Here is a 214,327-nt window from a genome sequence, read left to right as displayed (position 1 = left end):
ACCTTAGGACTTGCTAACCTAATAGCAACCTGTCATAAACTTATAAACCATTAAAGTTAAACCTGTAAACTATTAAAGTTAAACCTATAAACCATTAAGGTTAAACCTATAAACTATTAAAGTTAAATTAGTTCAATTCAGTTCAGTCTCTCAGTTGTGTCTGACTCTGTGACCCCATGGACTGCAGCACACCAGGCCTCCCTGTCCATCACCAACTCCCAGAGTATACTCAAACTCATGTCCATTGAGTCAGTGATGCCATCCAACCATCTCATCCTCTGTTGTCCCCTTCTCCTCTGGCCTTCAATCTTTCCCAGCATCAGGCAGGGTCTTTTCAAATGAGTCAGCTCTTCACATCAGATGGCCAAAGTATTGGAGTTTCAGCTTCAACATCAGTCCTTCCAATGAACACTCAGGACTTATATCCTTTAGGATGGACTGGTTGGATCTCCTTGCTATACAAGGGACTCTCAGGAGTCTTCTCCAACACTACACTTCAAAAGCATCAGTTCCTCAGCGCTCAGCTTTTTTTATTGTCCGCCTCTCACATCCATACATGACTACTGGAAAAACCATAGCCTTGACTAGACTTTGTTAGCAAAGTAATGTCTCTGCTTTTTAATATGCTGTCTAGGTTGGTCATAACTTTCCTTCCAAGAAGTAAGCGTCTTTTAATTTCATAGCTGCAGTCACCATCTGCACTGATTTTGGAGCCCCCCCAAAATAAAGTCTCACTGTTTCCACTGTTTCCCCATCTATTTGCTATGAAGTGATGGGATCAGATGCCATGATCTTAGCTTTCTGAATGTTGAGCTTTAAGCCAACTTTTTCACCCTCCTCTTTCACTTTCATCAAGAGGCTCTTTAGTTCTTCTTCACTTTCTGCCGTAAGGGTTTTGTCATCTGCATATCTGAGGTTATTGATATTTCTTCTGGCAATCTTGATTCCAGCTTGTGCTTCTTCCAGCCCAGAGTTTCTCATGATGTACTCTGCATATGAGTTAAATGAGTTAAACTAAAGTTAAATGCTTTAATGTAATTGTAACCACAAATACAATCATAGAAATAAAATCCCAGGGTCGTATTTAGTTATGAGTGCATCCAGATAATTTTTAAAAGATTTATGTAAATTTTTTAATTGTCACTGAAAGAAAAACAGTACATTTAACAGCTCTCAAAGAATACTTGAATCCTTTAATTTACAAAATTATATTAGGGATACACAAAGGCCTACAAGTCCCAACAGAAATACTGTTATCAAGGATATGTTTGTTAGAATTGAATACAGCTGCAAGTAACAGACAACTCAAATAACAAACTCAACCAAATAGAGGATTAATTTTTCCCATTTAATAAGTCAGCAGTCCAAGGCTGCTCTCAGGAACCCCGAGTTTGCACTTTCTCTTCCCAAATCTCTAGCATGCAGCTTTTATTCTTACAATTACCTTATAGTCACAAAATGTCTGCTCTACCTCCAATCTTATACCTACACTCCAGGCAGGGAGAAGGGAAAAGGCAGCCAAAAGTAGGTATGAACTCTAAATGGGGAGGCAAAGCATTCCCAGAAAACCTCAGTTTATATAGTATTTGCCTGAGTATGTGCACGACTGCTCCTAGCTATAAGGGAGTCTGGAAATTGTGTCTATTAATTGGGCATACTGCCAATCCAAACACAATTGAGATTCTGTTAGGAAGGAAGGGAGGGAGGGAGGGAGGAAGGGTATTAGATAGGCAACTGACCTTGATGAATAGGACAATAGAAACAGGATTCTGACTGTAGCCATGTAACAATGTTGAAATGCTAGAAAAAGAGACTAAGTTATATATTTTTCCTACTCTTGCTACAGATGGCAATTTGTTTTATTAAATTGCCAAATTTCTACATTTTCAATCAGATTCCAAACCTTAAATTCATGTATGATTTGATATCTGTTATTCTCCCATGATTATCCTGTTTTATGTTAAGCTGTTGGTCATAATTAAATGAGGCAAATGTTTAGAATATCAAATTCTTGATTTTAGGCTCAAGTTTTCACCCCTCCATACCTAACTAAAAATCAACATCAAAGTTGTTTCTTCTCTCTCTCTTTTAAATGTTTATTTTTTTGGCTGAAATGAGTCTTAGCCGCCACATGCAGGATCTTTAATTGTGGCATGTGAACTCTTAGTTGTGGTATATGGGCTCCCGTTCACTGACTAGGGATTGAACCCAGGCCCCCTGCACTGGGAGAGCAGTCTTAGCCACTGGACTACCAGGGAAGTCCCTGATTTTCTTTCTCTTCCTCCATCATCCTTCTCCTCCAATTTTAGGAGAGCTGGAATAAACACACAGATACATCCAGACCAGAATAGTAAAGCAGAAGGAAGTGCCTAAACTGGATCAACCATGGTGCAGCTGTAAGTTAGACTTGTAGAGGACTTGCAACCTGTGTTCATAGAATTAAAATTGGTTTTCACCTCTAACTACCTTGTGTATCAGGAACTAATACTCAAACCCTCATCCACTCCAACCTAATCTTTATAAACATAAGCACTTATCAGTTATTTCTCAACTGCAGTGCCATCAACATACCGCAGTGCCATCAGCATCCTGAGTCTAATAATATTTTGTTGGAGGGAGGGGCTGTCCTATACATAATTAGATGTTTAGCAATATCCTAACCTCCAGATGCCAGTAGCACCCCCTCCAACATATTGCCAAATGTCCCCTGGGGACAAAACTGCCACAGGTTGAGACCCTCTCAGCTAGAGAAAGTCAATAAACAACTTGAAGACTCCTGGCCTATCTAAACTTCTGGTTCATTTATCCTGGCTGGTAGGGTCTTCTCTGCCTGGAAGCAGGGAAAAATACATTTTATTTCTTTCATGTATTCATACTTTATTTCTAGATATCTTGGCCAAAGCTTCCAGAAAAGAGTGCCTTGCTCATCAGAAGAATGGCAATTAGGAGAACGATGATGTTAAGGCCAGAAAGACTCACACCCATTGTAATGACTCTTTTGGCTTTTTTTCTGAGCACTTCTCTGTCAGTGACAGCTGGGAAAGGGAAACAAAGGATTAGAGGATCAGAAAGCACACAGATGGAAAAGGAGAGCTCTACCTCTGGGCAAGGCTTCACTGATTCATTCCTAGCCTCAACCACACCTCTAACCACAAGCTGGGGTCCCGCCTTTCCTGGAGTCCTTAGTCATGTTCCCCTGACCCTCTGCAAGCTGTAATTCTGCAACTAAAGGCATGTCCACATTCTTTCCTACCACCTTCCCCCGAGGAACAGCAGGGCTGACAAGCAGACCCCGGTCGGAGGACTTGTAAGACCAGAGCTGGATAGGAGGCAGGGCCATCTCAAATGTTTGAACCATTTGGCCACTGACCTAAGAGTCTAGCTAACCTGCTTATAGTGTGTAGTTTACCAAACCAGAATAAAAGTTGGCCCTTTCTGGACTTCCCTGGTATTACAGTGGATAAGAATCTGCCTGCTAATGCAGGGGACCTGAGTTCGATCCCTGGTCAGGGAAGATTCCCCATACTGTGGAGCAACCAAGCCCATGTACAAGTAATGCCACAACTGCTGAGCCTGCGTGCTGCAACTACTGAAGCCCGTGCACCCACAGTCTCTGCTCCGCAACAAGAGAAGCCGCTGCAATGAGAAGCCCGTGCACCACAGCAAAGAATAGCCCCCACTCTCTACAACTAGAGAACGCCCATGCACAGCAACGAAGGTGTAGCACAACCCAAAATTAAACTAATTAATTATTTTATAGCTGACCCTTTCTGATTCTGAAGTAACATAATAAACAGATCTTAAAACATTTCTCCCTCCTAAGTCTTCTCTTCTTCAATGTAAGTGGTCCTATTTCCCTAACAACTCCTATGTGACTTGATTTCCAACCCCCTTGCTGATATCTCCCCACAGCATTTAGCCTGGCAAGTATTCAGCATAGTGTTTCTTATCTTGACACACAGGCCCTCTACCCATCTGATGTCTTATCTCTCCTTCCTCACATATAGCACAAGCCGCTCTAACCATAAAGCACTGTGTGCAATCCGGAGTATATCATGATGTTACAGATCTCCCATATCCTGTTTGGTGATTCTTCCTTGCCTGTCTCTTGCTTATCTCTCAGAATTGGGCTAAAGTGTTACCATTCGGGGATACCTTTCCTTACAAGCTCTCCATTCTCAAACTGATTTTCTGTGCTTCTCCCTCTTTAGTTCCAGCATGCTGCTGCTGTCGTGTCCAACTCTGTGCGATCCCATAGACGGCAGCCCACCAGGCTCCGTCCTTGGGATTCTCCAGGCAAGAACACTGGAGTGGGTTGCCATTTCCTTCTCCAAAGCATGAAAGTGAAAAGTCAAAGTGAAGTCGTTCAGTCGTGTCTGACTCTTCTCGACCCTATGGACTGCAGCCCACCAGGCTCCTCCGTTCATGGGATTTTCCAGGCAAGAGTACTGGAGTCGGGTGCCATTGCCTTTTCTGCACCTTAGGCTAGCAAGATCAAATATAAAATAAAAAACAGCCTTCCCAAGTATTTAGTATTACTTTCTGAGTTCCCTGGGGGCAGAGAGTATTATGAGTCAGCTCCATTAAAATTGTATCAACCATATCCACTCTGGTCTGAACAGTGGCCTGGAAAACTAACAGGATAGAGCTTCACTTTTATTTAAAAAATTGGAATATACTTGATATACAATATTTTGTTAGTTTCAGGTGTGGTATATAGTGATTTGACATTTACACATGTTATAAAATGGTCACCATGATATCTAGTTACCGTCTGTCCCTATACAAAATTATTATAATGTTATTGACCATATCACTTATGCTTCATATTACATCCCCATAGCTTATTTATTTTCCAACTGGAGCTTTGTATCTTTTAATCCTCCTCATCTATTCATCACCCACCTCCCTTCTGGAAGGCAATTATTTTCTATACCTATGAGTCTGTTTTTATTTTATCTGTTTGCTTTATATTTTATTTTTGGTAGCATCCTATTTCCTCGACCAGGAATTGAATCCAAGCCCCTTGCAGTGGAAGCACAGAGTCCCAATCACTGGACCACCAGATAAGTCCCTCTTTTAGTTTTTAGATTTCACATATAAGTGATGTCATATGGTATTTGTCCTTGTCTGATTTATTTCACTTTAGCATAATACCCTCTAGACCCATCTATGTTGTTGCAAATTGCAAAATTTCATTTTTATGATTAATATTTATAAATATATATCATACATAATATATATACCACATCTTCTTTATACATTTGTCTATCAATGGACACTTATGTTGCTCCCATATCTTGGCTATTTTAAATAATATTGCTATGAATGTTGGTATGCAGATATCTTTTCAAATTAGTGTTTTTGTTTCCTTAGGGTAGGAGGGAGCTTTACTTATACGGAATTAACCTGGGCATGAGAATTGCATTGTGACTTCTGTCCTTCTTTCCAGGAAAAAACTGCACGCATTTTTTTAAATATATAAGAATTGGGCCCCTAGTACCTTAGCTGGGAAAGGCCAAAGTGGGGATTTTTTTGGGGGGGGTGGCGGGTGGATTTTCACTGGAGAGTTTTGTTGTTGTTGATGTTTTAATATTTATTTATTTATATTTATTTGGCTGCATTGGATCTTAGCTGCCACATGTGGGATCTAGTTTCCTGACCATGGATCAAACCTGGGCCACCTGCATTGGGAGCACAGTTTTAGCCACTGGACCACCAGGGAAGTCTCTCTCACTGGAGAATGTTTTCATCAGTGTGTGTTATAAACTGGATTTATTACCTCAGACCCAAGAGGGTTTCCACATGGGGCCTGGCCAGGGAGTTCCAGAGCTCTAATTAGCTACTAATTGGCCATTTAAGTATCAATAATAACAGCTTGGTTTGTCCAGTGTTCAGATCCTAAAATATTTCATCTGATGAAGAAACTGTTTTCCTTCCTAGTATCTTACAGGAAGTCCAGGCTTATGTTGAAACTTAGTGTTTATTTACTTTTATTTCTGGAGACCTTGAAATCTTACTATCCTATCACCCCTCAGAAATGGACTTCAGTATCTCTCCTCTAATAGAACACAACCAAGCAGCTTAGCTACAGTTGGTCTATGACTAAAAGGACAGCCTTATCGCAAAGGCTTATCTGTCAAGTCCCTTAGAAAAAAGAAATCAGACTCCCAAAGTCCAGCACTAGCAGAGCCCAGGCAAGTCACCTTCAAGCCCTAATAAAGTGGGAAAGGCACCAGAATATACCCAAGGCTTTGGGTATATCCTCATCCTTTTTCTGCTGGTGAAGGAAATCCAGGCTCCAGTGCAGGTATCTGTCATAGCTGTGGCAGAGCTGAAGGAGAAATGCCCATCCCATTCTGGGCTCTGGGCTCAGGGCCAGTCTCCTCCCTCATCATATACAACCTTGATCCAGAAGCAGGAACTGGCACCTGGGCCTTCTGAGGCCCGAGGAGTTTGATCTTTGAATCTGAATGAACTGAACACAGCTAGTGCCAAACCTGCTTTTGGTGACCTCCTTTCTGTTCTTTGTTTTTTTTCTCCACTTAACAACACACCCTGGAAACTTTTCTACAACAGTTATGGATCTACTTTATCCTGTGGCTGTATCGCCTTTATTGTGTGGATGCCAGTTCCCTTCTTACGAACACTTGGGTAAATTTTCTTTTCTCTAAACAATATAATAAACCACCTTGTCACTTTTATTATTATTATTTCCTTTGACTAAATTCCTTAAAATTCCTGGATCAAAGGGAAAATCAGAAGAGATGCACGTTGAAATTTTAATATATATTACCAAATTATAGAAGGATTGTACTATTTTGGACTCCCATCAACAACAGTGTGTGAGTAGGTCCCTTTTTTCACACTGTCTCCAACACTGGGGCTGGCTTGATCTTTTTCTTTCTTTCGCTTTTTTTTTTTTTACCGGTGGCCCTGGGTCTTTGTTGCTGCACAAGGGTTTTCTTTAGCTGTGGTGAGCGGAGGCTACTCTTTGTTGTGATGCACAAGCTTCTCCTTGCTATGGCTTCTCTAGTTTGGAGCACAGGCTCCAGGCACATGGCCGTTGGTAGTTGTAGCACACAGGGTGTTGCCCCGAGGCAGGTAGAATCTTCCCAGACCAGGGATCAAGTCTGTGTCCCGTGCATTGGCAGGTGGATTCTTATCCACTGTGCCACCAGGAAAGTCCCAATCTTTTTAATTTTTTCAATCTGACAGGGAAAGTAATCTGCATTTCCTTCATTGCTAGTGTATTTAAATAACCTTTTTATAGCCATTGTTCTTCCTCTATTGGGAACCACCCTGTTAAGAATTTTGTCTATTTTTATCAAAATATTCTTAATTTATTTTCTATCAGTTCTTTACAAAGTAGTACTTGAATCCTTCAACCATTAAATGGTGCAGACTCTTTTCTTACTGTCATTTGTCTTTTTGTTTATGCTGTCTTTTGCTGCAATTTTCACTTTTATCTGTGAAAACTGTCAATATTTCCCTTTACACTTTCTAACTTTAAAGTTAAGGAAAGCCTTTCCCACCCCCAAGATAGTGCAAATATTCTCCTATTTCTTCTTTTAGTATTTTTAAGATGTTTCTATTTTATATTCAAGCCTTTTTTTGTTATTTATTTCTTTTTGGCTGTGCTGTGCAGCTTGAGGGATCTTAGTTCCCTGACCAGGGATCAAACCCTGGCCCCTGCATTGAAAGCTTGAAGGTACCAAGTCCTAACCACTGGACCACCAGGGAATTCCCATATTCAAACTTTTAAACCTCCTGAAATTTATTTTTTTGTCTAGTACAAGGCAAGAGTCTAAACTTCATCTTTTTTTCCAAATGGTTAGTCAGTTATCTCAGACATTTTAGTGTGGTAATTAAGGCTCTTTATGAACTGGTCTTATCCTACCTCTCCAGTTTCATCTCCCACTTTTCTCCCTGGAACTCTGTGCTCTCTTTTTATCAAATTACATGTAGTTCATGGAATTAACATCCTGTTTCACCCCACCACAACTTAACACGTGTTAGTTTCTCTGCCCAGACTGTCCTTCTCCAGCTCCCTTTAGCTCCCTGACCAAGAACTATTTCTTTAAAAATTCTTTATTTATTTATATATCCATTTGGCTGCTCTGGATCTTTTAGTTGTGGCACACAGGATCGTCAATCTTCACTGCAATATGCCTGATCTTTAGTTGCAGCATGTGGGATCTAGTTCCCTGACTAGGGATAGAACCCAGGCCCCCTGCACTGGGAGTGCAGAGGCTTAGCTACTGAATCACCAGGGAAGTCTCCCCAACCAACAACTATTCAGTCTTCCAGAAAATTTCTGGCACATGGTAGATATCATTAAATGCTTGTCAATTAATAAATCAATCACTTCTACCCACTTTTAGCACAGAGTGGCCTCTGTGGTAGACATGTGCAATGGAAGGATGTAAAAATTGGGAAGTGAAGTTGACAGGGGAAATCCGAACTGCCATATGACTTAGACCATCTGCTTCCTGCCGTGGTTCTGCTCTTGCCTTGTCAGGCCTGCCCACAGTACTTACTCCTCTTCCCCACCCTTTTCCAGTCCCAGACCAATAGTTTCAGTTGGCTGCAGCCTCATTCCCGCCACTGAACTGCAACATTGATCTTTGTGCCTGTATATCTCTGCCCTGATATAAGTACAGCTGGAGCGCTGCATAAATATGTGTGCACATAGGTGTGTGAATGTGAGAGAGAGAGAGAGGGAGAGTGCAACCCTTCTGCAGAGTCCTTTTCCATTCAGGAGTCTTGCTGTCTTTCTAAGATCTAGGGAGGAGTTTCAGCATCTTCACCGGTTGGGGAGGGGACTGTTGGAAACCACACCTGCCTAGCCTGCAAACAGTCTATTGTGAATACAAACAATAATCACAACCATTCACCAAATCCCTACTATATACCATCAGACATTTTACTTCCATTGTTTCATTTAATCCCAAAACATATCAGCAAGGTAGATATTAAAATCTCTATTTCAGGACTTCTCTGGTAATCCAATGGCTAAGACTCAATGCAGGGGGCGTGGGTTGGATTCATGGTCAGTAAAGTTCCGCATGATGTGCAGTGTGGCAAAAAAACCCCCAAAAACCCTGTATTTCATAAATAAGGAAATATGCCCAAGATCACACAAGGGGTACAGGAAGGATTTAAACACAACTGCATTTAAACAACACTTGTAAAAATGAATAAATAAATAAATAAACAACACTTGTTCTGGTTAATTCACAACCTGTATAGTTGGGCAGCCTCAAGGTTGGAGGTTCAGGGCTATGAGATTCCCCGTTCCCCAGCCTGACATTCCAGACACTCCACAGCTACTATCCAGCTTCTTCTTCTTCTTCTTCTTTTTTTTTTTCTAATATTTTAACTTTTTACTTTATATTGGAGTATAGCTGATTAACAATGTTGTGATAATTTCATGTGAACCACAAAAGGAGTCAGTCATACCTTTGCAAACTCCCCTCCCATCTAGGCTGCCACATAACGTAGATCAGAGTTCCTTGTGCTATACGGTAGGTCCGTGTTGGTTATCCATTTTAAATATAGCAGTGTTTACACATCAGTCCTAAACTCCCTCGCTATCTCTTCCTCCCATTCTTCCCCCTACTATCCAACTCCTTGAGTAGTACATTTCTGTGCACACTCTCATTCACTGATCGAACAACCTTTCTGATCTTGGTGAAACAGGCACTCTCTGAAATTAGCCGCATTTTTTTTGGCCTCTCCACAAGGCTTAAGGGATTTTAGTATACTGATCAGGCAAACCCAGGGCAATGAAAGCACGAAGTCCTAACCACGAGAATTCCCTGAAAGTGAAAGTCACTCAGTGGTGTCCAATTCTTTGCAACCCCGTACTATACAGTCCATGGAATTCTCCAGGCCAGAATACTGGAGTGGGTAGCCTTTCCCTTCTCCAAGGGATCTTCCCAAACCAGGGATAGAACCAAGGTCTCCCGCATTGCAGGTGGATTCTTTACCAACTGAGCTATCAGGGAAGCCAACATTTTTAATCCTATCTTCATTATTTTGTTATTTTAAGCAAGTCACTAAGCCTCTCTAACACTCAATTTACCCCACTTTAAAATAAGAATAATAATACGAACATATTGGACTACCAAGAGGATTAAACGAGATACAGGGGATCAGGAGGCATCAATCACTTTAAAAAGTATTTGTCAGGGAAATTCCCTGTCAGTCCAGTGGCTGGACTCTGCTTTCACTTTTGAGGCCCTGGATTCAATTCCTGGTCAGGGAATTAAGATCCCTCAAGCCATGTGGTGCAGCCAAAAGAAAAAGTATTTATCACTGTGCCCTCCGATCTGAGGCAGATGACCGATGCTCTCTTGCCTACAAAAATGTTGCTATTGCAATTATTTTCTCTTTCTCCTGAACTGTCAGTGTTTCTCACTCTGATGGATCGCACATAATCTGCCATACTAGTGTGTCTGCCAATTCAGGGGGAAAAAATATCCCACCTTTGACTTCATTACACATCCAACTACCATCCCATTTTGCCATAGCAAAATTCCTAAGTTACTTATATCCACTTTGTCCACTTCCTCACCTCCAGTTCTTTTCTTAAATTGCTGTAAATGAGCTTTGTCTATACCACTTCACTGAAACATCTATTGTTGAGATCGCCAATGGCTGCCATTATGCCAAACCAGTAGTCAAGCCTCATTCCTCATCTTAAATGACATGTTGGCAGCATTTGTCCTGGTTGATCATTCTTTCCCTGAAAAACTTTCTTTACATGACTTCTGGGATTTTTCGTTCTCCTGATTTTTCTTTCATATTTTGGTTGCTTTTCCTGGGTCTTTTTCCTGACTTCTAAATATTGCAGGGCCATCCAGAAGAGTGTCTTTGTTCTTCATTTCTCTTATGTCTCATTCATTCCCTAGGTGAGCTCCTCCAGGTTCAAGATCTTAAACATCATTTATACAGTCCAAACTTCATCCTTGGGCTCTGCACTCTTATACCCAAAGCCTCCTTGGTTCCCGTCTTTTATGCTATATAGACATTTTAAACTCAGTTGTCCAGAAAGAACTCTTTTCTCCCTACCACTCACATACTGCTTTTCCAGGTTTCCCCATTTAGGAAAAGACATCAACATTTGCCCAGTTGCTCAGGTCAAAACCCCAGGGTAACCCTTTATACCTCTCTCCCTTCTTATCTATCAATAATAATGTTGTCCAGCAGTTAAGACTTCAAGCTCCCAATGCAGGGGACCTGGGTTTGATCCCTGGTCAGGGAACTAGATCCTTCATGCTGAAACTAAAAGATGCATGCCACAACAAAGATCAAAGATCTTGCATGCCACAGCTAAAATCCAGCACAGCAAATAAATCTAAAATAAAAGTAATGATAACTCAACTGGTCAGCTCTCTCTTCAAAATGTATGCCAAATCTGACCACTTCTCACCACCTTATTACCTCCACCCTTTTCTAAGTCATGATCATCTTAAGAATGGTTTACTTTTAGAGCGTCCTAACTGTTCCTCACACAGCAGTCAAGGATGCAGGCCTGATGCCTAGGCAAGACTTACTTGGTCACTGCAGCCCAGGGGATTTTTATTAGGGAATCCTAGCTCAGGGGATCTTACCAGCATTTACTCAGAAAGGACTAATATGTAAATTAGAAAATCAATATATTAATTCACCATGGAAAGATTTCTTTTCAAGGATGCATATATGTTCCTGCCTGCCCTCCAGAACACTCTCTTCTTAACATTAAGAAATATAGAGGACTTTCCTGGTGGTACAGTGGATGGGAATCTGCCTGCCAATGCAGGGAACACGAGTTCAATCCCTGGCCCAGGAAGATTCCACATGCCCCAGAGCAACTGAGGCAGTGCACCACAACCACTGAAGTCCAAGCATCTAGACCCTGTGCTCAGCAACAAGAAAAGCCACTGCAATGAGAAGTCGCAGCACTGCAATGAAGAGTAGCCCCCACATGCCACAACTAGAGAAAGCCCTAGTGCAGCAAAAAATAAATAAATAAATAATTGTTTAAAATATAGAAAGCTTAACACTACTAAGAATTTTGCTTTGATGTATGTGGAATTAGGGAAAAGGCCACAAAATGGTTCCAAGGACTAATTCCCTCCGAGTTAAGGAAAACAATCTAGTCTCTCAAGTCCACCAAGCCCCCAACAGAAGTGCCTTGGCCAGTGACTCCTTCCCTTCCATAGTAATTTAACATCTTGATTCCATTGTCGTTGTTGTCGTTGAGTCGCTAAGTCATGTCTGACTCTTTGTGATCCCATGGCCTGTAGCCCGCCAGGCTCCTCTGTCCATGGGAATTCCCAGGCAAGAATACTGGAGTGGGTTGCCCTTTCCTTTTCCACAACCCAGGATTGGAACCTGACCCAGGGATGGAACCCGTGTTTCCTGCTTGGCAGGCAGATTCTTCCCCAATGAACCACCTGGGAAGTCCAGTTATTGTCATTCAGTTCAGTTCAGTCACTCAGTCCTGTCCAACTCTTTGCGACCCCATGAATCGCAGCAAGCCAGGCCTCCCTGTCCATCACCAACTCCCGGAGTTTACTCATGTGCATCGAGTCGGTGATGCCATCCAACCATCTCATCCTCTGTCATGCCCTTCTCCTCCTGCCCCCAATCCCTCCCAGCATCAGGGTCTTTTCCAATGAGTCAACTCTTCACATGAGGTGGCCAAAGTATTGGAGTTTCAGCTTTAGCATCATTCCTTCCAAGGAAATCCCAGGGCTGATCTCCTTTAGAATGGATTGGTTGGATCTCCTTGCAGTCCAAGGGACTCTCAAGAGTCTTCTCCAACACCACAGTTCAAAAGCATCAATTCTTCGGCATTCAGCTTTCTTCACAGTCCAACTCTCACATCCATACATGACCACTAGAAAAACCAGAGCCTTGACTAGATGGACCTTTGTCAGCAAAGTAACGTCTCTGCTTTTTAATATGCTATCTAGGTTGGTCATTACTTTTCTTCCATGGAGTAAGCGTCTTTTAATTTCATGGCTGCAATCATCATGTGCAGTGATTTTGGAGCCCCCCAAAATAAAGTCTCTCACTGTTTCCACTGTTTCCCCATCTATTTGCCATGAAGCAATGGGACAAGTTATTGTCATTAGAATGGTGTTAATTAAGTTGGTCCTTAGGTACGCTATGACAGATTATAGTTTGTTAGAGTTTTAGCAGAAGTTTGCAATCCTGGTGCTTTTTCCCTTTGACTTTGGAGACAGACAAGGATTGTTCACTTTATTCTAGTAATGAAGTACCTCCCTAACTCAGACTCTTATAACACAGGCTTGGGCCTTGTGCTGTTTCTGATTTCTAACCAAAACTGCATCTATTTTTTATGTTTTACCCAATTGATCTTCCCAATGTATTCCTCTAATTGGTTTGTTGTTTGTTTTTTCCCACTTAGAAACCTTTACTATCTCTGCAAAGTCCAAACTTCTTGGCTAAGCAGACAATGTTCTATATGAACCTACTCTCCAGCTGAAATGGCCCTCTGGCTAAACATACTTTGGTTCTTCTTGTCAACCTGACTTTGCTAACTAATGTTCGAGAATGTTCCCTCCCTCCATTTCAGCCTATTAAACTGATACAAACATCATGGGAAAATACCGTCTCTAAAGTAATAGCTTTCAATCTTTTTCTAACTTATGTCCTATGACTCACTTTCCAAACACCCTTGATCCCACTATTACAGAATTTTTTTAAAAATTTATTTTCCCCAGGAACTTCACCGGAGGTCCAGTGGTTAAGACTCCAAACTTTCAATGCAGGGGGTGTGGGTTCCACAGCCAAACAAACAAAATCTATTTTTCTCACATTCACAAGCATCATGGAGAATAAACAGAATTTCTATGAATTAAATCACAAACAAATAAATAGAATAATTATTTTAGTAGTTTAGCACTAATTCAAACCATAAACACACACTCAGAAAAACCCATAAACATGAAAGCAGGAAATAATTTCTCATATGCTATAATAGTGACTGTCATTAAGTAATTGGACTGTTGTTTTTGTATTTTCAAAAGTTGCAATAAGGGGCTTCACTGGTAGCTCAGTGATAAAGAAGCCACCTGCTAATGCAAGGGACACAGGTTTGATCCCCGATCCGGGAAGATCCCATATGCTGCAGAGTAACTTAGGCTGTGCGCCACAGCTGTTGAGCCTGTGCTCTAGAGCCTGGGAACCACAACTACTGAAGCCTTCACACCCTGGAGCCAGTGCTCCACAACAAGAGAAGCCACCAAAATGAGAAACTGGCGCACCAGCTAGAGAGTAGTCCACTCCCCGCAACTGGAGAAAAGCCTGGGAAGCAACAAAGACCCAGCACAGCCAAAAATAAATAAATAAATAAATAAAATTACTTTTTTAAAAAGTTGCAATAAACATTGTAAATAAACTATACTCCAATACAAATTATTTTTTAAAAGTTACAATGAAAATATGTATTGGTTTTATAAAGAAAGCACACTATTTTTTTTAAAGAAAAGAAATACCTAAGTATGATATCTTTTGTGTTTTTTTTTTTCTTTCAAGTATTATATCTTAGTTGAGACCACTTGAAAGTCAGACACTGAGACTAGGACTTAGGTACAGATCATTTATTTGGGAGACGACCCTAAGAATTAGAAGGAAGGGAATGAGGACATAAGACAGAAAAGGGGAAAGGATTAATACATCAACTACTTAATACTATAGACAACCGGAATCAATCCATGTAGGATTCTTCTGAAAAACTCTGGAAACCACATATCAAAATTATCCCAGTGACGGCTGGGGAGGCTGGAGTATTACCCCCAGGCCCCTTCTTTCCATTTTCTGAGGGTTTCCTCTGGAAACCATAACTCCCTCACACTTTCAGATTGCAGCTGCACACAGCTGAGCTGCCTTCCACAGCATGGAGAAAGCCCTGGGGCAGCAAAGCAGAGAGACAATGGTACACGGTTGACGCAGTAAGTTACTGACCTCAGTCATGTTAGATCAGGCAGGTTGAGGCATTACACAAATCTCCTACAACAAGAAAGACAGAATAATCGTTGGAAAGTTCTGTGCCCAAGAACTCACTTCTATTTCCAGCTGATGGTAACCATACTAGTGCCTAGAGGTGTGTGCCTTCTGTCAGTGGTACTCTCAAGAACCACTGACCTACGAAGGCCCGACTCTAGTCGCTGCTAATCCCTACTAGTTTGTTACTCCTTTGAGCGCGTGTTGGACCATGCTGCTGCTGTTGCTATGTGCAAACAATTTTCAGAAGTTTATTCACTGATCCCTTAGTATGAACCAAACATCATGCTTAGCAGCAGGGTCACAGAGATCAACAACCCACTGCAAGAGGCAAAAGAGTGTCCTGGAAAAAGCTTCCTTGCCTTTGTGACTTTGGAGTTACAGATGAAGGTTGCAAGAGTTCCACTTACTGTCAAAATCATTTAGCCTCTTCTCAGCTGCAAAAGGGGGATAATGGTCCCTACTTTCAGGGTTGTTGTGAAGATTAAGCAAAGTAATTTCTATGAAATATTCAGTACAGTGCCTGATACATATAAAAAGAGCCCAATAAATATTAGCTATTGTTTTGCTATTTAAAATGGTAGCTAGAAATTCCCTGGTGGTCCAGTGGTTAAGACTTCATGCTTTCACTGCCAGGGCTCAATTTCAGTCCTTGCTCAAAAAACTAAAATCCTATATGCCTCATAGTTTGGCCAAGAAAATTTAAAAAAAAATTAATTAAACAATAAAAAGATAGCTAAAGCAAGCTTCCTGAATCGATCTCTGGCCTCAAAGAGATGGATGGTCCCCGTGCTGTGGGTAGCATAGGATAGAGCACAGTCTAAGTTCACAGTGAAATATGGTACAGTGGAGTCATGCACTGGTGCAATGTCATGCTGGGGAAATGAAGGGATTAGAGCTTGAACCTAGATTGATGAGGAAGGAGTCTGCCTGGTATAGTTCTGAGGGTCTGATGCCAGCCTTGGTCCCTCAGCAGGGTCTTAAATTGGGTCACAGGATCCAAGGAGCTGAGGAAGAGAATGATGCCTCCAAATATAAACCCAAGGACACTCCCAGTAGCTACTGTGGCAGGGAGTCTCACTCTTAGGGAAAATTAGTCAAGTCTTATCAAGCTGTATCATCCATTTGCTGGAAGTTTCTGCATCAAGGGCTGGTTTCTGAGCTGTCCAGTGTTTAGAAATGATTCTGCCCTTTAGGGACATTCATAGATTGGAAAGAATTCAGATGTTCCTTAAATATACCCTGCCCTGTACTATTATGTCACTAGAGGGTCAGCTCAAGAAGGCAAGGTCTTATTTATGGTATCCCCAGCGACCTAGCAGAATATCTAGCACTTGGTAGGGGCTCAAGGCTCAATAAGTGTTAGTTGAATGAATGACTGCTGAATGAAAAAGCACTCAGCCATGAGCACGTGAAGGTGAACCTAGATTTAAGGTCTCCCTCTCCTTCCAAGAATTCTGACAGATAAGCGGTTCGCATCCAAGAGTTTGAGAGGCCCTGCTGAGGGCCTCGCTTCATGATCTTGTCTCAGGTTCCTTTCATCTAGATAAGGTATTTAGGCCCCTGCTTCTCCTGGCTACAAGTTTCCGGAGTGGCTTTTTATTGCTTTGATTTGCATAAGGCTCCTCAGTGAACTTGAACTTTGTTCTTGAATTCTCAGATAATCCAATCCAAAGTAAGCAGGAACTGCCAGTAAATTAGCCACTGGTATAGATAGACTCAGAAACTTGGAAAGAGTTCATTTCCTCATCCCTCTGACCTGACCACATTCCTCTCAGATTCTATTATAGACACTTGCCAAATGCTGAAATGCTCGGTGAAGCAGGGCTGAGAACTTGTCCCTCCCACCTAGTAGTCCAGAGTGGGGCACGCCATCCCCATTCCTAGGAGACCCCTCTTACTTTCCAACTCTTCATCTGTTTGAGCCTTGTCTCCCCTGCATTCCATGATGCTGCCTCTGTGCACCCATCTCGTGGTCTGCTTTCCACCTCTTTTACTTTAGCCCCTCTGAACTGTGAACCTTAAAGCCAGAGGACAAGTCTGATCCATTTTTGTGTCCTTCTTTGCACCTAGAAAAAGACTAGGTGCTATAGTCTGAATGTTTGCCTTTCTGCCTCTCCATTCTCGTTAATATGTTGAAATTCTAGTACCCAAGGTGATGTGGTAATTCCCATGGGGTATCTGGGAAGTGTGTAAGTCATGTGAGTGGAATGCCTTATAAAATAGGCTCTGGAGAGATCCCTTGCTGGTCTGCCATGTGAGGCATACAAGAAGTCTATGATCCACAAGAGGGCCCTTACCTGATCATGCTGGTCCCTGACCTTGGACTTCCATCCTCCATTGCTGGGAGCCAGCACAGGAGATCCCACCCGTGACAAGGTCATGCGGAGGAGACCTGAGAGGCAAGGCGGATCAGGACTCAAGGGGCTCCCCTGGACCTGCTCGAGCATCGACCCCGAAACCAAAGTCTGTCTGTCTACTGTTTACTATATTATGCCTTTCACCAACTCTTCTGACATTAACAGGGGGCTATCCCCGACCACCTTTCTCTGAAGAAAATCAACTTAGGGCTCTAGTTAATAAGTCTCCTGGGCTTGAAAGGAGTATTTCAATTCTAACCCCTCTGTTAGCATTTTAGCTTGCTTGGCAGGTTTATCCACACTCTTGCAACTAACACACATGATTGTTTACAACTTCCCAAACATGAAAGGCACAAAAAGCCTAAAGCATTCTAAAAGTCCTAATGGGCATAGAGCCCTTTGAGGGGTGAGAAATTATTAGATAATACTGATGGAGGGCTTCATTGTTGAGCCAATGTTTGCTGCCAAGTTTCCTTATCCCTTACCCATTGTGTGCCTGGGAGTGCATTAGTTAATATAGTTAGAATGTAGAAAAATAAGTAGTAGCCTTGATAATAGCAACATAAAACCTTTGAGTTAATAACTTCTTTCTTTGTTGTAACCCACTGCACCTTTGCTCCATAAAATGTAACTTTATTTAGTACTTTCTGAGGGTGACACTGATTGGAAAAATAAAGAAAAAACACTTTAAAGGAAAAACAAGTTTTCTGATTGACCAGCCTTTATCAGGAAAAGGTCATAAAATGTCAATAGGCCTCCGGGCCAGAAGATAATGTACATAATATAAGACACTTGCAAGTGGAAAGGTATGCAGAGAACATCCTGGTTTCAATAAGGGTTAAGCTGACTCTGCATGACTTTGTATCTTTCACTTCTGGAAATGTGTAACTCAGAGTATAAGAGCCCCTTTTGAAAATAAAGCTGCGGATCCCACTTCACCAGAGCTCTGGTCTCTGTGTCTTTCTTTCTCTTTCTCTCTCTCTCTCTTCTTTTTTCAGGCAGATTCCCTGGAATACAGAGGCTCTCTGAGTCTTTTTTGCCCGGGCTTCTAAGACCCAATCGAGAAGGTGCTCTGCATCTTCACCCCACAGAGAGGGCACCTGTGGCCTCTGTGGACAGGGCAAGTCCCGTGTCAGGGACTTTATTGGCTTTCTGTGTTAACCAAGGAACATCAGCCTCTTTCTCTCTCCCTTATTCTTTCTCTTTATTTTTATTTTGACCCTGGACCACCAGGTCCCAATCCATTATAAGACCCGTGTCATCTCTCTCTCTCCAACGCCGTCCTTCCTGAGGGTACCCTAGGATCCTGCTGGGGCTGGACCCCGGCACTCTATAATGGTTGGCAATAAATTTCTCCTGTTTGTAAATCACCCAGTCTGCCGTATCTGAAGCAGTCTGAAAACAGACTAAGATAGTAGTGCTTAGTAAATTCTCAGTAAATGTTAGCTAAAAGCATGATTCCTCCCATTATTCTCTCTCTTTTCATAGCTTTTCCACTTTCTTCCACTGGACCCTTCCCTTAGCACAAGTTCACGTTCAAATTCCCCATATTGTGAAAAACTCTCCCTCTATCTGCTTTTCTCTCAAGCCACTAATCCATCACTTTCCTTCCCTTCTTTATTTTCTTGAGAAGTCTGCCCTCTGATTTTCCACATCTTAATCTTCTCTTCACCCCTAAATCCAAGCCATCTGGCTCAGGATTAACCAACCATTCCACTGAGCCAGCTCTCCACAAAGTCACCAGTGATTTTCATGCCAATTGAATTCAAAAGTTTCTGCTGTGAAAATTAGAGAACATAAATGTAAAGAGTATGGCAGATAGTAGATGCTTAGTAAAATGGTAATTGTTTTTACCTGTCTTAGTTTCCCTAACATTACTCACTTCTGTTATCTCTTTTAAATCATTTTCCCCTCCTTCTCACCACTCATTGTAAAAGGTATATAGTTTTATCCTAGCCTGTTGCCCTGGAAAACCAAAGCTCAGGGCAAAATTTACATGCTAAGGCTTATTGTGATGTTCAATAAACAATATTCAGGGCAAAAATAAGGGAAAATCAGGAAGGAAGGGAAAGAAAAGTAAAGGTGGTGTGCTGCAGAGCTAGCCACAGATTTATAAGATACAGCTAATTGCTTAGTTATATAGGACTGAGAGATCATGTAAAATGCCTGTATCATGTCTAGGAATCATTTCTCAGGGAGAGGAAAAGAAAACTGCTGACTCTTCCCTTCTATCTTGCATGGGTCAACTTCCTTATACCATGTGTGTGTGCTAAGTCCCTTCAGTTACGTCCGACTCTGTGTGACCCTGTGGACTGTAGCTGGCCAAGCTCTTCTGTCCATGGGATTCTCTAGGCAAGAATACTGGAGTGGGTTGTCATGCCCTCTTCCAGGGGATCTTCCTGACCCAGGATCAAACCCACGTCTCTTGCGTCTCCTGCATTGGCCGGCAGGTTCTTTACCACTAACACCACCTGGGAAGCCCTGAATGAAACATTAACTGCCTTGTACTTCCAGATTATATCATGGATCCGCAAGGCAGTCTTGAGAGATTGATCTCAATCCATAGCAAGTGATTCAGCTTATTTTGGAAGTGGTGTTGAGTGAGATTTTCTGTGGATCTGGTTAAGTCAGATATGAGTGTCATAGCTGCTGCAGCTCCTGCTATAGGAGGTGCAATAAAGAAAGTACAGAAGTCTGGCCCACATACTTGGGGAAGCTGAAGCAGACTACTGCATCAGGAGATAGGCTCACTGTAATGACTAGCTCTCCACTGAGTGGAGAACAGGAAGCAGGTGGCTCCAAGTGAATCTGGAGAGGTATTCGACTGGATTCAATACAAGAGCTATGTTTCAAAAACTTGATAAACACAGAAGAAAGACAAAATAACCTCTTCATCCAGAAGTCAAAAGCAATGCTGCGGTTATTTTGGTATTGCAAAAGACTGGTATTTTCCAGTCTTTTTCCTTACACATATAGGTTTTTCTTTTTTTTTTAATTTGAAAGGATTTTCTTACTTTCTGATTGGAGTGTAACATATGGAAAGTGAACAGATTAAGTGTATAACTTGATAAATTTTCACAAATTCAATGTTTCTTTTTAAATTAAATCAAGAAATAGATAATTACTATCACCCCACAAGTTTCCCTTCTTGCCCATTTCCAGTCACTACGTCTCTAAGGGTAATCACTATCCTGACTTCTAACAAAATAGATTAGTTTGCACTGGTTTTATACTTTATAAAAATGAAATTATACAATATATATACACTTTCATGTCTGCTTTATTTCACTCAACAGTTAGTTTGGCAAATTTATTCTTGTTGAGTGTAGGAGTAGTTAATTCCTTTTCACTGTTGTATAATATTCTATTTCCAGCATTTCTATTTAGGACATTTTGGCTCTTTTTCTTTCATGCCATTGCATTCTTTTTTTTTTTTTTTTACTTGCAATATTTTTACTAAATTCATATTATATGAAAAAAGATTGCTAACACCATTTATATAATATGCATTTTGAGAGTAAACTCAGATAAAGAATTTTCTTTTTTTAATTAATGTATTTTTAATTGAAGGATAATTGCTTTATAGAATTTTGTTTTCTGTCAAACCTCAACATGAATCAGCCATAGGTATACATGTATCCTCTCCCTCTTGAACCTCCCTCGTGCCTCTCTCACCATCCCACCCCTCTAGGTTGATACAGAGCCCCTGTTTGAGTTTCCTGAGACATCCAGCAAATTCCCATTGGCTATCTATTTTACATATGGTAATGTAAGTTTCCATGTTACTCTCTCTATACATCTCACCCTCTCCTCCCCTCTTCCCATGTCCATAAGTCTGTTCTCTATTTGTGTTTTCCCATTGCTGCCCTGCAAATAAATCCTTCAGTACCATCTTTCTAGATTCCATATATGTGCATTCATATACGATATCTTTCTCTTTCTGACTTACTTCACTATGTAAAATAGGCTCTAGGTTCATCCACCTCTTCTGAGTCAGTTTGGGTTTATGGGAAGCTAAAGATTGTTTCTGATGGTCTTAGGGAAGGATTGTTCCTCACTCATTTGAGAGCTCTCAGAAGTTAGTTCTCTGAAGAATGTGGTAGTTGATATGAAGGCTAGAAGTGTCATAATCATTTGCCACCATGAGGAGGTCAACTTCAGGATGAAGATGTGAGACTGAAAAGCAGAAAGAAGAAATGGAGAGAAAATGGGATCCTGATGACACTGTTGAGCTGCTGGATCAAACCAGGCTTGAAGCCTATCTATGTAAGCTCATAATTTTCCTTTATTGTTGAAGCCAATTTAAATTAGGTTTTCTGTTAAGGGCAACATAGAGTCTTAACTTATCTATGGGTCAGTACAGGGAGCTTTGGGAACACAGAAGAGGGGCACATAACTCAGTCTGAGTCAATCAGGGTGAGAGAACTAATTCTTAGGTAGATTGTAAGGAGTCTGGGGCCCTCAATGAGGAAGGGGTCTGGGGCCCTCAAAGAGGAGAAAGGGGTCCAGGGTTCTTGAGGTAGAGAAAAGGACAAACATTTTTTCTACATTCTTTTGTCTTAATCACAGAAAATGTTTTTTCTTTATGCCCAGAGCTAATGGCTCAAAAGTATGTTTTTCCTCAAGCTCTGTACTAATGATTATATAATAAAAATATATCTTGCTCAAGGACATGTTTCTTCTTCTTAACAAGAACCTTCTGACTAATCTTGTTATTTTCAGAGGTATGTTGTGGGAGTGGGTCTGATAAGACCTTTCTATTGTCCTAATCTTGTTAATTTAACATGTATGTTGTTGGAGTGGGTCTGGTAAAAGTATATAAGGCCTTGATAAGACTAGCAAGTGGGGCATTCTCCATCCCCCTTCTGATATCTATTTCAGAAACTTTTTCTGTCCTTTTTCACTGTAATAAAACAAAAGCTCTGAGTAATCAAACCTTGTCCCCGATCCCGAAGCTGAATCTTCTTCTTCAGAGATCACAAATCTGACACAGTTTGCTGTAAGCTGTCAAGGGGAGGCTTCCTCAGTAAAGATGTTTTGGAAGTAGCGGATATTTAAAAGAAAGTGTGTTGTAGGTAGGAAGAGCATATGCAAAGATCCAAAGTGAGAGAAGACATGGTGTGTTTGGGAAACCATTCACCAACCTCACCATCCTCATATGTACTCAAGCTGGAAACCCAGGAGTCATTCCAGTGTTTTTGTTTTTATTAAACTATAGTTAATTTACAACGGTGCACCAATCTATGCTGTACAGCAAAGTGACTCAGTTATACTCATATGTACATTCTTTTTTTATATTCTTTTCCATTGTAGTTTATCATACAATATTGAATATAGTTCCCTGTGTTATAACAGAAACTTGTTTTTTAATGCATTCTAAATGTAACAGTTTGCATCTACCAACCCCAAACTCCCAGTCCATCTCTCTCCCTGCCCCCTTTCTCCTTGGCAACTACAAGTCTGTTCTGTTTTTTTTTTAATCTCCTACATCTAGTGGATCACATTACATCTAGTGCTGCCAATTATACTCCTAAATATTTCTAAAATGTGTCTCTACTCCATGATGAGAATGTGAGCTGCTGTCCTAAGACAGACTTTGGAAGAATACCCTCCATAGACAGAATTGTAGTCTATCTCAGAAGGTGAGGATGGTCCTGAAATATGGGAGTGGTTAGTTTTTATGGCTGGGTAATTTCATAGGCTAACAAGTAGGAGGGTTATTCCAACTATTTCAGGGGAGGGGGTGGAAATTTCCAGGAATTGGGCCATCACCCACTTCTGGCCTTTTACGGTCAGCCTTGAAACTGTCATGGTACCTGGGGGTGTGGATTTAATATATGTTAATACATTATAATGAATGTATAATGAGGCTCAAGGTTTACAGGAAGTTGAATCTTCCACAATCTTGGGCTTAATAGTTTCTAACCAGTTTTTGTTGCATCCTCAATGGCTATATCATTCTCCTAAAGGTTATGCCTTGACTCTTCCCTCTTATCTCAGTTCCTCTTACATTTTATACAATACCTGAATCATCTCAAAAAGATCTGAAAAAACATATTCACAGTTTAGTATAAAATCCTAATTTGACATTTCCTCTTTCCATCACCTTTTTTTGAATTACCTATGATTTACTTCTTCTCCTTGTAGCCTCTGATACTATTTTTACTTTCTTGTGTCTGTTAGAGTTCTTTAGTTGTAAGCAGCAAACACTGGCTTTATTTAACCAAAGAAAAATAATTTTTTGGAAGGCCATAGGAAAATTGCAGGATCAAAGGGAAGGCAGGGCATGGGACTGGCAGAAACCAGGTGACTTCAGGGAGGCTTCCCAGATGGCACTAGTGGTAAAGAACCTGCCTACCAATGCAGGAGACTTAAGAGATGCTGGTTCGATCCTTGGGTGGGGAAGATCCCCTGTAGGAGGGCATGGCAACCTATTCTAGTATTCTTGCCTGGGAAATTCCACAGGCAGCAAAGCCTGTTGGGCTACAGTCCATAATGTCTCAAAGAGTCAGACATGACTGAAGCAACTTAGCACACACACACAGGTGACTTTCAGTTCAGTTCAGTCACTCAGTTGTGTTTGACTCTGCAACCCCATGAACTGCAGCACACCAGGCCTCCCTGTCCATCACCAACTCCCAGAGTTTACCCAAACTCATGTCCATTGAGTCAGTGATGCCATCCAACCATCTCATCCTCTGTCGTCCCCTTCTCCTCCTGCCCTCAACCTTTCCCAGCATCAGGGTCTTTTCAAATGAGTCAGCTCTTTGCATCAGGTGGCCAAAGTATTGGAGTTTCAACTTCAACATCAGTCCTTCCAATGAACACTCAGGACTGATCTCCTTAGGATGGACTGGTTGGATCTCCTTGCAGTCCAAGGGACTCTTAAGAGTCTTCTCCAACACCATAGTTCAAAAGCATCAAGTCTTCGGTGCTCAGCTTTCTTTATAGTCCAACTCTCACATCCATACATGACCACTGGAAAAACCATAGCCTTGACTAGATGGACCTTTGTTGGCAAAGTAATGTCTCTGCTTTTGAATATGCTGTCTAGGTTGGTCAAAACTTTCCTTCCAAGGAGTAGGCGTCTTTTAATTTCATGGCTGCAGTCACTATCTGCAGTGATTTTGGAGCCCCAAAAGTGAAATGTTGGAGCCTTAGTTCATCAGGACGCCACTTCTACTGGAGAGACAGTGGGGAGTAATCTGGGGTATAAACAAATGATGGGGAAGAACTTCCCCTGTGGTCAGGTGGTTAAGAATCCACCTTCCAATGCTGGGAGCCAAAATTGGATCCCTGGTTTGTTAACTAAGCTCCCATATGCCTCACAGAGTGGCCTAGAAAGAAATAAGCTTAAAAAATGGTTAGAGTCGCGCTGGCAGAGTACAGAGGGGCAGGAAGGAGGTGAGGGAGAGAAAGAGCTACACCAGGACAAACCTGCTTCCTGCCCATTCTGCCAAGGAAAACATAAATTCAAGACACCTCTGAGTCCGAATGGCAAAGCTATTTCAAATCTCAGAACTGCAATTTAATAGCTATCTTACTCTGAACAAGGTAAAGCCTGCTAAGTCTGCACAATCTGTAAAGTGGGACGTGAATACCTTCCTCACGGGAGACTGACTGCAAGTGCGCTGGATGCTGATTACAATGAAAAAGAAAAAATCAGAGTTGAATGTTTAAGATTTGTGCATTGTTCTGTATGTATTAATGAATAAAAAAAATATTGACAGTCTAAAAGTTTAATTATGTTTTATTTGGTGGAGTGAGGGAACAGCCCACTGCAGAAGCCGTCACGAGGCCGCCGGATTCTCCCTCTGGCTGGAGAAAGAGCTGGGACCGCCCAGAGCAGCCTTACAGGCGGCGCGCGGTGCAGTGTGGGCCAGGCAGAGGCGCGGCCTAGTCCCGCCCTCGGGGCCGCCTACGTGATCCGAGGCGCGTGCATCTTTCACGCGGGAGTTCGCCAAACCAGCGGTGTGCAGTGTCCAAGCTCCACAGTAGGCCACGCTGTGTGGACCCACATTCCGCAGGATGCTCGTGGGCAATCCACTCATCACCATGGTGCAGCCTCCTAGCTCAGGCTTCCACTCCTCAGCTTCTTTCTGGAGGTAGGGGCGGGGTCCACCACGCGCGTGATGCTGAACGCCCGGCCCCCGCCACTCCTCTGGGAGGAGCTTCCTCATCACCGCCAGGCTTAAGTGCCTGCATCAAGCTTGGGCGGGTGTCTCCTGCTGCCCACCAATCCCGGAAGCTGAGGCTCACTTGGTGGCTAGCAGGGCACAGGACTGAGCTGGGAAGCCACACTACCCTGTTAACGCTCTGTACCGAGGTGAGTCTCTCCTCTGCTGCCCTGTTTCTTTGGCGCAGTGGAGATGGCCTCGAACCTTTACTCCACATGTGTCCGCCCCCATGTTTAGAGCGAATAGCAAATGCTCTGGAGGCGGCCAGACTTGGTTTCGGATTTGCGCTTCCTCTTATTCTTTAAATGATCTTGGATAAGTCCTCAGTTTCTCTGGCCCTCAGTTTTCTCAGCGGTAAAATCAGTTCCTACATCAGAATTGTAGCAAGAGTTAAGTGAGATAAAGCTCTTAAAAGCTACATGCACCGATTGTCAGTAAGTTTTGGTTGCCATCTTCCTTTTTTTGTTTGCCCACCGACACGGTTTTTCCCGGAAATCTGGCTTTCCTATAGAATCTGCGATTCCATAGGAATTATGAAATTAATAAAACCTGACGTGGCAAGAGGGGCGTGGGTTCGCTAGCTTTGGGACCTGCCTTGGGTTTGGGAAAGCCAGGGCATGTTTCTGTTTTGCCCGAGTGCTCTTTTCAGACTGAAATCTGAACCTTCACCGGATGGGGTTATTGTTAATTAACTCTTTCCTTCAGCCTGTCCATACTCAGGGCCGCACGACCTCCCTTAGAAGAGTCTTGAGGGTTCTGATCAGTCTTGTTACTGCCCCCCATATCTCAGATTTCTTATCTGTAATACAAGAGCAATGCCTAATGTAATCACTGGGATTTTTTTTTTTTTTTAATCGGAGATGGTAAAGTGCTTTGTTATTTTCCAGAGATCGTTGTTGCCAGGTTGTCTAAGAAGTAAAGGAAGAAAGTGATGGGGGCAGTGACTTTCTCAGATGCACCTCCAGCTGTCAAGATCTCCCCTGTTTGCCTGTGTGTGGGGTAGGGGAAATGGGCAGCAGGCACTGTAGCAGCTACCAGGTTAGATAAATGGCAGGCCCTGACCTTGAGGAGTGCTTAAATTTCTGAGGGAAAATGAGCACACAAATGCAGTGTTGTGCACAGCTGTCAGTACATGGGAGGAGCCAGAAATTTAAAGCTAGCTGAAGGGTGAGCTGCAGTTAGCCAGGCAAGGGTTGGACTTGTGCAGAAGGGAAGTGTGCAGAGGCCTGGAATCAAGTATGGTGGCTGCTTCTGCAGAGTCTGGAATATGTTGTCTTAAGTGAAGAGGTGGAGAGATGGGGGAGGTGGGAGCCAGGTTATAAAGGGTATTACTAAGGAGTCTGGACTTTACCCCTGTGGTAGGAGAGAACTACTGGAAGAGAGCCTGGGAGTCACATGGTCAGATTTGGGGACTGCTTTGTCAGGGAGAGGGGCCTCACTGGATCGGAGCAATCCCTGGTTCTGGGAAGGGTGGTCACAGCTGGAGCAGTGGCCCTGGAGGTGTGCTGGGTAAAGTGGCCTGGAGGATGGGCTGGGTAAAGATTTAAGGAGTATATATTTTAAAATTCTTTTCACATACATCAAGAAGTCCAGAGAGCGGTATTGCAGTCTTAGGTGTTACATTACAGTTTAGAGCAAACAGTATCTTTTTAAAAATATTTACAAGTATTACAGGATTTTTAACCCAGCCAGATAGACCAAATCTTGGCCACTGTTTCATATTTAAGGTGGCTTTCTGTGCTGGCGTCTTCAAAGTTCAGAAGCTATATTCCCCTTCCCACTACCTGTCAAAACCCTAATCTTATAATACTCAGAAATGCCTCAAACAAACTGAAATACTTTAGATGGCTTTTGTAAGACCCCCCCATGGATTATACTGTGATTGGATTTGTAAGACCCCCCATGGATTATACTGTGTTGTCTGGTTTGCTTTCACACTTGTCATCCAGGGCCTTGAGTCCTGGGGAGACAGAGTATATAGAACAAAGAACATGGTCAGGCGCTGTGCAGAGGGCTTTAGGCATAATATCTCTTCAGAATGGAGGAACTGAGATTCAACCCCAGGTCTGTGCAACTCCAGAACTTAAACTATTTCCTCGTGCTCTGTTGCTGGATTTGATAAATTTAGTTCTGGACATGTTAAGTCTCATACCTGTAGGATATACTGGTGGAACTGTCCAGAGGGAGGTGAATATATAGAACTGGGGTGGGAAGAATTAGTGATTAAAATCATCACTGAAGCTTGACTAGGGAGCGAGAAGGGATTGAGGACAGAACCCTGAGGGACACCAATATTTTTTGTGGGGGAAGATGGCAGAGAGGGAAGGCCTATGCAGCCAGGGAACACTCATGTGAAGACTGCTTCTTCTTCCTGTGTTTTCAAGTTTCTTGCATCCTGGCAGCAACTACAGAGCCCTTCTCTGAGAAGGGAAGATTAAGCCCCAGAGAGGAGGAACCTAGGCACTGACTTGGGATTAATAAAACCTGAGTCCTGATACTACCCTCACCCGCCCCCCTATACACTCAGCTTCTCTCTCTTTTCCACCTTGAACCTCTCCCAAGATAACATGGGGGTGTCTGAATGCTGCTAGAGGTCCAGCTAGGCAGATGCTGACAAGCTCAGAGCCTTTTAACACAGGGCTAGGTTGAAAGGCTGATGCATAGGTAGAAGATAAGGAAGTCAGGAGCCGGCAGAGGATGACTTCCTGTCCTCTGATAGAGAAAAACATCTATCTTCTGCCTTCCATCTGTCCTTTGGAGCGTTTGTTCTTTGAAGATCTGTGTTTACTGTTTCTGCCTCTGATCCCTGCCCCCCAAGCCTTAGCCTTTTTGGTTTTCAGTTTCACCAGCAAAAGAAAGGGGAGAGGCAAGCTTCAGGTTTCTTCTTCCTTTTCCCCCAGGCCAGGTTTTTGTTCACACTCTCAGCCCAGGTGTGATTTCAGAGCCAACCCTTGTATTCTGAGAAATCTGGCAGAGGCCAACAGGTCACAGGTTGAAGATCAAGCCCAGGAAACCAGCCATTGTCCCTGGTAGCAGCTGGCAAGCTAGTTCCTTCTGTGAGGTACAGACATGTTTGCCTGATTCTGGGCAGTTTGTGTCCCTGAGAAGTTTGGTAACAAAAAGGATTGCTCTCAGTGGTCCATGGTTTGCTGCCCAAATTGAACTGTTTTCATTTTAGCAGAAAGGATGGTCTCCAAAATGTTGTGTGTGTATGTGTGTGTGTATGCGCGCGTGTGCGTGCTTAGTCAGGTCCGACTCTTTGCTACCCCGTGGACTGTAGCCCACCAGGCTCCTCTGTCCATGGAATTTTCCAGGCAAGAATACTGGAATGGTTTGCCATTTCCTACTCCAGGGGATTTTCCTGACCCAGGGATCAAACCCGTGGTTCTTGTGTTTCCTGCATTGGTAGGTGGCAGTTCTTTCCCACTGAGCCACCTGGGAAGCCCACTAGACTATAATATTCTTCCTGGTAGTCCAGTGGTTAAGACTCTGCACTTTCCCTGCAGAGGGTGCAAGTGGGTGTGGGTTCGATCCCTTGTCAGAGAACAAAGATCCCGTGTGCCATGAGGCAAAAATAAATAAATAAAGTAATAACCTTAAAAAAAATTCTTCCTGAGTCAGAAATGTTAAGGACAGTGTTGGTGTGTCAGTTATACTTGCAACTTATCCAGTTACCTACTCTACCATAATATTCTTATGTCCTTTCTGAACTTGGAAACAAAGGTTGTGATAATAAAAGTACTGACCAGCAATGAACTCAATCCTGAGAGTGATAGTTACAGTACTGATGAGAGCAGGGGAAAAGGATGTTTCTATATTATTGATTCTTGGGGTGAGCCCTCTTTCTCCTTTCCCTTGGATAAATCCTATTCATCAAAGCTCGATTCAAATGTCACCTCCAAGAAGCCATCCCAGCCAGGTCACTTTTTTCTTGTAGCCCTTGTGCAGGTTTTGGTCCCGTCTTGTGGGTTGTGATATCCTCTGTCCTCTCCTGACCAGACCATGAACTCCCAGAGAGCAAGAACTATTTGAATATGTGTGTCTCTTGTGTCTAGCATAAGACCATGCATCATCTGCTGACTGAATGAGTGTTCTCAGGCCACTGGAGACTTCTGATTTTCATAGCTTTCCAAATAGGGTTGTTGCAGTTACCACGTGCTTTGTTCAGTTGGAAATTTTCAGATATCTGTGATTTACTGCTTTCCACTGCACTGAAGTCATGTGTCTGGTTCCTCTTCCTGGAAAGCTTCTTTTACTCTTTTTAAAAAAAAAAAAAGTATTTATTTTTGGCTGCACTGGGTCTTTGTTGCTTTGCACAGGCTTTCTTTAGTTTGGGCTAGTGGAATCTACTCTTTGTTGCAGTGCTTGGGCTTCCCATTGAGGTGGCTTCCCTTGTTGCAGGGCACAGGTTCTAGGCAGCAGAGCTTCAGTTGTTGAAGTATCTGGGCTCTGGATCTGAGGCTCAGTAGTTACTCCGGGGCATGTGAAATTTTCCCAGACCAGGGATTGAACCAGTGTCTCCTGCACTGGCAGGTGGATTCTCATCCATTGCACCACCAGGGAAGTCCTTCTCTTTACTCTTGGGACAATCCAACTCATTCTTAAAAACTAGTGTTGGGAATTCCCTAGTGCTCCAGTGGCAAAGACTCTGCACTCCCAATGCAGAGGGCCTGGGTTCAATCCCTGGTCAGGGAAATTGATCCCACATGCTGCAAATAAGAGTTATGCTGCGGCTAAAAGATCCTGCATGCCACAGCTAAAGATCTCGCATGCTGCAATGAAGATTGAAGATCCTGTGTGCTGCAACTAAGACCCAGTGCAGCCGAATAAATAAATATTAAAAAAAAAAGACAATGTCATTATTCTCTTGTCCTTGCCCTACAGAAGTCACTTGCTCTTCTGTGACACAGTGTACATGTGTCTTCTGTGAGGCATAGCATATGTAGTTTATTGGTCTGTGTTCTCTTGCCTTTTCCTGCCTTTTCTATCAGTTCCTTTTTGAATTGTTGACTCTCTCTGTCACTTAGCTGTTGATTTGGGGCAAATATCTTTATCTCTCTGAGCCTGTTTTTTTTTTTTTTTTTTAATCTAAAAAATAAGATACTTCCCTTGTAAGAGACCACTCAGGCCTGGTAGCCTGGCTGATCAGACCTCTGAGAGGGACTCAGTCTCTGTAGTGCTAACAGTCTCCTGGAACATTCATCCTTCGATTCTGAGCCTGTCACCTGGTCTCCCTTTGTCTCATAAAGGCCTTTGCTTATCTTACACTGGCTTGAGACCTCATGTAGTCAAGGTTGAGTACTTCTGGGGAGCCACCTCGCCTTTGTTTTTAGGTTTAAGAGCTCTTTAACCAGACCCTTAGCCTGGTGAAAGGAAGGGCAGCCAGACTGGTGGTCCTGTTAGTGTTTGTCTGGGAGTTACTGGCTTTGGTTGGTTCTGGCCGCCCTGTCTCAGCTGCCTTTGCTCCCAGGCATATACACATGACCCAGTGTCTGTTCTCCTGTCATCTCTGTGCCCCCTTCCTCCCATGTTTTACAGGATCCTTGACCAGTCGCCCCAACAGCAGCACTGACCCTCACACCATTTTCTTCCATCTGTGTTTCAGGGGCAATGGCGGCTTCCTGTATCCTCTTACACACTGGGCAGAAGATGCCCCTGATTGGACTGGGTACCTGGAAGAGCGACCCTGGCCAGGTGAGGGATGGGGGCAGAAGGGGGTTCTTGCCTGTCTTCTAGGGAAAAGGCACTGTTTGGGAGAGGGTCCTTGTGTTTTCTCTATCACCCCCATCCCTATACTTCACATCTAGTAGGGATAAGCCTGGAGGGCGGTGGGAAGAAACAAGGGAAGAAGGAACCCATAGTGAGCTCTTGGTTTCCCCAACTGATCCAGAGCAGTGGTAAGGGGCCCAGCAGGGCCTCAAGCATAGGAAGGAGCCTGTTCCCTGATGATATGTGCTGAGTGCTGTGGAGATGTGGCACTCCTTTGTGCCTGACCCTGGGCTGACCCCAAGGTGCCGTTTATCACCCTGTGCTGTGATCGTGTCTTCCGTTCCACATTTGGTTCCTTACACACAGCAGGTTGTTGTTGTTCAGCTGCTGAGTCCTGTCCGACGCTTTGCAACCTCTTGGACTGCAGCACACCAGGCTTTCCTGTACTTCACCATCTCCTTGAGCTTGCTCAGACTCATGTCCATTGAATCGGTGATGCCATCCAACCATCTCATCCTCTGTCGTCACCTTCTCCTCCTGCCATTCCAGTATCAGGGTCTTTTCCAGTGAGTCGGCTCTTTGCATCAGGTGGCCAAATTATTTGAACTTCAGCCTCAGCATCAGTCCCTCCAATGAATATTCAGGATTGATTTCCTTTAGAATTGACTGATTTGGTCTCCTTGCAGCCCAAGAGACTCTCAGGAGTCTTCTCCAACACCACAGTTCAAAAGCATCAATTCTTCAGTGTTGAGCCTTCTTTATGGTCCAACTCACATCCAAACATGACTACTGGAAAAACCATAGCTTTGACTAGACGGACCTTTGTTGGCAAAGTAATGTCTCTGCTTTTTAGTACACTGTCTAGGTTGTTATAGCTGTTCTTCCAAGGAGCAAGCGTCTTTTAGTTTCATGGCTGCAGTCACCATCTGCAGTGATTTTAGAGCCCAAGAAAATAAAGTCTGTCACTATTTCCATTGTTTTCCCATCTATTTGCCATGAAGTAATGAGACTGAATGCCATGATCTTAGTTTTTTGAATGTTGAGTTTTAAGCCAACTTTTTCACTCTCCTCTTTCACCTTCATCAAGAGGCTGTTTAGTTCCTCTTCACTTTCTCCCTTAAGGGTGGTGTCATCTGCATTATTGATATTTCTCCTGGCAATCTTGATTCTGGCTTGTGCTTCATCCAGCCGGGCATTTTGCATGAGGTTCTCTGTATATAAGTTAAATAAGCATGGTGACAATATACATCCTGATACATGTGACAATATGCAGCCTGATACAGGGTGACAATATATAGCCAGATACACACAGCAGGTATCAGGGTTAAAGAACAACTTGGTCAACTGTTTATACCAAAGGTCAGCAGACTGTTTCTTAAAGGACAAGGTGGTTAATAATTTAGATTTTGTCAGACAACTTGCAAAATGCAGGTGGTTATGTACTTATATAACTATTTAAAAATATAAAACTTGTTCTTAGCTCAAGGGCTGAAAAAAAAAAACAAACAAAAGCCAGCTGCTAGCTGGAGTTTAGTAACCCCTGCTGTAGACCTTCCAGCCCAGGAGAGCCTGGGAATGAAAACTTGCTTTCCTAGATGGACACAGGTAGAGACTCAGCTCCCACCCGGGGTGGAGCAGCTCCCACCTGGGTGTTCCTTGTTCTTGGAATCTGAGTCAGAGTTGAGAGAAGTTTGGGAGGAACTCTGGCAGGGACAGTGGCCTCTTCTGTCTGGGATTTAGGCTGGGATGGGTGGCGTGGTTGAATGAACTCTGTCTGCCTTTTCTCCCTTTGCTTTCCTTCCTACAGCTGCCTAGAGTCTGGTGCTGTAGGCGGGCACTGACACCGCCTGGGACAAGTCCAGGAGCTAGGCGAAGGCTGGGGGTGGAGGCCAGAGCCAGGGCCAAGATGGGTTAGGGATGGAGGGGTGGGAAATGGGATGGAGCAGGGTCGGTGAGAAGGGCACATGTCTGGATAGTAACAACTGCACCTAAGTGGGGATCTTGAGTTGCAGGGGGCCTAACACCCTTGGGTCTGCTCCTAATGCCATGTTTCTAGTCTGGTTTTTAACAAATTGACCCATCAACCTCCTTGGTGCCTGCTTTATTCTCTTCTGGTGGGGGCCTCTGGGCCCAGCTTCAATCTCACTTTTCCACCTTCCTTAGTTTTCTGTTCTCCCCCCCTCACCTCTTCTGCTTGTCTGAGCCATGGTCTACATGGCTTCCCCTTTAAATATATACATATATTTAAAATGGAATTTAGATTTATATATATATGTGATTTTTTTATTTACATTTTTTTGGCTGCACTGGGTCTTTGCTGCACACAGACTGTCTCTAGTTGCAGTGCAGTGAGCGGGGACTGCTCTCTACTTATGGTGCATGGGCTTCTCTTATTGTGCAGCATGGGCTCTAGTCTCCCCAGCTCAGTAGCTGCAGTGCACAGGCTTAGTTGCTCCATGGCATGTAGAATCTTCCTGGACCAGGGGTGGAACCCATGTCCCCTGCTTTGGCAGGTGGATTCTTAACCACTGGACCACCGGGGAAGTCCCCACATGGCTTCTAAGGATCTGTTTCCATGTGGTCTTGCTTTAGGAACTACTTACCTGTGTATCACGCTTCCCTAACCAGCTCTTCAGGGTTGGGACCTATCTCCATGACTGTACTTCTACTTTCTGTCCTATCAATGTATCCATCCATCTTCTGAGCATGTAGCAGGGAACATAGTTTTTGCTGGGCCCTGCTGAGATTGCTTGGATAGGAAGGAACCTTGGAAGTTAGTGGTGAGGAGGAAAAAGGGTTTGGGGTCTTCACAGAGACTTCTGATCCCCAAGACTGGAGCCGTCTTCTATCTTCTCACTTCCACCGTGTGGATGACTACAGTGGTAAATTCCTGCCCCCTCACCCCATCAGTGACCCTCAGGAGGGCAGTTTCTGGTCCAGGCCAACAGAGTTAAAACTTTTGCTTTTCTCACCTGGCAGGTTAAAGCAGCTATTAAGTATGCCCTGAGTGTAGGCTACCGTCACATTGACTGTGCTGCCATCTATGGCAATGAGACTGAAATCGGGGAAGCCCTGAAGGAGAATGTGGGACCTGGCAAGGTGAGGACTGGGGCTACAGAGAGGTGGGGTGAGAAGACTCAGAGGCTGGGGCTAAGGGCTGACTAGAGGGATCTGGCATCAGCTTCCTTCTAGTTCTTCTCCCAAAGGTGAGGGTGGGAAAGACTGGGTGCCCTTGGCTCTTCTGACTGTGGACTCTGTCCCCTGTACAGTTGGTGCCTCGGGAGGAGCTCTTTGTGACTTCCAAGCTGTGGAACACAAAGCACCACCCCGAGGATGTGGAGCCTGCCCTCCGGAAGACACTTGCTGACCTGCAGCTGGAGTATCTGGACCTGTACCTGATGCACTGGCCTTACGCCTTTGAGTGAGCCTTGCCAGGGTCTTCATCTAGGAATCAGGGGTTGGGGGAGTCATGTTAGTAACTTTTTGTAAGTTATAGGAGCAGAGCAAGAGAAGAGCACTCAGTCTTTTCTGCTACAGTCTAGTTACAGAAAAAAGGAGTGCCACTTCACACGGCATGTATCCTAGGGTGTATACGGATGAGTCCTCCTGCTGCCTTTATACACTGGGGAAATGTTCTAGCTTTTGCTGCGCTTAGCCTTGGGGTTGCAGTAGAGTAAGCTCCCACAGAGGGTGTGGGAGGAGACGACCATAGCTCCATGCTGTGTACTTGAAGAAGGCTGTAGGAGCCTACAGTGCAGTTTCCCAAGGTGGGGCAGAGGGAGTTAAGGATGACTTCCCAGAGGGGAGGGGATATAATCTGTGTCTAGGAAGAAGGGAGAGGGGATGGGCATTCCATATGGAGTTAACACTTGGATCATGACCTGGAAAGGTGAAAAACCATGCTTGTTTCTCATTCTTGGCCCTCTACCCTTTCTGGGCTTCGACTGTGGGATGTAGAATGGCTGGACGGGTAGGTAGACAGGAGCCTACATGCCCATACCTGGGGGGCTGTGTCTCACTCAGGCGGGGAGACAGCCCCTTCCCTAAGAATGCTGATGGGACTATACGCTATGACTCCACCCACTACAAGGAGACCTGGAGGGCTCTGGAGGCACTCGTGGCTAAGGGGCTGGTGCGGGCTCTGGGCCTGTCCAACTTCAACAGTCGGCAGATTGACGATGTGCTCAGCGTGGCCTCTGTACGCCCAGCTGTCCTGCAGGTGAGCACAGCAAAGCAGATCAGTTGGTTTGGGGATGGTATGCATGTATGTGTGTGTGTGTGCGTGCGTGTGTGTAAATGAACATGAGTGAGCAGATGATGAGTTTACTTCAGGAAATAGCTAGAAAGTTGTCAGAAGCGTTGGTGCAGAAATCCTCCGAAGTGTGGGAAGAGAATGAAATAGACAATGGAAAACTGTCTAGAGAGTGAGAAAAGCAGCGTGAGGGGAACTGGGGGTCAGCAATTCAGGGTTGGTCAGAATGTGTGTGTCCGGGTGGGGCCACCACAAGCCAGCTGCGGCCACCCCTGGTGATAGGTTGTTTCTTGGTTTAGGTGGAATGCCACCCATACCTGGCTCAGAATGAGCTGATTGCCCACTGCCAAGCACGAAACCTGGAGGTGACTGCTTATAGCCCTCTGGGCTCCTCTGATCGTGCGTGGCGTGATCCTGAGGAGCCTGTCCTGCTTAAGGAGCCAGTGGTCCTGGCACTGGCAGAAAAGCATGGTCGATCTCCAGCTCAGATCTTGCTCAGGTATGAGCAGTCTTAGGGAAAGACAGTCAGGTTAGGGAGAGGGCTCCTGGGCTGGGAGGCACGGGTTGAGGGGTTCCAAATGCCTGAATGAGGCTGAGAATCTTGCCGTGTCATCTTGGGAGAGGCCATTCTGAGGCTCGTTCCCTCTTCCAGTGGGGCTTGGGGCTCTAGGAGCTCAGAGAAGGCTGCATGGAGGACAAAATGCTCATGAGTAGTGACTGTTTCGTTTACTTCCGTCTCCCACCTAGGTGGCAGGTCCAGCGGAAAGTGAGCTGCATCCCCAAGAGTGTCACGCCTTCCCGTATCCTTGAGAACATCCAGGTACTTGATGTGTCTGTCCTGTCTTCTTTAGCCCATTGGGACACAGTCTGACCCTGACTCTGGCTAAGAAGGCAGTGATCTGGAACCCCAACTTCCACTCACAAAAGTGGCTTACCTGACCCCCGCCTTCCATTCCCAGGTGTTTGACTTCACCTTTAGCCCAGAGGAGATGAAGCAGCTGGATGCCCTGAATAAAAATTTGCGATTCATTGTGCCCATGCTTACGGTGAGTGTGTATCACCCCCCAGAATCAGGGAATCTGAGATTCGGGGCAGGATTCTGGCCTAAGTCTGGCCTCCATATTGCTGAGTAGAGGCTTGGCAGGATGGTATTGTTGGTAGGATTGCTGTCCTGGACACAGTGGGCTGTTTTTTATTTATTGAGCTCCCAGAAGGAATCTGGTTCAGGGATAAGGCATTTAGCCTGTGAGTTCCAGTCCTGACTCTCAATACCTTGTAACCTAGAGCAAGTGATTTAACTTCTCTAAGCTTTAGCTTCCTTTGTGTAAAATGATCCCAGTTCCTGACACGTAACAATTTCTCAGTGTAAATGGGGCGTTCTCAACCTTGTTAGAAAGAGAAATAAATAGTTCCTTATCCCAGCTGAAACTGTAAACTCTTGGGGATAGAGTCAGCCATGTACCAGGCTGTGGGTTTGGTGCTGGAATGCTGTTGGTACTGTGGCATTCTCTGAGTCTAGGTCCCTGTCACTGACATCTGTCATAGTGCTGTACACAGGTGAGGCTGTTCAGGAAGATTCTTGGGAAAAGATGTCCTGGAACTAGGAGGACGGGCAGGATGCGGGAATGTCAACTCCTGCTAATGGAGTCATCTGTCTGTCTTTCCAGGTGGATGGGAAGAGGGTCCCAAGAGATGCAGGGCACCCTCTGTACCCCTTCAATGACCCATATTGAGACCACAGCTTCCTGGCTTCCTTTTCATCTCTCTGCTGTAAGGTCCTGCTGTCTACAGAAAGGAGTTAATAAAGCCCTTGGAGTATCCATCCATGCTACTCGCTTGTCTTATTGTCTGGTCAGACTTGGTATGGAAATTGTTTCTCTTTGGGATGCTGGGTGTTACCTGCCCTGAGCCCAAACCCCCTTATTTTCTTGGTTCTGGAGAAACAAGCATGTAGCTGAAGTCCATTTCCACTTTCATCAGATCAGATCAGATCAGTCGCTCAGTCATGTCCAACTCTTTGTGACCCCATGAACCACAGCATGCCAGGCCTCCCTGTCCATCACCAACTCCCGGAGTCCACCTAAACCTATGTCCATTGTGTCGGTGATACCATCCAACCATCTCATCCTCCGTTGTCCCCTTCTCCTCCTGCCCTCAACCTTTCCCAGCATCAGGGCCTTTTCAAATGAGTCAGCTCTTCCTATCAGTGGCCACAGTACTGGAGTTTCAGCTTCAACATCAGGCCCTCCAATGAACACCCAAGACTGATCTCCTTTAGAATGGACTGGTTGGATCTCCTTGCAGTCCAAGGGACTCTCAAGAGTCTTCTCCAACACCACAGTTCAAAAGCATCAATTCTTCGGCGCTCAGCTTTCTTTATAGTCCAACTCTCACATCCATACATGACCATTGGAAAAACCATAGCCTTGATTAGACGGACCTTTGTTGGCAAAGTAATGTCTCTGCTTTTTAATATGCTGTCTAGGTTGGTCGTAAGTGGAGTATCGCCATCTAGTGGCATCTATTAGCACTGCATGCCGCCCCAGAGTAGTCTTTGTGAGAATAACAAAAATTAGTCATTTATGGACTGAGATCAGAGTCCTGTGGTTTCTTGGCCCTGCTGGGCATGGGTCTTGAGTTCCCACACCCTGGCCCTCCTCCTAGTTAGTGCCTAGATTTAGGAATTCAGTTCCGTTCAGTCACTCGGTCGTGTCCGACTCTTGGTGACCCCGTGAATTGCAGCACGCCAGGCCTCCCTGTCCATCACCAACCCCCGGAGTTCATTCAAACTCACGTCCATCGAGTTGGTGATGCCATCCAGCCATCTCATCCTCTGTCGTCCCCTTCTCCTCCTGCCCCCAATCCCTCCCAGCATCGGAATCTTTTCCAATGAGTCAACTCTTCGCATGAGATGGCCAAAGTACTGGAGTTTCAGTTTTAGCATCACACCTTCCAAAGAACACCCAGGACTGATCTCCTTTAGAATGGACTGGTTGGATCTCCTTGCAGTTCAAGGGACTCTCAAAAGTAAATTCTGAAGTTTGGGAGTCCCAGCTTGGAGAATCAGGACAAAGGCTTTTTCTCTCAGACACTATAGTCAATGTGTGTAGGCTACCTGAAGGAGGCAGAGTCAGCACCAAAACTTGTCACTGTACCTAAGGTCCTATCTTACATAATTTATGGTCCCACCAGAGACTTCTGAGATTTTAGGAGGGTTTTTGGAAAAACCCTCTAAACTCCAATCATACAAAACTCATTTTAGTTTTCTAGTTGAACCATTGCTCTTCATTCAGAAGATATTAATGGAGTCCTTATATGGGTTAGACACAAATGCTAGGCCCTGGGGATATAGCTATAACTAAGACACAGGTCCCTGCAGTTTACTTGAGACGGACTAAGTAATTGCATAATTAGTTTAATTACAGTTGGGAGAACTGCTGTGTAAAAGCAGAGCAAGAAGCCTACTGATTTAATTGGCTAAGATCTGAAGGATGAGTAGGGAATAATTTGTTAAAAGAGGTGAGAGTGGTAATGGTGTTCCATGCAAATTGGATAGCTTGGGGGAAAACTTTGTAACTGGAAGAAGCTATTGGAAAAACCTAAAGAAGCCTTCTGTGACAAACTGAAAACGAGGTGGGGATGGTGGGGTGTGTGGAATAGCATGAAATAACGCTGGAATAAGATAGGGACCTGATGCTGGAAAGCCTAGGAGACTGGGTTAAGAGTTTAGGTTTTTTAATCCTGAATGCAGCAGGAAGCTATGGAAGAGTTTTAAGCAGGAATAACATGGCATAATTTGTATCTTAGAAATTCAGCACGGCTGCTCTTGCCTTCTGAGATGGCCCATGCTCTGTGGAATGTGTTTCTCTCTAAATATATCCCCTTCTTGTCTATCATAAAAAAAAAAAAGAAGAAGAAATAACAGCACTAGAGCAGTGGGGAAAATGGATTAGTAGAGTAAAAAGTTGTTGGAGGCATGTTGCAAGTTAGTCTTTTTTTATTTTGTTAATAGTATGGTCAAAGCTATGGTTTTTCCAGTAGTCATGTATGGATATGAGAGTTGGACCATAAAGAAGGCTGAGCACTGAAGAATTGATGCTTTCAAACTGGTGCTAAAGAAGACTTGAGAGTCCCTTGGACAGCAAGGAGACCAAACCAGTCAAGCCTAAAGGAAATCAACCCTGGATATTCATTGGAAGGACTGGTGCTGAAACTGAAGCTCCAAAATTGTGACCACCTAATGCAAAGAGCTGCCTCATTGGAAAAGACCCTGATGCTGGGAAAGATTGAGGGCAAGAGGAGAAGGGGGCAACGGAGAATGCAATGGTTGAATGGCATCACTGACTCAATGAACATGAGTTTGGGCAAACTTCAGGGTATAGCGAAGGACAGGGAAGCCTGACATACTGCAGTCTGTGGGGTCGCAGAGTTGGACATGGCTTGGCAACTGAACAATAGTTGATTTACAATGTTGTGCCCATCTCTGCAGTACTGCAGTGACTCTGTTAAATACATATGTACGTTCTTAGGGCTTCCCAGGTGACACTAGTGGTAAAGAACATGCCTGCCAATGCAGGAGACAAAAGAGACTTGGGTTCAGTCCCTGGGTTGGGAAAATTCCCCTGGAGGAGGGCATGGCAACCCACTTCAGTATTCTTGCCTGGAAAATTCCACAGACAGAGGAGCTTGGCAGGCTATAGTCTATAGCGTCACAAAGAGTCAGACACGACTGAAGTGACTTAGCATGCACATGTACATTCTTACTTTTTATGTTCTTTTCTGTCATGGTTTATAACAGAATATTGAATATAGTTTCCCATGCTATACATTGGGGCTTCCCTGGTGGCTCAGACAGTAAAGAATCTGCCTGCAATGCGGGAGACCTGGGTTTGATCCCTAGTTCAGGAAGAGCCCCTGAAGAAGGCAATGGCTACCCACTCTAGTATTCTTGCCTGGAGAATTCCATGGACAGAAGAGTCTGGTGAGTGACAGTATGGATACATTAAGACAGTCAATGGATACATCCATTCTAAATGTAGTAGTTTACATCTAGCAACCTGAGAAGTTAGTCTTTCATCTTCGGTTCTTTTCTTCCTGGAACCTATTAGCCCACTGTTGGATGAACATCTATTATTAAACATTCCATTTAGCTGTCACTTCTCTGGAACATCTTTCCTGATCTCACTCTCCCCAGGTGGCTTGCTGTATGCTTCTGTAGCCTCCTTATACCCTTTCATGACCAAGTTTCCACAGTTAGGAGGTAATGTGAGTTTGAAGTGTATTAGTTTGCTGGGGCTGCCGTGACAGTACCACAGAATGGGTGATTTAAACAACATAAATTTGTTTTCTTACAGTTTTGGAAATTTAGAAGTCTGAGATCAAAGCATTCCCTCTGGTGTAAGAGAAGGGTGGTTCTAGGCCTCTCTCCTTGGCTTGTAGATGGACATCTCCCTGTGACTTCATATCATCTGTCTTCTGTACACATTTGTGTCCAAATTTCTTTTTTTGTTTGTTTGAGTTTTTTTGTTTTATTTTTTGGCCATGCTGCATGACTTGTGAAATCTTTGTTCCCCGACCAGGGATTGAACCTAGGCCCCAGCAGTGAACAGGTAGGGTCCTAACCACTGGACTCCCAGGAAATTCCCTGTGCCCAAATTTCTTATAAGGCTGTCATATTGAATTAGGGCCCATCATAATGATCTCATTATAACTGAAGACCCTGTCTCCATGTACAGTCACATTCTGAGGTATTAAGGGTTAGTACTTAAGCATAGGGGCTTCCCTGGTGGCTCAGAGGTAAAGAATCCACCTGCAATGTAGGAGGTGGCCTGCAGTACAGGAGACAGGGGTTCGATCCCTAGGTAGGGAAGATCCCCAGGAGAAGGAAATGGCAACCCACTCTAGTATCCTTGCCAGGATAATCCTATGATTATCCGGATGGGCTGCAGTCTATGGGGTCATAAGAGTTGACCCTACTTAGCAACTAAACCACCACCACCATAAGAATTTAAAGGAGGTGGACACAATTCAGCTCATATCAGGAAGTGAAAGTTGTTATAACATCAAATTATTCACGAGTAAACTGACTATATTTAGAAATCATTCTTGACTCAGACATCTCACCCTGCTAAATGTTAGCATTTAAGGAAAGATACAAACATTTGAATGCAGAGTTCCAAAGAATAGCAAGAAGAGATAAGAAAGCCTTCTTCAGCGATCAATGCAAAGAAATAGAAGAAAACAACAGAATGGGAAAGACTAGAGATCTCTTCAAGAAAATCAGAGATACCAAAGGAACACTGCATGCAAAGATGGGCTCAATAAAGGACAGAAATGGTATGGACCTAACAGAAGCAGAAGATATTAAGAAGAGATGGCAAGAATACACAGAAGAACTGTACAAAAAAAACTTCATGACCCAGATAATCACGATGGTGTGATCACTGACCTAGAGCCAGACATCCTGGAATGTGAAGTCAAGTGGGCCTTAGAAAGCATCACTACGAACAAAGCTAGTGGAGGTGAAGGAATTCCAGTTAAGCTATTCCAAATCCTGAAAGATGATGCTGTGAAAGTGCTGCACTCAATATGCCAGCAAATTTGGAAAACTCAGCAGTGGCCACAGGACTGAAAAAGTCAGTTTTCATTCCAATCTCAAAGGAAGGCAATGCCAAAGAATGCTCAAACTACTGCACAATTGCACTCATCTCACACGCTAGTAAAGTAATGCTCAAAATTCTCCAAGCCAGGCTTCAATATGTGAACCGTGAACTTCCTGATGTTCAAGCTGGTTTTAGAAAAGGCAGAGGAACCAGAGATCAAATTGCCAACATCCGCTGGATCATGGAAAAAGCAAGAGAGTTCCAGAAAAACATCTATTTCTACTTTATTGACTATGCCAAAGCCTTTGACTGTGTGGATCACAATAAACTGTAGAAAATTCTGAAAGAGATGGGAAAACCAGACCACCTGATCTGCCTCTTGAGAAACTTGTATGCAGGTCAGGAAGCAACACTTAGAACTGGACATGGAACAACAGACTGGTTCCAAATAGGAAAAGGAGTACGTCAAGGCTATATATTGTCACCCTGCTTATTTAACTTCCATGCAGAGTACATCATGAGAAACGCTGGACTGGAAGAAACACAAGCTGGAATCAAGATTGCCAGGAGAAATATCAATAACCTCAGATATGCAGATGACACCACCCTTATGGCAGAAAGTGAAGAGGAACTAAAAAGCCTCTTGATGAAAGTGAAAGTGGAGAGTGAAAAAGTTGGCTTAAAGCTCAACATTCAGAAAACGAAGATCATGGCATCCGGTCCCATCACTTCATGGGAAATAGATGGGAAAACAGTGTCAGACTTTATTTTTCTGGGCTCCAAAATCACTGCAGATGGTGACTGCAGCCATGAAATTAAAAGACGCTTACTCCTTGGAAGGAAAGTTATGACCAACCTAGATAGCATATTAAAAAGCAGAGACATTACTTTGCCAACAAAGGTCCGTCTAGTCAAGGCCATGGGTTTTCCTGTGGTCATGTATGGATGTGAGAGTTGGACTGTGAAGAAGGCTGAGCACCGAAGAATTGATGCTTTTGAACTGTGGTGTTGGAGAAGACTCTTGAGAGTCCCTTGGACTGCAAGGAGATCCAACCAGTCCATTCTGAAGGAGATCAGCCCTGGGATTTCTTTGGAAGGAATGATGCTAAAGCTGAAACTCCAGTACTTTGGCCACCTTATGCGAAGAGTTGACTCATTGGAAAAGACTCTGATGCTGGGAGGGATTGGGGGCAAGAGAAGAAGGGGACGACAGAGGATGAGATGGCTGGATGGCATCACTGACTCGATGGACGTGAGTCTGAGTGAACTCCGGGAGTTGGTGATGGACAGGGAGGCCTGGCGTGCTACGATTCATGGGGTTGCAAAGAGTCGGACACAACTGAGCAACTGAACTGAACTGAACTGAATATACAAATGTCAGAGTGCAGATGATCTTCAAAGAGGAAAATCAACAGAACTTGTCATGAACATTCTAGAAGTAAACATCTCAAACAAAGAGATTTTCAATGTTTTACTGCTTTGGACAAATGTGAGGACTCTATAGATCACATTTTCCTGGACAAATATTGTGATCTCTTTCAAATGTATGTTATTAGTCCCATTTTTCCAAGTATTCTCTTTCGGCCTGACTTTGACTGAAAGGTTCACATTCCTTCTACAGAACATCACAAGGTCTCATTTTTCCTACTTGAGTGTGAGATAGCCCCTCCTCCTTGCAGACCACAGAGCAGTTTCTGAGAGAGGTTTAAGATTGTACTTCTGTATGAGGAATTTTGATATAAGGAAATGGAATGTACTGGTGCTAGCCTCTGACTGGTGAGCACTCCCTTCCTTCTAGAATGTAGTCTTATAAAGGCAAGCCTCATTTTAAAATGAGTCTCTGGTCTTTTACTCAAAACAGTCATATAAAGAATCCTTTTTGCAAAACTACTTAAGGACCTTATAGTTTGTTGTTGTTGACAGTTTGTTGTTGTTGTTTTGGGCTGTACTGAATGGTACATAGAACCTTAGTTCCCTGACAAGAGGTCAAACCCACATCCCCTACATCGGAAGTTCAGAGTCTTTACCACTGGACTACCAGGGAAGTCCCAAGGACATCATGGTTTTCTTAAAGTCCGTCCTTAATACCTTGATAAGCCAAGTATCTTCTTTTGAAGTCTAGTGTCTTAATCTTTGATTTTCTTTTCCAGTAACTGTCAGATCCTCACTTTTCTATTGCTTTGGGTATGATGTGTTAAGTTCCCAATATCACTTCATTGCTTCATAAAGACTTGTTATCTTTTGCAAGATGTGCAGTTTCATTTTTCAGTGGATATGCACTGTACTGCTCAGTGATTTAGACAAAGATGTCAATCAGATCAGATCAGATCAGTCGCTCAGTCGTGTCCGACTCTTTGCAACCCCATGAATCGCAGCACGCCAGGCCTCCCTGTCCATCACCAACTCCCGGAGTTCACTCAGACTCACGTCCATCAAGTCAGTGATGCCATCCAGCCATCTCATCCTCTGTCGTCCCCTTCTTCTCTTGCCCCCAATCCCTCCCAGCATCAGAGTCTTTTCCAATGAGTCAACTCTTCGCATAAGGTGGCCAAAGTACTGGAGTTTCAGCTTTAGCATCATTCCTTCCAAAGAAATCCCAGGGCTGATCTCCTTCAGAATGGACTGGTTGGATCTCCTTGCAGTCCAAGGGACTCTCAAGAGTCTTCTCCAACACCACAGTTCAAAAGCATCAATTCTTCGGTGCTCAGCCTTCTTCACAGTCCAACTCTCACATCCATACATGACCACAGGAAAAACCATGGCCTTGACTAGACGGACCTTTGTTGGCAAAGTAATGTCTCTGCTTTTTAATATGCTATCTAGGTTGGTCATAACTTTCCTTCCAAGGAGTAAGCGTCTTTTAATTTCATGGCTGCAGTCACCATCTGCAGTGATTTTGGAGCCCAGAAAAATAAAGTCTGACACTGTTTTCCCATCTATTTCCCATGAAGTGATGGGACCGGATGCCATGATCTTCGTTTTCTGAATGTTGAGCTTTAAGCCAACTTTTTCACTCTCCACTTTCACTTTCATCAAGAGGCTTTTTAGTTCCTCTTCACTTTCTGCCATAAGGGTGGTGTCATCTGCATATCTGAGGTTATTGATATTTCTCCTGGCAATCTTGATTCCAGCTTGTGTTTCTTCCAGTCCAGCGTTTCTCATGATGTACTCTGCATGGAAGTTAAATAAGCAGGGTGACAATATAGAGCCTTGACGTACTCCTTTTCCTATTTGGAACCAGTCTGTTGTTCCATGTCCAGTTCTAAGTGTTGCTTCCTGACCTGCATACAAATTTCTCAAGAGGCAGATCAGGTGGTCTGGTTTTCCCATCTCTTTCAGAATTTTCCACAGTTTATTGTGATTCACACAGTCAAAGGCTTTGGCATAGTCAATAAAGCAGAAATAGATGTTTTTCTGGAACTCTCTTGCTTTTTCCATGATCCAGCGGATGTTGGCAATTTGATCTCTGGTTCCTCTGCCTTTTCTAAAACCAGCTTGAACATCAGGAAGTTCACGGTTCACATATTGCTGAAGCCTGGCTTGGAGAATTTTGAGCATTACTTTACTAGCGTGTGAGATGAGTGCATGAGGCTATAAATATGCCTGTACAGATGTGTCTTTGTTTTATTTCCCTGGCCCTTGGGCATTTGGCTAATCAAGGTTTAAATAGGTTGTTTTATACAACATGACAAGTAAGCCTGAGCTAGTGTAATGAGTACAGGAGAGCATTTTTTTTTCAGGATAATTAATGCACTTTTGTTATTATTGTTGTTGTTTAGTTGCTAAGTTGTGTCTGACTCTTTTGCAGCCCCTTGGACTGTAGCCTGCCAGGCTCCTCTGTCCATGGGATTTCCCAGACAAGAATACTGGAGTGAGTTGCCATTTCCTTCTCCAGGGGATCTTCCCTACCCAGGGATTGAATCCATTTCTCAGTTACATTTAAATCGCATTCTGCTTCATTTCCCTACACCCAGGATCTATCTGAATTAATTAAACAGTTCTCAATAGAGTGGAGAACAAAGACTGTTTAATTTTAGAGATGTTTCTTTTGTTTTTCTTCTATTTTTTCCTTTCTTGTGTGGGATCTTCCTGGACCAGGGATTGAACCCATGTCTCCTGCATTGGCAGGTGGATTCTTTACCACTGAGCCACCTGGGAAGCCCTAGGGATGTTTCTTTCTAATTGACTGTACAGTTTAATAATTTGTGTTGACAACAGTGTAAACATCACCATGAGCTATGAACATGAGGTCAAGAGCCATTCAATTCTGCCAAAACAGAGGTAGATGATACTTGTGTGTGTGGAGATCCAGGGTGTCACTTTTTGCATTAAAGCTTTGCTCTAATATTCCATAGATCGGAGAAGGCGATGGTACCCCACTCCAGTACTCTTGCCTGGAAAATCCCTGCTCCGGGAAGATCTCACATGCCTTGATGCAACTAAGCTCAAGCTCCACAAATACTGAGCCCCTGCTCTAGAGCCTGTGAGGTACAACTACTAAGCCTGAATACTGCAATCAGTAAAGCCTGAGCGCCTAGAGCCTGTGCTCCGCAATGAAGAGTAGCCCCCACTAGCCTGTGCAAAGAAACAAAGACTCAGCACTGCCAAAAAAAATATTATCCTAGAAAAGCTTTTTCTCCTCTTTGTATGGAAATGTTTCTTGAAAATATGTTGTGCGAGTGTTAGTCACTCAGTCGTGTCCAGCTCTTTGCGATCCCATGGACTGTAGCTCACCACACTCCTCTGTCCATGGAATGTGTTTACCTCACCTATAAAGCCATCTGGGCATTTGAGGGAAATGGTAATTCAACTACCATTTTCAAACGTGTATTATTTATTGATCTGCTTAAAGTCTCTGTTTCTTCTTGTGCCAGTTTTGGCACTTTTTTCCTAGGATCACTCCATTAGGTTTTCAAATTTATTAGCATATAGTTATTATTAATACAATTATCTTTCCATTGTACTTACTTCTTCTGCATTTCTTTTGTATTTGCCATCTGTATTTTTCTATTTTTATAATTTTTTTCAAAGAACTAGTTTCTAGTTATGTTAATCTTTTCTTTCTCTCCGTTGATTCCTGCCCTGTCTTTCTTATGCCCTTTCCTTCTTTTTTAAAATAATTGATTTTTGGTTGCACTAGGTCTTCATTGCTGCACCAGGGCTTTCACTGGTTGGAGCGAATGGGGGCTGCCCTTCATTGCAGTGCTTCTCATTGTGGTGGCTTCTCTTGTTGTGGTGCACAGACTTAGTTGCTCAGAGGCATGTGGAATCTTCCCAGACCAGGGATTGAACTTGTGTCCCCTGCAGTGGCAGGCAGATTCTTATCCATTGTACAACCAGGGAAGTCTCCTTCATGTTTTAACCCAAGGGCTATTTATATTATTTGTACAATATATAGATGTTAATTTGCAAATACAGGGACTTTCCGGTGGTCCAGTGCCTAAGACGCCATGCTCCCAAAGCCAGGGGGCCTGGGCTGGAACCTTGGTCAGGGAACTAGATCCCTCATGCTACAACTGAAGACCCTGAATGCTGCAACTAAAGAAAAAATGATACTGCATGCTACAACTAAGATCCAGCACAGCCAAAAAATAAATATTAAAAACAGCAAATGCACATTATATTCAAACATCATAGATCACTTACAAAAATGGACCATGTGTTAGGCCACAAAGAAAGCCTCAAACATTCTAAAGAATCATTACCATGTAGACTATCTTCTCTATCCACAAAATTTTATTGCATTGCAAATTAACCAGAATGTCATCATGTGAGCATTTCTAGTTCCAAGAGACATTGACAATTTTGGTGTTTGTTCTGGTGGCTATGCACTAAAATGAATGCATAAATAAATTAATAAAATCAGGTGGAGAAAGAAATGGCAACCCACTCCAGTATTCTTGCCTGGAAAAGTCCATGGACAGAGGAGCCTGGTGGGCTGTGGTCCATGGGGTTACATGATTGAGCATGTGTGCATGAGGGTGGAGGGTGACGGGTTGGTAGCAATAAACTGGTAGAACAACAACAACAAAAAAAATCAGGGTTCTATTTACTACTATAGGAGAGAAAAATAGATAGTGGAAGACAACTAGGAGTCTATCACAAGGTCTCAGTATTTTGTATGTGGTCATTCATTTAATCCCTTTCTTTTCTATATACTTCTTCTACCCTCAACTTTCACTTAGTTCAACCTCCTTATTGTTTTACCCTCTCCAAAAAACAAACTTCCAGTTTTCCATTGCCTTGGGGAAGACAATTTGTTAGCCTAACCTGCTTTTTAAAGCCCTGGGAGACACAGGTTTGATCCCTGGGTCAGGAAGATCCCCTAAAGGAGGAAATGGCAACTCACTCCAGCATCCTTGCCTGGAAAATTCTATGGACAGAAGAGCCTGGTCTGCTACAGTCCATGGGATCACAGAATTGGATACGAGTAACTGAGCACGGCAGAGAAGGCAATGGCACCCCACTCCAGTACTCTTGCCTGGAAAATCCCATGGACGGAGGAGCCTGGTAGGCTGCAGTCCATGAGGTCGCTAAGAGTTGGACACGACTGAGCAACTTCACTTTGACTTTTCACTTTCATGCATTGGAGAAGGAAATGGCAACCCACTCCAGTATTCTTGCTTGGAGAATCCCAGGGACGGGGCAGCCTGCTGGGCTGCCGTCTATGGGGTCACACAGAGTTGGACACGACTGAAGTGACTTAGCAGCAGCAGCAGCAGCAACTGAGCACGGATGCATGCACTTCTTCCCATACTCTTAAACGAACCTGCTGCAACCAATTCATGAGCCTTTTGTGACTTCTCTGTTGTCAACCTAATTGCTTCTTGGCTTTCCTATTGGGATTCTCTCTCTCTTTAATGATTTTATTTATTTATTTATGGCTGTGCTGGGTCTTCATTGCTGTGCAGGGGCTTTCCCTAATTGTGCGAGCAGGGACTACTTTTTAGTTGAGGTGCACAGACCTCAAATTGTGGTGGTTCCTGTTGTGGCCCAGCATGAGCTCAAGGACATTCAGGTTTCAGTAGTTGCGGCTTGAGGGCTCTAGAACACAGGCTCAATAGCAGTGACTACTTGGCTGCAGCAAGTGGGATCTTCCTGAACCAGGGATTGAACCCATGTCTCTCGGATTGGCAGGTGGATTCTTTATCACTGAGCCACAAGGGAAGACCAAATTCTCCTTTCTTAGGTGCTAGGTCAGTTACTACTTGTCCATCTCTTTTCCAACTCTAAAAATTTTGTTGCTATTGCTTCCTTTCCCATTCTCTGTGATCTTGCCAGTCTATCTTTAAAAACAAATTTAAAGTTTCTTTATTGCTATGCAGACAGGTTTCAAAGGGAATGGGTATAAATGTGTTTAACACACCATCTTTAACTGAAGTCCTCCCTAAATCATGTTAAATATAATTTTAAAATTACTTACTATGAAATCTTGTGGCTTGTTTTGTTTTAGGCTGCTGCTTTTGGGATCATATTTCCCCGACCTTGGTCCTTAGCAGTGAAGCATAGAGTCAAGCACTGGATTGCCAGGAAATTCCCCAGATCTTGGTTTCTATTTTAAGTAGATATATTTTAAGTGAAACTCTTTCCAGTTCTAATTATGATTATATTATGATTATTTTATTCATTCATTCGATAAGTTCATTTTGGACACCTCCTATGCATCAACCACTGGTAAATCCATTGGGCATTTAACTGTAAATAAGACAGAAAAGGCCACATGAAGCCTATATACTTAGAGGTGGTAAGAATAAAAGAAAAATGAATAACTTCAGATTTTGATAAGTACAATGGAAGAAATAAACACTAGGAAGCTAACTTTGATTGAGTGCCTAGGGAAGGTTTCTTTGGGGAAGTAATACTTGAGATGAGGCCTAAAGGAAGAATCAGTTCAGTTCAGTTCAGTCGCTCAGTCATGTCCGACTCTTTGCGACCCCATGAATCGCAGCACACCAGGCCTCCTGTCCATCACCAACTCCTGGAGTTTACCCAGATTCATGTCCATTGAGTTGGTGATGCCATACAGCCATCTCATCCTCTGTTGTCTGCTTCTCCTCCTGCCCCCAATCCCTCCCAGCATCAGGGTCTTTTCCAATGGGTCAACTCTTCACATGAGTTAGCCAAAGTATTGAAGTTGCAGCTTCAGCATCAGTCCTTCCAATGAACACCCAGGACTGATCTCCTTTAGGATGGACTGGTTGGATCTCCTTGCAGTCCAAGGGACTCTCAAGAGTCTTCTCCAACACTACACTTCAAAAGCATCATTCTTCAGCACTCACCTTTCTTTATAGTCCAACTCTCACATCCATACATGATCACTGGAAAAACCATAGCCTTGACTAGACGGATCTTTGTGGACAAAGTAATGTCTCTGCTTTTTAATATGCTATCTAGGTTGGTCATAACTTTCCTTCCAAGGAGTAAGCGTCTTTTAATTTCATGGCTGCAGTCACCATCTGTAGTGATTTTGGAGCCCAGAAAAATAAATTCAGCCACTGTTTCCACTGTTTTCTCATCTATTTCCCATGAAGTGATGGGACCAGTGCCATGATCTTCATTTTCTGAATACTGAGCTTTAAGCCAACTTTTTCACTCTCCTCTTTCACTTTCATCAAGAGGCTTTTTAGTTCCTCTTCACTTTCTGCCATAAGGGTGGTGTCATCTGCATGTCTGAGGTTATTGATATTTCTCCTGGCAATCTTGATTCCAGCTTGTGCTTCCTCCAGCCCGCGTTTCTCATGATGTACTCTGCATAGAAGTTAAATAAGCAGGGTGACAATATACAGCCTTGACGTACTCCTTTTCCTATTTGGAACCAGTCTGTTGTTCCATGTCTAGTTCTAACTGTTGCTTCCTGACCTGCATATAGGTTTCTCAAGAGGCAGGTCAGGTGGTCTGGTATTCCCATCTCTTTCAGAATTTTCCACAGTTTATTGTGATCTACACAGTCAAAGTCTTTGGCATAGTCACAATGGTGTGATCACTCACCTAGAGCCAGACATCCTGGAATGTGAAGTCAAGTGGGCCTTAGAAAGCATCACTACGAACAAAACTAGTGGAGGTGATGGAATTCCAGTTGACCTATTTCAAATCCTGAAAGATGATGCTGTGAAAGTGTTACACTCAATATGCCAGCAAATTTGGAAAACTCAGCAGTGGCCACAGGACTGGATAAGGTCAGTTTTCATTCCCATCCCAAAGAAAGGCAATGCCAAAGAATGCTCAAACTACCGCACAATTGCACTCATCTCACATGCTAGTAAAGTAATGCTCAAAATTCTCCAAGCCAGGCTTCAGCAATACGTGAACCGTGAACTTCCAGATGTTCAAGCTGGTTTTAGAAAAGGCAGAGGAACCAGAGATCAAATTGCCAACATCCGCTGGATCATTGAAAAAGAAGAGAGTTCCAGAAAAACATCTATTTCTGCTTTATTGACTATGCCAAAGCCTTTGACTGTGTAGATCACAATAAACTGTGGGAAAAGGAAGAATAGGAGCTAGTTATTCAAAGTATTGGTAGAAGAGCTTTTTAGGTAGTAAGACAGCAAGTGCAAAGGCCCCCGGATAAGAGAAAGGGCTTGTGCATTCAAAGGAACAGGGAGAAACTGTGGTAGGAAAACCAGGTGAAGGAAGAGTAGTATAAGATGAATTTTGGAAAGGTGAATTGGAGCCAGATCATGCAGGACTTGTAGGTAATGATAAGGAGCTCAAAATCTCTTCTAACAGCAATGGAAAGCTATTCCAGGAGAGTGACATAATCTGATTTACACTTTAAAATATTTTTCTGGAGAGGGTTAAGCAGAGATCAGAAGGTATGCAGTAGTACAGGCAAGAGATGAGTGGTGGTAGTAAAAACTGAAAGTGGATGGATTTAAAATCCATTTTAAAATCCATTCTTTATAAGACTGAATTCCTCAAAGGCAGAGAGCATGTATTTTGTCCTTAGGACTTAGAACAAAGCCTTGAAAAATTATAGCTGTTTAGTGAATATGAGTTTAATGAGGGACTTCCGTAGTGATCCAGTGGTTGAGAATCCATCTGCCAATGGAGGGGACATGGATTCGATCCCTAGTCCAGGAAGATCCCACATGGCATGGAGCAATTAAGCCTGGGTGCTGAAAACTACTGAAGTCCACACACCCTAGACCCCGTGCTCAGCAGCAAAAGAAGCCACCTCATTGAGAAGCCCAAACACTTCAACGAGAAATTAGCCCCCGCTGGCACAACTAGGAAAAGCCCCTGCACAGCAATGAAGACCCTGCGTAGCTAAAAATAAAATAAAAATCTAAAAAAAAATTAGTATAAGGAATGAGTGGATCACACAAGTTTCTGGACTGGATTTGTCAGGCCCTACTCCTGGCTGCAAGGACTCTGGGGAGATCTCCCCTCTCTGGAGCTCAATCCTCCAGTCACTGTGTTATCAGACTGTTGTAGCCATTTAGTAAATGGTTAGCATGACCCAGGCATAGTGCTGATTGTTGAAGCATCATCTCGAATTCTCACAATATTCTTAAAGAGTGGATACTGATATTGTCCTCATTTTACATTTAATCTTATATGGTTACTTGACTTGGTTCAAGTCACCCAGCTAAAAACGGGGGAACCCACATCTGTTTGCTACAGGAATTGGCATTTACAGGTCCAGCTCTTTTTCCCTAAAAATTCCCAACCCCCTGAGTCTTGACAAACTGTAATAAGAATACTCCCCAGGAATCTTTCACAGTATGTGTGAACCTGGACGAAAATAAAATTACTGTTCAGATCACGGTAGGCAAGGAATGCCATGGTGGTAGGCAATGTATGGTGCTCCAGGTGTGAGGAAGTGCAGTCATTTCAGCCTGCCAGTTACCTTCCACGCAGCCAGTTGCAGGAAACGAGGCACACTACTTCCCATAAACGACTTGTTTGCAACTTTCTGCGCTAGTCAAACCTTCTCTGAACTTTGATTTCCATTTCTACCAAATGGGGCTGAGAACACCGTTGTCACTAGTAAGCTTTGGTGTAAAGTTAAGTAAGACAGTTAATAGCTTTAGATGTTTAAGCACAGTGCCCCCGCATGTAGTGGAGAAACGATAAGATAAATCGAAGTTCGATAAATCGTTATCAGCTAGTCAGATTTGGAGTCTGGGGGCGGGTCTAAGAGGATGGCGTCAGCGGATTGGGCCAGTGGAAGGGGGGCGGGTCCGGAGGGAGGAGCCACCCGCGTCCCGCCGCAGCAAGGAGCCGTGGAATCAAGCGCGGTAGTTTCAAGCGGTGACCAATCCTAGGACAGCACTGTTTTGCGTCAGTTGTTGCGGAGGTTCAGAGCCACGCGTCTCTCACCGATAACAGTTCTAGCCGTTGCAGGTATACCCGTGCTCGGTTCCTGCGTGTCCATCCGTTACGACTCAGAGGACAGATAGAAAGTCTCAGTTACCCTTCTAAGTATCGGGCCTAGAAAGAGACTCCAGGTTACTCGCTCCAAACGTAGAGCAGCACTAGCTACTTTTCTGGAAGCCGCTGACCAACGACCAGTCAGAAGCTGTAGTGCCAAAATTCTTACGCGACTTGCTAGAGTAGCAAAAAGTTGCTTTCTTCGAGGAAGGCAGACTAGGGAGGAAAGGTACCCGGTAGAACCAGGCGGTGCGGGCGGGGGATATCCTTGGGTTGGTTTGGGGCTGGGTCCTGGCCCTTTAAACTCGAGGGGGAGGATCCGGAAGTGGATAGGCGGGGCGAAGGGCCCTGCTATATAAGAGGACCCAGCCGCGCGGGGTCTCCAATCTGCCATTTTCTGTCCCTGAATAAGTCTCTGGCGTCCCGAATTCCGTCTGTTTTTTCTCACAGGCTGTGTCCAGTCCGCTGGCCCAACACCTCAGGGGAACGATGGCCGCAGAGTCCACAGCCACTGCCGCCATCACCGCGGAGCTGGTTTCTGCCGACAAGTAAGCCGGACCGTGGAGAGCTTGAGGCACTGGCCAGTCCGCAGGGAGGGGGTGGTGGACGGAGGCTCCCTGGGAGGGGCAGACCGGAGGGCTGGAGGACGTGCCTTCCAATGAACAACGGTCGCTATTCTGGAAGGCCCGGACACTGGAGAAGTTCACCTCTTGTAGAGAGTCTCCCTCAATATCAGTAACGCCGGTCGGCTGGCGCCCCCTGCCCCGCTTTTCGCGGCCGCCATCTTGCCGGGGGCAGCGGCGGCTGTCTCCATTGCCTGCCCCTCTCTTTCCTCCCCTGGCCCGGGGCTATCGGTGGGGAGGCGGGGCCCAGGCGCGCCGGTGTGCCTTCATGCCCCTGCTATGCCCACACAACTGGTGTGCGCCTCCGGTAGTATTCTCAAACACCTCGGGAAAATAACCAACAGAGATTTGGCGCCAAAAAAAAAAAACCTGCACGAGGAAGGAGGCCGGACTGGCGGCTCGGGGTGGGCGGGACCTCTAGGGGGCGGGGTGTGCGCTAGTGCGTTCGCTTCCCTCCGCGGGCTCTGGAGCAGGGGGCGGGGCCCCGAGGAGGCGGGAAAACTCCATTGTCTGGGGCTGTGAGGCTCGCGGTCCGCCTCAGACTTCCGCGGTGGGACACCGGGAAGCTTGTTCCCCGCGGTCTCCTTGCTCACCTGGTACCCACCTACCTTCAGCTAGGCCCATTTCTTTTTGTGGTGGAGAGCATCGTGGTTCTTTTAGATTTTGGCATTGTTGGCAGGGGACTCGATTGCTTGTAGAGGACTTGATCGGGTCGTGAAGCATTTTTGGCGCTGCGTTGAGGTCTCACTTCTAGCAGCGTTTGGTTGCTAGGAGAATGGGCAGTATTGTGCGTGAAGTGCAGTAGAATGGAAGACATGATTGCTGTAAAAACGGCACAGTGCCACTCAGGTATTTTTTGAACAGTGAAGGGAAACGGGACGTTTATTCGAAGAAACATAATTTAAATTATTAAGTGGCAGAGCCCTAGTATTTCACGTTTTTATTCCCTCATTTCTCATCCTTCCTTCATCCCCAAAGCTTACTTGAGAGGAAATTGCATGAAAATTTAATTAGCTAGTTGGAGAGAGCAATAAAGGCAGCATTCCTCAGTTAAATTCTTGAAACAATTTAGGGGTAAGGCGTTCAAGGGGGAGGGTGAAGAAAATTAACGTGAGTTTAGACTCTGTTAAGAATGCACATTATAAAAAAAAAAAATGCACATTATAATTCCAGTATAACCATTGAAAGAATAAAAAACACGTATAACTTTCAAACCAGTAGAGAGGAAAAAATGGAATGAGAAATAAACCTTAATTCAGAGTTGACTTTGATACCACTTTCATTGCTTAAGTGGTGAATGAGGGGCCACAGTTGTCATCTCTAAAAAGCTTCAATTTGGCTTCTGTTCCCTCATGCCATTTAAACAACATTGGTAAAAATTTATCAATGTCTAAATGTTAAATCAGTCCTTGTCCTCACTAGCTTTCTAAATAGTTCTAATTTTTAATGTTTTTATGTTACAATATATAACAGTTTGTAATGTAGTGGTAAGGAGGAATGAGAAAACTTAGGAAGTCTTATGTGGTGCACTGAATTTTAGTTTAGCTGTCTTATAATTTCTGAGCTACATAATTGTACCTTTAGATGAGAGATGCCAAAGTAAAAATGAGTGGTTTAGCTCAATCCTTAAAGTTCTGGTTCTGTTTCCATAAGTGTAAGGTTCATCTGTGTTGGTGTGAGGCTTATTTTGGTGCTTAGTATTCAGCTGTTTAAAGTGAGATCAATAACTTCTTGTATTGGGTTGGCCAGAAAGTTTGTTTGGGTTTTTTTCCATAAGCTCAGTAAGTAGGCTTTACCATGAGATGAATTAATGTCACAGTAATTAGAATATACTTTTGTGAAAGATTTAGCCAGTGTACCCATGTACCTAATTTTTGGTGGACTGGAGGTGTTAGGCCAGTATATTAGCTCAAATGTGTAAATGAGAAAAGAGTCATCTTGGACCTGCAAAAAAAAAATACTGTTCTTACAAGATTGTTTTATTTACTCATTAATTTTTTGTGGCATGGCATGTGGGATCTTAGTTTCCTGACCAGGACCTTGAACCTGAGCCCCTTGTATTGAAAGCTCTCAGTCTTAACCACTGGACCACCAGGGAAGCCTCCTTAGAAGATTGTTTTAAATGAAATCTGATATTTGATAATCTCAGGGTGGTTTTGAGGTGAAGGACAAGAACAGATCAGAGAAATAAATGAAATATAGAAATTATTTCTGAACAAGATGAATATGACTTGTACTCTTAGGACAAGTTTACTCATCATCACATCCATTAACTTTGATAATCTGTGTGTGTGCAAAAGAATTCTTCACGTACCACTTTAAAAGCTGGGGTTCAGAGAATTCCCTGGTGGTCCATTGGTGGACTCAGTGCTTACACTGCAGAGGGCAAGCTGTGCGGCCCGTCCGGGGGAAAAAAAAAAATTGTTTAAAAAAGAGCCCTGAGGTTCACCCTTAAGATTCCATACACAAAAAAATGTCCTGTGTTCATGCACTGGAATGCTTGATACTGTGAAGATGTTCATACTACCCAAAGAGATCTATAGATTCAACAGAACACCAGTGGCACTTTTTGTAGAAGTAGGAAAATGCATCGTAAAACTCATAAGAAACCTCAAGGGATCCCAAATAGCCAAAACATTTTTTGTTGTTGTTTTTAGCTTTGCCTCGGCCTGGGCCCTTAGCAGTGCGAATGTGGATCCATTGGGCCACCAAGGAAAGTGAAAGTGAAGTAGCTCAGTCATGTCCGACTCTTTGCGACCCCATGGACTGTAGCCTACCAGGCTCTTCCGTCCATGGGATTCTCCAGGCAAGAATACTGGAGTGGGTTGCCATTTCCTTCTCCAGGGTATCGTCCCAGCTCAGGGATCGAACCTGGGTCTCCTGCATTGCAGGCAGACGCTTTAGCCTCCGAGCCACCAGGGATTCCCTCCTAAAACAGTTCTGAAAAAGAATGAAGTGTAGATTTCACTTCCTGATTTCAAAACATTGCAAAGCTATAATTATCAAAACAGGGTGGTACTGGTATGATGGAGCAATGGAATGTAATAGTCCAGAAATAAATCCTTGCATATGGTCAAATGATTTTTGTTAAGGGTGCCAAGATCACTCAGGACACGACATTCTTTTCAACAAATGGTGTTGGGAAAATGGGATGTACACATGCAGAAGAATGAAGTTAGACCCTTATATACAAAAATGAGCTGAAAATGGATAAAAGTCCTAGATATAAGGCCTGAAACTGTAAATCTAGGAGAAAGCATAAGTTGAAGGTTCCATGGGACTTCCCTGGTCGTCCAGTGGCTAAGACTCTGTGCTTCCAGTGCAAGGGGTGTGGATTCGATCCTTGTTCAGGGAACTAGATCTCTACATGCCTCAACTAAGAGTTCACAAAAAAATAAAAATAAATATTAAAAGCCCCATGGAAATTCCCTGGTGGTCCAGTGGTTAGGATTCAGTGGTTTCACTGCAGTGGCCTGGGTCCAGTCCCTGCTTGGGGAACTAGGATCCCTCAAGCCCTACTCCCAACAAGGGTAGTTCTTCTGACATTACAGATGAGTTTTGTCTGTTTTTGAATGTTATATCTACAGTATGTTATTATATGACCTCTTACACTCAACTTTATGTGAATCATCCACATTACATATTATTTAGTGATTCTTTTTGCTGTGTAGGGGCTCTGCTTTTGAGTATTACACTTTATCTGTTATGTTGTAGGTGGGTGCTGAACATGTATTTATTTGTAAGGGTATCTTAAAACTTTTTATGGAGGGACTTCCCTGGTGGTCCAGTGGTTAATACTGCAGGGGACACAGATTTGATCCCTCGTCAGGGAACTAAGATCTTGTATGCCAAGTGGTGCAGCCAAAAAAAAAAAAAAACTAGATGATGTCTATGATGACTAGGAGTCAAGAAAACTGGATTCTATTTCTGGCTACCATGGTGGATCTCAGTTTTCCCATTTGTAAAATAGTGGCAGTAAATGGGGAAGATTCTTTCAGGAAATTTCCTTTTAGGAAAATTTTGTGAAGCAGTTTTTTTTCTCCTACTTATATAGGCATAGTGAAAGCCTTAGTCCCTCAGTCATGTCGGATTCTTTGTGACCCCATGGACTGCAGCCTGCTAGGCTCCTGTCTGTGGAATTCTCCAGGCAAGAATACTGGAGTGGGTAACCATTCCCTTCTCCAGGGGATCTTCCTGACTCAGAGATCGAACCTAGGTCTCCTGCACTGCAGGCAAATTCTTTACCATCGGAGCCACCAAGGATTCCCTGTATTTATCGAGCATTTGTTTTATATAATGAGACAGAAAAGATCTCTGCTCTTAAATGGAGACTCCTGGGATAGAGACCATAAATATGTAGATTAGAGAATATCAGTGATAAAGTGCTATGCAAATAATAACTTTACCTTCCCCTAGTTTAAAGAGATGTGAGGTTAACTGGGTGGTTATTTTAGATTGGGCAATCTGGAATGGCCACAAGGAGATGAATGACCAGGAGCCAGCTATCTGAAGTTTCCATTCATGAATAGGAGAGAGTGTGGATACAGATATGGGTAGGTTGATGGTTTTGGTGGTTGAGGGAGACTTCCTATCTAGTGGTGTCTATTTGCTCAATGAGGTGTGAAGCAAGACCTGCTTAGAAGTAAGGGAGAATGGAATACGGTGTAGGAGATTTGAGGAGAGAAATAGTTACTTTGGAGACTTGGAAGACATATTTTAGGGAATGTAGTAGGATTGCCAGTTTTGTCCTTGTTTCAGATTTGGGGCCAAGAATTGAAAGAGTGCAGTCAGTGCTGTTGTTTTCTTACATGTGCATTCAGCTGCTTTTCTGGAGCAGACACAGAATAGACAGCTAGAGGGTTGAAACCACCTCTTGTGGAACTTAAAAGTTCTCTAGAAGAAAGCCCTTCTTCACAGTGAGAGTTTACATTAAGGAAAAAAATCTTGACGATCAGACAGTTGGAAATTTTTTCCCACCACGTCTAGCAGCTGCCTGTTTGGTCTTTTGGTGCTTGTATTCCTTCGATAGAGCACCATCTCCTCTGCATTCAAATGTCCCAAGGTGGATGCTTGTAAAAACATTTTCTCTGTGATATATCTGTTCAGTTGCTTTCTTTGCTTCTTCCCTTGCATAGCCAGGCTTCTTTAGGTAAGAGTCTGCATTTCTAGTCTCCCATTTTTTCCCCTTCTATTTGCTTATGCATTTAACAGATATATTCAATATATATTTTAATATGTTGGGTTTCAGAGATACAAAGATGAATAAGATACTAGTTTCTAGTCATCAGATCACAGTCTAACTGGACAACTGTGTTCTGAGAATATACACATTTGTCCATCCTGTCTCAATTGAGCTGCTTTCCTTCATGTCATTTAAACAGCATTGCTAAAGATAATCATTGTCCAAATGCTGAAGTAGTCCTTATCATTCTTAGCTTCCTAATTAGTTCTTTTTGGTACCTTTTTGCTGCCTCTGATACCAGATTCAGTTCAATTCAGTTCAGTCCCTCAGATGTGTCCGACTCTTTGCGACCCCATGAACCGTAGCACACCAGGCCTCCCTGTCCATCACCAACTCCCGGAGTTCACTCAGACTGATGTCCATCGAGTCGGTGATGCCATCCAGCCATCTCATCCTCTGTTGTCCCCTTCTCCTCCTGCCCCCAATCCCTCCCAGCATCAGAGTCTTTTCCAATGAGTCAACTCTTCCCTTGAGGTGGCCAAAGTACTGGAGTTTCAGCTTTAGCATCATTCCTTCCAAAGAAATCCCAGGGCTGATCTCCTTCAGAATGGACTGGTTGGATCTCCTTGCAGTCCAAGGGACTCTCAAGAGTCTTCTCCAACACCACAGTTCAAAAGCATCAATTTTCTCAGTTTTCTTCACAATCCAACTCTCACATCTATACATGACCACTGGAAAAACCATAGCCTTGACTAGACGGACCTTTGTTGGCAAAGTAATGTCTCTGCTTTTGAATATGCTATCTAGGTTGGACATAACTTTCCTTCCAAGGAGTAAGTGTCTTTTAATTTCATGGCTGCAGTCACCATCTGCAGTGATTTTGGAGCCCCAAAAAATAAAAGTCTGAGACTGTTTCCACTGTTTCCCCATCTATTTCCCATGAAGTGGTGGGACTGGATGCCATGATCTTTGTTTTCTGAATGTTGAGCTTTAAGCCAACTTTTTCACTGTCCACTTTCACTTTCATCAAGAGGCTTTTTAGTTCCTCTTCACTTTCTGCCATAAGGGTGGTGTCATCTGCATATTCTGAGGTTATTGATATTTCTCCTGGCAATCTTGATTCCAGCTTGTGTTTCTTCCAGTCCAGCGTTTCTCATGATGTACTCTGCATAGAAGTTAAATAAGCAGGGTGACAATATACAGCCTTGACGTACTCCCTTTCCTATTTGTAACCAGTCTGTTGTTCCATGTCTAGTTCTAACTGTTGCTTCCTGATACCAGATACTCCCTCTTTAATTTTATTTTCCTTTGATGCTGCCTCTGATTCTTCCTATCTTTTAGTTCTTTCATTGTTAATGAGTGCTAGCATCTTTTGATTCTTTATGTGCCAAGCATTGAACTAAGCACTTCGTGAACTAAGCACTTCGTGAACATTCTCATTTAATTTTCAAAACAAATCTTGTGAGATGGGTAGTGTTAATAGTTGAGAAAAGTTAGGTACTTCACATGATAAGTGGCAAAGTCACTTGTCCTTAATCCTACCCTTAGTGATTCAGAATTGGTCACTTACTTTAATAAATATTGATTAGATGCCAGGCTTTGTGCTTGGTTTTAGAATACAGTTTAGGATAAGATAGTCATGGTTTCTCAGATCTTAATCCGGATGGAGAATACAGAAAGTCAGTAGGCAGAATATAGCATGAGTTATGATTGGTGTTACGCATAGATTAGAAAATCATTTGTGTAATTGGGTAAGTTACTCTGGAAAATAGGGTATTGACACATACCACAAGGCATTTTGTGTTTTTTGTGAGAGGATTAAATGATAATGTAATAGGTACGGCTCTATGACAGATGTTTGCTCTGAATTGGCCTATTGAATGTTACTCATTTAGGTGTTTTTTTTTTTTTTTTTTTCATTTAGGTGTTTTATAAGCACCTCAAAACCAACTCTGAGGGACTTCCCTGGTGGTCCAGTGGGTAAGACTCCACTCTCCCAATGCAGGAGGCCTGGGTTCTATCTCTGGTCAGGGAACTAGATTCCACATGCTGCAATTAAGAGTTTGCCTGCTGCAACTAAAGATCCCTCATGCTGTAACTAAGACTCAGTGCAGCCAAATAAATACATACATATTTTTTTAAAAAACCAAACCAACCAACTCTTAATAGGTACCCACAGTTCTCACTAATGAATCCTATTCTTGTACCTTATTTTGCTCGGATAGTGCTCAGTTTCCCAATCCCAGAAATAAAAATTCCAGATTCACCTTCCCATGTTTCCCAGTTTCTAAACAGTCACCAATATTTAGCAATTTGGTGTTTTGTAGAAGGGCTTAGAAATGTAAAGCTTAGAGGGCCAGATAGGAAAAAGTGATGTGGTGGTGGGGATTCAGGTGAATTCTCCCTTACAGTGTTAGGTCACTGTTCAACTTCAGTTGACTGGGGAGAATGTATGCCACAGTGGCAGATATTTTTGATATTTAAAATGGTATTTCTTTGAATAGGGCATACATTCCTGGTTCAAAATCCAGAAGAGGGAGTATACAGTGAAATGTTAATTAACCCTTACTAGCGTTTTCTCCTTACAGTCCACCAGTGTTCATAATTTATTATGTATCCCTCAGTGATATCTTTTGGGCTTCCCTGGTGGCCCAGTGATAAAGAATCCGCCTGCCGATATAGGAGATGCAGGTTCAATCCCTGGGTGGGGAAGATCCCCTGGAAATGGAAATGGCAACCCACGCCAGTGTTCTTGCCTGGGAAATACATGGACGGAGAAGCCTGGCAGGCTACAGTTCATGGGGTTGCAAAGAGTTGGACACGACTTAGCGACTAAACAACAATAACAGCAATGATATCTAATCATGTAAGAGCAGATTGTATGTAGTTATTCTACATTATTGTACAAATGGTAGCACACTTGATACATTTCTGACCACTTTATTAGCAATGTATCTTGGAGATGATTCCTCCTCAGGATGTAATTTCCTCATGAGGGCATAGTTTTCCTTTTTTTTTTAAAATGGCTGCATTTTATTCTATTCTGTGGCTGTCTCATAACAGGTTTCCTATTGGTGGATACTTAAATTCTATCCAGAATTTAATTATTACAAATAATGCTTTAGTGAATAACCTTGTAAACCATGGACTCATCTATAGGATAAATTCTACAGGTGGAACTGCTGGATCAAAGAGTGTTCACTTGTTATTTTTGATAGATACTGCCAAATAGACCTGCATAGAAGTTTTGTAAATTTAAACTTCTATTAGCAATATATATATTTAAACTTCTGTTAGCAGTTTGTTAGCGTGCAGTACTTGCTGAGGTTGTGAGTTGAAGCCTGACCTGGAGCATGACCCTTGTGGATACCCTCACGTCTCTCCTTTTGATTCCCTGGTGGCTCAGACAGTAAAGTGTCTGCCTGCAATGCTGGATACCCGGGTTTGATCCCTGGGTCAGGAAGGGTTTGCCCCCTGGAGAAGGCAACCCACTCTAGTACTCTTGCCTGGAAAATCCCATGGATGGAGGAGCCTGGTAGGCTATGGTCCATGGGGTTGCAAAAAGTGGGAAACGTCTGAGCGACTTCACTTTTAGCAATATATGGAAACAGTTGTTTTTCTTACGTTCTTGTCTTTGAATATTTGATGGGTAAAAAAATGTTTTCTCACTGTAGTTTTGTGTTTCTCTGAAGAGTGTGAGCACGTATTCAGATGTTTGAGCTCTTTGTGTTTCATTTTCTGTGGATATGTTTATATCCTTTCATCTTTTCCTGCTGGACTTTTTTTCCTTTTGATTATAATACTCTATATATTTGGTAAGATAACCTTTTGTGAAATGAATTAGATGGAGTAGAATTTATCAATCTTCTATAATTTCTGAATTTAAAAAGGCCTTCTCCAGATGAATTACATAGTAATTCTCCCATGGTTTTCTTTAGTAATTTTTGGTTTTACAGTTTACATAACAATTTTTTAAGAGAAGCAGAAATCCAGATTTTTTGTGTGCTATCTTCATAGTTTTAAATGTAGTGGCTACCATAATTAACATTGAAAAAATAATTGTGGATAAACATGTCTGTGGCTCAGATAAGACATGAACATTAGTGTGTAATTTTTTTTCCTAACCTGGTGTTTGTTACATTGTGGTTCCCAAACCAGCAGTAGCATCACCTAGAAGGTTGTTAGAAATGCAAATTCCTGGACCTCATAGTAGATCCACTGAACCAGAACTCTAGGGTTGGGACTCAACAATCTGTTTAATTCATGTAGACTGAAGTTTGAAGAATCTCTGCTTTAATTATGCCTTTTCTTCTGACTGTACTAATATGGCCTTGATTGGTTCATGCCCTTTTTGTCTAGGCTACTAAGTAAGAATAGAAGTAAGTTTATCATTGCTGACCTGCCTCTTGAGAAACCTGTATGCAGGTCAGGAAGCAACAGTTAGAACTGGACATGGAACAACAGACTGGTTCCAAATAGGAAAAGGAGTACATCAAGGCTGTATATTGTCACCCTGCTTATTTAACTTATATTTAGAGTACATCAGGAGAACCACTGGGCTGGAGGAAGCGCAAGCTGGAATCAAGATTGCCGGGAGAAATGTCAGTAACCTCAGATAGGCAGAAGACACCACCCTTATGGCAGAAAGTGAAGAAGAACTAAAGAGCCTCTTGATTAAAGTGAAAGAGGAGAGTGAAAAAGTTGGCTTAAAGCTCAACATTCAGAAAACTAAAATCATGGCATCCGGTCCCATCACTTCATAGGAAATAGATGGGGAAACAGTGGCTAACTTTATTTTTCTGGGATCCAGAATCACTGCAGATGGTGATTGTAGCCATGAAATTAAAAGACAGGAAGGAAAGTTATGACCAACCTAGATAGCATATTAAAAAGCAGAGACATCACTTTGCCAACAAAGGTCCGTCTAGTCAAGGCTATGGTTTTTCCAGTGATCATGTATGGATGTGAGAGTTGGACTATGAAGAAAGCTGAGCGCCAAAGAATTGAAGCTTTTGAAGTGTGGTGTTAGAGAAGACTCTTGAGAGTCCCTTGGACTGCAAGGAGATCCAACCAGTCCATCCTAAAGAAGATCAGTCCTGGGTGTTCATTGGAAGGACTGATGTTGAAGGTGAAATTCCAATATTTTGGCCACCTGATGTGAAGTGCTGACTCATTTGAAAAGACCCTGATGCTGGGAGGGATTGAGGGCAGGAGGAGAAGGGGACGACAGGATGAGATGGTTGGATGGCATCACTGACTCAATGGATGTGGGTTTGGGTAAACTCTGGGAGTTGGTGATGGACAGGGAGGCCTGGTGTGCTGCGGTTCATGGGGTGGCAGAGAGTCGGACATGACTGAGCAACTGAACTGATACCCATTTTTTTCTAATTTTATCCACTTCAAACTTTTGTACCACAGGATATATAAGAAGTAAATTTGATGATATGCATTCAGTGCCTCAGCTTGATAAAAATTTAAAGACTTAGGTTGGCATCAAAACTAAATGATCTGTTTCTACTCTTGTTCCTAGGAAGTGGGGACATGGAAAGTAGGGTGAAGGACAGTTACAAAGGTAAAGTTCAGGAAATTCCCTGGCGGTTTAGTGGTTAGGACTCCACACTTTCACTGCCATGGTCCCTGCTCTAGGAACTAAAGTCCTGCAAGCTATGCTGTGCAGCCCGGTCCCTGCCTCCTCCCTGCCAAAGATGTAAGCATAAAAACTGAGAGTAAACATTTGGAAATAAAGAAATTTGACATTACTCTGACATTTCTGTTTTATATTAAAAAACCCATCTCCTGCATATTGAAATTGAAAGTCCGGTCCTTCAGTCACAGGTAATTTGAGAAACTCTGTGCTAGAATTAGAATAATCCATTAGTGAAGGAAGCTATTTGAAGGTAACTAGCTATGACAGGGGCTTCCCCTGGTGGCTCATGGTAAAGAATTCCCCTGTCAATGCAGATTCAATTCCTGGATCTTGAAGATCCCCTGGAGAAGGAAATGGCAACCCACTCCAGTATTCTTGCCTGGGAAATTCCATGGACAGAGGCACCTGGCAGGCTACAGTCCATGAGGTCACAAAAGAGTCTGACACGACAACTGAACAACAGCAAGCTATGACAGGAAGTATTTGTAGATAAGGATCCTGGGCCATTCCAGGGTTCTGGTCAGATCATTTGCTGCTTACTGTGCAGCTGAACACATTAACTTTTAAATTGTGCTTTTTTCCTGTCAGTATGAAGTCTGCTTATTTTCAACCCCATTTCCCTGCCCACCTCCCCTCTCCAGGACTTTTCATCAAACTCGTTAACCAATATAATGTTTAGGAGTTTCTAAGAAAGATACTGGATCCTGCTGAAAGTAATTGACAACTTTTCATCTCTAAAGCATTTTCTAAGACTCAGATTCCAATATAGTTAGCCCCTGCTTGTCATTTAATCTCTTCTGCTTTCTCCAAATTGTCCTCTCTGCTTTTTTTTCGGTGGGGGGGACGCAGGTTGGCGTTGGCGCCTGTGGCTTATGGGATTTTAGTTCTCTCACTTGGGCCATTGGCAGTGATGGGGCGAATCCTAACCGCTGGACAGCCAGGGAATTTACCTGTGTCCTCTGCTTTAACTTTTGCTGGAGGTTGATTCTGATGCTTAGCATACAGTGAAAGTGAAAGTGAAGTTGCTCAGTCGTGTCCGACTCTTTGCAACCCCATGGACTGTAGCCTATCAGGATCCTCCGTCCATGGGATTTTCCAGGCAAGAGTGCTGGAGTGGATTGCCATTTCCTTCTCCAGGGGATCTTCCCAACCCAGGAATCGAACCCGGGTCTCCCGCATTGCAGGCAGATGCTTTACTGTCTTAGCCACTAGGGAAGTCACATCTAGCATACAGTAGATACTAATAAAATGTCTATTGAATTTGATTTTTGAGTTAATATATTTATTGAGTAAGCTATTTTTTAGTTGTTCATTTGTTTTGTCCATATTGTGTATATAAATTTGGTATGCTAAATAAGAAAGTCCAAGTATGAAAAATTAATTGACTCAGTTCTGTTTGTGTGTATATTTTAACCTTTGGAGGAGTTAAAAACACAACTTCCTGTGTTCTCCCATGCTCCTAGCTTTCTTGCTGCATGTACTTCAGTTCTCATGTATGGCTTCTGAGGTGTTTAGTAGTCAAGTTTTCTGTGTTCCCACTGTTCTTTTTCTCCATTTCATCACAGCTAACAGCATTCTCTGCTCTCATTTGAGATGTAACGGTCCTTGGTTTAAACTGGTGTGCTTTGGAGGCACAGTTAAAGATGATATATATCCTTAACTGAATATTTCCTTTGGGATATAGGTGAAAACTGATGATAGACTAGGTAACAAAGGCAAGGATTTAAGTTCATACCAAGTGAATGGTGTCAGTGTATAGCATTCCTAAGTAATAACTTAAGTCAACTCTTTTCTTGAAACCTACCTAAGGTTTAACTGTATGGTAAAAAAAGGGTAAATTCTTCGTTCCCTTTATTTATCAATTTTCAATCATTTTCCAAAGATGACTAATGAGGTTTTTTTTTTTGTTTATATTATTGAGAACTCACGGATTTAAACATATTTGGAGTTTTCCAGTCAATTGCAGCTATAATCTTTTTTAAAATGTTTAAAGTTTTATATTGCAGTATAGTTGATTAACAGTGTGTTAGTTTCAGGTGTACAGCAAAGTGATTCAGTTATACATATACATGTATCTATTCTTTTTCGAGTTTTTTTCCCACTTAGGTTATTATAAAATACTGAGCATATTTCCCTGTACTACACAGTAGGTCCTTTTTGGTTATTCAGTTATTATCTGCGTGTGTGTTTTATATTTATTTATTTGGCTGCTTTGGGTCTTAGTTGCACCACGTGGGCTCTTAGATCATCATTGCGGTGTGAGGGATCTTTCAGTTGTGGCTTGTGAACTCTTAGTTGGGACATTCGGGATCTAGTTCCCTGACCAGGGATCGAACCCAGGCCCCTTTTTGGGAGCTTGGAGTCTTACCCACTGGGCCACTGGGGAAGTCCCTATTATCTTTGTTGATGTTCACATTGTCCCTTCTTTTGGCCAGTGAGATTTTATTGAGGTTGGCTCGTAAGTGTGCTTTTGTAATATTATTGTAAATACGAGACATCAAATTTATAGAGAAGTTGAAAAAGTACAAAGAACTCTTCTTGCTTTACCCTGGATTCCCCACCTTTCCTTTTATTTTTATTATTTTTTTTTCCCCCACCTTTCCTTTTAGCATGACCATTAGTAGATATGATCCTAAATAATGCTAGATAGAGTTTTGTTGCCTTCTGTCATGATATTGCCCCAGATTCACCTATGTACTTCTCCAACACTGTTTTAGATCAGTTATTTCTCAGAGGATTCTTGGTTCCTTTTAGTGGGAAATGGATTTTCAGGAGCACAGTCTAGGTTCTAGGGGCTGCTGAGTTGGTCATTTCTAGACTTTTTCAGTAAACACAACTATGAAATATTTTAAAGATATTTATTAGTACTTTTCCCCCCGAAAATGAATGTTCTGGGAAACTTTGCTTTTTCCTTTTTTTAAAAAACAAACTTATTTTTAGTGAGCAGTAAACTCAAATCTAGGATGTAACTGTCTTGTTCATTATATCAATAGTATCAGGTAGCAAATAAGCATTCAACAGTTACTTGAATGAATAAGTGTTAAATTTGATAATGTAAATAAATGTTATGTAAGATCTGAATATATTGGACATTTAATAAATAGCTTTTTTTATGACTTTATGTTTTTAAATTTCTAGTCTTAAAATAGCCTTTCATTTTTACTTTTTCCCCCCTTAATTTTTCTTTACAGAATTGAAGAAGATGCCCCTGCTCCTTCTACTTCTGCAGATAAAGTGGAGAGGTATGATTATTTACAGTGGCGTGATTTGATTTATATCTAGAACATAGACATAAGAGCTGTGTAACTTGAGGGCAGTTTGTTTTATCATCTTTAATAGGTAACGAGTGAGAGTGAATAAGTGTTAAAGTATTTGTAAATTAAAAGTATGGAGTCCTAATAAATTTATTTTCAGTCCTTCACTAAATGATTTTATAATCTGTGACAAAATGTGAAGTATGAATGCACTTCTGCCTACTAAAGTAAGATGATTGTCTTTAGCAAAAGCACTTGTGTGGCCATTTGAATTAAGAATCAGATTTTTCTTTGTGGACATGGGGACAGGGGAGGAGAGGGTGAGATGTATGGAAAGAGTAACATGGAAACTTACATTACCATGTGTAAAATAGATAGCCAACAGGAATTTGCTGTATGGCTAAGGAAACTCAAACAGGCTCTGTATCAACCTAGAGGGGTGGGATGGGAAGGGAGATGGGAGGGAGGTTCAAAAGGGAGGGGATATATGTATACCTGATTCATGATGAGGTTTGACAGAAAAACAGCAAGATTCTGTAAAGCAATTATCCTTCAATGAAAAATAAATAAATTAAAAATAATTAAAATTTTCATGGAATTCTGGATTTGAAAGGATGACCAACAGACAAACTGATTACGCAGACTTTGTAGTGAGCTTTTGTAGTGATAGATCGTGGGTTAGCTCAGCCTTGCCAGAGCAGTTGAGAGGTCTAAGGAAATAAAATACTACAGTTTAAATGTAGCAGGTATTCAAAAAATGTTGATTTTAAAAGTATATGACACCTGAAAAGAAATCTTTTTTCTTGCAGTCTGGATGTGGATAGTGAAGCTAAGAAACTCTTGGGATTAGGACAGAAACATCTGGTAATGGGTGATATTCCTGCAGCTGTCAATGCCTTCCAGGAAGCAGCTAGTCTTTTGTAAGTACTGTATTACATTCCTAATAAACTTGAGTCATAAAAAGTTGTTTAATGGGAAAAAGAATGAAAAGCAAGAGTTTAAAAAGATTTATTTTTCATGTATGAGTTTATTCCTATAACTATAAAACTCACGTATAACTGAGCAGTTTTAGCCTTTGATTTTCCTGAGTTAATGAAATTTGTTTTCTGTTGATCACTAACTAATTTGTCCCAGTTCTGGGACTTGTTCCAATTTTAACAGTGGAAGTGTTTTTTTTTTGTTTGTTTGTTTGTTTTTAACTTTTTATTTGAAGTGGAGTTGATTTACAATGTTATATATCTGCTGTATATCAGAGTGACTCAGTTATATGCATATATACTTTTTTTTTTATTCTTTTCCCTTAAGTATATATCCCAGGGTACTGAATACACCTGTATAGTAGGGCTGTGTTTACTCTAATGCTTGAAGTTCTATATCCAGGGGAAGTCCGTAATCCCAAGCAAGGCATGGTTAGTCACCCTCTCGCTAATGCTGTTATTAGCACAGCATTTTTCATAGATTCTTAGCACCTTTGTTATCTGTACAATTTCTTGAATATTGATAGTTGACCACCAGGTGGCCATGTATATCTGTATCTTGGGGGAATGGGTTAGTCTTAGTGCTTCAGGAGTGATTTAGTTTAGCCAAAGACTTTAATGTACTTTATACACTGAGAGAAAGTGTCTTTTAAGTGGTAGCCTTTCAGCCTGTGACTTGTTTTCTCAAAAATACCATTACCAATAGCAGTTGAAGTCAGTCATGCATGCTCATTAGTTGATAACATTATATTTAGTGGAATTGAAGAAATCTTGCTTATGAAAGAGATGCTTATAATAAAGCTGGGTTTCAGGTTTGAGGCTCACTGATTAAGTCTTTGGCTTCTTCATTCCTTTTATTCAGTCAGTCAGGGTTATATTAGTGTATTTTTTCCCTAACCCTTACTCCCTCTAGAACAGAATCTTATTCCTGGATGCCTGTTGATTGTTGTTGATTTATTGGCCTCTGGCCTCTCTGTCGTCATCTGGGCCTGAAGAGCTGAGGTTCTGGTATTCAGTGTTGTGCTAAGGGTAGGACCCAGGTTTCATCTGATGCTAAGTAATTAGGTGTTTTTATATAAAAATCTTACATTGTAAAATGTTAAAATCTAAGTTTTTAATATTGAGCACATAGAAACACACTTCTTAGCTTTTTCCTTCCAGATTCCTGAAAAGTTTAGTTTTCTCACTGTCCTGTCATTAAGGGTATTTGAGTAGAATTTGAGATGCATTCTTCTAATATAACAGACTTCCCTTAAACATGACCTTCATCATTATAGCTTTTATGCTTAGTTGCTCTGGTTACTCTTACTAGACTCTTAGACTATTAGTTGACTTTACTTAGCATGATTTCTGCAGATCCTTTACCCCATAAAAGCTAGTCTCTTTACTCCACATAAAGTACTTCCTCCTTCCCATTTATCATACTTGTGATTTTTCCTCTGCTTCTTCCATGTTTATAGGTATTAATAGCTAAACTTGGTATATATATTGCTATCTATTTCTAAGCATTATTTTGAATGATTTTGTATACATTAACTTAATTAGTTCTTGCAGTAGACCTAAGCGGTTCTTAACATTTCCATTTTATAAATGCGAAAACTAAGGCATTGTGAGATTAAGTTAACTACTAAAGTTTAAAGTTAGAGGCAGGATTTGAATCTAGGCAAGAACATTAACTCTTTATCATGATGCCTGTGCATGGACTTGATTCATGCTTTAGTCCCAGCCAAAGGCCATCTAACTCCTAACAATATTCTGGCTTATATTGACCCCTATTTTTTATCAGGAGAAATACCTATTAATAGCTTGCATCTTAGATTATATATTTTAATTGTAGGAAATAGATGTCTTTTTAGAATATATATTCTAATTATATAATGTATATTATATATCTAAATGCATAATTATGATACATACTATATAGATGAAGAACTGGCAACATTAACTTATTCATTGTTTCTTAAAGTCCCTTGAACCTTGAGCTCAAGAGGAGGGGAGAGTATTGGTTTCCTAGAAGGATGTGTTACAGAAGAAACGTCATTTTATGGCTAAAGAACTAGAAAAAATAAAAGTTTAATTCAGATCCTAGCTGTTTATTCTCTTTTTAGAGGTAAGAAGTATGGAGAGACAGCTAATGAATGTGGAGAAGCCTTCTTTTTTTATGGGAAATCACTTTTGGAGTTGGCAAGGTATGTCTTTCAAGCTAAGTTTAAAGTAAGATGTTTGTATCATAATGATTTATTTAAAAACTTTTAAGTTTATTTGTTAAGATTATTTATTAGCCTTAAGATTTCACAGGAACTGAGTGAGACTGGTTTTACTCAGGGGGTTTAGAAAGGAGGATGAAAAATTGATGGGTTGTTTTTGCTTCTCTTTTTCTTTTTTTGCTTGTGCTGCACAGTGTGTGGGATCTTAGTTCCCTGACCAGAGATTGAACCTTCACCCTTAGCAGTGGAAAGTGTGGAGTTTTAACCACTGAACCTCCAGGGAATTCCCTTGATGGGAATTTTGAAAGGCACTTAAAAGAGTAAAGTTATACTTAAGTTTTGACTTTTGCAGTTATTAGAAGCAGAGATCTTTCCATTAGTGAATAGTCAATAACTTACCAAGTCTAGTTTAGAGAGGGAACCTTTAAAAACACTCTCAGCTAGCCCAGAACAATATCCATAACAAGGATGGACGGAAGGACAATTTGGAAACACTTGGCATGTGAAAATATCTTAAGATAAAAAACAGAAGAATCATCTCTGGATAAGGAGTTGGAAAGTTGTTATGATATTCCACCAGAATTTATTAAGCAGAATAAAATACGTTGAGGGTACACAGAGTAGCAAATAATCTGTAATCTATTTAATCTCTCACTTTTGCTAAGCTTTCTAATTTTGTAGAGCAGTCTAAGGATTTGTCATGAAAATCTTGCCAGAATGTTTTTGGCCATCTAGAGACATATAGGTAGATGAGAAGTTTGGGAAACATGGCCCTTTTGATAAGGGTTATCAGTGCTTTTTAAGATGGCTGGATAAAGGGTATGTTCATTTTCTTCAGTGCTCTTAAAACCATAGTTTATATTCATTTTGACCATTGCTTTTCTTTCATGAGTGCTTATAGTTTATATTCCCTGTACTTACTTACTCTTCTGTTGCTTTTATAATACAGGGCTAAGTTTCTTTCTTAAAAAGACTGTTAGGTTCTAGCCATCATACCTTTAGTACTTTCTCCTTTTGTTCTGCTAGAATGGAGAATGGTGTGTTGGGAAATGCCCTGGAAGGTGTGCATGTGGAAGAGGAGGAAGGAGAAAAAACAGAAGAAGAATCTCTGGTAGAAAATAATGATAACATAGATGGTATGTGGAGTTGCATGTGACATTCAAGAGATGCGACGTATATTTCTTATATACAAGCGATGGAAATAGGGCTCTCCTTATTTTGAATAGTCTCTCTTGGGGCTACACTTGCATCTGGTGGAGACTGCGGGGGAGGTCTCAGTGAAACTGATGATAGACTTTTTTAAGGGGATAACTTAATTTCCTAAATAAATCTGGTTATTTAAATTGATATTCTAAGTATTAAAATAACCTAAAATATTTTTCTGATGTAAATTTTTAAAAGTCTTTGCAGCTCAGTTATTTTAATGGCTGGGCTTTTGGGGCCCTTTTACATTTTTTGGTTCTAAGAAAATTAAATGTTAATTTCTAATCTGGGTTTTGCTGCTAGAGTTTTACATATCAGATCTATTTTATATATATATATATATATATATATATATATATATATAGTGTTGAGAGGAGAATGTAAAGCTTGGCATCTCTTAGCTAACTGATAATTAGAATGCTCAAGTAAAATAATACCTAATTTAAGGAGCTTGGGTTTCTTTTGCAGTAAATTGCTCTGCTAGTTGGGATTTTTCCTTTGCTTTTCTCAAAGGGGCAGGTAATTTGTAGGCCATCTGCTAAAACATAAGCCAGGCTGTTTGAGGGTTTAAAGGGAATGTATTTTTAGTTTCCATTTATGCCTTTATCATTAAATTCGAAGACATGTTTATGCTTCATGTTCTTTAACCATGTAGAGGAAGCAAGGGAAGAGTTGAGAGAACAGGTTTATGACGCCATGGGAGAAAAAGAAGCCCAAAAAACAGAAGACAAGTCTCTGGTAAAGCCTGAAATGGATAAAGAACAGGAAACTGAAATGGAGAAGGGTGGAAGAGAAGATATGGATATCGGTGAGCCTGCAGAGGAACTACAGGAGAAAGTTAAATCAGCTCCAGATCAGTTAACTGAAACCACTGAAGAAGGAAAAGGAGCAGCGGCACCAGAAGGATTGAGTGAAGCTGAAGTCACTTCTAAGAAGCCAGATCAGGAAATACCGGGTGCTGAGGAAGGAAAATCAGTTTCTGAAACTGACGTCCAAGAAGAGTGCAGAGAAAAAGGGGGTCAGGGAGAAGTAATTGTGAGCATAGAGGAGAAACCAAAAGAAGCTTCAAAAGAACAACCTGTTGTGACTCTAGAAAAGCAGGGCACTCCAGTGGAGATAGAAGCAGTCAAGCCAGTGGATATGGGTGGGGATGAGCCAAAGGAGCAGGTAGCTGCCTCTGAAAGTGAACCAGGAAAGGCTATTCTTGAGCAGTTGGTAGGACAAGAATTGCCTTCTGCCGAAGAGTCACCGAAGGTGACAACACAGGCTGCAGATGCCTCAGCTGCAGAAGCCGGATCAGAAGTCTCTGAGAAGCCTGGAGGGCAGGACACTGTTCTCCCTCAGGATGGTGCAGTCAATGGACTGTCAGCTGCAGGGGATCACGCCTCCACTAAACCACAGACTAATGCAGAAGGACTGATAGGAACAAAAGATGGCTCAGCACTAGAGAAGGTCAGGGCAGAGTTGGTTCCTAGCCAGGAGACTAAGCTGTCTGTAGAAGAGTCTGAGGCAGCCGGAGATGGGGTGGAGACTGAGGTGGCCCAGGGGGCTACTGAGCAATCCCCTGAAGACAAAGTTAAGATAGCTGCTAATGAAGAAGCACAAGACGAAGAAGAACAGATGAAAGAGGGTGAAGGTAACCGGGACATACAAGAGCTACAGTGGGTGGAGTACATTCTGGATTTGACTCACTAATCATGGGTAAAAGTCAGCCTTCCATTCAGAATTTTCCGTCTGCCTTTGGATTAGGAAAGGGCTAAATGAAAATGGGAGTGGTTTAAGAAGGTGGTGATAAGTTGAGCAAGTTAAAAGCAAGTCTTCTTTAGTTGGCTTATAGACTAACGCTTTTACTAATTGCAAAATAGGCCTTTCTGAGATTTGGCTAGCTATCAGTAACTTGTTGCACCTCACTAGCCAACAAAGGTGGGTGGTGGGGTGGAGTAGGTAGGGAAATAGTGCGCTAGGCTGGCAGAGAATGCTGAATGGATGTTCACTTGCATGCCTCTGGATTTTTAAATTTACTGTTCACATGGGTCCTTTTTTTCTGCTTTAGGAAGCAGGATTAAAGCAGTAGAATCCACTGAATTGATGCACTTAAGCAGGCATGCCATTTAAGTGAAGGCAGTTTACCCTTGAATGTTTTATCACCAGAGTGAAAGAATTCTGGTAATCTTTACTTTCAGTCTTCAGGAAGTGTTTAGAGGCTCATTCACATTAGTTAAATTAGCCCCCTCCAAAAGATAATTGAAAAATGTGAAGTACTCTTGCAGCTTTCCCTCCTCATTTCATGCTTGCTTTGGCTGCTAAACTGACTTTTTTGTTACTTAGAATGTTATGAAGTGTGAATGCTTTGTATTGTATCATTGGTCTAATTATGATTCCATTTCATCAAGATGTATAAGCCTCTAATTAGCAACTACATAATTGGCACGTCTGACTTGAGTTGTACTATCATTTGAGGATTCTGCTGTCTGTAAGATTGATCTAACGGTATTAATAACCACAGGTATAGTCCAATTAATCGTTAATACTTACATATATATACACACACACACATATTATGTAATTGACTGCTTTGAGTTTTCTTACGTTTGAGATGTTCAAAGACCCATTATCAATACCTGTAGCTAATTCTGGTTAACTTCCTTCTACCTGTGTGCAAGTCCTTGTACTCCAGCCAGCACAAGCATGGTAACCAGAAGTGAATTGGCTAAATGGTAGCACCACTGGGCTGCTCATTGGGCTTGAGGAGAGTGTATGGAAAAAGCACAGAACTGAACTCAGTTTTTAAAAAACCTCTCATGTCTTAATCTTTAGAGTTTCTCACATACATTAAACTTTACTTTTGATTCCAAAATACAGTACTGTGTAGTAGGTAGTATCACTCCAGTTACAGTGATGAGGAAATGGAGGGTTAGAGGTCACGTGACTTGTTTGGGATCAAACAGTAAATCATAGGACCAGAATATGACCCTAGATCTGATGTGAATGTGTTCTTCCCAGAATACCTCACACTGAGGAAGTCAACTTTAATCCCTTCCTTTAACCCACTTCTTGTCAGAAATGTATGTGGTAGCACTAGCCTGCAGAAATCTTGGAAGAGGTTTTCTCTTAAAACCCTGTGAAGAGGTATTTAAGAGTCATTCTGCTGCTTTGCACAGCTCTCTTGCCACCTTGTTTTGAAGATGCTCTAAGATGAGAGAAGTGGTATCTCTAAAACGTTGTTTCCCTTTCTCTGAAGGATGACTTATGACAAACAAGATTCCATTTTCAAAGAAACTTAGAAAATAAACAGATCTCTTAACTGAGGCCTTCGGTGCATTTCTGTTAATACCTGGGCACAGATTACCAGGTTGAAAAATAGTGGCTTTCTCATTAACTTAGCTCTTCACCACCATTCCATGAAGGTAATGCAGATTCCTCAAGAGAAACAAGTGTTTTTCTCAGACCATTATAAGAATTTTAATTTAAAAATTTGATGTAAAACTCCAAATATCTAGACATTTTATGCCAAAATAGATGCCACTTTCTAGCATGCTGGTATGAGTTGAACAGGTACCAGATAAATAAGAATATAGAACAGCAACATTTTGCCAAATTTTCCTGCACATTGGGAAGATAAGGTGTTTGGTTTTTTAAATATTGTGAGAAATACACCCGATCTGCTTCACCTGTCATGTGTTCTAGTGGAGGATGGGCTTCATCCTCAAAGTCAATAAGACCACCCATCTAGCCTAACATTAGGGAGCTAAGTATACAAACCACTTTGAAATTTGGGCACTGAAAGCTACTGGTATGTGGTGGTGAGTACTTGTATTTCAGAAGCACCAAATTACATGGTCAACAGGAGAAAAGGGAGGTACCTGATAAAACAGTGTTTGCTGTAGAGGTTAATTACAATTAACTTGTAACTTTAACTGGTTCTTAGGACTTTAGTTTGTCCTAATTTATATGACTTTTCTTTGCCTATTTCCATCCTAAAGAAATATTGGTAGACAGATAAAAGTTCTTTAACCTGACTTCATGGCCCTAATGCCTAATTTTCAGTTAGGAGACAGTATTTGGGCTCTTCTGATGGTGTTAAATGCTTAATGAAAGATGGCAGAAATAGGCACATTATACCCATTTTATGAATTGTTTGAACCCAAGTGTGTAGAGCTGTTTATCAGCAGCCTGTCCTCGCAGGCAGTTAACTTGTATTTGTCAGTATGATGAAATGTGGTGTTGGTATGGCTGCAGACTTTAACATGATACTGGAAAGTCAAATAACATACTGCTCACTCAAATTCTGTGCATGCTGGAGCTGGCTGGAGTGCGGCATGCTCATTGGTGAGGAATGGTGAGGGCTGTGCTTCTTTCCACGGCTGTATTGTGGGAAAGCATCTTCTTGAGCATCCTTGCTTCAAATGGACTGAAGTAATTTAACTTTTGGTATTTTCTTGGCCTTATTAGTATTAACTGACAGTTGGCTTAAAGAACCCAGGAATACTGGCTGAGGCCTCCAACTGACTCTGAGTAGATGGGAGTTTCTAGCCAGTGAATCAAAGTCAGTAGTTAATTTCTTTTGATCTGAACTGTGCAGGTTGACTTTTAGAAGAGAAACACAGCCTGTTGGTCATTGAAGGTCTGAATTATTTAAGATTATGCTAAGTCTGGATTAGACTCGAGTTAGACTGTTAACCACTGACTTTATTATTTATATCCAGTTCAAATGTTACCCGATTTGGCTTGAATCTGGCCTGTCCTACCCCAGAATATAGGTCATTTGACATGTTTATTGGAATCTCTGACTTGTCCTGTCATCTTTGTCTGTTATGTTTAGTATTCTCAATACTGAAGAATTTTTGCTTGCAGAAACCGAGGGCTCAGAAGAGGAGGATAAAGAAAATGACAAGGCTGAAGAAACACTAAATGATTCAGCTCCTGAAAACAAGGTGAATTCTTATTTGCCGAGTATTATCTCCTTTCTTATTGTAGGACTGTGGTTTACTAGTGTAGGCATAATTATTATAGATAGTCATTTCTTGGTTAGGGTTTGGGGACCCTTTATTCATGCTGAGAATAGGCAGATCCATTTGATCCTAGCAGTCCTGTCAATTAGGACAGGACCCAACATATCATTGCTAACTGTCACTGATGCTGAAGCTCCAGTACTTTGGCCACCTGATACGAAGAGCCTACTCATCGGAAAAGACCCAAATGCTGGGAAAGGTTGAGGACGGGAGGAGAAGGGGGCAACAGAGGATGAGATGGTTGAATAGCATCACGAACTCGATGGACACGAGTTTGAGCAAACTCTGGGAGATGGTGTAGGCTAGAGAAACCTGGCTTGAAGTCCATGGGGTCGTATAGAGTTGGACATGACTTAGTGACTGAGCAACAACTGACATAAGGTGATACAGGGTAGACTTTGTAGGGGTCCATTGTGTAGGTTTAGAGAGAAAATTCTGAATTTTGAATCCTATACCAGTTCTGCTCCTTCACCTCAGCCATACTAAATTACACATTCTGATTTGTAATCAAAGATGCCTGTCTTGTACTTCTGCCTAACACCAATGATTTGGATATACTTTAGTCCCTTCAAGAAAATGAAGAGGAGGAGATTGGGAACCTAGAACTTGCCTGGGATATGCTGGATTTAGCAAAGATCATTTTTAAAAGGTAAAACTCTTGGTGCTTTTAGCCTTAGGCTGGGAGTTCGGGGGTTGAAAACAAAGCAGTTAGGCTTGGTCAGATGTTATTAAGGTTTCTAACTATCTTTCCTTTTAGGCAAGACACGAAGGAGGCTCAGCTTTATGCTGCACAGGCACATCTTAAACTTGGAGAAGTTAGTGTTGAATCTGGTAATACATTTTCTGTTTTACTCTCTAACACACTGTTTCCCCGCCCCGTGCCTGAACCTTCTAATTCCTTAAAATCCAGCTCAATTGATCATAAATTGTGGGCAGTTAGTTTTGAATGGACAGTAGGTGTTTTGGGTTCGTTATGGTTCCTAGAACAATGAATAGTCTTTTAAATGATACTGTAAATGAAAGTCTCTTGGTAGGTTTTTTTTTTTTTCTTTTGGCTGAACTGTGCAGCATGCGGGATCTTAGTTCCCTGATAGGGGTGAACCCATGGCCCCTTTGCATTGGGAGTGCAGAGTCCTAATCACTGGCTCGCCAGGGAACTCCCTCCCAGTAGCTTTTTTAAGTTGTTCAAGGGTCCTGGAGATACTACAAAGAAAAGTGAAATATATATAACATGGGAAAACATTTCTGCAGAATTTCTGGAATTTTAGAAGTTCTGTATATTAAATGTGCATTTGCTTGCTATTTTTCTCTTCAATAGAGAATTACCTCCAAGCTGTGGAGGAGTTCCAGGCTTGCCTAAACCTGCAGGAACAGTATTTGGAAGCCCATGATCGGCTCCTTGCAGAGACTCACTACCAGCTGGGCTTGGCCTATGGGTACAACTCTCAGTATGATGAAGCAGTAGCACAGTTCAGCAAATCTATTGAAGTCATTGAGAAGAGAATGGGTGAGTATGCATCGTCTGTTTCCACAAGAATTATGATGGATCCAGTATCGACAGGTTTTTTTTAAAGGTTCCTTTTGTGTTATCTATTACTTACTGATCACTTCAGCCTTTTCTTTCTAGCTGTACTAAATGAGCAGATGAAGGAGGCTGAAGGATCACCTACTGAATATGAGAAAGAAATTGAGGAGCTGAAGGAGCTGCTCCCTGAAATTAGAGAGAAGATAGAAGATGCAAAGGAGTCCCAGCGTAGTGGGAATGTAGCTGAACTGGCTCTGAAAGCAACTCTGGTTCGTTTGGTTTCCTTGTAGAGTTTTGATAGTCACACATTTGATATTTTTGAAGGCCTTTTATCATGGTACTAGTGTTCCATTTGCTAGGAATCTTCCTCACGACTTGGTTTCCAGGGATTTGGATGTCAGAGGGAATGTGAGAAGTCTTATACGATTTCCTCTCATAGTAAATACAATGCTCAAGACAGTATGCTCTGGAGCCAGACTGTGGGTTTGAATTCTTTCTCAGCTATTTACTGTGTGACCATGTGTGAGTAGAGAGGGTGGGTGATGTTGCTACCATGTGGAGGCCACTAGTGTTTGAAGTCTTACTAATCAGTTGCTTGTAGGTAGGTGACCTGGTGGGTTCTATCCTGGGACCCACTTGGGTTTGTCATTTCTCACAGGTGGAGAGCTCTACTTCAGGTTTCACTTCTAGTGGAGGAAGCTCTTCAGTTTCCATGGTGGGTATTCAGGTGATTTTTGTCAATATTAGGCTTCAGTGTATATTTCATATACAGCAGTACATTGGTAACAAAGGTTTCTTTTTTGCCAGATTGCAAGTAGAAAGCCAACAGATGGTGCTTCCTCATCAAATTGTGTTACTGATATTTCCCACCTTGTCAGAAAGAAGGTAAATCTATATATGGTCATTTCTTTTCTATATTCTCCCTACTCTGCATTTCCCTCCCTCCAAATGATACATGAGAATTACCTTTCACATAAACATCCCTAATGCTTGGTGCAATAAGATGGCTGTTTTAGGACTTCCCTGGTGGTTCAGTGGCTGAGACTCCAAGCTTACGTTGTTGGGGGCCCGAGTTTGATCCCTGGTCAGGGAACTGGATCCCATATGCCACAACTAAAGATCAAAGATCCTGAGAGCCACAGCTAGGACCTAGTGCAGCCAAAAGAAATACATATGTCTTCTAGCAATACTCTCCTGGTCTATTTTAGCCCAAGGGCTATTAGGAAAGCTGATGAGGAGGTCTGGTCAGATCATCCCATCTTAGGAAGCTGGCAGGTTTACAGTAGTCATTCAGCAGCAGACCTCCTTAAACTTAAGCCTCCACTCTTATTTTGCTTCCTGACTCAACTTCAGATTTATGGGTTGGTCACTGTTGTCTATTCCTCATCCCTATCCTCTCTCTCCATCCTTGGAGAGGCTGAACTGGTATGTTTAGGCATACCAGTCTATTCTCCAGAGGACAGGCTGTGGCTCGGGAGACCCTTAGAGCTGTGAATCCTGGTGTTCATGATCTTTGCACCATAGGGAAGAGGCATGTGTTACAAAATTGTTTTATAATTGTCCTTTTAAAAACAGTAAGCACATTTGTGAAGCTTTCACAATTAATTATATCTTTATAGAGGAAACCAGAGGAAGAGAGCCCCCGGAAAGATGATGCAAAGAAAGCCAAACAAGAGCCAGAGGTGAACGGAGGCAGTGGGGACACTATTTCCACTGGAACCGAAGTTGCTGAAAACATGGAGGAGGAGGTGGGCAGTTAAGCAGGGTTTGGACTCTTGCCTCATTTCCCTTGTTCTCAGGGCCTGGGGAAGCCAATGCATGTTCCCCAACTTGATCCTCTTTGGATTATTTGATTACTTTCATAAAAACAATGAGGTTGTACAGGAAACAGTTTGGTTATGAAATGTAAGATGTCTCATTGTCAAATATATACCACAGGTCCCCCTCTAATGAATGTGGGAGAAGACACTTGATTGCCAAGACCATTCGGTCACTTTTGCTTGCTCCTCTTTCTATCAGCCTTATTACAGAGAAGTTAGGAAATGGGTGTATACTTGTGATCCCTTTTAGTGTAGAGAGCAAAGCAGAATTTAAGGGACCTCTGTTGTTCCTCTGACTGAGGCCGACTCAGTTGTGTAAGAAAGAATGGCTTAAAGTAGGCTCACTTATGCCCAGGCTCCCTGTTTATCTTCCAGGCTGAGAATAAAGCTGAAAGCCGGGCAGCAGTGGAGGGGACAGTGGAGGCCGGAGCTACAGTTGAAAGCACTGCATGTTAAGAGAGGGAGCAGAGCCTGCCTCCCAGTGGAAAGTGTTTTTGTATATAATGTATTTTTTCACTTTTTGGGGATTCTTTTTGTATAACTTCAATAAAAATTGTAAGCAAAGGTTGAGGCTTTGATGATTTTTTTTTCCCCTTAAATATTGGCTTAATATGTGCCCCTTGGAGCACTCTGGGTTTTATACAGTAGCCAAAGGTTTTTGTGTTTTTTTCCTCCTCTGTATTGATCTCTGTTGGAAGTTCTAATCCAGATTCCTGTCTAATGTGGAGGTGATGAAATCAAGCGTGACCGCAGGCCCTTATCTTCCAGTGGTGCTCTTTTCCATTATAAATACTCTGAACCTGGGCTGTCTTGCAAATTGAGTGGTGCTCTCCCTGGACAAGGGGCTACAAAACAAGACTTAGTTAAGATCTTGTTCTTTGGTGCTGATACTGTTTGATGGACTTTGTGAGCTAATAACAGCTATGCCAGGCCTTGGGGCACCTTGGTATCCACCTGGTGTCCAATTAGGGCCATAATCCTGTCCTGGAAAAAACTGACGAAAATTTGGGGCAAGGGAGCGGGCAGGGGGAGTGATCCTTGAGGAAGACTGTTGTGCTAACTGTATAAAATTGAGCTTGCAAGTGGCTGAGGGACTGACTGGACACTTTGGATGTGGTTGGAAGAATCTGTGGGGAGAACTGGCTGGTTGAGTTACATTGTTATATTTGAACCTTTATGTACAGAAAATATCAACAGTTGAAATTGTTACCTGTCCACAGTTTTGACTTATTAAATAAAGATGTTAAAATGCCTCTGGACTTGTGTTTAAAGAGTGCGGATCCTGAGCTGCCTGGAGCATTTCAGTGGGATGTGTGGTTGAAAGGTGGAAACTGGATCAGCAATTCTGGCTGCCCAGTCCGAGGGTGCTGGTGTTTAGGCCACTGGTGCTAAAGCCGTCCCATTGGGCCCTTGCTGATGTCCAGGGTGCAGAGCCAGTGTAAGATCTGTGACTTGGCTGCCTCTGAGCTGACCTTTAAGAAACTGCTTTATACCAGGCAGGATCTGAACTCCAAACAGTGCCTGCCCTCTACTACCTAAGGGGATTTGATAATTCCACCACTCACAGGGCTACTTTGCTGCACTGGACAGATAGCAGGTTAGAACAGGCAAAGGCAGCCTTAATTATCAAGACTTTGATTTTGCTGACACTGGTCTGAAGCCAGGCCCAATATAATATCAGCTGGATTTCACCTCTGATGAGCCCCCTGCCAACTTGGAGGGAACATGACCCAGGTTGTTTGTAAGTAGATAGGCTACAGGAGCTCCCTGTTTTATGGTGACGTTGAGAATCTGGAAGGCTTCCTGGAGGATGTGAAGAAGCTGGGATAAATAAGTGGGCTGTAAGACTGGCTTTAGCAAAAAAAAAAAAAAACATAACACATGGGGAGGAGCTCATAGAGTTCCTTTTTTTTTTTTTTTAATTTTATTTTATTTTTAAACTTTACAATATTGTATTAGTTTTGCCAAATACCGAAATGAATCCGCCACAGGTATACCCGCGTTCCCCATCCTGAACCCTCCACCCTCCTCCCTCCCCTCCCCTCCCTCTGGGTCATCCCAGTGCACCAGCCCCAAGCATCCAGTACCGTGCATTGAACCTTTAGCTGAATGAAAGACTCTCTCCAAGTCACCTTTCAAAGAATTTATATGCTAGACAATACTATAAACCTGATGTGTTTAATCCTCACATCAATCTTTTTTTTTAAACAAAAGGATAATAGGTAAAGAAAGACCAAGTGCTTGTGGAAGTTAGAGCTGGGATTGGAGCTCATGTTAATGTGCTCACATCTGTATTTGTTTCCAGACTCTTGTCAGAACATGGAGATAGTAAAGCTGCAGATCCCAGAAGAGGCCTCAGTCTGGGCCCCAGCCTTGTGCACGTTAAGCTACTCATACCCCCGTTCTTCTGGACTCTGAGCCAGTGGGGGTTGGTCAAAGCTGTGGGGGAGGGCCCAACCCTCTTCTCTGCACCCAAGTCTGCTAGTTCAGGCATCTTCTGGAGGAGGGGGGTCAACAAAGGCAGTTGTTGGGGTGAGGGGGCTGGCTTCCGGTGAAGATGAGTTGGGTACCTGTGGAACAAGGAGAGGGTAGATCTGTAGCAATCTTTGTGTAGAGGTTAATAGCACAGCGTCTAGTGTCACACCACTTTACAGTTAACTGCTCACTGTGAACCAAGTTAACCTCATGGTGCTCTCATTTCCTTAATCTGTTGACACAGCTGTACGGACCTAACAGGATATGTGAGTCACATGAGTTCATTCACAGAAAACACAGTAATGGCTTGGTAAGTGCATAGTGGTCAACAAAGGCTGGTTATTAACCGCATCAACCACACCTGTGTTGTCCCTGCTCTAGTTGGGCCCTCACCAGGGGTGGGTACTGGTACTCGTGGGCATTTGCTGGATTGATCTCTGCCAGGGTCTGGACACCTGCATCTCTTGCATTCACCAGTCGCAGAAAGAGCTCGGCCTGATTAACCTGGGGAAAGGTGAAATGGCCTTGCATCTGTAACGTGAAGGAGCAGACCCAGCCCCCATCCTCCACACTCACCTGGGGAATCCCGTTAAGCTGCCCAGGGCTAAGGCTGGGGTCCGGAGGGAGGGCCCGAAATGGGAGACGCCAGCGACCACTTAGCAACCTCTGATTCTGGTCAAATAGCACTAGTGAGGCCCAGGCCTTTGGCTGTGGTGCCTTAGCCCATTCTAGCCCCTGCCAGGCCCAGAGCTCACAGACCAAGGCTACTGATGGTGAGGGTGGTAGTCTAGAGCAAAACCAAAAATGTGTCAGGAGCCAGAAGTGGGTTATGCTCCCTTCCTAGGACTTGGCCCTCAGAGCCAGAGTCCTTGTATACAGATGAGGAAATACAGCAGAGTGAGGGACAAGCCTCAGCTGTGGCAAACAGCACCAAGGAAATAATCCCCATGTACTGACCTGGGTACAGGCTGCTTGCTGGCAAGGATGGCACAGTTGCCCATGGGCCCAGGAGCTGGAGGTGGGGGCAGGCAAAGGGCTGGGGGTAGCGCTGTGGTCCCTCCTGACTCCCGTCCATCTCGGGCCAAACCAGTCATCAGTTGCACCCAAACCCAAGAAGCTTCAAGGCCCCGCAGGAAGTCATAGAAAATGACAAGGCCAGCCCTAGGAAACACAGGTCTCAAACACGCACACGCCCCAGTCCCATCCGCCCACCACCCAGGCAGTTCCCCCATTCTAGCTGGCCTGAGTGGGTCTCCTAAACTAGTAGCAGTGACTAAGTCACAGAGGATGTTGAAGGAGGGAGCAGGCCTCACCCAGGGTTGTAGGGTGCAGGGCCCAGGACGTCAGTTGTGGGCAGGAGGTAGTGTGGATCCCTGGCCGGGTTCCTGGTCATGGCTCCAGGAAGCTGCGACTGCGCAGGAAGAGTTAATTCTTCCAGAAACCCTCCCAGGCAGACACTATGCTCCCCGAGCTCCCCCAGCTGCACAGAGCAGAACTGCCCCAATCCGAACCCCCGGTCCTCACAGCCTTCTCAGCGCCACCCAAGAATAGGACTCTGGTGGAGGGCGGCAGCTGGGGAGCCACTGGAGGCGGGAGGCTTGGGGGATCTTCCCTCCTCAGGCGTGGGCTCGGATTGGCCCCAAGTCTCGGCTCCCCTTGCCCTAGGTACACGGAAGAGAAGGGGCCCTTGAGCAGGACGCAGGAAGTGAGATACCTCATCCCCAAGAGCCAAACCCATGCAGACACCTGGAGATGCGCGTGGACACGGGACTGATGGGGCGCAGACACGGGTCGCATTCCCCGTGCATGGCCCCTCTAACCCCTTTCTCTGAGCCTGGCCTGCTGGGGAGGGCTAGGCAGGGTGGAACTGGCTGCTCACTGACCCCAGGGTGTCTGGCCTGCGCCCCTCTGCATCTGCAAAGCCAGGATTTCTGCCTCCAGGCGCCGGTTTTCAGCCTCCACTGCTAGAAGCTCCTTGAATGCAGCACCTGCCCGTCCTCCTGAGATTGAACAAATGTGACCCGTCACCTCTGATCTCTGGTGACCAGCTGCTCTAAGCAGCTCTCCAGCCTTGGTACTCTCTGAACACGGCTGATTGTCGGCTAACATTCTAGCCACCACCACAGAGACAAATGTTCTACCTCGGAGTTTCACTCAAGTGGTTCTCAAGCCAAAGGCGTCCTCCCTCACCGCCCTTCCCTCTTTCCAGAGAGGTCTCCTGGCTGGCCCGCTTCTGTTCACCCCTGCGGGTCCGCGACCGCCGAAGCTCCAGAGCTGATGCCTCCGCTTGCAGCTGCCACATCCAGCCCAGAACGCCGGGGTCCTGGCCCCCGCCTCGAATGTAGGCCTCACGCAGGGCCCTAGGGAGTAGGGGACAGGAAGGCAGCAGCGTTTTACCAGAATCGATCAGCGCTTCGTCCCGAGAACGTCCCCGGGCCCGGACCTCACCCGATCTCTGCAGGCAGAGTCCCTGGGGTGGCCTGTAGCACCGGACCACAGAGTTCTGCTTCTCTCACGGTGTTCAGCCGGGTGCTGGGGTCGGGGCCGGCGGCGCCGGGACCGCTTCAGAGATGGAGACGCGGGTCTCCGGTAGCCCCGCCCCTTCCCGACGGCTACCGCGCGGCCTCCAGGCAGAGCCCCCCTCCCCGCTCAAGCCCCGCCCCGCGCAGGGGCGGCTCTCCCGGGTTCCCACGCATCCTTCTTACACCGGGTTGGCCTGGAGCTGCTGAACGTGCGCCCCTAACTTCTCCAGAGCTCCCCGCGTTCGCCCTGCCTCTGCCCGGAGTTCTCGAAGCTCTCGCTCCAGACTGAATATGCGTGATTTCCCGTTCCCGGTCGAGGCCAAACCTTGGAGGCGCCGGCTCAGTTCTGAGGGGGTAAGAGATCAAGTCACGACCGTGGGGCGACCTCAAGCCAAGGGGGGAAGGTGGGCCCTAGTCCCCCTCTGTCCCCTCACCCTCGCTGCGCTGCTCTAGGGCCCGGCTCTGTGCCGCGGTCTCTGCCACGCGCCTGGCGTGAGTCCAGTGCAGTGCCAGCAGCCGCTCGCCCAGGCTGCCAGCAGCCTTGGAGTGGGCGCTCTGAGTCGTCGCCTCTGAACGCCTCCAGGGCCCCTGTGGCGCCCTGGGGATTTCTGTTATCCAGGGTCTCATTTCCTGCAGACAGAGCCGCAGCCGCTGCACCTGAAGGTAACAGTTACCCGCAGCCTCTGTTGGGAGTAATCTGACCTACTCGTGATCTGTAAGCTTGGGGGGCAACGCGTTTTGTGCCCATGGGGAAAGCCAGGTGTACCTCCTCTGTTAGCCTCTTCAGAGCTGATTTGCTGGCCTCCTGCTCCCGGAGGCCCTGGTGTTCTTGTGGCACAACCTGCGGATGGGGTGTGGGGTGAGGAATGCTGAGAGTCACTTCAATACCCACTCATGACCATGGAGGCCTTTACCCCGGGTACCCGTGGTTCAGTGGCTACTGGGGGCTGTGCTCCAATCATCACCTCCCGGGTCTGACGGCCAATGCAGAAGCGCTGAGTGTGAGTGGCCAGCAGGGCCCAGGAGCGGAAAACCATGTCACAGGATCCACAGGGCAGGAGCCCTGGCTCCCTGGAGTGGGAGGCCATGGGAGGGGACCCCTTTCCTGATACCAGCCAAGACCTGGAGAAAACAGGACAGAGGGGCAGAGGGAAAGGGAGAGGAGGATGAAATAGCCAAAGGTAGAGAGGAAACACCACGTTTACCAGGTCAAGTTTGTTTGGGGAGAAGCTTTAGCTCCCTGGGCAACCACCTCAGGTCTGGGCAGGTCTGGAGAATGAGTGGGAAGGCTTAGTCACCTTAGGGAGGAGTCCCTGGCTTGAAAAACACTGTTAAAGCATTGTTCCACCTTGTATGAGTATAGGCAAGTCTCTTACCACCACATCTTGGTTTTTCTGCCTATATTAATAAAGGGGAGCAAACAGCTGCCTCCTAGAATTTCAGCTGAGTCCATATCACCACATACTTCATCTTGGCCATTTAATAGCCTCTGGCAGAAAAGGTCATCTTCTTCATTCTTGTTTTGCCCAAGTGGATGTATCCCAAGTTAAATGTCATTGTCCATCCAGGGAATACTTGAGAGAAGGCATTGTGCCTGGAAACCATGACTTGCTGGTTGAGTAACAAGCATTTCCTTCCACCATGCCTCTCTGGAGGTAACATTTTTTGCATAACCAAGTCACACCAAGGCTCCCCAACTCCCAATTCCCACCACACCCCAACCAAGATAATCAGCACAGCCCAGAAAAGAAGGTTCTGGAAGAACACAATCCATCAGAAAAGGAAATCAAATACAGAAAGGTACCCCTTCACTCGAGACTGGGGCCCACACAGGCCCCATTCCTGCTGACCGATCTCCCTGCCAGCTCCCTGAGTAGATGAATCCAACAGAAACAGGAGCTCTGACTGCTCCATGTTTCTAAACAAGCAGGTGGTGGTTACCCCACCCCCAGGTACTTAAGGCCAAGGTAGGAGGAGCAGCAGGTTACACAGTACTTCAAAGTATATAATCAAAGTCCAGCTCAATTTCAAGTGAGAAAAGGGCTACACTTTAGAAATTTGTTCTGAGAGCACTAGTTAAGTGGCAAAGCCCAAGACCAAATATACAGGATATGTCTAACTCAACCTACTTCTCATTTCCAATTTATAGTTCATTTAATAGTATTTCATTGAGCCTAAGATGCACATTTTTCATATTTTAATACTGAAATAAAGATTCACAATTAATGTAGTGTCATAACTCAATTTTTTTCTTTTCCTTCCTTCCTCTATTAATCTCTCTCTCTTTTGACCACCCACATGGCACATGGGATCCCTAGTTTCCCAATAAGGGATTGAACCCTTGCCGCCTACACTGGAACTGTGGCGTCTTATCCACTAGATCACCAGGGAAGTCCCAAGTTTTCTTATTAGTACTCTGCCTTCCTATCCTTTAGAATCTACCAAGTATCATGGTGGTTTCCCTTCCTCTAGTCTCTACTCCTTCTGGAATCTACACTGTAAGACAGTTATCCTTTCAAGTGGTTGGGCCTGTTACTCTTGCTTGTCTCCCATTACAGCATAATCTTGGGCTGCTATATCCACTGGGGACCACGTGATATACAGCTGGTCAAAGAATGCCACCATCAGTGATCTGTTCACTTCTAATTGTTCATCAGATCTTGCCCTAAGATTCCATTTTTAATGTAACTGTTTCTTCTCTTCCCTATTGAGTTGCGTGCTCCTTGCATTCCCAGGGCCTTGCACAATGCCTGGGACACCCTATATTCTTATTTAGCACGAATATTCAGGCACAGAGTTCCTTAAAATAGGCACACTGGCAAATACATGGGCAGTGAAAAACAGCTTCAGAAAGGAAACTTGGGTTTCTGGTTTTATTACTGGTAGTTTATTGCACAGGTTTTCTGCATCAAAAATGTATCTGCTAAAAGGAGAAACAGGTGTGTCTGAATTCGGATTTTTTTTCCTCAGACCTCTAAATCCACTCATCTAATTTTAAAGAAAATATACTTCTTACACAAGACAATCCAAACTGATGCAAAATATTTATTCCAAGTTAGTTATTTTATGCAGTAGTTTTCCCCCTCAACAGACTTGTGATAACCACATCTTTTAAATCTGTAAATAATGTTATCAAAATAATCTTAATCTTTGAAATCTCACAAAAATTTATATTTTACAATCCACCCTGAATATCAAGGCTGCAAGAATAACACAACATTTCCTATATCCAAATATTTTACAGCTGTACCCAGAAAGAAAAAAAAAAGGGAAAAAACCACATATGCTTGGTTAAGGGCTAACGTTACCCGAGCAGCCAGAAATAAAATAAAATATCCAAATTATTAGCATTAATTTAATACAATTATAACTTCAACAGTCACTTTGTCATTGACAATGATTGCTTGAGCACAAGGGTGAGTGCCCCAAGGGCTGGTAGTAGAAGCTGCTGCTGCAGACCAGTGTCTCCTCCTCTCTGCACTGCCAGCTCCCACCTGTGCATTGCCCCATATATACTGTGTGTATGTGTGTTTTAAAAATCTTTCCCACCACACAAAATTCTCTCTATTAAGCAGATAACAGGGAAGAACAACAACAAAAGCTAAACAAGCCAATCGCTCGCTCTCTCTTTGGGATATGATTATTTCCCTTGTGCATGAAGTATTCAACAATAAAATAAGAAAAGGAAAAGGCAAAGAACAATTTCTTCTGTATAACCCCTAAACACACAAGCTGAGTTTACTGGGTCAGATTTAACTGTGAGCATTTATACGCCTACTTCCAGGCATCGTCATCAGATGTCTCACTGCTACTTGTCTCCGTGTCTGAGTCCTCAAACTCTGCTCTGCAAGTGCTCCTCCAAGGGGAGAAGAGGCTGGAACTTCGACTCTGCAAGAAGCCATTCTTTCCGAAGCCGTTTCTTCTCAGCTGTGGTTGGCATGGGAAAAAAAGGAAAAGACCATCAGCAGTCACTACACTGGCCCAGGACCAAAAGTCACTACCCTTTCCCAGGACCTGGCAAAGGCCAGAAAGCCGAAGTGTTAGTTGCTCAGTTGACTCTGCAACCCCATGGACTGTAGCCCACCTGGCTCCTCTGTCCATGGAATTTCCCAGGCAAGAATACTGGAGTGGGTTGCCATTCCCTTCTCCAGGGGATCTTCCTGACCCAGGAATCAAAACCAGGTCTTCTGTATTCCAGGCGGATTCTTTATTCCTGAGCCATCAGGGAAGTTGGGAAAGGCCAGGCTTCAGCTCAATTTTAGCCAGAATGTTCTTTCTTCTAAGAAACTGAAGACTTCTTACAGCAGTGCTTTTTGAACTGCAATGTGCAAATGAATCACCTAAAGATTTCTTTAAAATGCAGACTGATTCAGTATGTCTGAGGTAGGGTTCAAGATTTCTTATTTCCACAAGTTCTCAGGTGATGACAATGATAGGGGAACAGAATTCTGAGTACTGAAGTCTTTATGTCAGCCTATACTTTTCCTTATAGGATTTAACATCACTGTTACTTATGCTTTAAATACATACCACCAGAACTTAGGTTCCATGAGGTTTGTAGGGACCTGGCAGTGTTTTATTCAGAGAAAGAATCTAGGCATTTGTTGAAGAAATTTAGAGAGACTATTTGGTTTCTTGGCTCTGGGTGGGGTACCAGAGGGAATCCACAAGGCTGCAAGCAGAGCAGGGTTAGCCTGCTTCCCCAGGGACCAAGGGCTCAGCCCATAACCTTGGAACATAGCCTTGTGGTTCTGAGGAGGAGTTAGAGCTTCCAGGATGAAATAACATATTGCTTTCTGTAATCTGCGAACTACTGACCGGGTTCTGTGTCCACCACTGGAGGTCCTTATGGCCTGGGATGCTCCTCTGTATTTCTACAATGGCAACTTACTGTTTTCTTTCTCAAGGTCCTTCTCACACCCTAAACTGGGACTTTTTCTCTTAGTCATTAACTGCTCTCCAGCAAAGTTTACCACATACCTGCTCTGTCTTCATGTGGAACTCTCTGAGCTCATCCTCTGTGAGGGGAAGACAATTCTCGTCATTTTCAGGATACTCCTGCCATCCCATTGCTTTCAGTAACCTAGTAGAAAAAGAAAATACAGCTTTAAGTGGGAGGGAAGCCCTTAACTTTCCATAGAAACTTTCCTGCCCAGGGACAATGGTATCCATTTAGAGAAGAAACATGGGTTTTTCTCTTTATACTCAGTAGGATAAGCTTTAATTATGACTACTTAGGTGCCTGGAATTAGATGGTGAATCTCCACAGTTGCTCTTTCCAATCTCAATAGATGCAGAAGAAGCCTTTGACAAAATTCAGCACCTATTTATGATTAAAACTCTTCAAAAAATGGACATAGAAGGAACCTACCTCAACACAGTAAAGGCCATATATGATAAGCCTACAGCAAACATTCTCAGTGGTGAAAAACTGAAAGCATTCCCCCTAAAATCAGGAACAAGACAAGGGTATCCACTTTCACCACTATTATTCAACATAGTTTTGGAAATCCTAGCTACAGCAATCAGAGAAGAAAAAGAAATAAAAGAAATTCAGATAGGAAAAGAAGTAATGCTTTTACTGTTTGCAGATGCCATGATACTGTACAAGACAGTGTCACAAAATCACTCGAGCTAATCAGTGAATTGAGCTAAGCTACAGGATACAAAATCGATACACAGGTGCTCTTTCCAGAGCATAAGAGTTATAGAGAACTCTTATGTAGAAGCAGCAGAATAAAGAAAAGAGTCAAACTGTCCCATAGGCAAAACCAAAGAAATCTCACTGTCTCCCGTGAGCAAAATCAGCACATAGCCACATGTACCAAGGTTCCTATTTTTCTTGACTGCACAACACAGCATGTGGGATCTTACTTCCCTGATCAGGAATGGAAGCCATGCCCCTGCAGTGGAAGCATGGAGAATTAACCACTGGACTGCCAGGGAAGACGCTCTGAGTTCTCTTAATTTCATGGCATTGTAAACCCCATAACCTTGTGATTGTTTACCCCTTTTTAAGTTCCTCTGGATAGGAGCTCCTTTTCAGGAAGATACCTGGCAGGTCCCATATGCCATCCAGTTGGCCAGACACCTTGGTTGGCTCTGTGTTCAAGGCCCTCATTTAAAGAACAGGCCTCATACCTTCAGTTCAGTTCAGTTCAGTTGCTCAGTCGTGTCCGACTCTTTGCGACCCCATGAATCGCAGCACGCCAGGCCTCCCTGTCCATCACCAACTCCCGGAGTTCACCCAGACTCACGTCCATCGAGTCAGTGATGCCATCCAGCCATCTCATCCTCTGCCGTCCCCTTCTCCTCCTGCCCCCAATCCCTCCCAGCATCAGGGTCTTTTCCAATGAGTCAACTCTTCGCCTGAGGTGGCCAAAGTACTGGAGTTTCAGCTTTAGCATCATTCCTTCCAAAGAAATCCCAGGGCTGATCTCCTTCAGAATGGACTGGTTGGATTTCCTTGCAGTCCAAGGGATTCTCAAGAGTCTTCTCCAACACCAGAGTTCAAAAGCATCAATTCTTTGGCGCTCAGCCTTCTTCACAGCCCAACTCTCACATCCATACATGACCACAAGGAAAACCATAGCCTTGACTAGATGAACCTTTGCTGGCAAAGTAATGTCTCTGCTTTTCAATATGCTATCTAGCTTGATCATAACTTTCCTTCCAAGGAGTAAGCGTCTTTTAATTTCATGGCTGCAATCACCATCTGCAGTGATTTTGGAGCCCCCCAAAAATAGTCTGACACTGTTTCCACTGTTTCCCCATCTATTTCCCATGAAGTCATGGGACCGGATGCCATGATCTTCGTTTTCTGAGTGTTGAGCTTTAAGCCAACTTTTTCACTCTCCACTTTCACTTTCATCAAGAGGCTTTTGAGTTCCTCTTCATTTTCTGCCATAAGGGTGGTGTCATCTGCATATCTGAGGTTATTGATATTTCTCCCGGCAATCTTGATTCCAGCTTGTGTTTCTTCCAGTCCAGCGTTTCTCATGATGTACTCTGCATATAAGTTAAATAAGCAGGGTGACAATATACAGCCTTGACGTACTCCTTTTCTTATTTGGAACCAGTCTGTTGTTCCATGTCCAGTTCTAACTGTTGCTTCCTGACCTGCATACAGATTTCTCAAGAGGCGATCAGGTGCTCTGATATTCCCATCTCTTTCAGAATTTTCCACAGTTTATTGTGATTCACACAGTCAAAGGCTTTGGCATAGTCAATAAAGCAGAAATAGATGTTTTTCTGGAACTCTCTTGCTTTTTCCATGATCCAGCGGATGTTGGCAATTTGATCTCTGGTTCCTCTGCCTTTTCTAAAACCAGCTTGAACATCAGGAAGTTCACGGTTCATGTATTGCTGAAGCCTGGCTTGGAGAATTTTGAGCATTACTTTACTAGCATGTGAGATGAGTGCAATTGTGTGGTAGTTTGAGCATTCTTTGGCATTGCCTTTCTTTGGGATTGGAATGAAAACTGACCTTGGGGCCTCATAAATCCCAAGAGAAGCCAAAGGGGCCACCATAACAGCTCTAGGAAACAGGTCTCACCCACTCCACCTTTCTAACCTAAGCCATAAATTGAGGCTGAAACTGAACTACAAGAAAGCCCTGGAAAGAAGCATGTGGAAAGCTGGGTGAATCTGTAAAGGAATACACCCAGTGGGCAACAGGCCAGCCTGTGGCACACATAGAACAAGCTGTGCTGCTGCGGGCACTTCTCTCTATACTGGAGGTGGAGGTATCTTAAGTATGTTCAGACTCCTTGTAGGTCATATGTAGCCTTGTATCTCTGATCCTCACCTACCTGTGCTCCGCTTCCAGAGAGTGCGAGAGGCCCTCCCCGTCCTCCTCCACAGGGAGCGCGAGGCCGTTCTGGTGGCAGCCTTCCTCCCCGCTTTCCTTTGGTTCAGGTGTGCTGTTGTCCTCTGACTGGGGGACAGGAAGGGAAGGAAGGGCACATTTAGTTTAATAATCTATTGGGGCAAGGTAAGCAATCTAAGAGATTAAGGAGATGCTTTCTACCTTGGCCCACAGGTTTTCCCCACTTAAAAATGAGAACTTGCTCATCTTGCTAAGATTTCCAAAGGATACCAATTGGCTACCATCTTACCTTCAGGTTAGGTCAGCTGTGGCAGAAGTTACTAGCTGCCTATGCAGTACTGATTTTCTATTCTTCCTTACCAATTTGGACTAAAGAACCAATATGCTAAGCTTTTAAAAAGTTCCCTTTCCTAAACTTCTTCGCAGCTAGGAGTGGCTATTGGACAGCTGCCCACTTAAAATGTGAGTGGAAACTGCAGGGGTGGCTTTTAAAAGAAAGCATTTTAAAAAGGGCATCCCTCTTCCGGTTTTTGGCTCTGTCCTTTCCCTAACTAGAAAGTGGATGGGAACACAAGTACCCTAGTCCAAAGTGACCAAAAGTTACAAGTTTACTGATACTACAGATGCTATTACCTCTTGGACTAGGAACCTGTTGCAAGATACAAAAACAAAAACCCTCTTCTTTTATGGTTCTGTTTGTCAGATTTTCTTCCATTACAGTTAAATATAATCTTTAAAAAAAAAAAAAGCTTCTATAGTTTACCAACTTCTTACAGCAATGACCAATTCAAGACTCAAGCAGTGCTGCCCTGATTAAGAGCACCAAGTCCCAAGGCCACTATCTTTGAAATGAGCCCTAATCTGAAATACGTTGAACAACGAACTGAGCTCACTTTTATTACAAGCTGTTACTCCATAAACAAATCTCTGTACGTTTTTTAAAAAAAATGTACCGTATCTTTCTCTCTTAAAAACAGAAAGTACATGTATAATGCAGAAAAACACTTATGTTGCCCCAGAAGAACCCACAGTCTTACATCTTCCAACTTCTCACACTCTCTGCTCTCTGAGAAGTCTCCATTCCGGTCATCCTTCAGAGTCTTCAGGAACTCGCTCTTCCTGTCAGTAGTTCGGCGGGTCAACTTGGTGAGACGAGAGGAGCTGATCTCAATCGGAGGAGTGGTGCTGGCGGGACTCTGGGCAAACACCACAAAATAGGTTGCTCCTGGCAGTAAACGTAAGTACTGGGATTCTCTAGGCCACTTCTTCATGGTACTGCTTTCCTGAATCTGGCAGTCTGTTTATTACGGTCTTTTACCAAAAATAAACTATCGTTTTCATTTAAACAGAGTTCAGTTCTGCAGTTTTTACAGTTAAAACCAGATGGTTTAAATAGCACCTCTCTGATCTTTCTCCAGAGGCAAGCATAATGCCAGTCTACCACAGGCCAAAGACCCCACCCAGCTACCATCTATCTTTGGATGCTAATGGGAATCACCAGTAAAGAAATGACTCTGAGCTAAGAATAGCTACAAAGGAAATAAAGTTAGAGCTATACATACCACACCACTTGTCTCAGTTTAAGTAAATGGGGAATGCCAACTTCAGAAAAAAAGGCTGTTTTCCTTTATCCTCACTCACCTCTTTGGGAGAACTTAAAACTACACCACCAGCCAGTACTACTGGTTTGGTAACAGAGATTGGACTGGTAAAAGCAGACTCTCGGCTAGAGGAAAGGGGTCCTGATTTGTGTTCCATTCTGTTAGCTTTCCACGCACTGGCCTACACAGGAAGAAAGAACAATCAGTCAGAACAGCACACAGACAGAAGCTCAGCTTGTAAGATCACAAAGCAAAGAGTGAAAAGTTACGTGGGAATATTACGTGGAATGTTGTGTAGGAATATGAAAGCTCACCTGTCTCAACACATTTGGGAGGTACACAACCTTGAAGGGAAAAGGTAGACAGGAATCAGAAAAGCCATGGGATATTAATAGGTATAGAGAGCTCTCGTCCAATAAGCCTGGGAGATGCTAGGCTGAATGTAGTCCCACAACAGGTTTCTTTTACTGTGCTATTTCACAAAGCACTTTCATATATGTGAACTGAGAAGCAGATATAATCTACAGTATTTTCTAAACTCATTTGACACCCCAATTTTTTTTTTTTAATGGTGTGTTGTATGTTAACCTTTGATGTAACCCTGACAAACCTCAACCCTCACAAAGTACATCAGAAAAAATGTTGTTTTCTAGGAACTCTGATGGCAGGAGGCTAGTTACAGGACAGAGTGGGAAATATAAATGGCTGGATGATCCTGGTTTAGTCCAGAAGCTCTTCCCTTGCTCCGTCTTGTGGGGTCTGGGCCCATTCTGTCCCTCTGGCCCTGGCCCCAACTCAAATGGCAACATAGTGTAGCTAGAATACTCATTTTCCCAAGTCAAACAGCCCATCTGAGGCACATCACTGAAGTGAGGCTGAAGAAAGTAAAAAAACCTGTTTTTCCAAAATGAAACAATTAGAAACAAAAGACCTCTAGGACAAAAGAAGGGTCTGAGTGAAAAGAGCTTCATTTTTCTTATTAAAGAAGATACTGTAGGCTTTAGGAAACGTAACAGAGTTATCTACCATATACCAGATACTTCTTGTAGTTTATTTAATCCTTAACCCAATCAGATATAATTATGATGTTGAATTTTTACCAAGAATTATACTGACATTTATGTCAGTTGCTCAGTCATGTCCGACTCTTTGAGACCCCGTGGACTGTATCCCACCAGACTTCTCTGTCCATGGGATTCTCCAGGCAAGAATACGGGAGTGGGTTGCCATTCCCTTATCCAGGTATCTTCCTGACCCAGGGATTGAACCTGGGTCTCCTACAATGAGGACGGATTCCCTGGAACCACCAGGGAAGCCTGTACTGACATTAAGGAAGTTACATAATTTGTCCAAGGTTACTCAACTGGTATGTAATACTGTTTTCCACAGTGCCTCCAAAAACAACATGCAAGCCAATAAAAGAAAGAAGCAATGACCCAACTAGAATGGAGATTAATTCTTTTTCTTTCACTGAAGAAAATCTAAAGATGGCCGCTTATTCTGGCCAAATATCAAAGACACAGTTTCCCAGAGGTGTACAGGGTCACCAGATACCTTGTCTCTGTTAATACTGTACATTATCCACCCTTTAATCAATCAGTAAAATAAAGGAAGGGGAAAAAAACCATTAAAATGAACCACATATCAACCATTTTCTTTTTAAAGTATCCTCTCCTTCCCTCCAAACCAGTCTCAACTCTCCACCTCAAATGATCACGCCTTTTCCTACTAGATGGAAGTCAGAAGTCACTATACCCAAACTCTCCCCAACCCCCTTCTTTGCATCTTAAGTTCCCTTAATGGCTCCACCCTCCCTTTCTATCATTCTACATGTTTGTTCTCATTCCTTTGTGAATTTATCAATTATTTCTCCTTTGTATCTTTAACTTCCTTTCTATTAAGTTGAAGCTAGGGGGAAAAAAAGATCTATTTTCCTTTTTACTACCATCCTTTCATTGCCAAACTTTTTTGCACAGGTCAGTACCTGCTTTCACTTGCTCATTATTACTATTTAATTCCCTGTAACACACACTTCTATCCCCATTTTAATAAAACAACTCTTTCAATGAGTAAGCAAAAATTTTGTCTTCATATTACATTCAAAAGCCAGCTTTAAAAAGTCTGTTTTTGTAGAAAATAAGAGATTGCACTTTACCCATCTTTTCTGAACTCTTTTCCCTTTTTTGGGCTTCCCTGGTGGCTCAGATGGTAAAGAGTTTCCCCGCAGTACAGGAGACCCGGGTTTGATCCCTGGGTCGGGAAGATCCCCTGGAGAAGGAACTGGCTACCCACTCCAGTATTTCCTTTCTCAATTTCCTGATCCTTCATTCTCTTCTCACCTCATAATTCCTTTCAGTCTTTTCAGTGGGTGTAGGCATACTCAGTACTCACCAACTGGAATCTGTTCCCAGGTGAACTTACTTAGAAAAACTAGTTATTTGTTAACTGTCTAATCATTTAAGTTGTTAAAATCATGTAGCTGATAATATGACCCCTAAACTCTCACCTGAGTTTTTATAAAGACCTCCATCACTTGGCTTTAGTCTTCAAGTCCCACCACTTCCTAACTACCTGCCATCCATACTTAACCACTTATCTTTTTCCAAACACGGCATGTTTTGCCCCTCTCCCTTTTTTGGGTAACACAGTTCCTCTGCCTTCAATGCCTCACCTACTTGCTCCCTAACAAACTCCTACTGTTCTAAAACTACAGTTTGTTGACTACTTCAGTCAGTCCAGTTCAGTTCAGTTGCTCAGTCCTGTCCGACTCTTTGCGACCCCATGAATCGCAGCACGCCAGGCCTCCCTGTCCATCACCAACTCCCGGAGTTCACTCAGACTCATGTCCATCGAATCTGTGATGCCATCCAGCCATCTCATCCTCTGTCGTCCCCTTCTCCTCCTGCCCCCAATCCCTCCCAGCATCAGGGTCTTTTCCAATGAGTCAACTCTTCGCCTGAGGTGGCCAAAGTACTGGAGTTTCAGCTTTAGCATCATTCCTTCCAAAGAAATCCCAGGGCTGATCTCCTTCAGAATGGACTGGTTGGATCTCCTTGCAGTCCAAGGGACCCTCAGGAGTCTTCTCCAACACCAGAGTTCAAAAGCATCAATTCTTCGGTGCTCAGTTTTCTTCACAGTCCAACTCTCACATCCATACATGACCACTGGAAAAACCAAAGCCTTGACTAGACGGATCTTTGTTGCCAAAGTAATGTCTCTGCTTTTCAATATGCTATCTAGGTTGGTCATAACTTTCCTTCCAAGGAGTAAGCGTCTTTTAATTTTCATGGCTGCAGTCGCCATCTGCAGTGATTTTGGAGCCCCCAAAAATAAAGTCTGACACTGTTTCCACTGTTTCTCCATCTATTTCCCATGAAGTGATGGGACTGGATGCCATGATCTTCGTTTTCTGAATGTTGAGCTTTAAGCCAACTTTTTCACTGTCCACTTTCACTTTCAACAAGAGGCTTTTGAGTTCCTCTTCACTTTCTGCCATAAGGGTGGTGTCATCTGCATATCTGAGGTTATTGATATTTCTCCCGGCAATCTTGATTCCAGCTTGTGCTTCTTCCAGCCCAGTGTTTCTCATGATGTACTCTGCATAAAAGTTAAATAAGCAGGATGACAGTATACAACCTTGACGTACTCCTTTTCCTATTTGGAACCAGTCTGTTGTTCCATGTCCAATTCTAACTGTTGCCTCCTGACCTGCACACAAATTTTTGAGGCAGATCAGGTGGTCTGGTATTCCCATCTCTTTCAGAATTTTCCACAGTTTTTTGTGATCCACACAGTCACAGCTGCCAATACTATATTCCAAGTACTTAGAATGGCATGAAGTCTGACTCCAAAACCAGAATTCTCATCTTCCTCTTTTTTATCCTTTATCAAGAAGGAAAGTATTCTGGGGCAGTGTAAACAGCCCTAGCTGAAGTCAGACAAATCTAGTTGAAGAATCCTGACTCCATAATTTTTTTTAGGATTTGAAATAGCTCAACTGGAATTCCATCACCTCCACTAGCTTTGTTCGTTGTGATGCTTCCTAAGGCCCACTTGACTTAGCATTCCAGGATGTCTGGCTCTAGGTGAGTGATCACACCATTGTGGTTATCTGGGTCATGAAGATCTTTTTTGTATAGTTCTTCTGTGTATTCTTGCCACCTCTTCTTAATATCTTCTGCTTCTGTTAGGTCCATACCATTTATGGCCTTTATCATGCCCATCTTTGCATGAAATGTTCCCTTGGTATCTCTAAAGAGATCCCTACTCTTTCCTATTCTATTGTTTTCCTCTATTTCTTTGCATTGATCGCCGAGGAAGGCTTTCTTATCTTTCCTTGCTGTTCTCTGGAACTCTGTATTCAACCTCACATTACATAATTTTGTACATCCTAGGATTAAAGTAATATTTTATGCAAAAGGCCTAGTGAATGTCCTGGAACATAGGAAGATGTCAACAAATGGTAGTTCTTCCTTTCTTTGTCACTTCAAAACCCAATTCAAATATGACCTCATCTGTAAAGACTCATGAGGACCCTCTCCAAGAAGGCAGTACAATTATTTTTCATATCTGTCTCTTCACTATATCTCAAAATAAACCCTTTGAGATTGTTTTTGTGCCTCTAGTGACATATAGCTTTTAAATACACAGATCCTTAATGTTTAATAACTGTTAAACAGAGAGAAAATGAATGAATGGACACATCCACATCTGCCTATTAGTCATCTCCTCTCCCGGTAGTAGCCTACATTCAAGAGTCCCAGAACCACTCACATCAACTTCTCCCTGAAAACTCTGCATTCTTTCTTCTCTAACTTCAGTGAAATGGTTCCACAGTTATCCCAGTTTCCGGGGGAAGAATGCTCAGTGTCCTGTTTTCTTCCTCTTATTTGCTCCCCACTGTGTGCCATCACCACCCCTCTTCTCTGTTACTTGCATCACATCCCTGTTCTGGCTTTACTGCCTTTTGCAAAGGCAGTTAACAGCAGACTTTACACTGGTTTTCCTATCTTCATCTTTTCTGAACTCAATTCTCCACAACAGGGCTAAACTGATCTTAAGCTCTGTGTCATGACTTTTCTCCTTGTCACGTCTTCACCCACAGAAGATGTGAGACCCCTGAGGCTATGACCTTGTCTCACTTATTTTCTTATTCTTCTTCTACAGTTTAACATAATGTTTCCAGATATTCCCAATGAAGAAACACTTATGAAAACTTTTTAAACTCTCAGAAACCCTTAAAAGACAGGCAGTACTACCTTCATTTTATATGATGAAGTTGAGGTTCAGAACATTAGAAACTTGTTCAAGCTTGTATTATAAAGAAGGACTTAAGTGTTATCTGCCTACTCGAAAATCCTGCTGTTAAATTTCCATGCTGGGTTCTTTCTTTATAGGAGTTGCTCTCTTGACTGAATTCACATTCTTTCCCTTCTGTATCAAAAGAAGTTAATATTCTGCTGCTGCTGCTGCTAAGTCGCTTCAGTCGTGTCTGACTCTGTGCGGCCCCATAGACGGCAGCTCACCAGGCTCCCCCGTCCCTGGGATTCTCCAGGCAAGAACACTGGAGTGGGTTGCCATTTCCTTCTCCAATGCATGAAAGTGAAAAGTGAAAGTGAAGTCGCTCAGTTGTGTCTGACTCTTAGCGATCCCATGGACTACAGCCTACCAGGCTCTTCTGTCCATGGGATTTTCCAGGCAAGAGTACTGGAGTGGGGTGCCATTGCCTTCTCTGATTAATATTCTAAACCCCTTTTAAAAATAACAACACTTGTCAATCAGTGTATTCTTCTTGGGTCATGTTCCTTTAATGACCTTTCAAGTAAATTTAAAGTTGTCCCCACAGGCTTCTTCCTACAGATTTTCTTCATCCTTTCACTTAACTTTTCTAGCACCTATATTGTTTCCTTTTTACTGTCAAGTTTCAAACATGCCACTACCTTCATTTCCACCCACATAACTATAGAATCCTCTGAAATCTTGTTTTTCAGCCCTACACTACTGTCCTAAAACCTTAACTCAAAGTCACCAAAAACCTTCTAACTGCTCAGGTCCAAACCCCCTCTTTTCCGTTATTGCCCTTGTCAGCAGCAACTGACAAATGCTGACAACCCTGGCTGCTATCTTAAACTCACCCTCGCAGATTTGTGAAAGCATACCATTTTTTCTATGTCTGAGTACAATTTCTTAATCCTATTAACTACGTTGTTATTTTCCTAATATTTATCAAATAATAAGCATTTTCCCAAGTCTTATTTTCCTATTCTTTACTCTTCTTCTATCCTCTTTCCCTTGGTGATCTTCTCTACCCTGACAAGTTTCATTATCACTAGGATAATGACCATCAGTTCTGATATTTTTCCAGTACTACCAGGCAGTTAGAATGGTTCATTCATTATCCCTCAAATGTGCCCACTTAAAACATTTTACTTAACCACCTCTTCTAATCTGTAGTACTTTCCAGACTTTTTCCTGACTACCTAAATCTTGACTATCCTCTAAAAATCCATTCAAATTACATTTTTTCAGTAAAATTTCCCTTGATGGTTGTAGTCTAAGCTGATCGTGCTCCTCTGAATAATGTAAAGAGTGTTTTAATTTAGTTGTTCCAAATCTGTTTAAGATTTGTTTCTAGGATTTGTTATTTTATTTCATATACAATCATATGACCTTATACTCTTGTATCTTGTCATCCCAATTAAACTTTCAGCTCATGGGGGCTCAGGACCAATGATGTACTTCTCTGTGTTGGTCTTAAAACCTGTGTTTTGAGTCTCAGTCGTGTCCGACTTTGTGACGCCCCATGGACTGTATCCCACCAGGCTCCTCTGTCCATGTAATTTCCCAGGCAAGAATACTGGAGGGGATTGCCATTTCCTCCTCCAGGAGATCTTCCGGACCCAGGGATTGAACCCACGTCTCCTGCACTGGCAAGACAGATTCTTTGCCACTCAGCCACCAAGCCTAAACAAGTGTTGGTGCCTAGAGAAAAGTGAATTAATGCTCACTAGTATTTTCAATAACACAGTAAACTCTGTTTCCTTGCAGTGGCTACAATTTATTCAAGCAATTATTGTGTGCTTTTGTGAGAATGCTAGGGATACAAACATGAAAAAGACCTGAAACCCTTAAGGAGATTACACCCAGTGAAGAAACAGATACAATAAATGTCAAGATTAGAGACAGAATGCTATTCAATCAGCTACAAGGCTTAATTAGATCTTTAGAGGAATGTATGGCAACCCACTCCAGTACTCTTGCCTGGAAAATCCCATGGACGGAGGAGCCTGGTAGGCTGCAGTCCACGGGGTCGCTAAGAGTCGGGCACAACTGAGCGATTTCACTTTCACTTTTCACTTTCATGCACTGGAGAAGGAAATGGTAACCCACTCCAGTATTCTTGCCTGGAGAATCCCAGGGACAGAGGAGCCTAGTGGGCTGCCATCTATGGGGTCACACAGAGTCGGACACAACTGAAGCGACTTAGCAGCAGCAGACGTATGTGATAGAAAAGGATTCACAGAGAGGATGACATAAACAGGAAGGAAAATCTCCTAGGTAAGAGAAAGAAAGGGCAGTAACATATAAAAGATAGCTTGGGCTTAGACTATATAGAATTATACATGCCAATGCTAAGGAGTCTAGACATTGTATTATAACATCAGTGGTTGCTTAGCTATGACCCATGGGCCACAACTGGCTTGAGGCCTATTTTTATATGACCCATAAGCTAATTTTTTTTTTTTTTCATTTTTAAAGGGTTGGGGAAAAAAAGAAAAAGAGAATGTTACCAAAAGGTCATATGTCATTGTGTGACCAACAAAGCCTAAAGTATGAATTATCTGGCCCTTTACAGATAAATTTTGGCCTGCCAGGCTTCTCTGTCCATGGAATTCCCCAGCCAAAAATACTAGAGTGGGTTGCTATTCTCTTCTCCAGGGTATCTTCCCGACCAAGGCATCAAACCTGGGTCTCCTGCATAGCAGGCAGATTCTTTTACATCTGCCACCAGGGGATCCCTAAGTTATCCAACCGCTGCTATACTGATGGTATGGGATCACTAAAGGGACTTAATGGGAAAGGATGGGATATATTCAAACTGCTTTAGGATAACCATTCTGACAGTTCAGTGGAAGATAAATACAGAGAGATGAGGCAATAGAAGGGTACACTGAAATAATAAATGTGAGATGACAAAGACATAGGATATCATGGAGGAAAAAACTGACAGAGACTTTGTAACTGCTTGGCACAGGGGAATGAGTGAGGAGGAGGAGGAATGAAGCAGCAGCCATGGTATTCAGCTCACTGATAGATAAATGTTGATATTATTAATGAAAACAGCACATCAAGAGAAGCAGGTTTATAAGATGAAGCTAGAGTATGAGAGGCCTACTAAACATGTAGTTGACAGCAGTAGAGAGTTTGGAGACAAGAGTAAAATACTATACATATAAGTTAGTGGTACCAAATGAATATCTGGTGAGGGACTCAACAGGAAAAAACAAATTTACTAAGTTCTTATTTATTCATCCCACCTTTGCTGTATAAGGTTCTGAAACTGATTCCAAATCATACCTTGGATGGAGGTGGTACAGGCTTAGGAACCAGGTTCTTATAGACACTTGGAACCATGGTTGACGATTTGTTTCCATTTGCATGGTGAGATCCTGGTGAGGTGAATGCAGCAGAGAAGGCAGCAGCAGGATCTTCTTTGGAAACTTTTTTGATGACTAGCATTTTGGAGGGTTGCTTGGCACTAGGTGGGTTTTCTGTGAAACACAACAGTGGAGAGCAAAAGAATGTCAAACCTTTTGGTTAACACACAGCATAGTTCAAATGAAGGCCTCACTTTCAACGAAGAGCTAAGAGTTGTGACTAAGTGACAAACATTTCCTGGTGTGCACTTCATAGATATTCTCAAGGGTGACACTACTCAGGAACCATAAGAACAAAGGCAGTATGTCAAACACTTGATTCTAAATTCATACTCAACCAAAAAGCCCGAAGATACCAGCAATCTTTCAGGCGTATAACATGCCTCATGTGCAGTGTGATCACTCAGGCATATACCAAACAAGAATATATCCAAGGGTAGCAACTCCTGTCAGCATGAGAATAGAGAGAGTAGAGAAAACTGGAAAAAGGAGTCTGCTATGGGACCTTCTGATGAGGCGAACTGGAGCAAAGCTACTCATTAACAAAAGGGAAGTGGTATAGCAACTGCCCTTAATCCCGCAACTCAGAATCCAAACCCAGTATTTAGATACACTAAAGCTGTCCTAGTAAGATGCCTGGCTACTGAATAACACAGGAACTAGGAGAGTACAATTTGTAAATGCCAAACATCCCAATGCTACAGAATCAGGTTTGGTTTGAAATACACTGATTTGTCTAATAACTTTTTATAAAGCTAGTTATTCCCAACATATACATATAAATGTGTGTATTTATAGGTTTTCCCCTACCTACACAACAATCATCATTTATAATTGCCAAAAACAAGGATACCACCACCACAGTCAGCAAACAGAACCTGGCTGAACAAAATGTTCTATAGGATGTGGTATTATTTAGCCTATCAAAGAATACTTTAGAATCTATTTGCTTAAAATCTGCTTTCAAATTCAGGGTTCTACAAGCTCTCAATTGTCTTTATTCTGACTCCACTACCTTTACATCCCAATGGTATTTTTGGGGCGGGGGTGGGGTGGGGGCAGAGTAACAGTTAATAGGTGTTAGTTACCATGTGCAAATGGATGAGATGAGAAACCAGAGATAAAGAAACAAACAAAAAAAGAGATAAATTTTTCTCCTCTCCCTGCTAATAAGATAAATTTAAAGTTTTGCCTTTAAAATGGCAAATCTACCTACCCCACACTCCAGAAGGGGTCCCAATAGGTCTGCATGGCTGATTCTGTTTGCCAGCTTCTGGATTCAAAGAAGGCTAGGAAAAAAGGGTATATTAATGATTGATATAGAAAGCTAATCATTTCAGCACTTTTTGCAAAGTAGCCTTCATCATGGAACCTATCAAATAACTATCAGCAGCACTTATTTAACTCTATATTCAGAATTAACAAACATATTTTGAAATGCCAATCAATAGGTCTTACATTAATCTCAGGCTCTTGTGGCTTTCATTTCCTTTAATATAAGAGGAGTAAAAAATTAAAAAAACAAAACAAAAACACTGTGCAAATTCTCATCTTCCTATAGGATATATATATGCCAACTAAGAAGAAAGCGGAATGAACAAGAAAGTATATCACTTTTTTCATATTTAAAGAGCACAATCTGGTCAGTGAAGTTGTAATATCCACAGCATTTTTAATAAGACTGCTTTAGGGCAGAGGCACCTCATGTGCTAGGCTGTGCTGGGAATTTACAAAGGCCATTAAGAAGAATCCTTATCCCCACAAGGGACACGGTTTTCCTAAAAAGATAAACTTGCAGCCGAAAGCACAATAAAAGGTTATAGGTGCTATGATAAACGTTCACATTAGGGAAGGAGTACTAAGGAAGGAATAGTCAATTCTACTAGAAAGAGAAGTTCTATCAGAACAAGTTTCATTAGAGGAGTCCTTAATGATGAACTCCTAGGCTGGAAAATGGGTGATTCCAAAACAGAATGCTCAATGAACACCAAGACAGGAAAAACATGAAAAAGAATCAAATACTCAGAGATCTGCACACAGTTCAACATCAGTGCTAGGGAATGAGAGGACCTTTCTTTGGGGAAAGAGATGTCTGGCAAAATAGGAAAGTGCCAGATTGTGGAGCAGTTTTAAGGGAGGTTGAATCTTATTCTTTAGGAATGGGGCTATAGGATCCCCTCGCCCATTTTTATTTTGGCAACTACTTGCTGGTTTTGTTTTCTCCTTAGGAGATACCTAATGTCTGGCTGTGCTTCTGTTTCTGTGGTGCAATACAATGATCTAATTTTATCATCCTTTCTTTATAAGCTAGTATATATTCTTCCACTATTCAGTGGTAGAATTCATATGGAAAAGATAGAATACATGCTTGTTTCTAGGGTGGGGTATCATTGTGAACTCACAGCTTTGATCATATTTAATTTTATTTAAGGGCTTCCCTGGTGGCTCAGTGGTAAAGAATCTGTCTGCCAATGCAGGAGATGTGGGTTTGATTGCTGGGTCTGGAAGATCCCCTGGAGAAGGAAATGGCAATCCACTCCAGTATCCTTGCCTGGGAAATCCCACGGACAGGGAAGTCTGGCAGGCTGCATACAGTACATGGGGCTGCAAAAAGAGCTGGATATGACTTAGTGACTAAACAACAATGGAAATCAAACACTTGAAATTATTACCCTTAATTGATGCATGAAACATCCCAAGTTTGGCCAGTGGGAACCTCTTCAATTTGGCTTCTGAATCCTTTTGATACAAGCCTAGCCATCTTTATTTCTTTACTATGTAGTATAACAAAACATTCTAAGCTTATCTTATAAATATCCTGTCCAGAAATGGCATTTCAAGACCACGATCTGGGCACTAGGGACATTATTATGGTCCTGGTCATTGTGTTCAGTACTTTTTAGTGGACAGAGCCTGGAAATGCACAAACATGTGCATATACACACATTTCGAAAGATGAAATACCTCATGGCTTAGTGATATTTCCAATTCAAATTGAGGGCCTTGGGCTTTTTACTAAACATCTTCTATTTCTATCTGTATTTCCTTTCTTATACCTCTGATTTTCAAGGATACAAAATATCAACAATATGATTAATAAAAATGATCTTACACAATGTTTGTGACCTTTATAAATGAAGATAAGTGTGACACAGTATAAAATGCTTGGCTCACATTTTCTTTGCTTGAGTATCCAGTTAATTCACTGGCTTGGGTTATAAAGCTTTGTTGTCAAAGTATATCTGATTTTTTCTTTGTTCTAAGTCACTTGTTCTTTGTGTCTTGATATACAAAGGATGACTGGTCTGGCTGTCCTTTCAATTTGTAGTTTCAAGTCTTACTGTATTTCATAAAATTATTCTTGAATTACACTTTTTAGCACTTACATTTTTCATTGTTATTCTTTTGAAGGGTGAGTTTTTGGATTTTTTTTGGTCAAATTACCGCATCTCTTTTTCAATTCTAAATCTCAATCTGTTTCAGTTTCATTTAAAGTTTCCTTTAATTCTTGGAAAACACTACTGTTTATTGTCTTGTGCTCTTTGTTTAGTCTTCATTTTTCTGAACTTTTATTGTTTCTTTCCCAAGTTCTAGCACTGCGAATTTTTCTGGTTATGTTTTTCTTGTACCATTTATTCAAATTGTAAAATAGCAGGTTATGGTTCCTATCTGTATTGTGCACATCTTGCAGGTGTACTTTGCATGGGCTATAGAAATGATATTCTGTTCCTTACTATCTTGATCCTTTCATGTTGTTCCATTTTTATGTGATCAATTTTTGTGAATGTGGATCAAGATAGCTTTGTAATATCACTCTTATAGCTCTCTCTTCTGTTGTTTCCATGGAGTGCTCAAAAGGACTATGGCATACTTTGATATCCTAGCTCACCACCCCCCTCCCCATGCATTTTATATAAACCTCTTCTTCCCTTTGTCTCTATTGTCTGTCTCTGCAGCTCAGTCTGGATTCTATTTCCAACAGTTTTGTTCTCAGTGAGGGGCTTTTGTTTTGGAAGGGAGCACTGGCTAGTTATGATTAAAAGGGATAGAACTCTGTGCTGGTTATCACTTTATTGCCTCTTGGTTCCAGTCATCCTTTCTGCTTGTTCTATGTAAATTTATCTGGGCACTTTAAAAAAAACTCCCTTTGTTAATTTGCTGGCATGGTAATGTTGTCAGTAGATAGCAAGGACAGACTTTTGCTTCTTGCTCCTGTGTGCTTACTCAGCAGACTCCTGCAGCATCCTGCTCCTGCTCTAAGCTGGGTTCTAAAGTACAAGTGAGTGCTGACTTGAGTGGTTTTATAGCACTGACATCTCCCATGAACAGCTTTATGAGGTACTCTAAAGGGCATATTTCCAGTATGTTCCCCAAAGAAGCACCTTACCAACTGCTCTGCCATTCAGTGAACCACAGCTAAGCCCTTCCAACAAGATCTTGATCTCAATCTTGGGAGCGGTGATGGGGCAAGAGAGCACTCTTGGGCACTCTGTCTTAGCCCTAGGGTCAGTGGCAGCTCCTTGTATCTGCTAATTCGCTACCTTAGAATTCTATATATTTAAAAAATATATTTATTTGGCTGCATCAGGTCTTAGTTCTGGCATGCAGGATCTTCACTGCGTCATGCCAGAATCTTTTGTTACCTGCCATGCATGGACGTTAGTTGCAGAGTGTGGGCTGTCTAGTTGTGGCACACAGGCTTAGTTGCTCCACAGCATGCGGGATCTTAGTTCCTCAATCAGGGATCGAATTTGCATCTCCTGCACTGCAAAGCAGACTCCTGACCACTGGACCACTAGGGAAATCCCAGAACTCTGTATTCTTTATATTATTTAGAGTTCTCTTTACTTCTTGCTAGCCAATCACTCATTACCATATCTTGTTAAGTTCTTTATGTTAACTTTCCTTGGTCAAATTACTCAAAGATTTCTCTCTCCTAATCAATCCACTTAGACCCTTCAAACCTTATCCCAGAATACCTCTGTATTTACTAGTTTTGGGGATATGGAAAACCGCCCCTAATTTCTAGCTGCTCTCAAATGTTCTCTAAGCTTTCCAGAACAATTCCTGGCTCTTATGAAAATCTGGGGATGCTCGATGCCCTATTGTTTCCTTCAGTTTCTCCTGCATAAATGCTAATACCTAATTATCATTCAAGTTTTATAGCTTTCAGTAATTTGCCCCTATGCTGCAATACCTCACTTTATTTAACTGTAGGTGATGTCCATGTAGTTTCTGGCTCTTCAATCCTGTAATTTCAGACTTAGAAGTAATACAAAGAATTCCTATACATCATGCATTTAGAGTTTCATGTCTCCTGCTTGGCTGGCAGACTTTTTACTACTGACACACCTGGGAAGGCTTTCTAGAGTGTCATATAGATGGAATCATGCAGTATGTACTCTATTGTGTAAAGTTTCACTGAGATTCGTCATGTTTCATCCAGTCATTCTTTTTTTATTACTGAATAAGTAGTCCATTAAGAATCCATCTGCCAGTGCAGAAGACACAAGAGACTAGATTGGGAAGATCCCTTTGAGTAGGAAATGGCAACCCACTGCAGTATTCTTGCCTAAAAATTCCATGGACACAGGACCCTGGCAGGCTACAGTCCATGGGGTTGCAAAGAGCACGGCATAGTATTAAGTAGTCCATTACATGACTACACCACAATTTTTCTATTCCTGTTTCTACATTTAAATTGTTTGCTGGGAATTCTCTGGGAGTCCAGTGGTTAGGGCTCCATGCTTTCACTGCTGAGGGCCTGGGTTCAATCCCCGGTTGGCGAATTAAGATTCTACAGGCCACATGGCATGGCCACCAAAAAAAAAAAGAAGTTTCCAGTTTTGTGTTATTATGAAAAAAATTACAGTAAATGTACATAGACTTCCATGCCTCTTTAGTAAATACACAGAAGTGCAAGTACTGGGTCACCAGATTTATGTTTAATTTTATAAGAAACTGCCAGATTTTCCTCTTCCCAAAATGGTAGTACTACTACACACACCTACATGAGAGCTCCAAGTACTCAAAAATGTCACCAAAGTTAGTGTTTTCAGACTTTAAATATTAGCCAGTCTGTTCAGCAATATCTCATAGTGGCCTTAATTTAAATTTCCACACTTCCTTTATGACTAATGACACTGACCATTTTTTCATGTGCCTATTGGCCATTCTTATATCTTCCTTGTGAAACATTTGTTCAAATCTTATTTATAATTTTAAAATACTGATTTGTAGGAGTTACTCACATTATGGCTACAGGCCCCTTTTCAAATCTATGATCTGCAAATATTTTCCTGAGTCTGTGAGACAAGCAGAAGTCCTAAGTTCTGATGAAGCCCAATTTATCAATGCTTTCCTTTATGATTACTGCTTCCTAGGTCAAAGAAATCTTTTTTAAAAATTCCCTATGTGAGAAAGATATTCTCCTAAGTTGTCTTCACTTCAGGCTTTACCATAGGTCTATAAACCATCTCAAATTCATTTTTTATATGCTAGGTGATAGGAGCAGAGAAGATATATACCCATACCTGTGTGTGTATGTGTTAGTTGCTCAGTTATGTCCAACTCTTTGCGACCCCATGGACTATAGCTCGCCAGGCTCCTCTGTTCCTGGAATTCTCCTGGCAAGAATACTGGAATGGATTGCCATTCCCTTTCTCCAGGGGATCTTTCCTACCCAGGGATCAAACTCGGGTCTCCTGCATACAGGCAGATTCTTTACCATCTGAGTCACCAGGGAAGCCCGATCTATACCTAAGAGAAAGTATAGGTATAGATGGGGAAGCCATCAGAGAAGCTACCCTAGTCACTCAACTGGTAAAGAATCTGCCTACAATGCAGGAGACCCCAGTTTGATTCCTGCATCAGAAAGGTCCCCTGGAGAAGGGATAGGCTACCCACTCCAGTATTCTTGGATTTCCCTGGTGGCTCAGATGGTCATGAATCCACCTACAATGTGGGAAACCTGGGTTTGATCCCTGGGTAAGGAAGATCCCCTGGAGAAGGGCATGGCAACCCAATCCAGTATTCTTGCCTGGAGAATCCCCTGGTCAGAGGAGCCTGGCAGGCTACAGTCCATGGGATCTCAAAAGAGTCGGATACGACTAAGCACACACATACTTGCAGCATCTATACCTATATATAGATAGATAAACAGTTCCAGCACAATTTGTTAAAAACATTTCTTTCTCCACTGATTGGCTTGCTTTGGTACTTCTGTTGAAAATCAAAGGAACATATTAATGAAGGTTTATTTCTGGGTTCTCTATTCTGCCGTACTACCAATCTATATGCATAATAATGTCATATCATTTTGATTAGTGTTGCGTTATACAAAGTCTTCATGTTAGGAAGTATAAATCCTCCAACTGTTCTTCTTTTTCAAGATTGCTTTAGATATTCTAGGTCTTTTTATTTCAATATAAGAAAGCATGCTTGCTGGGGTTGTACAGTCCATAGAACTGATGTCCTAACCATGTTGAATCTTCTAATTCACAGCCTTCCATTCAAAATGTATCTCTTATTTAGATCTTTAATTTCCCTTGGCAATATTCTGTGGTTCAATATTAAAGTCTCTCACATCTTCTGTTAAATTTATTCCTAAGCAGTTTTCAAAGGCTTTTTAGAATTTTGTAAAAAACCCTCTGTATACATATAAGCTGTTGAGTTCTTATCTGTGGATTCAATCAACTGCAGATCATATACTGCAACTATAGTATATACTACTGAAAAAATCTCCATACAAATGGATATGCAAGCTGGAACTCTTGAACAGCATGTTGTTCAAGGTTCAACTGTATATAAAAATACGACTTAAAAAAAAAATTAACGCTGTAGCCTAAAACCTTGTTAATTCGTTAGTCTTTACAATTTATGTAAGCAACCAGGTCACCTGTGAATAGAAACTTATTTCTTTCTGTTAATTTATAATGCATTTTCTCTTTCTTGCCTTACTGCACTTGTTAGGATCTCCAGTACAATGCTAAATGTAAGTACTGAGAATATACATGTTAATACTGCTCCTGGAATTAAAGGGAGCTCTGCTCTTACTGGAGAATTTGGTAAGACTCAAAGCCATGGCTACACTGTTGTACCTTCTCAGAATCCCTTCTCTCCACAAATTTCTTACTCTCAGATTCCACACACATTAAAGCCCAAATCCTACAAGACTACCCTCACACCTGGCTCCTTCTTCAAGGAACAGTGTACCATGCATCATCAATTCATTCTCTTATACTTGGAAGGTAATATCAAACTGCCAGGAACAAAGCTCTCAACCACATTTACTAACAGCTACCATTTAAAAATATATGTGCCAGACTTTTCTGGCAGTCCAGCGGTTAAGAGACATTTCTACTACAGGGGGCGCAGATTAGATCCCCGTTTTGGGAACTAGGATCCTGCATGCTCTACAGCATGGCCATTTAAAAAAAAGAAAAGAAATTTTATTCTTTCTTGATATATCCCATTCTTTTTCAACTAATCACTTCTTAATCCCCCTTACTGCTATTCCACACACCTCCTCTCTGAATATATTACTTTCCTTGGATGATTTTGTCCATTCAGAAATCTCAGCTACCACCTCTGTTTCCAAAGGCATACCTCTAATTTACCTCACCCATCTCTTTGGTACTAAGACTTCTTTATCTTCTACCCTTTAATTCTGCTCCTCCTGCATTTTCTTTTGAAATGATTACTTCAGTTCAGTTGCTCAGTCGTGTCTGACTCTCTGCGACCCCATGAATCGCAGCACGCCAGACCTCCCTGTCCATCACCATCTCCCGGAGTTCACTCAAACTCATGTCCATCGAGTCGGTGATGCCACCCAGCCATCTCATCCTCTGTCGTCCCCTTCTCCTCCTGTCCCCAATCTCTCCCAGCATCAGAGTCTTTTCAAATGGGTCAACTCTTCGCATGAGGTGGCCAAAGTACTGGACTATCAACTTCAGCATCAGTCCTTCCAATGAACACCCAGGACTGATCTCCTTTAGGATGGACTGGTTGGATCTCCTTGCAGTCCAAGGGACTCTCAAGAGTCTTCTTCAACACCACAGTTCAAAAGCATCAACTCTTCGGCGCTCAGCTTTCGTCACAGTCCAACTCTCACATCCATACATGACCACAAGGAAAAAACATAGCTTTGACCAGACGGACTTTTGTTGGCAAAGGAATGTCTCTGCTTTTGAATATGCTATCTAGGTTGGTCATAACTTTCCTTCCAAGGAGTAAGCGTCTTTTAATTTCATGGCTGCAGTCACCATCTGCAGTGATTTTGGAGCCCAGAAAAATAAAGTCTGACACTGTTTCCACTGTTTCCCCATCTATTTCCCATGAAGTGATGGGACCAGATGCCATGATCTTCCTTTTCTGAATGTTGAGCTTTAAGCCAACTTTTTCACTCTCCTCTTTCACTTTCATCAAGAGGCTTTTGAGTTCCTCTTCACTTTCTGCCATAAGGGTGGTGTGATCTGCATATCTGAGGTTATTGATATTTCTCCCGGCAATCTTGATTCCAGCTTGTGCTTCATCCAACCCAGAGTTTCTCATGATGTACTCTGTGTATAAGTCAAATAAGCAGGGTGACAATATACAGCCTTGACATACTCCTTTTCCTATTTGGAACCAGTCGGTTGTTCCATGTCCAATTCTAACTGTTGCCTCCTGACCTGCATACAAATTTTTGAGGCAGGTCAGGTGGTCTGGTATTCCCATCTCTTTCAGAATCTTCCACAGTTTATTGTGATCCACAGAGTCAAAGGCTTTGGCATAGTCAATAAAGCAGAAATAGATGTTCTTCTGGAACGCTCTTGCTTTTTCGATGATCCAGCAGATGTTGGCAATTTGATCTCTGGTTCCTCTGCCTTTTCTAAAACCAGGTTGAACATCTGGAAGTTCACGGTTCATGCATTGCTGAAGACTGGCTTGGAGAATTTTGAGTATTACTTTAGTAGTGTGTCGGAGAAGGCAATGGCACACCACTCCAGTACTCTTGCCTGGAAAATCCCATGGATGGAGAGGCCTGGTGGGCTGCAGTCCATGGGGTCGCTAGGAGTCGGACACGACTGAGCGACTTCAGTTTCACTTTTCACTTTCATGCATTGGAGAAGGAAATGGCAACCCACTCCAGTGTTCTTGCCTGGAGAATCCCAGGGACGGTGGAGCCTGGTGGGCTGCCGTCTATGGGGTCGAACAGAGTCAGACACGACTGAAGTGACTTAGCAGTAGTAGCAGTTACTAGCATGTGAGATGAGTGCAACTGTGTGGTAGTTTGAGCATTCTTTGGCTTTGCCTTTCTTTGGGATTGGAATGAAAACTGACCTTTTCCAGTCCTGTGGCCACTGCTGAGTTTTCCAAATTTGCTGGCATATTGAGTGCAGCACTTTAACAGCATCATCTTTCAGGATTTGAAATAGCTCAACTGGAATTCCATCACCTCCACTAGCTTTGTTCGTAGTGATGCTTTCTAAGGCCCACTTGACTTCACATTCCAGGATGCCTGGCTCTAGGTCAGTGATCACACCATCATGATTATCTGGGTCATGAAGATCTTTTTTGTACAGTTCTTCTGTGTATTCTTGCCACCTCTTCTTAATATCTTCTGCTTCTGTTAGGTCCCTACCATTTCTGTCCTTTATCGAGCCCATCTTTGCATGAAATGTTCCCTTGGTATCTCTAATTTTAAGAGATCTCTAGTCTTTCCCATTCTGTTGTTTTCCTCTATTTGCACTGTTCGCTGAGGAAGGCTTTCTTATCTCTCCTTGCTATTCTTTGGAACTCTGAATTCAGATGCTTATGTCTTTCCTTTTGTCCTCTGCTTTTCGCTTCTCTTCTTTTCACAGCTATTTGTAAGGCCTCCTCAGACAGCCATTTTGCTTTTGCATTTCTTTTCCATGGGGATGGTCTTGATTACTTATTATTCACTAATTCCCTTTGAATAGAAATCTTATTTTTTTATTTTAATTTTTGTAGAAATCTTATTTTTCACCCTTTCTTCTCTAGGTACAATGCCATGGTTTCCATTCTTTAGATTTATCCTCCAAAACAATATTTTTAACAAACTTAATGTCTGTTAACAGGAAAATGGATAAACAAACCTAGTATATTCATACAACAGAGTATTTCCTATACAGCAGTAAAAAAGATACACAGCAGAGTTTCTCAACCATGGCACTACTGACATTTGGGATTGGTTAATTCTTTGTTATAGGGCTGTCCTGTGCATTGTAGGAAACTCAGCAACATCTCTGATCTCTACATACTAGATGTAAATAGGACTATCTCCAGTTGTGACAATCAAAATTTCTCTAGATATTGTCAAATGTGCTCTGAAGGAGGTAAATTTGTTCCTGGGTTGAGAAACACTGATCTAGATCCCTATGTATCAATATAGACAAATCTCAAACAATTTTAAGGAAATAAAAGAGAACTACGTTGGACACGACTGAAGTGACTTAGCAGCAGCAGACGATGTGATAGTATTCATATAAAATCAGAATCAGGCAAAATTGTATTACAGATTGTTTATGGATACATTCATATATGGAGCTGGTGCAAAAGTAACTGTGATTTTGCACTGCTGAATTTTGCTCTTTGATAATGGAATATATTATTAAATAAATGTGGTAATGTTATATACATCATTTTAATGTGCATATCTTGCTTTATGGCTTTTTGCTAATGAGTTATTACTTGCTGTTTATATTTATTTTAGACCACGGAAATGTGAAATGATATAGACAAAAAGCAAATGTGAGTGATTTTCTTATTCAATTTCAAAATGGGTCGTAAAGCAGTGGAGACAACTTGCAACATTAACAATGCATTTGGCCCAGAACTGCTAACAAACATATAGTGCAATGGTTGTTGAGGAAGTTTTGTAAAGGAGATGAAAGCCTTGAAGATGAGGAGTATAGTGGCCAGCTGTAGTGGAAGCTGACAACGACCAATTGAGAGCAGTCATCGAAGCTGCTGCTCTTATACAAGAAGTTGCTAAAGAACTCAACGTTGACCATTCTACAGTCATTTGGCATCTGAAGCAAACTGGAAAGGTGAAAAAGCTCAAGTGTGTGCCTCATGAACTGCCTGTAAATTAGACAAACTGTTTTGAAGTGTCATCTTCTTTTATTCTACACAGGGACGATAAATAATTTCTTGATCAGATTGTGATGTCCAACAAAAAGTGGACTTTACATTATAACCAGCTCAGTGGTTGGCCTGAGCAGCAGCTCCAAAGCACTTCCCAAAGCCAAAGTTACACCAAAAAGGAAAAAAAGGTCACGGTCACTGTTTGGTGGTCTGCTGCTGGTCGGATCCGTAACAGCTTTCTGAATCCCAGCGAAACCACTGCATCTGAAAAGTATGCCCCGCAAATCACTGAGATGCACTGAAAACTGCAACACCTGCGGCAAGCACTGGTCAACAGAAAAGGCCCAATTCTGCATGACGATGCCCGACCACATACTGCACAACCGATGCTTCAAAAACCGAATGAACTGGTCTATGAAATTTGACCTCATCTACCATATTCACCTGCTCTCTTGCCAACCAACTACTACTTCCTTCAAGCATCTTGACAACTTTTTGCAAGGAAAATTCTTTCCACAACTAGCAGAAGGCAGAAAATACTTTCCAAGAGTCTGTCAAATCCCAAAGCGTGGATTTTTATGCTACAGGAATAAACAAACTTACTTCTCATTGGCAAAAATGTGTTCACTGTAATGGTTCCTATTTTAGTTAACAAAGATATGTTTGAGCCTAGTTATAATGATTTAAAATTCAGTCTGAAACCACAATTATTTTTGTACCAACCTAATAGTAAAAAAACATATATGATGGGAAACACTGAAATAAAAACGGTGATTACCTTTAGGGGAAAGAGGAGAATATGGTTAGGGAAGTTTTAACTGTACCTATAATTTACCTCATTTATAAAAGAATGGTCTGGAGCATACTGGGCAAAATGTCAATATTCACAAAGCTAGGTTATGAGTGTACTTGACCATCTTCTCCACACTTTAATGTACACTTCAGTTCAGTTGCTCAGTCGTGTCCGACTCTTTGTGACCCCATGAATTGCAGCACGCCAGGCCTCCCTGTCCATCACCAACTCCCGGAATATGCCATAAAAGTGTAAACACAAAATAAACCTGCCCTTATTGACCTTGTTCAGGTATGATGTGACTTAGCAGGTGAAGATAACACTGCCTTAAACATTTCTTTCTATTGTCAACTCATTTCTCACTGGAAAAGTCACAGAACTGATAACAGACCTTATCAAACTATGCCAATCAGTAGTATAGTACCAGTTTAAAAAGTACGCTAAGTAACTTCTACCTTACCCCACACCAATGCTCATTTCTCATTATCTTTTTTTTTTTAACTAAAGCACAAAAGAAACTTAAACTACTAAAAGAAGTCTTGTTTTCCATGTGCTCAGCTGACTGTGATCATAATTATATGTATTTTAGATAAATGTTCAGATAAGATAGAAATTATAACTACAGTTGCTTCATTTAATTGGGTGAAAATTACAAAACGAAATTCATTTTATAACAGGAATACCATTCAACTTTTTTTGTTGTTGCTGCTGGTTTGATGAGGATTTCATCAAGCTCTCAAAGTGTGATGAGCAAGAGAGATTTTGTTTCCTAATCACTACCACTGGTCTTGTTTGAATTTGCTTATTTATTGAATAAATAAAGTTATAATTTAGTGTAGTCATTTTGGACTATTGAGTACTTAAAAACATTCTGGTCAAATACTTAATGTATTGGTATTATAGACTTTTCCAGGAATAAAATTTTAAAGGATGGGCACCTTGAAATAGGAATATCAATAAGTAACATTTAAATTAAGAGCCCTCAGACCATTTGCTAGACTTGGGAGAGGAGGGGCTGAATGCCTAAATTTTACTCTCTAGTTGGCTTTGATAACATGAAATGGGTGTTATAAAAGTGACTAGCTTATCTAATGTGCTACTTAAAAATAATGAGCTGCACTAATAGGATTTTGCTTCTAGTCATATGTGGCTTCTGGGCACTTGGAATGTGTTATCTATATTAAGATGTAGTATAATTATAAAACACACAAAGAATTTTGCAGACCTAGTATAACAAAGAATGTAATTATTTGAAGATAATGACTACAGGTTAAAATAATAATAATGATTTGGATATATTTGGTTAAATAAAATATATTATTAAACTTTTAAAGGTGCACAAAAACTACTTTTGGCTTAGAGGTCAAAAGGCATATAATTCACCACAGAGTAGCATATATAGGCAACAGGTAAAATATTCCTAACTGTGTGTTTCTAATCTTATCACAACTGTCTATATAAGCAAGCAATATCAGAGGAAAAAATCCCTCTTATGATAGTTGGAGAAAGACAATTTAACAGTTTTCCATAAATATATCTGAATATTGAATCTTATAAAACTTAAAGAAAACTCAGGATTTCTTTCAAGTTCCAAAGGTGTAAAGATGAAAAAATATTAAAATTTGCTAAAAATTATACAGGAATTTTGGTCCTCATCTTCATATTAATCAACTCTTTCCTAAAAACAATAAAAGTCTAAATGTAGGACTCCCTTTTATTTCTTCAAATGTTCTTATATATATATATAAGAATCATTTTAGGTTTTAACTGCAGAACTAAACCTTTATACTTACAAAGTCTTCCTCTTCAAACTGCAACTTTTCTACCTTATCTTCTTTCTTCTCTTCCCTAATATCTGTAGGTGGCTTTTCCTGAAAGACACAGCCTTTCCGGGAATGGAAGCTGCCATTCCAATGGCGATGGTTTCCTGTGCCACCCCCACTACGCTGGCTCATGCCATCATGACCTCGTGAAGAGCCATGCCAACCAGATAGGTTCCCTGTGATTCCAGCATATGCTCCCTTAGAGACACCAGAGTCCACAGAATCATGGCGAAACAGGGAGGGCTGGTGCCAAGAATCTGAAAAAATAAGGAAAAGTAACACATTAGTGTGTTTGCTTTCTGGAAATTCAGGAACAAGTGGGCCATATGCTTCCTGATCTAATTTACAGTATTGCCAAAGCCCTTCAGGGGACTTCTAAATAAAAAATTAAGTCCACACACACACAAAATCACAAGATACATCCTTTTGTTTTAATGTAATTTCTGTATGAGTTCTTTAACTGAATAAATGACTTAAGAGCACCTAAGAATGTTAGAAAGCCAGTATAGCTGAGTGATGACTACTGGACGATCTAATTGAGTATTATGTTTACAAAAGATCATTATTCCAAGGTTATGGACATGTACCCTCAACCTGGGCTTCCTCTGAGTAGCTTAAATAGTCATGGAAGTTGGGTATGTCTTACCTCCTGTAGTTCGAAGAGGTCCATTGTTGAAAAAGCCATCAGAGGAATTATGTCTACGACGGCTTACTCCAAATCTACCATCTCCTCGGGGTAGGTGCTCTCCGTGTTTTTCGAAAGTCGCTGTAGGTGACTAAGATGATAATAAAGTATAGAGAAGCAAACAGATAAGTACGTATCAATCTCTTTCATTATCTTTGGTTTTGCATCAGGCTTCTAGAAAACAAGTAATATTGGTGGCAGACATCTCCATTTTGAGCACATGGGACATAGTTAAGGGCAATAGTTCTCTGAGTTAGAGAAGTCCTACATTTCCTATTTAATCACTGATTGAATTAATTAACAGGCTACTTCAATTACTTGCATGGCGAGGGGTGGGGGAGGAATCAGTCAATATCCAGAAGAACAAGCTCCAAAACTTACACTTAAAAATGTTGTTAATCTTGAAAGGAAAAGAAAGAAGCTTGCGTTTAAAATAATTCTAAATAGCTTATTTGTGTAAATTACTCTCGAATTGGACAGAAAGGAACAGTTTAAATACCATCATGGCATGCCATTAACAATCACACAAAAGTCTTTATAGTTTTATAAAACACTTATTTCCATTGTTTAATACTCATAACAAGATTACAATTTGACATCATCCCCATTTTATTTACACATGAGGAAGGAGGTCAGAGAGAGTAAGTCTCTGAGGTTACACAACTAAAATAAAGCATTTTGAGAAACACTATTATGTCCTTTCCTACTCCAAACAGTTGTATGCTATGACAGTCTTTTTCTCAAACAATAGAAAACTGAAGTTTAATAATCCATGAAATGTATGGTTTACAGGCCCACCACACCCAACATTTGATAAGTGCTTATAGGAGAACTACAGGTTGTGTTAGAGAAATCTTTACATCTATTTCCTTATTATTAATATCTTCACTTACACTTGGTATTATCAGATTTTATTTAGCCATTCTAGTGGGTTGCAAGGGCTTCCCTAGTAGTTCAGCTGGTAAAGAACCCGCCTACAGTGCTGGAGACCCCAGTTCGATTCCTGGGTCATGAAGATCTCCTGGAGAAGGGATAGGTTACCCACTCCAGTATTCTTGGGCTTCCCTGATGGCTCAGCTGGTAAAGAATCCACCTGCACTGTGGGAGACCTGGGTTCGATCCTTGGGTTGGAAAGATGCCCTGGAGAAGGGAACAGCAACCCATTCCAGTATTCTGGCCTGGAGAATTCCATGGACTGTATAGTCTATAGGGTCGCAAAGAGTCAGACACAACTGAGAGATTTTCGCTTTCTTTCAGTGGGTTACAAAGATTTCTCCTTTCCTCCGAAAGTTTACTGGGTTTTAATTCTTCAATTTAGGTTATAATACACTTCAAGTTAATTTTTATGTATGATATAAAGTCAAGGTTGAGGCTCTCCCTCCTATTCCTCCATAAATATCCAGTCCTAAAGCAACCTGTTGAAAAGGATTATCACTTCTGCATTCAATTACCTTGGTACTTTAGTAAAAAATCAACTGACTAAATATACAGGACTATTTTTGAATTTTGTATTCTATTCCACCACTTCACAAGTCTATGCTAATACCACACAAATTTGCTTGCTGTAGCCTTAATGGAAATATTTATTAATAAATTATATTTCCTAATTCTTTTTACCAAGTTCATGGCGCTAAATCAATTGTTCTCTGCAGGTATAAGATCTGCCTACTTTTAAACACTTTCCTAGATCCCATACCTAATCTCTCAGGTCCACCACCTCCAACTCTTGAGGCGGATTATGTCAATTATGAGATGGCTGCGAATTTCACAAGCGCAATTCAAACTGAAATTTAGAGTAAAGGGTTGTGGGTCTAGACAGAGCAGGAACATCTTCCCCAAAATTCATGTTTAAAAAAATGTTTTTTTTTTTTTTCTGAGACTACCTATCAACTTTGTCCCTCCTCTATTAGGTGGCAAAATGGGAAGTATTTTTATTAGCTTCCCAAAGGTTTCCTTTATCAAGAATATATTCCATTTGTCTTTATCCTTAATGCAAACATTTTCTCCAAAATCAGTAAGCAGACCATTGTCTCTGAAATAGAATTTCTAGGATTTAATTTGAGAGTCATGTAGTAGTCAATCAATTACTGTCTATTCTTTTTCCTCATCAACTACTACTTTAGACATATGTACATTCATTCTGAAGATCCATTTCCCCCAAACTGAAGTGTTCTGCAGCTAACACAGGAAGTCTTAAGTGTGTCACACGATGAGAAAAGCTTAACATGTAACGAAATAAACAGGACACTTGGGTACACACTGACTTGAACTGCCTAAGTGTTTATACCCTATTTATATCCTAAAAGTAAGATAAAAGAAAGATAAGTTTATGAAAACATATCTAAAATTCTCAGACAAGACTGAATATACACACAAAAAAACTAGATTGTAAAACAGAGGCTGTAAGACAAGGATGCAAAGAACTGGTATTAAGATAGTTACTAGAATGAAGAACAGTACCTTAGCTGACTGTGGTGTTGAGAAATTTAGCCAAGCAGGAACAAAGTCATGCTGCGCCATTTAGGTCCAGTGTCTCTTTTCAACAAGGTGAGGCATCCAACCTCATGGCCAGGATCTGAAAATGAGAAAACTGAAATCATTTATTCTTGGAAGAACCTTGTATCAAGTAAAGGAGTCTGTGATTTCTTTAAGGTTGCCCTTTTACAGAAAGACTTGCTCTCTGAACCTTTCTAGAGTAGTCATCTGGCCTCATACATCAGAGAAGTTCTGAACAAAAACAATAGTCTGTGAATATATAACCATGAATATTCAACACAGAGACAGAGAAAGTGGGACATTGCCCTAAAAGTTATATGACAGAAGCTAATGAATTCTTGGGTTATAACAGAAGAACCTTAAGAATAAACAACTACTTATAACTATCGATATATGCTATGCCAGGTATATGCTGTTGCTGCTGCTGCTGCTAAGTTGCTTCAGTTGTGTCTGACTCTGTGTGACCCCATAGATGGCAGCCCACCAGGCTCCCCCATCCCTGGGATTCTCCAGGCAAGAACACTGGAGTGGGTTGCCATTTCCTTCTCCAATGCATGAAAGTGAAAAGTGACAGTGAAGTCGCCCAGTTGTGTCCAACTCTTAGTAATCCTGTGGACTGTAGCTCACCTCCATGAAGACTGTAGGCTCCTCCATCCATAGGATTTTCCAGGCAAGAGTACCAGAGTGGGGTGCCAATGCCTTCTCTGCAGGTATATGCTAAGTTGCTTCCAACACTGCTGATACTTTGTGACCCCATGAACTACAGCCTACCAGGTTCCTCTATCCATGGGATTCTCTAGGCAAGAATACTGGAGTGGGTTGCCATTTCCTTCTCCAGGAGATCTTCCTGACCCAGGGATCAAACCCATGGTCTCTTATGTCTCCTGCATTGGCAGGAGGGTTCTTTACCACCAGCACCACCTGGGAAGCCCCAAATTATAGATACTTATAAAAAAAGATTATAATCTGCTTCAGGTAACTTCAGGCAAAAGCAGTAGAAAAAAATCTTCCTAGAGAAGGAAGTTATAACTTCTCAAGAGTTTTTCTATTAGTTCACATTAACTTCTCATCAGAATCAATTTTCCTGAGAGATCTGTTGGTGTCTCCAAACTACCTCACTGATAGTCTTCAGAATATATCAGAAAAGAGTAGGTATTTTCCATGATACATATACATACACAGTCTTCTTCCAAAGTTAGACATAGGAGGATACTTACCCCAGAGTATAACCTCTGTGGTCCTGCTTCCTGAACTTCTTGAGTTGCCAGCTGGATTTCCACAAGGTTCTCTTGTTAAAAGGGTACTTAATTAGGCTGGCCAGCAGAATGCCTTACGATGAAGCAGAAAGAATCCAGGCTCTGTGTGGATCAATCTCTCAGTCCCCTCAATTGCTCATCTTAAACTATCTAGTTCCTGACACGTTTCCCAAAGGGGAAGGGGAAAGGGGAAGGGGGAGGGGAACATAAAAAGTATTTGTTACATTTAAAAAATGGGGGGAAGGGGAAAGAGCTATATCAATGTTCACCTCATTCAACTTCCTTGAGTGATGGCACTATGATGTTGCTTAAATAGATAATACATGGACATTTGCACAGTGAATGCAAATACTGTTCATAACAAGGTCATAGCTTAGAAAGACAGAATGACTTTTGTTTGGTCAAATAATGTCACTGAAGTGACAGATCAAAAATAAAACACAGACGAGCTATAAAAGATCTTCTGAGTAGTCAACTCTAGTAGCAAAACATCCACATTACAAAGCCCTTAATTTATAAATCTCATTATTCTTACACAGCTGGTAAAAATAGCCTGCAGGTATGAGTTTATATTTGTCTTATCCTTCAAAATCTACGGACATAAGAAAGCTTGTTAAAAAAAACAAAAAAACAAAAAAAACAGGAACTTGATATGCCTTTCCCTCCAAGAATAGCAGCTTTCAAGGCAAATTTCTTGGTATAAAGCTCTCAAATGTTTCTCTTTCTTTGGTCTTCACTATTTATAAATTCACAGCAAAACTAAAACAAGTAGAAAGGCAGGGCTTAAGAACAGTCATGGAGAAAGCTCCAAAGTGAGGTTTTCTTCTCTTCAGTTTTCTGTATTTCACTTGTTCTGCCCGTTCCCAAAGACTAAATTGAGTTAATGGAAGGTAATAAGAATCTTCTACTTCAGCGGAGAAGTCACTTTGGATCCATTTTCATTGTTATTCAATCATTTAAAAGGCCACAGGAATCTATCACTATAAATGAAAAAACAAAATAACGTATCACAAGAGGCAAAATTACTATATATAATTGCTAAAATGAGACATGGTCAAATGATGGACCTAGGAGACAAAGGTCTAGGAGACAAAACTCAAATCCAATTTAAACATTAATTTAATGTACTACCACCTATAGCAACAACATAACCGGCTAAAACTTTTTTAAGGATTTTAAAAGGATTTTAGAAAAGTGAGGTGAAAAAAAATCTACCTTTAAAATAACTATTTCTCCAATTAGCTATCAAATGTAATTCAGAAATGCAAATTAGAGTCCGTTAGATTTAGACTTTCCCTCATACTTGGAACAGCTTGCCATAAGTGGTCAAAGAGGCATAACTGGTTTATTACACAGTCATCAACTATTTATTTAGTACTAACCACGGCTAGATGCTTAAAAACAAGACATCCGTCATAGCATTCCTCATGTATTTACGTATTTTTAGATACCTACTTATCAATTAAGAGACTTAAGTGCTTATTCTCTGACGTAAGATATGCAGTAAGAGATGACATAAATATTTCTTTGGCAAATTCCTAACATACTTCCAAGGGCTAGAACATTTTCTGATATAAGAGAATGCTTGCATCTGTGGGCAATTCTGGTCTACACTGGTAAATACTAGTTTATAGACTATTTCTCATATAATCAATTCCTGTTTAAAGAAATACTAAATTCAGAACAGTAAATACCTCTGTGGGGAAACAATGGGAAAGGAATCAGAAAAAGATTCTGGGGAGCTTTACCTGTATCTATAATACATTATTAATTGAATGATGGGCATTCACTTGTTCTCTACACTTTTTATATCTTTATAATACACATATGTGTAACATCAACCACACAGAATACACACATGTAATAATTTTTTTAAATGACCTTATTAATATGCAAAAGAAGTCTCAGTAAGTTCCAAAGAATAAAAGTCTATGATCTCTTACTATGTTAAAATCAGGGAACAATTTCCTCTTCAGTTCCCACTCTCCTTCCCCTTCCTGAAGAAATACTGTACAAAGCCATTAGGAGCAGTCAGGCGAAATAAAAGCAGCAAAGGGGGAGGCTCCAGAGGCCAGAGCAAGGTACTGGGGCACAATCAGGATGTGAGGGTGTCCACAGAGGGAGGAAGGATACTGAAATGTGTGTACGGCAGCAGTCCTGCACAGGCTGTTGGACCTCATTAGGTGAGTGTCCCAGTACAGTCCAATGCAGAGTATTGGAACCTCAAGAGGAATAACGAGGATTTCCTGGCAAAGGGACATGGCCAAGTGGGTTGCAGGCTTCCACGCAGCAATGTGCCTTCCACAGTTGTTACAACTCTGACGTGTTTAGGGAGAAATACATATAAGGGAGGAGGTGATAAATGCAGGTTGGTTACATACCAGGATTTGATCAAAAAGTAAAAAATATTAGGGAAAAATGGGAGTCAGATTTCTTACTGTGAGAGAAGTGATACAATGATAAACTTTCAAAATCTTTAAGTAGAAGAAAAACCACTATGAATAAATTTGAACTATAACAGCTAGAGCAATATTTAATAAAAAATAAGCTTTAAAAACTTATTTTTTTAAGAAGATTAAACAAACAACTTTATTGCTCTTTTTTTTTCATGATGGGAAAGGAGCAATAAAAAGAATCTAAAGAAACACAGAAACATAAGGTCAGAAAAAATCAGAATGATTTTTTAAAACAATAATTATTTTGAAACAGATTAATAATAATTGTTTAAGACAGAATGAAAAAGAGGAAATAAACACAACAGATAAATAAATAATCATGAGTAGGGACTTCCCTGGTGGTCTAGTGGTTAAGAATCCACTTTGCACTGCAGGGGATGTGAATTTGATCCCTGGTTGGGGAACTAAAACTCCAGGAGCTGAGGAGCACTAAGCCCACACCACACACTCCCGTATTCTTGCCTGGAAAATTCCATGGACAGAGGACAAGGAATGGTTAGTTCAAGAATAATCTCTTGATATTGGTTCTGTGGTCCGCCTAGAGATTTTGAAAATCAGAACTGACTGCAATTCACAACCTGGAGAAAACTTGATTTTTTTTTTTGAAAACCAGTTTTTAATATAAACAAATTAAAAGCCAAGTCACAAAATATTTAGGAAGAAGTAAAATAAACTGAACTACATAATTGATGGGATACGGGAGTAAAAGAGAAATAAAAGTTCATACTCTGATTTCTAGCAAGGGTAACTTCGGAAATAACTACCACATCACTGACTGATACAGGGAGTAAAAGCTAACTGGCTACTGTTCCTCCAGTATAATTCAGGTGTTTTTTTAAAAAATAAATTTATTTATTTTTGACTGCACTGGGTCTTTGATGCTGTGCACAGGCTTTCTCTATTTGTGGTTAGCTAAGGCTATTTTCAAATTTGGAAAACTCAGCAGTGGCCACAGGACTGGAAAAGGTCAGTTTTCATTAAAATCCCAAAGAAAGGCAATGCAAAAGAATGCTCAAACTACCGCACAACTGCACTCATCTCACACGCTAGTAAAGTAATGCTCAAAATTCTCCAAGCCAGGCTTCAGCAATACGTGAACCGTGAACTTCCAAATGTTCAAGCTGGTTTTAGAAAAGGCAGAGGAACCAGAGATCAAATTGCCAACATCCGCTGGATCATGGAAAAAGCAAAGAGTTCCAGAAAAACATCTATTTCTGCTTTATTGACTATGCCAAAGCCTTTGACTGTGTGGATCACAATAAACTGTGGAAAATTCTGAGAGAGATGGGAATACCAGACCACCTGACCTGCCTCTTGAGAAATCTGTATGCAGGTCAGGAAGCAACAGTTAGAACTGGACATGGAACAACAGACTGGTTCCAAATAGGAAAAGGAGTACGTCAAGGCTGTATATTGTCACCCTGCTTATTTAACTTCTATGCAGAGTACATCATGAGAAATGCTGGACTGGAAGAAACACAAGCTGGAATCAAGATTGCCGGGAGAAATATCAATAACCTCAGATATGCAGATGACACTACCCTTATGGCAGAAAGTGAAGAGGAACTCAAAAGCCTCTTGATGAAAGTGAAAGAGGAGAGTGAAAACGTTGGCTTAAAGCTCAACATTCAGAAAACGAAGATCATGGCATCTGGTCCCATCACTTCATGGGAAATAGATGGGGAAACAGTGGAAACAGTGGCAGACTTTATTTTTCTGGGCTCCAAACTCACTGCAGATGGTGACTGCAGCCACGAAATTAAAAGATGCTTACTCCTTGGAAGGAAAGTTATGACCAACCTAGATAGCATATTCAAAAGCAGAGACATTCCTTTGCCAACAAAGGTCCGTCTAGTCAAGGCTATGGTTTTTCCTGTGGTCATGTACGGATGTGAGAGTTGGACTGTGAAGAAGGCTGAGCGCCGAAGAGTTGATGCTTTTGAACTGTGGTGTTAGAGAAGACTCTTGAGGGTCCCTTGGACTGCAAGGAGATCCAACCAGTCCATTCTGAAGGAGACCAGCCCTGGGATTTCTTGGGAAGGAATGATGCTAAAGCTGAAACTCCAGTACTTTGGCCACCTCAGGCGAAGAGTTGACTTGTTGGAAAAGACTCTGATGCTGGGAGGGATTAGGGGCAGGAGGAGAAGGGGACGACAGAGGATGAGATGGCTGGATGGCATCACTGACTCGATGGACGTGAGTCTGAGTGAACTCTGGGAGTTGGTGATGGACAGGGAGGCCTGGCGTGCTGCGATTCATGGGGTCGCAAAGTGTCGGACACGACTGAGCGACTGAACTGAACTCAAGTGAACTGAGGCTATTCTCTAGTTGCAGTGCACAGGCTTCTCTTGTTGTGAAGCACAGGATCTGGGTGCGTGGACTTAGTTGCCACTTAGTTGCCCTGTAGCATGTGGGATCTTCTTGGACCAGGGATTGAACCTGTGTCTCCCATACTGACAGGCAGATTCTTCAGCACAGGACCACCAGGAAAGCCTCAGGACTGTTTTTACTTAAGTCTATACCTGCAGTGAAACAATCCTATGACAAACCTAGACAGTGTTTTAAAAAATAGAAACACCACTTCGCTGACAAAGATCCATATAATCAGAGCTATGGTTTTCCAGTAGTCATGTACGGATGTGAGAGCTGGAGCATATAGAAGGCTGAGTGCCAAAGAATTGATGCTTTTGAACTGCAGTGCTGGAGACACTTGGACAGCAAGGAGATCAAACCAGTCCATCCTAAAGGAAATCAGTCCTGAATATTCATTGGAAGGACTGAAGCTGAAGCTCCAATACTTTGGCCACCTGATGAGAAAAACTGACTCACTGGAAAAAAACCTGATGCTGAGAAAGATTGAGGGCAAGAGCAGAAGAGGGTGACAGAGGATGAGGTAGCTGAATGGCATCACTAACTCAATGGACATGAGTCTGAACAAACTCCAGGAGACAGTGATGGACAGGGAAGTCTGGTGTGCTGCAGGCCATGGGGTTGCAAAGATATGACTTAGCGACTGAACAACAATACCTATAATACCTAATACATGATGACATTGTCCCTGTAACAGTTTCTTATGGAAAAATATAAAATCAAGTTTCCATCTAAAATAACATAATCAACTATTTGTTGCACCCTTTCTGTTGTAAGAATTTTGGTTTAAATCACAGAGAACCAGAAATTCAAGGCAGGAAGATGGATCATCTATTAGGTTATAAAATTGAAGGAAAGGAAGACACAAAGGAAAGACACATTTTCTTTCGTTATAGACACGAAGGAACATGCCTCAGTTTTAAACACACAAATATTTCCCTTTAACAAAGCACACTAGGCACATTTTAACTGACACACATTATTTTTTCAGTCAGTGTTCAACCCCAAATTACTCTAGTAGAGTTTCAGCTGAGGCAGTGACTGTAGAGGGAATATTAACTGGTGATGCTTTGCTACTGGTGTGAAAGTTCTAAATCTGTTATATATCCCATAACTACTTACTGACCATCTCCAACATACTAGGCCGTCAACCTATCAAAGTGTGGTCTGTGCATGCACATGTACAGCACGTGGTGGTGAGGAGATGAATGACAAGTGGGAAATGAAGAAAGAGGACAGATAAAGGAAAAAGAAATCCCTGTTTTAGAAGCAAAAGACTAAAATGTCAATAATGGTTTTACTAGGATGGTGTAACTGCAAGCATTTTGGTTCACGTTTGTAGTAAAATGTTCTTGTAATGAAATGTCTTTACTCTGGTTATGCCTCCTGGGGCTGTGGCTATTTTTATAAACAACTAATTGGTGCAACTTTAGCTTAACTACTGAGAAATTCTTGGAAGGAAAAATACATCACTCAAAACTTTTGGGGTGGTTATCAAGACTTAAAAAATTTAAATATGAGATGTCAAGTATGTAGTCTGGATCTCAGAGAGGTCTGTTCTGAAGAGAGAATTCTGGGAATTATTAGTGTTTGGTGAAAGTGAAAGTTGCTCAGTTGTGTCCGACTCTTTGCAACCCCATGGACTATACAGTCCATGGAATTCTCCAGGCCAGAATACTGGAGAAGGTAGCCTTTCTCTTCTCCAGGGCATCTTCCTAATCCAGGGATCGAACCCAGGTCTCCTGCATTGCAGGCGGATTCTTTACCAGCTGAGTCACAAGGGAAGCCCAGCGTTTGTAGTATTTGGTTGATGATGTTTAAAATCAGAAGAGATGAGATCTAAGGAGACTATAAAGATTTATGTAAAAGTCTCCAAGTGCTATCTATTCCACTCCTTAGTTTCCATTTCTGTTTGTCACTCTAGGTTCCAGTTACTCTTCCATTAAAAACCTGGTTTCAGGGACTTCCTTTGGCAGTCCAGTGGTTAAGACTCCACATTCCAAGGCAGGGGGCATAGGAATGATTCCTAGTTGTATGTCCCATAGCAGAGCCAAAACAAACAAACAAAAAAAACTGGTTTACAGGCACTACTAGACTCTTCAGCCCTCTACCTCAGCCTCTATTCTTGGCTGCTAGATTTCTCTTCCAAAGTCCAGGTTCAAATTATACTACCCTGCTCAGAAGTTTTCTGGTTTCCTACCAACTACACAATAGGGTTTAAGTTTCCTGGTCTGACAGTCAACACATAAGCCTTTCAGGACTTCCCTGGTGCAACAGTGGATAAGAATCTGCCCGCCAATGCAGGGAACACGGGTTCCATCCCTGGTCTGGTAAGATTCCACATGCTTGGAGCAACTAAGCCCCCTAGCCACAACCACTGAAGCCTGCATACTGCGATTACTAAAGCCCGCAGGCTTATAAGCCTGTGCTCCGCAACAGAAGAAACCACTGCAATGAGAAGCCAATGCACTGGAACAAAGAGTAGCCCCATCTCACTGCAACTAGAGAAAATCTGGGCAAAGCAACAAAAGACCCAGTGTAGCCAAAAATAAATAAATGAATAAATATTTTTAAAAGAAGAAGAAAAGAAATAAGCCTTTCCCCATAAGTAAACTCTGTCTAAAATCTTCAAGGTAAGTTAATTGTGCCTTCTAGGTCACTCAACACTTCCTCCTTCCAGTTCAGTTCAGTCGCTCAGTCGTGTCCAACTCTTAGCAACCCCATGAATCACAGCACGCCAGGCCTCCCTGTCCATCACCAACTCCCGGAGTTCACTCAGACTCAGGTCCATCGAGTCAGTGATGCCATCCAGCCATCTCATCCTCTGTCGTCCCCTTCTCCTCCTGCCCCTAATCCCTCCCAGCATCAGAGTCTTTTCCAACAAGTCAACTCTTCGCATGAGGTGGCCAAAGTACTGGAGTTTCAGCTTTAGCATCATTCCTTCCCAAGAAATCCCAGGGCTGATCTCCTTCAGAATGGACTGGTTGGATCTCCTTGCAGTCCAAGGGACCCTCAAGAGTCTTCTTCAACACCACAGTTCAAAAGCATCAACTCTTCGGCGCTCAGCCTTCTTCACAGTCCAACTCTCACATCCGTACATGACCACAGGAAAAACCATAGCCTTGACTAGACGGACCTTTGTTGGCAAAGGAATGTCTCTGCTTTTGAATATGCTATCTAGGTTGGTCATAACTTTCCTTCCAAGGAGTAAGCATCTTTTAATTTCGTGGCTGCAGTCACCATCTGCAGTGAGTTTGGAGCCCAGAAAAATAAAGTCTGCCACTGTTTCCACTGTTTCCCCATCTATTTCCCATGAAGTGATGGGACCAGATGCCATGATCTTCGTTTTCTGAATGTTGAGCTTTAAGCCAACGTTTTCACTCTCCTTTTCACTTTCATCAAGAGGCTTTTGAGTTCCTCTTCACTTTCTGCCATAAGGGTGGTGTCATCTGCATATCTGAGGTTATTGATATTTCTCCCGGCAATCTTGATTCCAGCTTGTGTTTCTTCCAGTCCAGCATTTCTCATGATGTACTCTGCATAGAAGTTAAATAAGCAGGGTGACAATATACAGCCTTGACGTACTCCTTTTCCTATTTGGAACCAGTCTGTTGTTCCATGTCCAGTTCTAACTGTTGCTTCCTGACCTGCATACAGATTTCTCAAGAGGCAGATCAGGTGGTCTGGTATTCCCATCTCTCTCAGAATTTTCCACAGTTTATTGTGATCCACACAGTCAAAGGCTTTGTCAATAAAGCAGAAATAGATGTTTTTCTGGAACTCTTGCTTTTTCCAAGATCCAGCGGATGTTGGCAATTTGATCTCTGGTTCCTCTGCCTTTTCTAAAACCAGCTTGAACATTTGGAAGTTCACGGTTCACGTATTGCTGAAGCCTGGCTTGGAGAATTTTGAGCATTACTTTACTAGCGTGTGAGATGAGTGCAGTTGTGCGGTAGTTTGAGCATTCTTTTGCATTGCCTTTCTTTGGGATTTTAATGAAAACTGACCTTTTCCAGTCCTGTGGCCACTGCTGAGTTTTCCAAATTTGCTGGCATATTGAGTGCAGCACTTTCACAGCATCATCTTTCAGGATTTGAAATAGCTCAACTGGAATTCTATCACCTCCACTAGCTTTGTTCATAGTGATGCTTTCTAAGGCCCACTTGACTTCACATTCCAGGATGTCTGGCTCTAGGTCAGTGATCACACCATCGTGATTATCTGGGTCATGAAGATCTTTTTTGTACAGTTCTTCTGTGTATTCTTGCCACCTCTTCTTAATATCTTCTGCTTCTGTTAGGTCCCTACCATTTCTGTCCTTTATCAAGCCCATCTTTGCATGAAATGTTCCCTTAGTATCTCTAATTTTCTTGAAGAGATCTCTAGTCTTCCCCATTCTGTTGTTTTCCTCTATTTCTTTGCATGTTGACTCTAATTCCCAGAAGGCTAAAAAATTGTTGATTCTAGAAAGTCTTGTCTTGCCCTTCTTTGAAACTCACACAGCGTCTAGCATGGTACCCTGCATGCAGTTAAGGATTCAAAGGTTTAATAAACTAATTTTTACAGATTATGACAAAGCAAGAATGCAGAGAAATTGGAACCCTCATACATTGCTGGTAGAAATATACAATGGTGCAGCTGCTGTGGGAAACAGTTGGTGGTTCCTCAAAGTTAAACACAGAGTTAGCATACAATCTATCATTTCTATTCCTAGGTGTACAGAGACAAGAAATGAAAACACGTGTCCACACAACAACTTGTAAGTGAATGTTCACCACAGTTTTATTCACGAAAGCTACAAGAAGAAACTCAAATGCCCATCAACAGATAGATAAGCAAAATGTGGTATATTCATACAACAGAATATTATTCAGCTATGAAAATGAATGAAGTACTGATACATGCTCCAAGGATGAACTTTGAAAGCATTATGCTAAATGAAAGATGCCAAATATGCAAAACAACACATATTACATGACTCCATTTATATGAAATATCCAATCCAGAGAGACAGAGAACAATTAGTGGTTACCAGGGGTTGGAGGAGGGGATGTGACTGCTTAATGCATTTGAGGTTTGGGATAATGAAAAGGCTCTGGACCTGACAATGATGATGGTTGGAAAACACTGTGAGTGTTCTTGCTGCTGTCAAACTGTACACTTTAAAATGGTTACAACAGTGAATCTTATATGTGTTTTGCCCCAATTTAAAAAAAATAGTATTACAGTGCAGTTGTTAACAGAAATCATAATATTAAATATAAACAGTGCACTACATCATTCTTTTTAGGTTTTATCTAAATAATTTTTAGATAAAATGCTTTCTTCCTGCACACGCATATCAGAACTGCCTATTTGAATACTTGATCCAACCATTCATTCACAAACATCTGTCAAATATTTTAGCTTTACAAATCCTCTGACTTCCTGGCTACTTCCCATATGCCCAGCAATCTACAAGATACTTCATAACATGATCTAATTTTACACCTTGTAATAAGTTGCTAGAGAGGATGTCCCTGCCAGGGACCTTATCTCAATCTCCTCTAAGTTAAGCTTCCATTATCAATCCACATGTGTTCATGACCTCACTAACTCTTATTTTCTCCACAGTCCAATATCCCTCTAGGTATTTAGGTTCATTTTCCTTCAGTCTTAACAAAACTTCCATAAAGAGCAGTGTACTGCCAGCATCTCCATTTTCTCACTCCCCATTTATTTCTCAATCCACTGCAAATTTAATTTCTTCCCACAACTCCAATGAACACTTATCTGTCCTTTTAATTCCAAAATTTGAAGAGTATCTCCTAGTTTCTTTACCACTAAAATGAAAGCTGCACTTCTTCACATGTTGAAGGTTAATAAACCATCAAATATAAAAAAATAGCACATTACTTTATCAACTCTTAATCAAAGGGCTTCCCAGGTGGCACTAGTGGTAAAGAACCTGCCTGCCAACACAGGAGACATAAGAGACTTGGGTTTGATACTTGGGTCAGGAAGATCCCCTGGAGGAGGGCACGGCAACCCAATCCAGTTTTCTTGCCTGGAGAATCCCATGGACAGAGGAGCCTGGCAGGCTACAATCCATGGGGTCGCAAAGAGTTGGACACGACTGAGCACACGATCAAAGAGTGGGTGAAAAGAAATATAAAGCCAGATAGTTTATTTAGTCATATTCTGGGAGAATTTTTAATTAAAACACTAATCTGTGCAACTCCTAACATATACTTTATTCTTCCTTCCTTCCTGACACCAGGTTAGCCATCCACTCAGAGATTAACAATAAGAAAAAGCCAACGCAAGCTCTAAAATGTTAAGAGACTTAACCAAGGTAACACATCTAATAAGTGACTGGGTCAGGTCTGGTACACTAATTTTCTAATTTCACTGCTTTCTGAATTATACACACTGTGATTGTTTCCAGTCATGAAATAATTCCGATACTTAGAAAAACAGAACAAATTCCTTAAAATCCTATGGAGCAAAAATCTAAAGAGGGATGTTAGTTTATACACACTTTTTCTAGGCCTTTCTTTCTGTATTTCTCTTTTACTTATCTCGGTTAGTCAAGAATGGCTGGCTTCCAGGCAAAGCTGAAAGGCAAAAAAGTAAACCTTTTGGTGCTAAGAAAAAAGAAGCACATAAAAAAATGTGGCTTTAAAGTACATGGTTCCTGATCCTTTTTAAAAAACAAATTTTATTTATATATTTATGGCTGCATGGGGTCTTCGCTGCTGCGCGCAGGCTTTCTTTAGTTGTAGCAAGCAGGGGCCACTCTCTAGTTGTGGTGTGCGGGCTTCTCTTGTTGTGGAGTATGGGCTCGAGGGCCTTTAGTTGCAGTGCGCAGGCTCAGTAGTCACGGCCCACAAGGGCCTCCGCTTATTTGCCCCAAGGCACGTGGAATCTTTCCAGACCAGGGACTGAACCACATTTCCTGCCATGGCAGGCAAGTTCTCAACCACTGGACTACCAGCGAAGTCCCATGGTCCTGATCTGAATAAAACTGCAATCTCAGGTAGTTAGCCATGCCAATACCTTAAAAGAACATGACCCATATATCCAACTCCATCACAGGCAAAAATGATTCAGAACATGTACTGCTGAGCCATGAAGTTCCAAGGACCTATCATATCCACAGCTAGCTAAGGGAAAGAATGCAAAGAAGCCACAAGGGGTTCTTTCTACAAAATGGTATCAGGCTTATACCAACTGATCTTGGCTAGAAGGGATAACTGGACAAAGAGTTTGAAAGGAACTTCTCTACCTTCAACTTCTATATGTTCACTTCTCTGAAATGCATATAAAGTTTCCGTATAAGGAAGCACCTGTGTGGGGCTTCCCTGGTGGCTCAGTGGTGAAGAATCTGCCAATGCAGGAGACACAGGTTCAACCCCTGATTCAGGAATATCCCACATGCTGAAGAACGACTCAGCCCATGGGCCACGACTACTAAGCCTGTCCTCTAGAGCCTGGGAACCGCAACTACTGAAATCCACACATGCTAGAGTCTGTGCTCCAGAACAAGAGAAGTCAATGCAATGAGAAGCCCTGTGTACCACAACTGCAGAGTAGCCCCTGCTCTCCGTAACTAGAGAAAAGCCCACACAGCAGTGAAGGCCTGGCACAGACAAAAGTAAATAAATAAAAAGAAAAGAAAAGAAAAAAAAAGGCATCTGTGGTCAAGACATCATGTTAATTCTTCTTTCCCATCCTCTTTCCCAGGATTGTTTCACAAGTGCCCTTCTCCTTCTTACCCATCTTACTATGGTGTGCTATTCCAAGTGGATTAAGAAGAAAGTCTTTTGATTCATGTTGGAGAGTTCTCATTGAAGAATGTGGTGACAGGTGTGATAACAATTTTTGTTTAATGATGTCACTTTTGGTTCCTTACTAGTATCAAAGAATGCTACTGTAAGCAAGTATGATGAGAGCACAGAGGATATGGGTAAGGCATAAAGCATTATTTCACCTAGGTGAAAGAATCATAGCAATGCTCCTGAATTTTGGGAAGTATCAATCTACTGCGAAGTTCAGCAAGGACTCATTTACTTGTGTCTAAGACTGTGTCCTAGCTGCATTAAAATGTGCCCCATACACAATGGAGTATTACTCAGCCATTAAAAAGAATACATTTGAATCAGTTCTAATGAGGTGGATGAAACTGGAGCCTATTATACAGAGTGAAGTAAGCCAGAAAGAAAAACACCAATACAGTATACTAACGCATATATATGGAATTTAGAGAGATGGTAACGATAACCCCGTATGCGAGACAGCAAAAGAGACACAGATGTATAGAACTGTCTTTTGGACTCTGTGGGAAAGGGCAAGGGTGGGATGATCGGGAGAATGGCATTGAAACATATATAATATCATGTAAGAAATGAATCGCCAGTTCAGGTTCAATGCATGATAATGGATGCTCGGGGCTGGTGCACTGGGATGACCCAGAGGCAGGGTACAGGGAGGGAGGAGGGAGGGGGGTTCAGTATGGGGAACATGGACACTCGTGGCGGATTTTTAACTGACTTTTGCTGAAAGATTTGATACTATAAATCCATATTCATTTATGCGCTATCATATATCAGTATTTCACTGCACATTTACTCATTCCTACCACACACTTGGGCTTTCCTGTTGGCTCAACAGTAAAGAATCCATCTGCCAATACAGGAGACATGAGTTTGATCCCTGGGTCGGGAAGATACCCTGGGAAAGGAAATGGCAACTCATTCCAGTATTCTTGCCTGGGAAATCCCATGGACAGAGGAACCTGGTGAGTTATGACATGCAGTCACAAAGAGTCAGACATAACTTAGTGACTAACCACCACCACCACAGACTAATAATTTACAAAGACTCTTAAAAGAGTTTTACTGCTTAAAAAAAGTTCCTAGCAAAATGAATTGATTAAAAACTACATCTACATATTAGGTAATACAAATATTCCCAAAATGCAATCTAGGACATAATGGCCTAAACTTATAAACAGCAAACAAAAAACCACAAAGCAAAAACAAAAAAACTTCTTTCAATTTAAATAATTTCTCCTTCTCAGATGCTGACTTGTCATTTAAATTCATTTAATGAAAGCATAACCTTCAACCACGAAATGAAATTTCTATTCTATCTATACTATATACGACAACTCCAAACTTACCTCTACAATACCACTGAGATTTGGTTTTAATTTTTTTTAACAATCTGCAAGAAAACTCTAAAATATGCAGTGTCTAATTTTCAGCCAATCTTGTTTTAATTTTGGCTCCATAAAAACTGCTTTTAAATAAAAAAGTAATAGGTATACTTCATCTTTTAAATTTTTATTTCTTTATTTTTATTTTTGGCTCTGCTGAGTCTTCACTGCTACACAAGGGCATTCTCTAGTTGTGATGAGTGGGGCCACACTTGACTTGCAGGGTGTGGGCTTCTTACTGAGGTGTTACGGAGCATGGGCTCTAGGGCACACAGGCTCCAGTAGTTGTGGCGTGTGGGCTTAGCTGCCTTGCAGCAGGTGAGATCTTCCCAGACCAGAGACCAAACCTGGATAGCCCCTGCACTGGCAGGCAGATTCTTAACTGCTGCACCATATTAGGGAAGTTAAACAGTCTTGTTTAGGCTTCAGAGACAAAGAAGAACAGGCCTCGAACCTTGCTTCTAACCGGCCTGGACATTGCTCTGACTGTGGTTTGAGTCAAGCCTTGCAGCAGCATAGATAAGATACCAGATGAATCTTAAGATTGTTGAGTCCCTGGAGCGGGGCTGGGCTTACCAACATTCCAAGTTTTGTCACAGTTCTGACAAAACACGGTCCACTGGAGACAGGAATGGCAAACCACTTTAGTATTCTTGCCATGAGAACCAAATGAACAGTATGAAAACGCAAAAAGATACCACAATGAAAGATGAACTCCCCAGGCTGGCAGGTACCCAATATGCTACTGCATAAGAGTGGAGAAATAACTCCAGAAAGAACAAAGAGACAGAGCCAAAGTGAAAACACCACCCAGTTGTGGATGTGACTGGTGATGGAAGTCAAGTGTGATGCCATAAAGAACAATATTCCATAGGAACCTGCAATGTTAGGTCCATGAATCAAGGTAAACTGGATGTGGTCAAACAGGAGATGAAAAGTGGACTTTGTAGGAATCAATGAACTAAAATGGACCAGAATGGCTGAATTTAATTCAGATGACCATTATATCTACTACTGTGGGCAAGAAGAATCCCTTAGAAGAAATGGAGTAGCCCTCATGGTCAACAAAAGAGTCCAAAATGCAGTACTTGGGTGCAATCTCAAAAATGACAGAATGATCTCTGTTCACTTCCAAGGCAGACCATTCAATATCACAGTAATCCAAGTCTATGCCCGAACTACTACTGTTGAAGAAGCTGAAGTTGAATGGTTCTATGAAGACCTACAAGACCTTCTAGAACTAACACCAAAAAAAGATGTCCTTTTTATCACAGGGGACTGGAATGCAAAAGTAGAAAGTCAAGAGATACCTGGAATAACAGACAAATTTGGCCTTGGAGTACAAAATGAAGCAGGGCAAAGACTAACAGAATTTGCCAAGACAACGCACTGATCATAGCAAACACCCTCTTCCAACAACACAAGAGAAGACTCTACACATGGACATCACCAGATGGTCAATACCAAAAGCAGATCAATTATATTTTTAGCGGCCAAAGATGGAGAAGCTCTATACAGTCAGCAAAAACAAGACTGGGAGCTGGCTGTGGCTCAGATCACAAACTCCTTATTGCCAAATTCAGACTGAAGTTGAAGAAAGTAGGGAAAACCACTAGACCATTCAGGTATGACCTAAATCAAATCCCTTATGATTATACAGTGGAAGTGAAAAATAGATTCAAGGGATTAGATCTGATAGACAGAGTGCCTGAAGAACTACAGTGTCCATGACATTATACAGGAGGCAGTGATCAAGACCATCCGCAAGAAAAAGAAATGCAAAAAATCAGAATGGTTGTCTAAGGAGGCCTTACAAATAGCTGAAAAAAGAAGAGAAGTGAAAGGCAAAGGAGAAAAGGAAAGATACACCCAATACCCACCTGAATGCAGAGTTCCGAAGAATAGTAAGGAAAGATAAGAAAGCCTTCCTCAGTGATCAACGCAAAGAAATAGAGGAAAACAATAGAATGGGAAAGACTAGAGATGTCTTCAAGAAAATTAGAGATACTAAGGGAACATTTCATGCAAAGATGGGCACAATGAAGGACAGAAATGGTATGGACCTAACAGAAGCAGAAGATATTAAGAAGAGGTGGCAAGAATACACAAAAGAACCATACAAAAGAAGATCTTCATGACCCAGATAACCATGATGGTGTGCTCACTCACCTAGAGCCAGACATCCTGGAATGTGAAGTCAGGTGGGCTTTAGGAAGCATCACTATGAACAAAGCTAGTGGAGGTGATGGAATTCCAGTTGAGCTATTTCAAATCCTAAAAGATGATGCTGTTAAAGTACTGCACTCAATATTTCAGCAAATTTGGAAACCTCAGCAATGGCCACAGGACTGGAAAAGGTCAGTTTCATTCCAATTCCAAAGAAAGGAAATGCCAAAGAATGTTCAAACTACCACACAATTGCACTCATCTCACACGCTAGCAAAGTAATGCTCAAAATCCTCCAAGCCAGGCTTAAACAGTACATGAACTGAGAACTTCCAGATGTTCAAGCTGGTTTTAGAAAAGGCAGAGGAACCAGAGATCAAACTGCCAACAACCGCTGGATCATTGAAAAAGCAAGAGTTCCAGAAAAACAACTTCTGCTTTATTGACTACTCCAAAGTCTTTGACTGTGTGGATCAAAACAAACTGTGGAACATTCTTAAAGAGATGGGAATACCAGACCACTTTACTTGCCCTAAAAATCTGTATGCAGGTCAGGAAGCAACAGTTAGAACTGGACATGGAACAACAAACTGGTTCCAAATTGGGAAAGGAGCACGTCAAGGCTGTATATTGTCATCCTGCTTATTTAATATATATGCAGAATACATCATGCGCAATGCTAGGCTGAATGAAGCACAAGCTGGAATCAAGATTGCCGGGAGAAATATCAATAACCTCAGAAACACAGACGATACCGCCCTTATGGCATAAAGTGAAAAATAACTAAAGAGCCTCTTGATGAAAGTGAAAGTGGAGAGTGAAAAAGTTGGCTTAAAGCTCAACATTCAGAAAACTAAGATCATGGCATACGATCCCATCACTTCATGGCAAATAGATGGGGAAACAGTGGAAACAGTGGCAGACTTTTATTTTCTTGAGCTCCAAAACCACTGCAGAGGGTGACTGCAGCCATGAAATTAAGAGATGGTTGCTCCTTGGAAGAAAAATTATGAGCAAAATAGACAGGATATTAAAAAGCAGAGACATTACTCTGCCAACAAAGGTCCGTCTAGTCAAGGCTATGGTTTTTCCAGTAGTCATGTATGGATGTGAGAGTTGGACTATAAAGAAAGCTGAGTGCCAAAGAATTGAATTTTTGAACTGTGGTGTTGGAGAAGACTCTTGAGAGTCTCTTGAACTGCAAGGAGATCCAATGAGTCCATCTTAAATGAAATCAGTCCTAAATATTCATTGGAAGGACTGATATACTGAAGCTAAAACTTGAATACTTTGGCCACCTGATGCGAAGAACTGACTCACCAGAAAAGACCCTGGGCTGGGAAAGATTGAAGGCAGGAGGAAAAGGGAACGACAGAGGATGAGATGGTTGGATGGCATCGCAGACTCAATGGACATGACTCTGAGCAAGCTCCGGGAGTTGGTAATGGACAGGGAAGCCTGGCATGTGGCAGTCCATGGGGTTGCAAAGAGTCAGACACGACTGTTCAACTGAATTGAAGTTTTATGCGTGAACATAAATCAGAGCTTCAGTTTGATCACAGACTGATGATGCTATAAGTTTGCATCCTAGGATTAAACCTGGGAATTGTGAACTACAATTTTGCAGTCACCTACTCCAGTACTCTTGCCTGGAAAATCCCATGGACGGAGGAACCTGGTAGGCTGCAGTCCATGGGGCCGCTAAGAGTCGGACACGACTGAGCAACTTCACTTTCACTTTTCACTTTCATGCATTGGAGAAGGAAATGGCAACCCACTCCAGTGTTCTTGCCTGGAGAATCCCAGGGACCAGGGAGCCTGGTGGGCTGCTGTCTATGGGGTCACACAGAGTCAGACACAACTGAAGTGACTTAGCAGTAGCAGCACAGAACTGAGGGGCTGCCTGGGACCTTTTCCCAACTGGGTCTCCAGATGTGCTGTGACACGGGACTTCTCAGCACTGTTTGAGTTTGTGAAAACTCAATTTGTTTGTCAAAACCCAATTTGAAAAAAAAGACCAATTTGGTGATGTATCTTCTGCTGTTTCTAGCTCTCTTTTCTTTTAATGTTAGTACATTGAAAGTAAGCTAGATACTGCTCTAATAAATATTGGTATTATTTATTTGTATATAATGAGTGGCTTATTCTGTTAACAAATCCTTTGAACCTGAGGCGAAAGTTTTGGCAAAACAGACCACAGGGAAACTCAATAGATACAATTTAGTAATTGGACAAGCTTTTGGCATATTTCCTAGAATGCAACATCATCTCATAGATAGGATAGTTTACAATCTGCTTATACCACAGAACTGAAAAAGGATGTAACCTATTTCTCATCTAACAGATCATAAAAATTACTTCTGATGATGGATTTATGAATGCTTTTTTTGTAACTTATTTTGGTAAATCTAGAAGGACTCAAAGAATGCAGTGGCACCGACTTAACAAACCATGCTGCTGCTGCTGCAGCTGCTAAGTTGCTTCAGTCGTGTCTGACTCTGCAACCCCATAGACGGCAGCCCACTAGGCTCCTCTGTCCCTGGGATTCTCCAGGCAAGAATACCCACTTTTAGAACTTTATCCAAAAAAGTGAAAGACAGGAAGTGACCTGATAGCAATCTGTTTTCATCTGTTAAGTAACCTTTTTCTGTAGGACTGATCACCTATAAATTTTTAACGTCTTCCACTGAACTAAAGCACAAAGACCATTATCTTATATAGCAGGCACTCACTGCTGAATGCATAAATAAATAAACGAAGGAACTGCTGACTAACAGGTAGTACATCTTCAACTTCACAAGGTAATGCCATATTGCTTTTCAATCAGGTCACCAATTTACACCAGCAGAAGTGGTTATTTTTAGACCTCCATCTGCTCCACACTCTCACAAAGCTAGGTATGGCTAGACTGGCAGTTCATTTTCTGCTCTGCTGGTGGGTATAAAATGATGACTTACCACAGTCTTTGCATCATTTAATCTATTTATCATCTCTTCGTGTTTCATTTTTTGGTAAAATTATCTATTCTTATCATTTTACCATTCTTTCAGTAGCTGGTCTTTTTCTTATCTGAAGTAAGAGAATACAATAGACCCTAATCTTCTGATTATAGTGTTTCAAGTACCTTTTCCAACTTCATGGTTTTTTTTTTTTAATGAACGTAAGTTCTTATTTTAAATGTACTCAACACACCTAAAAGTAACACAACATTGTGAATCAACTATATTCCAATAATTTTTTTAAATAAATAGCTGGAAAAAATGTAGTCAAAATTGCTGATCAAGACATGATTATTTGGAGGGTGGGGGCATGCCACGCAGCATGTGGGATCTTAGTTTCCCAGCCAGGGACTGAACTGGTGCCCACTGCAGCAGTAACACAGAGTCTTAACCACTGGACTGCTAGGAAGTCCCTAAGATACGTATTTTCAATCTAATGTATAAAAGCCTTTCTTCCCCAAAGTTCAAAGAATTTACCTACATTATCTTCTTAGTTTTACAGGTTTGCCTTTCACATTTAAGACATCAATCAGTCGGAACTGATTTGTATCCAGTATGAGGTCCAGGTTCAGTTTCATTTTTTTTTACTGCATGAGTAACTAGTCCCAAATGTCCCAAACCATTCTTTCTCCACTGATTTAAAAAGCCAACTCAGAGTTCTCTGGTGGCCTACTGGTTAGGATTCCAGGCTTTCACTGCCATGGTCCACGTTCAATCCCTGGTCAGGCAACTGAGATCCTGTAAGCCGTGGGTTATCACCCCTCAAAAGGCCAGCTCAATTTTAAATTGTTTCTACATATGCACGGATCTGTTTCTAGACTTCTGTTGCACTTGTTCATTTGTGTATTCCTATACTACAACTCATTCATGTTAGGAAGGAAGGAAAAGAGGAAAGTTGACATATCCACACTGAAAATATTCACAAAGGACTGGTGTAACCTTTTTCAGGGAGCAGCATGGGTGGCAACCATCCATTTCATCAAGATATCCTGCTCTTCTCCCTACTCTGTGGTTACTTCTTTTCTTATTCTTTTTCTTTTGCTCTGTAAATATAACCACTACCTAAAAGCTCTGATGCAGCACATTTTGTTTCTTTGGAATCTCTTCACCATCTCATTCATTTTTAAGTCTTCAGTTCTCACCTCTAAGTGGGTGACTTAAATAAATCTCTACTTCATGAAGCATTAGATCATGCACATACCTATACTCAAGTATCCATCACCATGTATTATTTACCTGTTTATATATTTATTTCCCTATGCTTCATAGGGATTAATAGCAAACGGGGCAATCTCTTAGTACAGACAAAATGACCATTAAATAATCATTTCTTTAAGAAATGTTGACAACTTTATCCATAAGCATCTCCTTTAACTGTTCTTAAGGCCTCTCTTCAGAGAAGGCAATGGCACCCCACTCCAGTACTCCTGCCTAGAAAATCCCATGGATGGAGGAGCCTGGTAGGCTGCAGTCCATGAGGTTGCTAAGAGTCAGATACGACTGAGCAACTTCACTTTCACTTTTCACTTTCATGCATTGGAGAAGGAAATGGCAACCCACTCCAGTGTTCTTGCCTGGAGAATCCCAGGGACAGAGGAGCCTGGCAGGCTACAGTCCTTGGAGTCTGGACACGACTTAGCAACTAAACAACAACACAAGACTGATTAAATTGTGGATTTGTACAATGCCAACAAAGGTCCGTCTAGTCAAGGCTATGGTTTTTCCAGTGGTCATGTATGGATGTGAGAGTTGGACTGTGAAGAAAGCTGGGCGCCAAAGAATTGATGTTTTTGAACTGAGGTGTTGAAGAAGACTCTTGAGAGTCCCTTGGACTGCAAGGAGATCCAACCAGTCCATCCTAAAGGAGATCAGCTGTTCCTTGGAAGGAATGATGCTAAAGCTGAAACTCCAGTACTTTGGCCACCTCATGCAAAGAGTTGACTCACTGGAAAAGACTCTGATGCTGGGAGGGATTAGGGGCAGGAGGAAAAGGGGACGACAGAGGATGAGATGGCTGGATGGCATCACCGACTTGATGGATGTTGAGTTTGAGTGAACTCTGGGAGTTGGTGATGGACAGGGAGGTCTGGCGTGCTGCGATTCATGGGGTCACAAAGAGTTGGACACGACTGAGTGACTGAACTGAACTGTACAGCAGGAAATGATCACACTAGAGATGTGTATAAACAAAATGGATGACTCTCACAAAGTAGAATAAAAAAGTTGTTAAAATTAAACTATGATACCATATAAAGTTTAAAAAAATGAGTACAAAAAATAAAAATAAAAAAGGAGTAACAGTATCAGATAGTTTTGGGAAGTGCTTAGTCACTCAGTCGAGTCTGACTCTTCGTGACCCCATTGACTGTAGCCCACCAGACTCCTTTGTCCGTGGCGATTTTCCAGGCCAGAATACTGGAGTGGGTTGCCATGCCCTCCTCCAAGGGATCTTCCCAACCCAGGGATTGAACTCAGGTCTCCCACATTGCAGGCGGATTCTTTACCATCTGAGCTACTAGGGAAGTCCAAGAATGCTGGAGTGGGTAGCCTATCCCTTCTGCAGGGGAACTTCCCAGGAATCAAACCGGGGTCTCTTGCACTGCAGGCAAATTCTTTACCAGCTAAGCTACTAAAGGAAGCCTTAGTTTTGGGATATAGTCAAAGAAAGCAAAATGACTTAAAAATGCAAGAGAATGACAAACACCGAATTCAGGATGAAAGACACAGAGATATATAATCAAAAAGGAACACATATAAGGGCTTCAATTCTGCATACTGGCGTAAGGATAAACATAGAGGTCAATGGAGCAGAACCAAGAAACCAGAAGTAAACCTGCTAAGTATGCCCAAATGATTTTTAACAAAGAAGCCAAGATAATATTAACAGGGGAAAAAATGGTCTTTCTTTTCAACAAACAGTGCAATGATCACTGGATATTCACTACAACAATACAAAAATTAACTATAAGTGGGTCAAAAGCCTTAGTTTAAGAGCTAAAAGTAAACAGAGGAGTGATTTTAAGTTAGGGAACGATAAATTGAACTTCCTTATCAAAATTAAAAACACTTGTGGTTCAAAGGACACAGTCAGGAAAGTGAAAGGACAACATAGAAAGAAAACATCTGCAAATCATATACCACGTAAGGGACTTGTATTCAAAATAATACCACAATAAAATATCACCTTACACCTATGACAATAGTTATTGATATTATAAAAAGGACAAGATACTGTCGAGGACGTAGAGAAAAGGGAACCCTTATGCACTGTTCATTGGAATGTAAACTAGTGCCGTCACTATGGAAAACAGTATGGAGGTTCTTCAAAAATTTAAAAACAGAATTATCAAATGATCCAGCAATTCCAGTTCTGAGTTTTTTCCAAAGGAAAGGAAAACACTAACTTGAAAAGCTATGCACCCCCATGCATGTACACACACACACACCCTGAAATATTATTCAGCCATAAAAAAGAATGAATTCTCGCCATTTTCAAAAATATGGATGAACTTCGAGGGTACAAGGCTAAGTGAAGTAAGACAGAGAGACAAATACTTTATGATCTCACTTATGTACAATCTAAAAAAGCAGCACCAAGCTCATATACAGAGAACAGACTGGTAATTGCCAGAGGTGGAGTGGGGTGTGCCCAATGGTTAAAGGGGTCAAAAGGGACAAACTTCCAGTTACAAAATAAATAAGCTATGGGGATAAAAGGCAGAGCATGGTGACTACAGTTAATTATGTTGTTTAGCCGCCAAGTCATGTCTGACTCTTTTGCGACCCCATGGACTATAGCCTGCCAGCCTCCTCTGTTCATAGGACTTCCCAGGCAAGGATACTGGAGTGGTTTGCCATTTCCTCCTCCAGGGGATCTTCCCTACCCACGGATCAAATGTGCATCTCCTGCAGATGCAGGTGGATTCTTTACTGCTGAGCCACCAGGGAAGCCCCACAGTTAATTATGTCGTTCAGTCGCCCAGTTGTGGCCAACTCTTTGTGACCCCATGGACTGCAGCACGCCAGGCGTCTCTGTTGATTATACTCAGTGCATATTTAAAAGCTCCAAATTCTCATTACAAGAAAAAAATTCTGTAACTATATGGTGACAAATGTTAACTAGACTTATTGTGCTGCTTATTTTGCGATTATCTGCTATAATTATAAAATTATCATATACACCTGAAATGAAATGTCAAACTTCAATTAAAAAAGAATCCTACAACACAACAGTAAAAAGACAACCCAATTAAAAAACGAGAGAGGATATGAATAGACATTTCTCTCAAGATACCCGAGACCAAGGGGTCACTTCAGAAGTTTCTTAAAAAGTCAGTTACCATATGAATCAGCAATTCCACTTCTAGAAAGATCCAAGAAAGATGTAGACATATATCCACACAAAAACTTGACATGAACATTCATAACAGCATTACTAACAACTGCAAAGAGGTAAAAATGCAAATGCCCATCAACTGATGAGTAAACAAACAAAATGTGGAATATTCATACAATAGACTATATGGCAAAAAAAAAAGAAAAATACTGAAACATACTACAACATGTACGAAAATTAAAAACATTATGCTTAGCGAAGGAAACCAGACACAAAAGACCACATACTGTATAATTGTATTTATATGTAATGTCCAAAATAGGCAATTCCAGAGACAGAAAGGAGATTAGTGGCTGCCTAGAGTTGAAGAGGTGAATGTTAATGGTCATGAGACTTCTTTCTGGGGTGATGAAAATGTTCTAAAATTAGATAGTAGCGATGGTTATACAACTGTGAATATAGTAAAAAAACAAACCCCAAAACCCATTAAATTGTACATGTAAAGTGGGTAATTTGTTATGTAAATTCTATCTCAATAAAGCTGTCTTTAAAAAATTAGGCCAAGGATTAATAACAAACAAGGAACTTGTACAAAGTAGCAACACTCAAATTAGTTTCTTGTTGCAAGTGGCAAGACTTACTGTTTAATATATGGACGCAACTATTATCACCTTAATCCAAGAATCAACCTTAGCACTACTAAAAGTAGGTCAACCAGGTATTATGTGCATTATGACATGATGCAAAATGAGATAGAGCTATGATGTATTCTCACCAAAATGTTTAGATATAAATCCATCAAGCTTTTACCTGTAAACTTTAGAGATAAACACAGGAACAAAAGGAACAAACTAAGTGATACCTTAAGAATGCAACTGTACAAAAGCATTCTCAGGACAACCAGTCCAGTCTCAAAGTCAACATCACCGAAAAATAAGGACTAAGCTAGGTTAAAGGCTTCCCAGGTGGTGCAAGCGGTAAAGAATCCGACTGCCAATGCAGGAGACACAGATTCAATCCCTGGGTCGGAAAGATCCCCTGGCAAAGAAAATGGCAACCCACTCCAGTACTCTTGCCTGGGAAATCCCATGGACAGAGAAGCCTGGCGGGTTATAGTCAATGGGGTCACAAGAGTCAGACACAACTTAGCAACCGAACTACAAAGCTAGATTAAAGACAAATTAAACAAAGTGCATTTTAAATTACTTTTATTTTTACTTTATTTTTGGCCACACTGCACAGCTTGTGGGATTTTAGTTCCCCAATCAGGGAATGAGCCCAGGCCACGGAACCAAAGCGTTGAGCCCTAACCTGCCAAGAAATTCCCTAAAAAAAGGGTTAACAATGGACAAGGCACTGGTTCAGATAGTAGTTTGGATAACCAGTAGTAGCAAACAGTTTTTTTGGGATCAGCTGGGGAAATCTGAATAATAGCACCTGCATACCAAAGGAAAGGAATATGGAGTGTGGTATCACTCAGTTAAAAAAAAAGCCAAGCTGTAAACCGATCTCATTTTAGTAAAATAAAAGTAAAAACTTACATATATGTGCTCAGAGAAAGATCTTGGGAGGAAATGCACCAAAAGATAACAGCAGTGATTTCTGAATGACAGGAATGTCAAGTTTTTATTTTTACATATCTGTATACTCTAATATTCTACACAGCAGATTCATTGGTTTGTTTTTTTTTAAATAAAAGAATTAAAGACATAATCAGACGGGGGGCTTTAATAAACTAACAGTGTCCAGGCCTTATCCCATATATATTTAAAAACGTTGAGAACAACTGCTCTTAAGAATTGGGAGTGGATAAAAGGGAAAATTCCTGTCTAGGTTTGTCTTTAAAAAAAGACATTCATGGGCTTCTTAACTTATTGAGTTAGGAAGGAGACCACTCTAAATAGAGGCAATAACTATATCTTATAGAAGGAGCAAATTATATTAGTCAATTTTACAAATTAGGATCCTTGGTTGAAAAAAAGAAATCCGGGTTTCGGTATACTAGCAGAATAGGAAATTTATCAACAGGATAATGAGAGTTCAAAAAAAAAAAAAAAAAAGATTTGGCAAACCTGTAAAAAATTAAGTCAAGCAGTCAAAATCACCAACCAAAGTCACATCACAGGAAGAAGTCTCTCAGAAAACTGCCCACTAGCTAGTATGCCACTGCCACAAGTTAACAGAATTAATTCTAAACTGTCCTTGCTCCTTTGTATCTCTCCCACTCCAGACTCGAGTACCCAGTCAAGTGTATTTGATTGGCTCAGCTGGGTCACAGCTACCAGGGGCCTGGGAAAGAAAGTATATGCGTGTATGCAAACAAGTTACATGTCCTTTTCCAGTTTCCACTCCCATCAAGTTTCACAAAAAGGCGATACTGGAACAGGGTTAAATGGCAAACAGACAAAAGAAACAAAGAAAAGTCCAATTACTAGAATGTTCAACATACTACGAACAAAGCTAGTGGAGGTGATAGAATTCCAGTTGAGCTATTCCAAATCCTGAAAGATGATGCTGTGAAAGTGCTGCACTCAATATGCCAGCAAATTTGGAAAACTCAGCAGTGGCCACAGGACTTGAAAAGGTCAGTTTTCATTCCGATCCCAAAGAAAGGCAATGCCAAAGAATGCTCAAACTACCACACAATTGCAGTCATCTCACACGCTAGTAAAGTAATGCTCAAAATTCTCCAAGCCAGGCTTCAGCAATATGTGAACCATGAACTTCCTGATGTTCAAGCTGGTTTTAGAAAAGGCAGAGGAACCAGAGATCAAATTGCCAACATCCGCTGGATCATGGAAAAAGCAAGAGAGTTCCAGAAAAACATCTATTTCTGCTTTATTGACTATGCCAAAGCCTTTGACTATGTGGATCACAATAAACTGTGGAAAATTCTGAGAGAGATGGGAATACCAGACCACCTGACCTGCCTCTTGAGAAATCTGTATGCAGGTCAGGAAGCAACAGTTAGAACTGGACATGGAACAACAGACTGGTTCCAAATAGGAAAAGGAGTATGTCAAGGCCGTATATTGTCACCCTGCTTATTTAACTTCTATGCAGAGTACATCATGAGAAACACTGGGCAGGAAGAAACTCAAGCTGGAATCAAGATTGCCAGGAGAAATATCAATAACCTCAGATATGCAGATGACACCACCCTTATGGCAGAAAGTGAAGAGGAACTAAAAAGCCTCTTGATGAAAGTGAAAGTGGAGAGTGAAAAAGTTGGCTTAAAGCTCAACATTCAGAAAACGAAGATGAAAAAAAAAAAAAGAAAGAAAGAAAATGAAGATCATGGCATCCGGTCCCATGACTTCATGGGAAATAGATGGGAAACAGTGGAAACAGTGTCAGACTTTATTTTTCTGGCCTCCAAAATCACTGCAGATGGTGACTGCAGCCATGAAATTAAAAGACGCTTACTCCTTGGAAGGAAAGTTATGACCAACCTAGATAGCATATTCAAAAGCAGAGACATTACTTTGCCAACAAAGGTCCGTCTAGTCAAGGCTATGGTTTTTCCTGTGGTCATGTACGGATGTGAGAGTTGGACTATGAAGAAGGCTGAGCGCTGAAGAATGGATGCTTTTGAACTGTGGTGTTGGAGAAGACTCTTGAGAGTCCCTTGGACTGTAAGGAGATCCAACCAGTCCATTCTGGAGATCAGCCCTGGGATTTCTTTGGAAGGAATGATGCTAAAGCTGAAATTCCAGTACTTAGGCCACCTCATGCAAAGAGTTGACCCATTGGAAAAGACTCTGATGCTGGGAGGGATTGGGGGCAGGAGGAGAAGGGGACGACAGAGGATGAGATGAGCGACTGATCTGATCTGATGTGATCAACATATAAATCTTCCCAGTATTCCCATTAGTAACAAATTTTAATCATTGTACCTCTGATTCATTCTCCAAAAAACATTTCCTGAAAGTAATTTCCCAAAGTATAAAATTTTTAGACTAAAATTTGCAACCTTTCTCAGGTAGTTATCTCCTTTCCAACATTTTGTTATTAAAAGGTCACAAGCACCTGCTGCAAACATACGTATATACTATCCCACTAATAGAAATGTAGTTTACTTAAATCACAACAGTTCCGAATAAACAAACATCTTATGAAACATACTATGTTACAAAAGTATATTTATCACCTGATGCATCTGACACATTAAATTCTGGCTATATGAGTCAGGTAACTAAGTGGATTAGTTTTATGTACAAGCATATTTAAAAATCTCTTCTCAAGAATAAGTTTTTTGCTCAAAATCCAAACATTACTTTTAAGTTAGGAGAGCAGACTCAGGATCTGGTTGGCTCTGCCATGTACTAGCTGCATGACTTTGGACAAGTCACTTCACCTCTTTTTGCTTCAAATCATTATCTGTAATTGGAGATTGTTGGAAAGTCAATGATTAAGTGAGTGAATATAAGCAAAGTGTTAAGAACAGTGCCTGGATGCTTTACTCAGGGAAATAACAAAGGGTCTTGTTTACAGTGAGTACTTCATAGGTGTAATGCTTAATAGTTAAGGACTTCAGTTCAGTTCAGTTGCTCAGTCGTGTCGGACTCTCTTTGAGACCCCATGAATCGCAGCACACCAGGCCTCCCTGTCCATCACCAACTCACGGAGTTCACTCAGACTCATGCCCATCGAGTCAGTGATGCCATCCAGCCATCCCATCCTCTGTCGTCCCCTTCTCCTCTTGCCCCCAATCCCTCCCAGCATCAGAGTCTTTTCCAATGAGTCAACTCTTCGCATGAGGTGGCCAAAGTACTGGAGTTTCAGCCTTAGCATCATTCCTTCCAAAGAAATCCCAGGGCTGATCTCCTTCAGAATGGACTGGTTGGATCTCCTTGCAGTCCAAGGGACTCTCAAGAGTCTTCTCCAACACCACAGTTCAAAAGCATCAATTCTTTGGCACTCAGCCTTCTTCACAGTCCAACTCTCACATCCATACATGACCACTGGAAAAACCATAGCCTTGACTAGACGGACCTTTGTTGGCAAAGCAATGTCTCTGCTTTTGAATATGCTATCTAGGTTGGTCATAACTTTCCTTCCAAGGAGTAAGCGTCTTTTAATTTCATGGCTGCAGTCACCATCTGCAGTGATTTTGGAGCCCCCCAAAATAAAGTCTGACACTGTTTCCCCATCTATTTCCCATGAAGTGATGGGACCAGATGCCATGATCTTTGTTTTCTGAATGTTGAGCTTTAAGCCAACTTTTTCACTCTCCACTTTCACTTTCATCAAGAGGCTTTTTAGTTCTTCTTCACTTTCTGCCATAAGGGTAGTGTCATCTGCATATCTGAGGTTATTGATATTTCTCCTGGCAATCTTGATTCCAGCTTGTGTTTCTTCCAGTCCAGCGTTTCTCATGATGTACTCTGCATAGAAGTTAAATAAGCAGGGTGACAATATACGGCCTTGACATACTCCTTTTCCTATTTGGAACCAGTCTGTTGTTCCATGTCCAGTTCTAACTGTTGCTTCCTGACCTGCATACAGATTTCTCAAGAGGCAGGTCAGGTGGTCTGGTATTCCCATCTCTCTCAGAATTTTCCACAGTTTATTGTGATCCACATAGTCAAAGGCTTTGGCATAGTCAATAAAGCAGAAATAGATGTTTTTCTGGAACTCTCTTGCTTTTTCCATGATCCAGCGGATGTTGGCAATTTGATCTCTGGTTCCTCTGCCTTTTCTAAAACCAGCTTGAACATCAGGAAGTTCATGGTTCACGTATTGCTGAAGCCTGGCTTGGAGAATTTTGAGCATTACTTTACTAGCGTGTGAGATGACTGCAATTGTGTGGTAGTTTGAGCATTCTTTGGCATTGCCTTTCTTTGGGATTTTAATGAAAACTGACCTTTTCAAGTCCAGTGGCCACTGCTGAGTTTTCCAAATTTGTTGGCATATTGAGTGCAGCACTTTAACAGCATCATCTTTCAGGATTTGAAATAGCTCAACTGGAATTCCATCACCTCCACTAGCTTTGTTCGTACTGATGCTTTCTAAGGCCCACTTGACTTCACATTCCAGGATGCCTGGCTCTAGGTCAGTGATCACACCATCGTGATTATCTGGGTTTTGAAGATCTTTTTTGTACAGTTCAGGGATTTAAAAAAAAGCAGAGACATTACTTTGTCAGCAAAGGTCCGTCTAGTCAAGGCTATGGTTTTTCCAGTGGTCATGTATGGATGTGAGAGTTGGACTGTGAAGAAAGCTGAGCACCGAAGAATCGATGCTTTTGAACTGTGGTGTTGGAGAAGACTCTTGAGAGTCCCTTGGACTACAAGGACATCCAACCAGTCCATCCCAAAGGAGATCAGCCCTGGGTGTTCACTGGCAGGACTGACGCGGAGGCTGAAACTCCAGTACTTTGGCCACCTCATGCGAAGAGTTGACTCATTGGGAAAGACCCTGATGCTGGGAGGGATTGGGGGCAGGAGGAGAAGGGGACGACAGAGGATGGGATGGCTGGATGGCATCACAGACTCGATGCACATGAGTTTGGGTGAACTCCGTGAGTTGGTGATGGACAGGGAGGCCTGGTGTGCTGCAATTCATGGGGTCACAAAAGAGTTGGACAAGACTGAGTGATTGAACTGAACTGAGCAGGGATAAACGGGCTTCCCAAGTGGCACTAGTGGTAAAGAACCTGACTGCTAATGCAGGAGACATAAGAGACATGGGTTTGATCCCTAGGTGGGGAAGATCCCCTGGAGGAGGGCACGGCAACCCGCTCCAGTATTCTTGCCCAGAGAATTCCATGGACAGAGGAGCCTGGTAGGCTGCCTACAGTCCATTGGGTTACAGAGTTGGACACAACTGAAGTGGCTTGGCTCGCACATGCACACACAGGGCAGGGGTAAACAATAGGGGAAAAAATGCTGTTTTGAGAAGAGAAATTTTCAGACCAAACAGGCTGAGGAAACTACTCACTAGTAACCAAAAAAAAAGACAAAACCACTACAAACCCAGCATATTTAGCTCAATTTTATAATACAACAAATATACACTGTTGCTGCTGCTGCTGCTAAGTCGCTTCAGTCATGTCCGACTCTGTGCGACCCCATAGATGGCAGCCCACCAGGCTCCCCTGTCCCTGGGATTCTCCAGGCAAGAACACTGGGGTGGGTTGCCATTTCCTTCTCCAATGCAGAAAAGTGAAAGGGAAGCCACTCAGTCGTCTCCGACTCTTAGCGATACAATGGACTGCAGCCCACCAGGCTCCTCCGTCCATGGGATTTTCCAGGCAAGAGTACTGGAGTGGGGGGCCATCGCCTAGGCAGGGAAAAAAAGGACAAGAAACAAACTACCTGGAAAAGTTAACACTGAATTGGGCACAGGACCAAAACAAACACTCCATTTTATAACCATGTTGAAGGAGGGTTAATATCTCATACAATTTCTCTATGCTGCTCAACAGAGAAATTGCAAGAAAATGATATGAGAAACACTGAACAAACCAGAAGAAAAAAAAAGGCTACCAATTTACAGGAAAATCTAGAATGTGGGAAACTGCAGGAGAAATAACCTGGTTTCTTCAACAAAGTACAAGGGAAAAAACCCAGAAGAAATATACAAACTAATAGGCTTAAAAGAATATCAGTCAATTACAGTGTGTGGGACCTGGATACTGATTCAAATAAAGAGAAGTCAACAGAAAAGTAATAACTAGAAAAGGAAAAAAAGAATACTGAAAAGCCCATGTGCAACCATCTGTTCAGATTCCATAGAATTTAATTCAATGAGTAAAAGATAAAGACAATTTTGAAAAATTTGACAATTATGAAGTGCTTACAATAGTCAGGCATTGTATTAAGAACTACACAAATGTTATTTCATTTGTTTACCACAAAAACTCTATGAGAAGGTACTATTATCCCCATTTAACAAAGCAGCAGGCAGAAATCATACCTAAAACTTTACCAAAGTCTCAAAGCTTTAAGTGGTAATGCAGAGATTCAAACCAAGGGCACTATGACCACCATACCACCATGCCATCTCTCTACATGATGTGGTGAAAATCCAGCTTCGGAATCAGACAGCTGTCTTAGTTCCCAGCTCTCACTATGTTATGCAAACCACTGAACTTCTTGGATCCTCTGTACATTTACATATAGAAGAATTAATATCACCTATTTAAACAAGCATTTTAAGGAGTAACAACATATACATATATATATATATATATATATATATATATATAAAATGGACTCTGTTACACCCTCTAGTTTATGAAGCCTTCAATAAATGGTTCTCACTATCCTTCTACCATAACCTGGTAAGACTAATTAGAAAGCAGAGCTAATAATTAATAAGCACATAGATGGAACACTGGAATAGTTCTACCTTTTAATTAACTAACTAAAGAACCCCCAAACCAACTTTTCAACATACTTGTAAACTTCAAGGACAGCAGTAATTCAGAAGAGAACTTTTTTATATAATGACATTTAAATATATAATCTTTGGTGGCTCAGACAGTGAAGTATCTGCCTGAAATGCAGGAGACCCAGGTTCGATCCCTAGGTTGGGAAGATCCCCCGGAGAAGGGAATGACAACCCACTCCAGTGTTCTTCCCTGGAGAATTCCATGGACAGAGGAGCCTGGTGGGCTACAGTCCATGGGGTCACAAAGATTCGGACATGACTGAGGGACTAACACAAAGCAGAGTTTGCAATATAAAGTATAATCAAACTTAATTCTTAAAAGGCAAAAAAACAAAAACACCACCAACTTATTCCACACATACAGACCTGCTACTCAGAAAAGCGCACTAAAACTTTGTTCATACTGATGATCCTCTTGTCTGACATCTGATTAATATATGGCAAAGTAGTTTTATTATAGAAAAGGAAGGTAAGCTTAATGACTATGTTAAAAATTAACTCCTTTAAGAAACACAGCTTTCTGTGTTGTTATCCTGTGAATATTTTTGTGCTTATCTGTTAAACTACTAAGTTCCTGGGTGGTAGGAATGTTTTATAGTCATCTAGGCATTCCTAGACCTTAGCAGGCTGAAACTGGCACCACAGTACAGCTTCCAACATTTCTTAAAGTGTGTCTTAAAAGAATGACTGAACCATTTTGTTTGAAAAATAACATGTCCAACAGACGAGTTAAAGGTCGATTTTTTAAAATAATAAATAATTTTTATTATTACTATTATTTTTTGTCATGCCATGCTGCATGCAGGATCTTACTTCTCTAGCCATGTATCAAACCCAGGTTTCCTTGCAATGAAAGCGAAGAGTCTTAATCACTGGATTGCCAGGGAAGTCTGACCAAAAGGCTGATTATTTGCTTCAGTAAATAAAAATAACTACTAGATGCCTTTAAATATTTGCCGAGTATATTTGAAATCACCTGTAAAATTCATAACATGAGCAATATTTTACCTCATTAGTTAAGATATACCTGTGGACAAAAGAATTTCAGCTTATCTCACTGAATTATTTTCCAAGGTTGATTGTAGCCAGTTTTGTTTTGAGCAGAAATCCAGTGGGAAATAAAAAATCAGTCTGATTTTGAAGTGACTTGGGCAGCTACCTCTCAGCACAACCACATATCAAACTGCAGACAATGGCAACTATAGTCAGTTACGAAGTAGTATGTTTTCTATGTATGAAAGAAAAGAAACAAAGTGAAGTTGCTCAGCCATGTCTGACTCTTTGGGACCCCATGGACTTCAGCTTACCAGACCCCTCCGTCCATGGGATTTTCCAAGCAGGAGTACTGGAGTGGGTTGCTATTTCCTTCTCCAGGGGATCTTCCCAACCCAGGGATCGAACCCAGGTCTCCCGCTTGTAGGCAGATGCTTCACGGTCTGAGCCACCAGGGCAGTCCCTTTCTATGAATGGGGAAAGCCAAAACTTCATTCAAGTTTTTCATCTTAGTATCAGCCAGATTCCTTCCCCATTACAATTATTTGAAAAACCATAAATACCACAATTTGCCTTTTCCACAAACTACTTTTTCAGTTGGGATATTTAAAAAATTGCTTAGGTTTAAATACGTACTAGTTGGATGAATATCTGAACTTATTTTCCTCAACTAAAATAATGGGAATAAAACAATATCTACCTCACAGGAATAAACTAATAAAAATATAAAGCAATTCAAGCAACTGTAAGCCTCTGGCACATTAGTTACTCCTGTTACTAAGTGCATACACTTTATGTTTTAATCATAAAACAAAGATACGCAATTTGTTGGAAGTATGATTCAAAATTGTTATGTTTTATCTAAGTATTTAAATATTAATTACAAGCAGAAATATGTCCCAGATTTCTTGTCATTCCAAACTTATTAAAATGGCTGCATGTGCTGTCCTCAACCAAACTACTAAACAGCCACTGACAAGAAAACCAAGCTGAATTCATTCAAAATAAAAATGGCTTCCTAACACCCCGCCACGACCAAATTTCAAGAGCTTTGCTAAGATGCTATTCAGAATCAATTGAAAGAATATTGGTATCAGTATGTACAGTTTCGAGAACCTTTAAAAAAAAAAAAGAGGTCTCACCCAAGTTTATGGGTTCAGTAGTCAACAAAAGAAAAACACAAAGCAATTGACTTGTAATTTCTATAAATCACTTTAAACGTTTTTTCTGTAAAACCACCAAAATAATTTAAGAACAACAAAAAATCCCAGGGGAGTTGACAAAAGTAAACTTTCATATTGAACGAATGTGGAGAGGTAAATTGAAATTGACTCCCTAGGGAAGGAAGATGAAGTAAAATAGTTTATTTTCCTATTAATTCCAAACTTCTCATTCACAATTAGCACTTTATTATTTTATCTTTTAGACAGATTTCAACTTGAAACTGGAGCATCTTCCCAAATACTGAAGTTAACTGTTTTTGATTTCCATTCTATGCCCTTTTGTTTTCAGTTAAACCTCTGGATCTAATGTTGTTTTTTAAGCTGCAAACAAAAAAACAGCCTTTTGTTTGAAAGGGCACAACAATCAGGCACTCCACTTAAAGTCTGTTTTCATTTGTCTTACATTCTTCTGATACGTGTCCCAATATAAAAGACCTTAGAAAAGGCCAGCAATCGACCAAACTGCAAATCTAAGTCTATTGAAGACCAATCACTATACTTATTGGAAGGAATTACACAGAATGTGACTTCTGTTACTAAACTAAACATGAGCCACCATAAACTTTATTTTTCCCAGATAAGCAATAAACATTAAGAGCATGTATTTTAACAAATATGACAAACCAACTTAACAGCACAAAGTTGGCTGATAAAATTAACACCACAGCACAATTTCAAAACTATAAGCAACTACCAAAAAAACCGCACCCACTCTTATGTAAACTTTTGGAGTAAGCAAACTACTTTAGCCTCACCTTTGTTTTCAGCTAGCAAAGGCTCTTCAAGACAAGACAACAGTAAGATCAAAAGACCCAGTTGTTGAAAAATAACTAAGGAAAAATAACTAAGAATTCAAGACTTGTTAACGTGTTTAAGTTACTAAGCTCGGGGCACTTCCCCAAGCTACAGCCATTTTAGATTCAGCCTTTCTTTTGAGTTTCACGGAGAGTAGGGAGAAGTAGACAGATGTAAAACAGAAAAAGTCCTCACTAAAACACTTAAAGATCGACCAGCTTTTTTCTTCAGATAGGGAGGAGTCGGTAGAGGCTGGACAGACGATCTAAATTAACGAAAACACCTCGCTACCAAGGGGAACCGGAACACTGGGGGCAGGGGTGCGGGGTTAAAGCTCTTCTTTCCCCCTCAGATACCCCACATTTGACTCACACGTTTTTTTCCCCTTAGATTTTTCCATCACTGGGAAACAAAAGCCCTTGGCTCTAATTTAAGAAGGAGAAAGAAAAAGTAACCGTAAACCAAGCTACTCAATCACCAATACGCCGGAACGCCTGGAGAGGAGCCAGAGAGCCGCAGGTGAGCGTTCCGACCCGAAGAGCAAAGTTAAAGTAGGAGCGCTCTGGCTCTCGACGACGCTCGTGTGCAACGCTCCACGCGTGGGGGAAGGTGCCCCGTTCGAACCACACGACCCGTGGGCTCCGCTCCCGGTCCTCGGACCGACCTACACCCAACCACCTGTGTGAGAGCCTCCTTCAACTTGTTTCAGCAGCCGGTCAGGCAGGCACCGGGTGGAGCCCTGCGCCGGATCACTCACGATCCCCTACTGCCCCGTTGTCGAGAACTCTCACTCACCGGGCAGTGGAGGGGCTACAGTTAGGGACCAGTCGCAGCGTCTGAGGGCGAGTCCCCAGCTTCCTGATCCGGCAGAGGTGGAGAGCCCACAACCATAACAAAGGTCTTCCCAAAATGGCTGCCCGGCCCACAAGGCCCAGGAGGGGCAGACCGGGTGGACGGGGAGGAGCGACGACCAGCCCGGCCCTCCCCCGATCTCACCCCGCCTCACACACGCCCACCCGTTCGCACCACCCACAAGGGCGCACGCGCATGCGCATGAGCCCTGTTCGGGGTGACCCCCGCCGGCGCCCCAAGCAGCCAACGTTTAGCCGAGGGGACGGCGGTTATTCCCTGCCCCGCCCCCAGCTCCCTCCGCTGCGTCTCTTGGCGGCGCCCCCGCCCCTCTACAGAGTTGAACACTGTCTTTCCTAGCGCCGCCTCAGAGGCAGAGACCAGCTAGATTTGGTACTCCCCTTCACATCTCCTCTCCAGGCACTAGGGCCTGGGCGCCGGTGAATGAGTGGGTGGGGGTGTGTATGTGCACCCGTTTTTCCCCGCCCCTTCATTCTGCACCTTCCCACAGCCCATCTCTCAGCAAGCGCACTTCTCCAAACTACATCTACAAATACTAACAAACCGGTTTTGTAGGCGCGTGTGTTTTCCGACCCTTTCCCACCTTCGGCGCCTTCCTTCTTTCACGTGCGCGCGCCGTTAAGACTCCAGCCCCCAGCAGGCCACACGGCCGGGCTTTGGCGGCCTGAGTGGCTGGTCCCGACGCACTACCCGCTGGGAGTGGTAGTTCCGCCCGACCGCTGGCGTCACGCCCCCGTCCCAGTACTGGGCGGTTTTCTGGCCAGAGCCTGCTCCAGTGCCAGGGCGGAGAAGCTGTTTCTTCAGCCCTAAGTCTCATTGGGTATCGCATAACGGGAAGGGGCGGCGCTGCCATGGCCGAGAAGGAAATAAAAGTGAAAGCCTATGGCGACTGAAAAGTGTTACTATTAGGAAGAATTGGCTGTGAATCTGTTCTGTACGAGAGGCTAAACCATGTGATATCCGGCAACCAGGAAGCTAGACTACCTAGAATCGGGAGGAATGGAGAAACTGGCTAGCGTGGGCTCCTGCAGCTCTCCTTTTGTTTTCAGATAAACGCGCAAATTGCCTGATGGTGTTTCCTTTGATAGACTGTGAAATGGAGGCCCGGAGAAGGGAAGGGACCTGCTCAAGGTCACAAAGCCCACAAATAAAAGTTAAAGCAGAGAGTGACAGGAGGAATAATCTAACTTACGGATCACCCTAAAGGCTCTTAACACACTTTTCATGAAAATAAAAGTCTTGCCCCTTGTTTTCTTTATTTCTTAACAAAATTTCCAGGCACCAGCAAAGAGAATGAAGTGGAACTTTTTTCCCCTGAAGTAGTACTAGTTCAGTACCTTAATGAGCTGTGAGATATGCCCAGGCTATCCTAGAAACCCCTTTTTAATGCAAAGTCAAAAATGAGTTCCAGGGACTTCGCTGGTGAGCCACTGGCTAAGACTCTGCACTCTCAGTCTAAGGGGTTCCAGTTCGATCCCTGGTCGGGGAACTAGATCCCACATGCTGCAACTAAGACCCGGGGCAGCCAAATTAATAAATATTTTTTAAAAAGAAAAAATGAGTTCCAGAGATAGCAAGCAATTTGGCCAAGTCATACTTGACCTGGACTCCGAATCTCCTACCTTCTTATACCACCATCACTCCGTAATTGCACTCTACATTCCCGAACTCTGCTGTGCAGATTTTGTTGGCTGGGAAACCTGTACTAGAAAGGAAAGGACCATTTAAGTACCCTACAGACTTAAAAAGCCAGTTTCTACTAGAACTAAGATTTTACAGAAAATCCAGGGTGGGACCTAGTTAGCGCTGGTCAAGTTTCCACCCGGATTCATTTTTTTTGCTCTCAGGAAGTGAGGGGGGACTATTTATTCTCACTTGCCGGAAGTTTTTTTTTCCCAGAGTTCCGAGCTCTTCAGGTTTCTACTTCTGTGTGCGTCGCTGGCAAGTGAGTAGAAGGGCTGTTGCCACAGATGCAGGTTGGGAAAAGTGGTGGGGCACCAAGGCTTTGGTGTAAATTGAATCCGCGGGCACTGTTGAGCAAGATTTCCCGGGGATCTCTGCGTCCAGACCTCATCCCTTTTCTACTGATGTCGGCTCTAAGAGTTGCAGTTTGTAAGCACTTGTCACAGTGCCTAGGGAGTTCGGAAGGTTGGGGAGCATGTATATTTTTGAAATCCCTTAAAAAGGTGATTTTGAACAAACGTGAGTAGGTCGGTCCAGCAGGTATGTGTGTTTGGGAGTCAGGAATCGTGTATGTGTGGAAGCGTGTGTGTGTGTGTGTGTTCACTCAGTTGTGTCCGACTCTTTGTGATCCCATGCACTGTAGGCTGCCAGTTTCCTCTGTCCATGGAATTCTCCAGGCAAGAATACTGGAGTGGGTTGCCATTCCCTTCCCCAGGTAATCTTCCTGACCTAGGAATCAAACCTGGGTCTCCTGCATTGAAGGCAGATTCTTTACCATCTGAGCCACCAGGGAAGCCCATATTATCTAATTAACCGGGATTACTTAACTCCCTACTTACTTCCATATATGGAGAGATAGCCATTGACAGTCTGGTATACAGAATTTCTTGACCCAGCCCTAATATCTGTGATCAAGAAATTAGTTCACTGTTTGGTTTTTTTTTTCCCCAATAGGTGAGAAATTTATTAATAAAGGAATCTTTTGATAGACCTGCAAGGGGGCAGGCAAGGGGGCTTTGCCAAGTTTTTGTTTTTTTTTTTTTAATCTGTGTTAGGTCTTAGATGTGACTCCTTGCGGCTGGAGAGCCTAGTTGCTTTTGCATGTGGGATCTTAGTTCCTCCACAGGGCTCAAACCACGTCCCCTGCATTGGGAGACTGCAGACTCTCAACCACTGGACCACCAGGGAAGTCCCCAAGTTTTTAAATTAAGCAGCAACTGTGGGTTTTGGATTGTAGATACTTCTGTTTTTCTGGTTAATACTAGGACTCATGTAAACATGACAGATCTGGGTTCATAGTATTCTCATTCAGCCACGTACTGGTTGCTTACATTTTGTAAGGTGGGAATAATAGCTAGTTTGGTGGTTTTGTGTGTGTGTGTATGTGTGTGTGTGTTTAGTGCCTGCTTTGTGTTAGGGACAGTGCTCAGCTTTTTACATCTATTAGCTTATTTAATTTTTATAGCGACCCTATGTAGTTATTATAAGCCTTAGGTGAGTGAACTGCACTATAATCAGGTTAAATAATTTGTCCAAAATCACATAACTAATACATGATAGAGCCAGAATTCCAGCCCAGGTCATTTGACTCCAAAATCTGCACTCTAACTTAACAGATTATTAGTATCACTCAGCACCAAGTTGATGAGGTGACTGTATTAAATAAGTCAGTGCATATTAAACACATAGTTATAATGCCTGGTTCACAGCTAGTTGTATTGATTGCTATTATCATTACTTTTAAGCTATAAACTCCTAAGCCCCAAAATACATAACTAAGGAGAAAAAAGAAAGCAGACAAGCTATGACTTTCAGTGTTAAAGATAAGAAAGCTGGCACTTCAAGGAAGCAATTTATCCAAGGTCACACGGTTGGGAAATGATAGAGGCATTTGTAAAAATCTAGATACACTCTCTGCATTACTCTTTACACCCAAGAGCAAAAGCTAAAATAATAGTTCAAAGAAAAGGATTTATTTACTACATGTTACTGATTTTTTTAAACATTAATGACTGTTTCCAAAGGAAACTGTTACATGGAAGAAATTCCCCCAAATTCCTATTTTTAAAAATTATGAAGTGAAGAAAATTAAATGACATCTTATTTTGTTCACAGCAGCATGCTTCTGATTCAGACCCTCCACTTAAAATACATTAATCAGAACTGTGTGGCATCTTCCTAAGCAAGACTTTCAATGGGAGCCAGTATGCTTCACTTCATCAGGAAGTGTTCTCAAGCATCTTCAAAGGTTGGTTTATTCAGCAAATATTTGAGCACTACTTTCCAAGCACTGCTTCACTGGGCAATAGTAGTAAAATAAAGAAGACAAAAATCCTTATCTTCATACTCTAGTTGATCTGGGTAAGAGTAAAATACAAATAAGTGAAAATATTTAATATGTCAAAGTGAAATATTTGGTATGTCAAATGGTAAGTGCTGTGGAGAACTACAGAGCAGGGAAGGGGAATAGGGACAGTAGACTTTTAAGTTTTGCATTTATAAATAGGGTGGTCAGAGTGAGGCAATGAGCGATGCAGATACCTCAGGGAAAAACATTCTAGACAAAAAGAAAAAAAAAAACAGTTCTCAAGATGGACTCATTCCTAGCAACTTTGAGTAACTACCAAGATTCTTTAAATAGCTCTTTTGTTTTCTTTAATCCAGTATTTTCTGAGTTACAGTTGATCTGTGCAACTATTGAAGTATGGAATTTACTCACTAAAGAACAGAATCAGCAGAAGAGGTTATTGCTTTGGCCATGTTCCATGAACGGCACCGGGGAGTTTTTTTTAAGGCAAAGGAAAAAAAAACATATGGTCCAAGCCCTCAGGTCTACTGAGACAGACAAATGAATATGTGATTTTAATTCACTGTGAGAGTTATGATAGGAGTGTGCATAGGGTACTTATAGCAGAATTAAATCACATTGGAGAAAGCTTCCAGCTGAATTTTGAAAGGTAAGTTCCCTAGAGAGAAAAATGGTAATCTAAAATTCTAGGCAGAGACTTGTAGAAAGGCATGAAGCTATGAAAAGTCTGCAGTATCTAAAGCTTAATTTTCTTTACATAAAACAGAACTGCCATAGTAATTAGTGCAGCTTCTTAAGAGGCAGTTTAGAATGCCAAAAGCTAAAGACCTAGTCTTTATCTGTTCCTCCAGATCTTTCTTTCATGGGATAACATCACGGTTTCTATTCTGTAGTAGCTTCTTTTGGATGTTGTATAGTTATTTAATAGTCTTTGCAGCAATAACATCACCCTATACGCCAACCTTTACGTTTGACATGCTAACAGAAAGCACATGGTTTGTTTTTATATTGTTTCATATTGTGACTAAAACATTTGGTGATTTTCTTTTTTAAGTCTGTTTCGTTGTCTTCTGGTTCTGTTTTCCCTGTAGATGCTGAAGTACACTTCCACAGTCAGACCAGGAGCCAGCAGGAGAATAGAAACACTTACTCACAAGACATGTCTTGAGCAGAACTTTTCCCCTTTGTTTTCGAGGCTTTGGCTTTTCTCATCCTTTCCAGCATGTGTGAACAAGACACAGTATTATCATACTTCCCTATGCAGTTTTAAGAAGAAGCAAGAGCAAGCAGTGCTTCCAGCCAGGCCACCACGAACCATCAGTTTCCTGCCTGACAGCCCAAAGCCAGCATTATACATAACTCTGGCAGGACTAATCCCCTTCGTTGCTCCACCACTGGTCATGGTGATGACCAAGACTTATATTCCCATGTTAGCTTTTACTCAGATGGCTTATGGAGCCAGTTTCCTTTCTTTCTTGGGAGGGATCAGATGGGGTTTTGCTCTGCCAGAAGGTAGTCCAGCCAAACCAGACTTCCTCAATTTAGCTAATAGTATAGCTCCTGTTGTGTTTTCATGGTTTGCTTTCTTTATTTCTGAAAGACTCAGTGAAGCTATAGTCACAGTAATAATAGGTTTGGGGATAGCATTACACACTGAACTTTTTCTCTTGCCCCATTACCCCAATTGGTTCAAAGCCCTGAGGATAGTAGTCACTCTAGTGGCCTTTTTTTCATTTGTAATCACTTTACTAGTGAAAGATTTTTATCCAGAGAAAGGACCCAAGGGACTTGGGCAAGTAAAATAAATATAAAACTACTCTATAGATAATGTTAGCATGTTGGTTAGAAGCCTTGTGTTTTGCAGTCATCTTTTTCTACCTCTCCTGTTTAGCTTTTTCCCAGGAAAGGTGATATTTTCTTTACAAACTATTTTTCATTTGTATAAATCTTTATCTTATAGAAATCACTGAGAAGCAGCTTGAAAACCCTTAAGTAAAATTCTCATTTAGTCTTTTTATGAGTTATAGTCATCCACTTAAAATTTTCAGTGTTTTAATTTTTGAAGAATGTAAATAAAAAAAGATGAAAAACACTGTGCTAGAGCTTTACGGTCATTGAAAACACACACACATAAACTCTCAGAGGAAAACTTCATGAGTGTCTGAAAATAATAGGTGGCTCTAGTGTGGAGTTTTCATTGCAGTTGCCCCGGGAAATTGCATTTCCGAGCTCATTTTACCTGGCATAACCTAGTTATTTGAACTGAAAGGATCTATGGCTTTAAAAGTCAGTAGGAAGCACTATCACAAGGGAAAGCTGTGTTCAAAGAAAAGCTGGACATATTTTCTGGTTTTATCAGGATATTTGGCAGAGTATAGACAGAACTTGATTTATGGACCTAACATTCCAGATTCCTGTGTAATATTGTTCTTTATATCATCAGACTTTATTTTCACCTCAACAAACATCCACAACTGAGTGCTGTTTCCACTTTGGCCCTGACACTTCATTCTTTCTGGAGCTATTAGCAATTGCCTTCTGCTCTTCCCCAGTAGCATATTGGACACCTTCCTACCTGGGAGACTCATCTTCCAATGTCATATCTTTTTGCCTTTTCATACTGTTCACGGGGTTGTTAAAGTACCAGACCCACCTTACCTGTCTCCTGAGAAACCTGTGAGTCAAGATGCAACAGTTAAAACTGGACATGGAACAACTGACTGGTTCAAAATTGGGAAAGGATATTGTCACCCTGCTTATTTAGCTTACATGCAGAATATGTCATGCAAAATGTTAGGCTGGATGAATCACATGCTGGAATCAAAGACTGCCAAGAGAAATACCAACCTAAGATACGCAGATGATACCACTCTAATGACAGAAAATGAAGAGGACCTGAAGAGCCTCTAGATGAGGGTCAAAGAGGAAAGTGACCAAGCTGCCTTGAAACTTCCAACATTAAAAAAACTAAGATCATGGCATCCAGTCCTATAACTTCATGACAAATAGAAGGGAAAAAAGTAGCAGTGAAAGATTTTTTCTTGGGCTCCAAAATCACTGTGGACAGTGACTGCAAGCAAACCCAGGTCTCCTGCATTGCAGGTGGATTCTTTACCAGCTGAGCTACAAGGGAAGCTCAGATGTGAGTTGGACCATAAAGAAGGCTGAGCGCCAAAGAATTGATGCTTTTGAATTATAATGCTGGAGAAGGATCTTGAGACTCCCTTGGACTGTAAGGAGATCAAACCATCAATCATAAAGGAAAACAACCTTGAATATTCATTGGAAGGACTGATGCTGAAACTCCAATACTTTGGTCACCTGATGCGAAGAGCTGACTCACTGGAAAAGACCCTGATGCTGGGAAAGATTGAAGGCAAAAGGAGAAGAGGCAGCAGAGGATGAAATAATTAGAGAGCATCACCGACTCAATGGACATGAATTTGAACAAACTCCAGGAGATGGTGGAGGACAGAGGAGCCTAACTTGCTGTAGTCCATAGGGTTACAAAGAGTGGGACACAAGCTAGAAACCGAACAACAAGAAGTAGATACAACTTATCTTCAAACATAACACCAACTGGTAAAAAAAATACTTGAATAAAGCAACTAGTAAGATCCCCTGGAGAAGGGCATGGCAACCCACTCCAGTATTCTTGCCTGGAAAATCCCACAGACAGAGGAGCCTGGCGGGCTACAGTCCACTGGGTCACAAAGAGTCAGACACTACTGACATGACTTAGCATGCGCACATGTACAAACTAGGAAAAGTCAATCTAGAGTCATTTTTATAATGTTCTATCTAGTTTTACAAGTCAACTCATACAGAAGCTTTTTAAAACAGTGAAAAAAATACCTTGGATTCTAACTTGAAAACCTAGTCTTTTCAGATGCTTAGTCTCATAAAAAGAAAAAAAAACATTTAAAATGTAAGAATATAAATTAGGAAATGGATATGATATATATAACCTTTGTATCTCTCTGTTAGTCACTCAGTCGTGTCCAACTCTTAGCGACCCCATGGACTGTATGGACTGAAGCCTGCCAGGCTCTGTCCATGGGATTCTCTAGGCAAAAATACTGGAGTGGGTTGCCTACCTTTGTATAAGTACTCAAACATTAGGTAAGAAATTTCATAAGTAAATTATATACATATAATTTCCACTTCAGTGATTCTTGCTGTGGAAAGATCATAATCTAGAGTAGTAACTTGTTTACTTTTTTGTGTGTTCAAGTCCCAATCCACAATATCTCAGAATGTGACCTTACTTGAAGACAGGGGTCTTTACAGAGGTAATAAGGTTAAAGTGAGATTATAAGGGTAGATTGTAATGTTATATTACTGGTGTTCTTATAACAAGAGAAATTTAGAGATAAACATGTATATAGAGAGAATACCAGTGAACATGAAGATCTACTTGCCAAGAAGCAGCCTTGAAGAGGTCTTTCCTTCTTAGCCCTCAGAAGGAACTAACTCCACCAACACCTTGATTGCAGATTTTGGAAATCCAAAACTGAGACAATACATTTCTGCAGTACTTGCAGTTAAATGAAACAGTCCTAGCAAACACATATAATACTATGGTGCTAGAGCTTGTTCTGATCATTGGGAAGTATACCAGTTAAAGCCTGTGCCTAAAATCACCAAACGATCCTTATTTATGTAGAGAAAAGTTTATGACAGCCTGATACTGAAGGAATGAAAGCTCATACTTTTCAGAAGATCCTTTTCAGATTCTACTCAGATTGTTTCAGTGAGAAAAATTACTTCTTTGCTTCTAAATTGCATGAGTACTACACAGACTTAGAACTTTTCTCTGATCTCAGTCTCTCATAATATGAGCAAGTCAGATGTTAAGCTAACTGACCCCTTATTTTTTCTCAGCCCCACCAACTGCATACAGGATCTTAGCTCTCAGACCAAGGATCAAACCCATGCCCCCAAGTACACTGGACAGAATATTTAGAAGTATACTGAAATATTTTGGGGGAAGATCATGTTAATCAGTTCAGTCGCTCAGTCATGTCTGACTCTTTGTGACCCCATGAACCACAGCATGCCAGGCCTCCCTGTCCATCACCAACTCTCGGAGTTCACTCAAACCCATATCCACTGAGTCAGTGATGCCATCCAACCATCTCATCCTCTGTCGTCCCCTTCTCCTCCCACCTTCAATCTTGCCTAGCATCATGGTCTTTTCAAATGAGTCAGCTCTTCCCAACAGGTGGCCAAAGTATTGGAGTTTCAGCTTCAACATCAGTCCTTCCAATGAATACCCAAGACTGATCTCCTTTAGGATGGACTGGTTGGATCTCCTTATAGTCCAAGGGACTCTCAAGAGTCTTCTCCAACATCACACTTCAAAAGCATCAATTCTTTGGTGCTCAGCTTTCTTTATAGTCCCAACTCTCACATCCATATATGACTACTGAAAAACCATACCCTTGATGAGACAGACCTTTGTTGACAAAGTAATGTCTCTGCTTTTTAACATGCTGTCTAGGTTGATCATAACTTTCCTTCCAAGGAGTAAGCGTCTTTTAATTTCATGGCTGCAGTCACCATCTGCAGTGATTTTGGAGCCCCAAAATATAAAGTCTGACACTGTTTCCCCAACTATTTCCCATGAAGTGATGGGACCGGATGCCATGATCTTTTTTCTGAATGTTGAGCTTTAAGCCAGCTTTTTCACTCTCCTCTTTGACTTTCATCAAGAGGTTCTTTAGTTCCTCTTCCCTTTCTTCCATAAGGGTGGTGTCATCTGCATATCTGAGGTTATTGATATTTCTCCTGGCAATCTTGATTCCAGCTTGTGCTTCTTCCAGCCCAGCGTTTCTCATGATGTACTCTGCATAGAAGTTAAAGAAGCAGGGTGACAATATACAGCCTTGACGTACTCCTTTTCCTATTGGAACCAGTCTGTTGTTCCATGTCCAGTTCTAACTGTTGCTTCCTGACCTGCATACAAGTTTCTCAAGAGGTAGGTCAAGTGGTCTGGTTGTCCCATCTCTTTCAGAATTTTCCACAGTTTATTGTAATCCATGCAGTCAAAGGCTTTGGCATAGTCAATAAAGCAGAAATAGATGTTTTTCTGGAACACTCTTGCTTTTTCGATGATCCAGCAGATGTTGGCAATTTGATCTCTGGTTCCTGGGCCTTTTCTAAAACCAGCTTGAACATGTGAAAGTTCACGGTTCACATATTGCTAAAGCCTGGCTTAAAGAATTTTGAGCATTATTTTACTAGTATGTGAGATGAATGCAGTTGTGCATTCTTTGGCATTAGCCTGGCTTAGAGAATTTTGAGCATTATTTTACTAGTGTGTGAGATGAATGCAGTTGAGCATTCTTTGGCATTAGCTTTCTTTGGGATTGGAATGAAAACTGACCTTTTCCACTCCTGTGGCCACTGCTGCTGCTGCTGCTAAGTCGCGTCAGTCGTGTCCGACTCTGTGCGACCCCATAGACGGCAGCCCAACACGCTCCCTGAGGTTTCCAAATTTGCTGGCATATTGAGTGCAGCACTTCCACAGCATCATCTTTTAGGATTTGAATTAGCTCAACTGGAATTCCGTCACCTCCACTAGCTTTGTTTGTAGTGATGCTCCCTAAGGCCCACTTACTTCACATTCCAGGATGTCTGGCTCTAGGTGAGTGATCACAACATCGTGATTATCTGGGTTGTGAAGATGTTTTTTGTACAGTTCTTCTGTGTATTCTTGCCACTTAATATCTTCTGCTTCTGTTAGGTCCCTACCATTTCTGTCCTTTAGTGAGCCCATCTTTGTGTGAAATGTTCCCTTGGTATCTCTAATTTTCTTGAAGAAATCTCTAGTCTTTCCCATTCTATTGTTTTCCTCTATTTCTTTGCATTAATCGCTGAGGAAGGCTTTCTTATCTCTCCTTGTTATTCTTTGGAACTCTGCATTCAGATGCTTATATCTCTCCTATTATCCTTTGCTTTTTGGTTCTTATCTTTTCACAGCTATTTGTAAGACCTCCTCAGACAGCCATTTTGCCTTTTTGCATTTCTTTTTCTTGGGGATGGTCTTGATCCCTGTCTCCTGTACAGTGTCACGAACCTCCATCCATAGTTCATCAGGCACTCTATCAGATCTAGTCCCTTAAATCTATTTCTCACTTCCACTGTATCATCAAAGGGATTTGATTTAGGTCATACCTGAATGGTCTAGTGGTTGACTGAAACCACTAGACCACTAGACTGAAACCACAATCACAAACAACTAGCCAATCTGATCACATGGACCACAGCCTTGTCTAACTCAGTGAAACTAAGCCATGCCATGTAGGGCCACCCAAGACGGGTGGGTCATGGTGGAGAGATTTGACAGAATGTAGTCCACTGGAGAAGGGAATGGCAAACCACTTCAGTATTCTTGCCTTGAGAACCCCATGAGCAGTATGAAAAGGCAAAAAGATAGGACATTGAAAGATGAACTCCCCAGGTTCGGTAGGCGCCCAATATGCTACTGGAGATCAGTGGAGAAAGAACTCCAGAAAGAGTGAAGGGATGGAGCCAAAACAAAAACACCACCCAGTTGTGGATGTGACTAGTGGTAAAGCAAGGTCCAATGCTGTAAAGAGCAACACTGCATAGGAACCTGGAATGTTAGGTCCATGAATCAAGGCAAACTGGAAGTGGTCAAACAGGAGATGGCAAGAGTGAACGTCAACATTCTAGGAATCAGCGAACTAAAATGGACTGGAATGGGTGAATTTAACTCAGATGACCATTATACCTACTCCTGTGGGCAGGAATCCCTTAGAAGAAATGGAGTAGCCATCACAGTTAACAAGAGAGTCCGAAATGCAGTACTTGGATGCAACCTCAAAAACGATAGAATGATCTCTGTTCGTTTCCAAGGCAAGCCATTCAATATCACAGTAATCCAAGTCTACGCCCTGACCAGTAACTGTGAAGAAGCTGAAGTTGAATGGTACTATGAAGACCTACAAGACCTTTTAGAATTAACACCCATAAAAGATGTCCTTTTCATTATAGGGGGCTGGAATGCAAAAGTAGGAAGTCAAGAGATACCTGGAGTAACAGGGAAATTTAGCCTTGGAGTACAGAATGAAGCAGGGCAAAGACTAATAGAGTTTTGCCAAGAGAATGCGCTGGTCATAGCAAACACCCTCTTCCAACAACACAAGAGAAGACTCTACACGTGGACATCACCAGATGGTCAACACTGAAATGAGATTGATTATATTCTTTGCAGCCAAAGATGGAGAAGCTCTATACAGTTAGCAAAAACAAGACCAGAAGCTGACTGTGGCTCAGATCATGAACTCCTTATTGCCAAATTCAGACTTATCATTTTAATAGTTGTTCAGAAAACAATTAAATGTAAAATTAAATGTGCAAATCCCTAAAGCTGAAACACTGAAATTCGTGGGCAATCCTTGTAATCTAAGAATGATACTAATAAACTAAGTTGATGAGTAATACAAGGAAAAGCAAAAAAATAAAAAATTCAAGACACTTTATTAGTACATTCTTTTTAAAACAATCTGTCATTTTCTAAGAAATAAGCATATTTACAATTACTTATTTTCAGGCATCATCTGAATCTATTTAAGCCCAAACACTGATTGTCTTGATTGCATTTCCATCATAGTAGTACAAAATGGCTCCCTTCATACTGCCATTTTAGGCTGGCACCAGGCAATAATGAAAATTAAATGACAGGAAATTTTGTAAATCTCTTTTGAACACATTCTCAACTAGAAATATTAAAGGCACATGAGTTACAGCTTAGTTTATACATTATCTTGATACTTCATTCTTTGACATTTTACACATCCCAGTCAGCCACTGTGACCCTGCATACTTTCAGGATACCCGAAAGAATGCGACACAGAGCTTTCTGTCTGCACTAATAAGCTTTTCTTAAAATATACATATGGTTAAGTTGTGAAGGAAAGTATCCTTGTGGATCAATCCAAATATTTCGGACCTGAGTCTTTAATGCTTACCAAAGGTTTTCTATCTAAATAAGCCACTGATGCCTATAACATACTAAAGGACTTTCATAAAGAAAAGGGGAAATCAGGGATATAGATATCAAATCCTGGAACAGCTAGGTAAACCTAAATGTATAAGACCTTTAATGTATATGGCTCCAACTGACTAGTAGAAATAAAAGTGATGATCATATACACAAAATCTTTGTTTCAGAAATAGAGAACAGTTCTTTAGAATGCTTCTTGGAGAAAGTTAAGTTTTGAGAAGCAGTTTTGGATCAGAAGCTTTTACATTTATGAGTTAGTGTATATAAAAAGTTGTACAGGGATCTACAATTCCATCTTCTCCAAGCCAGGCCGTGGCTTTGTACTAAGTTCATACTTAGGCTTGCCCAAGTATGAGTATGCTTCATAAAGCTTGGTAATCTAATAAATTCCCTCTTCCCAAAGCTACACATATTTTTGGAAAAAGGTGCATATGACCAGCTGGCCTCTATCACCTATACATCATCCTATTGCAATAAAGGACTGTCACTAAGAACCTCCTATTCATTTCTCTCTTGCATTCCAGCATCAAAACAAAAACATAAGTGAACAAGAGCTTTTTTTATGCTGTTATCAACAAGTGAAAATTTATATAAACAGCTAGATATTTCCAACATGTCCCTCCCAGTATACCTGCTGCCAATAAAAAGTTTGGGGTTAGTGAAAAGTAGGAATAAAACAGAAGTAGGAAGTTGTCTCATTGGCTTTTCTCTATAATTTAAGCCATGGCCATGGAATATTGTGCTCTGAGCTGAATCATGAATGTATAGACATCTTTAAACTGTCTCATTTGATATTTTTACATCACACAATGGTCATGTTATAGCTTAAATTGAACTGGAAAAGCCGCTAAAGGAACTATTTGCCAATAAGCTTCTGGCAAATTCTTTTTACAACTAGGACTCTACTCCTAACTGGACAATTCTAGAGCATAAACAGCATCTGTTGATCAGCTTGGCAAATTTGTGAGAACTCTTTATTAATTTAGGATATGTTCCACTATCACTTCTCACTCAAATTCTTTAAAAAAATTCTTTAGTCATTTTTCTACCAAATTCACAGAAAACAGAAAGGGTCCTATCACCAAATACAACTGTGATGTGCAAAAGGTGAGATTCTGCATTTTCAAAATGTTTCTTTTGCTGTCTTAATGCTTTCTATTTCATAGTACAGCAACACCTCCTTCACAACGACTGGTAATCATATTGCCAATTTCTGTCCATGTATCTGAATGAGGGTTATAAACTTCAACTGAGTCCAAGGTACCTGGAGCCAAGAAATCGTGGCTGGAAGATCGACCTCCAGAAACATACAGAAGCCCATTGACTGCCACAACACACAGGCCTGCTCTAGGCACCTTCATTGAGGCAACTTCAACCCACTTTTCCTGAATAAAAGAAAAAAGAAGTTTGCAGTGTTATAACATGGTAACACAGAAAAGTGCTGAGAAATCAGATACTCTGGTTCTCTTTACATGTTTAAATTTCAAACTTACCACCTAGTCATATAAGTATATACAATCTTTTAAATAGAAACTTTTAGTAGGTGTAGACAAAGTAGTAAATTTAGAGGAAAATAATGAAAAATTTATCTGTGATTAATTATAAATTATGATCACCAAGAGATAATATAGAAATTCTATATAGGCAAGAATTCAGAGAAACTAGTTCTATGAAATACAAGTATGTAATTCAAACACACACTACACAAACTCACAAAGTTCAAGGGAGAAGAAAGCTTACAAAAGGGCTTTTTTGCATCTATAATATAATAGGCCTCATAAATCTCCAAGAGAACAAGAAACAACACTGGCCAAATTTATTTTAACATGGAATCTTTTTTTTTCAAGGACATCTAGTACACCTAGTAAAATATAAAACATATTTTCAGAAAGATAGTATATAGATCAGGGATTGGAAACTAGGGCCTATTTTTTTAAGCCTACAAACTACGAATGATCTTTCCACACTAAAAGGTTATTAAAAATATATATATGTCAAAAGAAGAGATTGCATGTAGCCCCCAAGGCCTAAAACATTTACTATCCAGTCTTTTAATAGAAAGTTTGCTAACTCTTGGCATATATTATTCATTGAAGCAATGTCAGTAAGCTGCTATAGACAAAATGACAAAGTCCAACTCCAGGGAAACTGTCTATACCCAGAAAACAAGAGGCTAAAAAAAGGTCCTGAGAAATAATCAAGGGAGAAAAGAAAATGTTTCCAGATTAAAAAATAAAAATAATTTGAAAATAAAGCATATGATGAACAAAATTTATAAAATCATAAAAAATGAAGAGAGATTATGCATCAGTGCTAGAGAGTGAATTTCTTGAGGCAAGTTGATGAGTCGGACATGAATGAGTGACTGAAAAACAATAAATCCATATTTCACAAAATATGTTCCCTGAAACTTTCCCTCCCAAGATGTTTCACAAACAAAAGTAAGGGCTGTGTGGTCACTTAAATGTGAGAGATTTAACATAAAGATTCATGAAATACCTTATTTTAATAAATTGTGTAAAGAAGTCCTAAAGAAATTTATTTAACTTTATTTAATCCTGTCACAGTAATCCAAGTCTATGCCCCAACCAGTAATGCTGAAGAAGCTGAAGTTGAACGGTTCTATGAAGACCTACAAGACCTTTTAGAACTAACACCCAAAAAAGATGTCCTTTTCATTACAGGGGACTGGAATGCAAAAGTAGGAAGTCAAGAAACACCTGGAGTAACAGGCAAATTTGGCCTTGGAATACGGAATGAAGCAGGGCAAAGATTAATAGAGTTTTGCCAAGAAAATGCACTGGTCATAACAAACACCCTCTTCCAACAACACAAGAGAAGACTCTACACATGGACATCACCAGATGGTCAACACCAAAATCAGATTGATTATATTCTTTGCAGCCAAAGATGGAGAAGCTCTATACAGTCAACAAAAACAAGACCAGGAGCTGACTGTGGCTCAGATTATGAACTCCTTATTGCCAAATTCAGACTTAAATTGAAGAAAGTAGGGAAAACCACTAGACCATTCAGGAATGACCTAAATCAAATCCCTTATGATTATACAGTGGAAGTGAGAAATAGATTTAAGGGCCTAGATCTGAGAGAGAGTGCCTGATGAACTATGGACGGAGGTTTGTGACATTGTACAGGAGGCAGGGATCAAGACCATCCCCATGGAAAAGAAATGTAAAAAAGCAAAATGGCTGTCTGAGGAGGCCTTACAAATAGCTGTGAAAAGAAGACAAGCGAAAAGCAAAGGAGAAAAAGAAAGATATAAACATCTGAATGCAGAGTTCCAAAGAATAGCAAGAAGAGATAAGAAAGCCTTCCTCAGTGATCAATGCAAAGAAATAGAGGAAAACAACAGAATGGGAAAGACTAGAGATCTCTTCAAGAAAGTTAGAGATACCAAGGGAACATTTCATGCAAAGATGGGCTCGATAAAGGACAGAAATGGTATGGACCTAACAGAAGCAGAAGATATTAAGAAGCGGTGGCAAGAATACACAGAAGAACTGTACAAAAAAAACTTCATGACCCAGTTAATCATGATGGTGTGATCAGTGACCTAGAGCCAGACATCCTGGAATGTGAAGTCAAGTGGGCCTTAGAAAGCATCTCTACAAACAAAGCTAGTGGAGGTGATGGAATTCCAGTGGAGCTATTTCAAATCCTGAAAGATGATGCTGTGAAAGTGCTGCACTCAATATGCCAGCAAATTTGGAAAACTCAGCAGTGGCCACAGGACTGGAAAAGGTCAGTTTTCATTCCAATCCCAAAGAAAGGCAATGCCAAAGAATGCTCAAACTACCACACAATTGCACTCATCTCACACGCTAGTAAAGTAATGCTCAAAATTCTCCAAGCCAGGCTTCAGCAATACGTGAACCGTGAACTTCCTGATGTTCAAGCTGGTTTTAGAAAAGGCAGAGGAACCAGAGATCAAATTGCCAACATCCGCTGGATCATGGAAAAAGCAAGAGAGTTCCAGAAAAACATCTATTTCTGCTTTATTGACTATGCCAAAGCCTTTGACTGTGTGGATCACAATAAACTGTGGAAAATTCTGAAAGAGATGGGAATACCAGAACACTTGACCTGCCTCTTGAGAAATCTGTATGCAGGTCAGGAAGCAACAGTTAGAACTGGACATGGAACAACAGACTGGTTCCAAATAGGAAAAGGAGTATGTCAAGGCTGTATATTGTCACCCTGCTTATTTAACTTATATGCAGAGTACATCATGAGAAAGGCTGGACTGGAAGAACCACAAGCTGGAATCAAGATTGCCAGGAGAAATATCAATAACCTCAGATATGCAGATGATACCACCCTTATGGCAGAAAGTGAAGAGGAACTAAAAAGCCTCTTGATGAAAGTGAAAGAGGAGAGTGAAAAAGTTGGCTTAAAGCTCAACATTCAGAAAACGAAGATCATGGCATCCAGTCCCATCACTTCATGGGAAATAGAAGGGGAAACAGTGGAATCAGTGTCAGACTTTATTTTTTTGGGCTCCAAAATCACTGCAGATGGTGACTGCAGCCATGAAATTAAAAGATGCTTACTCGTTGGAAGGAAAGTTATGACCAACCTAGATAGCATATTCAAAAGCAGAGACATTACTTTGCCAACAAAGGTCTGTCTAGTCAAGGCTATGGTTTTTCCAGTGGTCATGTATGGATGTGAGAGTTGGACTATGAAGAAGGCTGAGCGCCGAAGAATTGATGCTTTTGAACTGTGGTGTTGGAGAAGACTCCTGAGGGTCCCTTGGACTGCAAGGAGATCCAACCAGTCCATTCTGAAGGAGAAGAGCCCTGGGATTTCTTTGGAAGGAATGATGCTAAAGCTGAAACTCCAGTACTTTGGCCACCTCATGCGAAGAGTTGATTCATTGGAAAAGACTCTGATGCTGGGAGGAATTGAGGGCAGGAGGAGAAGGGGATGACAGAGGATGAGATGGCTGGATGGCATCACTGACTCAATGGACATGAGTCTCAGTGAACTCTGGGAGTTGTTGATGGACAGGGAGGCCTGGCGTGCTGCAATTCATGGGGTCGCAAAGAGTCGGACACGACTGAGTGACTGAACTGAACTGAATCCAACTTTCCCTAAGTATAGTTGACCAGGGAAACTTATGCTATCTACTTCCTATTATCAATGCAGGGATTTCCCTGGTTTTCCAGTGGTTGACTCCATGCTTCCACTGCAGGGGGCACAGGTTTGAACCCTGGTGCAGGAACTAAGGATCCTGCATCCCAGGTGGCAGTGGCCAACAACAACAACAAAAAAAGCAAAAAAATAGTATTCCATGGAAATTAACTTGGAAAAAAATTTTCTAACCTGTAAGTCTGTGACATAACACACCTTGGGCTTACTTTATTCTAGCACCTAACAAATTGTAATGCAATTGTTTTTCTATTTCTTTATATTTCCCACTAGAATGTTGGTTTCTTGAGAGCTGGGGGATTATATATTTAGGTAGCCTTTGCTTCCCCAGGTCTTTACATATTTGTGAATGAATAAATGGACTAAAGAACAAATGCATGATAGAACAGTGATTCACAACCAACTCTTATCTACTTTCTCTTCTTTTCCTTTTGTAGCATAATTATATCAAGCAAGTAACTGAAGGCATGAGAGAATATTGGAGTGTTCATATAGTCAGTAATAGGATAGGTAATGTACAGAGGTAGAAGTGGAGAAGACAGCTGGAATGGTAGGGAGACTTGTTTCACTGAACAAATAAGTAAATACATTGAGAATAACAGGAGCCAAGTTTTTAACTGATGTGATTATGATGTGATATGTTTGTGTGCTCAGTCATGTCCAACTCTGCAACCCCATGGACTGTAGTCCACCAGGCTCTTCTGTCCATGGAATTTTCCAGGCAAGAATACTGGAGTAGGTTGCCGTTTCCTTCTCCAGGGGATCTTCCCAACCTAGGGATCAAACCCATGTCTCTTGCATCTCCTGCATTGGCAGGCAGATTCTTTACCACTGCACCCCCTGGGAAGCCCTTTTAACTGATAGAGAAGGTATTTACATTAATGGAAAGGGGAAGGCCCCTTTCTTTCATGGGAAGAATCAGGTATACTGAAATTGGTGCCAACATTATGAACTCATGGTTTTATAACATATAAGCACAGATATGGAAATACTTATAAATGAGTATTTGTGTGAATACATACACACATATACATTTACTGTTTATGTTTAGCTGTTGACTGAGAATGCCTAGAAGCAGCAATACTCCAGTAGCAATGAATAGTCTGAGAGCTAATCTTGGTTTCCAAATACTGTTCTTCACTAAGAGAAACTAAAGGTTCTTGGAGAAATGACTGATTCCAGGATCAGAGAAGTATAATCTTCCTTATACTTGAAATATTTTAGTATGCAAGATAGTAAAGAAATACTCAAAAGGACAGAATCAGAGGGGACCTCTAATTTCAGTCATGGTAGAGTAACTGTTACCAAATGTGCCCTCCTACCATAAAGAATTAGAAACCTTGACAGACTACGAAATAAAGTTCTCAGATGATGGACAACAGGCAATGAAGAACTGTGATTCAGAAAAAGAAAGAAACAAGGTGAGCTCCATAGCTGTCCAGGTTTTTTGCCTGGAGGGCTTTCTGAACAGCAGTACAGAGAAGGGAATCCCAAGCAGAGCATGACAGTCAGCTGATTTATGAGACAGAAATCAGAGTTGAGAGAGGCTGATGCAGTTGAGATTTGTAAGGAAGAGTGCCAGAGGACAGAGGTTCCCTTGAGTCTGGCTGAATACTCCTAATCTTTGCATGCATAAAATGAGACTATAAAAGAAAACAAAAAAGTAAAAATAAAAAATTTTTAAAAGAGAAGAAAAGGGGAAAGAAAATTTTAAAATGAGACTCCATAAGAATAGTCAAGCAACAACAAATGGGAAGATGTGACATAATGAGACATATATTTGGTCTCTGACTGCAGTTCTTAACACAGGGCTCCTAAGTCCCTTGGGATTTCCTTGGTGACAAGAATATCTTTCTCCCTAAAAAGGCAACTCTTGTAGGATCCTGTATAACATCAATATAAGCGTCTCTTACCAGAAAGATCAAGCCAAGATTAGAAGCCTGGAATTTAGTCCCATACCCTGTCATCCAGGGAATTAGAGAAGGACTGGCGGTTGAAACTCATCATGCCTATGTGATGAAGCCTCCATAAAAATCCCTAAACTGTGAGGTCTGGAGCACTTCTGGTTTGGTGACCATATCCACATGCCAGGTAAGTGATATGCCCAAATCCCACTGGGGCAGAAACCTGTAAGACCCTCCTGGATCTTGCCCTATACTTCTTCATCTGGTTATTCATTTATACCCTTTATTCAGTTCAGTTCAGTTCAGTCGCTCAGTCGTGTCCGACTCTTTGCAACTGCATGAATCACAGCATACCAGGCCTTCCTGTCCATCACCAGCTCCTGGAGTTCACTCAGACTCACGTCCATCCAGTCAGTGATGCCATCCAGCCATCTCATCCTCTCTTGTCCCCTTCTCCTCCTGCCTCCAATCCCTCCCAGCATCAGAGTCTTTTCCAATGAGTCAACTCTTCACATGAGGTGGCCAAAGTACTGGAGTTTCAGCTTTAGCATCATTCCTTCCAAGGAAATCCCAAGGCTCTTCTTCAGAATGGACTGGTTGGATCTCCTTGCAGTCCAAGGGACTCTCAAGAGTCTTCTCCAACACCACAGTTCGAAAGCATCAACTCTTTGGCACTCAGCCTTCTTCACAGTCCAACTCTCACATCCATACACGACCACAGGAAAAACCATAGCCTTGACTAGATGGACCTTTGTTGGCAAAGTAATGTCTCTGCTTTTGAATATGCTATCTAGGTTGGACATAACTTTCCTTCCAAGGAGTAAGCGTCTTTTAATTTCATGGCTGCAGTCACCATCTGCAGTGATTTTGGAGCCCCAAAATATAAAGTCTGACACTGTTTCCCCAACTATTTCCCATGAAATGATGGGACCGGATGCCATGATCTTCGTTTTCTGAATGTTGAGCTTTAAGCCAACTTTTTCACTCTCCACTTTCATCAAGAGGTTTTTTAGTTCCTCTTCACTTTCTGCCATAAGGGTGGCATCATCTGCATATCTGAGGTTATTGATATTTCTCCTGGCAATCTTGATTCCAGCTTGTGTTTCTTCCAGTCCAGCCTTTCTCATGATGTACTCTGCATATAAGTTAAATAAGCAGGGTGACAATATACAGCCTTGACATAATCCTTTTCCTATTTGGAACCAGTCTGTTGTTCCATGTCCAGTTCTAACTGTTGCTTTCCTGACCTGCATACAGATTTCTCAAGAGGCAGGTCAGGTGGTCTGGTATTCCCATCTCTTTCAGAATTTTCCACAGTTTATTGTGATCCACACAGTCAAAGGCTTTGGCATAGTCAATAAAGCAGAAATAGATGTTTTTCTGGAACTCTCTTGCTTTTTCCATGATCCAGCGGATGTTGGCAATTTGATCTCTGGTTCTATTGTTCTATACTTATAGTAACATAGAATATCCTTTATAATAAACTGGAAAATAGTTAAGTAAGGTGTTTCCCAGAGTTCTGTGAGCCATTATAGCAAATTATTTAACCTGAGGAAGGGATCACAGTAATCCTCAATTTGTAACAAAGTCAGTGGTTAAAATGAGGACATACTACTTAAGAATGGTGTCTAAAGTGAGGGCAGTCTTATGGTACTGAGCCTATAACTTGTGGGATAGTTAGTGTCAGAACTGAATTGACTTAGGATGCCAGTTGGTGTCCACAGAGGATCAGAGAAGAATTTGGTGTGGAAAACCCACATGTCTGGTGTAAAAAGACAAGAAACAACTTTCCTTTACAGGAACTCCTGTAAGCTTAACAATTCTCAGAGCTCACACAAGGCTGGATGATATTCTAGCTTTGACCAGACAATATGAAGAAAACTTTTGGACAGCTAGGACAAACAGAAGTCAAGAAGAGCCATGCTTCAGTGGTAGGGCTAAACTATTCCTAAAGGACCTAGACCTTCTAGACCTTCCCTGCTGCTGCTGCTTCGTCACTTCAGTCGTGTCTGACTCTGTGTGACCCCAGAGACGGCAGCCCACCAGTCTCCCCCGTCCCTGGGATTCTCCAGGCAAGAACACTGGAGTGGGTTGCCATTTCCTTCTCTACAAAGCTTAAAAACAAGTTCAAAATATCAATCTGATTTGCAAATAACTGCCTATCAAAAGTAAACACAACACTTATGGGAAGAAAACAAAATCCAAATACTCAACTATGTAACATCTACAATGTCCAACATTCGATCAGTTACTGCTGCTGCTGCTGCTAAGTCACTTCAGTCGTGTTCGACTCTGTGCGACCCCGTAGACGGCAGCCCATCAGGCTCCCCCGTCCCTGGGATTCTCCAGGCAAGAACACTGGAGTGGGTTGCCATTTCCTTCTCCAATTCATGAAAGTGAAAAGTGAAAGTGAAGTTGCTCAGTCATGTCCGACTCTTCGCAACCCCATGGACTGCAGCCTACCAGGCTCCTCCATCCATGGGATTTTCCAGGCAAGAGTACTGGAGTGGGGTGCCATTGCCTTCTCTGCGATCAGTTACTAGAAATGTGGAAAAGCAAAAAAAAAGAAAAAGAATGTGACTGAAACCATGAAGAAAAATTTCAACGGATACAGGTTCAAAAATGTCAAATTAATAGAATTAGCAGATAAGTACTTTAACACAGACATTATAAATACATTCAAGGATATAAAAGAAAACATAAAAAATGATGAGAGAAATGGAAGACACTTATAAAAATAACCAAAATATCTTATGGAGCTAAAAAATACAATACCTGAAATAAAAATTTTCCTAAATAGAATTACATACTGCATATTAAAAGTTTAGATAGTGTAGGAAGTTAACGGACTTGAAGACACAGCAAGAAAAACTATCAATATTGAAGCACAGAGAACAAAATTTCAATTACGCAGGATGATTAAGTTCTAGCAATCTAATGTATATACCATGGTGACTATAGTTAATAATAGTATACTGTATACTTGAAATTTACTAAAAAGGCATTGACCCCATGCCTCCTGCATTGGGAACATGGAGTTTTAACCACTGGACTGCCAGAGAAGTCCCCAAGAAGGCAGATCTTAAGAGCTCCCATCACATACAGACACAAAAAAGGAAAAGGGATCTACGTGAGTTGATGGATATGTTAATTACCTGGATTGTGGTAATCATTTCACAAGTATATATATAGCAAAACATATGATATACCTTAAACAAATCATACACTGTTTGCAAATTAACCTGAAACATCTGGAAAATGAAAACCAAGAAAAACAAACTGAAATACTGAGAGAAAAAGGATGGGAAAAATTAACACGCCTCAGTGACCTATGGGACAATATCAAATGGTTTTACATGGGCATTACTTAAATCCCAGAAAGAGAGCAGGAGAATACTTGAAGAAACAAGGCTGATTTCAATTTGATGGAAGCTATAATTCTACAGATTCAAGAAGTTAAATGAATTTCAAGCAAGTTAAACACCAAAATCCCATAAGATATATCAAATTACTGGAAATCCATAAGAAAGAGAAAAAAATATTAAAAAACTGTCAAAGAAAAAAGAGATGTTACATATATGGGAGAACAAGATTGACTACCGACCTCCCATCAGAAACAATGCAAGAACTAACACAGCACTGTAAATCAACTATACTCCAATAAGAATTTTTTAAAAAAGAAACAATGCAAGAAGATAAGTAAACAACAATATTAAATGATGAGAGTGAGGGGAAGAACAACCTAAAATTCTACACTCAGCAAAATATCTCTCAAAAATGATGGTAGACAGGAAGACTCCTGGAGGAAGAAATGGCAACCTGTTCCAGTATTCTTGCCCGGGAAATCCCATGGACAGACAAGCCTGACAGGCTACAGTCCATGGGGTTGTAAATAGTTAAGACAAGACTGAGCAACTGAGCACATATTAATAGCTTCTGGAGCCCAGGACCACAACTTACTGAAGCCCCTGGGCCTAGAGCCCGTGTTCCTCAACAAGAGAAACAACCTGAAGGAGAAGCCCATGCAATGCAACTGGAGAGTAACCTTCACTCACTGTAACTGGAGGAAAGTCTGCACAGCAACAAAGACCCAATGCAGCCAATAAATAAATAAATAACTTAAAAAGAAAAAATTTTGTAAAATGAAAGCTTAGAGAATCATTGCCAGCAGACCAGCACAAAAATAAATACTAAAGGAAGTTCTTCAGGCTAAGAGAAAATGCTATAAGATAGAGACTTAATTCTATACAATGAACAGAACTAGAAATGATGGTTATGAATGCATAATTATGAAGTATTTTCTCATTAAAATTTATCTTAAATATAATTAACCATTTAAATAAGTATAACAACATACTGTGGGGTTTATTACATACACAGAAGTAAAATCAATACATCAATAGCACAAAGGATGGAAGAGGAAAATACATTTTTCTAAGTTTCTTACATTAAAAGTGAACTGGCATGATATTATTTTAATGTAGATGTAATACATTAAAATGCCTATTATATATAATGAAAACCCAAAAGCAACAATTAAGAAAAAAGGTGAAGACATATAGTTAATTGGACTAAAGAGATAAAATGGAATACTAAAACAATCAACATAAAGACAGAAAAGAGAAAAAAAAAAGGATGGATTGTACAAGCAGAAAAACAGCAAATTAAGAGTCTAAAAACCAACCCCACATATATAATTACATTATATATAAATAGTAAACATTCTAAAGACCCTACTTAGAAGTCAGAGACTTTCAAATTGTACAGAAAAACAGACCACAGCTATCTTACAAAACATGTAGTTTTTAAAGACAGAGATTTAAAGTAGAAGGAAAAAAAAGATACACAATGCACATACTAATCAAAAGACAGCTTGGCTACATTAATATGAAGACAAAGTAGACTTCAAGGAAAGGATATTATCATAGAGAAAGAAAAACATTTCCAGGCCATAAAAAGATCAATTCAGCAAGAAAACATAATAATAAATGTACACACACTTAATAACAGAGATTAAAAATATGAGAAGCAAAATCTGACAGGAATGGAAGAAGAACAGATAAACCCATAATTACAGATAGAAATTAAAAGTCACTTGTTCCTTTGAAGAAAAGCTGTGACAAACTTAGACAGTATATTAAAAAGCAGAGACATCATTTTGCCAGCAAAGGTTTGTCTAGTCAAAGCTGTTTTTTTCAGCAGTAATATACAGATGTGTGCACTGGACCATAATGAAGGCTGAGACTGAAGAGTTGATGCTTTTGAATTGTGGTGCTGGAGAAGACTCTTGAGAGTCTGGACAGCAGGATATCAAACCAGTCAATCCTAAAGGAAATCACTCCTGAATATCAATTGGAAGGACTGATGTTGAAGCTGAAGCTCCAATACTTTGGCCACCTGATGCGAAGAGCCGACTCATTGGAAAAGACCCTGATGCTGGGAAAGATTGTGGGCAGGAGAAGGGGGCAACAGAGGATGAGATGGTTGGATGGCATCAGCAACTCAATGGATATGAGTTTGAGTAAACTCCAGGAAATGGTGAAAGATGGGGAAGCCTGGCATGCTACAGTCTAATGGGGTCCCAAAAAGTCAGGCATGGTTTAGCAACTGAACAACAACACAGATCTTGTGCTAAGTCACTCAGTCATATTCAACACTTTGTGACCCTAGGCTCCTCTGTCCATGGGACTCTCCAGGCAAGAATACTGGAGTGAGTTGCCATTTCCTTCTCCAAAGGATCTTCCCAACCCAGGGATCGAACCCAGGTCTCCCCCCATTGCAGGTGGATTCTTTACCATCTGAGCCACAAAGGAAGCCCACAGATCTTACAGACATGAATAACAGGATACCAAACAATTGAAATCATCCAACCTACCTCTTCAAAGGAATATTTTTCTACGGTATGAAGAGCATCTTGTGTCTCATTCCACCCTCCAACAGCATAGATGCAATCATTGAGTGCAGCCACCCCAAGATATGCTCTTCTAGTTCCCATTGGAGGAAGTGGAGACCAGCGCTTGGAAAGTGGATCATAAACTTCAAAAGAACAAAGCTCTATTCCTTCATTGCTGATGCCCCCAACCACATAAATTAAACCTGAAAATGGAATATTTTTGCTCAGATGCTATAGAAAATAGGATACAAATAATTATAAAATGTGATAGTTGTGATTTAAGTTTGTTATCTGATACTTTACTTAATGCAGGGCTTCAAGAGAGAGAATTGACTTCTGTCCAATTTATCACGACTCTCATTTAAACATGTTACAAAGAATTAGCGGTACGAATTTAAAGTGGCACTGAATTTTCAAAGAACTTAATGATGCTATGACAAAACAATCTGTCAGGCAAGGGTTTCCAATCCTATTGTTCGCTTAATCTCAAGTTCCAGATCCACTGCTATCATGTATAAGTAAAAACAGAAGAGGAGAGGAATTTTGCCCTCTTAAAAAGTCATACACTTAAACTGGGAATGACATAACCCTGCTTGGTGAGAACCTAACTTTTGCTCAGATGAACATAAAATAGAGAATTAAATTTAAATTAGAATAGTTCATGGCTAGATTAAGGTATTAGATACAGTACAGCAGACTGTAATTCAGAGTTTCTTATTAAATTTGATTTGCAACTAAAGATTCTGACAATCAACAATTACTTTTTGAGTGCTTACTGTTGTTGCTAGAGTTCTAAAGTTTTAAGTTTTACAGAATGACATTTTAAGAAACATAAGCTAAATGTTAGTAAACTTGAGTTCAAGCTCCAACTTTACTAGAAACCAACTATGAAAAAAGACAACTCACAGCCTCCTGATCTTCAGCTTCCTCATCTAAAAATAAAGGGGTTGAAATAGATAATATTCAAGACGCCTCTCCAGCTCTATGATTTCAGATGAGAGGATAAAAATAAATATAAAATAACTAGAGAACACTATAATATTAAACAATAGAACATAGTCTACACCATGTAATTTGAGCATTTAGATGCCAGCAGAAATCTGAGAAGGTACTCAGAAGGCAGAAAGAACTTGAGCTAGGAATGGAGCACCTGAGTTGTCATGTAACAATGGCAGACTGCTTCCTACTTTACAGCTATATATAAATGTGTTCCCCAAATCTGGAAAGAGAATTAGGTTTTATTCTAGAGTGCTTATTAAGTACCTCTCAGTGTACTGCTTGCTTGCTTATTCGCTCAGTCATATCTGACTCTTTGTAACCCTTTGGACTGTAGCCCGCCAGGCTCCTCTGTCCATGGGGGTTTTCAGGCAAAAATACGGGAGTGGGTTGCAATTTCCTTTTCCAGGGGGTCTTTCCGACCCAGGGATTAAACCTGTGTCTCCTGCATTGCAGGCAGATTCTTTACCTGCCGAGCCATCGGGGAAGCCTACAGGTACATATAAATGTGTTCCCCAACTCTGAACAGAGAATCAGGTTTTGTAGACAATTAATAAATGTCTGTTTACCATTTTAATATGTAGTACATTTTTCAAATCTGTGATAGCACTGTGTGTATACTGAATTACAACGTACCCTATTTAAAAAAACACTGAAGAAGCCTATGACACTATGAAGATTGTTTTTGATAATCTCTCCCTACTTAGAAATACTTGAAGGTTAAAGTGTTAGTTGCTCAGTCGTGTCCAACTCTTCGCAACCCCATGCCAGGGTCCTCTGTCCATGGAATGCTCCAGGCAAGGATACTGGAGTGGGTTGCCATGCCCTTTTCCAGGGGATCTTCCTGACCCAGGGATCGAACCCAGGTCTCCTGCATTGCAGGCAGATTCTTTACCAATTGAGAATCAGGGAAGCCCTAAGGCCTACAAGGGAGGGAAGAACGACAATAATGGATAACAGTTCAAATACGTATTTTGCTAATTAGGTATCTTTGCCCATCTGGAATTTTTAATTTTAACTTTACTTTGGAAAAAAAGATTTTATTTTGGTAATACAGAAATAAAGATATAAGAGGTTTAAAAATATAAGAGATTAGAAGCAAAACCTCCACACTGTTAGTGTCAATTATTCAAAACTAACAGGCAAGAGTTTCAGCAAGTTCCAGGAGTTGGTGATGGACAGGGAAGCCTGGTGTGCTGCAGTCCACGGGGTCGCAAACAGTCAGACATGACTGAGCGCCTGAACTGAACAGGCATAAAATACATTTTTGTGAAAATAAAGCCTCAAGCTCAAACAGTTGTTTAAAAAATACATTTTCAGGAAAAAGATTTTCTAAAGCAATTACCTTGCATTTCACAACACCCAAAGTAGTACCGTGACACAGCCATGTTGCCAACTACTTCCCATTTATTCTCATCAGGATCAAATCGTTCAACAGTGTTCCCTATCTCAGCTCCAACCCAACCACCTGGAACCAAATAAAAAATCTTATTTCCAGAATAAAGGAAACTTATTTATGAAAAGCACCTTAGAAAACATCTAATCTGACAACTTTATATTATGGATGATTATCATATGGACCAGAGAGGTTATGTGTCCAAGATTACAAGAAAAGGTAGAATTTGATTGTAAGTAGAACTTGGATGTTTCAACTCTCTGCCTATGTTTCACAAGCGATTTTAACAAACAAAACAAACCCCCAAACTTCAATCTATTGCATAAGAAATACAATATTTTACAAAACTATTTTTAAAAATAATATCTGCATATTCAGAACAGTCATCCTAATGACATTTAACAAGTCAGCTAAAATGCTCCTCCAGACATCTCATCTGTATTTTATCCTCATCTCCTTCTAAGAGTTCCACGCTTGACAGTATTTCCCAAGTAATATAATTTTGAGAATAAGAACTTTTAAAACTGAAGAGACACAAGTTTCTTATGGTAAGGAAGGAAAATTTCTAAAATAAGCAAAATTTGATTAAGAATTTAAATAATATTAGATATCTTTTAAATTGGAGAGAATAATTACCCAAAGCATAGATAGCCCCATAACATACACACACTCCCAAGCCACAGCGGGGGTGATTCATTGAAGCTACAGTCGTCCACTGTTTAGTAACTGGATCATAACATTCAGTACAGTCAAAAATCATTGAATCTTTTTCACCTGAGTCAAATAAGAGACACATATGAGAAGAATTAATAATGTTATTAGCCTAAAACCACAATACAATATTCAATGGCATTCTGTGTTGTCAGAATTCAACTATTACGTCTGATTTTATACTCTTCATTAAAATTTATTTGCCCACCATGTGTTATTTTGAATCATAGCACTGTCATTTATTAATGTCCACTTAATTAAGCAAAGTAGACTATTACCTGTTTCTAATTTCACCACCCAAACAATCCATGTAATTTTTGGGGATAAAGGTTGCATTTTGAAACTTCTATATTTTCACAGCTTAGATAGCAGGCTCTGCTACAATTTGAGTTTTAATGCAATGCTTATCTAACAACAAACAGAAAATGAAAAAAAAATTTTAAATAGCACTTAAAAATAGAATTTTAAATATAATATACCTAGAAGAAGTTAATGCAATCAAAGATTGTATATGGCTTGGCCCAAAAGTTTGTTCAGCTTTTTCTGTAAGATGTTATGGAAAAACCCAAATGAACTTTTGGCCAACCCAATATAAGACCTTTATGGATATAATTTATAAATTTTATTTAGATAAATTTTTAAATTAGTAGCTCAGACAGTAAAGTGTCTGGCTGCAATGCAGGAGACTTGGGTTTGATCCCTGGGTCGGGAAGATCCCCTGGAGAAGGAAATGGCAACCCACTTCAGTATTCTTGCCTGGAGAATTCCATGGACTGTAGCCTACCAGGCTCCAGGCTCCAGTCCATGGGATGGCAAAGAGTCGGACACGACTGAGTGACTTCACTTCACTTCAAATAAATGAAGAGATGTATCATGTTGATGAATTATAAGTGTCAATGTAAAGATGATTACTCCCAAAATGATTTACAGATTTAAAGAAATTCCAATTTTTAAGAAACCTCTTTTTATTGTATTAAAATACACATAACATAAAATTTATCATCTTAACCATTTTTAAGAATATAGTTCAGTGATATTAAACACATTCACACTGATATACAGCCATCACAATCAGCCATCCCCATAATTCTTTTCATCTTGTAAAACTGAACTCTATACCTACTAAATAGTAACTCTCCATTCTCTCCTCCTCTAGCCCCTGGCAAACACATTGTACTTTCTGTTTTACTGATTCTGACTATTCCAAGTATCTCATATAAGTAGAATCATACAGTATTATTTTAAAAATAGATTTGATGAACTAATTCTGAATTTTATATGGAAGTTTAAAAGAGGCAGAATAGCCAAGCACTCCCAAAAAGAATACTAAGGAGAGAGAAAATTCCCTATTAAATAAGCCTATCAGACTTAAAGTACAGCTATAACACCACAGGAATAGACATAGAGATCAATGGAATAGAAACAAAATTCTAGAATCAGATCCATGCGTATATGATTACTAGGTATATGAGATAGTTTGCATAGCAGAGCAACAGGTAAACAAAAATGCTGGGAATTGTTTTTATATATGTATATGGGGGAAATGAAACTAGTTCCTTACTAATATGATCTATAAAATTCAGTTACAGGTGAATTACAGACCTAAATGTAAATGGAAAAACTATAAAATTTTTAAAAATTAATAAAAGTATATATTTCATGACTTTTGAGTAGACAAGGATTTCTTTAAAAAGATATAAAAAATACTAACCATAAAAGGAAAATTATTATAGAGTTGGCTACATTAAAATTAAAAACATTCATTTACCAAAAGATATAATAAAGACAGTAAAAGATGAAGCAGAAGAGTAGGAAAAGGTATTTTCAGTTCATATAATTTTATGAGAGCCTAGAATCTTGAATGTATACAAAACTCACTGTACAGAAAACAGTTAACAGAGCAAGCCTAAAACTGTCTATTCTTAGAAAGTCCTGCTTACAACATTGACCTAGAGTCTGGGAACATGGCTAGTAAATAGTTCCCTATACACATATAAGATTTTCCTTAATTGATAAACAGTGGCTTTTGTAGTGGTGAAAATGTCCTGAAATTAGTGGTGATGGTTGCACAATTTTGTGAATATACCAAAACCACTGAACTTAACACTCTCTATGGTGAATTTTATGATATGTGAATTATATCTTAATTTTAAAATATAATACGTAGAATAGTAACCCAGATACATACATATCTAGAAGGAAATAAACTGTTAACTGTGATTATCTCTTGGTGGTATGATTATACTATGGATGATTTTTATTTTCTTTTTCATATACCTCAGTTTCAGCAAAATTTTCTATAGCAAACATGAATTACTTTGATAACAAAATATTATTTGAAAATTATATTTTAAGTAATATGTTAAGACAGTAATGTTGACAGTAATATTAGCCTGCAAAGTCATGGCAGTTTTGAAAGGCTGCCATTTATGCTTCTGTGGTATCAGGAAAGGGATACATATATATGGAAGTGTCACACAGGACACTGTGACCCTACATTAAACACAACAGAGTTCATGCAACACAACTGCCAAAATGTACATAAAAAACCATGAGAGTTTCAGCCAAAGATTATATAGACTTATAGTCTTTATACTGACAAGAGGTTATTGCTCAAAACTCTAATTTCTTTGTTAGAATTTTCAGATGCACCATGACATTTATTGATTTAATAAACAGTTTAATAAACAGTTTTTGAGATGATTGCTTTCTCCAAAAAATAATAATCAAATATTATTTAATATCTTTCATTTTAAACTGACAATGTCATAGTTGTAAAATAATAGTAAGATTTTTGATATACAACGTTCAGTATTTGAGAATGACCCATAGAAATAAAGGGGAAAACTGGCTGTAAGAGTTAGAGATGATCTAACAAGATGCTTGCTATAAAGACAAATTACTTGAAAATAAATCTTGATATCAAAAGTGTTAGCATTTATTTCTCTTCAGATCCTTCTCTGATAATTGTTTTTCTCCCACATTCAAATTCCCTTTTATTTAATTTTTATTCATTAATCATTTTAGAATTCATAACAGTTTTAGAAACACAGTGATTTTAATTAAGAAATAAGTCCCAATGTCTAGCTGACATGGTTTTTACACACGCCACTGTCCAGAAAATTGGTTAATTAAAAATGATTCATAAGGGGATTTCCCTGGCAATAAAGTGATTAAGAATCTGCCTTGCAATGTAGGGGGTGCAGGTTCAATCCCTGGTCAGTGAACTAAGGTTCCACATGCCATGGAGCACAGCCAAAAAAAAAAAAAAGATTTGTAATTCAGCTTTCAGAATTAAAATTTTTTTATCACGAACATTGACCTAAATTTTGATGCTACATTTTATGAATATTTTTCATAAAACCAAACCTAAGTCTTTTGACTGGTAACAAATCACAGTGTCCCTCTGGTATGAAATATTTAATATCATATGTTTCCTTTTTCTTCTTTAAATTTCATTTATTTATGGCTGCGACTGATCTTTGTTGATGGCTCAGTAGTTGTGGTACGTGGGCTTAGCTGCTCTGCAGCATGTGGGATCTTCCTGGACCGGGGATTGAACTGATGTCCCCTGAATTAACGGGCAGATTTACTGGACTACCGGGCAAGTCCTGTTTCCTTTTTCTTTCATTACTTTATTTAACAAATGTTTATTTGATTCAATTCAGCTCAGTGGCTAAGTTGCGTCCAACTCTTTGCAACCCCATGGACCACAGCACGCCAGGCCTCCCTGTCCATCACCAACTCCCAGAGTTTACTCAAACTCACGTCCATTGAGTCGGTGATGCCATCCAACCATTTCATCCTCTGTTGTCCGCTTCTCCTCCTGCCCTCAATCTTTCCCAGCATCAGGGTCTTTTCAAATGAGTCAGCTCATCCCATCAGGTGGCCAAAGTTTTGGAGTTTCAGCTTCAACATTAGTCCTTCCAATGAATACCCAGGACTGATCTCTTCTAGGATGGACTGGTTGGATCTCCTTGCAGTCCAATACTCTCAAGAGTCTTCTCCAACACTACAGTTCAAAAGCATCAATTCTTCAGTGTTCAGCTTTCTTTATAGTCCAACTCTCACATCCATACATGACCACTGGAAAAACCATAGTCTTGATGAGATGGACTACTGTTGACAAAGTAACGTCTCTGCTTTTTAACATGCTGTCTAGGTTGGTCATAACTTTCCTTCCAAGGATTAAGCGTCTTTTAATTTCATGCATGCAGTCACCATCTGTAGTGATTCTGGAGGCCAAAAAAATAAACTCAGCCACTGTTTCCACTGTTTCCCCATCTATTTCCCATGAAGTGATGGGACCGGATGCCATGATCTTCGTTTTCTGAATGTTGAGCTTTAAGCCAACTTTTTCACTCTCCACTTTCACTTTCAACAAGAGGCTCTTTAGTTCTTCTTCACTTTCTGCCATAAGGGTAGTGTCATCTGCATATCTGAGCTTATTGATATTTCTTTGGGCAATCTTGATTCCAGCTTGTGCTTCATCCAGCCCAGCCTGTCTCATGATGTACTCTGCATAGAAGTTAAATAAGCAAGGTGACAATATACAGCCTTGATGTACTCCTTTCCCAATTTGGAACCAGTCTGTTGTTCCATGTCCAGTTCTAACTGTTGCTTCCTGACCTGCATACAGATTTCTCAAGAGGCAGGTCAGGTGGTCTGGTATTCCCATCTCTTTCAGAATTTTCCACAGTTTATTGTGATCTACACAGTCAAAGGCTTTGGCATAGTCAATAAAGCAGAAATAGATGTTTTTCTGGAACTCTCTTGCTTTTTCGATGATCCAGCGGATGTTGGCAATTTGATCTCTGGTTCCTCTGCCTTTTCTAAAACCAGCTTGAACACCTGGAAGTTCATGCTTCAGGTATTGCTGAAGCCTGGCTTGGAGAATTTTGAGCATTACTTTACTAGCGTGTGAGATGACTGCAATTGTGTGGTAGTTAGAGCATTCTTTGGCATTGCCTTTCTTTGGGATTGGAATGAAAACTGACCTTTTCCAGTCCTGTGGCCACTGCTGAGTTTTCCAAATTTGCTGGCATATTGAGTGCAGCACTTTCACAGCATCATCTTTTAGGATTTAAAATAGCTCAGCTGGAATTCCATCACCTCCAGGAGCTTTGTTCATAGTGATGCTTCCTAAGGCCCACTTGACTTCACATTCCAGGATGTCTGGCTCTAGGTGAGTGATGACACCATCATGATTATCTTGGTCGTGAAGATCTTTTTGTACGGTTCTTCTGTGTATTCTTGCCACCTCTTCTTAATATCTTCTGCTTCTGTTAGATCCATACCATTTCTGTCCTTTCTTGAGCCCATCTTTGCATGAAATGTTCCCTTGGTATCTCTGATTTTCTTGAAGAGAGCTCTAGTCTTTCCCATTCAATTTTTTCCCTCTATTTCTTTGCACTGATCACTGAAGAAGGCTTTCTTATCTCTCCTTGCTATTCTTTGGAACTCTGCATTCAAATGGGTATATCTTTTCTTTTCTCCTTTGCTTTTCACTTCTCTTCTTCACAGCTATTTATAAAGTCTCCTCAGACAGCCATTTTGCTTTTTTGCATTTCTTCTTCTTGGGGATGGTCTTGATCCCTGCCTCCTGTACAATGTCACAAACCTCCGTCCATAGTTCTTCAGGCACTCATCTATCAGATCTAGGCCCTTAAATCTATTTCTCACTTCCACTGTATAATCATAAGGGATTTGATTTAGGTCATTCCTGAATGGTCTGGTGGTTTTCCCTACTTTCTTCAATTTCAGTCTGAATTTGGCAATAGGGAGTTCATGATCTGAGCCACAGTTAGCTCCTGGTCTTGTTTTTGCTGACTGTATAGAGCTTCTCCATCTTTGGCTGCAAAGAATATAATCAATCTGATTTCGGTGTTGACCATCTGGTGATGTCCATGTGTAGAGTCTTCTCTGTGTTGTTGGAAAAGGGTATTTGCTATAACCAGTGTGTTCTCTTGGCAAAACTCTATCAGCCTTTGCCCTGCTTCGTTCTGTACTCCAAGGTCAAATTTCCCTGTTACTCAAGGTGTTTCTTGACTTCTTACTTTTGCATTCCAGTCCCCTATAATGAAAAAGACATCTTTTTGGGGTGTTAGTTATAAAAGGTCTTGTAGATCTTCATAGAACCGTTCAACTTCAGTTTCTTCAGCATTACTGGTCAGGGCATAGACTTGGATTACCGTGAAACTGAATGATTTGCCTCGGAAACTAACAGAGATCATTCTGTCGTTTTTGAGATTGCATCCAAGTACCGCATTTCAGACTCTTGTTGACTATGACAGCTACTCCATTTCTTCTAAGGGATTCTTCCCCACAGTAGTAGATATAATGGTCAGTATTAGATTATAATGAGTTAAATTCACCCATTCCAGTCCATCCTAGTTCGCTGATTCCTAAAACATCGACATTTACTCTTGCCATCTCCTCTTTGACCACTTCCAATTTGCCTTGATTCATGGACCTAACATTCCAGGTTTCTATGCAATATTGCTCTTTACAGCATAAGCACAACTACATCTATATATACTCCAGAGTATCCAGCAAAATATATAAGGCATTTAAGAATGTAGTCAACTTAAGAGTTATAGTCTAAAAATGGAAATAAGACATTTTTATTATTACCTCCAATTGCGTAGACCATTCCTCCCAGAACTGCTACTCCCAGTCCACATCGAGCCTGATGAAGTGAAGACACAGTGGTCCAGTACTGGCTAAAGGTGTCAAAACGTTCTACACAACTGAGGGCTCTGCTATCGCTCCAACGACCCCCCTGCAATCGAGTATATCCACCTGAATAAAGAAAGGAAAGCAGGTACACAGCAAATCCCTTACTGCTAAATATGGAAATGGTAGTAACAAGAAAAATCTAGCCCTCTACATCTAGATTTTCAATAACTACTGCATAGTAAGGAATACATACTTTAGAGTCTGTCAGATGCACATCTATTATTCTTAAATGTACCAAGTCCTAAAAGATGATGGCTTAAATGCAATGAATTCAACCACAATATTCTACCACCTGGTCCTGGTCATAACTAAATGTTAGATAAAATGTAAATCTAGGAACTTGTTATCTGTCTAGTTAGGAAGTTTCATTGTGATTTCTATTCATGCACTGAGTCTTAGTCGTGTCACAAGAGATCTTTCATTGTGACATGCAGACCCTAGTGTAGAGCCTGGGCTCAGTATCTGCAGCTTGAGAGGTCAGTGCTTGTGGCACATGGGCTCTAGAGCTTGTGGGCTAAGCAGCTGCAGTGTGCAGACTTAGCTGCTCCATAGCATATGAGCTCTTACTTCCCCACCCAGAGACTGAACCTGTCTTCCCTGTACTGCAAGGTGGATTCTTAACCACTGAACCACCAGGGAAGTCCCTATTAATATCTTTTTCAATTAAAAAATAGTGAGGGTTGAAAGCCTTGTTTAACTGAACATCCCATTATAAAAAAGGTTAATGAACACTCAAAAATTATAATTTATATATAATAGTATATATAAAATTACACATGCAATGACATACATAGTATAAATTATGTTATACATAAAGTTCTTATATATAAATTAATTATGTATATAAATCTGGACAATTTGTTGTTGATATATATCAACATTTTAAATTCTATTTTAAATATTTTTTTTAATAGAGGAAATTCCCTGGCAGTCCAGTGTTTCAGACTCTGTGCTTTCACTGAGGTGGCCCAGGTTAAATTCCTAGTCAGAGAACCAAGATCCCTCAAGCTGTACAGCATGGCCAAAAAACTACACTACACTATACTACACTACAATAAAATACAAAATGTCCATACAATATTCCTTTGGATTGTCCTGCATCTCCACACTTTGGAGACCACTAGTTCCTGTTATCCCTAAAGACCATCTCAGACGCTGTGAATAGTTAATATGTTTGAGATTTATTTTCCTATTTCTCACTAGAATTCAAATATTACTTTTTAAAGCCACATATCTTAGGCAATTATTTGATAATAATTGGGTATCTAAGAACACAAAGATTTAAATCACCAAATAATAGACATCAAATAAATATCTTTATTCTTAGATGTGTCCACTATACTATATAAATGCAATTTCTAAATCTGCAGCCTGTATGTGAAATTAAATATGCCTATTTGACATACATGCATATTCTCACATGTTTAATAATAACAAAACTTTTAAAGGTTTTGATCCTGAAAATAAAGATAATTTATATTACTTTTTAAAAGGTTCTCACCTACTGCATACAGGTACTTTCTTGCTTTCTTCCGAGGTCGAACCTTAGATGTCTGCAGAAAACTACAAAATTTGTTCTCTTTGGGAGATTTGCACACCTCACAGTACTCTTTCAAAAGTGTTTGCAATGCAACACGAAGATTAAAATCAGATATTCCTAAAGTAATGTTGAAAAAGATGTTTTAATCAACTTTTAAACAATATCGAAAAGACTTATTTCCATGAAAATGAAATACATTTAACAATAAAAAAATGAAAGATCATCAAATATTGGAGTTTGTTTCCTACAATACCAAATATTTTTTTACAGCTTCGGGGTATTGGAGTTTCGGCTTCAGCATCAGTCCTTCCAAAGAACACCCAGGACTGATATCCTCTAGGATGGACTGGTTGGATCTCCTTGCAGTCCAAGGGACTCTCAAGAGTCTTCTCCAACACCACAGTTCAAAAGCATCAACTCTTCGGTGCTCAGCTTTCTTCACAGTCCAATTCTGACATCCATACATGACGACTGGAAAAACCATTGCCTTGACTAGACAGACCTTTGTTGGCAAAATAACGTCTCTGATTTTGAATATGCTATCTAGGTTGGTCATAACTTTTCTTCCAAGGAGTAAGCGTCTTTTAATTTCATGGCTGAAATCACCATCTGCAGTGATTTTGGAGCCCAGAAAAATAAAGTCTGACACTGTTTCCACTGTTTCCCCATCTATTCACCATGAAGTGATGGGATCGGATGCCATGATCTTCGTTTTCTGAATGTTGAGCTTTAAGCCAACTTTTTCACTCTCCTCTTTCACTTTCATTAAGAGGCTCTTTAGTTCTTCACTTTCTGCCATAAGGGTGGTGTCATCTGCATATCTGAGGTTACTAGTATTTCTCCTGGCAATCTTGATTCCAGCTTGTGCTTCTTCCAGCCCAGCGTTTCTCAGTGGTAGCCAAAATCCGCAGTAGTGAGATATATCCTTGGTTGGGTAAGTAGGTCTTGATATCAGATCAATAATTGCATCTCACCAAGAGAGAGGTCAGAGTCCAGGCCCATAGGCAAGGACCTTAGCCTGAGCAGATATCTATTCTTTCACCACCCTCTTGCCTCAAGCTAGAAAGAAGTGGTGAGAACACAATACATAGCAATTAAATTTTAGGTGGGATAAAGAGAGTAGTAATATCAAGATTGCCAGGAGAAATATCAATAACCTCAGATATGTAGATGTGTATGTGTGCATGCTAAGTCACTTCAGTCATGTCAACTCTGTGCGACCTTATGGACTGTAGCCCACCAGGCTCCTCTGTCCAGGGGATTCTCCAGGCAAGAATACTGGAGTGGCTTGCCATACCCTCCTCCAGGGGATCTTCCCAACCCAGGGATCGAACCAGGACCATCTCCTTTGTAATTAGCAGGTGGATTCTTTACCACTAGGTGGGAAGCCCCCAGATATGCCGATAACACTACCCTTAAGGCAGAAAGCAAAGAGGAACTAAAGGGCCTCTTGATGAGGTGAAAGAGGAGAGTGAAAAAGCTGGCTTAAAACTCAACATTCAGAAAACTAAGATCATGGCATCTGGTTCTATCACTTCATGGCAAATAGATGGGGAAACAGTGGAAACAGTGACAGACTTTATTTTCTTGGGCTCCAAAATCGCTACAGATGGTGACTGCAGCCATGAAATTAAAAGACGCTTGCTCCTTGGAAGAAAAGCTATGATAAACCTAGACAGCGTATTAAAAAGTAGAGACATTATTTTGCTGACAAAGGTCTGTATAGTCAAAGCTATGGTTTTTCCAGTAGTCATGTACGGATGTGAGAGTTGGACCATACAGAAGGCTGAGTGCTGAAGAATTGATGCTTTTGAACTGTGATGTTGGAGAAGGCTCTTGAGAATCCCTTGGACAGCAAGATTAAACTAGTCAATCCTAAAGGAAATCAATTGTAAATATTCATTGGAGGGACTGATGCTGAGGCTGAAGCTCCAATACTTTGCCCACCTGATGTGAAGAACTGACTCAGTGGAAAAGACCCTGATGCTGGCAAAGATTGAAGGCTGGAGACGAAGGGGACAACAGGGGAACAAGATGGTTGGATGGCATCACCAACTCAATGGACATGAGTTTGAGTAAGCTCTGGGAGATGGTGAAGGACAGGGAAGCCTGGCGTGCTGCAGTCCATGGGGTCCGCAAAGAGTTGAACACAACTGAGCAACAACAACAAATACCAAGATAGAAAATGTGTCATGGAGAATTATCAGAGCAAGCAGATTTGAACAGAGTTGCCAAATTAAGCATGAGCAGTATATCAAGAAATAGCAATACAACTATTTAAATATACCCCAGAAAAAAAAAAGAGAAAGTGACTGAAGAATTCAGTTTGGAAGAAAACATTAGCCACATAACAGAAACAGATTCTCTATATACAAGATAGATTTATTTTTAAGAATAAAGATCCTATATGCAAAAAAAAAAAGGCTCAAAGACAAAATGAGGTGCATTGCTAAGGAAATAAAGTGACAGTAGTGCAGACATAATAAATTAGAAGCAAGAAACTAATTAGACAAAAATCAAATTGGCAATTTGGAGTAAAGACTTAAGAAAACAAATGTGAGCATAGAGCAAAAGACAAAATATTTTAACATTCAGTTCAGTTGCTCAGTCATGTCCGACTTTTTGCAACCCCATGAACTGCAGCATGCCAGACCTCCCTATCTATCACCAACTCCGGGAGTTTACTCAACAACTCATGTCCATTGAGTCAGTGATGCCATCCAGCCATCTCATCCTCTGTTGTCCCCTTCTCCTCTCGCCTTCAGTCTTTCCCAGCATCAGGGTCTTTTCCAATGAGTCAGTTTCTCACATTTGGTGTCCAAAGTATTGGAGTTTCAGCTTCAATATCAGTCCTTCCAATGAATATTCAGGACTGATTTCCTACATTATAAGATGATAAATACAAAAGACAAAAAAGTTTCCAATACAAGGATGAAGACCACCAAAGGAAACGTTAGAAATATTCAGGAATTTCACAAAGGAAAAATTTTCCAAAATGAAGGAAAAATTGCTGCATACCACAGGGCATGACCAAAAAAAGGAAAAGGGTATATGATATAGTCTAAGGAAAAATGGCAAATTTGAACACAAATCAAGAATAATGAAAGAGAATTCTTTAGCCATCCAAGCAGAAAAAGCAAGTCATTGGGGAAAAAAAAAAAACACTCCTTACAAACGTAGGGTGGAGGTAGAGGTGGGGGGAATGCTCAAAAATTAAGCATATTGTACCCACACAAATATCTGTTAAATTTAAAAGGTAACAGAAATTCTCAGATATGAGGGAAAAAATCAGCAAATACAGTAATCATGAACCTTTCTTAGAAAAAAAAAATCTTGGTGATGAAATTTAACCAACCAAATGACGAATCAAAAAAGAAAGCTCAGGGAATTCCCTGGCAGTCCAGTAGTTAGGATTCGGTGCTTTCACTGTGATGACCTGGGTTCAATCCCTTGTGGAGGAAGTAAGATCCTGCAAGCAGTGCTGCAGGGCCCCAAAATAAAGGAAAGTTCAGGAACAAAAAGCCTACTGTTAAAAAACTGGTACAGAGCATTCAATCCACTTAAATATACAATAAAAGCACAGAGCTAGGAGGATTTGAAAAGTTTCTATATAAGGGCTATGTAGACCTTGAAGCAGGTAAGGAGAAAAATAACAATACTAATTACCTCATATTTCACAGCAGAGAATCTACACTTTAAAATTGAAACACAAAATGAAACTATGGTTTCACCTTTTAATGAAGCTCATCTTTTTGTTTTTATTATGTAAAAACTTTTTAGAATGAATACTTCTTGGGATTAAATAAACATTTATCTAATTAGTTTCTTCTTTGTTAACTTTCAGTGAGATTTAGGTATATTTTTTGTATTATAAATAGTATGATAGAATGATTCTTATTCTTGTAAATTTTTTTTCTATCCATCCTTGCAACCATACCCCCACCCATCATCCATTCTCCTATACAGAGACATCTAGAATGATGTTTAATGAATGTTAATTATAACTCTTTCTGTATGGTGAACTTTGGGTTATCTGTTGTTTGCTTTTTTAATAATTTATTACCTAAAGTTTTTATAAGAGCATGTACCATTTTTAAAAAGTAAAATCATTCTCTAAAATGCAAGAAAAAGATATATTATCATATACTAATAATATTAAATTACCTGAATTATACACCATAGGGGAAAATCTACACATTTCACATAATACAATTTAACCATTTCAATGAAGTCTTTTGCTCCCTCATTGAATTTTGTGGTAGAGTCTCATTAGTTTTCTGTATAAATTGTCCATCTTTTCTCTAAAAAGATCAGAGATAAAGTTTCAAAAATACTGAAAAATAGTAAGGTTGCCTTTGGAAAATATCCTCCATTTATTTCTCCCTTGCTTCCCTGCAGTTGTATTCCAGTGAAATGTCCCTAGGTGATAACTACTGGGCAGTACAAGACTTGAATATTATGACACTAAAAAGCCATAGGAAAACATGCCCCAATTCCAGGGAACTTCCCTTCAGTACTTCGTATCTGCAGCACTTTGCAAAAGTCAACTCAACCATGAAAGCCTTTGTCCCACTCCTAACTTCTCACATGATACACACAAAAAACATGTCTGGATAATTCTTCTCTTGCTTTAGCATTTAAATATAGTCAGTCTTCATTTTTTGTAGATTCTTTACTTATGAATACATCTACTCACTAACATGAATTTTCAACCCAAATCAACACTCACAGCGCTTTCTTGCTGGTTCACAGACATGCCATACAGTGGCAAAAAATTTGAATCACCTAACATCCATGCTTCCAGGTGAGACCGAAAGAGGCGACATTCTGCCATCGTATTTCAGTTCTCACTATAAACAATTGTCCTCTTCACATTCTATTTAGCATCATGGCACTTTGTATTTTCTGTTGGCCTTTTCACTGTTTAAAACAGTCCCTAAGCATACTGTGAAAGTACCATGTCTAGTGTTTGTAAGTGCAAGAAGGCTGTGATGTGTCTTGCAGAAGCCTAACATGTGTTAGGCTTCACTCAGCCTTGAGTTGTAGTTTTGTTGGCCATGAGTTTAATGAATCAACAGTATATATTAAATGAGGGGGTTTTGACAGACGCACACAAAAAAACAAGTTTATGTATTGATCAGGTGACAAAAATTTTGTGACCAGAGGCTTCTAAGAACTTACCTCATGCTTTTCTTAGGAACAATGGTTCAGTATTTGCTGATCACTGTTCTTGGTAAATTTATAGAGGATAACTACCACAAATAGTAGTAGTCAGTGAGAACTAACTATATAGTAGTAGTAGTAGTCAGTGAGTAATGACTATATATATGAATAATGAGAATTAATGATATATACATTAATACAAGATATCACTGAGAAAAAATTACAAATTTCTGTTGACACTGTTAAGAGTGGAAAAACCTAAAAATCCACATTAAATATAATTATATCATATAATTACAACTTTAATGCTAATACTATAATTAATTCATAGTAAAATATTTGTAATTCAGTCACATCCTAAATGACAAGAGTTAAAGCTTCAAATCTTGAAACTGGTCCAAAGTAGTTTTTAAAAATAAATTTAAATATTATTTTTCTAATATAAAGATAAAATTTATTTTATACTATGGTGAAAAGTGTTTTCAAAGTTTAGAACTTAAATATATTCAAAGGCTACATAGAAGCTGTATTATTATATCAATATACAATTAATTTTATAATGAGAGGACTTATAGGATGTATTGAGTTTTGGTTTTGTGTTCAGCATATATAGTTTTCCTTAAATGTTTAGGTTTTGCTGAATTTTTCAAAGTGGCAAGAAGAAATCTTACGCTAAAATAATTAGTACTACTACCAAAAATAGCCGCAGTATTTTAGCTCTGTCAATAAATTCCTCTCCCTTGGTAGTTAACCTCAAGATAAAGATCTGATTAAAATATGCAGAAATACTGAAATGCTACTGTACCTACAAAATACAAAAGTTGTATCTTACATATAATAACCATTCAATAAATGTTTGCTATTGAAGTGAAAAATGAAAACACTATCACATTTCAAAGAGAGGAAAGGTCACTGGATAAAACTAATTTAACATGGAACAAAAAAATTACCTTCTATGTACTTTACAAGTCTCTGAGGAGGTAATAAAGGGAATCGAATTGGGTCCAGCACTTCCACCACATGTTTTCTTCTCTTTCCTAGATCTTTCAGTATCCATTGCATTGCAGCTAAGAAGACCTGGTATTCATCCTCGATGCTAAGCTCTTCACTTCGCAAAATTTTGATCAGCTGATCTTTTGTAAGTGCCAGGAACTCTTCCCCACTATGCACCTCCAAGAAATGGACATGAATGTAGTTTTCTGTAAATTCCAGAAGATCATGGCAGGCAATCTGCTCAGAGAACTGAAAGATCCCAATGCAGTTCAGTGGATCAATTTGTCCTTTCAGAAATTCACAGCAAAGATTAACGACTTCAGTCAACTGTAGCATGTCTGCTGCAACAATCAACTCCTGGACATTATTCACGCCTATGTTCACTATACCTAGGGAAGTAGGGAGACAAAATGACCAATAACATAAAACAAACATTTGACTTATATTCAAAAAGCATTATACTTGATTCCACTGATAGCTCAGGCTTTGTGGGGGTAGATGAATACTAAGTAAAAGGCAACAAAGAACTTGTAGAAAGGTGCAAAACCTAAGTGATAATAGTACTGCACATGCATGGAGCACTTAACAATGAACCAGGCACAGCATAATTGCTCTATACATTCACTTAACCCTCCATATAACCCCATACAGTAGGATTTCCCCCTTATATTTATATTAAGAAAACAGAATTGGAAAGTTAAAGTAACTCAACTCTTTGTCACACGGTTAAGTGAGATGCAATGTAGGGAGTGACATCAAAGTCCATGCTTTTAACATAGGGCTATATGCATCTAACAAACATTTGACTGAGGCACAGGAGTGAGTAAGACATGGGCCATATTCTTCATTACAATCAAGTGCCATATAAATGTTAATTTTTAATGTGAGGTAAAACCAAGAGTCCATAACATATGAGAAGTTTTAAGCATTTAACATTTAAGTAACTATATATACCAATCTCCTTCCAGAGGGCTTCACTTTCATATACTTATATGATGACTTTGGAAAGAGATCAAATACCCAATTATATTTAGAAAGAAAAGGATAAACTCTCCATTCACTCTTTTTCTTTTTTTTTTTTTTTTGACCTAGCTGGGTCTTAGTTGCAGCATAGGGAATCTTTGTTGCTGTGTGCAGGATCTAGTTCCCTGACCAGGGATTGAAACTGGGCCCCCTGCATTGGTTGACTGGATTCTTAACCAATGAACCACCAGGGAAGTCCCTCCATTCAATCTCATAATTTCCCTTTATCCCTTTTAAAACATTCAACTAAACTGTGTGTTTGTATTCTCAATTAGATTTATAAAGTCTGTTAAGAAAAAGCTTGCCCTTTCTGTATTTCTAAACACAAGAAAAAGCTTGCCCTTTCTGTATTTCTAAGAGTCATGTCCGACTCTTTGCGACCCCATGGACTACAGCCTATCAGGCTCCTCTGTCCATGGGATTTTCCAGGCAAGAGTGCTGGAGTGGATTGCCATTTCCTTCTCCAGGGGATCTTCCCGACCCAGAAATAGAACCCGGGTCTCCTGCATTGCAGGCAGACGCTTTACCGTCTGAGCCACCAGGGAAGCCCCTTCTAAACACTACGTGCCCCCAAAATTTATTATATATGAATGAATGGCCAAAGACACTACGGTGAGAGGGAGAATATGGCTTGTTAAATGCAAATAGGGAATTTTCCAAAAGTATAAGAAATGGAATTCACCATGGGAATAAACAGTAGTGGCTGCAGAGAAACCTAAGACTTAATTGAATGAAATGAGAGTTCATTACAAATTTGGAGAAGATAACATCATGGGTTGTGATGGAAGGTAACTGAAGGAATGGTATTGGATGAAGCCAAGGATTACTTAAGAGTAACAAAAAGAATGCCCTACAACTTAGTAAGTCTTTACAGGTTATTAAAAGCCCTTTTACAGCAACAAGAACAAAAAAACAAAATACTCAATCAAAAAATGGTCAGAAGACCTAAATAGGTATTTCTCCAAAGAAGACATACAGATGGCCAACAGGCACATGAAAAGATGTAAGGCAGAAAAGTATAAAAATGAAAATCAAACGTTTTCCCATACACAGACATACACTATTTTTTTTCTGACTTGCCAGTAGTGTGGAGCCCTAACCCCTGATGCCTGGGAATTCCCTATATTAACACTTTAGTGTATCTCTTTCAAATCTAGTTTTCCATATGTATTTACACTACATATAATACTTACATGGGCTTCCCTGGTGGCTCAGTGGTAAAGAATCTGCCTGCCAATGCAGGAGTCACGGGTTCAATCCCTGGGTCAGGAAGATCCCCTGGAGAAGGAAATGGCAACCCACTCCAGTATTCTTGCCTGGGAAATCCCATGGATAGAGGCGCCTGGCAGGCTATAGTCCACAGGGTTGCAAAAGTCAGACACAACTTAGCAACTAAACAACAACAATATAATACTTACATACCTGTGTAAATGAAATCTAAAAGTATTTGAAAGATTCCAGCTTCAATTCCTAGAATCTGTACAACATCTTTCGAGGACTCCTTCATTCCTCCAGTGAACAAAGCTGCAAAGTAAGGACTACTGGCAGCCAAAACCAGCCGATGAACTTTAAAAGTTTCCTTCCCAACTTGCAGCTCCACATCACAGAAATGCTCTCCATTCCTCATTTTATTGATCTGAGCCAAGATGAGTTGAGCATGTTTATCTAATGAAAAATGACTATCACCAGCCTTGGCACAGCCCTCATTAGCCATGATGATGATAGATCAATTAAAAGGACTGTGGCCCATAATCTGGTCCTACCCTGAAAAAAAGAAAGAGACCAAGCAACAAGTTTTTGTGTTTAGCATGTCTTCTGTTCATATACATATGAAACATTCCCTATCCTCAAGGAAATGAAAATCTATTTAGGGACATAAAACACACATGAAACTAATAAGGACTAAACTGTGTGGTGCTATTCCTAACAGGGTTTCAGAGAAGGGAGTGAATAATACGGTCTAAAATAACTGGAGAACGCCTCACAGCAGAAATGGAACCCCAACTGGATATTGAGTGACAGTGTATTAAGGTATGAGGAGACGGTGAACTAAAGAAAACAAGGAAAGGCACAAAGGTAGAAGGATAGCCTTGTACACTGTGGTAAGGAAGCACACACGGCAGTCAAAACGAACTTTCAAAAAGCAATTGTGGGGCTTCCCTGGTGGCTCAGTAGAAAAGAATCTGCCTGCCAATGCAAGAAACATGAGTTTGACCCCTAGTCCAGGAAGATCTACATGCAGAGGAGCAACTAAGCCCATGCACCACAACTACTGAGCCTGTGCTCTAGAGCCCAGGAATCACAATTACTGAGCCCAGATGCCCTAGAGCCCATCCTCTGCAACACAGAAGCCACCACAATGAGAAGCCCAAGGACCACAACTACAAAGTAGCCCCAGCTCACCACAACTAGAGAAAAGCCAGTGCAGCAAGACCCAGCACAGCCAAAAATAAATAAATGAGTAATTTTTTTAAAAAAAAAAGGAACTTAAGTGTTCTCTCTTTTTTTTTAAGCAATTGTGATCAGGCCAACTGTCTGCTTAAAATCCTTCAATTTGTTCACTTCCTTTAGCACAAAAAAGACCTTCAAATTTCATCTCTGTCTACCCATCCAATCCTACCTCCTATAATCCTCTTTGAACACTTTTAATACTCCAATAAAATCTAACAGTTTGCAGTTCTCTAAAGGCATCTCTTTCATGATACCCTTTCCCAGCTTTTCTGTCTGGATCTTTGTTATAATTAAAGACTGTTCAAACTTAATATCCTCCAGGAAATCTTCCCTGTTCCTCTCTCCTCTGGGTTTGGTGCTCACCCTAACCATACCTAATTTACAGCCCATTATCACAATCTGGGGGCTTCACTAGTAGCTTAGTGGTAAAGAATCCACCTCTAGGAGATGCAGGTTTGATCCCTGGGTCAGGAAGATCTCCTGGAGAAGGAAATGGCAACCCACTCCAGTTTGCCCGGAAAATCCCATGAACAGAGCCTAGCAGGCCATGGGGTTGCAAGAGAGTTAGACACAACTTAGTAACTAAACAACAACAATCACAGTCTTCCTTGTCACCCTACTCCCTATGAACACACACATAGGGAGTAGGACTGAAAGCTCTCCAGAGAGCTCAAAAAACAAGTCTGAAACACGACTATTGTCGTGTTTATTCTTAATAAACCTATAAAGGTTCATGTTCAAACTTGCTTGACTTTTCAGAAAGTCCTTACTTTCTGAAAGTTTCCTGAAAGACAATTCTTTTGGAACTATCTTTCATAGCTGTGAAATAATAATAGCTTAGGTTGTTTTTGTTTAATTCTGACAACTTTTTCACACATTATGCCAATTGTAATTCTCACAATAATTAAGAGGCTGGAAGAAAAGATATTGTTATTCAAAATAAGAGAAGGAAACTGAAGCTCAGTTTCCCAAGGACACAGTGTTAGTACAATGACAGTCCTAGTATTTAAACCCAGGTCTGACTCTAAATCCTGGGGTTTTCCCATCATATCATGTGCACAGAAAGAGCTTTGAAACCCAGGCAAATAAGTTTGAACATGAACCTTTATAGGTTTATTAAGAATAAACATGACAATAGTCATGTTTCAGACTTGTGTTTTGAGCTCTCTGGAGGATATGCTAAGAGGTAGGAAAGTCTTAGAAAAGAGACTTCCAGCTTCAACAATGAGAATCAAAGGGATAAATCCAAGTTACTTTTTGAAAAAAGAAACCATGAGATCCAGTTATATAAGAGATATCGAGATGAAGCACAAGAGAAATCTAAGATGACAAAGGCATTTAGGTATCAAGGAAAACTAGTCGACTAACAGAAATGGTGGGAGCAGCTAAGTTTTCAGCATTCAGTAAAACTTATCAAAGTAAAAATAACTAAGCTGATTATTATGATTACTTAGGAATTAACTTCTTGAGAAACTTGACTGAAAAGTTCCAAGGTAGCTGCTAAAACTTCACATCAGCACCAACATAAATGTCAATATATTACATTTAACTTACACAGAAAAAGTGTATTTCTCTCTAGATAGAAATTTGATCTGCAGATATTATTAAACATGGCACCGCAGTCAGGCTTTTTCTGTTTTAGATTTCTTCCTGTCAGCAGATTCTGGACTCAGCGATTTGTTTAATTACAAGGTACCTCCTCTGCCTCCAACTTCAGGGCATCAAGCATAGCTTGAGATAAAACGCTGCCTCTTGGTACAAAAAAGTGACTGAATATCCATCCACTCTGGCAGCAGACAGCAGAAATCCTCCTTCACTACTACTACGCTTCTTAGTAACTGCTGATACTATCCCACGGCCAGTGCAGTAATTCATTCCAAAAGAAGGTACGTGGTGTCACCCCATTTCCAAAAGGAAAGAGCTTAATATAGGGCCATCGCATAGGGGTGTAAGGGACGCGCCTCAACAGACACAAATTTGAAAGGTGGATTATTAAGGAAATGGTGGAGACGCTCAGAGGAAGCAAAGAGAATCTATGTTTAGTGGCCTCAAATTCACTGCCTCGAGCATCTGGAAGCTGCTTCACTCAGCAAAGGGTGTCAAAAAGAATCCCAGGACGAGCGAGCGTCCAAAAAAAAAAAAAAAAGAGGCTCTTTGTGCTTGATTTGGAGGCTGGACCCCGAGAGCTACTCCTGGGATGCTGCGCCACTAAAGGCAGATAAACGATCTGGCGCTACCTAAACGGCCGGGAAGGCATCTCAGATGGCTCTGGCGAGAGCATGAGGTCTGACGAAATCAGACCGGCCGGGGCTCGGCCTCGGATTCCCCAGTAGGGGCGGGGAGACGAGAAGCAGGTGGAGACCGGACTAGACGACCCTCCGGTGAGGGCGAAAACACTTCGATTATTAGAGGCATGCCTGAACGGCAGGAGGAAGCCAGTTCCAGAGGCTCCTCGCACGCTCCTCCACAAAGACAGAGGCGAGGACGAAACTCCCAACCCAGTCACAGATGCCCCCGGGACGCGGACCCTTCTTACCCGCCGCTTCCCCTTCCCGCCGGCGCCCGCTCAGGCTCTGCGCGCGCAGCCGCGATCCGCTAGCGCGCAGAGTGGGCGGGGAAAGCCCGGCGGGGTGACTAGGCAGTGCGGTCCGCGGCCGGGTGCTGGAGGTGAGGCGGGTCTGGGGAGTGGGCCTGTCCGCTTCGCTGGCCAGGCCTGTCTGCGCGTGCGCACTGCTCTTCAGGTCCCGGGGAGCGGCGCCTCCTGGTGCTACTTTGCGGCGGCGCTCGGCTGGTGCTTGACTACTCACAGGCAACGGTCCAGCGGCCAGCCAAACCCGCCTGTGGAGGCTGGCGGACTCGCCGTTTCCACGCCGCCTACCCTTTCTCGATTCTTGTGGCGTCCCAGACAGCCAGCGATCATCCGTGCTGAGAGTCGGGACCTAGTCTCCTCACGCAGCCTCTGACGCTGCTCCCAGAGTCCACAACTGTCTAGATGTGGCTCAGACGGTAAAGAACCAGCCCACAATGAGGGAGACCTGGGTTCTATCCCCGGGTTGGGAAGATCCCCTGGAGAAGGGAATGGCTACCTACTCCAGACGGGCCTGGTGCAGGCCATGGTGTTGCAAAGAAACGGACACGACTGAGCGACGAACACTTTCTCTTCACATAAAGGACTTAGCCTCCAGGCCTATCCATCCCTCCAAAACTGTTGAGTACCCCACAGAGAGAACATTCGGAGTAGAAGTCAGTCCAAGACCTGGATAAAGTCATTTCTGCAGTGAAAGGAATTACAAGTTTATCTATCATTTCCTTTTCTGCTAGGTACAATGTTTTCCTCTTTTTTTGTTATGTATTTATTTGTAAGAATCTTTCTTAGAAATTCTGTAGCCCTGTTATTTAAGTTTGCAACAAATAATTTTCCTCAGGGAGGTTTACAAAGCAGCATACTTCTCATTTGCATGTGTGTCTCTGAAGAGGAAAACTGTGGAATCTTTTCAAAATGATACACACACAGACACACACACAACACCCCCACATGCCCCGCATTCCTCACTCACTACCCGACACTTCTCAATTGCTTGCCATTCACTCAGATCATCTTCTGAGTCTCTGCACTGTGAGTGGATGTCTACTTTGACTGAAGGGACAACTTAAACGTCCAGTTATTGAAACTGTTGAACCTCATAATGTGGCACATTTTTAAATGGCTTTCAAACCTTTTGACCCCAGCCCACAGTGAACAAAAATATTCTATAACAAATCCGATAACCACATGCATACCACATAGATAAATACAACAAAAATTTCACAAAACTCGTGTCGGAGAGGGGGAAATTTCCCCCTCTGTGCATCTTGATTTCTTGTGGCTGGACTGGTAATAAAATGACACAAGACAAAACTTAGGAAAAAAAGAAACAATTTTAATTGTTCACAAGGACCACTCATAGAAAGGGGCCTAAGAAGTGGCTAAAGCAGATAGCTTTTATAATTTTAGACAGAAAAATTTATGAGGAATTGACAGGACAAAGAAACTAGGTTTTGGGAGTTCTATTAGCGAAAAATCTAAACAGAGTTTGGGCTTGGGGTAGTAAATTAGAGGAAGTAATAGTTTGTTTATACAGGCTTGCTGGTCTGAATTCCCTATCTCTGGAGATAAGAGTGTCCTTCTAGCTCCATATGCAGGGAGTGCACCTGTCACATGAGAGATTTATTTCCTGCTTTCAGGGAGATAGAAAGAAGGGTCAGAGTGTCCCTCTTGTGTTGGCCATCTCTTAAGCTACTTTAATTCAAAATAATCAATATGCCACTGAGGTATATTTGTGTGCAGCTACCCAGGACCCCAACACATAATTATACTTACTACCAACAATGCACTAAATTTCTATTGCTTCTTTTTTATTTCTTACAAAAAAAAAAAAAAAAGATGCTGAAAGGGAATTGCTGTTGGGAAAAATTGTCAAAGATGGAAATGAACAAAAGATACTTTCCAATGTAAGCCTGGGCATTGAGCATTTTCTAAGTAGGAAGGATTCAAATCCAAAGGGATGTCTTTCTGTCAACTGAAATAGTTTACAAGAAAACTTATAGTATTTAAAATAATTCTTGTCCACCTTGAAGAAAAGATACTCCCAAGCATTATATTTTATTGACCTATAGGATAGTAAACCACTTTTGCCTCTGTTAGTGAATTCATTTTAATATTCTTGTTTCTTTGCAAATTCATACAACATTCCTGTAACATTTTACTGGCTCCCTCTTTAATTAATGAGGTAAATAGCATGTTTTTCCTTTTATTTTATATGTTTGTGAAAATCATCATTTTACCTTTCAGGAAATTATACCTCAGCACCACTAAAATTAATTCCACAGTTTACTATAGTATTGCAATATGTATTGAATCACAAGATGGAATCAAGATTTTCGGGAGAAATACCAATAACTTCAGATATGCAGATGATACCACCCTTATGGCAGAAAGCAAAGAGGAACTAAAGAGCCTCTTGATGAAGGTGAAAGAGGAGAGTGAAAAAGCTGGCTTTAAAATCAACATTCAGAGGAGAACATAGGCAAAACACTCTCCGACATACATCACAGCAGGATCCTCTATGACCCACCTCCCAGAATATTGGAAATAAAAGCAAAAATAAACAAATGGGACCTAATTAAACTTAAAAGCTTCTGCACAACAAAGGAAACTATTAGCAAGGTGAAAAGGCAGCCTTCAGAATGGGAGAAATTAATAGCAAATGAAGCAACTGACAAACAACTAATCTCAAAAATATACAAGCAACTCCTACAGCTCAACTCCAGAAAAATAAATGACCCAATCAAAAAATGGGCCAAAGAACTAAATAGACATTTCTCCAAAGAAGACATACAGACGGCTAACAAACACATGAAAAGATGCTCAACATCACTCATTATCAGAGAAATGCAAATCAAAACCACAATGAGGTACCATTTCACGCCAGTCAGAATGGCTGCGATCCAAAAGTCTACAAGCAATAAATGCTGGAGAGGGTGTGGAGAAAAGGGAACTCTCTTACACTGTTGGTGGGAATGCAAACTAGTACAGCCACTATGGAGAACAGTGTGGAGATTCCTTAAAAAACTGGAAATAGAACTGCCTAATGATCCAGCAATCCCACTGCTGGGCATACACACTGAGGAAACCAGAAGGGAAAGAGACACGTGTACCCCAATGTTCATCACAGCACTGTTTATAATAGCCAGGACATGGAAGCAACCTAGATGCCCATCAGCAGATGAATGGATAAGAAAGCTGTGCTACATATACACAATGGAGTATTACTCAGCCATTAAAAAGAATACATTTGAATCAGTTCTAATGAGATGGATGAAACTGGAACCTATTATACAGAGTGAAGTAAGCCAGAAAGAAAAACACCAATACAGTATACTAATGTATATATATGGAATTTAGAAAGATGGTAACAATAACCCTGTGTACGAGACAGCAAAAGAGACACTGATGTATAGATCAATCTTATGGACTCTGTGGGAGAGGGAGAGGGTGGGGAGATTTAGGAGAATGGCATTGAAACATGTATAATATCATGTATGAAACGAGTTGCCAGACCAGGTTCGATGCACGATACTGGATGCTTGGGGCTGGTGCACTGGGACGACCCAGAGGGAGGGTATGGGGAGGGAGGAGGGAGGAGGGTTCAGGATGGGGAACACAGGTATACCTGTGGTGGATTCATTTCGATATTTGGCAAAACTGATACAATATTGTAAAGTTTAAAAATAAAATAAAATTTAAAAAAAATAAAATAAAATCAACATTCAGAAAATGAAGATCATGGCATCTGTTCCCATCACTTCATGGCAAACAGATGGGAAAAAAATGAAATAGTGACACACTATTTTCTTGGGCTCAAAAATCACTGCAGATGGTGACTGCACTCATGAAATTAAAAGAAACTTACTCCTTGGTAGAAAAGCTATGACAAACCTAGACAGCACATTAAAAAGCAAAGGCATCACTTTGCTGACAAAGGTCTGTATAGTCAAAGCCATAGTTTTTCCAATAGTCATGTACAGATGTGAGAGTTGGGCCATAAAGAAGGTTGACCCCTGAAGAATTAATGCTTTTGTACTATGGTGCTGGAGAAGACTGTTGAGAGTCCCTTAGACTGCAAGGAGATCAAACCAGGCAATCTTAAAAGAAATCAATCCTGAACATTCATTGTAAGGAATGATACTGAAGCTGAAGCTCCAGTATTTTAGCTACCTGCTGCAAAGAGCCAACTCACTGGAAAAGACTCTGATGCTGGGAAAGATTGAAAGCAGGAGAAAAAGGAGGCAACAGAGGATGAGATGGTTAGATGGCCTCACCAACTCAATAGACATGAGTTTGAACAAACTCAGGGAGATGGTGAAGGACAGGGAAGCCTGGTGTGCTGCAATCCATGGGGTCATGAAGATTTGGATATGACTTAGAGACTGAACAACAACAACTATTGTATTGCACCCAGAAATTTGAAAACTGGTGCTTTAGAGCATATACCTAGAAACAGAATCGCTGGAACATAGGATATATAGGATATGTGCATCTTCAATTTCAGTAAAAAATATTTCTTTTCCAAACTCTTTTTTCCAGTTTACATTTCCCCCAGCAGTGAATGAGAGTTCCCTGGCTCCACGTCCTTGCCAATGCATAATATCATCAGATGTTTCAATTTTGTATAACCTGATGAGTGCAAAATTATTATTTTTGTTATAATTTACATTACCTTATTATTGAGATTCGGCAGTAAAAAGATGTTTATAAGCTGCCAGGGGACGCTAGTGGTTAAAGAACCACCTCTCAATGCAGGAGACATAATAGACACAGTTTCTATCCCTGGGTGGGGAAGCTCCCCTGGAGGAGGGCATGGTAATCCTCTTGCCTGGAGAATCATGGACAGAGGAGCCTGGTGGGCTACTGTCCATGGGGTCAAAAAGAGTCAGACATGACTGAAGCGACTTAGCATGCATGTATGGACTGAATTTGTCCCCTCAGAACTCATATGTTGAAGTCCTAACTCCCGATGTGATGGTATTTGGAGAGGCACCTCAGATTAGGTGTTAATTTGGATTAGATGAGGTCATGAGGATGGGGCCCTGGTAAAGGGATTAGTGCCTTTATAAGAAGAGATACCAGAGGGCGCTTGCTCTCCTTCATCCCACCCACACATGCACATGATAGAAAGCCATGTGACTATTTAGTGAGAAGGTGGCCAACTAACCCTGATTTGCACAAAGAAACAGTTGTAAGAGTCTCTGGGGGAACCTCCAGAACCAGAGATAGAACCTGCATCTCATGCATGTCCTGCATTGGCAGGCAGATACTTTATCACTAGCACCACCTGGGAAGCCCATGGATTGGGATAAGGGCCCAATTGTTTCCCCATATGTATAACCAATTATCACATTATTTGTTGAATATTTCATATTTCCTCACTAATCTTAAATGCTAGTTCTCTACCATATTACATTTCCTGTGGGGCTGGAATCAATTCTCTATTCAGTTCCATTGGTCTATTCATATATGCCCTACTGCTTTTATTACTATAGTTTGTAAGTCTTGATTTCTGGTAGAAAAAGTTTTCCCATCTTGTTCTTCTTCAGTGGTGTCTTGGCTATTCCTGGTTCTTCCAAATAGATTTTAGAACCAGCCTGTCAAGTTTCACCACACACACATACAATGGGGGGAGGAGAGATCCTATCAGTATTTCAGTAAGCCTATAGGACAATTTGGAGAGAATTAACATCTTTATAATATTGTATAATTTTATCCATTAATAAAATTAAATTTTAGAAAAATTTATAGTTTTGTAATT

At 41.2% G+C, this 214,327-nt stretch overlaps 6 protein-coding genes across 29 annotated transcripts; 3 read left to right on the top strand and 3 right to left on the bottom strand.

Moving 5' to 3' along the window:
* The first annotated feature begins 25,324 nt into the window (after nt 1–25,324).
* On the top strand, nt 25,325–37,341 carry AKR1A1 (aldo-keto reductase family 1 member A1). The gene is made up of 9 exons (XM_061413128.1): nt 25,325–25,707; nt 31,164–31,252; nt 34,247–34,366; nt 34,537–34,688; nt 35,291–35,486; nt 35,819–36,018; nt 36,267–36,339; nt 36,479–36,565; nt 37,187–37,341. Exons 2-9 carry the CDS (start codon nt 31,169–31,171, stop codon nt 37,250–37,252), a joined length of 978 nt encoding a protein of 325 aa, XP_061269112.1. The 5' UTR covers nt 25,325–25,707; nt 31,164–31,168; the 3' UTR covers nt 37,253–37,341.
* A 16,041-nt stretch (nt 37,342–53,382) lies between these two features.
* NASP (nuclear autoantigenic sperm protein) lies at nt 53,383–81,508 on the top strand. Of its 4 annotated transcripts, none has more exons than XM_061413084.1 (16): nt 53,383–53,467; nt 53,945–54,042; nt 68,138–68,188; nt 69,010–69,120; nt 71,286–71,366; nt 72,411–72,520; nt 73,243–74,223; nt 77,442–77,521; nt 78,163–78,248; nt 78,357–78,430; nt 78,918–79,106; nt 79,227–79,393; nt 79,783–79,839; nt 79,932–80,009; nt 80,744–80,872; nt 81,320–81,508. In XM_061413084.1, the coding sequence occupies exons 2-16, from the start codon at nt 53,984–53,986 to the stop codon at nt 81,398–81,400; spliced, it is 2,334 nt and encodes a 777-aa protein (XP_061269068.1). In that variant the 5' UTR covers nt 53,383–53,467; nt 53,945–53,983; the 3' UTR covers nt 81,401–81,508. The 4 variants fall into 4 exon arrangements, with proteins under 4 accessions (XP_061269068.1, XP_061269067.1, XP_061269069.1 ...); XM_061413083.1 differs by lacking the exon at nt 53,383–53,467 and adding an exon at nt 53,478–53,723; XM_061413085.1 differs by lacking the exon at nt 53,383–53,467 and having other exon boundaries at nt 53,843–54,042; nt 80,744–80,806.
* Nucleotides 80,663–88,916, bottom strand: CCDC17 (coiled-coil domain containing 17). Of its 9 annotated transcripts, none has more exons than XM_061413094.1 (13): nt 86,865–88,916; nt 86,708–86,782; nt 86,376–86,598; nt 86,125–86,287; nt 85,868–85,951; nt 85,610–85,779; nt 85,303–85,419; nt 84,944–85,080; nt 84,733–84,830; nt 84,377–84,580; nt 83,996–84,206; nt 83,813–83,923; nt 83,239–83,514 (listed from the first exon to the last, which is right to left on the bottom strand). In XM_061413094.1, exons 1-13 carry the CDS (start codon nt 87,027–87,029, stop codon nt 83,431–83,433), a joined length of 1,842 nt encoding a protein of 613 aa, XP_061269078.1. In that variant the 5' UTR covers nt 87,030–88,916; the 3' UTR covers nt 83,239–83,430. The 9 variants fall into 9 exon arrangements, with proteins under 9 accessions (XP_061269079.1, XP_061269078.1, XP_061269073.1 ...); XM_061413097.1 differs by having other exon boundaries at nt 83,332–83,514; nt 85,303–85,416; nt 85,661–85,779; nt 86,376–86,571; XM_061413089.1 differs by having other exon boundaries at nt 83,813–84,206.
* Nucleotides 88,917–88,966: 50 nt separating this feature from the next.
* On the bottom strand, nt 88,967–160,736 carry GPBP1L1 (GC-rich promoter binding protein 1 like 1). 6 transcript variants are annotated; one of them, XM_061413122.1, is made up of 12 exons: nt 160,597–160,736; nt 123,132–124,150; nt 121,879–121,993; nt 119,380–119,509; nt 118,704–118,990; nt 105,244–105,316; nt 103,948–104,141; nt 95,411–95,551; nt 94,807–94,965; nt 93,753–93,877; nt 90,922–91,024; nt 88,967–89,868 (listed from the first exon to the last, which is right to left on the bottom strand). In XM_061413122.1, the coding sequence occupies exons 3-12, from the start codon at nt 121,936–121,938 to the stop codon at nt 89,716–89,718; spliced, it is 1,425 nt and encodes a 474-aa protein (XP_061269106.1). In that variant the 5' UTR covers nt 121,939–121,993; nt 123,132–124,150; nt 160,597–160,736; the 3' UTR covers nt 88,967–89,715. The 6 variants fall into 6 exon arrangements, with proteins under 6 accessions (XP_061269106.1, XP_061269105.1, XP_061269104.1 ...); XM_061413121.1 differs by lacking the exon at nt 160,597–160,736 and adding an exon at nt 159,558–159,633; XM_061413120.1 differs by lacking the exon at nt 160,597–160,736 and adding an exon at nt 159,519–159,614.
* An 83-nt stretch (nt 160,737–160,819) lies between these two features.
* Nucleotides 160,820–171,470, top strand: TMEM69 (transmembrane protein 69). Of its 4 annotated transcripts, none has more exons than XM_061413133.1 (3): nt 160,820–160,919; nt 162,773–162,905; nt 164,057–171,470. In XM_061413133.1, the coding sequence occupies exons 2-3, from the start codon at nt 162,852–162,854 to the stop codon at nt 164,768–164,770; spliced, it is 768 nt and encodes a 255-aa protein (XP_061269117.1). In that variant the 5' UTR covers nt 160,820–160,919; nt 162,773–162,851; the 3' UTR covers nt 164,771–171,470. The 4 variants fall into 4 exon arrangements, with proteins under 4 accessions (XP_061269117.1, XP_061269119.1, XP_061269120.1 ...); XM_061413135.1 differs by having other exon boundaries at nt 160,821–160,919; nt 162,776–162,905; XM_061413136.1 differs by lacking the exon at nt 160,820–160,919 and adding an exon at nt 160,926–161,197 and having other exon boundaries at nt 162,776–162,905.
* IPP (intracisternal A particle-promoted polypeptide) lies at nt 171,455–208,688 on the bottom strand. 5 transcript variants are annotated; one of them, XM_061413103.1, is made up of 9 exons: nt 208,516–208,688; nt 204,951–205,292; nt 202,463–202,894; nt 196,311–196,466; nt 194,705–194,872; nt 187,997–188,134; nt 187,310–187,432; nt 184,951–185,171; nt 171,455–173,384 (listed from the first exon to the last, which is right to left on the bottom strand). In XM_061413103.1, exons 2-9 carry the CDS (start codon nt 205,240–205,242, stop codon nt 173,160–173,162), a joined length of 1,755 nt encoding a protein of 584 aa, XP_061269087.1. In that variant the 5' UTR covers nt 205,243–205,292; nt 208,516–208,688; the 3' UTR covers nt 171,455–173,159. The 5 variants fall into 5 exon arrangements, with proteins under 5 accessions (XP_061269087.1, XP_061269088.1, XP_061269089.1 ...); XM_061413104.1 differs by having other exon boundaries at nt 207,534–208,660; XM_061413105.1 differs by having other exon boundaries at nt 208,217–208,660.
* Between the last annotated feature and the right edge of the window lie 5,639 nt (nt 208,689–214,327).

This window comes from Bos javanicus, chromosome 3 (genome assembly GCF_032452875.1).
Source record: "Bos javanicus breed banteng chromosome 3, ARS-OSU_banteng_1.0, whole genome shotgun sequence".
Taxonomy (NCBI): domain Eukaryota; kingdom Metazoa; phylum Chordata; class Mammalia; order Artiodactyla; family Bovidae; genus Bos; species Bos javanicus.
This window is presented reverse-complemented; position numbering and strand designations above follow the sequence as displayed.

Excerpts from the sequence above, each read along its gene's own strand:
- AKR1A1 (XM_061413128.1), top strand. The coding sequence starts at position 31,169 with ATGGCGGCTTCCTGTATCCTCTTACACACTGGGCAGAAGATGCCCCTG. Across the intron at positions 34,367-34,536 it reads AGAATGTGGGACCTGGCAAG|TTGGTGCCTCGGGAGGAGCT; the intron begins GTGAGGACTGGG and ends TCCCCTGTACAG. Across the intron at positions 36,340-36,478 it reads GTATCCTTGAGAACATCCAG|GTGTTTGACTTCACCTTTAG; the intron begins GTACTTGATGTG and ends TTCCATTCCCAG.
- NASP (XM_061413084.1), top strand. The coding sequence starts at position 53,984 with ATGGCCGCAGAGTCCACAGCCACTGCCGCCATCACCGCGGAGCTGGTT. Across the intron at positions 74,224-77,441 it reads ACAGATGAAAGAGGGTGAAG|AAACCGAGGGCTCAGAAGAG; the intron begins GTAACCGGGACA and ends TTTTGCTTGCAG. Across the intron at positions 78,431-78,917 it reads AGAAGTTAGTGTTGAATCTG|AGAATTACCTCCAAGCTGTG; the intron begins GTAATACATTTT and ends TCTCTTCAATAG.
- CCDC17 (XM_061413089.1), bottom strand. The coding sequence starts at position 87,029 with ATGGCCTCCCACTCCAGGGAGCCAGGGCTCCTGCCCTGTGGATCCTGT. Across the intron at positions 86,599-86,707 it reads TGAAGAGGCTAACAGAGGAG|GTGCAGCGGCTGCGGCTCTG; the intron begins GTACACCTGGCT and ends TGTTACCTTCAG. Across the intron at positions 84,207-84,376 it reads AGCAAGCAGCCTGTACCCAG|ACTACCACCCTCACCATCAG; the intron begins GTCAGTACATGG and ends GTTTTGCTCTAG.
- GPBP1L1 (XM_061413122.1), bottom strand. The coding sequence starts at position 121,938 with ATGGCGCAGCATGACTTTGTTCCTGCTTGGCTAAATTTCTCAACACCA. Across the intron at positions 118,991-119,379 it reads ACCTCTTCGAACTACAGGAG|ATTCTTGGCACCAGCCCTCC; the intron begins GTAAGACATACC and ends TTATTTTTTCAG. Across the intron at positions 93,878-94,806 it reads AGTGTGAGAAGTTGGAAGAT|TCAGAGGACAACAGCACACC; the intron begins GTAAGACTGTGG and ends CCTGTCCCCCAG.
- TMEM69 (XM_061413133.1), top strand. The coding sequence starts at position 162,852 with ATGGGAGCCAGTATGCTTCACTTCATCAGGAAGTGTTCTCAAGCATCT. Across the intron at positions 162,906-164,056 it reads GTTCTCAAGCATCTTCAAAG|ATGCTGAAGTACACTTCCAC; the intron begins GTTGGTTTATTC and ends TTTTCCCTGTAG.
- IPP (XM_061413103.1), bottom strand. The coding sequence starts at position 205,242 with ATGGCTAATGAGGGCTGTGCCAAGGCTGGTGATAGTCATTTTTCATTA. Across the intron at positions 196,467-202,462 it reads ACTTGTAAAGTACATAGAAG|GAATATCTGATTTTAATCTT; the intron begins GTAATTTTTTTG and ends ACATTACTTTAG. Across the intron at positions 187,433-187,996 it reads TGGGGCTATCTATGCTTTGG|GTGGTTGGGTTGGAGCTGAG; the intron begins GTAATTATTCTC and ends ATTTGGTTCCAG.